This window comes from Myxocyprinus asiaticus, chromosome 19 (genome assembly GCF_019703515.2).
Source record: "Myxocyprinus asiaticus isolate MX2 ecotype Aquarium Trade chromosome 19, UBuf_Myxa_2, whole genome shotgun sequence".
Classification (NCBI taxonomy): Eukaryota; Metazoa; Chordata; class Actinopteri; order Cypriniformes; family Catostomidae; genus Myxocyprinus; species Myxocyprinus asiaticus.
Genome location: NC_059362.1, coordinates 26427323 through 26673840, shown reverse-complemented (window position 1 = coordinate 26673840; position 246518 = coordinate 26427323). Strand labels below are relative to the sequence as shown.

Sequence of the window (246518 nt, the reverse complement as noted above, 5' to 3'; positions counted from 1 at the left end):
GTTTTTTTTTTTTTTTTTTTGGTTTTACTTAATTCAGTTGTGGACATTGGTTCAACACAATGAAAATTAGTCTCTTTGAAATGAAAATGTAATACTTTGTGTAGTGAAAACCTAAATGAATTGAGTTAACCTAACTTACATTTAGTTGTTCAAATAACTCTGTTGAACCTTGCAGCTTGTTGATAGCTAGCAACAAATAAATTAGCATTTTTTATATATATATATATATATATATATATATACACACACACACACCATATACAATACTGTGTAAAAGTTTTAGGCACTTAAGATGTTTCACAAAAACATTTGTCTTAAGATGGTTATTTATATCTTCAGCTTTAGTGTGTCAATAGGAAAAAAAATTTTAGACTCCCAAACATTACTTTTTCAAATAGAAAAGATTAGAATAGAAGAACAGGGCACTCTGCAACAGATGTCATGGCCCCCACAGAGCCCCCCCACTGAACATCGTGTCAATCTGAGATTACACAAAGAGACAGAAGCAATTGAGACAGCCTAAATAGATACAAGAATTGTGGCGAATTCTTCAAGAAGCTTGAAACATCCTATCTGCCAACAACCAAGAAAAATTGTGTCCAGGTGTACCTAGGAGAATTGGGGCTGTTTTAAAGGCAAAGGTGGTCACATCAAATATTGATTTAGCTTTTTTAATGTTTACTGGACTTTGTATGATGCTAATTGATAAATGAAAACTATTTATGTCATTATTTTTGAAGACATCCTCACTATGCAACATATTTCACAAGTGCCTAAAACTTTTACATAGTACTGTGTATATATATATGCAGCTTCACAACAGGCAGGAAGGAGAACACAGGGAAGCAGGTTTTTCCAGGCTCAGGTAGGACTTTTAATAGGCCACTTCAGTGCTTTACAACTTCACAAACTCATCAGCTTCACAGGCACGTAGGCATTTAACACATCAGCTTCATAAACATGTAGTCACTTAAACACATCAACTTCATAAACATATAAATGTAGCAGCTTCAGGAGCACTGTGGCCTTCTTTGTGCCAGACTCTCTCTCTCTCCTCTGCTGATGGTGTGGCTGCTTATATGCCGCTCTCCCCATGCTCACTGGAATTAGAGACAGGTGTTACACATAATCTATCTCAGGTGCAAGCGCCCTTACCGCTTTCTCTCTCTCCGGATGGATGCTCGACCACGCCCCCGCTGCCACACGTACATACAGTACAGTATATATAATATGCTAATGTATTTGTTGCTAACTATCAATAAGCTACAAGATTCAATAGACTTACTTGAACAGCAAAATTTATGTTAGGTTTTATATATATATAAAACCTAACATATATTTTGCTGTTCAAATATATATATATATTTATTTTTATTTTTATTTTTTTTTTTGTAATGTTTAACAAGTGTGGTGCTGCTGAGAGCTTACAGATCTCCAATCAGTCATTATATTGATGATCCTCAGTATCTGATTTATGTGAAAAGCAATACACATTGATTTTTCAGGAGTAATGTACTCAACCTTGACCTAACCATTAGCTCCACTCTTCTCCACAATGATAAACTCCCAAACAAATTCAGCATGACAGAAACTCCTCTAAATCCCAACATAATAGAACATTAAACACTACTAATTGTTTTATTTTGCGTAAAAATACATTAAAATAACACTTAATTTTTTTATTTACTCTCCCAATCCAGTCCCATGCAAAGCATGCAGGAACTGGAAATGCCCTACCGCATTTCATTTTCAGTACATTGATGCAACAAATATTATTCACATACTCCAATCACAATTGGATTAAGTGAACATAGATTGATTGTACACAATACAATTAAGTTGAGACCAAATGTGAAAGAATTGTGTTGAATTAGCTCATTTTAAATAAGTAAATTGAGCAAGAAGTGAAAATCACATTGAGTGAACACCATCCGTTAGAAGTCTGAATCCATTTGAACATTTCGTAGTAATGTGATCATATCACTTTTTGATGACTGTGTTGAAAATCACTTGGACTTTACGCAATATAATTATGTTCTCATCTCAAACATACATTTATTATGTTGATTTCAAGTGTACTGGCTTAGTATTTTCAATAGATCTGCTTTCTCTTTTTTCAGTGTAGGGTACATGTGCAATCTGTGCCTTTAAAGAAACATGGAACAATGACTCTAGCTGCTGATCTAATACTTCATTGAATTTTATTTTTATTTTTAAGCTTTAAATTTGAGACTGGGATACTGACACTAAGACCTCACTGACTCGAAGGATCTTTCAGGCAACAATATAGTCTTGCTCACTCCCTCTCTTTTTAGTAGACATCTCACCTTCCATGAAGGCAATCGAAAAAAACAAGAAACAGAACACTACCTACAATTTTATTGTTTGATTTTGTGTGGTTCTAACTTCTATATATGAAGATAATGCTTTGCATTGATTACTCTGTCTAAAGTTTACTTGAAAAGTTTTCACGGTAAAGTATAGGTGAAAAGAAATTTACATCAGTTGTTGACAAAAAAAATAGTGTTTTCAGATTACACAAGGGATTCTAAGTGAAAAATGAAAAACAAAGAATATCACATTTTTTTAGGTGTTTGAAACATTTTAAATAAATAAGACTATTTTATATGTGTTTGATTTTAATTTCTCAAAAGATATTACTAAATATGTAAGGACTGGTCTTTTTTTCTGTAACTATATACTGTATGTGAGGACTGAATTTAGAAATGATGAAACATAATGACTCATTACCAACTACTTTCATACTTCACTACTTGTACATCCAGTATGTGGTGTAAGTGCCTTGGAACTTTAAATAATATCAAATAAATATGATCTTAATAAAACATTGTGATCATATTAATCATACTTGATTGTCTTGTTCATTGAATCTGTGATCACATTGTGTCACACCCTCTTTTACAAGCTAGAAAGAGCCAATATGACAAAGTGGTTCAAAACCTTGATCTAGGGCTGTGACACACTCGATCAGAACACCGCATGTTAATTGATGCATTCATTGTGACATAAAAAGCACAAATCTGAAAGAGACTGAGTCTAATTTAAAAGGATGAATGGATAGGTGATAAAATAGATGTTAAAAATGGAGAGACAGACAGATAATAAAGATAGATTATAAAAATAGATGGACAGACAGACAGAGAAATAGATGATAAAATAGACAGACAGATGGATGATAAAATAGACAGACAGACAAAAAGATAGACAGACAGAGAGAGAGAGATGATAAAAAGATGGACAGACAAATAGATGATAAAATAGACAGACAGACAGACAGATAGATGATAAAAATAGACAGACAGACAGACAGAAAGATAGACAGACAGAGATAGACGATAAAAATAGACAGAGAGAGATAGACGATAAAAATAGACGGACAGACAGACAGAGAGATAGATGATAAAAACAGACAGACAGACAGAAAGATAGACAGACAGAGATAGATAGATGATTAAAATAGACAGAGAGAGAGAGAGATAGATGATAAAAACAGACAGACAGACAAGACAGACAGAAAGATAGACAGACAGAGATAGATGATTAAAAACAGACAGACAGAAAGATAGACAGAAAGAGAGACAGATGATAAAAATAGATGGACAGACAGACAGAGAGATAGATGATAAAAATAGACAGACAGACAAGACAGACAGAGAGATAGATGATAAAAACAAACAGACAGAAAGATAGACAGAAAGAGAGATAGATGATAAAAATAGATGGACAGACAGACAGAGAGATAGATTTTAAAAATAGACAGACAGACAAGACAGACAGAAAGATAGACAGATAGAGAGAGATAGATGATAAAAATAGACAGAAAGATAGACAGACAGAGAGATAGATGATAAAAATAGACAGACAGAAAGACAGACAGACAGAGCGAGATAGATGATAAAAATAGACAGACAGACAGAGATAGATGATAAAAATAGACAGACAGAAAGATAGATGATAAAAATAGACAGACAGACAGAGATAGATGATAAAACTAGACAGACAGACAGAGATAGATGATAAAAATAGACAGACAGAGAGATAGATGATAAAAATAGACAGACAGACAGAGATAGATGATAAAAATAGACAGACAGACAGAGATAGATGATAAAAATAGACAGACAGAAAGACAGACAGACAGACAGAGAGATAGATGATAAAATAGACAGACAGACAGAGAGATAGATGATAAAAATAGACAGACAGACAGAGATAGATGATAAAAATAGACAGACAGACAGAGATAGATGATAAAAATAGACAGACAGAGAGATAGATGATAAAAATAGACAGACAGACAGAGATAGATGATAAAAATAGACAGACAGACAGAGATAGATGATAAAAATAGACAGACAGAAAGATAGGCAGACAGAGAGAGATAGATGATAAAAATAGACAGACAGAAAGACAGACAGACAGACAGAGAGATAGATGATAAAAATAGACAGACAGACAGAGAGATAGATGATAAAAACAGACAGACAGACAGAAAGATAGAAAGACAGAGAGATGGATGATAAAAATAGATGGACAGAAAGACAGACAGAGAGATAGATGTTAAAAATAGACAGATAGATAGAGAGATAGATGATAAAATAGACAGACAGACAGACAGATAGACAGAAAGATAGAAAGACAGAGATGGATGATAAAAATAGACAGACAGAAAGATAGACAGACAGAGAGATAGATGATAAAAATAGACAGAGAGAGATAGACGATAAAAATAGACGGACAGACAGACAGAGAGATAGATGATAAAATAGACAGACAGACAGACAGAAAGATAGAAACACAGAGATGGATGATAAAAATAGACAGACAGAGAGATAGATGATAAAATAGACAGACAGACAGACAGAAAGATAGACAGACAGAGAGATAGATGATAAAATAGACAGACAGACAGACAGAAAGATAGACAGACAGAGAGATAGATGATAAAAATAGACAGACAGACAGACAGAGAGAAAGATAGACAGACAGAGAGACAGATGATAAAAATAGACAGACAGACAGACAGAGAGAAAGATAGACAGAAAGAGAGATAGATGATAAAAATAGATGGACAGACAGACAGAGAGATAGATTTTAAAAATAGACAGACAGACAAGACAGACAGAAATATAGACAGATAGAGAGAGATAGATGATAAAATAGACAGACAGACAGACAGACAGAAAGATAGACAGACAGAGAGATAGATGATAAAAATAGACAGACAGACAGACAGAGAGAAAGATAGACAGACAGAGAGATAGATGATAAAAATAGACAGACAGACAGAGAGAAAGATAGACAGAAAGAGAGATAGATGATAAAAATAGATGGACAGACAGACAGAGAGATAGATTTTAAAAATAGACAGACAGAAAGATAGACAGATAGAGAGAGATAGATGATAAAAATAGACAGAAAGATAGACAGACAGAGAGATAGATGATAAAAATAGACAGACAGAAAGACAGACAGACAGAGCGAGATAGATGATAAAAATAGACAGACAGAAAGATAGACAGACAGAGAGATAGATGATAAAAATAGACAGACAGACAGAGATAGATGATAAAAATAGACAGACAGACAGACAGAGATAGATGATAAAAATAGACAGACAGACAGAGATAGATGATAAAAATAGACAGACAGAAAGATAGACAGACAGAGAGAGATAGATGATAAAAATAGACAGACAGACAGACAAACAGACAGACAGACAGAAAGATAGAAAGACAGAGAGATGGATGATAAAAATAGATGGACAGAAAGACAGACAGAGAGATAGATGTTAAAAATAGACAGATAGATAGAGAGATAGATGATAAAATAGACAGACAGACAGACAGATAGACAGAAAGATAGAAAGACAGAGATGGATGATAAAAATAGACAGACAGAAAGATAGACAGACAGAGAGATAGATGATAAAAATAGACAGAAAGATAGACAGACAGAGAGATAGATGATAAAAATAGACAGAGAGAGATAGACGATAAAAATAGACGGACAGACAGACAGAGAGATAGATGATAAAAATAGACAGACAGAGAGATAGATGATAAAATAGACAGACAGACAGACAGAAAGATAGACAGACAGAGAGATAGATGATAAAAATAGACAGACAGACAGACAGAGAGAAAGATAGACAGACAGAGAGACAGATGATAAAAATAGACAGAAAGACAGACAGAAAGATAGACAGACAGAGAGATAGATGATAAAAATAGACAGACAGACAGAGAGATAGATGATAAAAATAGACAGACAGAGAGATAGATGATAAAATAGACAGACAGACAGACAGAAAGATAGACAGACAGAGAGATAGATGATAAAAATAGACAGACAGACAGACAGAGAGAAAGATAGACAGACAGAGAGACAGATGATAAAAATAGACAGACAGAGAGAAAGATAGACAGAAAGAGCGATAGATGATAAAAATAGACAGACAGACAGAGAGAAAGATAGACAGACAGAGAGAAAGATAGACAGACAGAGAGATAGATGATAAAAATAGACAGACAGACAGACAGAAAGATAGACAGACAGAGAGATAGATGATAAAAATAGACAGACAGACAGACAGAAAGATAGACAGACAGAGAGATAGATGATAAAAATAGACAGACAGACAGACAGAAAGATAGACAGACAGAGAGATAGATGATAAAAATAGACAGACAGAGAGAAAGATAGACAGACAGAGAGATAGATGATAAAAATAGACAGACAGACAGAGAGAAAGATAGACAGACAGAGAGATAGATGATAAAAATAGACAGACAGACAGACAGAAAGATAGACAGACAGAGAGATAGATGATAAAAATAGACAGACAGACAGACAGAAAGATAGACAGACAGAGAGATAGATGATAAAAATAGACAGACAGAGAGAAAGATAGACAGACAGAGAGATAGATGATAAAAATAGACAGAAAGACAGACAGAAAGTTAGACAGACAGAGAGATAGATAAAAATAGACAGACAGACAGACAGACAGACAGAGAGAAAGATAGACAGACAGAGAGATAGATGATAAAAATAGACAGACAGACAGACAGAGAGAGAGAAAGATAGACAGATGATAAAAATAGACAGACAGACAGACAGAAAGAGAGACAGACAGAGATAGATGATAAAAATAGACAGACAGACAGACAGACAGAGAGATAGACAGACAGAGAGACAGATGATAAAAATAGACAGACAGACAGACAGAAAGATAGACAGACAGAGAGACAGATGATAAAAATAGACAGACAGACAGACAGACAGAAAGATAGACAGAGAGATAGATGATAAAAATAGACAGACAGACAGACAGAGAGAAAGATAGACAGACAGAGAGACAGATGATAAAAATAGACAGACAGACAGACAGATAGACAGAGAGATAGATGATAAAATAGACAGACAGACAGACAGACAGACAGAGAGAAAGATAGACAGACAGAGAGACAGATGATAAAAATAGACAGACAGACAGACAGATAGACAGACAGAGAGATAGATGATAAAAATAGACAGACAGACAGAGAGATAGACAGACAGAGAGATAGATGATAAAAATAGACAGAAAGACAGACAGAAAGATAGACAGACAGAGAGATAGATAAAAATAGACAGACAGACAGACAGACAGAGAGAAAGATAGACAGACAGAGAGACAGATGATAAAACTAGACAGACAGACAGACAGAGAGACAGATGATAAAAATAGACAGACAGACAGACAGACAGACAGAGAGAAAGATAGACAGACAGAGAGACAGATGATAAAAATAGACAGACAGACAGACAGAAAGATAGACAGAGAGATAGATGATAAAAATAGACAGACAGACAGACAGACAGAGAGAAAGATAGACAGACAGAGAGACAGATGATAAAAATAGACAGACAGACAGACAGATAGACAGAGAGATAGATGATAAAAATAGACAGACAGACAGACAGACAGACAGAGAGAAAGATAGACAGACAGAGAGACAGATGATAAAAATAGACAGACAGACAGACAGATAGACAGACAGAGAGATAGATGATAAAATAGACAGACAGACAGACAGAGAGAAAGATAGACAGACAGAGAGACAGATGATAAAAATAGACAGACAGACAGACAGATAGACAGACAGAGAGATAGATGATAAAAATAGACAGACAGACAGAGAGATAGACAGACAGAGAGACAGATGATAAAAATAGACAGAAAGACAGACAGAAAGATAGACAGACATAGAGATAGATAAAAATAGACAGACAGACAGACAGACAGAGAGAAAGATAGACAGACAGAGAGACAGATGATAAAAATAGACAGACAGACAGACAGAGAGACAGATGATAAAAATAGACAGACAGACAGACAGAGAGAAAGATAGACAGACAGAGAGACAGATGATAAAAATAGACAGACAGACAGACAGAAAGATAGACAGAGAGATAGATGATAAAAATAGACAGACAGACAGACAGACAGAGAGAAAGATAGACAGAGAGACAGATGATAAAAATAGACAGACAGACAGACAGATAGACAGACAGAGAGATAGATGATAAAAATAGACAGACAGACCCCGCCCCCTTCCCCCACCCAAAGCGCGGAAAATAAAAGGGTGTTCAACTGTGTCAAACTCTTTATAAAAGACAAGAAAGAAAATAAAACCATCATCCTTCAGCCAATCTCTATAATCAATTAAATCTTGAACCAAGCGTAAATTGTTGTGAATAGATCTCCCTCTCATAAACCCTGATTGTGTTTTACTAATAACCTGAGGCAGTCATCTTTTTAGTAGGGATGGGCGAGACCACTTATTTTCTTTTCGATCCGATACCAAGTACTTTTAGACCAGTATCGCCGATATCGATACCAATACAAATACCTCTAATGAATTACATTTTTACGAATATTTTGGATAAAATTTGTAACTTAAATTATTACTTACATTTTGTATATATTTATGGGCCTAAGCAGAAAATTATTAGGCTGCTTTGTTTACCCTTTAAAAATTAGTATATAAGCCACATATAAATCCTCAAAATGAACCATAGATATTATTATATGGCTACTATTACTAAAACCAAGCTACAATATGGATACTACAGTAATGCTGTAGTAAAACCATGGTTAATTGTATCAAAACCTTGATTACTGCAGAAAAAAAAAACATGGTTACTAGTCATGGTTAATACAATATTACTACAGTAAATCCATGGGTAGTTTTCATAAGGGTATCCTGTTTTTCTTTCATTACTTCAGGAAAGCACTGCTCCCTCTTTGATCAAGCGCTATGACTGAAAGAGTGAGCGTGCTGTCTGCTGGTGTATTTGAACATATCTGCGGGTCAAGATGAGCGGAAGAAAAAATAGTTCCGGTGCCATGCAACAATTCGCTCATTTAATTCTTTTTTCCACTTCGAAGCTTGTGAGATGCATTAATATTCATGTAATCTAAATAATAAGATCACTAGTTACAAAAAAAAAAAAAAAAAAAAACGTCAGAATCAATATTTTTATGTGAGGATATTCTTGATACCACATTAGTATCGGAAGTATCGATACTTTAGTATCGATCCGCCCATCCCTAATTTTTAGACGATTTGAATAAATATGTGTTAACAATTTGTAATCTTTATTTAAGTGTAGCCTAATAGGGCGCAGGTTGTCTAATAATTAATTATCCTGGCCTGGTTTGGGAATAAGTATTAGGCCTATAACCGCTTGTTTCATAGTGTGTGAGAGTGAAAAATATTCTGTTATTTCTGTCAAAGCATTAAATAAAGGAATTCCTATTAACCCCCCCCCCCCCATCATCCTCAATAACCTGTATAATAATATCCCTAATTCTTTGACAAAAATCCTTAGAATTTAGCAGGCTGGCTTTAAATTCAAAATTCCAATATTCCTTAATACGTGGTTGAACATCACATTTAAAGATTACATGAAAAGGGTTAAACTTATCCTCTATAGTTTAAAGTTAGCCTGAGCTCCTGTCCTTTAGGTGGCGCTGTGATCTATCTACACCCCAAAAGCAACATGATCTCTTTACTCTGCGGTCTGCGCGTCACAGGCGCTCTGCTCTCTGATTGGCTGCTGAGCGCAGGTTCCTGATGTGTCGCTCAAGCAGCTGGAGTTTCGGATACGTCTCTGCATCATTCGCTGACAAAATATCACACAGTTCGGAACCAGAGCGCCTGAACTCAAAAGCAGCTCCAGACAATGGCTCAGTGTACAGCAGCGTGCGGCAGTGGTGATGTGAACGGAGGCAACAAGACGAAGAGGAAAGTGGCCATCGTTACAGGCATAACCGGTCAGGTAACATGAAGTATCGCCTTTCACATATGCGAGACAGCGATGTGCCGGTGTTCCGAAAGATTCGGTTTCTGAAATTTTCAGTTGCACTGGGCGGAGAATACATGAATACATACACGCATGAATAAATACATGAATTAAAGCGACACTGAAAATATTAGTGCATGCACAATCTGTAAATTGTTATGAAAAGATGAACAGTTCATCTTAACTTCGTTTGACGCTGAAACGTAATTACCATTCCGAAAACATCGTTTAGTACATTGCAATTCAAGCAGGCACTAATATTTCAGTGTTGTTAACGCGAAACAGGAAACTCATGAATATTCATGTTTGCTCCGCCCAGTGCAACCGAAATTCTCAGAAACCGGTCAGTGGGGAGATGGTCAGACTGCAGGTGTCTCAAAGGCCAATGAGCTGCCTACCTAGACAGGGTTTTTGGGTGCCATAGCGTGTTCAAATTGAATGTCTGTGGCACATATTATGCCCAAAAAATGCTGTTCATGTTGGCAACTCGGGGAGCTTTTGAGACACAGTCTTAATATCGCAGCAGATCAAAATCATTGAGGGTGCTTCTGAAAATAGTGGAGGTGCTCTGTATAAAGTGGAGATGTATCGTAATTCCACATAAAAAAAATAAAAAAAGCAGCACCCTCATAGAACCGGGCCTGTATCGCAGGAATAGGTTAGATAAAGGACTAGTGTCAAGATTAGTATTTTATTGGTGATTCATACATCTTTCGTACATCTTTTAAAAAGTTAAATAACCTTTGGTTAATAAGAAACGTCCCTCATGATGAGAGCAGACTTGATGAGAGGTTTATGTCCAGAGGCATTTATGTTAAATAAGGCATGAATTACAAGGTCAACAAGTAACCTCTGCATTGATTTTTGTTTTTCATGGGCCATAATGAGACACCTTTATCTTAAATAGTTATAAGCAGAACAACTTCTAGGAAATACCTTCATAATTCACATCCTTGTGCTATAACCCTTTAAAAATCACCATAGAAAATACATAGGTTAGTTTCCAAAATACTATAGTTGACAAACTGGTGGGCCATTTAAGGATGTTGAAATTTGTATGTTAAACAACAATTACAGTAGGTGTGTATGAGAGGGAGTGAAAGGGCCTTTTATTGCTGGCAGCTTCTTTTATCTCACCCCACCCATGCTCTTTAAGTATCAGGCTAAATGAAGTATGTGGACTATGTACAGTAATTGGAGAACTGGGTCATCATGTATTTGGTTAAAACAGGTTCACTAATGATAAAAGGTGGTAGAATGGTGTTACACTGCGTTGAAGATCCTTGTCCAGATAGCCGGTGTAAAGAAGGTGCAAGTCATTCACAACAGGAAATAGACAAAGGCAATAACGTAGGAGTATTTGCAGATAATAATAGTATGTTACATGAGACTTATTTGCCTAAGGTGGCTCCAAAAAATTACTTTAGCACATTTCAAACACACTTTAGTGAAATGAGAGTGAGTCTAGTCAGGGTACAGAGAGAGGTCAGGGAGGTCAGCTTGAAAAACTATTAAAACTATACATGTGTATAAGGTGTCTGTTTCATATAATGTGTGCACATTCTCTTCTTTAGTCTAATGGTCTTTGGAATTTGGGCATTTATATTATTGCCTTATTATTGGGCGTTATTACAGATATGTGTCGAAACCACATTTAATTGAGGAAGCTTTAATCTTGGCAAACCTTGTCTTTATTCGGCAGGTGAAAGGCAAACTTGAAACACAAATGCTCTTTAAATAGTCTCACAAAAGATTAAAAGTTTATTGCAGAGTGGTGTTGGAACAACTGCTGCTTTACCCAAGCAAAAATTAATGTTGCCGTGAGGCACTTACAATGGAAGTGAATGGGGCCAATTTTGGGAGGATTTAAAGGCAGAAATGTGAAGCTTATAATTTTATAAACGTACATTTATTTTTCTGTTTGAACTAATATATTATTTGAGCTGTAAAGTTGTTTAAATCATAATTTTTACAGTCGTTTTAGGGTTTGTTGACATTACATCATCATGGTAATGAAGTTGTAAAATTGGCTATACTTAACACAGGAAAGGTTAGTAAGTGATTTTATCACACTCAAATCATGTTAACACACATATTGTTTATGTCTTGTAGCTATACTTTTGAAATAGTGTACATTTTAATGTTTACGGATTGGCCCCCATTTTTTTTATTTTTATTATTATTTTTTTTTTATCCCTTTTTCTCCCAATTTGGCATTCCCAATTCCCACTGCTTAGTAGGTCCTCGTGGTGGCGCGGTTACTTACCTCAATCCGGGTGGTGGAGGACAAGTCTCAGTTGCCTCCGCTTCTTAGACGTCAGTCCGCGCATCTTATCACGTGGCTCGTTGCTCATGACACCATGGAGACTCTCAGCATGTGGAGGCTCATGCTATTCTTCGCGACCCACGCACAACTTACCATGCACCCCGCTGAGAGTGAGAATCCCTAATCACGACACGAGGAGGTTACCCCATGTGACTCTACCCTCCCTAGCATCCGGGCCAATTTGATTGCTTAGGAGACCTGGCTGGATTCACTCAGCACACCCTGGATTCGAACTTGCGACTCCAGTGGTGGTAGTCAGCGTCAATACTCGCTGAGCTACCCAGGCACCTGGATTGGCCCCCATTCATTTCCATTGTAAGTGCTTCACTGTAACCCCCTGTAAGGAGGGGCCAGTCAAAATACATTTTTTGTGGTAATCAATATAATGCCCCAATTGCTGTCGATTGAGCTAAACCTGTATTGAACCCGGAATATTCCTTTAAGCCAGATTTGTTGTGTCTGAGGTCAATGCAAAGTCAATTTATGAAACTCTATTATAAAAGATAATTCGCATTCATTGAAACATCACTGATTATGGCTGAATTGTATACCAGAAAATGTAATATGGCATGCAGAACAATACTGCTCATTTAACTGGTTTCATTAACTGGAAAGACCAGCTTCTAGCAAACGATTGTCTAAATCTGGTTGTCAGGCAATTATAGCATAGCTTGAATGCATATAAGCATAGCTCATAGATCGTTGGGTTAAGTTTCTGGTTTGTCTCATGATAACATCTTCAAAATAGGCAGATGATGTAAGTATATAAATATACTGTATTTAAAAAAGTATAACTTATAAAAATGAAGTGAATGTCCGGGTGCAGTTTGTGTGGTAAACAGCAGAGGGCGTCATTAGACTGTCAAATGACAACAATCAAATCCAACGAGATTTTTCGTGAACGTTTTTGGCAGGCGCATTCGTTCCGAAGCAATGTAGACGAGAGACTATTGCTTAGTGTTGAAAATATATTGTTTTTATATTTATACATTTCGCATAACGTGTGTGTATTTTTTTGCCAGGGTTTTTGGCCAATCACCAATAGAGCTGTTCAGCAGTGATGTACATTTGTAGGCGAACCCGGAAGTGTAATATAGCCATGGGTTCCCTGGGAATATCCTATGAGTTTTTATAAAGTGATTTTTTTTTTTAATTAATGAGTAAAATGAGGTCTGTGGTAAACATCACTTTAAGATACAGTACGTGGACCTTTTGTTCTACAACATAAATTACACACAGCCATACCTATAATGTGAATTTTGAAGCCACCGTGTTTAAAAAATAAATAAAATAAAAAAATATATATATTTTTAAGTATGTTCCTAACAAGTTGCTAGAGAAGGACTACAACTACCACAAGCATGCGAATGAAATAAAAAAACAAAGTAGTACTAGTTTTAATCTAGCAACTTGTTAGTATCATACTTTTTTTTTTTTTTTTAAACACGGTGGCTTCAAAATTCACGTTTGAGGTATGACTGTGTGTAATTTATGCTGTAGAACAAAACTTTCAACTATCTTAAAGTAATGTTTACCACAGACCTTATTTTACTCATAAATCCAAAACTGACATTTAAAAAAATCCCTGTAGGAAAATCCCGAGGGAACCCATGACTCAAAAATACCAATACTCTTCCAGGCTTTTGGACTACAACCTGAACAGCTGTATTGACAAAATTCCTGCGTTAGAAATTGTGTATTGTGTCGTAGTATGTACTGTATTTGATGAAGGACCCACTTCTTGGCTGATAAAAGTTTAAAAGTATGTTCTTTAGGTACGCATGCGAGTAGTATGAATAGATTCTGGACTTACTTCATCCGGGGTCGTGGGTATTGACCCGTGACCTAAATATATGATGTTATAACAACAACCACGAAACGAATCTACTCTTGTTTTGTTAAACAAACACCATTTAGGCACATGGAACAACGTTATTGGTATAAACTGTATTTACAGTATACGAGTTCCACGTATAACATATTAAAGAATATTCCAGGTTCTATACAAGTTAAGCTCAATCAACAGCATTTGTGGCATAATGTTTATTACCAAAAAAATTAATTTCGACATCTCTCATTTCCTTAAAAAAAAGGGGGCAAAAATCTAGGTTACAATGAGGCACTTACAGTGGAAGTGAATGGGGCCAATCCATAAATGCTAAAATATTCACTTTTTCAAAAGTGTAGCCACAAAATTGCTTACTAAACTTTTCCGATTAAAGTTACATCCAAATACAACTTTGTTGCCATGACGACATATCGTAGTAAACCCGTAAATGACTATAAAACAATAATTTAAACAACTTTACAGCTTAAATAATACACACATTTTAACAGAAATATTAATGTAAGTGCTTTAAAAAAAATGATAAGTTTCATATTTCTGCCTTTTTTAACCCTCCAAACATTTGCCCCATTCACTTCCATTGTAAGTGCCTCACTGTAACCTCCTTGTATTCCTTGTACTGAACCCGGAATATTCCTTTAAGCACTTGTATCATGAAAAAAGTACAGTATGTGCCATAGCTGTCCAAATGTGATCTGCAAGATCTAATTTATTTACAGTGACGACTAAACACCTGCACTACCATTTTCATGTAGTAAAGGGGAGGTGTAGCCTCGCACCATCACCCCTTGATAAAAAATACTTTGTGCTCCCACACATTTTGATAGACTCTTCTCAGTAGTTTCAATGCAAACTGTAAGTTGGAAGGCAAAACTTGAAAGACTGGCGCGCTGAAAAGGTCAATACGCTTTTACCCCTTATTGGACAAGTGGTTGCCTTAGCTGCACAAATAAAGAGTAAAAACACTATAATTGTGTGTCATTTTGTTGATGTGGACACTTAATTACTTTTGCGCCTACTTGTGGTTCATAAAGGAACACGGAGCCATTTGTATGTATTTGAACTTGGATGCGGTAATGAAAGCTTGTGTTTTACTGCGGTTGCAGTCAAAGTAAAGGACTTATTTTCACACACAAGCAAATCTACATGTACTATGTATAAAAACAGAAATGAAATGTCACAGACAGAGAGGCAGAGACGTATACACACACACACACACACACACGGACAGTTTTGGTTGTTGAAGTGCTCTTATTTGATTCGTTTTCATTCTTTCCTTTACAGCTATGTTTTTCACAGCGTAAGTACATTCACAGTTTGTCCTCGGCAATCAGTGTGTGTGTGTGCCTAATGCAGAGATCTAAAGGGCAACAGATTCATCTTTATGTAATATACAAAGATGATGATGATTGCACTGGAAGGTGTTTCCATATTTGCCTGCATTGCTGAGATGTTTTGCACATGTGGTTTTATTTAAAGCAAGATTATTAAAGGGATAGTTTACCCAAAAATGTAAATGCTATTATTATTAACTCACCCTCATGTTGGTGCAAAATCATGTGATTTTTCTTTCTTCTATTGAACACTAGAAAAGACGTTTAGCAGAATGTTAGCCTCAGTCACTAGTCACTTTAATTGCATTTTGTTCCTATACAGTTAAAGTGAATGGTGACTGAAACTAACATTGTGCTTAACATCTCCATTTTTGTTCCACAGAGAAAATGCGGTGTTAGAACATCATGAGGGTGAATAAATGTGGACAGAATTTGTATTATCTCTTTAAAAAGTAAAATTGGTTTTATTTTTAAAGGGTTTATAATTTGTGTAATTAAGCAGAATGTGATTGATTTAGATGGTGGCTGACAAGGTAGACTGGTTGTGTGTGTGTGTGTGTGTGTGTGTGTAAATGCACAGACTGGTTGGAATGTCGTGTCCGTCTAGGTTTCCTGTCTTTGAGCGTAATCTGCGGGAAACAGGCAACGTTTCCCAACAGTCACTGTGAGACGATAAGCTCCTTTTTATCACAGAGGGTTATGAGTCCACCCTGCAGTTGCATTAGTCAAATCACACAAACACACACACACATACTGTACACACACATGGATTGACATGGAGGGCCACAGGTGGTCAGAGGCATTTGGCACATTAAACGGTGTGTATGTAAATGCTTGGTGAATGGTGTCAAAGGGAAACTGAAATGTGTCTGTGAGTACATCTTTTCCTCATAGAGCCATGGACATGTATCTGCATATGCATGCTTTATATACAGGCACACACATCGTTGCTAGAGCTCTTTTTCTCATATTTTCCCAAAGGTCTTTGGGACTTTGCCTATATCACCCCTGCAGGAAGTGGGGGGCGGAATGCCATGGCCGGGGCGGAATGTTCCAAAGTTCTAGAATGTGCGGTCGGGAAGTCTGAGAGGGGGAAAAGGCAGAATGAGAAAAAGACGAGAATAAGAATGAGAGAGGCTCAGCAAACCTTGAAAGTTGTTGACATTTTAAAGTAGGGATGCACCGATACCACTTTTTCTCTTCCGATATCTGAAATCTCAGTATCGGCCGATACCGAACCCAAGCCGATACCAGTGTTGTTTTTTTAATAATCAGTTTAGAATATCTATACCTCACTGAGTGATGCTAATTATATGTAAAGAAACACAAAACTTTAACTACATTTCAATATAAATGTACAAACTATTAAGAAAAACATTATTGTTAACTAGTCTACTGGATAATGCTGTAGCAAAATTAACAGTAATTCTAGTCTGTGTTCAGTAGAAAAGAAGGCAATTTTTAATTTATTTTTTTTGCAAAAAACATTCAACATGTATCTGGACTTTAAAGGATTCAGATCTTTTTTTTTTTTTTTTTTTTTATTTAGTTGTAAGATATCAGTTCACTTTTCATTCACAGTTATTTTTTGGAACCCTTTCAACTTAAATATTGTTATAATTTGTAAACATATAATAATAATAATAATAATACATTATTATTCTTATTGACTTAGAATTTTAAATACAACAGTTATATATTTCAGTCGTGCACCTCGGGCTTTTATTTTGACATTCTGATCTCTCCAGGATGTCCTGTATGTGTCTGTTTGTAAGCAAGTTCACAGTAGTTTAATTTGCTTCTTATTCAAATTATGGTTTATAATAAATTATTAGTGAACCGAACTATTGAGCATCTACATCTGAGATGTTCGTGAGTAGCACTCAAATGTTGCGCAGTGCGTGAAGGCTAAAAAGTGTGTGTGTGTAAACTGAGCAATAACGCGCTGGCGCTGCATGTGCATATTATATATTTAACACAGCCTTTTGTGATTCACAGAGCTATCGCAAGTCTTCAAGTGGCTTTGAATAAAATGCACGAGTCATATGAACTACTTCGGTGGTGCCTTTATTGTTCTTTTATGTCCTTTTTGGAGCTTGACAGGAACGAACATAACTAACACACAGTATCGGATTTGGATCAGGCTCGCCGGACCGATACCCGATCCATCTAAAAACATCAGTATCGGATCGGTGCATCCCTATTTTAAAGGGATAGTACACCCAAAAATGACAATTCGATACACAACCTGACAAGTTCGGCGAAACTCCACCTTTGACATTGACCCCACCTCAATCTCTAGTTGGCCTTTTTTGGTCCCAAGGGTAATGGGTGGGCCAAAGGCCATTGGCCGTTGGCTTCAAGAAAGCCCAGAGGAGGCGTGATAAGTCCTGGAAGTGACAGTGGGAACGCAACTGGCCCTGGCATGCACTAGTACGCCCTCATTTGGCCCGATAGTGTAAACGCAGCTACTGTTCTGGAACAACATGAGGATGAGTAAATGATGACCAAATTTTCATTTTTGGGTGAATTGTTCTTTTAAGTTATGTCTTAAGGGCACGATCAGATTGATTTTGATAGTCAGGTGAATTCAGCAGTCTATACTGAGCTGTCAGGCTTTCGCCAATTGACACAATGGCCTTGTTTTCTCGCCTAATACTCTTTTGTTTGTGTGTGATGCACCTAGATGATTCAGTAGGCTAACTGTTTGTAATGTAGCCCATAAGCACTCCTTACTGATTTGTCAGCTGTATTGTTGGCTGTTTTCATTGCATTCTTTGCAGACCATTTATGGAGCCTTCTTTGGTTAGGAGAGGAGGGCATTTTGTTCCCTGCTGTTAGACCCTCTGTCGAGTATCGACAGGAGTGTATGTGTGTGTAGTGTGTACATGTGTATTTGGATAACGTAGGCGTGTATTTGCTGTGGTCTGGCTCGCATGTGAAATTCAGAAAGAAATGGTCATTGTGTTGCGTACTCTCTTGGGTATGCTTGCCGTGAATGTATGTGTTTGTGTGTATCCCAAGTACAACTCTATATAATTCTCTCTCTCTGTGGTTTCAGGATGGTTCCTACCTGGCTGAGTTTCTGCTGGCTAAAGGTTATGAGGTGAGTGAGTCAACGTAACCCTGAAAAACATCCTGCAAACTCATCAAAAATCATTCTCAATTTGACAGAAATGCAGTTTTTAAAAAATTCTCCCTCATCCATTGCAAATCAGTGTTGCTGCCTGTTAGTAGTAGTAGTCATAGTAGGGAAAAACAACGATGTACACTGGCAGCCAAAAGTTTGGAATAATGTACAGATTTTGCTCTTATGGAAAGAAATTGTTACTAATTATTCACCAAAGTGGCATTCAACTGATCACAATTCATAGTCAGGATATTAATAATGTGAAAAATTACTATTGCAATTTGAAAAACATTTCAGAACTTCTTAAACTACTTCAAAGAATTCTCATCAAAAAATCCTCCACGTGTAGCAATGACAGCTTTGCAGATCCTTGGCATTCTAGCTGTCCGTTTGTCCAGATACTCAGGTGACATTTCACCCCACACTTCCTGTAGCACTTGCCATAGATGTGGCTGTGTTGTCTGGCACTTCTCACGCACCTTACAGTCTAGCTGATCCCACAAATGCTCAATGGGGTTAAGATCCACAACACTCTTTTGCAATTATCTGTTGTCCAGTGTCTGTGTTTCTTTGCCCACTCTAACCTTTTATTTTTGTTTTATCTGTTTTAAAAGTGGCTTTTTCTTTGCAATTCTTTCCATAAGACCTGCACCCCTGAGTCTTCTCTTTACTGTTGTACATGAAACTGGTGTTGAGCGGGTAGAATTTAATGAAGCTGTCAGCTGAGGACATGTGAGGTGTCTATTTCTCAAACTTGAGACTCTGATGTACTTATCCTCTTGTTTAGTTGTACATCTGGGCCTTCCACATCTCTTTCTGTCCTTGTTAGAGCCAGTTGTCCTTTGTCTTTGAAGACTGTTGTGTACACCTTTGCATGAAAAACAATGATTGACTGACGAGTTTCTAGAGGAAGCTGTTTCTTTTTTGCCATTTTTGTCCTAATATAGACCTTAAGACATCCCAGTCTATTGCATACTGTGGCAACTCAAAAGCAAACACAAAAACAATGTTAAGCTTCATTTAATGAACCAAATAGCTTTCAGCTGTGTTTGATATAATGGCAAGTGATTTTCTAGTACCAATTTAGCATGATTACTCAAGGATAAGGTTTTGGAGTGATAGCTGCTGGAAATGGGGTCTGTCTAGATTTGACTTTTTTCAAATAGTGATGGTGCTGTTTTTGTATATCAGTAATGTCCTGACAATACTTTGTGATCAGTTGAATGCCACTTTGGTGAATTAAAGTACCAATTTCCTTCTGAAACAGCAAAATCTGTACATTATTCCAAACTTTTGGCAGCTAGTGTACATTTAAGCAATAAGGTATGAGAGGTTGTGCTATATTGTGAATGTAGTGATGGCTAAAGGTCGTTGTTAGGCACAGTGCGCAGAATAGTGCCTGCACCCCATTAGGTGGGGCTATATTCACAATATAGTAGCACAACCTTGAGTGCCTTATTGATTTTATAAAACAGTTACTACATAATAAAAATATTAAGGACCCAAAACATTTTCATTAAAAAGTTATTTTATTAATTGATTAAGTGACACCCACTAGACTAGATGATATAGTCCTGTTATCTGAAGATAACAGAATGTGTTCTCTAGAGGTGCAGCGCAGTGATATACACAGGATCTACAGTTGAACATTTGTTTCACATCATAGCTGTAACTTTATCATGTAGCCTGTTTTAGCACGACTGGAATGCTCTATGGAATCAGCTTCCAGGACCAGAACTGGAATCAGTTTTATAATCAGAGTTATTGTTGGCTGTTTATTTTGCTGTCAGTTAAGGGTTGTCAAAAGGACTGGTACTTACCAAGTCAATACAAAATTTTAAAATATTTAACGATACCAGCTCTCTGACTTAATTGGCTCCCACGTGCTGTCTACTGCTGAGTGACAGGCAGCTTCTTTCTCTGCGCATGCTTATGTGTGTGTGTTTTCTGAGCGCTTGCGGTAATATGGATACACGCATAAATGTTCTAATACACTTTAAAATTCCATCAGAATGCCCGTCTTGTTGAGTCTAGTGAGTTATTCATGTAAACACATTTGGTTATGTTAAAAGTGAACGTAAAGAGCGGGAAAACAAAAAACAAACAAAAAACCCCGATTTGAATCAATATATTGTATATAGTCTAGTATGTCATTAATATTAATCAAACAACAATAACAAGAAAGCAAGAAAATCACTCTCTCTTCGCTGGATAACTTTAGTAACTTCAAAAAAGTTTTAATGTTATATTTAATTATTATTTAGTGAAGATTGTACCAGTAATTTAAAGGGATATTTCACCAAAAAATGAAAATTCTCTCATCATTTACTCACCCTCATACCATCCCAGTTGTGTATGACTTTCTTCTGCTGAACACAAACAAAGCTTTTTAAAAGAATATCTCAGTTCAGCAGTGAAAGTGAATGGTGGCCAGAGCCTTTAAGCTCCAGAAATCACAAAAAGGCAGCATAAAAGTAATCCATATGACTCCAGTGGTTTAATATATTTCTTCTGGTGATGCAATCACTTTGGGTGAGAAACTGATTAATATTTAAAATATATATATATATATATTTTATTACTATAAATCTCCACTTTCACTTTCACACACCAGTCATACTGAATAGATTCTGAAGACATGGATTTAACCACTGAAGTCTTATGGATTACTTTTATGCTGCCTTTATGTGATTTTTGGAGCTTAAAAGGTCTGGTCACCATTCACTTGCATTAAAATTACCTACAGAGCTGAGAAATTCTTCTAAAATATTTGTGTTCTGTAGAAGAAAGAAAGTCAAACACATCTGGGATGGCATGAAAGTGAGTAAAATGATGAGATCATTTTAATTTTTGGGTGAACTATCCCTTTTAAGTAGTTTTATGAAACATTTTATTACTTGTTCAGTTTATGAATGTTTACTTGAATGCTTTATACTGCTGTTAAACTTAAAGCACTCTATTTCATTTGTATCTTTGTTTACTTTTTTTACTGACTATTTACTTGTCTTGAATAATTGAGAACTTGAAACAATGTTTACCTGATTAACAAATTATGAAATTTTGGTATCAGGACAACCCCAATTTTTTTTCCGTTATTTATATACATCTGATTTAGGTCTGTTAATCAATAATTGCTTGTGTTTGGACAGGTTCATGGGATCCTCCGGAGGTCAAGTTCTTTTAACACAGGCCGGATTGAACACCTCTATCATAACCCTCAAACGCACACAGAAGGAAGTGAGTTTTGTATCCACACACATGACTTTAATAACCATGTTTATTACAATTGTAAATGCATTATTGACCTCTAAACCATTTAAAATATCACTAGGCACTGGATCCTCTGTTGGTTGTAAGTTCTTCATTCAGTATTTTCAATGAGTCATTTTGCTTTATAATTACAGTCTAAGCCTTAGTCTGTATCTGGATTTGAAAGATCAATAATGTAGGAATACAAGAATTAAATAGAATTAAATTAAAAGCATTTTTGCCAAAAATTCCAGAAACAGACTCTGCTTGTTTTTTCCAGTGGAGTTGGTGATGGGCGGCCACCATATATCTGTTGATCAATAATTATTGTGAATGTTTATGAACATAATCATGTCTATGATGTAATGAACATCATAGACATTATTTTGATCTCTATGTGTTCTGTTTCATTGAGCAAAGCAATGGGTCTGGTAGGTCTTGCTTAGGTGACATTTGTCTATAAACTTGAGTGCATGTGTTGGAGAGTGAGTGAGATTGTGTGACATTTTTCTCTATATCTATATATTTCCACTAGTAAATCCAAATCATATTGCTTTATGTGAAATTGAAAGGGACCGAAATTCATTCTTATGTTTGTGCCTGTACATTGTTCTATGTCTGTGTCTCATAGACATGAAGTTGCACTATGGTGACTTGACTGACAGCACATGCTTGGTGAAGATCATCAATGAAGTCAAGCCCACAGAAATATACAACCTGGGAGCACAGAGTCATGTCAAGGTAAAACATGCTCTCTCTCTTTGTATCTCCCTCTGTCACTCTTCCCTGTTTAAAAGACCACCAGTAATATCAGTCTCAAATGCATATTGCTGATAAAACACAAAAGGAACAAAGATAAACACAAAAAAAAAAAAAAAATAGCAGAGCTCTCACAATTATACTTTTCATTTTAAACTATGCTCAAACTTGATTTTTCAAGCAGAATTCTCATATATTTTAGTAAAGTGTCTGAATTAACTGTGCCTCGGATATGCATGCTTCACATGATCAGTGTCACTGTATGTTGAAATCAGGTAAACTGAAGAAGTTCTATGAAGTTCTGTGCTTTTTTTAAAACAATTTTCAATTGGATGGTTATTTCATTTTAAAGTCGCATATAACTGGCAAAGTTTAAAACCCTTTTGTTATCGCATTGGTTGATTGACAGGTGAGCAGGGGGTCTGTTGCTGCTGTTTAAACGCATTTAAACTCATTATCATTAACACTACAAGTACAATGTATTCAAAAGCATTCAAGACCACCTTCGTATGTGGCTTAAGTGGACGAATCTCTAAACGTTTGGACCCCATTTACACCTGTATTTCAAACGAATCGCCCTAAAACAACATAAATTGGAGACCATCTATGCTGGTCTTTTTCTCAAACACACAGATCCTCTTTGTCCATTGACCCTAAAACTCCCCTGCTAGACTGACGACACACACACACCGTTTCAAACTGTTTCATAATGACTTTGGTTTCTTTCTCAGTTTCTGTGAGGTGAACAAATGATCCCATCCAGTAATACTTTGGAAAGGAATAAACTCTTAACCAAATACATAAGACTGTAAAGCTCTTTCACTCTCTGTTCCTTTACCCACACCCATAATGTCTAGTCATCTGGGATGAGGTCAGTGGGATGTTAATCAGAAAGCTGTCCATCAGATTGTGTGTGTGAACTTCTGTGTGGGTGCTCCACAGAGTAATTTATGGGAAACAAGCACAAACAGCAGTTAAAGTGAAGGAAAGGAAGGGAGAGAGGAAGATGACGGAATAACTGGGTATCTAAGACAAACAACATTAAAGGGATGGTTCACCCAAAAATTAAAATCATTTTCACACCTGCATTTTGTTCCAAATCTGTATGACTTTCTTCTGTGACACACAAAAGGAGATGTTAGGCAGAATTACAGCCTCAGTTACCATTCACTTTCATTGCATGGAAAAAAGATGACATGAAAGTCAGTGGTGATTGAGACTAACATCCTGTCTAACATCTCCTTTTGTTTCATGAAAGAAAGAAAGTCATATGGGTTTTGAGCAATATAAGGGTAAGGAAATGATAAGAGTATTTAAATATTGAGTGAACTATCCCTTAAATACTTAACAGCCACTCCAAGAAAACTGTAATTTAATTGAAATAATAGTATGACTAACAGTTTAAGACAACATTAAATGGCATTCACAACGCATTTGTCTGGAAACAGAATATTCTGCATATTTTAACAGAAGTGAACTAAATATTCAGTAGGAAATAATGTAAGGGAGGGCTTGATTTTATCCATTGGAATTTGATTGGACTGCAATGGATAATTTAATGGTATTTAAATTAGAGCTGTCAGAATTAACTCGTTAAGGCATGCAAGTTTTACATATTTTTTTTTTTATTTTTTATCACAATTTGCACATTTACTGTTTAATACAGCATAATCCAACATAAATACTTGTTGGAAGGGCCGAATCTTTGTAATGTGTCACCCGGAGTCATTACACTGACTCACTCTTCACAACACACACACACACACACACACACACACACACACATATACAACAGCGCTTCCCTGTCAGTGATAAAATGATGAAGACAGGACCTCTTAACGCTATATGATGTGCAAAACAAGCCCAGATGGGACTTGTGACAGAAATCAAGTATTTTTCAACCTATGAAAGGTGCGTTTTAATTACCACAGAAGCACGTCAAGTCTTAACTATCACCAAATCACAGAATGAGACATTTTTGTATGCAAGCGCTTTTCATGTGGAGTTCAATGTGGCGCTGTGCTCTAGAGCTGATGCGAATCATGAACGTGACTTAACTATTGCTGTAGGAAAGCGGATAGCCACAGTTTACCGGCAGATTTATATTGTGGAGAATGAGAGTTTAAGAAATGTAATGCCCATTGTAATGAATATGCAACCTGTGTGGGGACTATTTCTTTCAATTAGCCTAATCTAACACCCACTTAGACTTTGGGAAGCGTTTAATGTTACTCGAATTGGTGCTACTTTAGGGTATTTCTATCTTTATACTCTGGAAGGATTTGTTTGGAAAATGTTAATAAAACATTATAGGAGGTCCTGGGTAGCTCAGCGAGTATTGACGATGACTACCACCCCTGGAGTCGTGAGTTCGAATCCAGGGTGTGCTGAGTGACTCCAGTCAGGTCTCCTAAGCAACCAAATTGGCTCGTTGCAAGGGAGGGTAGAGTCACATGGGGTAACCTCCTTGTGGTCACGATTAGTGGTTCTCGCTCTCAGTGGGGCGCATGTTAAGTTGTGCATGGATTGCGGAGAATAGCATGAGCCTCCACATGTGGAGTCTCCATGGTGTCATGCACAATGAGCCACGTGATAAGATGCGTGGATTGACGTCTCAGAAACGGAGGCAACTGAGACTTGTCCTCCACCACCCGGATTGAGGTGAGTAACCGTGCCACCACGAAGAGCTACTAAGTAGTGGGAATTGGGCATTCCAAATTAGGGAGAAAAGGGGATAAAATAAATAAATAATAAATAAAACATTATATTGGTACATATTGTTTTGTTTTCTTTCCTAAAATGGAAATAAATGCATTCTGACATTTGGATCGCGATTTAATCACGATTAAAAGTTTCAATCAATTGACAGCACTAATTTAATTATGTAGCATATCCATTGCAATTTAATATTGAGTAACTTTTTTATACACAATATGGACAGTTATTTTGTCCTTTTTTTTTTTTTGCTCTGCTAACAAAAATAGTTCCAACCGAAGCCAAAGCAAGATCAACTATTGCATATCGGCAAAGACTGATAGTTTGTTTGGAACACCGTATACAAAGACAAGCGGAACAATACATACAGTGAAGCTTCCCAGGGATGTTATGCTAAATATCAGCACTCTTTGAACACTGCTTGTCCAATCAGATTAGAGGACCAGAACTAACTGTGATATAACACTGGTTAGTATTACTTTTTCCCCCACTTGCATGGCTGTGGTTAAACGATAAGTCATTTCAGAGATGGAGAAAGTTGTTCGCTTTTGCTGAAAGATTATTGAAACATTTTTAGAATAACATGCACTGATGAACTGTCCATAATAAGACCAGGGACATTTATTAAGAAAGTAAAGAGGGCATTTTTTTCCCCTAGTATTTCTTCCCAACCCAATTGCATGGAAAAAATATAAAATGTGTTTTTATTCAACACATTTATATTTGCCTATTCTGTTGTGTGATTATGCCAATTATTTGCGTATTAAGATAATTTACAGTAGAATATTAGAGTAATATGTCTAAAATGATTCATGAGATTTAATTGTTCATTTCGGTATAAGCCAGTAGGATGGAAAGAAGCAGACAGCACCTGTGGGCCTACAGACAGCACCTACGGTTTAATACAGCAGCTGTAGTAATATGGAACTAAATAATTCAGGTGGAAACTCACCGAGAAACATTGGAGAAAAGACAGACATTCATTTAAATGGGAATGGGAGGTGTTCTGGGTGTCTCATCAGGAAGCTCATCTTCTGTGATGACATTCACTGCCATGATGATGAAGCTTTAGTGCTGGTGTGCAGCCATGGATCTTTAAATGTGCTTTAAGCATAGACACTAAGACTAAGGAAGAGCTGTTCATATATACTGTAAATATTGCAGTGATACTATGACAACCGCAATCAGGATTGCTATGTGGAAAAATAAACAAGCTCAATTTAATTACGTCGTAATTTCAGTTTAAGCATAACTTGTAATGTGTATGTGTTTGTGTTAATGTGGAGTGTTCATTAAGGATAGGCATTTCAATCAGTGCCCGCTGTAATGAAGTGGTAGATCACTGCTACTTTCTGATTGTAGTTTACATTTTTTACTCACCACACTTTGTTTAGATATGGCGGAAAGAGTGGCAGAGGAAACTCATTCGCACACACATGCTTGGTTTCCAGTTATTACACACAGGGGTCAGCAGAGGGCTGTTTTGTTTGAGTGTAACACTACAATCTGGCAGGTTTTGTAGGTTTTTCATTAGTACTCACAGAAATGTTTTGGGATGAAAATTATTTGCATTTTTCCTCCATCCACTACCCTTCTTCTCTGTATTTATAGGCCAGTTTGAGCTATTCAAATAAATCTAAAAGATGCATGACAAAAGGAAGACAAGCATAAAATCTGTGATGATTTAAAATTAAGTTATAATTAGTTAAAAAACAATAATGTTATCCAGTGACATTTGATTTACTTGTGGAAAATCTGTCTCCCTGCTATTTAAATACATTGTAAAAAGTAATTAGTTTAATACAATTTAATGCAAAACTTCAAATATTTACAAATTTCATAATTTAAAAGTAGTAATAATATTGGTGGATGAATCAAGTGTTTTATTTTTTTTAATATTATTAGTTCCTACATCTGTTCAAAGAAATAATTGGCTTACCATTGAATGTAGTAAAGTGGAATGTTGTATTTTAGAAAATAATTTTTTATTAAAAAAAATATTTTCGTGTAATTCATAATATCTTTTTAAAAGAAGTGCTAATGATTCTTTGCAAATTTTGTATATTTGTGTTTAGTATATAAAATAAATTGTGTGTCAGAATAGAATTTCTAAATCTAATAATTAATTTAACATATCTGTGATATTAAAATTTTAAACCTACTAGGCAGCACATGTTAGACCAGGGGTGTCAAACTCAGTTTCTGGAGGGCCACAGCCCTGCAGAGTTTAGTTCCAACCCTGCTCCAAAATGGCTCCTTGTAATCTTCAAGCACTCCTGAAGACCTTGATTAGCTGCTTCAGGTGTGTTTAATTAGGGTTGGAGCTAAATTCTGCTGGACTGTGGCCCTCCAGGAACCGAGTTTGACACCCCTGTGTTAGACACTAGGGCTGGAACTAATTATTATTTTGATAATCGACTAATCTAACGATTGTTAGAACGATTATTCGACTATTCTGGCGATTATTGCAACGATTAATCATTAGCCCTTAACCGATTATTCAGCTTGTGCCCCGACTTAAAATGTTGTATTAAGCATGCTTACTAACAATAAAGAGGACAAAATCATCTTTTGAAAATACCTCTAAATGACATTCACTGAATGAAAGGAAAAAAAATACGTTTTATTAAGTTTAATTCAGTAAAAAATTCACAGCAAAAAATCCTGTTGTTATCAAGTGTTTTTGTCTTGTTTTCCATTTTAAAATTGTCTAAAAAATACATTTACTTGAGAAGCAGCATATAAGATATTTAGACTTGCTTTAAGAGACAAATATAAGTGTATTTTTTCACTTGGTTATACTAATGTGAGTGCAGTAAAGACAAAATATACTTCTATTCAAGATCTATTCTCTAAAAACAAGTCTAAATATCTTATATGCTGCTTCTCAGGTGAATGCATCTTTTTTAAAGGATTTTTAGATATTTTAAAATATTGGAATTTTTAATATTATATTCAACATTCTCAGATAACAATCTGCAGTATAGCTGCTAAAGAAAATCTACATGTTTTAAAGGAGTTTTAGATATTTATATTGTGAAACAAGCCAAAGCACAACAAATCAAAAATGTATTTTGTTCCGGTGTATAATGGGGTGAAGACTACCCTCTCACACCTTTCTATTCACTTCAATCCATCTTTAACACACACACACACACACAAAAAACTCCCTCTTATTAATAAAGCTGCGTACTGCCAATTTTCTTCACGATAAGAAATGCACAGTGACACATAGATTATGATTCAATAAGTCACGAGCCATCATGTTATAATTTAGCTGCAGCAAGCGCGCGCTCGAGGGATGAGCGTCCCCGAGACAGAGTGTGTATCAGCCGGGTGCAGTTTCAATGTCTCCCCCTTAGATCGGGACTTTTGCGCAACTCATAGAAGAGTTTCGGAGTTTGTAGTTATTTACATGATCTGCTTCCATATTATTTGAACTTTAATAAAGCTATAAAGCATTAAATATAACTGCATTTAAGATGTAACGCCGGGGTGTTTCCTTTAAAGACGCTCGACACGCAAGTTTTGCTTCAGCGGAACGGCAGATCCAGCTCCACTTATTCCACAACGAGAGTGCTTCTGTATTTACTTATTTTGTATTTTTGCATTATAATTCCCTCATATTTCCTCAGTCAGGTGCGAGCTGCAGTGCTGCTCTGGCGCATCATCATTAGAGTTTAATGTGATCTCATGTTACGTTAAATGACATCAAACTTCTATTCGACGTTTGTTCGATGGAAATTTTTGTTCGACAATTTTTTATTGTGACGTTGTCGATAACGTCGATTAATCGTTTCAGCCCTATTAGACACACATAAATAACACACTAAAAGTTATAGAGATAACAATAAAATTGCACTGAATTATTCAAGTGGGATATACCAGCTTCAGGTACTCTGCGACGGTACACAATGGAAATTGAAAGGAGTTTATTTACATGTGAATGCTACCTATTCTGGGTGTCCTGTCAGGACCTTGCCTTTAGCATTTTTTTTTTTTTTTTTTTTTTTTTTTTGGTGATGACAGGATTAGCTAACAAAAAGAGAATGGTGTACTTTTCATGCTGATGTTTGTACAAGTTTAAACCTTGTGGTTATTATCAAATAACCACAAATGGAACATGTTGTGGAATAGTGAAACAATTAGTCATGTTAGACCACTTGAAATTGGTTTGTATGTTAAACTGAGTAGAAGACGGGGTACCTGTTAAGACTGAGATATGTAAGCAAATAACTTCCACGCAGTTTGTTCTTTTAAGAAAAAAGATCTAATGTGACTAGTATCAGAGAAACTTTCAAGTTCTCACCATCTTCTTTATTTAATTCCACTTTTGTCTTTTTTCCTTCTATGTTAAAATAGTTCAAAAGTAATTAATAAACTGAACACAAAATAAAGTCTTTGGTATTTGGTCTAGTGTTGTTCTGTGTTCACCTTTCCGTTACCTATGAGCAATTTGTCTGTTTCTTTTGATTGAGTCTGCTTGTGAATGTGATTTTGTGCATTTGCAGAAGGCAGAAGTGTATTTACTCAGATCAGGTGTGCTGTTTGCACACAGTGTTATTTTGTTGTGATTGGCACAAGATTTGGGTTTGCGTTTGGATTAGTGCATAGCTCTAGCTATTATAAAGTTATTGGACTGGGAAAGTTGCAGTGTGTTAAAAGTGTTATGTAAATTTTGTCTATGACATAGTATGTATGTTTGCAGATGGATATAACATGGCAAACACTGAAAAGAGTGCAGCAGTGAATGACACTGTGAAAGATAATTTGCCTTTGGAAGTGTAGCTAAAGAATCCTTTCCGCTAATGACGACTGCATTTTTTTTATATAAGGCAGTAGTTGCACTGTAGGAGACTTTGTGTAAAATTGAGCCTGTTTCCTTTTTGCTAATTGGGTGTCTAGAGGACGCAAACAGTCTCACTTTCACAGACACACACAGTTGATTGCTTGTGTAAATCATTCCAGTGTTGTCACCTGCAATGACTGACGTCACTGCCAACAAACAGGGCTTTATTCAAAGACATTACATTAAAAACATTATTTTGATTGATCTAAAAGACAGCACCTATGAAACTAGTGCACCGTTGAATTATGAAAGATAAAAATCTTTCAAAGTCTGGAATACAGTTGCATTTTAAAGTTTGTGGCTACAAGTTTTTCTACAAGCTTTTTCAGAGACTGCAGAGCTGTAGAAAAAAACATAATTGTTTTTAAGATTTGCTCCCCAATACATTAAGCATTAAGAATGAATGCATGCAGCTCTGTCAGCATAACTGTTCATGCAGTTTTTAATGGAGATTCCAGAATCCACAATTATTAGTCATTAAAAGTGTTCGTTTCTGTTTATTTATTTATTAGAAAATAATAATAAAAAAATTAAAACCATTTTATTATGAATGTCCCATCAAGAATAGTTTTAGCATGCACTGGGCTTTTGGGGTATGACACTTCTCATAGTCTATGAATGGCAACAAAAGTGTTGTTGCGCTTATTTGGGTATGACCTCATTTTAAAAAGAGATAACCCAACAAATGTGTCATCCTTGGCAAGTGGCTCCAAAAAGTGCATCAAGCAATGGCAGCATTAAACCTGGGCTTAAAAGAGTATTAACCTTGTCAAAAAACAAAAACTGTTCTTGCATTGCTAGCCTCGCATAAGCCATGACCATTTCACAATAGGCGAGGCATCAAGAGAGGACGTTTTGTCGCACAATACACGTTTACTTTCTAGGATAGGATAAATACTAAAAGCTAGAAAACAACTATGCTTGATTAATTTTGTGTGGGTTAAGATGGTACATGGCCTATCAACATTTGAGTTTCTTTTGAAATTTGGAAGGAATATGATTGTCACTTGCACGATATGTCTGAGAAATACATCAGTCTTGGTGAAATAACGTGCACACACAACACTTGATTGAGTGCTGGCAAATAGCCGTTTACAGCATAATAGCAGGTAATGCTTTGAACAATTATTTCTTTGTGTAGGGTAAACGGACACATTCCTGTCTTATGCCCTGCCCTAAGGGAGTTATCATTTGTCAAGAGAAGCAATTTGCATATACCTGTGTGCTAACGTAATTATTATCATTATTATGGCCATTACATCACGTAATGACATTTGCAAAGAAGTAAGGAAAGAAATAATAAAATGAAGGATGGTAGTTTGGATCATAGCATTAACAGAGATGTTGGCACGAGTGACTGGAAGATTAGTATTGGGAAATATTCAGCGGCAGATTAGTATCATAGTATGTAATTCCAATGTAAACTCTAAAAAATGATTAATGACATTTTAAATTATGATGAATGTAAAGTGAACAGCTTAAATTCAAAAGCATAAGCTACCAGTTATCACATCAACAGAGAAATTGTATTCAGACTCAACCTTGTTATTTTCATCTTTTGTTACATGCAGATTGGTGGAAAACTTACAATCTCCACGTTGCACTTTCTCATTTATTGCAGAAGCCTCTTCAGTACCCTTCAGCTGTGCAGATTTTTGCACTCTCCCTGGTGCCGCTTGTCAGCATGAACTTTAGAAATTTACTTTCCAACTATAAGCTAAATATAAGGAGTTTATCTTGGTTTACTGTCAGTTTAGGCACAATACAGACAAATAGTACGGTACAGAGAAAAGATGAGTTTGTGTAAGGTCAGGGATGTAGATATTTCCATATTGCATGAATTCCTATTCTATTAGAAGTACATAAATCAATCATTCATATATCAAATAAGTCAATATTATCATTAATAATATGTGGCTTGATTACATCTGTTCAGATTAACACACACCAATGTCAGCACACTGTTGCTCCCAAATCAATTTAATAAGCTCACAAAGAGACAAAAACGTGACCTTTCGAGCTACATGCTCTTCATCAGACTCCAGATTTGTATTCATGCATATGTGTTACCCCGAGTAGTCTTGGTTCTTCGCAAGGTTTCTTCCTTATCTACTTAAACAACGTTTGTCCATGCCATTGTCTATTTTGGTAGCATATAGTGAGAACACACACAAACATCTGGCTAAAAAATTATATGGAAATGAATTGGCTCTTTATATAGAGATATACTAGAAAGCGTATATAATTAAAGCTATTTATAGCTTAGAAACATTACCATCTACTTTCAAAATAAGTTAGCATTAGCATTTGACATTGTGGTGTTTTATTTATTTATTTTTTTGTTAATCTGAAGCACATCATGCACAGCATTTTTAACGCACAGCAGAATCCTGTCATTATTGAAGTGGATGCTCAGCGAAGCGGATCTTGGCACATCAGTTTGTGTGTTGTCAGTGTTTCGACACTGTTTAGTATATTTATAGGCTTCTTGACGCACAGACAAGTGCACATAATACCGCAACTCATTCTTTCAAGCTCCTAAATGACAGCATCTGTTAACTGAGATGACATGTGCTCAGTGTGTGTGTGCATTAGACAGCTGGTTTAGTCAGAGGTCGCTCACATGTAGAAGTTGTTGGTTGTTGTCAGCACAAGGTTAACCGTCAGGGACTGAACAGAACCTTGTGTGTGAGTGTACTGTTGTCAAGTAAATGAAATGGCATGATGAAAAATGTGTGGCTCCATTATATGGACTGCATTATACTCAACTCCTCACTTCAAAAGTGTTCATCTTGTCTTTTTTTATTTTTTTATTTTTTTTGCATTTTATGCCTTTGCTGTATATGTGAGCTTTAGTAATGTGCTAAATGCTGACAGTAAGAAGCAAAGATTTTGTGTTTGTTTGTGGTAAAGTGTGCAAATTATACAACGACTTTCAGGATTGTCAACCTTTTTTTGAGTTGCTATAGGTAACCTAATTTTTTGTATGCAATTTGTAAAGGTTTTCCCTAGCACAGGTAGCCAAAAGTATAAATCATTTTAAAACAGAATTTGTGATATACTTTGAATAAAACAGTAAAAATTATAAAGTAATTAAGTAATGACAGTAGTTATGTTTTGACTTAAATACATACCCTGGTTAACTTGAATGCTAACTTAACCTCCTGAGACCGGAGCGTGATTGCTGTGTGCATTTTCCATTTCTCTGATTTGTAACTAGTAGCACCTAATAAACATGCAAAATAAATAAATTCTAGAGCAAATAGTTTTCTTAAAAACTGACGTTGCATGTTGAGTGACTCCAGCCAGGTCTCCTAAGCAACTAAATTGGCCCGGTTTCTAGGGAGGGTAGAGTCACATGGGGTAACCTCCTCGTGGTCGCTATAATGTGGTTCGTTCTTGGTGGGGCGCGTGGTGAGTTGAGCGTGGATGCCGCGGAGGATGGCGTGAAGCCTCCACATGCGCTATGTCTCCGTGGCAACGCGCTCAACAAGTCATGTGATAAGATGTGCGGGTTGACGGTCTCAGACGCGGAGGCAGCTGGGATTCGTCCTCCGCCACCCAGATTGAGGCGAATCACTACGCGACTACGAGGACTTAAAAGCGCATTGGGAATTGGGCATTCCTAATTGGGTAAAAAAAAAACACAAAAAAAAAAACACTGATGTTCACATATGTGGCATTTTAAATAATACCAGCTATAGTAAGTAAAAAAAAAATATTTTTTTTATTCAAATTATTTATTATGTTTCAAGAAGTGTTGGTTATTCATGTATTTGAGAGGTTACAGACATTACATCTGATTTTCTGTAAAGCTGCTTTGGAACAATGTGTATTGGGAAAAGCACAAATAAAAAACTATACAAATAAAAGTCATTTGACTTTTATTTTACAATTCTTTTTTTTTTTTTTTTTTACTTTGGCAACAAAATCTCAATGTTCTCTCTTTGCACTGTCAAACAAACAGCTGATAGCAAGTGCTGAAGCATTTTACCAATCAGAAATAAGCATAATTAATTCTGATACAAGTAATTGCAAGCATCGTCCAATCACTACCAACCATGTTAAAATAAAATTATACATTATAAATTCTGAATCTAAGTACTGATTACCATTGTTACATGTCTGCCAATCATGTTAAGTGGTCCAAATATCATCAAGAGCCTGAAACTGAATTTTTGATATGAAGTTTGGATTTAATGCACTTCAAAGGAAGATATAGGATGCTCCCTTTCTACCTGTTTAGTGAATGACTTAATCGCCTGTGTGCTGTCTGTTTGCACTGGTGTCAGAACAGTTCGAAATGCACAGTTTTTTCATCCTAATTCCATATAAAGTAAATGCACAGTAAATATAGGATTTCTAATGAAAACCTTGTGCTGTTGTACACATTAGTGTACATTGTGTTTAGTAGTGTGACGTTTTACGATAAATCGATCAAATTTTAAAAATGACGTACCGGATGAAACTAGAGACTCTAATCTTTTGATTCAAACTGGTTTCTATGTAAAAACGTAATTAGATTTCTTATGTGATGTAGTTTTGGTGGCGTTTCTCCCAAAGACAAACTCTGCTATGATTGGCCCCATGTTGTTTTGCCACATGACTCCATACGTCGAAAGTTTAACCCTTTACTGACAGCACAGAGTCTTCTGAACTGAGATCAGTCAGTTTAAATGAAATTAAATTATGCATTGCGTATAGCAAAGCAAAAATACAACATCCATTCGTGTGTATTCGGGGTCACATGAAATTAAACATTGTTTGAAAATGTTGATTACACATTACTTGTGTAAAACTGAAGGAGTGTTCCGGGTTCAGTACAAGTTGAGCTTGGCATAATGTTGACTTTCAACAAAAAATAATTTCAACTCTTCCCTCCTTTATTAAAAAAAGCAAAAATTAAAGTAACATTAAGGCATTTACAATGGAGGTGAATAGGGCCGGTCCATAATCACTTAAATACTATCAAAAGGATAGCTACAAGACGTAAACATGTGTTAGCATGATTTTAGTGTGGTAAAATTGCTTACTACCTATATCTGTTAGGTTAGATCCAATATTACAGTATTTTTGTGGGGGGTTCATTCTTTAATTAGGGGGTCAGAGCCCCCCCCCCCTCTCCATAAACCCATGTGTAATTTGTACCCTGAAAATCTGTCTAATACAAACATAAGATTTCAATTTTTGTGGTTTCTATTTGTGGCTAAAACAGAGCTTTATTTTTACAAGGATGGAGACAGTTTAAGGACGATCTGTGACAGGCTAAACGATTTCCTAATTATGCACACAATCATGGTTTCTTCCCTCTTATTCCCTCTTTCTGTTCTCTCACACTTAAGCTTGTATGCATTCTGCGATTACCACAGACAACTTATGCCTGGGGCAACCCTAACTGCAGCCCATAATGATCGAGGCTGTTGCCATGTTTACATGTGTGTTTATGTTTGAGGGAAGGAGTGAATGATGAGGCGAGTGTGTCTGGTTGAGCAGGGAGTTGAGCGAGGGAAGTTGGTGTTATCTCAAGCATAGATTTAATTAGCTGATGAATTCCAATCCTGACGTGCTGAGTGTAGGAGTAGTATCGACATGGTGGTGGGGTGGGGGGGGGGTTGTATTAAGAGAGAAGGTAGTGCCGAGAGAGAAAGGGTGTTCGCTTGTGCACGCGTCGCCCTGGGCCACGGGGACTTTCCTGATGTCATACATAAATCCTGCTCCTGACAGTTCCAAGTTGCTGTGGAAATGTGAAGAAATTGCTTTTGCAACATAATTTTCTGCAAGTTTCCCACTGACTTCGGATAAAGCACACAATGCGGCCGCACTTACATAAACAACAAAATCCCTGTAATTTCCACGTCTTTTCTTAGCCTACAAATGCAAACAAGGAGCAATTTGGAGTTCACAGCATGTACTGCATCAACGCAGTGGCTACTGCGTCTAGAAACAGCTGGAATAATCAAATTACAGTATCTTTGTTCCTCTAATAGCTCTATTTTGGCATATTTACCCCATCAGTCAATTAGACTATTTAAAACCCGTGTCCTGGCTGTTTAAGTTTGGAGAAAACAATGCCCCAAAAAATGAAAATTGCTTGCGGCGTGCCGAGATGCCATGAAACCCCTTTGCAAAATCTGTAGACATAAATCTACTTGTACCTGACAGAAACATGTCTCTCTCAGTTCTAACTGGTATGACTGAATGTTTTGGCTCGCATTAAGAGCGTGTTTGCACAGTCCAAAAAACTTAATTATCCCAGCAACGGTAATGATAGCTACTGGATGACCGCCAAGCCATACAGCTGAAGTCAATCCATGCGCAGTATTATACAGACTATTTGAAAATGATTCGAATTTGCGTTGCGAAGACTTCTGAATATCGTTTCTGTCTCACGATAATCAGCTGGCACTCTCATTTGTTTTCACAATGAGGTGTGGTTACAGATGCGCACTGGTATTTTGGGACTAATTCAGATCATGCAACTGTTTGTCTTGATGAAAAAAGGTGTAGGTGTGATTCTTAGTGTGTCAATTTTGATGAACCAGTTAGATGAGCTCACTCTCTCCCTTGATTTCTCCTGCTCTCTCTCTCTCTCTCTCTCTCTCTCTATCTATCTATCTATCTATCTATCTATCGTTCACATCTCAGTTTCAGTCAGGGAAACCCTTAGTAATAATTCCCCCTACAATTATTACTAAGGGGTTTCTTAATTTAAGGTATTTGTTACAGCTGAGCACAGATTTTCAGTTCATAGTCACTTTTGTTCATGTAATCAAGTTACAATATAATAAAGTCACAATACACTACTAATTGCACACAGAACAATTGCAACATTATCAGATATAATTGAGCTGTTGTGCTTTTGATAGCTTTCAAATGATATGCTCTAAATGCAGCAATTCATTTAAAGCATTTGGTTGTTTGACAAAGTTTTTACAAGCCGGATACAAGCTTTGCTCTGTGTTTTCCACTAACATCAGGGCATGCAACTGTGTGCAAACAAAGACACTTGATATCAACCATCATTACAAAATCTATCTAAAAATCCTTCTCTCAGATTAGAGGTTTTTGCGCTTAATTTTATTATCTGAAAGATTCTTTATTTTCTTGTTTTATTTATGCTAATGGTGACTGGTAGCTTTTAAACAGCAGGGCTCAACAACAAAGGTTTTACAACAAATAATTTAATGTGTTTATTTGCAATACAACTGGAAATGTTACAGCTTTAATGGAATTCCGCTATAAATGAAGGCATGCGGTCCAAGACATTACTGATTTGTTTCTCATTTTCAGCCCATTCTAACCGATGCTTCCAAAACGATCACAAGTCTGCTAGCTAGATAATGTATTTACATTAGCAGAATTCAACAACCGTTCAATACATCCCAGAAAGTTAAATGTTTAAGAGTGCAAGATATGAAAACCCATATTCAAGATCAATGAATGTAAGATGTACTACTGAATATGCAGCACTGGCCTGATAGGGCAAGTGACACTTCCGTCATTTTGCCCAAAACTCTCTCACACTGGCCTTGGGCCATCCTTATTGCTTGTCTCTGAACATTTATGGACTGTTACTGAATTAAATCTCTCCATTTACTCATATATTTTTGAGCATTGCTCCTTGTATGTCTGTCTCATGCATATGCGTTGCATTGTGCTTGTCAGATCTCCTTTGACCTTGCCGAGTACACTGCAGATGTTGATGGGGTGGGTACCCTCCGGCTGTTGGATGCAGTGAAGACCTGCGGTTTAACTGACAACGTCCGCTTCTACCAGGCCTCCACCAGCGAACTCTATGGGAAAGTGCAGGAGATTCCCCAGAAAGAGACCACCCCATTTTACCCACGATCCCCTTATGGTCAGCGCACATACACATACACACATATGTCTAAAGACAAACAGAGTCTTCATTCAATTTTACACACAAAAAAAATAATTGTTAGAGTTAGTGATGATTTTATGTTGTTAATGTGTTAGTTCGGTTTCATAACACAAGGTTAAAGGAATATTCCGGGTTCAATACCCTCCATTTCTTTAAAAAAAAAAAAAAGGCAAAAATCTGGGTTACAGTGAAGCACTTACAATGGATGTGAATGGGGCCAATCCATAAACATGAAAATACTCACTGTTTTAAAAGCAGACACAAGACATAAACAATAACCGATATATAAAAAAAAAAAAAAAGTTTTAATTTTTAATCCTTTAACCTGGAACTGCTTGCTAATTCATTAAAAGCTTCTCATTTGAAAAATGTGTGTCATTTAAAAGCTTGGAATTTGGACTAGCTGCTATTTAAGGTTTGGCAGTTGTAACATGAACCAGAAATGTGCCTATATTATAGATGTATGCTGATTTGAATGAGAAATAAATGAAAATACACTTGCATAAATTGTATGGTGCCCATTTATGTGAGTGTTTACGCTAATCCTGACGACTCGCTCACAGAGAGAGAATAATGAACTTCAAACAGCTATAATAATGCATTAAACCAAAATGAGCTGATAAACAGCATGTAACAAACATTAAAACAACAAAACACACAATGCAAACCATAATCTCTGTATGCATGGTGTAATATTTATGATAGCAGCCAGACTGTGTGTGCAGCGGTGGTTTGTGTGTTTCACAGATGCTTACTACAGTGCTCATCCTTAACAGTTCCACTGTATAACATATAAAAGTGAACACAACAATCATATTGTGAATAGGTAACATCATGCAGTTTGAATAGTCATGAATCATAACGTTCTAAAAGTCTCAACTCGTAGAATACAATAAGCATGTTCGTTTCACTCACAAACTAATGTTTTTAGCTATCTCGAGTCACTCTGTGAAACGTTTTTCTGTGAGCCGTGTTAGGTTGTTTTGGGGCTTGTTTTAATCGCAATGCCGAGCTGCAAGTAACAATGTGCAATTTCCCACAGTCTGTTTATGTTTCATTAAGTAATAGGCAAAATGTACTACAAGAAACATGCAAGTTTTTGTTGCGTTTTCATTTATTGCATCATGAAACATAAACAGAATATGGGAAATGGCATGTTGTTTTTACAGCAGAGGATCCCGAATTAAAACCAGCCCCAAAACAACGTAACAAGGTGCAGAGATGTTGAAATAATGCACACAGAGCGACATCAACTTGGCTCTCACCTGCTCTCACTCACACAGAGACGTTGTGTGTGCACGCACACTGTCGCTTGAGGCTGCCCGAGTCCTTGCCTGAAGGAAAGACGCTGCAGGCAGTCAGAGATTCTCAGCCGCAAGCAAATAAACCGTAACAAAATATCAGCGGTAATTCCATTATCGGCGTGATAATATTTAGATTTTCCCGGTTATGGGCCAATAATATATCGGCCGCCGATATATCTTGCATCCCTAGACCCATTCATTTACATGGTAGGTGCCTCACTGTAACGCACTGTTTTTGCTTTTTTTTTATATAACATAATGTAAGCGGCTAGATATTACTGTTTGTGAGTGTTATGTAGAGTAATAATTCAAATCTCAGAATGTTTTTGTCTTATTGGAAGCATTTGCACACCAAGTATATTTGTTTAAATAGATTAAGTCCAACGACTGGTTACTGAAATACAAATGGAAATCCAGGCCAGCAATATGATTTCTGAAAATCATTATTTACTGTAGTAGCATTGAACAACTGGAAAAGTCATGGAAAAGTCATAACAAAAAAAATTAGTCAAACCCTATGTTAACCCTGATAACAGAGTAATCTCTTGCATTTCTCATCTTCACTTCATCCATACCTCTTTATTTCTTCTTCTGTTTCGGTCTTTTTTCTCCCCAGGTGCTGCTAAGCTCTATGCATACTGGATAGTGGTAAACTTCAGGGAAGCCTATAATCTTTTTGCTGTGAATGGGATCTTGTTCAATCACGAGAGTCCTAGAAGAGGTCAGAGTTTAACACACACACACACACACACACACACACACACTACACAAAATTACCCCACCTCCTAAGATACCTCATTTTGGCCCAAATTTGAGGCAACATCAAATGTACCTTTCATGAATTATGCATTTTCAAGATAAATTGCAATGAGTTTAGTAAGAAATATCCATCCAAAGAATCCATAAAGACAAATAATGATTATAAATATAATTTGATTTTATTCAGAGTTGAAAAGTATCAGGAAATAGTAAGTGAAACCTAAAACTCTAAAGTAGTTTTTTGAAATGTATTGTTTTACTCAATAGACCTTAGTCAGGGTAAACACCATATTTAATTATTTGTGAATGAAAACAGAGCTTTGAAGGATAAGGATAGGATATTTATACATTACAACCCATTGAACTGTCTTTATGGCTATCCCTTTTGCTTCCTTTTAAAGAGCATTTCATTTCAGTTTTATTTTGGTTGGAATTAGTAGACAGCTACTCATGTGGGCATTAGACAGCAAGTCAGGACATCAAGACAGCTCACTGAATTTTATAGAAAAAGCCTGTGTTGCATTATTCAATAGCCACACTGCAGACTACAGTAAAGGAAGTTATGCAAGAGTCCAAGGAGAATGTTGTGTGTGTGGCCTACCGGTGATGTCTCATTGTGATTGGTTTACGGGGGAGTATCATGACACAACATGTGGTAAAGGGTGCAGCCATGACATCTTCTCAACAACAGTGTTGTTGTGTGCTGCCACCCTCCCCTCACACCCACCACCCCAGAGCGCAAGAACAGCAGTGATGTCATCTACTAGCATTAGCGAGGTCTCCTTGGTGGACGTAAAGTATGGGTATGTGTCGAGTTTGTTAAACCAGTGACAACATTTATAGTTATGCACACCTGCGCTGTAAACAAATATTAACTTCATTCTGAAACTAGATGGAATGACTGAAGATTTAAGTGTGTGTGTGTGTGTGTGTGTGTGTGCGTGGACGTACTTAGCTGTAGTGTGGAGGCAAATTTGTTTTCTCATAGGGGTAGAGTTAGTGTTGGTCCATAGTCATTATAATTAGCTTCATATAAAGACAATAAAAGTCTATTGTACACTATGTCCTTTAGATCAGTGGTTCTCAACCTTTTTGACTCCAAAGCCCCCCACTGTCCAAGACCATATTTGAAGGCCCCCTCACCCGAAACTAGATGTGTCTGATTAAAATAATTAATCATGGATGAGTATTTTTAGCATTTTAATTCAGTTGGATTATTTTAATTATTTTAATATTTCTTATTTTAAATTAAGTTTAAGTCATCTTGAGGCCCCCTTGGAAGTGTGCTGAGGCCCCCTAGTGGTTCCCGGCCCCCTGGTTGAGAACCACTGCTTTAGATAGCCAAGTAAATGTGTAGGTGGGTTTACTTGGTTATAATAGCTTTATATAACACCAATAGAAGTTTATGGTTTGTCCTTATTTAGATAGCCAAGTAATTATGTGTGTCTGTGTGTGTTTTAAGTAAAATGAGGAGAGAGGGAGTACAGGGGTGGAGAAGAGTTATAGATAGCTAGTCGGGGGAGAGGTGGATGGGATAGTGTGAAAAAGAAAGTCAACATTATTTCCTGTCCGAAAGGCGTGGTTACACAGCCTCCCGTATTTGGGGTGGCCTGCCATGATGAGTTAGTCTGGTTTGGAATTTTGTTTGGAATTTTCACCTCTTAGCTAGTATCCACTTCCACCAAAACAAACCGGCTCCAAAACAGAGTTTACGAAAGATGAGGAGAATAAAATATTCTGTTCCAAATCTGCCATGGAGTGTACGAAACAAAACAGACCTCATGTAATGGTATGTGCGAGTTATGGAGGGAAATTGTAACTCATTTAACGATCTTGCATCAGATTCCGGTTCCTTAATTTCATTTACGACTCTTTTAGCATTTTGATGAAGAAATATTTGGAAATAAAAAATTAGATTCCTATTGCATTTACTGCCCTCATGGGACTTTTGCCAAATTATATTATTTCAAATTCCATTCATTCATTTTTGTAAAATTGCACTTTTTTATTTTTAACTACACATTGTCAACCTGCCAGTCAGTTCAGTTCCATGTGCAGTAATGATCGAGCTGTCTGTCCAAGTATACACGATGCAGTGTGTAATCGGAAATTTGAAGGAAGGACGTCAGGTGAGCATTGTGTTAAATATACGATCCACTTCACCTCCGTGCGCTATATAAATATAACGTTACCTTTTAAAAAATCAAATTGTTATTTATTCCTATTCGAACTTTTAAAGTACATGTAAATGTACTACGTAAGTATACTAGGCCTTAAGTACACATAACGCAAACAATTCATGGTTAGTTTCGAGTTCGACATGATGAAATTAATGACTTGCGGTTCAGTTAGTGAGTCGGAAATATTAAGTAACCGATCTGACTGATTCATTAATGTTTTTAATTTCACTAAAAAGAGCTGTAGTTATTAGTTCAGGAATCAGACTGCACTAATTGAATTGTAGATAGTTCAGAAACACCGTCAGCAGTTTATTTTTATTTCAGTTGATCATTTTTGTACGATGTTCTGGAGGCATTTTTAGAAGAATGCACGTTCAAGAACCATTAACGAAAATGAAGTCATTCATCACATTAATCATGACGACAAGGTATACATCCTTGAAAGCCAATTTATTGTACTCGCACTGTTATGGATTGGTCTTAATGGCATACCTGCACAGATCTGATACTGCAAACACATCTGCGTCATTATACTTCCAGGAGTGCCAACACAAATATCTTGTATCATGCACCTGTCATCGACAAGTGCACGGAGAACAAATGATTGTGATTCATTTAATCACGGTAGCCATCCGTTTATTTATTAAAGTTGCTTTTCCACCATTCAAAATAATAGACGGCAGTCATGGAATTAGCCCACAATACAAAAAACATATCATTTCTGTGCACAAAGATGTTTTAAATAAAAAAATAAAAACACAATACTAAGAGAAAAGCATCAGTGTGCTTTTTTGGAACACTCAATTCTATAAAATTGTTGTTTAGCTTACTTTTGAAAAAATGCCGGCAAAATTCCCTGTATTAAATTAAATTAAATTAAATTACAAAACGAATAAAGCATTAAATAAAAAATAAATACATTTCCAAATAAAAAAAATATATTTTTAGGCCTATATACTTGCCTTTATCGCAAGTCGGCTTAATGACATTCTCAGAATGTTCTACACTTTTTTCAAGACTATAAACTATCAGAACTATTTGTCCAGTGCTGAGGTCACTTTCAGAAACTAGCTTTTGAACATTTGAAAACTTTTAAATATTTTAAATCTAAATTACACACTCATCTCTCGTTTTTTTTTTTTTCTCATGTTCTCTCTCTTGATGAAAGAAGAATGTTTTAAAAAGTTAAACCTCTCCAGGTGAGAAGGGCTGCACCTGTATGAAGGTGTCAATAGATCTCTCACCTATCTCACACACACGTACACACCGCTGGATGAGCTGCGAGATGTTTTGCCCTTTCACTCCTCTTCAGCCCACCTCAAACGCCTGTGTTTGTGTTGTAATTTTGTCATGGCAACAAAGAAGGGAAGTGACTGAGATGCTCCTATTAATGTCTCAAATTGAACACCACTCCTCACCTTGTATTTCTCGCTTTCTGTCTCTCTCTCACACACACTCCCTCATGCACTCCAAAGTCAACCGTTTTTCACATTTAATATTGCAACTTTGCCAGTTTTGTTCTGATAGCTGGTGTGTCTGTCTGCATGTTTTATTTTTTCGTTTATGTTACCCTCTGATGCAAGAATAATTAAATCACAAAGTCCAAAAATATCTTAAAGGGATAGTTCACCCCTTTTGGAACACAAAGGGAGATGTTAGGCAGAATGTTAACCTCAGTGACCATTCACTTTTATTTTATGTAGAAAAAAAAAAGTGCAATGAAGTAAATGGTTATTGAGACTAACATTCTGCCTAACATTTCATTTTGTGTTCCACAGAGTGAGGGCGAGTAAATGAAGAAATTTTTCTTTGTTTTTTGTGGGTGAGCTATCCAATTAATATTGCACAGAATCATTGCCACTCTTTTTTCCCAAAATGTATTTTGCATCAGATGAATTAAACAAACATCTGGAGAATAAACGATATCCAGTGGTAGTCTCTTAACATTTAACAGTATGTGCATCTGCATGAGTTTGTGTTCAGATATGTGTCAGGAGACAGGAACAGGGCCTTGAACTGACAGTCATTTTTTCACGTGCTGGAAATATCTGAGTGTCAGTGACTGATAGACTAGACATCTTGACTGTACTTTATTTCCACCTGGTTTGGCAGGTTATCTATCCATCCATGACAAACTTTGCATAGATACTCAACGTTACCCCCCCCACCCCCCATTACACTTCAAATACACACTGACAGCACCTGGGCACTTTCCATTGCCAACATGCACACCTGCAGGTCTGCCGCCTGTTTCGAGGCTTTTCCGAGCTGCTGTCCGCATAATCACGGTCAAAACAAGCCCTAAACTGGGTTGTTTTAGACTTGATGAGAGCGGGCTGCGGTCAACTCCCTGTGACTCTGCTCCTCGTCACGGCTTCCCACCGTGCGCTAAGAGACGGCCTAATTACACTCCGACTGGAAACAGGAGCCAGTGTGCGGAAATGGTCCGTCCTGGACTTTTAAACACACTTGCACACAGACGCATAGTCGGGCCATTATTGCGGACCCTGGTCTGGTCAATCGGCTTTGATTGCTCTCTTTCCTACCCCTTTTTTTCTGAACGAGTGAACAGAAATCAGATCCTCAGGTCCCCCCCTGCGGTTTGTCTGTGACGACAGACTGACCCGGCTGTTTACAGTGTGGTATTTTAAACCATTCCTCTCGTGCCAAGCTCAGGCACCTGGCCGTGAGCTGCGTTTAGCATGGCTTAGAAAGAGCCCTTTGTGATGTCAGCAAGGCTTCACTCGGGGGTCCCGTGATGGACATCCCGTAAGTGGAAAAAGCCCTCCCCTTATGATTTTTTTTTTTTTATTCAGAATTTTAATTTTAAGATTGAATCTAACTAAGTTCTAGTGCTGGAATGAGAAGAGAAAGTGTTTCTATAGTTCAATGAGTTACAGAAGTTAGTCACACTGTAAATTGGATTAAAACATTTATTTTTATTTTTTATAATTGCGATTATAGAAGATTGTCTTCACAGCAATACTCTCTGCAAAGCTTTTATGACAGAACACATACACACACACACATACATATAGTGAGCACAGACTTCAGAGAGTTTAATAGTAGTCCTTCATTTATACACTAGAGTGCTGATATTACAGGCCTGGCTGTGGCATGGAGTTGTTTTTTTTTTTTTTCTTCGGCTAGAACTCCCACCTCTTATTTAAGATATAGCACAACCCAGCAGGACATGATTCCATCCAAAGTTTCCCACAGATGAAGCATGTGTGTGTGTCTGGCAGCTCTGTTGGACTTTGGACTGGCTTACAGATTCTCCAGGGTGGTCTACTGACTAGACAAGAGTCTGATTTTATCCCTGAGTGTGAATGTTGGTGCGCAGTTCTGTTTGTGTGTATGAGAGAGACACTAAAGGACTTAGTTTTGGATTCACTTTGGCCTAAACGTGTAGATTTCATTAAAAAAAAAAAAAAAAAAAAAAAAGGCAGGCAAGAGAAACAGAAAGGCAACAATCAGAGATTGTAAAGACACAATGGATGTCCTAAATTAATACCAAAGACTGTAAATTGTAGGGATGGGTCACAGTGGTTAAGTCTTACAACAACCGACTAATCGATTAGTGAAGTCGACAAGTTTATGTAGATTTTTCTTTTTTTTAATTTTCATATTTAGTAAGTGTGCTTTAACTTGACAGTGTGCTTTGCTTTAGCTGTTAGCTGTAAACAGTTTGCATCAAAAACGTTGTTGTGTAAATTTATTCCCTTTAAAGCTCTGTCGCTAAAGCCATGCATATTCAGACTGATGTCTTTGGCTGTTGTTGTGTCTTGCACATTTTTTTAGCAACCCCCCAATAGTGTTGCATTTTGGAAGACATTGTATCAAAAAATAAAATAAAAAATAGTCCAACCTTTAAAAACGCATATTGAGAACCTTCATTCTGTTGCATTCCAATCCCCTCTGTCTAGCTGTCACTGAATGCGAGAATGTGTCTTATGTAAACACCGCCTAAGAAACACCTACTGTTGGGGTTAAAACCATCTGAATTATACAGGGCCTTCTGTGTGATCATTGAGTCAACTAGTCATTCAGGCAACTTACCAGTCGATTTCGAAAAATACATTGTTTTGCACATCCTAGTAATGTTACATATCTGTGTGTGCTTATTTTTTCAGGTGCAAATTTTGTAACTAGAAAGATCAGTCGATCCGTGGCAAAGATCCACCTCGGGCAGTTACAGTGCTTCAGCCTGGGCAATCTGGACTCCAAACGAGACTGGGGCCACGCCAGAGATTATGTGGAGGTACACGCACACAATGTGCACTTTGACTAATTTAGTTTTTCGTTTGTAATGAAAACACTCTCTCCTTCTCACTCTCATATTTTACAGCATTTTCACCTTTATTTAAACATGCCAAATCAGCTGAAGACCAACAACTGTCCAGTTGCCTACTTGTTTACATGTGTGATTGTGTGTGGGATTACAACTACAAATAGCATACGTTTTATAAATAGACATGTATGTATACGTGTATCTGTATAGACATGAAGTTCATCCAACACCAACTCATAGCCACGTTGTCTTTGTGAGTGTCTGTGTAATCTATTCAGATTTCAGGCTTGTATTTTGGTTTTGAAATGTCAAGCCACTTTCAGGACCCAAACATCCTCACGAAACTGCATTTCTGTAATAACACACATGGACTTTTTTTAAGCTAATACTGATGAAGATACTCATCATTCAAATATCTATGTTATGAAGGGTCAAACAGGAAATAATTATATAAAATCTCATAATATATCATTATAATTCTACATTTATATTTATACGTTTTGAATATGTAATTATAAATTCATATATACACCATCAGCCACAACATTAAATCCACCTGCCTAATATTGTGTAGGTCCCCCTCTTGCCACCAAAACAGCGCCAATGTGCATCTCAGAATAGTATTCTGAGATGTTATTCTTCTCACCACAATTGTACAGAGTGGTTATCTGAGTTACCGTAGACTTTGTCAGTTTCAAGCAGTCTGGCCATTCTCCATTGACCTCTCTCATCAACAAGGCGTTTCCGTCCACAGAACTGCCGCTCACTGGATGTTTTTTGCTTTTGGCATCATTCTGAGTAAATTCTAGACACTGTTGTGTGTGAAAATCCCAGGAGATCAGCAGTTACAGAAATACTCAAACCAGCTCGTCTGGTACCAACAATCATGCCACTTTCCAAATCACTGAGATCAAATTTTTTCCCCATTCTGATGGTTGATGTGAACATCAACTGAAGCTCCTGACCCATATCTGCATGATTTTATGCACTGCACTGCTGCCACACGATTGGCTGATTAGATAATCGCATGGATGATTGTTGGTGCCAGATGGGCTAGTTTGAGTATTTCTGTAACTGCTGATCTCCTGGGATTTTCACACACAATAGTCTCTAGAATTGACTCTGTATGGTACAAAAAACATCCAGTGAGTGGCAGTTCTGCAGACGGAAATGCCTTGTTGATGAGAGAGGTCAACGAAGAATGGCCAGACTTGTTCGAACTGACAAAGTCTACGGTAACTCAGATAACCACTCTTTTGTGGTGAGAAGAAAAACATCTCAGAATGCTTTGCCGGCACGAAGGGGACCTACACACTATTGGTTTTAATGTTGTGGCTGATCGTATGTGTATGTGTGTGTGTGTGTGTGTGTATATATATATATATATATATATATATATATATATATATATATATATATATATATATATATATATATATATATATATATATATGTATACATGCAGTATATTACTGCTGTCCGTTGATTAAAATTTAAATTTGCATAATTTTTTATAGTTAATGGCTGTAATGCACAGTGAAAGCAATGCATTTTTTCCAGCGGCCATTGCGATGAAGCAGGCCTAAGGGTTGTTTTAAATGTCATCGGTGCAATCACTGTGATAATGTAGTACAAGGAAAAACTTTTCTAGATGGAAAAATACTTCATTAACTGTAAAACTGCTCATGTTATCTACGGTTTGGAATGTCCACATTGTGAGGTTTTCTATCTTGGTAGAACAAGAAGACGATTGCAAGACCGTCTGGCTGAACATAAATATGCCATTAGGAGGGGTAATAAAGAGTATCCTATGGCTAAACATTTTAAATTAATGCACAACTGTAATCCATCTACTCTTAAAATACAAGGGATTGAGCATGTAAGTATTTCAATCAGGAAAGGTAATAGAGAATAAAAACGTAATCAAAGAGAGACTTTTTGGATATACAAGCTGAATGCTATGAAATGTCCTGGATTGAATGAGGATTTTGATTTTAGTCCTTATTTGTAATTTTTGTTTTGTTTTTTTTTGTTTAGTGTATTATTTGTAATATTCTCTTTGAGTACAAAAACAAGTAACAATAGCTAATGTTTAACACTATAGTTAACTAGTTGATCATGTGACTTACTAAATGAGTGATATTACTCTCACCTGTGTGAAGTTTGTTTGTTTCTCTCCCTGAGGAAGGCTCACGTCGAAACGCATAGGAGATCTGTTTTAAACTTTGTATTAAGCCATGTATTGACCATAGAGCACCTTAAGTTTATACTCCACCCTAGAAGCACTCTCTATCCTAGGAAACTGTATAAGCCTTTTAATAGCTTGACCTCGTTTGCCTGGAGAGATCAGTGGTGATGTGAGACTGGTGTTATTTGCCCATGCGACAGTGAGTGGCGCTATGCTATCCAGCGGTCTCTATCACTTTATATCAGGAGAATCTTTTGTTTCTTTTGTTATAAATTCAAAATTGGAATCCTGCTAGTAATCACAATTTTTACAAAATGTAACTGTAATCTGATTGCATAATTTTTTTATGTAACTATAACAGATTACATTATAATTTTTAGCCTCCTGATTATGTAACGCCTTTTAAAAATATTCCATTACTCCCAAAGCCTATAAACGAGCATATTATGTAAATCACGAATATATAAATGTTACTTTAAGCTGAGGAAAATTAAAAGCATACACTAATTTTTTTTAATTTTCCATTAAAACTGTAATGTGGCAAACAACGTTTCACCAAACACCAGTCCAAGTATACAAAGATATAATCCAGTTGTCCAGGTGCGTAGATACAAAAATATGCAAATGGAAGGAATGATGAATCCGCACTCAAACTGTATGCATGTTTTGTGAAATTAGTTTGTATAATAAGTTTCAACACTTATGATTATCATAGTAGGCCTGCTACAGAAAAATTAGGCAGATTTTTTGACTTGCCATATGTTAAAATCCATAGTTTGAAAAGTACTGTGTGTGGGAATTTCTTGGCATACATTGCGGCTACTGAATTGCGTAATTAATATGTTTTTACCATCATTGATTTTGTTCTTTCTGTTTATAGAATGTTTGTAATCGCAATTAAATAACAATTGAAAGCCCTAATATATATTCGACTTTATAACTATATATTCAAATTTTAAATATTTCCTGTTTGGCTCCCCATATTCTGTATATTATGTGTTTTGACCTTGCAGTTTCTTTTCAGTTTGCTTGTAATCACGCTTTTGAGTGCACAGCCGTGCTGTCATATTTATCCTGGATTAGAGCGACCCGATTTCCTTATAGGTTTTTGCCAGAGTGGGAGCTTTAGGTTTGTGTGTGTGTGCACATGCATGTGCGAGCTGCTCCAGGTTTCCTGTGGGAATGCTGGTATTCCAGGCGGCTGAATCATGCAGCCAGGTTTATGTGGCTCAGGAGTGGAGCAGATTTCGGGAAATCAGACCAAAACTTTGTGTGTGTGTGTGTGTATGTGGTTGGAGTAGATCCGTGTGGTTGGCTACAGACACACCCCTTCAGGCAAAGTGCAAAAATAAAAGACATGATCCATAGGTTTACTTGCTTCCATTTTTCCAAACTGACTGAATGTCAATCATGCTTTATATATTTGCATTGTTGATTTCCCTCCTGCACCTCACAAAGGCCTGGCTCCACGTTATCATGACACGCTATTCAAGTCTGTGCGAGCCTTACAGCCTGAGACCTTTAGTGTGAGACATTTTTGAAAAGCAGGAGTTCTTAGTGGTACACACTGGAGACTCAAACACTCCATTTAGCAATCAGTCACCATTGCAATTTAAATCTTATAGAGTCATATATGTGCGTGTACGTGATATAGAAGCCTTTTCTATGCGTCTGTGCATGTCTTTGTGTTCAAGTGTATGCGTATTTGTGACTCTTTTGAGTCGAGGCAATGGGAGATGAACATTGTATGTTGTAAACTTTTGAACTCGCTCATGGTTTTTACTGGTTCGCTGTTTGTATGACTTATTAAGCTCTTTGAAACTTGAGGCTTTATAGTTTTATGGAATTCAGACTTTCAGGTGTCTACTCAAAACATACATAAAATGTGGGCACAAATGAAGTGAAGTTCAAAGATTCCTGCGAGAAAACACAGACTGCGCTGATAGCGTGAAACTCTCAGCAGGGTCTGGGGTTGCTGATGTTTTTGTTATTTTAAAGATGATTTCACCTCAAACTGCTTTGTTTCTCCATCAACAAAATTATTTTACCCTTGTTCTTACCTCTCACATCCATTCGCACCACCGACCAATAATGCACTAAAGAGAGCTCTGAGACAAATCATTCTGGTTTTTATGAGAACTCGGCGGCCAATCAAATCACTCATTAGCTCGGTGACCAGTTGTACCTGCAATGAGCTGGCACTCCGAGAGACCCTATTTCATGGTTGTAAGGCTTTGAAAGACCGCTGCACAGGATATTCCAGCCAGATGAGTAGATTGTTTTCAGAGAAGACTGGGAAACCATCTGGAACTTTCCGATAAATAGGAGATCCCAATTTTGAAACGCAGTCTTAAGGAATTTTCCTGTGCGTATTAACTTTTTGCTGATGCTGAATAGTTAACTGAAGTTCCTGTCCATTCAGATTAATATAGTTAAACTATTAAAGAAGGATCTTTTGAAAAAAAATATGAAAAAATGAAAAGTGCCGTTTGATGGCGATTACAAACCTGAAAACATTAATGTAAGAGAACAGAACTGCTCATAACGTCTCATAACTCACTCACTTTAATGCTTTGAACTCTCTATTTACTATCGCCTTTACTAAGACATTAATCAGTACATAAATAAATTAATGTGAAGTTATTAGCTTTAATTTACTTTTGGAGCAAATGTAGGTGTCCTTGCTGATGTTATACTTGTTCATTTGGGAATGAGGGCTCACACAGTTTAATCCATAGCATGCTCTTCTCGAAATGTATTTAAAGATTTTTTTTTTTTTAAAGATACCTCATGTCACTATTACAAGTGACCCAGCAAGGTTTTGTTGTTGTTGTTGTTTGGAAATTTCTATAAAATTCTGCTTAAAACTACTCACAGACATTACTTCTGTAGAACCGTTATTGTTGTGTGTTCTTTTAAAAAATGTTCTGTTATACTTTTAAAGTTATGTTAATAAACATAAATTGTAAGGTTAGTGAAACTTAAATCAGTCTTATTACTGACTGGATGTTCATATGACAATGTGTAGTAAAGATACATATCCACAAAATAGTTTTGGTATAATTTTTTTGTATTATTATTTGGATTTAGTATTAATTAGAATTAGTAATTATTAGTAATAGTATTAGTAAAAACAAAATCCTATAGGGGTTGGTAGGATTTGGGGTATTTTGGTATGAAGTGTGTGGTTTTGTGAGTGTTTTTTTTTTTTTTATTATTATTATTTTGGAGTACGATAGGGGGTAGGAGGTGGGGGCCTTAAACTCCAGTGGCCAGCATCCAGCAGAATAAATAAACACAGCTGCAAGCTGAGACCACCTTAATATATAGTGTGTGTGTGTGTGTGTGTGTGTGTGTGTGTGTGTGTTCATTCCCTCATTTCATGTGGGAGGACTTGGACTACAGACTTTAAAACCGGCTAACATACAGATGCACACACGTATACACACCCACAATATGTAAGGTGATCTAGGGAAAGGGCTGATTTTAAGGTTGATTTAGCACAGGGCATTCCTGAGCTTATGTAAAGCTCTCTGTGCTGAGTGGAGGTCATATGTGTTTGTGAGATACTATAAGACTGTGTGTAAGTGTATGAAAGTGTGTGTACAGTTTTAGCTATACATGTGAGGGCCAAATAGTAAAACATGAAGAAAATCGACTTATGAGAACATTTGAAATTGTTCTCACAATTGGAAAAGCTTCCAAATCATAATTTTTTTTTAGTTACCCAAAAAATAAAAATTATCTAATTATTTTTTTCTTCTACTGAACACAAACAAAGATTTTTAAAAGAATATCTCAGCTCTGTAGGTTCGTACAATGGAAGTGAATGGTGACCAAACCTTTTTCACATAAAAAGCCTTTTTCACATAAAATTTTTCACATAAAATGTGAAAGCTCAGAGGACACTGCACATTAGTGAAAAAAATCACATAAAGGCAGCATAAATGTAATCCATAAGACTCCAGTGGTTAAATCCAAATATCAATATTTAAGTCCTTTTTTTTATACCATAAATCTCCAATTTTACTTTCAATTTCAAAATGTGAAAGAATGTGAAAGTGGAGATTGATAGTAAAAAAGACTTAAATATTGATCGGTTTCTCACCCACATCTATCATATCGCTTCTGAAGATGCTTTTAGGCTGCTTTTATGTGATTTGTGGAGCTTCAAAGGTTTGGTCACCATTCACTTGCAGTGAAAAGACCTACAGAGCTCAAATATCATCGATTGTGTTCAGCAGAAGAAAGAAAGTCTTACACACTTGGGATGGCATGACGGTGAGTAAATGATGAGAGACTTTTCATTTTTGGGTGAACTATCCCTTTAATTTTCTTAGTATGAAAACTATTGCGTCTTTGAGAGATCCTCGCTAATATAGCTTCAAAAGTGTGTGTGTGTGTGAGAGAGAGAGACTGCTGGTTTGTGTGCTTTGTGTTGCATATGATGAATGTGGGTTTATTCCACTGTGAAATGTGTTTGTGCATGTGTGTGTGTGTGTGGCAGCTGGCTGTCTGTGTGATTGACATGACGGAGCTCTTCCCTGCTGTGTTGAGGATGAAAGCAGATGCTCTCATTTCATTCTCTCCCTTTTTTCTCCCTTCTCTTCACATGCCCTCTGTAACCAGAATCCTCAACTTTCAGACTCTCACAGAGTTGAATATATGAAGAGAGGGAGACAGAGGCGATAAGAAAGGCAGTAAAAGAATTATTGAGTGGAGGATAGTCTTAGAATGTGGATGAAAGATGAATTTTATCATGTTGTTCTTTTATCGCTTCTTTGTGCTTTGCCAATACTGTACAGAAAGTGAACATACAATAAAACCTCAGTGAGTTGAGTTAAAGGAATAGTCCCCCCCACCCTAAAATGAAAATCCTGTAATAATTTACTCACCCTTATGTTGTTCCAAACCTGTGTGACTTTCTTTCTCATGCAGAATTTTTAATGAAAATCCTCTGTCTTCTCAATACAATGGCAATTGATTGTGACTTACTTTAAAGATTAAAAAAGGAAGTAAAAGTATCCTTAAAGTAGTCCATGTGCCATATTGCAAGTCTTCTGAAGGCATATGATAGATATTGGTCAGAAACAACCCAGAATTTAAGTCATGAGAACCTTAGAGAACCTTTTTCAAAGTTGTACGCCTTCACTTGAACTTTTATGATACTTAGGGGCTTTTTTAAGGTTTAAAGTGAGTCAGTATTGAGATTACAGATGGGTATATTAATTAAAAATTCTCTTTTTGTGTTCTGCATAAAGTAAGTCATACTGGTTTATAATGGCATGAGGAAGAGTAGCCTAAATTTATGAAAGAATTTTCATTTGTGGGTGAACAGTTTAGGTAAAAAATGTTAAAAAGCTCTCTTTCTATATATCTTTTCTTTTTGTCTTTTTTAATTTCTGTTTCTCTAAAGCATTTAGTCTATTAGTGTGTCTTTCTCTTTCTCTGTGTGGCTCCAGGGGTGCATCCAGTCTAATGGTCTGCAGTCTGTTCATTCTCTGGAATAGATATGAGGACTCGCCACTGCCTGTAATAACGCTGTAACATCAAGCAGCTTCGGCTAACGTCTGTTTTCTCTTAGTGCATAGTCACGCCCACACGCCCTCGATCCCAAACCTGGCTGACCCCACCGTTACCTCTCACCTTGTCTTTTCTCACTGAGTTACAGACCTCCTAAGTTGCTCCATTTTCTGTCCATTTCATTCTTCTCCTGCATAGTCAGCAGCCAAAGTCTGTCATTACAGTGGAGACACTCACACACTTACACACACACGCATATTTATTCACACTCCATCATTCAGTGCAGTCACATATTTCCCCTGACAGCTTCTATATTAAGCGCCTGAGTTTTTTGTCTTTTGCAACATTCAGACCAAATAAGTAAATCTAAGCCTCTGTCCACTCACCACAGAAAGCTCACAGTAATGTGTGTGTCTGTTGTGCCATTCATGACTGTGTACGACGTTTGTGACAACCCACATTTTCCCTCTTTCCTTCATGCTAGCACACCAGCTTTCCACATGGCCGGTTCTAACCGTGACACAACATTACCACAGTAGTTAATTCTGACTAAAAAGCTGTATTAAAGTTTCTGTGTTTGCTATGTGTCCAGTGTTGGCATAACGTTACAGTTTTCACCAAAAAATAATAAACACTGCTTTGGGTTTAATGTTTTTAAATGTTAAGTAAAGATTTAAATGAATTTTTAATCTCTGAAATAGATTTTTAAATAATGATTTAATGATTATAATTAATAAATGATGATTAGTGTTGGACAAAGTACCAGTAAGTTTATTTAAGTCAAACTCACATTTATAAGTCAAGCTTCTTGAGTTTAGTTGTTAGGTAGTTGACAAATTGCTTGTCTGTTATTATTTATTTTTTTCTCAACATCTAGATTTTAGGTAAAATTTTACCTCTGTGCAGGTATAAGTAAACATATCATTTTAGATGCTATAACTGGTCATCATTTATTTTTCTTTTTTGGGGAATTTTTTCCCCTTCCAATTTGGAATGCCCAATTCCCAATGTGCTTTTAAGTCCTCGTGGTCACGTAGTGATTCGCCTCAATCCGGGTGGCGGAGGACGAATCCCAGTTGCCTCCGCGTCTGTAACCGTCAACCCGCGCATCTTATCACGTTGCTTATTGAGCGCATTGCCACAGAGACATAGCGCGTGTGGAGGTTTCACGCCATCCACCGCGGCAACCACGCTCAACTCACCACACGCCCCACCGAGAACCAACCACATTATAGCGACCACGAAGAGGTTACCCCATGTGACCCTACCCTCCCTAGCAACCGGGCCAGTTTGGTTGCTTAGGAGACCTGGTCATCATTTCTTTAAAGTTTTACCTTTTAGCTCTTTTGAAGTTCACTTACACACTGCAGTCTTGCAATGTGACAAATACATTTTTAATAGAACAAATATTTTAAGTAGTCTCTCAATTAATACGATGCCATAAAAGCTGAACGTATAACAATTATTCATCAGAAAAGTAGTTTTAAATTAAGTATAGCATGTCACGCTGCAGGACACTGCTGTCACTCATAATGTCACCTTCCCAGTTAGTAAACAACAGCCATGTCTGTATTGTGCTTTGTAAGTTCTGAAAAAATGTAATCCAAGTAAAAGTGTGTGTGAAAGAGATTTGAGCCTCACAGCAGTGCGAGTGTGTGTGTGTGTGTGAGAGTGTGTGTGTGTGTGTGTGTGTGTGTGTGTGTGTGTGTGTGTGTGAGAGCGTGTGAGAGCGTGTGCGTGTGAGAGAGTGTGTGTGTGTGTGTGTGTATGAGCGTGTGTGAGAGAGAGTGTGTGAGTGTGTGTGCGTGTGTGAGAGAGAGTCTGTGAGTCTGTGAGTCTGTGAGTCTGTGAGTCTGTGAGTGTGTGAGTGTGTGAGTGAGAGAGAGATTTCGCAACAGGCCTTGTTTGTCCATTAAAAAGCGAGAGTGTGTCCAGACCGCACCGTTTGAAGTGATGCAGAATTATGGTGTGTAAGCGTGTGTGTTTGTGAGTTGAATTTACTTACTGGAAATGAAAATATCCCACATCTGTCACATTATTCCACTCATAAATAATTAATATTTACTTTCTGTCTCTCTCTTACTTTCTGCGTTCGGTTTTGTCCTGTAAAGCTGACAGATGTTGCAATATCTGTCACACCTGTTCCATCATTTATTTATCCAAAAACACACACGCACACACATTTTATATCTGTCATGAATTATTAATAAGCAGGAAAGACCATTTACACTGTACATTATTGGATGGAAATACATAAGTGCACACCGACACGTTTCTTTGTAACATTGGGGATTGCCAGTGAAAACAACGGTTGTTAGGGCAGCATATGTCATATGGACACACACACACACATTCACCCTTGATGAGTTTTGCTTTTAAAAGACCAGAGGAACAAGTGACACAGAAGAGAGGTTATGTGTGTGTGAGTTTGTGGTCAAGAGAAAGAGACTGTTTGCCAAACAGCATCTGTATGCAGAGAACAGAGCACCACTGTAACACAGCATTATGGAAACACAGTGGGAACATAGTGTGTGTCCTGTGTTCTTGACCTCACTGTGAGCTGTAAGTCTATGGCTGTGTTTGGAATGGAAGACAAGCGTACTGCTTACTGCATATTATATACTGCATGCTGACTACTAGTGTCTAATTAATAAAATAAAATAGTAGGTGATGCAGTATGCAGCCATAAATGTTGTACATTTAGATTAGTGTGCTACACCATTGTTACATAACTTCCCTGCGTTGCATGTTTTATTCAGCCAATTGTATACACTTTTCACAGAAATATGTCTATTTTGTAATTTGAATCCAATGAGTCGAGTTTTCCCAGCTCAGAGGACACTGCACATTAGTGGAAAAAAAAATATACTGCATTTACATCATGTTGGAATGACTGTAATCGAGATTCTACTTGAAGCTTTTTGCATCCTCTATTGTTATTTCAGCGTTCATAACGGCAAAACTGATCCATGTGCGGCATTGTTGTTGATGACAGCATGATATATAATAACTACATTAATTAATTCACCTTTATACATTCTTGCAAGATGTATAAGAACAAAGTGCACCAGGTTAGAGCAGCTATAATAAAATGGCATATCAAACAGAAATATGTCTAAACTACCTTAAAGGAATAGTTCACCCAAAAATGAAAATTCTCATCATTTACTCACCTTCATGCCATCCAAGATGTGTATGACTTACTTTCTTCTGCAGAACACAAACAACGATTTTTAGAAGAATATTTCAGCTCTGTAGGTCAATACAATGCAAGTGAATGGTGACCAAAACTTTGAAGGTCCAAAAATCACAAAGTCAGCATAAAAGTAATCCATAAGACTCCAGTGGTTAAATCCATATCTTCAGAAGCTATATGAAAAAGAATTTAAATATTGAAAATACTTAATCATAAAAAAGGACATAAATATTGATCTGTTTCTCACCCACACCAATCATATCACATCTGAATACATGGATTTAACCACTGGGGTCTTATGGATTTCTTTTATGCTGCCTTTATGTGATTTTTGGACCTTCAAAGTTTTGACCACTTGCATTGTATGGAGCTACAGAGCTGAAATATTCTTTTAAAAATCTTCATTTGTGTTCTGCAGAAGAAAATCATACACACCTGGGATGGCATGAGGGTGAGTAAATGATGAGAGAATTTCATTTTTGGGTGAACTATCCCTTTAATAGCAGCGGCATCAACTTTTTTTTTTTTCTTTTTTTTTACATGACATCACGACTGTTAGGTCAGAGCTTTGATAAAATTCAGATTTTCCAACATCAATTAAAGGAATATTCTGGGTTCAATACAAGTTGTGCTCAATCGACAGCATTTGTGGCATAATGTTGATTACCACTAAAAATTATTTTGGCTTGTCCCATGTTGATTTAAAAACTTAAAATGTTGGTTCAGGAAGGCACTTAAAATGGAAGTCCATAAATGTTTAAATACACATTGTTTCAAAAGTATAGACACGAGATGCAGTATACATCGTAACATGATTTGAATGTGAAAAAATCAGATTTACTGGCGTTACGGAGTTTACCAGATTACAGGGTTTACCAGCATTGCGTCATCATGACAGTGAAGATGTAATATTAGATATATACACACAAGTAAGATTAGTAAGCTAATTTATTACACTAAAATTAGGTTAGCCCATAATATTTACCTCTTTAGGCTATACTGTACCTTTGAAACAGTGTGTATTTTTAAAGTTTATGGACAGTCCCCATTCACTCCCATTTGTAAGTGCCTTAATATAAACGTGTACATTTTTTGTAGTTATCAACATTATCATACAAATGCTGTCAATAGAGCTTAATAATGATAATTCCATAATTAATAATAAAAAAATCTGATAATTTGATGTGAACGCACCAATACCAAAACTATCTTTGTTTTGTTTTTGTTAGTTTTTTTGACATGGCAACATGGTACTTCACTGTTTTTATGGTAGTACCAAGCTATTCTTCAAAATACCTTGGAGTGCCAAGTACCATCACTGTGCCAAGGTATTGCCACATTACTTTTTTTTGAGTGTATACAGAGAGGTGCTGCTTTAACAGAGAGCTATGACAGACTGGACGTAATGAACCGTAACTGTATGTGTGTTTACATGTGTGTTTAGAGCCTATGTATGCGACTCTCCTGCAATGAAGAGCATTTTGTTTTGTGTGACCTTGCCTGTGGGACGATGAAAAGACAATGTGTGTGTTCTATAATCTGCTAAACAAATGTAAAATGTAATAAATCCCATAGTAGCTCCCCACTGATCAACCCACACTCACCTAAACAGCAGAGCTCAACTTTCCCATTTGAGTGTGTGTGTGTGTGTGTGTGTGTGTGATGTACATTTTTACATAGCCTGCTGTTGGGTCATCAGTCAGCCATGGTAATCTGTGTGATGACAGACTTTGGCTTTAGCAAAGAATAGAGTTTCCATAGCGATATGCGGCCACGTTCCTTATTTACCCAAATATCTGACAGTGTGATGGACAGAGACGACTATCAAACTATAGTGTTATGGAGGAGGATGGAGATTAGTTGAGCCCCGGCATGCTGTGTGTGTATTTGTGTGTGCACGTGTGTTTAGACATGTGGGTAATATCATGACCTGCTATATGTCTGTCAGTGTGCCCGCCTTGAGATCTCCAAAGCATCCCTATGGTGACTACAGGCTAATGTAACTGGCCATCCTTTGAGTGCCTGAGTGTGTATGTAAGGAGGTGATAAGTGACTTAATGAGTTTTTTTACTTCTCATCCACTGCATCTAATGGAGCATCACACACTCCTAAATGACATGTTTTAAATTATGCTTTCAGGAGCCTGTCTTCTTTCACCTTTCGTTACCTTTTTGTCTGTCTTTGTGAGTCCAGATTGATAAGAGTTTGTTTTACGTCTGGGTTCAGTAGTCTTCGTTGAGTTGCTTTGGAAGTGAACATGATGACCTTGCTATGCGGCATGCACAGTTTGCACACACGCAATATCGTTATCCAGCCCGATCTGACCTGGCCTATCCAGTCACCTCCTCATCTGGTTCTGCTTTGCCCCTCCCACAGGGCCAGGAAATTGTTGAAGAGTCATGTGTTTCCCTGGGGGCACATTTCACAGGTGCACCACTGTTTGTCTCTTGCCTTTTACATTTGTCTTAAATAAGAGGAATAACAAATACGGCCCTACCCAGAGAACACAATCTGAGCTACACACAGACTCTTGAATTCCTGCGTTCAAACACAGATACACACATTCAAACATTTGAAACCTGATTTTGCACAATCTATATGTGATGAACAAAATAATAAATTTTCAAAAGGGACTAGTCAATGGGTAGTGTTTTAAGGAAGCCTTGTATAACTAGGCTGGTATCTCTCTCTCTCTCTCTCTCTCTCTCTCTCTCTCTCTCTCTCTCTCTCTCTCTCTCTCTCTCTCTCTCGTGTGTGTCCGTCTCATCTATCTGTCTGTCTGTCTCATCTAATCTAATCTGTCTCTCTCTCTGTCTGTCTGTTTTATCTAATCTTTATTTCTGTCTGTAATCTAATCTAATCTGTCTGTCTGTCTCATCTAATCTAATCTAATCTGTCTGTCTGTCTCATCTAATCTAATCTAATCTGTCTGTCTGTCTCATCTAATATATCTGTCTGTCTCACATCAAATCTAATCTGTCTGTCTGTCTCATCTAATCTGTCTGTCTCATCTAATCTATTTGTCTGTCTGTCTGTCTGTTTTATCTAATCTATCTGTTTGTCCTTCTGTCTGTCTAATCTAATCTGTCTCTGTCTCACTTTATGTAATCTGTCTGTCTGACTGTTTCATCTAATCTGTCTTTCTGATCTAATCTGTCTGTCTGTCTGCCTCTTCTAATCAATCTGTCTGTCCATCTCATCTAATCTATCTGTCTGTCTCATTTTATCTGTGTGTTTGTCTGTCTGTCTGATCTAATCCGTGTGTAGATCTCATCTAATCTGTCTGTCTGTCTCATTTTATCTGTCTGTCTCATCTAATCTGTCTGTCTGTCTGTTTTATCTAATCTGTCTGTCTCATTTTGTCTGTCTGTCTGTTTAATCTAATCTATCTGTCTGTCTGTCTGTCTGTCTGTCTGTCTTTCTCATCTAACCTTATCTAGTCTGTCTGTCTGTCTCACTTTATTTAATCTGTCTGCTTCATCTAATCTGCCTGTCTGTCTGTTTGATCTAATCTGTCTGTCTTTCTCTACGTTTATTGCACAAAGCTATTGTAGTCCTCACAAAAAGGGTTATGTGTTATCTGGCTGTCTGTTTTATTGTATTTTCTTTGTGTAATTTTATTTCATAATCTCTTTTTGTATTTCACCTGTACACATGTGAACGAATGCAGAACACATGCTAAAGTTAAAAAAACACTCATCCACACACACTCGCCATGAGACACAGTACAGTTGACAGTTTTTGAAGGGTCTGGTGGAGCCAGTGAAACTGGAGCACTTTTTCATGTCACTTTTAAACATCTTAATGGCACTGCAGTCTGCCCTGCACCCCCAGCATTAATCATCTCTGCACTCTTACGTTACATACACTCATGCAGCTTCCAGATGTGAGCGCTGATGCGTTTGATTGGATAATAGGCTAGGAGGGACTGTTTAATGGTCAAAGTTTCTGCTTTAGGGGTGAGAGGTCAAATGCTGCTCTGCCTATTAAACCTGACCTGTGTGTGTGTGTGTGTGTCGCGTGCGTGCGTGCTTTGGGGGGTGGCGGGATTTATAAATACTTGTTAATTCACACAGTGCAGGTTAAAGAACCTCTATTTTACTACAGAATTAAAAAATGTCATTGTTTTTGGTTTTGGTAACACAAACACACACTTCCACTTGATTTCTCTTTCAATCATCTCTGCTGTACTGATTAAATTTGTACTGCCAAAGCATAAGTTCATATGAATATTCTCTCATACAAACACGTAATCTGGACATTGTCAGATATAGCATGAGGTGTGTGTTCTGTAATATGCCCTACTTTTGGATGCTAATTTTTAAGAAACACAAGAACTTATTGAATCGCTATTTGACAGCAGTGCTGTCACACCTATACACTTCATTATTGTGTGAAAGTGTGATTGAGTGCATTTTTTTTAACGTTCGGTAAAATGGCCTGAATGGTTCCTCTGTTTAAATCTCAGGAAATCAGTAGAGACTGGCTGCTTGACTGAGTGAGTGCTTCCTGTCTCTACAGGAAGTGCTGGCTTTTAAAAAGAGGAGAGGTCATTTAGAACAAAAGTGTGAGTGTTTGTTTGAATATATTATCTAGAGATCTATGCAAAGTGTAAAAGTCAGCTATACAGTATATGGGTAATTGAGGCACAAGATGTTTTTTAAATCAAGATTTTAGGTTGAATGTATAAGGGAAAGTGTTGGATCATGTAACTTGTCACTTTTCCTTTTAAGATTTTCACCATTTTTAATCACTCTTTTACTTTCAGTAGTTTACTTTAAATAGTTTTGCAGTGTCACAAATTACTTTTGAAAAAGTACAAATGTTCCATGTAGTTTCTCAATTAATATAAGGTCATAAAAAATCTATGCATTATAAAAGTATGAGCAAAATGTGGTTTAAAAGAGGTTTAGATGGAGTATATCATTATTTGCAAATATATAATCGTCATCTCTGTTTTCAAATATACAATTTTGGCTTTTTTGTTCCAAACTTTTTGTGGATTTATTGCATCCTAACCTTGTGTTTTATTATCATTACCATCCGAATCATCATGATTTCTCCATCACTCCTTTGTTCTTTATGTTCTTGCCCTTTTTTTTCTTTGTTTAATCAAAAAGTAATTTGCCTCATTTGAGCCTCATCCAGCCAAACGCAATCAAAACCTGATCACACAAACCATGTGGGGAATGCCAGAAGTCTGTACATACTACACGCACACAGCTGGGTCTTGTTATATTCTTTACAGTAGCTGACTCGCTCTCGGTTATTAGAATAGTGTTTTACTGCTGCCGTAGATCAGAATTTATGCAGTACAGGTGTTGAAGAATCACACACACAACATCACGCTCGTGATCTATAGCCTCTTCCATGCATACAGTCTGGTAGTTCTCTTCCCACCCTCCACACACACACACACACGCAGTGTCTGACTCCTGACTCACACACCTCCCTGCAGGTTCAACATATGATTCTAATTTAAGGGCCTTCAAATCCAATATGAAAAAAATGTATTTCATTTTAACTTCATATATTTCTAACCAAGGTCTGTATGTCTGAGTATGTGTACATGAATGTAGCCGTGTGTTCATGTGGTTGAATGTTTCATTGAATATGTTTGTTTTATGTCTCACTCTGTGAATAGAGAGCAATGGGTTTGTATTTGTGTGTATTTGAAATCATGTGTGTGTTTCTGTGTTGTTAGGTATGGTATTTCCTCTCTGTGTGTTCAGATTGTTAGGATGGATGTTTGTCAAGGTAGGAATGTGCATTTAAATGGCTCCGTAGTATCTGAACATTTTCAGCTTCGCTCCTGTTGGATTAACAGACTTTCAACACTGGGGCCAAACATTCGTCTCTTAAAGAATTTCAGTGGTTATTTGTCAGTAACAATTATTTTTTAATTAATTTATGTTAGTTAAAGATTTAAACTAAGGCTAGAAGTAGTTTATTCTTTTTTTGGCAGCCTTTTTTAAATAAACATTGTGGTGGTACCTGTGGATTTTAGAAATGTTTTCATTGCATGCAAAGATAAAATCAATTCTTTTACATTGCTATTTAAAAAAATAAAAATAAATATCAAATTTTGTGAGGCTTGCATTAGCTTCTGAGATACACATCCATAAATGCACACATAGGGGGTATACTATAACTGAATCCCAGCTTTTTTTTGACCAACATCTATATAAAAGTGGAGAGTCAAGTTTTACTCTGCATTCCTGCCACACAACCTAACATACATTTAATTTCACACAAACGTTTATTCACTATGGGTGGACAATGTATCAGTAACTCTGTATTCATATGAATTGGCCATACTGTAATTAGGAGATTTTATTTTTATTATTTATTATTGCATATTAGTCTGATTAGGTTGATATTGGAAGTTTATAATATTAGATCTTATTTTTTATTTAATTTGTTTTTTACAAATTATAAAAAAAATTCTGTCAAAATTACAACACACCACACATCCATCTTTTCTATTATATATTATATAGTTTTGATGCATGTGATTTCACTTAGTGTGAATGGTATTTTTTTGTTTAAAAACGGACAAAACATTGTAGAATTATAATGTTGGCCATCATTTTGGTAATCGGCCGTAACATAAATATATATCAGCTTTTGTATCGGCCAAAATTTCTAGTTGAGTGCATCCCTGGTATTCATAGTTTAACTCCTACTCATCGCACGCAAACGCACATACACACATTTTCAGTAATAACCTTGAGCAGTTTAGTAAAATGGTGTGTGTTTGACAGTGATGATTATCTGTTGTAATGGTTAACAGCTGATTCTCTTTGATTATGGCCGTTTTGTTTAAACAGTCAGATGCCATCAAACCCACACACAAAAACATCACACATTTTCATCAATGTCTGTGTCATAATCTTTGAAAAGGCCTTTTTAAAAACTGCTGAATATCACAGAATTATGAACTGGAGTGAAATATGTTCCTTGTGGTCTGCAAACACACGCGTACACGAAGCCGCTACATTCACATAAACACCACAAAATTTCCTTGATGACTCACTTTCACTGTTGAACGTTTTAATATACACATGTGATGGATCTCAGAGGTGGTCTGGGTGACCCTGGGAATTGTCAGCATATTTTACAAAAACATCTCCAGAGAAAAGCTCTTTCTTATGGTTTGTTTTGTTTCTTTTTAGTTCTCCAATTTCATTGGAGTCTGCAGGAGTCCAGAGCAGCTACAGCAATATATGTGTGCATGCATGCCTTATTTTACTCTAGCGGTTTTTACCTGGCTAATAAGGTTTTAATTAGGTTTTAAGCTGTGTATTTGAAATAGAATGACTTGAGGTTAAACCATCCTAGATCGGGTGTCTAACCCCACCCCTCCTTCTGGACTGCAATCAGATCTGGTTCCATCGCTATTAGAACCGCTGCAGATATTAAAGCTGAATTATACAAACTGGTATCATTGGGTCAGGCTTGTGGCTGCGGTGCTGATCTTAACAGTTATCAAAACAGCACATTCTGCACATACCTTCATTGCTGCCAGCACCTCAGGCCAAGTGCAAAACACTGACAAGGCTTTTGTCCTCCCTTCCTTATTCCTCAAACAAAACCATGGATGAAGAATTTGACAGTTTATTGGTTGGTGACGTGTTTTGGCCCCTTTTAGGAGTTTCTTTCAAATGTTGGGCAGGAACTGGCTCCCTCTCTACCTGCATAACGCTGCTGTAAACACCTGAAAGCAACACCTTTCATTCTTTCTCTCCTCCTCTCATTTCCTTTAGAGCACTTCCTTTGTGTTGGGAATATCACTGCTAATCTGGAGATTAAACGCTTGATTGTGTGTGGTTGTGTGCTGGTGTTTGTGTAAGCCTGATTGTTGTTAAAGTGAGATGATTATAAAGTCTCTATGTGTATTTGGGGGGTGGAATTGTGTTCAGATGAACATTTGTATTGTGCTATTATTAAGGCTGCAGAGGTTAATACCTGCACACACACTGGCGTGCGTACATTCATGTAACCCAAAATCAAGTAGACACGTGCCAGCTTGCTGTGATCTTTTTTTGATTTATTGGTTTAAAAACCTGCTTGACGAATAATTTCCTGCACCTAAATGAGAATAAAACTGAAATTATTATGTTTGGACCTAATGAGACTAAAAATGTAAAGAATAACTGGGTAGTCTCGCTCCATATCTCACTTTTGCGCTAAGAATTTAGGCTTTTCTTTTGACAGTAGCCTTAAGTTCGATAAACAAATTAACAACCTGGTTAGATCGAGTTCCACCTACGTCGCTTAGCAAAAACGAATCCTTTTCTTTTGAGCAAACAATTTGAAATCGTGATTCTTCGTGTCTAGACTACTGTAACTCCCTATATTCTAGTGTGCACCAATCATCACTTTCTCGCCTACAAATGGTCCAAAATGCTGCGGCTCGACTCTTAAAGGGCAGTCGTAAACATGAACATATTACTCCCATCTTGATCTCTTTGCACTGGTTGCCTGTCAGATTCCGAATCGATGTTAAGATTTTATTATTTGTATATAAATCTCTGAACAGCCAGGCACCTCAATATCTTTCTGATTTGCTGCGCCCGCATAATCCAATTAGATCCCTTAGATCTGGGGAACGTGACCTTCTGTCTGTTCTTAGAACCAGATTGAAGCACACAGGTGATCGAGCATTTTCTGTTACTGGCCCCAAGCTTTGGAACAGCCTGCCGGCACCTATCAGCACTGCTCCTTCTCTGTCAGCTTTTAAATCATGCTTAAAACATATTTATTTTCCTTGGCCTATAACTTGCCATAATTCTATGCCATGATGTGACTATGTCTCCCTTTTTTTTCTCTTTTTCTTTTTTCTTTTTCTTTTCTTTTTTTTTTTTTTTTTTTTTTGCTTTTATGCTTTATTATTATCTTTTTAAGATGCCATTGTACAGCACTTTGGTCAACCCTGGTTATTTTTAAATGTGCTTTAGAAATAAATATGATGACTTAATACACACCTGGGAACCCACACAACAGTTTATAAGGTAATATTTAGTTTGTGTGTCACGTTCTGGACTCTGATCTTTTTCAGAGTGGATCTAGTTTGACTGACAGCACTAGATCCCCATTGTTCAGTTCTTGTTCTTCCTGGGAAGCAATTTTATCCTATAAGGCTAAAATGACAAAAATGTGAGCAAAGTGTGCACATGAGATGCATTGCAATATTTATTTTTTTACCACAGTACAAGGTACATAAACAGTAGATTTGTTTTAGTAACTGCTCTCCACCTATAGTCATCCAATCAACGTGTGATTTGCAATACGTTGGTATTATAATCCATTTAAAATGTCTTAGAATACACATTAGAATCAGTTCTAATAATTGTTTTTATAATACATAATACATAGTACTATCTATTCATGGTTATACCTTGATTATAAAGAGTATTATGCATTATAACACATTTACAGGACCAAATTTCATTTGTTATAATTAGAGCTGTCAAAATTAACACGTTAAGACATGCGATTACTTTTAAAAAGTTGAATGCGTTAATTTTTCTTAATCCCGATTAACGCATTTACTGTTAATACAGAATAAACCAGCATAAACACTGGCTGGAATGGTCAGAACCTTTGCGATGTGTCCGCCCGTAGTCATTACACTGAAACACACAACACAAACAGACACAACAGTGATACAATGTCAGTGATAAAGTGATGGGGAAAGGAGCACTTAACGCTATTCTTTGTACAAAAAAAGCCTAGATGGAATTTGTGGCAGAAATCAATTTTTTTTATTTTTATTATCTTTTTTTTTTTTTTTTTTTTGCCTAATTAAGCCGAATTTTAATTACCACAGAAGCACGCCAAGTCTTAACTATCACTAAAATGTAGAATGAGACGTTTTTGTCTGCAAGCGCTTTTCATGTGGTGTTCAAAGAGGTGCTTGACTCTGGCGCTGATACCCTGATGCGAATCATGAACGTGGCTTCACGATTGCTGTAGGAAAGCGGATAGCCACAGTCTACCGGCAGATTAATATTGAGGAAGATGAGTTTAAGAGATTTTATGCCCATTGCAATGAATCTGCAACCTATGGGGAGACTAGTTCTTTCAATTAGTCAAGCTCCCACTTCGACTTTGAGAAACATTTAATGTTACTTAAATTGGTGCTATTTTAGGGCATTTCTGTCTTTATACTGTGGAAGGCTTTGTTTGAACATTTTTAATAAAGCATTATATTGTTACCTATTTTTTTTTTTCTTTCCTAATAAGGATATAAATGCATTTTGACAGGAAAAGAAGCATATTTAGAGTCAAATTTCAGCACTTTATAAATCTGGGATTGATCGAGATTAACTACTGAAAATTATGCGATTAATTGCGATTTTAAAAAATTTTAATCGACTGACAGCACTAGTTATAATGCAATATACTCTTTAAATGTGTAACCATGAATTGGTAGGTACTATAATTTATCATAACTGTGGTTGGAAACATTTATTAAATGATATAACGGGTTACAATATGTATTAAAAGGCTTTAAGAAACTCTTTATAATGCATTAAACATACATGTGTCATAGATAGTGTTACTCAGCATTCTGACTTTCTATGTCTTTTCTCTCTCTGTTTTTCATCATTCACCAGCACATCTGTGTTTACAAGCACAATCTTACACCGATTATGCTTAATAACCCGACAAATTGTAATCGCCTAAATGCTCTTTTACTGGGGAAATGTCATGAACTGTAGCAAAAACTGATCAGTGCACACTGATTTTTGCCCATTAGCCCGATTTGGCTCTGCATGTAAACAACTTTACTGGCGTTCTGGTGGTTTATCCAACGTGCACATATGTTGAATGCATGCCTGGTAAATATTTTGACATCCAAAATGGAGAAAAACATGATAATTTTAAAATGCCATATAATTGCTGTTTTCTTGCATTGTCTGGTTTTTAGAATTAGCTGATTTTTGGTAGTTATCAGCATATTGTTTTGCATGTATATGCGCTCAGTGAAATCTCTAAGGGAAGGCAGATTCTTTTAGCCTTTTGTCTGTCTGTCTTTGTGACTGTGTTAAAACAGGCACAAAAAAAAGACAGATACATATACACACACCTCTCTTTGTTCATTGTACTCCAGGCAGTAAAAACTCACCTGGGGAAAAAATCAGCCGAAAGATTCGCATCAGAGCATGCCTCCACAAATATAAGTGTCATCACTCCATCTCACACACACAGTGTTCATAGGGCAAAACTCTTGGCCACATAAATGTTCATTCTGTCTGTCTCATACTTGCATAAATACAATTAAAAGAGTCTTTATATGTAAGAAAATTCCCGTCAGTGTTACGGCTTGACCTTTCACTTTTATATGACCACACAAAATGAAGCCACCTGTGAAACAGACAGCAAAAGAGAGAGAGTGTGTGTGTCCATGTGACGTCGCATCTGTATGTTTATTGCGAACATTTATAGAAGGCACTGTTGAACTCTTCTGTTTTCCCGCTTGCAGAATTTCTGTGGTTGCAAAGTTGTGTGTGCTGCTAATGGATGTTTATGTGAGTGTGTTCCCACTCACACACCTGTTCCTCATTTTCCAATTTGTAACCAATCTGCTCTCAACGAGGGGCTAAACGGCCCTGATAACCATCTTGACTGCGTTCCCTCTCTTTCTCTCTCTGTCTCACACACACTCACACACACATTTTACTGTCTAGATGTATACAAGTTACAGTCAATAAACTTTTTTTATCTTCCATCAGATTAAAACAGTTTCTTCCCTAATCCCATCTCTACTGGTCAGTTGTTTCGCTGATCTACAATGGCCTCAAAAAAAAATGTCATTGCATTACTAGATACAAATGGTGCTAGACCTTTTCTTAGACCTAACTTTGCCTTTCTGAGTCTTTTTTTCACTGACTTTTAAGCAAGTGGTGTCGAGATGATTTTTAGTGTATTTATGAAGTCATTTCCCCTCAGGTTCACATAGGTGTCCTAGAAGAGTGACCACAACTGTAGTTCATCAATAATAAATTAATAAATTATTAAAATTATAAAATTATTAATTATTAAATTAGTCCATTAAACTCATGATTGTGAGATTTGGTGAGAAACGAGCCAAAATCAAATGTATTGAGTGGAACTGTGAACTGACTATTGATCTCCTGTGTACGTTTATGATAGGGCACGAGAGCAAAAGTTCACGGAGCCCCCTTGCGACATTGAGCGTTCAAGCAAAAAACAGTTTTGTTTATCTAAAAATTGGTCAACCACAGCGAAAGTGACTAAAGAACACAACACAGCTGCACAAAAAACAGAGAACAGAACTTACTAAACATGTCTGAAGAGTTTGTAGTTGAAGAATAGAGGCATTTCTATGCCCAGCCTTATTTTTTGGAGTCCTCAATCAAAGAGAGAGCTGGAGTAGGCAGGAATGTCTGTCACCTTTTTTCCATTTCTAACTGGTGAGTATGTTTGACAGACTTGACAGTGAAACCTCCACAAAAACATTCTGTAGGTGTAACATTCTCTGCCAAAATCAAGTAGTTTTTTACTCTGCTCATGAGATGCTAGCTTTAATATATGTTATGAGAAAGTTTTTGGACTGGTGCCAGTTTACAGTGGACAGATTTACCCAGCTCAGTGACAAAAATAGAAAACAAGCGATTGATAGAATGTACCGTCGCTCATCACGGTACACAAAAACTCTGATAAAAATAGAAAAGATACCTTTTATCGCATGTTGTTTGCCATCTGGTTAGTACACAGTGGGACTGTGTGTTTCCGTGTACTTTTAAAAAGAAAAACAAGGCTGGGCATAGAAATGCATAAATTCTTTGACTACAAACTCTTCAGACATGTTTAATAAGTTCTGTTCTCTTCACAGGAGATCAACAGTCGGTCAACATTTTCACTACATTAGATTTTGTTTTGTTTCTCTCCAAACCTTATCATATGCTTTCATAACAATCATGAGTCTCATGGAATAATTTATTAGACTTCTGAATTATACTTTTGCGTTCTTTTGAAGCTTGAAGAGGTAGTCACCATAAACTGTATGATATCACTGAGCATTTTTGCACAATTTTTTTCTTTGTGTTAAGAAAAAGAAAGAAAGTCATATAGGGTTATAACAACACAGAGTTGAGTAAACAATGACTGAATTTTAATTTTTGGGTGAACTAATCTTTTAACTATAGACAAAGATTGACTACCAGAAAATCTCCAATAATTTTTGCCTTCATTTTGAACACTATATACCTATTGTAAAATGTTTTGCTTGAAAAGTGTGTTTGTGCTATATTTGTTTAAAGTAAATTCCACTTGCTTTATTTTATTTCTTGAATCTTTGGGTTGACAGTGAATCAGTCCAATTCACTGTTTTTTATTTTTTATTTATTTTTTATTACATACAAAAGCTATTTTTGCAGATTCAGAGCAGTTCAGTTTGAATAGCAATTTATTTGATTTTAAACCATTTTAATCGTTTATCGGTCAATACAAATGATTTACGATATCAAGTTTAGCGTACATGAATCGGCAGGATTTTTATTCCATACATCGAGAGAACTAATGAAACGTTACACCCCCTAAGTGCAATGACATATATTGATTTGTGTGTCCAAATAGTTTTGAGTGCCACTATATGTGTATATTACTCTAGAATCCAGTTCATTGGTAGTGAGAACAGTGTGTCTTAAAGAGACATTCTGATTAAATTGATATTGCCCATTGAACAGATCCAGTATTGGTGAACAGATACTGTATTGGTAAACTCTCTGTATAACTGCTGTGTATATTGTATTAGGCGGTAGTAGTTACATGAACTCAATGGACAAGTCCATTTAAGAATAACATTAATAAAGTAACCAGGTGATCCACAGTCAAAAACACTCTTTTGACTTCTCTCACTCAGTCATTTAGTCACCAATGCTTACTCTCTCTCTCACTTTGTCTGCTGTCTCACTCTCTCTCTTTCTCTTTCCATGTATGTGTGTGTGAGCAAGTGTCACCATATGACAGCCCGTCTCTCTGCCTAATTCAAACCACCTGCCTTAAACAGAGTACTTCTGTGCTCCTTGCAAAAAAAGACTCTGTCTGTGTGTGTTGTGGTGGGTAGAGGGGAGTATTTAAACTTTCAGCAGCTCCAAAAATAAAAATAGGCTTTTAAAAACAGGCACCCTTCTAAACCAATGACTCCTGGAGCTATAGAGTCAGTTCCAGGGTGTGTGTGTGTGTGTGTGTGCGCGTGCATGCGTACGTTGCGTGCGGTGGATAGTTATGAATAGTTTTATTATTACAGGGCAAAATCAACCTGAAAGACTTGTTCAGTTTTTATGTAAGGAGTTCTGGAGCTTTTATGTAAGGATTTCTGGAGTGTGCAGGCACATTTTTCTTTAATTCTTTGTGTTGCAATTGTAAGTGTGTTTTTTGTTAAATTGAAGCATGTGTTCAATGTTACAGAGAAAAACTGCCAGTCAGTTTATAGCAGAGTAACAAACTAAACAAAATGTAAACAGCCAAAATGTAACAGTCTAGCAGACCTCTGTGTGTGCTCATCAATAAACAAGAGGAAATGGTGTTTTAAAAAGAGATGATGACATTCCTAGCAAAGATTTGTTTATTTTTTTTATCTGTAATATAACAGAGAAAATGAGGCCAGTTCCAAAACGGTATTAGCAGGGGGTTTATTTTATTTATTTATTTATTTATTGTTGTTGTCTTTTTTTTTTTTTTTTTTTTTTTCTGCACAGTCAGGTACCATTACACATATAGTAATGAATACACTTAGCTATTAGAAGTAGAGTTGACAGTCTTACATTAACATTTAAAAGTTTGTAAACATTGAATACCTACCCATTCTTTATTACTATTTTCCAAATTTTTTAATAAAAGTAATCAAAATGATGAAAATATAAAACACAAATGGTAATAGGAATTATGTAGTGATCAAAAATTGTTGAACAAATCTTATGTATTAGCTTCTTCAAAGTAGTCACCCTAAGCTTTTAAATATAGTTTTTTAATATTTAAGATCATAAGAAACAAATTCTTTCAAGTGTGTCAAGACTTCTGACTGGTAGTGTAAATATATATATATAGTATACTGTAAATGCTGAATTGAAAGATATGTCGTCCTCAACAGCCTGCAGGGAAATACAGACACACGCCCAGATGCATAAAAACAAAAGAGGCATTTAATCCGAGAAGAGGATGTCATCACAGTTAAACCTTTGTTTTCTTTTAGGGCCCTTCACACTTTCACTTCGGAGGCCCTATTGTTCTTCTAAGGATTATTATTATTAGGGGACCAAGCACCGAAGGTGCTGGAACCCTATTGTAATTGTGCTGATTTTCTTCTTTTTCTTATTCTTATATTTTTTTAGAATATTTTGTCTGGGCATCAGAGACCATAAATCGTGAAGACACCAAACTTGGCAGGATGATTCCAAATCCCCCACACTACTCGGGCGCACAAACACACACCCATCTGACCCTAGGTGGCACTATAATAAACACTTTTACGTTTTTGACTCATCTCTCTGCAACCATAAGGGCTAGAATCAAAATTATCTATTAAAATTAAAAATTTTCCTTTGATTCCTTGAGTCAAGCCCTACAAAATGTATGTTTCTGATTTCATTTCTCTCTATAATTGTTTTCCGGCATTTTGAATTTTTTGAAAAACCTACTTTTTCGAACTTCTCCTAGACCGTTAGTCCAATCGGCACAAAATTTGGTATACATCATCTACAGACCCCCCCCCTGACAAAAATATTTAAAAAGAATTTTGATAAGTCAAATCCTTCCGAAGATATTTACTATAAAATTCCTTCGGTTTAACGTGATTTCAGTAATTGATCAATATCTACTCAACGCAAACTCCAAACATAACCAAACTCGATATACAAAGTCAACAGGACATTTAGAATATGTCAGCAAGTTTTCATACAATTCCACCCCTAGGGGGCACGACAACTTAAAAACTGTGATTACTTTGCAGCCGTTTGAGCGACAAAGTTCAAATTAAATATGCATCTTTGGTTCAAATGCTAACATATTCTTAAAAAATCTATTCAACAAAATAACAAAAATGGCCGCCAATGGCTAATATAATTTCCACACCTTATAAATGGCCGAGGGTTATGGAAATTACTATACACAAGCAAGGTATCTACATGAAGCCGCATATCAAATTTTGTGACAATCGGCCACACGGTGGCACTATAATTAGCTAATTCTAAAGCTTTTCTGAATCCATTAGTGCCCCAAAATTATATGGTATTATAAATTTTCTGCAACAAAAGTTTTTTATGACTTCAGATTTATTTAAAAAACATACTTTTTAGATCTTGTCCCAGGCTGTTTGTCAGATTTGCACGAAACTTGGTATACATAATCTACAGACCCTCCTGACAAAAATTGGTTAAAAGAATTTTGATATGTCAAAATGTTCCAAAGATATAAGCAAATACATTGTGGTGTGTGGTCTATAAAGACTAATTAGCCTGTATCTTGTGAGCGCAATTTTCAAACTTAACAAAGCTTTGTACACACGGACAAGAGAACACTCTGGAGAAACATACAGAGTTTCATTCATTTGTTTATGTTAGGGAGCATTATAATTTAAGAAAATCTTATTTTTGCAACTGTGCTCAAGGTAGTTGAAATGTCACACTGAAATAGCTGTGTCCACAGCATCCACAGGATCTTTTCTGTCAAATTTGATTATTTTGATGATAAACACCAGGACAGTCTGATGATACATGCTAAATTTCAACAATTTCTGTTGTCAGCAACACCAAAATTATTAGTTTATTCGACTACAGTTGAAGTCAGAAGTTTACATACACTTATGTTGAAGTCGTTAAAACTCTTTTTTTTTTTTTTTTTTTTTTTTTTTTTTTAACCACTCCACAGATTTCATATGAGCAAACTATAGTTTTGTCAAGTCGTTTAGGACATCTATTTTGTGCATGACACAAGTAATTTTTTCAACAATTGTTTACAGACAGATTGTTTCACTTTTAACTGACTATATCACAATTCCAGTGGGTCAGAAGTTTACATACACTAAGTTAACTGTGCCTTTAAGCAGCTTGGAAAATTCCAGAAAATGATGTCAAGCCTTTAGGCAATTAGCCAGTTAGCTTCTGATAAGAGGTGTACTGAATTTGAGGTGTACCTGTGGATGTATTTTAAGGCCTACCTTCAAACTCAGTGCCTCTTTGCTTCAAATCATAGGAAAATCAAAAGAAATCAGCCAAGACCTCAGAACAAAATTGTGGACCTCCACAATTCTGGTTCATCCTTTGAAGCAATTTCCAAATGACTGAAGGTACCACATTCATCTCTACAAACAATAGTACGCAAGTATAAACACCATGGGACCACGCAGCCATCATACCACTCAAGAAGGAGACGCATTCTGTCTCCTAGAGATGAACGTAGTTTGGTGCGAAAAGTGCAAATCAATTCCAGAACAACAGCAAAGGACCTTGTGAAAATACTGGAGGAAACAGGTAGACAAGTATCTATATCCACAGTAAAACGAGTCCTATATCGACATAACCTGCTCCAAAACCGCCATAAAAAAGCCAGACTACTGTTTGCAAGTGCACATGGGGACAAAGATCTTACTTTTTGAAGAAATGTCCTTTGGTCTAATGACATTTTTTTTTAACTGTTTGGCCATAATGACCATCGTTATGTTTGGAGGAAAAAGGGTGAGGCTTGCAAGCTGAAGAACACCATCCCAACCATGACAGCATCAGGGAAGGGACTGGTGCACTTCACAAAATAGATGGCATCATGAGGAAGGAAAATTATGTGGATATATTGAAGCAATATCTGAAGACATCAGCCAGGAAGTTGAAGCTCAGTCGCAAATGGGTCTTCCAAATGGACAATGACACCCATACCTCCAAAGTTGTGGCAAAATCAAGGACAACAAAGTCAAGGTATTTGAGTGGCCATCACAAAGGCCATGAACTTTTGAATACTCCTCCTAGGGGATTCATGTGATTGTCACCAAATTTAGACAGTATTATGCCAAGACATTGAAGATGTTAAATTGCTAACTGATTTTTTATATTTTGAATGGTGTCACCATGGCGAGGTGAAAAATGGAAAACAGGAAGTGCCTTATATCTTCTGTGTGCATTGTGTAATTTTGATGAAAATTCAGCTGTATGTTTGGTAATGAGGGCTGATCACATTGATGTGGCTATTATGGTTCACGGTCATAGCGCCACCAACTGGCAGCAGGCAGAATGTCACTTTTAACAGTCTTTGAAATAACCCTCTTGTGTTTACATGAATTGCTTTAAAATTCTTTAGAATAATGTCAAGACACTGCTGACGTATATTTGATATCTTAAATACTGTTGCATTGGCAACGCATTAATTGTTATTATTGCTTTCTTCCTATATTTGGGTGTTTTTGAGGCACTTCGCATGCTTAAAATTTCTTGAACTTTTACACACACATCAGAGTTGGGCTTCAGGCCATTAGGCCATTAGGGCTGGGCAAAAGTTGCAAGGGGTTCTGTAGCACCCCCTTGTAAATTGGCAAGTAAGACGGCCTCTGTAGCACCCCATTTTCACCTACAGTCACCAGACTTGGTACATATATAGTTCTCATCAAGGCAGACAACTTTCATAATTATAGTCATTAGGTCCGCCCAACAGGAAGTTGGCCATTTTGGATTTTTTGAATATTGCAATCTCTGAACTTTTAAACTCCTCCTAGGTGATTCAAGAGACTGTCATCACATTTAGACAACATTATGCAAAGACACTGAAGATGCTAAATTGCGAACAGATTTTGATATATCAAACAGTGTTGCCACGGTGAGGCATTAAATTAATGGCAAAAAATGGGAAACAGGAAATGTCTCTTATCTTCTGTGTGCAATGTGTGATTTAGATAAAAATTTAGATGTGTGTTTAGTCTTGGGGGCTAATAACATGGATTTGACTATTTTGGGTCACGGTCATAGCACCACCACCTGGCAGCAGTATGTGTGACTCTTACAACTTTAAAATAGTCCTCTTATATTTACTCGAATTGTTTAGAATAATGTCAAATGCCAAATGCATGTGTCCACCTTGCATTGTTTTCCGAAAGCCACCGGGTGGAAATGGACCAGTTGTGCTTGGGCCCGTCATCGCTTCTTGCAGCTATATTTCACCTTGCTTTTCTTTTAAACCCTCCTCTCCCTCCTCCAGTGGCTTGATGAAATTCATATACAGTATGTTTGTATCAGGGGTTCCGTTAGCCGGTAATTATCGGTTTTTGACTGTTAAAATATCCTAATATCTGACAAATTCAAACATTGTTGGACACAATGTCCGGTGAAAATATTAGCACGATGCATCAGCAATCCCTTTTATTGATTCCACAAGTGTACAGTGTGATACCATGCAATGATAACAGCACTTCGCTGCCACGGAGGTTTAAACTTTCCCGAAGCTTGCGGAGTCCTAATCCACGACTATCCCGCACACTAACAATAGCAGCCTGCGTTATTCCTGTCTTGCGTGCCCGCAGTGAAGCTTCTCTCTTCAGAATCGCATTAAAACCTTGTGTTGTAGTCTTCTGGAGAGAAGGACACCAAGCTTATTTGAATCTCAAGTTGTAGAGAAACACTGGACACAATTGCTGTTTAGTTTAGTTTTGCCCCATTGTTGAAGGTTTTTTTTAATTGGTTGCTACTTCCATGATGGATATTTATTTGTATTTTTTTTTTTTTTTTAATGAAAAGCAGTTATAATGAACAAACTTTTATCGTTCATTTGACTTGAATGTGCCATAAATTAGCCTGTATCGCATTATTATGCATAGTTCATTGTGTTTACAGTGCAAAATATACACTGAAATGAGATGACCGGATTTTTTCCATTTCATTCCTGGACACATTGGCTGACACCAAAATTTCTTAGCGGAAACTCTGGTTTGCATGGATGGATGGCAGGGGGAACACTGAAACAGATTCAAGACAAACTACGTGTCGTTTTTGGAAAGCTCAGAGACGACAACACACTCCCTCAATCACTGGAGGAGGGAACTGTCCTTGAACCACACATTCTGATCTACCTCTTTGACCCTTCCAGTGGGGTTTAACATGATTGGCTAAACAGATGTATGTGTGTGTTTGCTGATCTACGTAAAGACCTCTCTGTCTTCATTTGGATCAGAGTGTGATTTTGTGTAAGGTCGATGTTAAAGGAAGCTAAACCCTAGAGCTGGACTAAGTGAATCGGCAGAGCAGGCGGGTTAAAAAAGGGGTTTCTCTGAATTTTAGGGGGCCTTTAAATGTAGTCTCATTGTGTCGGTTGTTTGTGTTTTATTAGGTAGAAGCCAAATTGGCTGAATCTTTTCTAGTCACGTCAAGTTACATTTATTTGGAAAGCACCAAAGTGATTTATAATGAGATCAAGAAGATCAGTCAAAGCTATGACACAGAGTTAGAGTGGGGTTCAAAAGTCTGAGTCTACATAGAAAATCTGGGATTTAAAATTCAATTTAAACCTGAAAAAAAGTAGTAGGATTGTAACAAATTTCAAACATAGAAAAGTGATTACATACAACAAATAAATCTTTGTTTTAAAGATTCTGCACTATTTCTAGGTCACTAATCAGATGTAAGCACATTTTGACATTGACCATGTTAACTCCTTTGTACAAAAGGTCAGATTTCCTTCCATTGAAGCACACAAGATGCTCTTTTGAACATTCTGGAATAACATGGATCAACAGGTTTTGCACAAACCTGTGCCAGCTCGAGTGCATGCTGTCATTAAATCAAAAGGGGTACAAACCAAACTCTAAGAAATTAGGAATTTCATGTTAATTTTTTCAGTTCATACTTTACACATAAATTGTTTAGCTAATAATATAATTTATAATGTAGAACTTTGTAAAAACAAAAAAACAACAACAAAAACAAAAAACAAATGTCACTAGTAGAAAACAAATAAAACTTTTGCACTTACACATGCAAGGGAAAAAAGATGTTTAAAAACATCAATGGTAGGAGAGGTTCTAATTTGGGGTGACAGGCAATGAGGTGTGGGGCCGCAACACAGAAGGCGCATTCATCTAGGAACAGAAAAAAGTGAGCTGTTTTAAGTGCTTTGAGGCCTAGGAGGAGTATGATATTGTGGGTCAGTAATATAATGAGATGCCAAACCATGTAGTCCCTTAAAAACAAAGAAAAATCTTTTTACTTTTTTGAGAAACACAATGCCCAAAGAGTCCCAGAGTGTCCCAATCCCTCCCATTACGCCAGGAAAGTGTGTGTGAACAGGAAGGAAAGGGAAGGGAGTTGAGCTACAGGCCTCTCAGTTGTCTCTCACAGCGCTAATGATCCTTGGAGAGAGGAGTGAGGGAGGAATGGAGACTAGAGGATGGAAAGAAAGAAAGGGATGTTAAGACAGATACAGCAAGAGCTGAGTTTCAGTTCCGAATATTTTTCCTGTTGCGTATTTACAGTGGCACTTATTCACATTGCAATTCAAAAGTCTTTTGCTGACAAATCTAGAAAGTTGCCAGATAGTAATGACTGTAAAAACAAGCATGGTAGTTTCAACAATGAATCTGTTACAGTGATTTTCCCTTGTGTGTGTGGTTGGGGGGGTATCAAAGAGAAAACGAATGCTGAGTGACTAAAATAAGATCTGAGAATGTTGCATACCATTTCCTCTTTTGCTATGTATGTCTGTCTGTCTTGTTTTCTCTCTTGTCTTTCTCACACTCATACACACACCTCTGTCACCCGTTGGTTTCATCACTCAGAAACTGTGCTAGGGAAAGTTAAAAGCTTTAGCTTAACCTTTGACCTTTCTCTATTGATGCATTCATCACAACCGGCTCAGACAGTGTGGCATTATGATCGTTATACATCATATTCGGTTCCAAAAATGAACACTCACCGAGCACCAAATGTGGGTAAAAACTGTACTTTAAAATGTTCTTTAGTTACTAATCAATTAGCTGGTTGTTTGATTAGGGATGGCAATTTTATATGGTTGAACTGCAACAGAAATAAAGAACAAAGATGGTCTGCACTTTGAAGTTGTCTTATTTTATTAAAAGCAACAGGGTAGTAATACAAAAGTTTTGCACTTAACTAGAACTGTTAGAATGATAGTCTGACTCTCGCTGGTGTCAGTGACATGTGACTGTATGCAACGTTTCGCGACAACAACTTTTACCTCAGGGGAAGACTTACAGAGGTTTATCGGATGGCTGAAGTTCTTATTCAGAACTCCATGCATCGACACATACATGGAATATTTCTCATATTAAGGCATCGAAACAAAAATATGAGGAAAAAAGACACAATGGGTCATCTTTGTGTTTTTGTCCACGATGTGACTGAGGTAGTATGATGTTGTGAGTGACGCAATGACCTTTGCTGTCTGTCATAAATATGCAAGGAAAAATAGTAAAAAAATGAATTGTCAAATATTTTGCTAAATAACTTTCATGGTCATAAGAAATATTTAGGGCTGGTCAGGGATCAGTTTTTCTGCTGGCCCAGTGTTGAGCTGCCAACATTTTTACTGGCCACATCACAATAATAATAATAATTAAAAATAAATACATTTTATATATATATATATATATATATATATATATATATATATATATATATATATATTAATATGTATTTTTATGGATATGCATATTCAAAAAATTAAGAATATTTAGTTTAATTTATATTTTTCTATTAAATATTAAGGGTTAAATAATAATAAATAAATCAAACTATGGTGGCAAACAATGCAAAACTTTACTGATTGGTTTCTAATTTTCAACCCACTTGTAATTATGCTTACAAGTAGGGCTGCACGATTATGATGAAAATCATAATTGCTGTTTATTTCCTGTGATATTGTAATTGCGGTTATTCATTTCAAATGAAAATAATTTACATTTAAATACTTATTTTGTGTGGGGCAGTTGCATGCCATATTCTTTATTTAGGCTATGCATCAAAACAACTTGAGAACTATGTTCCTGAATTGCTTTGATATTTTCATTGTATGTAAAACATAAAGTGCTACTCACATTTAATATAAATAGAATAAATTGTACACAAATAAAATTGCCTATAGACAAATTTAAACCTGTCAGATTTGCCTCTGCATTCATGCAAACAATGGCCCAAAAAATATGTTGTAAATAGAACATTTGGATACAATGGGAGTACACCTAAATGGAATGCAGAAATTGACACTTTTTATGATTATAATTGCAACAATTTTGACAAACTCATTTATGTTAGCCAGCTAGATAATTTTTCATTAGTGACCAGTTGAAATCAGAAATCGCAGCAATGTTCAATACATCACAGAAACCCAGTCCTAAATTTCAGTCCACAGAAATCAATCAGAAGAGCACTAAACATAATCCGTATCCTACACAGTGGTTGTTTAGTGTTGTATGATGTAGAACAGCCTCCTTTAATAACCTACAGACATTCAAAATGCAGTTTGTTTGCTTTGTGTGTGATGATGAAATTTTATGTTATGATGAAATCCAAAGCCCGAAGTTACAGCACTTTGAAGTTCTCTCAGTATGTTTCTTTTTTGGTTTTTACTCTGTGTCTGTCTGCCTGTTATCTCGTTTGAGTGAGTGAAGCAGGAGACCAAATCATGTGCTCCCACTGCAGCGTATAAAACGTGCTGATGGGGTCTTTATCCCTCCATCAAGCAGAAGAGAAGAAAAGAGTGGAGTCCTATCAAGGGAATGAGGCGATTATCTGGCCAACTGGATAATCGCTGAAGCTAACTGGAGTCAGAAACGTGTGTGTGTGTGTCACAGATAGACATCTACAACCAGGCAGAGAAAGAAGACAAAAGAGTGTGACAATATTGACCTGTAGGCATGCGTTCTTGCTTTTAGTGTCTCGCCGTTTATTTTTCAAAAAGCTGTAGATATTCTCTCTCTTTTTCATCTAGATCACCCCATTGACCACGTTAATATAATCTGTGTGTTTGTGTCGTTGTGTAGTGGTTGTATGGACTTGGGAACTCTGTGCTTTATTCCCACAATTGATATCCCATGAGGGTTTGTGTTGACGTCAGAACAGGGGTTGCTGTGTTGTGGTGTGTGTAAGATCATAACCACATAAAAGCACATATTACTGGGAGCAGATGAGTCTGGATTAAATCTGTGTCTTGTGTATGTGGTGGAGTCTGAATTCTTGACCCCAATATTAACTTAAAAAAATAAAGCTGTTTTAATGCTGAAATTTAGTAATAAGGCATGCAGCCTTGAATCACCTCAATCTGAGGATGTCATCATCTTATTTGCATCTTGATATGATGTCATCATCGTATATTATGTAATATTATCGACACTTAAAGGAATATTCCGTGTTCGATACAAGTTACACTCAATTGACAGCAATTGTGATATTACGTTGATTACCACAAAAAATTATTGGGGGCCAATTTTGGAGGGTTTAAAGGCAGAAATGTGAATCTTATAATTTTATAAAAGCACTTACATTCATTCTTCTGTTTAAACTGTCTTCTGTGTATTATTTGAGCTGTAAAGTTTTTACAGTCATTTTAGGGTTTGTTGACATTAAATCATCATAGCAACCAAGTTGTAAAATTGGATATAATTGTGTCCTTGAGCAAGACACTTAATTCCAGGTTGCTCCGGGGGGATTGTCCCTGTAATAAGTGCACTGTAAGTCGCTTTGGATAAAAGAATCAGCCAAATGCACAGATGTAAATGTATATTTTTGAAAGAGTATTTTAACGTTTACAGATTGGCCCCATTCACTTCTAGATTTTTGCTTTTATTAAAGAAAAGGAGGGGCGAATCGAAATTATTTTTTTCTGGTAATCAGTATAATGCCCCAAATGCTGTCGGTTGAACTTTACTTTTTTTTTATACCCAGAATAGTCCTTTAAGTTACACTGTGTGTCATTGCATTACATACTAAATATGAAACCAAGTGGCATCTGCAAACACATAATGCTAGACCTTTCCTCAGAACTAACTTCTCTTTTCTTAGACATATTTACCATTGCTTTTAACTAACTTGTCTAAATGTGATTTTCAGTAGTTCCCCTTAAGTTTCACATACAGTAGGTGCCCTATGAGAGTAACCACAGGTGTAGTTGATCACATTAACTATAAAGTTTGACAACCAAAATGTGTCTAAAATGTTCTCAATTTTATCATTTAAAACCTAACAAATCATTTAGGTAATCATTTGAAACCTAACAAAAAAAAAAAAAATTGTGAAATGTTTTGCTTGCAAAATGTGTTTTCACAATATGTCTTTCAAATAAATGCCACTTGGTTTGATATTTTGTTACATAATGTAGACATGCTTGCATTTTTAAGTGTGGCTTAAGCATCCAAATAATTTTTGGGCCCACTGTATGTGATTTTGAAATGGAAAATAGTTCATAAAAATATATATTTATCTCTCTCTTTTTTTATATATATATATAGGCTATGTGGCTGATGCTTCAACAGGAGGAGCCTGAAGATTTAGTCATTGCGACAGGAGAGGTGCACAGTGTACGGGAGTTTGTGGAGAAAGCCTTCAAACATGTGGGCAAAACCATTGTGTGAGTACTCGCACACTAACACATAAACGTCCAGCAGAGATTTAAACACATCTGGTTAATCTGGCCCATCTGGTCTTGATTTACAGAAAGCCTTTACAAGACCACAAAACAACACGCAAATACTCCATAAATATCATGAATATGTAGTAGATATGCAGACAGCTGAATTGGGCAACAGAGAACAAAATGAAGGAATGTGTTGAAAGCTTTTGTTCTCTCCCTCTCAGGTGGGAAGGGAAGGATGAGAAGGAGGTGGGCCGTTGTCAGGAGACAGGAGTCATCCATGTGAAGGTTGATCCGAAGTACTACCGGCCAACTGAAGTGGTGAGTCACTGTGTTTGTATCTTCCTGCGCAATCAAAGATCAGAGTAAAAGATCCCACAAAGTGCTTTGAGGCGGCCCAAAAAGACTGAAAGAGATTAGTATGTGTTTAATAATCTCAAAGGGCTTTTCACACTGTGCTTAACCCTTTTAAAACCCCGCTTTTAGCCCAAGGTAAAGCAACATTTAACACTTGTAATTTTGAAAGGGGGTTAGCACTTTTAACCCTAGGTTATGAAACCCTGCTCCGGAGCAATGTTAGGACCGCCTTTGTGGGGTTAACCCTGCGTTGTGGTGCCAAAGTTATACAGTGTTAGAATGTTACAGAAAGCTGCTTAGCAACAGACAACCAGTCGTATAATGCCATAACTCTTACCTCATTTAATATGTATGTGCTTTGTACAGTCAAAGGGAAACTAGTAAAGCACAGAACAGTGATGGCAAACACAATAACTGACAAGATGAAGAGACAGTATTCTTACGCATGGGTTTTCGTAGCATGTTTCAGAAGACGAAAGATAAGCAGAGCAGATTTTCCTTAGCAGCATTTCCACAGATAAGCAGTTCCATTGATAAGCAGTTAATAACACAGGTGGCATAGGTGTATTTGTCCAGTAATTTTTAGCGACCTCATGAATGTGCATAAGAACGTAAACAGGGGGTATACAGATGTACAGTGTGCAACATCGAAACCTGAATACCCAGGATTAATTCCTAACCCAGGGTACAGTATGAACAGTGTGAAACATGAAACAAGATAACCCAGGATTTCTTTTACCCAGGGGTTAACAATTTTGAGTGTGAAAAGCCCTTATACTACTTCTAGATGTGTGTGGGTGTGGGAGTTATAGAAATACTGTTAATGCTGTTTTCTTTGCCTCTTCAAATGTAATAAATTAATATTCTGATCAGCACCTATAGTGGCCCCAAAACGTATTTGGACACTTAAGTGTATACATTTCATTGCATTCGATGATAAAATATCAAACCAAGTGGCCATCTTGCAAACAAATGATGCTAGACCTTTTCTCAGAACTAACTTCACATTTCAATTTTTGCAATTCCTTTTTGTTAACTGGTCTCAAAATGATTTTTAGAGGATGTATGTAGCCAGTTTCCCTCAGGTTCATTCAGGTGTCCTAGCAAAATAACTACAGGTGCAGCTCATCACATTAAAGGAATGTTCCAGGTTCAATACAAGTTAAGCTCACTCAACAGCATTTGTGGAATAATGTTGATTACCACAAAAAGTCATTTGACTCCCTCCTTGTTTATTAAAAAAAAAACAAAAAAACAAGGAACCTACAGTAAGGAACCTACAATGGAAGTGAATGGGGCCAGTCCATAACTGTTAAAAAATACACTTTAAAAGGATAGCCTCAAGATGTAAACATCATAAATGTTAACATGATTTTAGTGTGATAAAATTGTTTACATGTAAAGTTATAATCCAGGATTACTTTTTTGAACAATGCAATCCCTAAGAAACTTCTTTTTTTTTTTTTAATGATTTGCTTATGAAGTGTGTTTGTACTATATTTCTTTAAAAAAATAAAAATATATACATATATATATATATATATATATATATATATATACAGGTGCATCTCAATAAATTAGAATGTCGTGGAAAAGTTCATTTATTTCAGTAATTCAACTCAAATTGTGAAACTCGTGTATTAAATAAATTCAGTGCACACAGACTGAAGTAGTTTAAGTCTTTGGTTCTTTTAATTGTGATGATTTTGGCTCACATTTAACAAAAACCCACCAATTCACTATCTCAAAAAATTAGAATACATCATAAGACCAATAAAAAAAATATTTTTAGTGAATTGTTGGCCTTCTGGAAAGTATGTTAATTTACTGTATATGTACTCAATACTTGGTAGGGGCTCCTTTTGCTTTAATTACTGCCTCAATTCGGCGTGGCATGGAGGTGATCAGTTTGTGGCACTGCTGAGGTGGTATGGAAGCCCAGGTTTCTTTGACAGTGGCCTTCAGCTCATCTGCATTTTTTGGTCTCTTGTTTCTCATTTTCCTCTTGACAATACCCCATAGATTCTCTATGGGGTTCAGGTCTGGTGAGTTTGCTGGCCAGTCAAGCACACCAACACCATGGTCATTTAACCAGCTTTTGGTGCTTTTGGCAGTGTGGGCAGGTGCCAAATCCTGCTGGAAAATGAAATCAGCATCTTTAAAAAGCTGGTCAGCAGAAGGAAGCATGAAGTGCTCCAAAATGTCTTGGTAAACGGGTGCAGTGACTTTGGTTTTTAAAAAACACAATGGACCAACACCAGCAGATGACATTGCAACCCAAATCATCACAGACTGTGATGCAACTTGGGCTATGAGCTTCTCCACCCTTCCTCCAGACTCTAGGACCTTGGTTTCCAAATGAAATACAAAACTTGCTCTCATCTGAAAAGAGGACTTTGGACCACTGGGCAACAGTCCAGTTCTTCTTCTCCTTAGCCCAGGTAAGACGCCTCTGACATTGTCTGTGGTTCAGGAGTGGCTTAACAAGAGGAATACGACAACTGTAGCCAAATTCCTTGACACGTCTGTGTTTGGTGGCTCTTGATGCCTTGACCCCAGCCTCAGTCCATTCCTTGTGAAGTTCACCCAAATTCTTGAATCGATTTTGCTTGACAATCGTCATAAGGCTGCGGTTCTCTCGGTTGGTTGTGCATCTTTTTCTTCCACACTTTTTCCTTCCATTCAACTTTCTATTAACATGCTTGGATACAGCACTCTGTGAACAGCCAGCTTCTTTGGCAATTAATGTTTGTGGCTTACCCTCCTTGTGAAGGGTGTCAATGATTGTCTTCTGGACAACTGTCAGATCAGCAGTCTTCCCCATGATTGTGTAGCCTAGTGAACCAAACTGAGAGACCATTTTGAAGGCTCAGGAAACCTTTGCAGGTGTTTTGAGTTGATTAGCTGATTGGCATGTCACCATATTCTAATTTTTTGAGATAGTGAATTGGTGGGTTTTTGTTAAATGTGCGCCAAAATCATCACAGTTAAAAGAACCAAAGACTTAAACTAGTTCAGTCTGTGTGCATTGAATTTATTTAATACACGAGTTTCACAATTTGAGTTGAATTACTGAAATAAATGAACTTTTCCACGACATTCTAATTTATTGAGATGCACCTGTGTATATATATATATATATATATATATATATATATATATATATATATATATATATATATATATATATATTATTTTTTTGGGGCCGCTGCTTTCAGTCTATGACGTGTGTGTGTGTGCGCGTGCGGGCGGGCATGCGGGTGGGTTTGGGTGGTTTACGAGGACATTTTTTTTAGGTTACAAACTGGTAATTACAAGGGTATTTTGCTATAAATGTGGTTTATGAGGACATTTCTAGTGTCCCCATAATTCAAATCGCTTAAAAATTATACTAAACGATGTTTTATCGAAAATGTAAAAATGCAGAAGGTTTTTTGTGAGGTTTAGGGGTAGGGATAGGGGATAGAATGTATAGTTCTTATAGTATAAAAATAATTATTATGTGTAATGGAGAGTCCTCATAAGGACAGCCGCACCAACGTGTGTGTGTGTGTGTATGTGGTGGGTGGTCATTCAGGAATGAGAAAGGGCAGTAAATCCTATAAGAAAACATGAGTACTAAATGATCGTTGACAGATCAGAGGTTTTCTCTAACACACACATGTTTGCTGAGTGTGGGTCAGCATGATGTTTAGCACAAGCTCTTTCAGTGAGAAGAAAGGATCATGTAAAGGTTAGAAAGAGATATGTTTGAGTGAGTCTGCAGATGAGTGAGATCAGAGGATTAAGGGAGAACTGATGTTGAAAGACCTGCAAAAACTTGTTATTTGTGTACTGCACTACTAACTAGTTGTGGGACTAGGTTATTGATGATATTCCAATATGTCATCAGAAAGTGTTATATACTGTATATAGGAGACCGGTGCTAGTTGTCATACTTTTTACTCCAGTAAATATTTCTCAGGAATTAAAAAAAAAAAAAAGCTATTGGACATTTTCACCGTGATTGCATAGGAAAAAAGATACAGTTCATTGAACACAAGTTGGGCTTTTGTAAAAACTTTGCCTGTTGGCACACTAGATGGGGTAATTTGTCACAGTGGAACTTGACATTAAACCATTGGTGTGGTGTGGGGGGGGGCTGGGGGCTGGGGGGGCGTGGCACACGTTCCCCTGTCATGTCCCCATCATCTAAATCCATGTCTAATAGAAATGTATTAAAGTTTATCATTTTTTTCTGTGTGTAACATAAAGAAACACCTACTAAAATAAATGAAACCTGAAAAAGTAAAACATGCTAAATATGCATAAGATTAATTTGTAATGTTCTTTTTAAATATGTAAAATCAGAGTTCTTTTGTTTAAAACTACAAAAACAGAAGTACAAAAATGTTTTAGAAGTGCAAAAAAAAAAGTTTCCAGTTCCCACATCAATGGTCATGTTTTTTTTAGTTTTTTTCTTTTATTTGTGGCTCTTTTAAAATGATGGCCTGTCATGTATTCAATAGATCAAATCCATGTTCAGTTGAAGTTATTTATAATTAGAACAGTAAAATAGCTTTTGTACCTTCTTTTGTACATTTTTAAAAAAGCATAATTTCTAAGCAAAACAGTAAACTGATGACAAGTGGCAAAATATTGGTATCAGCCCTAATAATAAATCATCTTAATATAGACTTTTCATCTAAATTAAAAAAATAAGGTACTTAAACCACACTCTTCAAGGCACAAACTGAACTCAGGTCATCCATCAACAGAGAGGTCAAATGAGAATTTGACCTTTAACCTCAGTGACAGTAAGAAAATCACTGCATTACCTCAGGAGACATTTTGACTGGGAAGTGTCAGTGCAGATGCAGGTCACTTACGAGGTGTACAAGTGTATGTGTGAAGGAGAGAGATTAACAAATGTGTTGTCCATAGGCTACATATGAACCTGTTTATAACTAATCAAACCTGTTGGATTAAGCCTATAATTAATCAAATCAGTTTTTCTGGCACAAACAGAATGAATCTCAAAGAAAATTGATCTTGCTTCAATTTCACATATGTGATCATGTTTCTTAGTCCTCTTTGCCAGTATACTTGCATCGCCAAAAGGGAGTAACTGTATGAAATGCATACACAAGTACACACCCATTTACAGCCCCTGAAAAAAAGGAGCAGGCTGATTATCTAGTATGTTCTACATGTTTATCCAAAGAAAACTTTATTTTCAAATAAACTGGTGTGTTTTGGAGTAATCCTAATCTGTTTCCAGGTGGACAGTACCTGCATGATTTATGAATAAGTAATTACTGACAGATAAAAATCTTCTGACAGAAAGATCCCACGACAATGCTAAAAATAACCGTCACACCCAAACTGCTGTTGGATGAATGGCTCTGTGCATTATTATCATTCCCAAAATCAACATTTGAAGGCTATGAGTGATGGCTATCATGCCAGACGTAACTTGCAGTTGCATGTGTATAAATTATGAGTAAATGATGAAACTCAAATCGTCTATCTTTATTTGCATAACTTTTAGAGATCTCATAGCGAGCGTATCTGTGTGGAAGTGTGTGTGTAGGGGGGATTTCATCTGTGGCTGCACTGCAAATATAACCGGTATCTAGTGTTCACTGGATGTATTCTTTCAGTCGACACACACTCACTCACATTCCTTCAGGAGGTATGCATAGTTTAAGCTTCACAATGAGAAAAGCAGGTAACGCACTTGGCCTTGTCTGTCTATCACACGCCATCTACTCACAGACAAAGAGACATTGTGTGTGTGTGTGTGTGTGGCGTGCGCATGCATGCGCACATTGAAATAATTTAAGGTCTGAAATGCCTAGATTTAAGTTAAACTTAAATATTAGAGTGAATTTTGGTTACTTTTTACGATTTCCAGCATGAGAATTGGCTGTAAAGTAAATAGTGGACATTCTTTTGTTTCTCTCTCTATTTTTTTCTCCCACTTATACACACAAGTACGCTGCGGATTGGGTGTACTAATGAACACATAAAAACCAAGTGATCTCTCTTTTAGCTGATTGAGTGGATTTAATAGTGAAGGCTTGAACTGGTGAATGTGGTCCCGAGACAGCCGCTGAAGACCGCTGCGTGAACTCTGTGGTCCCCACTCAGCCTTTTAGTGAATGCTATTTTGCACATCCATTTTATTCTTTCGGATGCTGATTTAAACAATTTTTATGAGGCACTTTGGGAAAGGAGGACCAAAATTACCCAAAGGCTTTTTTTTTTTTTTTCACTTTTTATTTTCCAGACAGTCCCCAGGAAACCCTCCTCGTTTTTTCTTTTCGTTTTTCATTTTGAAAGAGAAGGGCATAATGAAAGCAGACCTTTAAAAAAGGTTTGATTTATGCAACAAACAAAAAAAGAAAAGAAAAAAACAAAAACAGAAAAACACGTTTGCAGCAGTCACGCAGTTTAGTAGATGTGTGACTTGTTTATGAATATAAACAACTGAACTGCTGAACTTGTGTGCTCATCTTCTCAAAATGCCAAACTAAGATTTATTCTTTCATAAACAGTGCCATGGTCATTTTGATATATTTTATTACTCAGCTGCCTGTCTAAATAGCAGTTTAACTGGATTTTTACCAAATTTATGAATGTTTTATTGATTATGGGGTGGCATATGCAACAAGAATTATTGAAAATCAGTAGCAATGAAGTGTGTATGAACTACCTGCTGAAATGAAGTAGTCACAACACACTGTATGCACATTCTTTTAAAATCGCTTAGGTAAGAACTTGCCTGCCAAGAATATAAATTTAATGTACAGTACAGAAGCGTAAGTGTGAGCATGCATGAGCTTGAGAGAATCATGAGAGACAAAGCACACACAGGCAGCAGACTACAGTTCACCATGTGTGTATTTCATCAAATCAACTTCTAGACTTGTGGACCCTGAGGTATTGCGACCACATAATGATGGAATTAACTGGATTATCAAAGATTAGGATTATATTGCACATACGTATGTTAACATGCTTCCTCCAGCACCTCAAAGACATATTGCACACATCTCAATTTGACACTAAGCACGTTTACATGCGCGTTCTTACTGTAATTATGCTTGATAAGCCAACAATGTGTAAGGTCATGTAAACACCTTTCCTGTATAGGGGTAAGGTTATAATTGGCTTAAGCATATACTGATCAGCACACGTAGGTTTTTGCCCACTATCCCAATTTCAGGTTGCTTGTAAACACTTTTACCGGTGTTCTTACTGGCTTATCCAATGTGTACAAGTGCTGTATGCTTGAATGTCGTGACTTCAAAAGCAGAAAATAGCCTGATGATTTAAAATCTCATGTAAACGTGGTTTTCTTGTTTGAAAAAGATGGTTTTCGGTAGTTATCAGCTATTTATATGCATGTAAACTCACTCTCTTTTGTGGGCTATTGTGTATATTTAGAGTAGTACAACAAGAACAAGAATGTAACCACATACTCAAGACTGGGGGGACCAAAGGTAATTATTTTGCAATCAACCATTAAAAGTCATATCGGTCGACCTAATAATCTGAATATTGGGGGGACATGTCCCTCTTAATGTCTATGGTAGATACAGCCCTGCAACATACATTACCGGTCAAAAGTTTTGAAACACTCATTCTTTATTATAATTTTTTTCACATATAAGAATAATAGTAAAGTCATCAAAACTATGGAATAACATAAATGGAACTATGGGAATTATATTGTGACTAAACAAAATCCAAAATAAATCAAAACTGTGTTATATTTTAGCATCTTCAAAGTAGTTACCCTTTGCCTAGAATTTGCAGACATGTACTCTTGACATTTTCTCAACCAATTTCTTGAGGTATCACCCTGGGATGCTTTTTAAACAGTATTGAAGGAGTTCCCATCTATGTTGGGCACTTATTGGCTGCTTTTCTTCATTATTTGGTCCAAGTCATACATTTCAAAAACTTTTTTTTATTATGCAATAAATTAATATGGTGGCATAATTATATTTTTGTCTACAAAACTAATTTCAAACATTTAAGCATACGCCTTCAGATCAAAAGATATTTAAGATCATGAGAAACATTTCAGTCAAGTGTTTCAAAACTTTTGACCGGTAGTGTACATGCTTGACAGAATCTAATACCTTTTAAAATGCAATCCTTCCAAAATCCAAACAGTAATGTTTTTAATCTTTTCCACTTTTCCCTTGGATTTCATGAGTATGCAAAAAGCAGTGTTGAAACATTTATTCACACTTTGACAATTCAACACTATAAAACTGTCCAATGCTTAGAGAATGGACAGCCGGTGAATTCTTTTAATTTAGTTAGATGCCATTTACCCTTCGAGTTTCGATCTTAACACATTATTTGATTCACACATGGATCAGTACATTGTATAATTGACACATGCACATTATTAATACTTTTAAATATAGCTTATCTGTGTACTATGTTTATGTAATGCATAAGTGCATGCTTGTTTTTTAGTTTCGTTTGGAATGAAAGATGGCTTTGACCTTTCACTCCAAGGATGAGAATGGGGTGATCTTATCTGTTTGTGGCAGAGGTCAGGGGCGAGATAAAAAGCATCCTGTAGAGAACAGCACACACACACATATGGAGGCCCTCACCTCGTGAATGCAGGAGTCTGTCTTATCTGACCCATGCTGAGCGTCATAGTACCAGCATGCAAAACACAGCTGCATCATCACTTACCTGCAGCTTTGCTTTTAATTTGAATAGAAGATCCATTTTATTTCATGCTCAAGATCAGTGGCCAACTGTGAACTAGTTTACATGAACAACATGCTTTTGTTTTTTTGTTGTGTGTGTGCTTATATGCGCACATGCAAGCATGTGCATGTGTTTTTAGATTTATGTGGGTGTAGAAGGCAGGTGTACCACCTTTTGCAGAGTTTTAGCCTCTGTTGTCTGTCGTGATGCTTTATGGGTAGTGCAGTCTTTGGGGTTTTCTGGATATTATAGTTGCTGTGGTTTAAGAGGCTGGCTCTATGTGACAGCTTTACTGTGATATGGTAGTGTAATAGGTCAGAGTTGTAAAAGTTGAGTGTGAATGATGTTGTAAAGAGTCTGGCCGGGCGCCAGGTGCAACTCAAACCTGCAATAAATCTATGCTTTTACCGATCAGCCTTTTCTCATGATGACCGTATATATCCACTTTTATTTGCACTCTGCATTTCATAATGTTACATGGCACATTTTAACGTGGGGTCCTACCTAACACCCCCAGAACATTTCTTTAACTGTGCGACTCTGTCTCGCTGTGTCTTTAGACCTAGCACTGTTCACGTTGAGGGATCAGGGAAAGAGAGAGAGACAGAAAGAGTACTGCACTGAGAACAGAACTGAAAAAATAAAGAGGGAGAGAGGGGTGTACGTTCTCCCCTGGCCTACTCTCTGGTATTTCCTGAAGGACTTTGACTGAGCGGAACCACCCTGGGCCCCACGGAGGGAAAAGAGAGAGAAAGAGCTTTTAAAAAAGAAAGAGTTGAAAATATAACTTTTAAAAACCAAGCCCAATTGTAAAGCTTCCCAGTAAACAGGTGACTTTTTTTAATTTATTTATTTATTTATTTTTTATTATATGTATATTGAAGTTCCATTAAAGCTTTAGGGGCGAAAGACTTTCTTTTGAGTAACTCCCTAAAAACAGTAGAGAATTAGAGTGTTTACATCCACACAAATATGCTGTTAACTACCAAAAAGCAGCTTTTTCAGAAAATAAGACAACCCAAGAAAGACACATTTACATGAGACTCAAAATCATCTTGTTATTTTCTGCTTTTAATTTTAAATCCTAAACAGTCATACGCACATTGGATAAGCCGGTAAGAACGCCGTTTAAGGTGTTTTACGTGTTTTATGCAATGCAATATCGGGGTAATAGACAAAAATCTGCATGTGCCGATTGGTTTATGTTTAAACCATTTATGATCTTAAGGGGTGGTCACTCTATATTTTAAGCATGCAAAATTAGTTCAGACACTGCAGTGGACATGATATGAAGTCACGCATTAGGGCTTCTGGTTTCAATAAATAAAAAATCGCAAATTACAAATAATATTATATTCAAAAAGTTACAATATAGCAACCTACTCGCTTTTCTGCAACAATAAAAATGCACAACTTTGTAATAGGTATACTTTGCATTGAGCCAAGAGGTCAGCATGTGATGTTTTGTTCTCCTATTGGTCATACGAATTCTTAGGTCAGATTCACCCAACTCAAACTTTTGTACGCAGCCGATTGCTAAATTTCTGTGCATGAACTTGCGTTTCCGTTCTTCCACATTTGGATGCGTTTGAATAGGAGTGAATAGAGCACAAAGTGTAATGTGACTGCGGCCTTACCAATAAAGAAGCGCCGTTTACATTACCTTATACATTGTTGGCTTATTTAGCAAAATCGTTTATGAACGTGCATGTAAACACGCTCATTGTGAAGATATTAAATTAGAAGTAGAGGTTTGTTGATTGATTGTCTTTTACTGAACAAAAAGTTGCTAAATTATATTGGTTCTAAAGTGGTCACAACTAACTAAATTAAAGTTACTTAAATAAAGAAATGCTTCAAGTTGATTATCAATAAGCAAAACAGCACTGGGTCATACTGTGACAGTAGATACGAAAAGTGTTCTTTTTAACCGCAGGTCTCCAACAGTGTAAATGTGAATATGTACGTTAACTTTTGCACCTGTGATGAGCTTTTTTTTTGTTGCTGTGTATCATAACGACCCCACTGAGTGTTAGCACTTTCATGGCTGTGAGTAGTGGGAGAGAGGAGGTTAATTTTGGGCTGCCCTCTGTAAATGGCATGTTTCATGCTCATTATCTTGATTGAGTAATTAACTCTGGCTCTTGGCACTCTTACTCACACTCTGTCAGACTGCTGAACTCCTGATGCCTCACATTCCTCGCTCCCTCTCTCTGGCACTCTCTAACTTTCACACAACTCGTCTCGCCAGGCTTTCAATTTATCATCATTTTCCTTTCTCTACGTGTCAGTTTCGTCTCCGTCCTCACTTTCCTCCTCTTCTTGCACACTCTATCATTCCAGACAAAACCGTTTTCTTATTACACACGAGTTAGAAATGTGAAGGAGCTCATGATAATAATTATCTTGCCCCTGTATGGTAGCATTAACTGTGCAAAATGTGTTGTGCATTTCCGTCGTCATAGCTCTTCTTTTTCTCCCCTCCCATAGTGAAAGAATTGGAAAAGGAGGTGAGATTAAAAAAAGCTATTTGTGTAATTTGAATGAGGTGAATCATGAATCTTGTACACCCAGGTGATGACCCTGCCAAAACATGTAGACTCTGCCCGAGGAGATACAGCGCTCTGTGGCTTGTAAATACACAAACATACTGCCAACATACCCACATGTAAGCACACACAGATCCTGGGTAATAAACATACTGTCAAGTATGTTCAATTCATACAGATGCTTTTCGTTCTGTGATCTTGTCATACAAGTGTGTTGCATAGCTCGGCTATTAAGACAATGACTGTACTTCTGCACTCTTTTTGTTTTCTCTATACAGATTCTTGTTCTGTGGCTGACTGACTGTTGTTTAAAAAGGAAAATCATTCGAATCTTTGATCCCCCTTAAAGTTAACAACATCCTTGAGGCAAATAACACACATACTCGCATAAACACAAAACTGCACAGCAACGCTTTCACAGGACCTACGTCTGTCAAACAGCCTCAAATTTCTTGCTTTTTCATTCTCGCATACACACATGCATTTAAAGTGTCAGACACTTAGGGTCAGTGTCTCTTTGCTGGAGTGGGTTTACATGATCATATAAATATTTATTAAACTCTTGAAGCAAGAATCTCAAATAGAGACTTGCTCCTTTGTGTTGATACAGATCAGAGGTTTCTGCATCATCTTCCCTGTTTCTTTTACACACAAAAATGCTAAAGGAAATGTAAATTGGGAATTTGTAATAAAAACATTTGTCTTTTTTATACAGTAAATGATCAAACATACTGAAAATAGAATGATTTGATTTAGCTATCAAGAATTTATTAAGCATGATACATTAAAAAAATCCTTTTTAAAAGCTGAATGTTCGCACACAACGCACAAACAAATTTCCAGGGATCCGTTTACCATGGAAAGATCGAGGGGGGAAAAAAAACTACTTTTGAGCATTTTGTAGATCTGGTCATACTGCGTTTGTTCATTTGACCTCTGACCTCTGATCATTTCTCTGTGCGTGTGAAACAGAGAGATTCATTCTGTTTGAGCATGTGGCCGTGTTATCATGCTTGTTTTTCGAAAATATAAAAACTCGGAGCCCCATCAGAAACTCACTGAAATATGTATGCGTGCATGTAGCGTGTTTACAGACTTACAAAGGTTGTGCATAGTCATGCTGTGGTTTTCTGTGTAAAAGTGAGTTAACAAAGGTTGCTTGATGTTTGTCAAGGTCTGTCTCTCCAATAGTCCTAAATTCCTTTACGTTAAGTGCTCAGTCACACACAATAAAAATCTACCCAGATGATGATTATCACTTTTATTTATTGTCTGTTTGCATTTTATTTACCATATATGCAGGCACTGCTCTGCTATTGCACCCTGATCAAACATTTACCATTTGAACACGTATAGATAAATTATTTAAACAAACAAACAAAAAAAAAAAAACACTATTTGAAACTAATATCTGCCAGTGAACTTCTACTGTGACTTTGATATGTCTTGACTTGCTTTCTATTTATCATCAGCTGTTGCACGATGGATGATTCACACGCACAGGCAATGTCTTAGTCGTCTTCATCAAATAAGTTCAATTCCAGTTTTCTCCTTGTAAATTTTGTACATTGTCAGTACAAAGTTCTTTATTAGTTTGCATGTTAAGATTTGGATGGATGACAGAAGCAGCTGAGATTAATTTAGCTTTCAAGAAAAATTATTACTAATTATGATTAATATGCTGCTTTAATTCAGCCCTTGATTATGATCGTTGCATGCTGTTTCATATGTTGATGAATGAATGCTATTTTGGTAATTCGTTTTTAAAATATGGTTATGTAATTTAAATTATTTAAATGATGCTAAAATGGAACCATGAGTAGTGACTGTACCTTCTCTGCGTTTAAAATATGGGCTTTTGGAACAACATTACTCATGATGTTTTACATGTGAGTCAAGGCACAAAAGTGCTGTTGTGAATGTGTGTGTTCTGGTTCCTTGGAGCTCTGGTGTAATCAGATCAGCAGCAGGGACACCCTCAAACCCTTTACTGCCACCCTGAGAAGCACCCCTTAAAATCAACTTCTAAATGTGTGTGTGCTTTGCTGTCCCAGCAGGAGAACAGAAGGGGTTAGGCCACAAGAGTCACATAATCCATCATGCTCTGGCTCTGGGAGAGGGCTGGAAAGAGGGGGTGCTGGATGGATGGCCTGCCTCTGCCCTTGCCTTCCCCCAGAGACACAGAGCCTGACACCTGTGTGTGTGGTGCTGGCGATTATGTGGGTGTATGAGAGTGAAGAAGAGTGGTTACTGTTAATAAAGTAGAACTAAATCACCCCTCTCCCTTTTTTCCTTTGTTCAAACTTTCTCTCCTTCTTTTTGTCCTTCCAGGACTATCTGCAGGGAGACAGCTCCAAAGCCTTGAAGAAGCTGGGCTGGAAACCACGTGTGACATTTGAGGTGAGCATTCCTGTAAAAATCAAAGCAATTCTGTACAAGTGATCTCAAGATTTCCTGAATTAATCTGTGTGTGTTTGTGTATTGGAACAGGAGCTTGTTACAGAAATGGTGGCCGCAGACATCGAGCTCATGCGGAACAACCCGAATGCCTGAGCCCACATGCCTTAGTCTCTGCGTGCCAAAGGAGCAGTTTTCATGTCTTTGAGTGTGTGTGATTCAACCACAGGAAGAAGCATTCTAATGCATTTATTTTCCTCTGTCTATCATTTTCCCCCAACTCCAGCCTTCTGACCCCACTTCCACTGTGTACTGAAGGTTCCCGGTGTTGCCTTTTCCATTCCTTGAAGGAATATTCAGAGTTCAATTCAAGTTAAGCTCAATCTACAGCATTTGTGGCATAATGTTGATCAACACACAAAATAATTTCGACTTGTCCCTCCTTTTCTTTAACAAAAAGCAAAAATCTGGGTTACAGTGAGGAGGCACTTACAATGGAAGTCAATGAGGCCAATCAGTAAATGTTCCAAAAGTATAGCCACAAGACATAAACAATGTGCAAGTTAACATGATTTTAGTGTGATATAATTGCTTACTAACCTTCTCTGTGTTATTTCCAATTTTACAACTTTGTTGCCATGACGATGTAACCAATTAACTAGAAGTGGATGCACCTAGAACAGTATTCCACTGAAAAATGATGATTATAACAACTTTATTGCTCAAATGATACACAAGTGCTTTTATAAAATTCTAAGCTTCAAATGTCATCCTTTAAACCCTCCAGAAATGGGCCCCCTTCACTTGCATTGTAAGTGCCTCACTGTAACTGATTTTTTTTTTTTTTTTTTTTTGGTTTTTAATGAAAAGCCGGGACAAGTCAAAATGTATTTTTGTGGTAATCAACATTATGCCACAAATCCTGACAATTGGGCTTAGCTTGTATCAAACCCAGAATATTTCTTAAATACGGTCACATTTCTGGTTATATGTATGGATTTTTTGTTTGTTCTCTGTCTAAATGATTTCTATTCATTTATATAATGCTGTTTTCATTCATAATTATGATGAGATATATAAATAAGGAATTAAAGATTTTGTTGAGCTTTTCAAATGTCTCCTGTTGCTGTTTTATCTAGGTCATTTCTTGATCTGAAAAAAAAATGACATTCACTAGTTTCAACATCTAAAATCGTTTTCAAATCATTTGTGAATAATAGAACTTTCATCTCAAATCAGACTGTCAAATTAAAACAGATGGGATTTAAATGTTTGTTTCTCAGAATAGTTATATTCGTTTAATGTATTGGGAGGACAAAGTAATTTTACCCACGGTAAAATTATGCCTGAACTGGACTAATTCGATGTATAAAATATTGCTCATTCAACAAGTAAAAGCTCGAGAGTGCGTACTTACACTTACGGCCAGTGCCGTTGAATTTTAAAAAATAACGGTCAACTTTTTTTTTAAACCGTTTGATTCTCGCCTCAGAGGTAAGATATACAGTGAAATGCGTCAGAATGCGGTTCCAGTCAGCTTTCGCGGGTTACCTGGCGGTCACCTCACACCTCACACAACCTCTCTCTTGTATTACGAGTGAAACGGTCGTCCAGGAGGCCTCGCGGTCCTCCATTCCAGATGCTAGAGTATGGCCCACCGCGCGCAGCTCAGGGAGCAGTAACTCGGCCTTGTAAAGCAGCTCATATTTAATCACCTATGACGTCGGGCGCAGCTGGGCCACTGAACCATGACAGTGAAGACATTTCGCTGTGTGTTGCGCGGCGTGCGAAAATCCTTCGCCATGTTTATTTGCAATGGTGAGACTGTTGTCCTCATCTTAGTAACTACAGATTCATTCGAGACCTCTGTTAACTCAAATGAGGGGAGGGGAGAGAGAGAGAGAGAGAGAGATACGACCGGTAAAAACCCTTAAAGGACTCAAGAGGCCACATATATTCCACTCCATTCGAAGTGCCAAAATCTTGGTAAGGTCATCTGACACCGACGTCTGAAGAAAGTGGGGTCTTTGAGTTGCCCTCAGAAGACAGGCGATAGTGAGGGCGGTTGATGTATGTGTATTTGTGTTTTTAAGACGGCATTTCGAGCCAGTAGAGTGTCATTTAAGCGCCTTAAACAGCGCACCAGTGTGAGCGGGCCTGATTGGAACCAGACAGCGCCTCGCTGCTCCGCGAGCGAAAAAAGCACTTTTCCACTGGCCCGGGTCGCGAGCTCTACCACATACAGGTGCGCAGGCCGCGAGCAACCACTAACTACGTTATAAAGCTGCCCCAGCGAATTTATTCCTACGCTTAAGCGAGGGAATTTCGGGTTTGACTATCCTGCTGACGTTCCCTAAAAGCAGCGGGAAAACAATTTTGGGTGTATTTGTGATTCACGTGAAATTCAATTAAATTCATACATTCAGGTGTCTCAGAAATGCAAGAGGCATGACAACCTTGACACTGTTTATTCAATCTCTTCACAAATATTATCTAACCCATTTATCATTTCTGTTGAAAAACTCCATAACATTTTAAGTTAAAAGTGGTGTAAATAAAATAGCCGCATAACATCTACTCTCTGAAATGTATATTTCTGCCGTCAACAGGATTTTGCCCAATTAACGATTGCTTCTAAAAGTAAATAATTTAAGTCTAATAACGGTGGCTAATCTACACGCTTTATTATGTTATTATTATTATTATTATTATTCAACTTTATTATTTAATCAAACTTAAATTGTATTATTTAATAATATCATTTTATTATTATTATTATTATTATTATTATTATTATTATTATTATTGTAGCTGTAGCTATTCTGTCGTTATTCTATCTTGTATTCACATTTCGTCCATTTATCGATTATGCAGATCATCAATTATGTATAAGTGTTGTCTTTGTAAATTGTTTTGCCATTGTTGTGTAGCATATATATTTGTTTCTGTATTATATATCGGTGCAGCAGAAATCAGACCTACTTGCTTTGTCATGGATGATAAACCTCATTTTGCCTTTGAACCCTAAAATTTCACCCTGTGAGAATTTTTGCAACGTTGAAGAAAACTATATTGCTCAAATCCACTCTGTGCAATCTCATTGTTTAGCTCGTGTCCATTTTTCGTGTGTTTGTTTTTGTCTAGACATAGGCTATGTGTTTACTTACTCGTTTTATATCAAATTCCGATTTGGTCCGAGATAAATAATACTAAATATTGTTATTGGCCTAACACATATTATAATATTACTAAGGTTGAGGGTCACCATTACCTTTTAAAGAATTCAAGAAATCGGGTGCAATACAAGTTAAGCACAATGCATTTGTTGTATAATATTGATTATCACAAAAATGTATTTCGAGTCGTTCCTCATTTTCTTAAAAAAATTTAAAAAATAAAATCTGGTTTACAGTGAGACACTTACAATGGAAGTGAATGGAGCCAATCCGCAAACGTTAAAATACTCACTAAGTATAGCCACTAAACATAAAAATATTACGCTTGTTAATATGATTTTAGTGTGATAAAATCACTTACTAACCTTTTCTGCATAAAGTTATAACCAATTTTACAACTTCGTTGCCATGACGATGTAATGTCAACAAATAGGCTACTAATACCCTAAAATGACTAAAAAATTATGATTTAAACAACTTTGCAGCTGAAATAATACATGAGTTTTAACAGAAGAATTAATGTAAGTGATTTGATACAATTATACGCTCACATTTCTGCCTTTAAACCTTCCAAAAATGTGCCCCATTCACTTCCATTATAAAAGCCCCACATTAACCTCATTTTTTATTTTTAAGAAAAAGACGGACGTTTTTTTTTTTTGTTGTTGTTGTTTTTGTATTCAATCAATATTATACCACAAATGCTGCTGATTGAGCTTAACTTGTATTGAACCCGGAATATTCCCTTAAGGGCAATTGCCCCTGACATATTTCAGACATTATTGCCCTTATACTCGTCATGTGTTTACTAAATAGTTCTATATGGAATTTCGATTTGGTCCTAGATAAATAATGATAATTATTATTAGCCTATAGGCCTACTTAACTAAATTAAGTTTTAGGGTCACAATTAAAGAACAGTTGTGACTGACATATTATATCAACATTGTATTTTTGTTTAGAATTATTTCGTGTGAATTTCAATGAGCATTGGGAGCTGTTTTTAAATGTGGCATTTAATGTAATGTGTTGTGCCGTATCAGAAAATTATTACATTTTTTTGTAGATTGAGCGCACAAAGCGTTCCCTCAGATGGTGCCTGGAGGTGTTTATTACCACTTTTATTTGGCTCACTCAAATGACCTGAATTGGAGTCATGTGTGCCTGTGAGCTATAGAGAAGCTCAAGGGAGGTTAATTACCATAAAGTAACATTAAGCATCTACTACAAACTGTGTCCACGGCATTGTATAGGTGTGATTTAGGCCAGAGTGTAGGCCACAGATTTATATTGAAATTTATGTTATAAACGTTCCCCTTTTCGTTATCAAACATATGTTGCATTAGTTTTAAACATATAAATAGATGCATTGGTTTATCAAATCATATAAATGAATGTTTAAAATTATATTGAAAAAAATGGATTGTTCATTTCTGCAGTCTACAGTTTATAATTATTATTAGTAGTATTTTTCTATAAAGTTTATTTGCAATTTCAATCATTTCCATTAACTATATTATCCTATATAGGATACTAGTAAATTAGCAGCACCTCAAAAAAGCACTTAATGCGCAAGTGTTTACAAAGACAAAGATTTTCTTGCAGTTAGCCTACTTAAATACTGCATAAGAGAGCGCATGCGTCTTCCCTTTGCACCTGACAAAGCTCATCCTTTTTTAGTTAATTATTTTCAATCAAATTTGTAGCCTATTTGTGCACACACAAAGACGGCGATTTAGATCACACGTAGGATACACATCGATTTAAAATAAATAAATAAACTTATTGTGCATATTGGGAAATCTGCATCTGGTTAAAATGTGTTCGGGACGTTAACTACCAGAAGGCTCTTTCTGCTGTATCATATTCCCCCTGCAAGCAAATCAAGCCTGAAAGACGCAGTTGATCGCAACAAAGACACCTTTTCACTGGCACGAGCTCTAACACCCTCCCGCACCTGCAATACATTTGGCACTTAAGCCCTTCAAAATCGCCTCGGGCTGACCTTGCTACATACAGATACTTAGAGCTGTAAAATGTATTAGTGTATAGTTCTTTCTTTCTTTCTGTCCTTTTTCCTCTCTCTGTTCGTCTGATTTCTTTTCATTGGTTTATCTTGAATAACACGTGAGGCCTATTAAAACCGTGACTGTGAGTCGTTCATGCACAAATCTTATTTAATCAAACTGTTTATATAATAACAAAAACCTCAATTACGGGGCCAATGATGTACTACATAAACAAGCGTACGCTGCAAGGATGCAAAGGTGCAGCACTCAGGCAAAAGAAAAAGCTTTCTGCTGCACCCGCACACACAATGCTGTGCAGGCCTTTATGCGCATACGACATGCTGCATAATGACAACGGTGTTACAAATTGCTATATTTACTAAATATATGCCTACTACATGACAAATAGGCAATCTTATTGGAATTAGGGTATAGCCTAATCTGTTATTGGGTTGTTGCCGTTATCTTCAGGTGTTTGGATATTAAGTTGACAACAATAAACATTTTGGCAAGAGTTAAAACAAATGTACTATTTGTTTAACATTTATACTATTTAAAAAGGCAATGTAAAAGTTAACATACCCTGAGTGGCGTAGGCCTACTGAGTAGAATGCTGTTGTTTGAGGGATTAACAATTAGACATTTCTGGTTTAACATGTCTGGCCATTTTTTAATCTTCCGTTTATCTGCTTTTTAATCTATTATGTGTTTACAAGTAAAACATTTTATCGAAACCAATTGTTGTCTACATTCCACAAGGTTGCAAAAGTGCTCCAGTGTGCCAACATTAGTTGTAACTGTATAAAATGTACGAAGCAAAAACGCTTAACGGCTTCTCACACGCTATAACAAGATAATTATATCTCCTCGAGAGCATTCCTATTCTTAATAAAACATCGATTATAATAAAACTACAAACTTCTCTAAACCTTCAATAACTAGAAAATGTTAGTCAATCTAAACGATTGTTGATAGACAAATCACACAGGAACGTTTCTGGTGGTTTATACAATATCAGGCTGATGAGTGAATACAAATGACAATAAATTTGGTACAAATTTATTTTTTAAATTCTATAGGACGATACGCTACACGTTTAAATCCTATGCCATAAGACGTCAAATAAGTGCTCAATTAGTTATGAAACATTTTATTTACTTTGACATTAAATTATATAACATTGAATTGGTTATTAAATTGTTGAAAAAAAATAGTAACAATAATAATACATTATTGTTTTGCTGTGCTGCTGCTATTTATTGTTTGTAATTTTTAATGTTAGGAATGCGTAAAGGTTTCCTTTAAGTGAAAAAAAATAAATAAAAAAAATATGCGTAAGTAAAAAAATAATAATTTCCAGATGTTTTTAAACCCAGGCCCCTTGGGTCCCCACCCCGCCCCGCGTGTCAGCAGCGCGCCTTATTAAGTTATGCGCCAAAGCGCAAGTTATTTTTAAGAGGAAAATAAGACAACTGACAAACATTTGCTCATTACGTTTAAAATGCCTTTTAAAAGATTGTTTCATGCTTTTTAGGTCGTTAGCCTGTTAAATTGACGAATAATAAGCTCTGCCAGTCATTTAAATAAATAATGAATTAAACAGCCATCACAAACGATAAATCACTCCAGATTTAACTCCAACAAGACGACAATTTATTTGGCAAATAGTCATTTTTTATATTTTCAAGAAATTATAAGAAGAAAAAAAAGTAACTCAGTTGTACACTCGTCACCTTTCTATACTGCATTGATTATAAATAATTAAGACATTTCCTTGCAAAGTTGGTCCACATGCTCTTACATGAAATAAATTAACACATTTTCTTTAAATCTATTTTTAGACCAACTTCATGGACGAGCAGGAAGAGAATGTTTATGTGCAGTCAGACGACCACAGCAGAATTATCCTACTTACCAACAAAAACTAGCATATTAGCCCGAGTTCTCTGACCTAAACGCTTTCTTAAATTACAGACATATTGGGGGGAAAAAACAAAAACAAATATATATTAAACCATTTTGAAATTAATAAAGCTTTTGGTCAGAACTTGCTGCAGTCGTATACGAAGGCTCCGGAAGCCCGGTAGAGTGACTGACTGGACGGGAAAGCCATCTGACAGCTATTGCTTCCGGTCACCGGAGAGCTGTTCAGGGCTATCCGCTGTGTCTCGAACATCTCGCGCACTGCGTGAAAGTTCTGCTGCTGAGCTGGATAGCTCGCGCTCAGGTGTCCCAGCTCTGCGGACTGATTGAGGTACCAGGGCGCGAGTCTGTTCTGCTGCAAGTGCTGGCTCTCCTGGCTCGAGCTCTGGTGGGGATGTGAGATAGAGGAGGCGCTTGTTGTGTTTGTATATTCCGGAAAAGTGTCGTCCCCGTGGCCTCGGTCCCCAGTGTACAGGCTCGTTGCTTGCATATTGCAGTGATAAGTGGCGGGCTGGCCGCACGGTGGACTGTAATGCGCGGGTTGCGGTGATGGCGAGTAGGTCAGAGACACCGAGCCTGGAAGGGCAGCACGGGAGGCCGGGAGTTCTGCACCGTGCTGTGGGGACCCTCGATGTCCTGTCATGATTGTATCCATACCGAAGGCCTGTTGTGCCGTCTGCGTCTGCGGGCTTCCGCTACACGCACTCCCGCCGCTCCTGTCTGGACTCTCCGTTTTAGGCACGGTACTGAGGGGTGGCGTACTATTATGCGGGGGCGTGCAGGCCCCGTTCTCCGTCTTTATATCCTGGAGCTTCACTGGCGGCTGGAGTTCTTGCTCGCATGCTTGTACCGGGGTGTCCTTGCTCTGTCGCTCCCGGTCTTCTCTATCCCTCTGCACATCCTTCTTCTTGAAGCGGCGCCTCCGTCGCAAGAAACTGCCGTTTTCAAACATGTTATATGAGTCCGGGTCCAGGGTCCAGTAGCTGCCCTTACCTGGCTTCTTATCATCTCGTGGCACTTTGACAAAGCACTCATTAAGTGAAAGATTATGTCGTATGCTATTCTGCCAGCCTTGCTTATTGTCCCGGTAAAATGGGAAACGTTCCATGATGAACTGATAGATCCCATTCAGTGTGATCTTTTTATCGGCTGAGTTCTGGATAGCCATGGTAATTAGCGCGATGTAGCTATATGGAGGCTTCACCATGTCCTTGGGCTGTTGTGCAGGAGCGTATGGCCCATAGGCGCGGGCCATCCCACCGGAGTACTGCTCGTGCGCCGCATGAGAGTACATGCTCATAGGTGCAGGCATACCGGTATATCCTCCACCGGCCGCGGCTCGGTAAAAGCCCTGCTCTCCAGTGATATAAGGCACTAGAGGGCTTGGACTAGACACGGGGTAGCGCGCCTGCATCGTACCCCTCTCTCCAATGCTCTCCTACCGCGAATGAACAGAGAAAAATCTAATAAAATCTAGCCAGATGTCTTTGTTAACTACGAGGGGAAAAGCCAAATGGATTCAAAGTATTCCAGTGTTCGCAACTTCCAGTTTCCTTCAATCTCTTGTCTGGAAACTTTCATCCAATGTTAATTTCAAGCTGATTTTGCTGGCTGTGAAGGCAATAAGAAGCAAAACGGCTTACGTGGAGAAGTCAGTGACTAGGGAAAACCTGGGAACTTCCCGCATCCGTCACTTCAGAGGGACTTTTTCACAGAATTACCAAATCTGCCTTTTGGTTGCTTGAGCGCTCCTCCCCGAGCACATCTCGTGACCAATAAGCGCTCGAGAGCTGTTTGTGGAAAGGCTGTACCCAAAGACCTTTTCCCTGTGGGTATAAGCGTAGCCTACCCTTGAGTTAAGGATAACTCAAACATACGGAAAGACTAGAAATGCTGACAGGAAATGAGAAAATTTACATATACTCAGGTAGCACTATAATTGAAATATATTGACTAATTAATGGCTGAAAAATTTAGGATTTGTTTTTTCTAACAGAAGACATACCAATGTGCCCTAATCAATATAGGCGAGGAAAAAAAAAAAAAAAATTATGATATTCGTAACGATGTATTTGTTTTTAACAGTGTCAGTTGAACAGGAATAGCTCCCCGTCTCTCCTGCACGTTTGACTCAATAGTCCATTCATTTAGCCTTTATCATTTGGCATAGATGCGCTGTAGGAGTGAAGTGATGTGAGAGTTGAGTTTGTTTTTCGGGAACAGATGTATTGCGAGGGAACAAGCATACATTCTAAGTATAGTGCTAATTTTAATTAGGCACTATTTACTTTCGTGTGCATGTTAAATTGAAGAAAAGCCACCCAGATTTATCAAAGTTATTCTTTGTCAGTCCGCATTCTGCATTTTCTGTCTTCATCATGAGTGAGATGTTAATGAAGAGAAGTTGCTACAGATCAAAATGGTGATCTTTTATTAGAAACATTTAATGATATGTAACAGCAAGTTTAATGAAGTTGTTGCTTTGACTATTTGACTTGCTTGTGGGTTGTAGATTATGCTATTTAATATTAAAATGTGTAATATTAAAAAGAAAGAAAGAATGGACGACACAGCAAGAAAAAAGAGCAAGAAAGAAAAAGAAAAACCGATCAAAAAGTGTCATCTTTTTTGCCGAAAAAGTTAAATTATTCAATCAAATAACATCTACTATAAATGTTATAAAATAAAAATATAATAAAACACCACCACCAACTGATCATTACTAATTAAATCAATTACAGCAATGTATAGCATAGAATAAAAACGGCAATATAAAAATAACATCAACATTAAAACCACAAGCTCATTATATCATTATAAACAATGAGGATGATAACAACATATTAAAGCTGTTTAATTTGATACATTTGCATTTGTTTGATTTTCCAAGCTGTTTATTGACTTTTTCTGATTTGGGGTATTTTTTTAAAAAAAATTGTCAATTTATTTATTTATTTTATCAGCAAATGAGATCCAAAGAATTATGAATGTTTCAAAGCATTATTCACTTAGTTCTTACACAAAATAAATATATAATTGTACTTAAATTTATGGCTATACAGTAGCTACATTTGCTGACTCGTCTTTTTCACTTGGATGTTTCTTTCCTATCCTTGTTTTAATTTAGTATCTTCGATCCCCTTCAAGCCTGCGGAATTAGCCTAATTTGGCACTGTGCAGCGAGAAGCAACAGTGATCGCTTCTGTTGTAGGTTGGCCAAATTCACCTGCTAAATGTGTGTTCCTGTCATTCGTCGCCCCCTTGTGGTCATTGTATATACAAGCACTAATTTTGACTTTTCCACAGAGAGGACGCATTGAAATCACTTTATTAAATCAATTTCACTTCTTTTTTAAATTATTCAGTTCGAGGCCCGCCTATATATAGGACTACTACTAATACTACTACTACACATACACACACACACACACACACACACACACATAATAAGCTACACTCACTGAGCACTTAATTAGGAACTTATAAAGTGTCCCACATGGTCTTCTGCTGTTGTGGCCCATCCTCCTCAAGGTTCGATGTGTTGTGCATTCTGAGATGCTATTCTGCTCTCTACAGTTATTCAGAGCGGTTATCTGAGTTACCATATACTTTCTGTCAGCTTGAACCAGTCTGGCCATTCTCCGTTGACCTCTCTCATCAACAAGGCGTTTCCATCCCTAGAACTGCCGCTCACTGGATGTTTTTGTTGTTGTTGTTGTTTTGTTTTTTTGGCGCCATTCTGAGTAAACTCTAGAGACTGTTGTGTGTGAAAATCCCAGCAGTTACAGAAATACTCAAACCAAATTTCAGTGTCCCTTCATAAGATTAAACAATTTGCCTATACAAGGGCAGGGCTGTAGCAAAGTATTCTGGGACACCTGACTGTATATTGCTCAGGGCCCCTTTATATTTCAAAAATACAGTTTAGAACTTGTTGTGGGTCCCCCCCTGGACCTGTGGGCCCCTAGAAACGTTTCCACCTTTCACCCCACTGACACAAGCAAGCGGACTAAAGGCCCCGTGGGGTAAAAGGCACTTTTGATTTTATTTTTTCCCAAAACCCTAAACAGCAACAAAAAACTACCACAGTACTTTTCTAAACACCTGTTTATCTCTATACACTGCAAAATATTCCAGATAAATGAGATCATTGCGATCATCAGTTTGATTTTGATGTAATTTGATCTAATATTAAAAAATATTTAATTTAGCAAATGTATGCAGCTAATGAAAATCCCTGAAATTATCACATTTATTATTATTTATTTTTTTTTTTGGCAAAATATTTATCAGTTTTGTTCAGTGTGAGTAAATCAAAAGTTTTTTAAATAACTGTTGCAGGGGATAAAGGTCACACATTGTTTTTCTTAAGTGGGAGGAATAGATTTGTTATGAAAAATGTTCAAAGTGGGGTCATATTGACTGATCCAATAACAATGGAGATTAAGTTATTTACAGAATACTTGAGATGTTATGAAATGCCAGATGTGATTGAAATTAACAGAAAATGGTTAACCCTTTTCTGAACTGGTTATTTTGAATAAGTATTCTGTTAATTTGTTACCCAAAAAAGCAAATTGCTGTCTCAAACATATTTGCTTGTTGATAAGTTTGATTTTAAAAAGCTGAAAAATGTTGCCCTATAATTATTGTCCCCATGTATTTACACGATATCACTTTAACCCCCCTGTGAGCCTTTTACCCCAAGTGTGGGGTAAAATGCTCCCTTGCAACCTTTAAAAAAATAATTTTAATCAAAACAACCTTCCTTTATTATTTCTTTTCACACAAATTATGTTGCTCGATCAATGTTAAATAAAAATAAATAAATTTTTTTCAATCTTGATACAAAAAAAGCACATTTTCCTTAAGGGGTGCCTTTAGCCCCGTTGTACCCTAATTATTGATTTCTGGAGCCGGCGTGATCTTTAGCGTCTTTTAGGAGTAGCAGCATACGCTGCACTGGTCCACAGATGTCAGGCTGCACGCGAACAGGCAGACCACACACTAGCTTCTTCAAACAATGTGGTTAACTACAGTGAATGGGTTAGGGATGCAATCAGCTAATGCACAAAAAGGAATGTTCCGTTGCCAGCTGCATAGAAGCAGAATTATTCATGAACATGATGTTGCCTGTATATAAAGCCCCTTGTGAACTGATGTCACAGCTGTCATACACTTATCTTCGTAAAGTCTGTGTAGCTGTGCGCAAAGTTGAATGAAGTCAATGATTGAAAAGCGATACAATGTACAGAATATATATATATATTTCTGAAAAAAAATCACCATTTTATAAAAAGGCATTTTAAAATATCTTAAACTTTTTTATTTAACTGTTTATAAAATTAAAAGAACAATATGCAGCTAAAAGTGAAAGTACTGAAAAGAATTGGTACTGAAAATAATACCTCACCAAATCTACATAATATTTACTCCACCAAAAGCGGTGTCCTAGGATTTACATGTTGATTGTACCGTTGTAAAAGTTAAAGACTTGAAGAACTCATTTACAAAACCTTGGACATACTTTCTACTTTAAATGTGTCTCTGTTTAAGAGTCAATCAGCAATGAACTCTCAGCTCTACAGAAACCTTGTGTACACATCTGGTGCACATGCCGTTTTCATGGCATATGGGAAAAAGAGCTTGAAACAAGAGTCCACAATAAATGTATTCAGCAACCACTGGTCCAGTTTGATTTAGTTGAGCTGCATTGTTCTAAAAGAGTCACTTCAATTTGCTCTCTTTTAGAATCTTTTAGCAACTTTTCAGTTCAGCTCAGGAATTTCAAGAGATCCAAGATCCTTTTGCTCATCAGTGAATTTCTATGTTTTGGCAGTGATTGCAACACATTTTTGACTTTAACAATACATCAGAGAGAGTGATTACTAATGTTTCACATCCAGGGTTCCCCACGCAGGGAGACATGGGATGCTTGTAACATGATTTAGTTGTAACAGTGCTTGTTCCACAAACAGGGACAAGTTAGGCTCATGTAGGTGTCAGTGTGCATCACAAGTTATTTTTTTAAGCAATGCTAGAAATGAGATATAACTGATTCTAAGGTTAGAAAGTCATTTTTGAACCAAGTTTATTTTTTGATTAGCATTGATTTAAAAAAAATTAAATTAAAAAAATTAAACTAGGTTATGATGAAAAAGTATGCTTTCAAGTAAATTTAGCATTGAATTCATGATAATCTCTTACCACCATTCTATAACAGTCTGCAGTGTCGCACCGGACAGGGTAACATTTTCAACCACCACTAAAAATGTTTCATTTTAGTTATCCTGATTTTTCATTTTCTATTTGCATTGTCAGTTTGGGCGAAAGAGATGTGTAGGCTACAACATCTTTCAGAAAGTAAAACTTGTTGTATTTTGGCTTCGCTGTACGCAACGCATAATTTAAATGAATAAAAACCTACTGAATACAGTTCACAAGACTCTAGACTGTCATTTAAAGGGTTAAACTTCTGCCGCCTCGAGTCATGTGACACAACAACATGACATCGATTTCCTTGAAGCGCTCCTACGGACGCAGCGCCAACAAAAGTGCCTCTGGTAAGAAATATCTTTAAGTTTTTTTTGGTTGTAAAGAGCAGGGTCTCCCTATCGATTCAGTTCACTCGACATTGCATTTGAACACTATGGGGAATTCCTTTTCTTGTATCATAACGTCAATGTTAGCACTTAAGTATCTTAATTTTATCTCTTTTCTTATTTTCCTTGTACATACTAACATGTCTACTTCACGAATAACATATACCTTCAAGCACATCCCTGTTATCTGTTACAGACCGTTTACATGATATAGATGCAAGACAAAACGCAACCCACACAACCTATGGCCACTTCGCACTTCAGCACCTGCTCCACTCTCTTTCTCAGTAGGACTCTGGAACTGCCAGTCAGCTGTGAACAAAGCTGACTTCACTCCAGCCTTTGCCACACAGTCCACCCTCAGCATCCTGGCACTGACAGAAACATGAATACGTCCAGAGGATACAGCAACACCTGCTGCTCTCTCCAACAACTTCTCCTTCTCTAACACCCCTCGACAGGGGTGGGGGAACAAGTTTGCTCATTCATAACAACTGGACTTTTTCACCACACTCTTCTCTATGTAATAATACTAATTTTGAATTCCATGCTATTACTACAATGCAACCCACAAAAATGCATGTTGTTGTCATTTATCGCCCTCCAGGTAAGCTGGCAAACTTTCTCGAGGATGAAGGATGATGGTAAGCCACTTGTGGTTCTTGGTGATTTCAATATACACCAAGACAAGCTCCAGGCCACTGAACTGAATGCTCTTCTGGCCGCATTTGACTTGGAAAGACTAAGCACCACAGCAACTCACAGATCGGGCAACCAGCTGGACCTCATTTTTACACGTAACTGTACCAACTCAAATATTCTTGTTACTCCTTTACATGTCTCTGATCACTACTTTGTTCAATTCAACATGACTCTCCCATCTACATTAAAACAGACTCCACCTTTGGTTTCCTTTCGTTGTAACCTCCGTTCTCTTTCACCCTCTTGCCTTTCCTCTGCTGTCCCTACCTCTCTTCCCACACACTGCCACAGACACACTAAGCTCTACTTTAACAGCCTGTCTAGACAAAATCTGTCTTCTCTCCTCAAGGCCAGCACGTACTACACCACCCAGCCCCTGGCTCTCTGACATCCTTCATGAACATCAGACTGACCTCAGGGCAGCTGAGAGGAGATGGTGGAAATCTAAAGATCCAGCAGATAATGGTAAATAACACACTTCTCTGCCCTCCTCCTCTACCACCTGACACATCACTGACAGCAGATGTCTTGTCCTCATTTTTTTATTAATAAGGTTACAACCATCAGCAATACATTCTCAGCACCTCACCCTGTCAAACACCCGTCTCCTGTATGCAACTCCTCTGTCTCTATGTTCTCTCCCCTGACTGACACTGAGGTCTCTAAACTCCTCCTCTCCAACCACCCCACCACCTGTTCCCTTGACCCATTTCTTCTCACCTTCTCCAGGCCATCTCTCTGTCCATCTTACCTGCACTCACTCACATAATTAACACATCTCTACTTACAGGCACTTTTCCCACTACATTTAGGCAGGCTCGAGTAACCCTGCTGCTGAAGAAACCCACACTTAACCCCACACAAATAGAACACAACAGACCAGTCTCTCTCATTCCATTCATGGCAAAAACACTTGAAAGGGCAGTTTTCAATCAAATCTCTGCCTATCTCTCACAGAACAAGCTGCTGGATGACAATCAGTCAGGCTTCAAAAGTGGACACTCCACCGAGACTGCCCTGCTGTCTGTCACTGAGTCGCTGAGACAGGTGAAAGCTGAATCCAGATCATCCGTCCTGATTCCACTGGACCTTTCTGCAGCCTTCGACACAGTCAACCATCAGATCTTACTCTCCACCCTCTCTTCGCTGGGCATCACAGGAACTGTGCTTGACTGGTTTAATTCCTATCTCTCAGGTAGGTCCTTCAAGGTAGCCTGGAGAGGTGAGGTGTCCAAGCCACATCAGCTACTTACTGGGGTACCTCAGGGTTCAGTGCTTGGGACACTTCTCTTCTCTATATACACAACATCACTGGGACCCATCATTCAGGCACATGGTTTCTCTTACCATTGCTACGCTGATGACACACAACTCTACTTGTCTTTCCAGCCCAATGACACCACAGTGACTGCTCGAATCTCTGCCTGCCTGGCAGACATCTTGGCCTAGATGAAGAAACACCACCTACAACTTTACCCAGCCAAGACCGAACTCCTTGTCTTTCCAGCCAACCCTGTTGTTGAACACAAAATCACAGTGCAGCTGGGTGCAACTACAGTAACGCCTTCCAAAATGGTCAGAAATCTAGGGGTAACATCGATAACAAACTAAATTTCACAGACCACATCTCAGAGACCGCAAGATCATGTAATTTACACTCTACAATATCAGGAAGATAAGACCCTTCCTCTCTGAACATGCCACACATCTTCTTGTTCAGTCACTTGTCATAACTAGACTGGACTACTGTAACGCTCTCATTGCAGGCCTCCCTGCATGTGCAATTAGACCCCTGCAAATGATCCAGAATGCAGCAGCACGTCTGTTCTTTAATCAACTAAAGAGAGCGCATGTTACACCACTCCTTGTCTCTCATCACTGGCTGCCGGTTGATGCACATATCAAGTTCTAGGCTCTGATGCTGGCATACAAAACAGTCACTGGGTCTGCTCCAGCATACCTAAAATCATTTCTGCAGAGCTACGCATCCACTAGAAGCCTGCGGTCGGCTAATATTTCACTTTTCGTACCACTGTCTCCTTAAGATGATTCGCTTATGTTTTCCCTCTTTTGTAAGTGGCTTTGGATAAAAGCATCTGCCAAATGAATAAATGTAAATGTTATGATTGGCACTGGTGTTAGAGCCCCGCCCTTTTAGATGCGCATTTGCACTATATTAGCAGGCGCTCAAACACCATTTCTTCAGAGTTTTCTTCCTTCAAGCTTGTCTTGACTATGCATCCGGAACAGCCCTCTCTTCGCCATCAATGGATACCCATCAGCGGACGGGATTCCCTGCAGACACATCAGGACGGTCTTCGCCTGACTCTCTGTGCCTGCCGCGAAAGATTCACCCACCCCCACAAGTGTTCCGGTGAAGAAGTTTCTTCGCCTCGCTGCCGTATCAGGTTCTTTGCTCAGTGAGACATCTACCCGCTTCCCGCAACATCCAGGCAGGAGCTGTATCCTTTGATATACTGTATATATATGTATATACGTAATATTCCATCCAAGTGACATAAAACACTCTATAAAAGCATTGCTTGTGTGTACGCATCTTTTTAAAGATGATGTGTTGCAAGTGTTCCTGTGAGCGACACATCGTTCCGTCAGATATGAGAGCTGCGTTCACTGCCTGGGCCACACCCATGCCAAATGGTGTATTATATGACTCATATAGATCCTCAGATTAAAATGAACTTCCTATCTGGTTTTCACCATGTGGGGTTATTCATTTTCATACACACTTGAAGACATATCATAATAAGTCACTGCCCGAAGGACCCATGACCTCATATACATATTCTTCTAAGTGTTTCTACCTTAGTACATCTTAGGGTATGATGCTACGTAGTGTGGCGTGATGGGACTCCGTTCCCCATAGCGCTCCAATGCAATGTCGAGGGAACTGAATCAACAGGGAATGTCTCCGGATACTCATGTAACCTTGATTCCCTGAGATGAAGGGAACGAGACATCGCAAAACTTGGCCACACTACTACTTCAGAGTTTTGAGGTACGAGCATAAGTTCTTGTCCTTCATTCAGAAAATTCGGAAGAAATGGTGTTTGAGTGCCCGCTTATATAGGGCAAATGCATGCCTAAAAGCGCGGGGCTCAAACACCATTGCCAATCATAAGATTGTCATTATGATACAAGGGCTTCAGCTAAGTTGTGGACTAGGAATTCCCCATAGCGTTCAAATGCAATGTCTTACCAAATGTGTACATGAGTAACCGGAGATGTTTCATTTGATATGCTGCTTTACAAAATCTGTTCATATTTTGCACGTCAGCACGCTGATAAACATGATGTCTACATACTGTATGTGGACACTGGCACCGTGTTTCCTCAAAAGTAGAAAAAACATGTTAGTTATTTTGAAAAACTTTCAACTCTAACACATCTGTGGGTCGTTTAGCTTCATTTTAATATACATTTTGTTATGTTCTCTGTGCAATACGATTCTATTAATTAACATAATAAATGCATTCATATATATTTACTGTGCATTTTCACACTGAGAATAAATGGGTTCATCCAAAAGCTGAAAGAGGCTTTATATGGCGTTAGGATGAAAATAAGGTATATTTTGAACTGTTCTGAGACCAGTGCAGATAGACAGCACACTGGAGGTTAAGTCATTCACTAAATAGTGAGCAAGGGAGCATCCTATAGCTTTCTATGTAGCTACAATGCATTCAATCCTAAAATCCAACCATAAGTTCAGTTTCAGGCTGCAGATGATGTTTGGACCACTCAACGTGTTTGGCAGACATGGGACAATGGTAATCAGTACATGGATTCAGAATTGTATTATGCTACATTTTATTTTAACATGGCTGGCAGTGATTGGATGATGCTGGACATTACTTTGAATAAAAATTATTGATTCAGTTTACAGAAAAATCAGCTTTACTGTCTGTAATGTCTCAAAATCATGAATAACCAACACCCCTGGAAACAAAATAAACTTTCTATAGCTTAGTGTTATTTAAAATTTCACAACGTAGTCTTGCTGTCCACATTTGTGGTCATGAATTATTAGGAAAACTATTTGCTCTAGAATTTTTTTTTTTACATATATATGTTTTTTTGTTTGTTTTTTTTTTTTTTTTTTTTGCTTGTTTATCAGAATCAGAATCAGCTTTATTGCCAAGTGTTCACACGTACACAAGGATTTTTATTTTGTATTTTTTTGAGTGCACACAGAACATTACAGTGAGATAAAAAATATAAAATTAAGAGTATAAATAGACAAAATAATAGGGCATATAACAGAATGATGTATGTACATGTGCAAGTGGTATTGTATGTGCAAATTAGGGGTATGTACAGTTATTGAATTAAAAATGTGAATTTACATATGTACATGAGATATGTATTTACATTATTGCACTATGGGGGAGTCCTGAGGCAGTTTAATTGTTCATGTGGAAAATGAGTGTAAAAACTGTGCCTGGATGTCCTGCGCTCAGTGCTCTGTAGCGCCGGCCATAGGACAACAGTTCAAAAAGGGAATGGGCAGGGTGTGTGGGGTTCAGAGTGATTCTACCTGCACGTTTCCTCACTCTGGAGATGAACAGGTCTTGGTGGGTGGGCAGGGGGGCACCAATAATCCTCTCAGCAGTCCTGACTGTCTGTTGTAGTTTCCTTCTGTCTGATTTGGTGGCTGAACCAAACAAGACAGTTATAGATGTACACAGTATAGACTCAATGATGGCCGAGTAGAACTGTTGGTGAAGGAAGTACAACCTCTGCTGAGCCTTCTTCACAATGGAGTCTATATAGGTGTCACACTTCAGGTCCTGAGAGATGGTAGAGCCCAGGAACCTGAATGACTCCACTGCTGCCACAGTGCTGTTTAGGATGGTGAGGGAGGAGTGCGGGGGGATTTCTCCTGAAGTCCACTGTCATCTCTGCTGTTTTGAGTGTGTTCAGCTCAAGGTTGTTGTGACCGCACCAGACAGCCAGCTGTCTGTATGCAGACTCATCTCCATCACGGATGAGGCTGATGACCATGGTGTCATCTGCGAACTTGAGGATCTTGACAGTGTGGTCCTTTGCAGTGCAGTCATTTGTGTACAGGGAGAAGAGCAGTGGAGAGAGAACGCATCCCTGAGGAGCACCAGTGCTAACAGTGAGGGTCCCACATGTGAGTTTACCCAGTCTCACTAGCTGCTGCCTATGTATCAGAAAGCTGGTGATCCATCGACAGATTGGGGTGGGCATGGAGAGCTGGGTCAGTTTGGTTGAGAGAAGATCAGGCATGATGGTACTGAAGGCTGAACTGAAGTCCACAAAAAGGATCCTTGCAATAGTCCCAGGTCTGTCGAGGTGTTGCAGGATATAATGCAGTCCCATATTGACAGCATCATCCACAGACCTGTTTGCTCGGTAAGCAAACTGAAGGAGGTCCAGTGATGTCCTTCAGGTAGGCCAAAACCAGTCTTTCAAATGACTTCATGACCACAGACATGAGAGCATGAGGTATGTAGTCATTAAGTCCTGTGATTTGGGGGTTTTTGGGGACCAGAATGATGGTGGAGTGTTTGAAACAGCAGGGAACTTCACACTGCTCCAGTGATATATTGAAAATCTTTGTGAAGATGGGGGCCAGCTGGTCAGCACAGACTTTCAGACAGGCAGGTGAAACACCATCTGGGCTTGAAGCTTTCCTAGACTTTTATTTCTGAAAACCCGGCACACATCCTCCTCACAGATAATAAGTGCAGATTGAGTAGCAGGAGGGGGGAGGAGGGGGGTTCCAGAAGGTGTTGGTGTGTGTGTGAATTGAGGATCAGAGATCAGGGAGGGGTGTGAGACTGGGCTTTTCAAACCTGCAGTAAAACACATTCAGTTCATCAGCCATTAGCTGACTTTCTACAGAGTGAGGGGGAGGTGTCTTGTACTTGATGATGCTTTTCAGGCCTTTCCACACAGATGCAGGATCGTTGGCTGAAAACCGTTTTTTTCAGCTTTTCAGAGTAGCTTCTTTTAGCCACACTGATTTCCTTAGTCATTGTGTTTCTGGACTGGTTGTACAATATTTTAACCCCACTTCTGTAAGCATCCTCTTTGGCATGATGAAGCTGTATGAGTTTTCCTGTAAACCATGGTTTATTGTTATAGAATGATAAAAATGTCCTAGTAGGGATGCATATATCCTCACAGAAACTGATAGATGATGTCACAGTATCTGTGAGCTCATCCAAGTCTGTGGCTGCAGCTTCAAAAACACTCCAATGAGTGCAGTCAAAGCAGGCTTGTAGTTCCAGCTCTGCTTCATTAGTCCATCTCTTTACAGTCCTTACTACAGGCTTAGCTGATTTTAGTTTCTGCTTGTAGGCAGGGGGAAGATGAACCAGACAGTGATCAGAGAGTCCTAAAGCTGCACATGGGACAGAGCGATATACATCCTTTACGTGGTGTAGCAGTGGTCCAGTATATTTCTGTCTCTGGTGGGGCATGTGATGTGTTGTTTGTATTTTGGCACTTCACGGGTGAGGTTAGCTTTATTAAAATCTCCCAGAATAATAATTAGTGAGTCCAGGTGTTGTTGCTCCATGTCTATAATGTGATCAGCCAGCTGTTGTAACGCTGCATTCAAGCATACTTGTGGCAGGATATAAACACACCAGAATGAACGAGGAAAACTCCCGCGGTGAGTAGAAAGGCTTACAGTTGATATATAGATATAGAGCGCTTCTAAATTAGGACAGCACATCTTCTCCAACGCTGTTACATCTGTATACCAACTTTCGTTGATGTAAAAGCATGTTCCACCGCCTCTCGTTTTCCCCGATGATTCCGCAATGCGATCCGCTCTGAACAATTGGAAGCCCAGCAGATGAAACGCGCTGTCCGGGATGACTTCATTCAGCCAGGTTTCCATGAAACACAGAGCAGCGGAGTTAGAAAAGTCCTTATTTGTTTGAGTGAGCAGAAGCAGTTTGTCCGTTTTGTTGGCAAGGGAGCAGACATTCGCCAGATTAATACTTGGCAGCGGAGTCCTAAAACTGCGTTGACGAAGCTTCACAAGCGCACCGGCTCGCTTCCCTCACGTGTGTTTTTTGGATCACTTGTAGAGCATTGCAGCGCCTCCAACTAAGATGTCTAATAAAACTTTCAAATAATCAAATACCGGCAAAAAATTGATCAGGTATGCTCTGCTGAATATTCAGCAGTTCATCCATGGTGAAACTGATCGGAAAAGAGTGATAAAAAACATTGACAAACAAACAAAAGTACAAAAATGCTATGAGCTCCGCACCAAAGCAGCCATTTGCGGTGCCATCTTGAATGTATGAAAATTATTAGGTGCTACTTGTTACAAATCTAAAAGGGAAATAGAAAAAGCAGACAGCAGTCACGCTCGGGTCTCGGGAGGTTAACAAATTTTCAGGTGTCATATTTTGCCATGCAGGAGGATGATCTGCACCACTAAAATGTTGAAATGTCTAATATCAACACAAACATATGGGGCACCACATTAAAACCTTTTAAATAGAAATTGTACAATAAGGTTTAATTGCAGGATTTTATTATATTGTTACAAATAACAGTACAGCTAACTTGTATTATAACTTACCCCATGTAATTTTCATGCTGGTCTAGGCTGGATTATGCTGGTTAATGCTGGTCTAGCCAGTGGACCAGCGTAGCTATGTTGTTCACCTACATTACTTGCAACTAAGGTTTTTCTGGTAATACTAGTTAACCAAGGAAGACTTGCTTTTGTAATTTGATAGTCAAAAAAGCCTTGTTGTAACACCAGCATCCCGTGTTGTGGACCAGCATTCAAAACATAATATAGATGCTGGTTATGCTGTTTTTTTTTTTTTTTTTTCTCAGAAGGGTGAAAGATTGTTTTGTTCTCTATCCAATTCAGATTGAACAATGCCTCACTCCTCATTGGACACTGTGCTTTGTACTCTGTGTTTACATTGTCGTTTCCAGATAAAATTATCATTACTGTCTTCCAACATCCGGTATTTTTTTTTTTTTCTAAGAAGATGAACATGACTCTAAGTATTGTGTGCTTTTTAGCAGCTATAAATGTCTCATTGTTTTCTTTCCAAGTATTCGCTCCAGGAATATGGCGCTTTGTTTATAAAATGAGGAACACTGGCAGTCGTCAAGTCTATTTACAACGGCCAGCGTGAATGTACAGTTAGTCACCGATAGATGGCAGTAGAGTACCGAATTTTCGACTGCCTGCATCTCCTAAGATATAAAGTGTCACACTACTAATGGCTTATTAGAATTAGTCAAATTGTTTTCGACATTCTTGTCATTAACAGATGTGTCCAAATAATTTTAAAAATCAAGAATAGAATATCCTTCGTCCAGTTTTATCTGTCGCCCTCCACGTGTCAAAATTAATTGTTGGGGAAATGCTGAAGCGAGATGTGATTCGTGTTACGTCAACCAGTTCAAATAAAGCTAGTTTTTTAGGGCATAGGCGAAAACAACTGCCCATCAAGATGTAACCTTGAAATTAATTTAGTCTTGTGTATACATTAATTGAAAACTGTATATCTGATTCAGGGTAGGCCTATATTCAAACCCGCTAAAAACAAAAACGGCAATGCTAAATTGTAAAGCGCTACTAAAGTAAATGTTTATTACAGTTTTTCACAATCGTTTTGGCTCAATTCTCGAATGAGAATTATTATAAAAATAAAAATAAAAATTCAAAACATTAAGGTCAAATCTCTGAACAGTTAGTTTTTTGTTCACACCAGATTTGAATTTCTTATTCAGATTTGAATTGCACGTGTTTTGGCACATGTGTGCAAAAGAATAAGTACAATTGTCTACAATTTGCACAATAACTAAATGCTCATGGCTTGCTGATCAAAACTGATGAGTTCATTCTCAGTGAAATTGACATACTCTTCACAACTTCTAAACATTATTTTATTGTGTGAGCCATCACATGCAAAATGATCCATTCAATTATCAAAATCTGTCAGACATACATGTATATTCCATAAATATCTATGACATGGAATGTTTTTTTTCATTGTTGCGTTTTATTTATTTATTTGTTTGTTTATTTTGCATGGATGTCATTTTGTGGCAATTTTCTGTTCACTGTATATGACTTTACATGTAAGAAATGTGTAAAAATGGACATGCAAATGTGAATTTTCTGTTCTGTTCAGCACATTGCTACAAAAATAAATGTACTGTATACATACAAATGTGCATATCTGTGTACTATAGTATTGTACGGTATCGACTTTTCCCAGTAAACTTTTACCTACTGTTGAAATCAGTATCTAAAAAGCTCAGTGTGATACACAATAGCATTCAGCTAGACAAAACTGACATTCTTGTATAGTACAGTAAGCAGTCAGTGTCACCAAAAATAGGAGAACAAAAATTTAATTTGTATATAACAAACATTTCCAGGGTTGACTGCCATGGTGAAAAAAACATCTAAATATTTTTACCAGTACGGCTCACACGATGACTTTTCTTTTTGGTGGCATTGGCCAATTTACTGACATAACTAGGTTTTGAAACATGATTTTAAATGTTTTGGGTGAGCTGCTACATTTTGCAGACATGCAATAGAGTTGTGATGTCCCATAAAACAGTTATGACAATTGCACTTTCAGTTTAGAGAATGTTAAAACTGTTTCAAAAAATGAGCCAAAGCGATTTAGAAAAACTGTAACAGGTAATACGCCGTAAATGGGATATGTAAAATATGCTATTTTGAATGATCATTGTACACAATTTCCTAATTTCATTTTTTGCTTAGCCTATATTTCCAATTGTAGTGTAGTAGTGTAGTGTTTTATACCTCATTACTAACTACGCTTTGCTTTATTTCATTTCAGCTTTTCTGTAAATTTACCTACATATCAAACTTATACAACTTCACAGTATTGTAAATCCTGTCCCGGAAAAAGATGATTGATAGATAGATAGATAGATAGATAGATAGATAGATAGATAGATAGATTTTTATTAGGCTGTTGTTGTTGTTGTTGTATTGCTTTAGTCGCCAATAAGTGCGCAGGAGTTGTAGCAGAAGGTCTATCAGTCATTCAGGCAAATGAACACACTGCTTTCCTTGAAATGTTTTATTATTAACTTCGAAATCACATTGCAATTAACAGGTTAAGTGAAATATGGTCACGTGCTTAATTCAAACTGAAAAATAGCTAGTCCAACAGTTTTAAGAACAGACAGTCATTCGCGTATTGATTCATATACGCTCCATGCTCTGTTGAATACTCATGTTGTCACTTTTTTTTCGCTAATTTTGGAAAATACTTCTGCAAGCATTTTGTGCGTACATTAATATTTTCATAATTCTCTTTGCCTCACAGTTATCCAAGTGCTTATCTTTTGTGCAGCTTGCTCCACAACATACTGCCTACATCACGCAAGGTTTGACATCTTGGTGCATGCTTTGATGGTGGTGATGATGGTGATGGTGGTGATGATAATATCCACCAGCTGACGGATGGAAGGACGAAATCCCGTTCAAATTCAACACGAAGTCCTTCCGTTCTCCGACGGTGGAAGAATGTGTCGGATAGCGTGATATACCCACTGGGGATAGATATAGTGAGAATAAATAATCACATACTGGCCATAACTAAAATCTAAAATGATGTAGAATTTATATTTAATTATATCAGCACAACGTGAATACAAGAGCAACAAAAAAATATTAACAATATTAACACCAGTGAAATCCCACCAACTGTTGAAGTAATCGTTTGAATTTACTAAATTACCACTTCCAAAATTGTTAAATAAATTACTACTTACCAAGAATCTTATAACATATTTAGGTGTTCATGGAAACATACATTTCATACATTTACATAAAATATCATGATCTTTGAATTCCAGATAATAATAATAATATAAACATCAGTTATATTATATTATATTATATTATTGCTATTGCGCACATACTTAATGGTAAAAGAAACAAACGTAACAATGTGGTTGGACGTATACGTAGCTACTGTAAATTACAAGACTACTCAAAGCACCATTGACACACTGGCGGAAACCTTTGGAGAACCTCTAGGCACCCTTTCAAAAAGTTTTCCGAGGAAGAATCCTAAAGACTGTCAACAGTTCCTATTATCCCATTCTAAAGGAAAAGCTTTGAGGCACTTTAAATATAGGCCTATCAAGGTTCCTTGAATACACAATAGGATGTCTGAGGAACCCTGAAAAGGATATCTTGAGGTTCTCCAGAGGGTTCCGCGTGGCAGTGTGAGGAACACCAAATGGCACCTTCAAGTAATCTTTTAATTTTTACACTATATATTTTACCTAACAATTCTTCAACGGCGCGAGGTATCAAAGCTTTTGAGCCATTCTGCACAGATCATAAGATTAACTAAACTGCTATCAAATAAAAACATTCTATGTAATGTTACTAAAGTAAATTTCAGTGTATAAGTTAACCTACTAAGTTGACATTTTGACTTTTTGAGATGACTTATCGTTCAATCCACTACAAAAAAAGGCATTGTTGATATAAAATGTGCGTAATTTTGGCCCCAATTGTTTAGACCAGAATTTGAATAACGCATATGACATCAAACATTATTTTCCAGATGTTTACTGTCGTTACCTGAAATATCAGTGTTGTCTCTCGCGCTTTGCTGTATGTAACCCTGCTCCAGAGAGTATGTGAAAATGCCGGGGTGCTGCCCTGTGGACGCTGAATTGCTCGAGTTGGTAGTCGACTGTTTGAGGTATGGAGAGCCCGAAGAAGCCCAGACTGCCGTGCCTTCTGAATACGGCGAGTGGCCCTCAAGCGCGCTCGCAATTGACGGGATTGGACTGGTGTTGCTCTCCGCGCCATAGTCTCCGTTTCCCGGCACTGGACAGCTGGCCATGTAGCCATGTCTGGAGCTGGGGGACATATGACTGTGGTGGCCGCTGCTTATTGACTCATAACCATTACTAGAGAGGTCCAGGTTATAGCCACTGCCATGGCACGCAATAGCTCCGTTGGGAGGTTGGTAGTCAAAGCTTTGAGGAAAAATGGCGGAGCCGAACCCTAGGCCGTTCATCATTCGGTACATCGGTTTCATAGCCTGACATTTTCTCCGAAATCCTCGCGGTCTTCGACGAAATGAGCCTTCTTCGAACATAAACTCACTGGTGGGGTCTATGGTCCAGTAATGTCCCTTCCCTGGCCGCCCAAGACCCTTTGGTAGTTTAATAAAGCACTCGTTCAGAGACAAATTGTGCCGAACAGAGTTTTTCCAGCCCTGATAAGAGCCTCGGAAAAATGGGAATCGCGTTTGTAAGAATTGGTATATCTCACTGAGTGTAAGACGCTTGGTTGGTGCACTCTGAATTGCCATCACAATGAGAGCAATGTAAGAGTAGGGCGGTTTCTCTGGGCGTCGCAACCCTGAGGCGGTCTTTTTGCTCTTGGACACCGCACCATGGTCCTCCAAGCTACCTGTCGAGTTCATCAGTCCGGGATGTAGCGCGATTGCCGCGGGACTGGTCCTCATGGGGGGCGTCGACCCCAGTGCTGTGTAGGAGCTCTCAGTCGTCATCTGACATACGAATGCAAGTCAGCTGTGCAATGACGTTGACAGAAAACCCCCCGAAAAGAAGTAAAACCTAAAAAGAGATATTCAACAACCAGTAACGATGAGAACCAGGAAAAGAAAACTAAAAACAAACGCCACTCTCAACTTAATACATGTTATACGAATCTATGCTAATTTAGTAAAGCGTCATAAGAAAGTCAAAGTGGCTTAGACGTTGCAGTGAAAATCCGTCTACTTGTGAGATAAAAATAAATCCAAGTGATGCGTTTTTGTTCCCAATAAAGTCACGCGTTTTCGTGGTCAATATCTACTTTTTTGCTATTGTTCTTTCCAGCCACTCCGCGCTTATCCGCCGCAATCCCTTTTTGAGAAAGAAACGGAAAGACGGAAAGTTCGTGCAGCCCCTCAACTAAACAAAACTCGACAGCCAATCACTCAATAACTCTCTCTGGCTTTCTCTCTTGGATTCGCTCCTCCTTCCCCGCCTCAGACCACTGCAAACTCCACTCTCTTTCCAGAGCCCTCTTGCACACTGTCCCCCAAATCAACCATCAATGTGTCCAACCACAAACATCTCTCTTTCGCTCTCCCTGCCTGTCTCTCATCATCATCTTCTTTCTGGCTCAGGCCTACTCATCTTTCTGGCTAATTTATTAAATATGTTTTGGTCTTTTTGCCTGAGTCATTCGCCACGTGAACAAAGAAAGAATTTTCACTGCTGTTGTTGTTGCGGGATAGACCGAAGTCAGTGTTGCACGCTTTATTATAAAGTAGGCTATCCACTGAAAACTTTATTAAGTTGACTCCACTCATTTGATTGAGTAAACTCGTGCCCTCAGTTGAATTGAGTAATGGCGTCTCCAAAAATTGTAATTAAGTTCAAGTAACTTGTTGTTCATAATGAACTTAACAGATTTGCTATTAGATTTGCTATTAAAATATTGTTGTTTCTACTGTTATTAATAATAACATACAATCATTTTAAATGAATTGATTCAATTTAGATCAAACAATAGCACAGCTATAAAAAGATCATAGCTGATTTTAGGTCAGTCATTAAATAAACTTAATTCTCCAAAGAAATGCATAGGAGCACTTTAACGGCTCACACGCAAAAAGAATTAGTCAACAAGGTCCAACTTGACCAAATGGGACACTGATCACCCTATGGTGACATCACGCGAAACAACATAAATAATACTACAAAAGAGCTAAAACCTCTAGAAATTCTTAATTACAACTTAAATGCCCACTAACTTCCCTTTGACCAAGAAAACATAATTAAATAATTCAAGCGCAAAGCATTATGGGTATTCCCCATAGCCTCAATTTTGTTATTAACCCTTAAAATCTTAAGTCTATGGATTTTTTAAAGATAAATATATTCAATGAACTTAAATTAAGTTATGAGCCCAAAACTTGACATTTTAAGTAATATGTTGGTAATACTTAATTAAGACAACTTGATATTTCCAGTAATTACAACTTTAGGGTTTACGGTGCAATAGAGTCAAGGAAAAAAAAAAAAAAAAAAAAAAAAAAAAAATATATATATATATATATATATATATATATATATATATATATATATATATATATATATATAGATAGATAGATAGATAGATAGATAGATAGATAGATAGATAATCAGCCATCGAGTTGAAATTGGATGGATTCCTCTCATCACCTTGGAGGGTTGTCAATCCGAACAAAACAATTGAATGAGCGTGAGAGAGCTCTAAATAAGCTTACCTGGACAGAAAACAAAAATCATACGACCAAATGAGGGAGACAGTGGTCCGTGAGAGACGTGTTCAAGCAGGCGAAAGACATTGAACTGCAACAAGGGAAATGGTTAGACAGAGAGAAATGGCTTTGGCTTGAGTGGAAGCAGGCTGCCCCCTGTGAAACTGGTTTGGATACCACACACAGCGCGCTAGTGTCAGCTTACTGACCCGGGGCTACAGCACATCCCTCGAGTCAAGCGTTCATTAACAAAAGAAAAGACCAATTAGCCATTTGGAAGTCGACAGCTTTCGCCAGCAAAGAAGGGTCACTGCAGAGTTTTCATAGCCCAGTATCAATGTTAATTTGTTCATTTTTACAATCCTGAACACATGATATAGGCCTACATAATTTCCTTTCTTACGTATTAACAGAGCAACACAATTTTAAAACGTCAATAATAATAATTATAATAGCCTAAATAATAATAATAATAATATGGAAATGTAATTGTTTAATCGTGTTTAGATTTAACGATGACGCCATTCCTGCTGAACGAGTTTATTGAGTTATTCCATATATTAGAAAAAAGACAACATGGACTTATATTTGCTGACATGGTGTACTGAAAACGTGCTCTGTCAGTTAAAAAATACTGTTTTTGATGGCGACTAAAAACTATCATGGTTTAAAATCATAAATGCTTTGCGTAGTAATATTTAACTGACACTCGCCTCTGTTGTTTTCGATCAGACATTTTTATTTGCCTACATATATATTTTAAATCTCACAAAATTTTCAAATGATTACTTAATGTATTTATTATAATACACGCAACATTTTAAGATTTACGCATTTCAATCTCATAAAAATTCCATAAAATCAGTCTTTAACAAAACAAAATTAAAATAAATAAATATTTTCAGCTTAATTCATTTATTTTTGTTTAAAAAAAATACACAATTCAATTTGATGGAATTTTGTTATGAAATTGAAATGCGTAAATCTTAAAAATATGCTAAAACATTTTTATTTTATTTTTTAGTGTACAGGCAATTATTTATATGATTATAACACAAATATGCCAATAGAGACGACACAAACACAGCATTTTGGCTCCTGGTGGTCTTTCTGACTCCAATGGCACTGGGAATATCTTATCTTTTCCCCTCCCTTTTTAATCACCCAGCTCTTTTAAGTGTTCTTTTGAACAATGCGAATCAACAATCCCCCAATTTTAGCTTACCGTGAGGATGTGGATAAAAACATGTTCCCGCGCTACATAAGCAGTATTTCGCCGGGTTTCCCCCGCCCGCTGAGAGCCTGACCCCCGCCGAGTCCCGGATACCCGCGGCTGCTCTAGAGGAAACCGAGCTCTGAACGAGACTTTGAACACAAGCGATCGCTGTGACAATTCATGGACTGAAATGAAAACAGGCCAGTGACTGTATGTGCGCAAGAGAGCATCGTGCTCTTATACGCACACTCACTGGTCTATTTTCATGAGCCACTGTAAACAAGATTTATGACTTATTCATTGTCAAGCATATATAGGAATCAAAGGACCTAAACCTACGATAAGGAGATGCCTTGTGCTTCTTGGGCAAAAATATAAAGGATCCCATTTAAAGTGTTTACACCAGCCAAGATATAGCCTACTGAATTAAAATATTCTCAAATGGTGTAAAGTGTACTCTAAAGCAACAGAGAAAGGGGTCATTAACTAATAATTAGGCTAATTAGTATTTAGTATAGGACAGCGAAATTAATGCATTTTTATCGAATGATACTGTTTACATAATGATTCACTTATCTATCCATGAACAGTTATGCATATGAACTACTTTGTTTTTGCTTCGTTCCTACAATGATAAAGATGTTCCGTCAAAAAACAGTAAAGAACTGGCAGCAGGGTTGCCAGCAAGTTACTGTAAAATTAACGGTGTCTTGCTGTTGCTGAAATTAATAACTAAATACTGTTTTTACAGCTACAATATACAACTGTAATTTAGCAGCATATAGCAGTCAAATTACATACTATCTACTGTTGTTGAAATTAACAGCTATGTTCCCAGCATGCACTGCGGCATGAAGAAATGACTTAGATTTTTGACTATTTACTGGTTTATTTTGGGGTTGTTTTTGTTGTAGTCTAAGTTGCTTGTATTTTAATGTTCAGCTTTTACTTTTTTTACATAAAAGTATGTTTGTTAATTGTCACCACTGTTATGGTTTGTATGCCGAGAGCTGATTTCTGTGTATGTCTTGATAACAACTGGAGTTATGCTGTAAATTCATCAAAAACATCAAACACTCAATTTGCTGAAACATTCTTTACTGTTTTTGCTTTTATGTTTTTATGTGTAATGCATCACTATTGACACATATAGTGCCATTTGCAAGGTAGGATCAGAAATTCAGTCTGGTCTTAGGTTTTGTCTTCCAAATTGACTGGCTGGAAGAACATAATATAATAATAAAGAAGGTCCAAGGTGCCAGCTCAAGAGAACACTAACAAATAAAATACACGTTTCAAAATGTTACTAGCTTTCACCAAGATGATATCATGATTTTAATGTTCATTTTCCCCTAATGCCTTGCATAGAACAGCTATTTACCGTAAAACTAGTCACTTCACAGTGAGCCTGCTCTTGATTTCCCAGAATGCAACATTTTAACAGCAAACTACTGTATTTAAGAATCACAGTAGATTGTTGTAGGAATTTGGCCGTAAATTTACAGCTATTTTTTTACAGTGTAATTAAGAATGCTTGTGTTTAATACAGGCTTTAATACGGTCTTGATGCAGGAATTTGGTTTGGAAACTGGACTGAGCAACACCAGATCAAATATAAGCTATGTTCTGCTTGGGGACAAAGATGCGATGAGATACAGTTTGTTGTGTTTAGTATATTTTTATGTGTAATTATTTTTGATGCCCGTATTACCCTGATTTTTAATAGATAAGCCCATTTTAGGAATTAGTATATAAAATGGTTACCAGATAAGCCGGTGTTTATACGAATGAGACATGCCTTTGCAGCCGAGTTATCCATGATGGATTTGAGTTCTCAGCTAGTGGTTTTTAAACAGGTGTGTCATTCTGCGAATTCACCTGCAGGTTGCAGCATCGCACTTAAATGGAAAATAAACACAAGCATTAAAATAAATAAATAAATAAATAAATAAGACACCAATCATTTTTCTCGGGTTATTTTTCCATACAAAAATAACTTAAAATTGTGTGTTTTTATAAACTTAAATGTACAGTAATAAAGTAGACTTAGTCCGGCTTATAGCCAACTCGAGCGCCTCAGTTTTTCAACATTTATATTAATGACATGCACTAATTGTCTGGCCGCTTTGTAGTTAGTTAATTAATTTATTCATTAATTCATTGTTTGAGTAGCCTAAGTCCAAAAGATATGAGGTGAAAAAAGACAAACCATTGCAGATTTGGACCCAGTTGCAACAAACCATTTAAGAAAGATCTTGGTTTATAGGCCTGTTTCCTGCCGCTGTGAAATTTACTGTGCTGTCAGCCAAACTGAATAACGTGACGGAGCACTTAAATTGTATAGGATACGATGGTCCTGTTTCAGTACCGCGGACAGCGCAAATATTTGATGTTTAAGGCAAACAAAATAAAGAAAAGACGAAAGATGAAAAATACTCTAAATAATGCTGACGTTAAAGACATAACACTGAAATTCAAGCTTTATTGAATGAAAAAACAAAACAAAAGTGTAGGCCTACATTGCCAAATACACTGTAGCCTAAAATGTAATAAAACTTGTGCAAATTAAAACTTACATTTAATAAATCATCTAGAACAAAATGTAATAATATTATTATTAATTGTAAATAAAATCGTTAAAAATGTAATATATATATATATATATATATATATATATATATATATATATATATATATATATATATATATATATACACACACACACACACACACACACACACACACACACTACCGGTCAAAAGTTTTGAAACACTCATTCTTTATTATAATTTTTTTATTTATTTATTTTTTTTTTTTTTTCACATTTTAGAATAATAGTAAAGTCATCAAAACTATGGAATAACATAAATGGAACAATGGGAATTATGTTGTGACTAAACAAAATCCAAAATAAATCAAAACTGTGTTATATTTTAGCATCTTCAAAGTGGCCACACTTTGCCTAGAATTTGCAGACATGTACTCTTGACATTTTCTCAACCAACTTCTTGAGGTATCACCATGGGATGCTTTTTAAACAGTATTGAAGGAGTTCCCATCTATGTTGGGCACTTATTGGCTTTATTATTTGGTCCAAGTCATCAATTTCAAAAAAAAAATTTTTTATAATGAAATAAATTAATATGGTGGCACAATTATATTTTTGTCTACAAAACATTTAAGCATACGCCTTCAGATCAAAAGATTTTTAAGATCATGAGAAACATTTCAGTCAAGTGTTTCAAACTTTTGACCGGTTGTATATATATATATATATATATATATATATATATATATATATATATATATATATATATATATATATATATATATATATAAATAACATGTTTCACCATGAAGGTTTTTACGCATTTTTCCTGTTTCACAGTTTTGACTGATCCTGTTGCTTTTGAGGTTTGAGCTGTTTCACCTAACAGGTATGAAAGTTTATTCTTGTATAATTTCAGTAAAAGTCAATGAAAATCATTGGAGCATTTTTTTTTTTTTTTTTTTTTTTTGTCAGAGCTAACGTTAATATATTTAAATTATAACCGTTTGCTGGTCCAAGATTTTAAATACAGAAAAGTAAATTTCAAAGCAATTTAACAGCCTATGTCATAGTATAGGCCTCCTCTGACTTAAGGCTGTATGTTTGTAAGGGTTGGGTTAGACCCGTTTAAACTGTATAACCTATTATGTGGATCTTATTTTGTGTTTTGGTGTACAGTATTTGCTTTGAGTAGAAAGGCCTATATCAGCGGTCGCCAATTAGCGGACAGTGTTCCGAGTCCGGACCCCGGTTTGGTTCCATCCGGACTGCGAGATAAGACAACGGCTGTCATATCTTAACGTTTCTACAGCTTTAGTGAGCACTGCGTCAAAACAACGGGGCGATCAGCTCTATATCATCTTTTTCTCAAGCGCCGAGCACTCTTCATATCCTGCTCGTGCGTGCTGCCCCTCTCACTCGCGTTATACACGAGGCGTCGCATAAAGCTTTTATTTTAACAACAGCAGCGGAGACACGGTGAGCAGCAATGTAGATGTGGACTAGCATCTTTCGCTAAAACACACTGCAGAAACTGAAGTGAATCTATCTTCATCTGTGTGAAAAATGACTCGGGCGGTTACGCTAAAGCAGGTTTGTGACAGGACAGTTCATGTGTCACCTTTTTAGACTAACGTCTTTTTCCGTCCAAATTTAGCTTTATTAATCAGCATGTTATGTGCCTTTCATGATAAACAGTTTTTTGTTTTAATTTTGTGAAAATGAGTCAGAGATGTCATCATCTCTGATTATTAGTTATAATTAATAGAAATGATCAGTTAGCCTGGTTAGTAGAGTTCTCTGCTTCTGATGTGAATGTTCCCATTATTTCATAATCAGCCCATTTATACTTCACTTAAGCAAACAGTATTTTTAAGATGTAAATTGTTAGTTTATTGTTAATATTTTCACTTTAGGAAAATATAAAAATGGTCCATTCTGACTTTTACATTTTCTAAATTTTCTCTCAGGGTTACCCCTGAACCCCCATACAGTAACCTATATTTTCTCAGTCAAAAGTACTCCTATGTCCCATACAAAGGTATCAGAATGTAAAAATATTCGAACACAAAAACTGGACTGCTCTCACCTAGCTTGAAAACAAATGCTGATCTTATCTTGTAATATTAATATACAAGTGCCCTCGACTAATAAACTCTATGAAATATATTAGCCTAATCATTTAGTAGAAAAGATCCCTCACACCCCACTGCTGTGGCTTTGTCTCTGGGCCAGTGTCCTCATCTCTGCTTTGAAGAGACTATTTTGACTGTATAACATTTTTTGTTTTCTTTTACAACGTACTATTGCTGCCAATGTGGAAATTTATAATAACTATTTAAAAAAAATACAAAAATAAAAAAAAATAAAACAATTTCAAAGCCATACTGACTCCGTGCAAGTTATTATTTTCCGGACCTTTGCTGGGAAGGAAATGTAGAGACCGGACCTCTTGAAACTTCAATTGAATAACCCAGGCCTATATGATCGCTTACATGCTCTGTCCCTTCCGTTTATAATTAGAAGGAAATACACTGCCTGAGAGAACGAAATGAATGCAACTAATTGCCTAATATTTATTAATTAATTTAAAATAGGCCTATTATTTGTTTAAAATGAACATATTTATAACAATTATAAATATAGCATAATAAAAAATACATCATTTCTCGACAAAGAGACAGATTCCTTATTCTAGGCTATGGTATTGAATGTATTGAAAATATGCTGTTTCCATTGATTTAATAAAAATAAAAAAGCATGTTTGACGACATTCAGTTTTTATTTTGGGATTGCATGGCTAATGTTTCAGTGACTCACAAACGTATTAAGTGTTCTGAGATTATTTAACGAGAACTTCCTGAAACGATTTTTTCTGAAACGAAGTCTTTGGTCAGTGAATAGACCTTGTAATATTCACATTATGAGAAAAAAAGAATCATGTTTCGTTTCAAAATTTCCTTTGTATTTAAGCCTAAAATAAGCCATAAGAACATGTAAGAAACAGACTGTTAGTAATGTAAATCTAAAGGGATTTATGTTAAGATATTTGCTCCACGAACATGTAGATGGCTATAATCGTTTACATTTACTCAGCACACTCAAAAAATAAAGTCATTTCCTCTACTTAATTGAATTGTGGAAAGTTTTTACAAGGAATTTAATGTCTTTCATTCAGATTAAGTCAGTTTCATTTAGCCGACATACTTAGTTGGATTAGGTCAAATTAATGTACTATAGTAGTTTTAACTCAACTTCATATACTATGTATATATAGGTTTATCACATTCAATTAGGTTTATTTAATAAATGTTCTTATGTTGGTCAAACGTAATTAATTTTACTAACATTAGTATATGCCAGGTGAACAAGTGTAAAGACATTGAAACAGTTGCACTGTCAATTCAATAGCAACTGCTTATAGTGCTAAGTAGCACTCAAATCAACTTGAAGCACAAGCGCCATTCTTCACCACAATGGTAACGCCCAAAACTCCAGCATAATAGACACTCTTTTTAAATACCAATACAGAACATTAAACATTAACAAATCTCATATTCTCGCTCAAAAATGCATAAAATAACACTTAATTTCAACACTTGTTCTTCCTATCCAGTCCCATGCAAACATGCTGGGAAATAGAAACCCCCTGCCTAGTTTAATCAATGCTACAATAACACCACAAAATGTATTCATGTAGTCCAAACTCAAATGGATTAAGTAAACTTCCATTTTACAAATTTAAATGGATAGAATGGAATGAAATTAAGTTGTGACATAGTGTTCTAGAATTGTGTTGCACTAGTTTATTTTAATTAAGTAAACTGAACAAGCAGCAAAAATCTTTTTTAGAGTGCACGTGACACGGAGTAAGATAAACAAGTAACAGGTTGAAGAGTGACGTGTCTAATGACGAATTAGTTGAGTGACACGGTTATACAACAAGGGTGGAAAATGCTTTTGTTCTCAGACATATTTTCCTTTATTGACAAAAGTACACCTGTAGGTTACTTGCATATTGTCAACCTGCCTGAGCATAGCATTATCATTGCAAATAAAACAGGAAACACAGTTTCACAAATAACCAGTCTACATTTAAAAAACATATTCGGTCCATAATTGCTGGCATGATTATGCCATCATTTACAAGAAATGAACATGGAGTCAGTAAATACTGTACACTGGTGCGACATTGATTCATCTATGAAAACATCTAAAGAGCAAACATGCAGCACTGCAGTAGGTATGCATTCTTTGTGCATGCGCGTAAATCACGATAACAACACCAAAACTATTTCACACCACTTAAAAGAAGAAAGTGCACATAATTGGTGTGTTTGAGTGCATGTGACTGTCCGTACATTCTTAAAAATAAAGGTTCTTCATCAGCACGTATGGTTCCATAAATAATCTTTGACATCTATGGAACCTTCCCAATGCACAAAATGTTCTTAGTAATTGGAAAATGTTGTTTAGATTGGAAAAAGGATATTCAAAATGGTTCTTTTGAGAACCTTTCACTGAAAGGTTCTTTGGGGAACAAAAAATGGTTCTTCTATGGCATTGCTGGGAAACACCCTTTAAGGAACCTTTATTTTTAAGAGTGGATAGGTTCACTTGTTCCCTTGTTATTTCACGACAGCAGAGAGTCCATTCTGAAGGGGTGATATCCAGCCTCTTGTACAGCAAAGTGAGAGTGTGCCAAACCCGGAAGGGAATTCGGTATGTCCGGCATGCCACTGATGTTAGTAATGTCCGTCGTATCACACCGGTAGACTGTAAAGGCACGCGACACCTCAGAACTGAGCTGAAATCCGGTCTGTGGCACACGAGTCACGGTGGACGACGGATAGCTCATGAAAACTGGCAGAAAGTGCGGAGCTGCGGACAACATTGTCCTGGTACCGAAACACGCGCCCTCCGTGCTTCGCTGCCTCTGCATAAACGGTTTATTGAGGATGCTTTCTATGGCGAAAGAGCTGGAAAATTTAGAACAAGTGCTTTCGTCGCGCGCTGGGAGCCGGCTGTCATCCGCAGGTGCGCGCTCCTGACATTCAGAGTGGTTCAGGATCTTCTTACTGATGCGCTTCCTCCTCCGGCGGAAAACACCGTCTGCGAATGTGTACTCGCTGTGCGGGTTCAACATCCAATAGTTGTCTTTTCCCCATGGACGCGAGGGGTCCCGCAGCACTTTTAAAAAACAGTCGTTTAATGACAGGTTATGCCGTACAGAGTTTCTCCAGCCGGTGTAGCTACCCCGAAAAAAATTGAATTTTTTCATTAAGTAGTCGTTTATTTCAGCAAGTGTGAGGCGGCCGGTGGTGGAATCGCGTATGGCCATTGCGATGAGCGCGATGTATGAGTATGGTGGTTTGGGTCGACGCGTATATGGCTTTGCCTTCCCGTCAGAAATGGGGGCACTAGGTTGTGGGCTGTTGGCTGAGCAGTCTCCATCAGAGCCCAATTCCTCTTCGGTGGACAGCGGTGAAGCCATGTCCACATCCATGTCATTGCACAGGTTCAGCGGCTTGTCCACAAGGCGACTCGCAGAGAAAACCTCCAACTTCATTGTCAGGTGCCTCTGTCACTTTAAGATGAGCAGTTTTTTTTTTTTTTTTTTTTTTCTCGTCTAAAGACTTCTGTTGTTTGTTTTGAAAAGCAACACTTTCAGAAGAAAAGGGCTTAGTCTCAGTCAGCGGTATGAAAGAAACGAGAATTATCACTTCAAATCGGTTAAAAAGTCCTCATGGGAGAACAGAGTGCACCGGCTGGCGTTAATATAATCGCTGCGAGGGGCCTGCCCACGAGGGCGGGGCTTACTTTTTCAACCTATAAATCACAAACGCATTCACGCGAGATAAGGATTTAGTTTAAAGATGCTCACCTGTCCTCGTTGGTCGAGCCACGCGAACTTGTATGTGGGCGTAAAAGCGAGACAAATCAGCAAGCCCTTCCAGTTAGCATGCAGAGCAGACAAACTGGGTAGCCTATTAGGCTACGTTTTTGTTTCTTTTTGACATTTAGCCTAATTACTTTTAATTGCAATTTATGTAGCTAATGAGAATCCCTGACATTACAATCCCTCAATCCTGCCCCAGAGACAGGAGAAGAAATATTCTGAAAATTACAGTGTACAGCGTCTTCAAAATTTGGTGTAAGAACAGTTTTCAAAGCTTAAATTCAGCCTGATTCAGCCCAAGCTGTACTGAAAAAGCAATAGCTGGTATACATTCACCGCATTTCACCATTTCTCCTCACACAGAGGTCTGTAGCAGACCTCAAATGACTGTTCAAACAAATCAGTTTAAACCGCAAATGACATAAGTTTGAAGGAGACTAGTAAAGGGTGTCAGCAACAGTGCTCTTTGAAGGAAACAACTACAAACTTCAAACACTGCAATGCTCCATATGTGAGGGAGGAGGGAGAGGCCTGATGAATATATATCATCCCGTTTTTATTAAATGTATGTTTTAATCCCTATTTTGTGTTATCTTTTCAATGATAAGTACACTGATGAGCCAAAACATTATGACCACCTGCCTAATATGCTGTTGGTCCTCCGCATGCTGCTGAAACAGTGCCGACCCGCCGAGACAGGACTCTTCAAGACCCCTGAAGGCGTCCTGTGGTATCTTGCACCAAGATATTATCAGCAAATCCTTCCAGTCCTGTAAGTTGCAAGGTGGAGCCAGCGTGGATCGGATTTGTTGGTCCATCACATCCCACAAATGCTCAATCGGATTGAGATCTGGGGAATTTGGGGGCCAGGGCAACACCTTGAACTCTTCATCATGTTCCTCAAACCATTCCCGAACAATGTGTGCAGTGTGGCAATGCACATCATCCTACTGAAAGAGGTCACTGCCACCAGGGAATACTATTGCCATGAAGGGGTGTACCTGATCTGCAATGATGTTTAGGTAGGTGGCACGTGTCAAACTGACATCCACATGAATGGCCAGACGCAGGGTTTCCCAGCAGAACAGTGCTCAGATCATCACACTCCCTCCACAAGCTTGATGTCTTACCACAGTGCATCCTGGTGCTATCCCCAGGTAAATGGCACACACGTACACGGCCGTCCACATGATGTAAAAGAAAACAGGACTTATCAGACCATGCAACCTTCTTTCACTGCTCCAAGGTCCAGTTTCGACGCTCGCATGCCCATTGTAGGTGCTTTCAACAGTGGACAGGGGTCATCATGGGCACTCTGAACAGTCTGCGGCTACGTAGCACCATACGCAGCAGGGTCCGATGCACTGTTTGTTGTGACACATTCCTCCCGTAACCTCATTAACATTTTCTGTGACTGGTGCCACAGTAGACCTTCTGTCGGTTCAGACCAGATAGGATAGCCTTCGTTGCTTTCGTGCATTGATGAGCCTTGGGCACCCAACACCCTGTCGCCAGTTTGTGGTTTGTCACTCCTCAGACCGCTGTTGGTAGGTACTCACCACTGCTGACCGGGAGCACCCCACAAGCCTTGCTGTTTCAGAGATGCTCTGACCCAGTCATTTGGCCATAACAATTTGGCCCTTGTCAAAGTCACTTAGGTCTTTACTCCTGCCCATTTCTCCTGCATTCAACACGTTGGCTATGAGGACTGATTGTTCGCTTATCATCTAATCTACCCAGACCTTGACATGTGGTATGTTAAGAGATGATCAACGTTATTCGCTTCACCTGTGAGTGGTCATAATGTTTTGGCTCATTGGTGTATATCGCTATATGTTAAAATGTAAATTCATAAGTAGAAAAGCTGCCAAAGACCATGAGTTATAACATGCAGTGCCGTTATATATTTTAGCACTGTTTATGTATTTATTCAATTTGACATTAAAACCACTTCATTCTGTGTTTTTTAAAGCCTGGCCAGAGTAAGAGAATGGCTAATGTTTTTATAAATTGATCTTTCTGGGACATTTAACCAAACTAAAATCATTTGCAACTGTTGCATGGTGGAATTTATCGTTGAAGCTCAACAGTTATGAAATATCAATGAATGAAACACGCATTAACAAGACGGCCAGACTGCTGCAGGTTATACACTCACTGAGCACTTTATTAGGAACACTATGGTCCTTAAAAGTGCCTGAAATGGTCTTCTGCTGCCGCTTATACCGCTTATAGCTAGAAACAGCACTGATTTAATAGATTTTGTAAACTCAAAATGGTTGCTTACCTCTCCAAAACTTCTATAAGTGAATCTATATAAGAAATGTCGGTAAAATTAATTTACTCATTCTAATTCTCCATTCGATACAGACACAATCACACTACTAGACATCATGATTGTACCTGCTAATTCATTTGAACTGTGATATTGGCAAGGTGACCTTGTCATGGGATGTGGAATGTCTCACCTGATCTTGACGCATTCAGTACCTGACATCAATGTGTCATTCACGATCACTCTTTGTAAACTAAGTTTACACGTTCAATTAAACAATTCGCTCATGGTAGTTGCTGACTTTTGAAAGAATGCGGAAGTTTACCACACCTATGTTGAGCTTGGATGAGGGCCATGTATACCTAAAACAGTAAGAACAGGAATGAGAAGCGCCAGAGGTCACACACAGGTTAGAGAAAATATGATGGGAGAGGGATTAAAAAAAAAAAAGAGAAGGTAGCTCAGTCGTAAAGATGCTGGCTACCACCCCTGGAGTTCGCAAGTTCGAATCCCAGGGCATGCTGAGTGACTCCAGCCAGGTCTCCTAAGTAACTAAATTGGCCCGGTTGCTAGGGAGGGTAGAGTCACATGGGGTAACCTCCTCATGGTCGCTATAATGTGTTTCGTTCTCGGTGGGGCGTGTGGTGAGTTGAGGGTGGTTGCCGCGGTGGATGGTGTGAAGCCTCCACACACGCTATGTCTCCGTGGCAACACGCTCAACAAGCCACATGATAAGATGCGTGGGTTGACGGTCTCAGATGCGGAGGCAACTGGGATTCGTCCTCTGCCACCCGGACTAAGGCGAATCACTACGTGACCAAGAGGACTTAAAAAGCACATTGGGAATCGGGCATTCCAAATTGGGAGAAAAAGAGGTAAAATCCAAAAGAAAAAAGAAAAAAAGAGAGAAGGCAACAAACAACACCTGTCTCAAAATCCAACTGAGCCTATCTTTTTTAGCTAGAAACAGCCCTGATTTAATAGATTTTGTAAACTCAAAATGGTTGCTTACTTTCTCTTACTTTCACTTACATAAAACAGAGGTGAAGGTACAGTGAAAGGTCATTAAGTTTCAAAAGTTCCTAACGTGCCCTGAGGTGAGTGATAATCATTTAACTGTCTTTTGCGCCACACCTACATAAAGCCTTTGGGATATTTTTTCTTTGAGTGAATCCAATACATTTTCTTGTGCACCAATGGTGTGTGTAATTACTGGGTTCATGGGGCAGGCAAACAAGCCTGTGCAACTTGTGGTGTGTCCCTATAAACGCACATGCACACAAATAGGAATACATACACAAATTAATATATAGTTTTCCATGGAGACAGGTTGTCAGTAACCATAACTTTCCTTTCCTCAACAGGTTTGCGACTGACATTTCTATGGCTGTTTACCATATATTTTTGTACACACTCTATTTTTGCAAAACCCATGCCTCACATACCTAGACATAAGGGTGGAAATGGGTGTGTGATTGTGTGGTAGGGTCAGGGTTAGATCAATTCCCTGCTTGAACATAAGTGTATAAACAAAACTTGCAGCTTGAATAAGCTTTCTAATACATCTACACAATTAGCTTGTATGCTCATTAAAGCGCTAAATTCGTCTATGCATTGAAAATGCTTCAGCCAGCTACGACATGAAATGGATAGGCCTACTATTGTCATGTGTAAACCATACTTTTTAAATACCATCCGTTTCAAAGCTAAAAGTTCTTGCCATCCAACCGCTAAATCCACTCACAAAACCACACACGAAACACAGCTCTGCTTCATTTATAAACAACAAGGTCTTGTACTTTGATGAATCTTCCTGAAATAAATTATGTCCCGATGTATGAAGTTGGCCACATTTCTGTTAAGAGATTAAAATGGCTCTGAATATTTCTGGAAAATATATACAAAAGCCTTGACATGCTTCCCCAGTCATAAACTTAAATAAATATGAATTTGGCACCATGTGCAGCTTTAAACCACTGCAGTCAGATAGAATTTCTGCCCTGTGCTTACTCATTTCCCTTCCCAGTCCAAGACAAAATGATTTCCAGCAGGCTAAACACTTGAGAAGGCCTAAAACTGACATTTAAAGGGCATGTCAACCCATCTTTCTCCTTCTCAGAAATGTTATTGAGCACTAATCAAAAATGACCATATTAAATGATTGGTAATTCAATTTTGAGCTTACAAAAGTTACCAACTCTCTGTGTGTGTGTGATACCTGAAATTATCATTCTCTTCATACCTTTTGTGCTTTACCTCGGTTCAGACCTTCTATCTGAGATGTGATGTGTGTGTGCACAGGTGTGCGTGTGGTTTATCTTTACAAAATGCAGGTGTCATGATCTTCTCTCAACACAAATAGTTCAAAGTAATCTATTGATCTTGTGTCTAGTGTTTTGATAGGATCCAGCTTGATCAACACTTTGCTGGGCTTTTATCTCTTTAGTATTAAATACAGCAAGTCTACAGTATCTGTTTTTCTGCAGGTAGCCTCTGTTCAAATAAAAGAACTGGCAGATGAAGGGTTACAAACAAGCATTGGTTTGATTGTCTTTAGTTAGTGACTAAAATATTTTATGATGAGTCCAACAGTGGGGTTCTGTAAGTAAAAATCCCATTATTTTTTTCTATAGCCAATTTTTTTTTTTTATGATAACTTATAATCCTTTAAAGACAGACCTACTGTGAGCTCCTAGGTTTTTAATCGATGGTAAATGCCTCTGCTGAAGCCATCAGTCCGAGTTGACCATTTCTAGCTGTAAGCAGTATAAGCAGCCACTTATGGCCCCTCAGCCACCAAGGGGGCCTCAAAGCATGGTCCTTTATTTATTTTATTCATTTATTTTTAAATATACTAAAAGTGAATATACTCAGGCAGCTGTTAAGGCTCAATTAGACAGTTATAGTGGGCCCCCTTGTGGCCCAAGAGGGAAGGGAGAATGTAACTGCAAGGAGAGAGTTGTAGTTAGATGTGACAGGCTCAAAGGGTTTTCGTCATCATGAAGCGTACCAACAAGTTGGGAGCAGATAAAGAAAAAAATTAAAAAGGAAGAGGAGGAGAAATGCAGCCAAACCACTGGTAAGAAATGAATGTAAGCCAGCTACCTGGCTAGATGGTGTTTGGTCGTTGCTATATATTAAATTGTTTTGCAGTTGTGTCCTGTTTTTCAAAGGTACATGTTTTCACACATTTCTGCTGGCTATATAACTAAGGCATAGACAACAGACATAGCTAGCCAAGATTAGCTCACAGACTTTGTTATCTTCGTTTCAGTTAGTTAGCTAGCTGACGGAAGTTGCAGTACTGGAGATGATTCAATCAAGCACATTTGTAATTGTCTGTATTATTTTCAGGTGCTGTACTGAAATATTTAGGGGTATAAAAGGCAGCTGGGGATTCAGGTACACAAATTCCTTGTAATTAGCCATTTTGTTTGTAATCATTACAAGTAGGGTTTTGCTTAGGGCTCCCATATGCTCAGAAACGGCCCTGTTTTAACTTCATTTTAAAAAAATCTTGGGAAAAACTACACTATCCAAGATCCTGAAGAGAAAAATCCACCAATTAGAGAATTGCTGCCAACAAAACGTGCCAATCAAGCAGTAGCTACTGCCCACTTTCATGACACACTGTGAATGATGCAATTGAGTTGGTCTCCCCTCCCCAAACAACTTACATTTTTGTAGGCCTATAAATATATGAATATTTTGCAAACAACAACTTTAAATCAATAGTTTTAGTTTTTTGGCGTTTTTATTTAGATTGCGTCAATCGCAGTGCTTCATGGGATTGTAGTTAATTCCCTCATGAAAGACTGTAAGTACACAGTGTTGTACCTTTTGTATGTCTGTGCGATTTTCAAATACTTTTTTGCTTCAAATCAAAGTTTGTGATGTTGTGATTCAACTCGGAGCTGTTTGGACTTGGAACTCTTTTATAAAAGGATTTTTTGAAATCCCTATGGAAAAAATGTATGGAAAAAAAAAACACTACCGGAACCAAGACGGCTGAAAAAGAGGGTGGGCAATGTTGCACTCTGTAGATTTAGTTAATTAAAGGGTTTAAAATTCTAACTTCAAAATTCCATGAAAGTCAGCTTAAAAATATGTATAATATTTGCACGTTTCATACCAAACATGTCCCTCCTAGCATTATGGTGCCCAGGTTGCCTGTACTTCACCACTTATAAGTTGAGGGGAACAAGATCAGACAGGTATTGTGCAAATTTATAAATGATAAAAGATTTGGTTATTTAGCAGTATCCAAAGCAATTTACGGTAAACTTACTACAAGGACAGTCTCCTGAGGGTATATGGGGCTGAGTGCCTTGCTCAATACAGTGATAGAGGTGATACCAGATACCACCCTCCAGCTATTCTATGATTTGGGTTACCAGCACCACCACCGGATGCTATAATTACTGCATCATTCCAGCTAAAGCACATCAAATGACAGTGTCAAGATATACGTTAGTGCGCTGCTGAGCAAACAGCCGAGAGAAATGATATAGCAGCGAAGTCTACGCTTTCATTATCACAGAGGCTTTGGCTGCATAGACTTGTGAAGCAGTGTTTGTTTGTGTGCGCAGTGTATTTCATATTTGATTACATCCTTTTCCCAAAAACACACCTGTACAGAGCTGTCATGAGAGAACACGCACCTGTTTTATGCCTTGTTTGGTTTATACTATATGCCAAACCCAACATTTCCCTCTCTAATGAATTCCTTAAATTTTCCCCATCCACCCACTTGGTTTTGTTTTTGTTATCTTTGTTCCAAGTGTGTAATTTGATACAATAGGTAGTTGTGTGTTTGTTGTTAAGGTGGATATGCGTTTACATCTTCAAGTGAGAGAGGCGTTTTATCACTATGAAGTGTGAAATCCTATTCTGTTTTACAGCGTGTTTCTAACTCTTTGCGTGAGAGCAAGTGTATAACAATTCAGTAAAGTATGTGTCTATTTGGTGTGATAAATTGCAAGGATTGCAGGTGCTAAATGCTATTCTCTGAATATGTTTTTTTGGGTCTCTGCAGTTTAAGCAAAACAGCACATATATACTTTTGCCCATAACCCCAATTTACTGCATGTAAACACCTTTAACAATATTCTAGAGGCTTATCCAATTTGCACATATGTTGTGTGCATGCCTATTTATGTTTTGACATCAAAATCAGAGGAAAAAATATGTTTTGTTCCATTTAATGGTTTTAATACGCTGATATTTTTAAGTTTTCAGTGAGCGTGTTCTTACATCGATTATATTTAGTAAGCCAACAATGTGTATGGTCATGTAAATGCTATAAATTCGGGGTAAGGTCATAAACGGTTTAAGTAAAAACCGATCGGCACACGTGGATTTTTGCATCATTCTGATTTCGCATTGCATGTTGTTTAGGTTTTTTTATTTATTGTTGGAAAGGTGTTTACAGGCACAGCGAGATCGGCATAATGCCAAAAATCTGTGCTGATCGGTTTATGCTTAAACCGTTTATGACCTCACTACGATAAAGTATACCTATTTAAGGCATTTACATGACCTTACAAATTTTCTTATTAATAAGTGTTAGATCGTGCATGTAAACATGCTCATTAAAACATCAACTGAGGTTTATTTGAGCTAATCAGAGAATCAAAATGGGAGATTGTGAACCCCTTCTTGTTATCGAGTTTTGCTGGCATAAAACAGTTTGTCAGCAGGTCTTATACAATTAAAAGTCTGTAAGGAAACTGGATGACATATTTAATCTATACAATAATGTAATGTTTGGACCTGCCTTTAGTGTACTCATGTGGAAGCACTCCGGCATGCTCATTAACAGGGTTGGGAGGGTTACTTTTGAAATGTATTCCACTTCAGATTACAGAATACATCCTGTAAAATGTAATTTGTAATGTATTCCATTAGATTATTTAAGGTCAATAACGTGAATTTTCTTGATAAAAAAATATGATCATGCCATGTAAAATGGCTAGAAATAGCATTTTAGCTTAGCGTAAAGCTGACAATTTACACAAAGTTTATTTCTATTTCTTCTTCTCCAAACTTACTTCAAACTTACTTCTCTGTCTGCTCGTATGAATGTAACACATCATAAGAAAGTGTTTCACCGCTGTTCAAATGCACTTTGGATCGCATCATTTATATGTATACATTTTTTCCATCTGAAAGGACTAAATATTAAATGAAACAAATGACAATAAAATGCAAAGTAATCTCTTCAGTAATCAAAATACTTTTTGAATGTAACTGTATTCTAATTACCAATGATTTAAATTGTAACTGTAGTGGAATACAGTTACTTATATTTCGTATTTTAAATACGTAATCCCATTACATGTATTCCATTACTCCCCAACCCTGTTCATCAAGATGCATTGCTTAAATTTTCTAGGATTTCCTTCTGAGAAAGCATGTTGATCTTATCTTGTAATATTAATATACAAGTGCCCTCGGCTAATGAACTCTATGAAATATATTAGCCTAATCTTTTAGTAGAAAAGATCCCTCACACCCCACTGCTGTGGCTTTGTCTCTGGGCCAGTGTCCTCATCTCTGCTTTGAAGAGACTATTTTGACTGTTTAAAAAAATTAATTTTTACAAAGTACTATTGCTACCAATGTGGAAAGTTATAATAATTATATAAAAAAAAAAACAATTTCAAAGCCATACTGGCTCCGTGCAAGTTATTATTTTCCGGACCTTTGCTGGGAAGGAAATGTAGAGACCGGACCTCTTGAAACTTTAATTGAATTCCCCTGCTCTAGAGTTTACTCAGAATGGTGCCAAAAACAAAAAACATCCAGTGAGCTGCAGTTCTGCGGGCGGAAACACCTTGTTGATGAGAGAGGTCAATGGAGAATGGACAGACTGGTTTGAGCTGACAGAAAGGCTACGGTAACTCCAATAACACCCTGAGTACAATTGTAGTGAACAGAATAGCATCTCAGAATGCAAAACACGTCGAACCTTGAGGCGGATGGGCTACAAGAGCAAAAGAGACCACGTCGGGCACTTCATTAGGACCGTAGTGTTCCTAATAAAGTGCTCAGTGAGAGGATGCAAAATATAAAATATATGTTGTTAGAACAATCCTAGCTTAGGGTAGGATTTCTCACTTGTTCGAAATGGGCTGTGTGCAACTGTGCATGTGGGTGTGCATTCAAGTGAGAGGAATTTGAAACACATAAACTCTGTGATTTCCCTGTGTCTGCTAAGAGTAGCCATGTGTTTAACAACAAAACAAATACCATGTCTGCCCTCATTGTCTGTTCTCTGTGTGTGTGTGTCCTTTCTCTGCACCTTTTAAAGCTCACAGACACTCCGAGGGATTTTACCTGAGGTAATGCTAACTTGCCAAACCAGTAAAAGAAAAATAAACAAACACACACAGGCAGGCAAGCACTATTATTACAGAGAGTTTATGGAGAAGATGTGTATGTGTATTGGTGGGTTTGGATGGTTTACAAGGACATTTTTTTAGGTTACAAACTGGTAATTACAAGGGTATTATGCTATAAATGTGGTTTATGAGGACATTTCTAGTGTTCCCATAATTCAAATCGCTTACAAAATACGTTTTTCTTTTTTTTTTTTTAAATGCAGAAAGTTGTTTTGTGAGGGTTTGGTTTAGGGTTAGGGATAGGGAATAGAATCTATAGTTCTTATTGTATAAAAATCATTATGTCTATAGAGAGTCCTCATAAGGATAGCCGCACCAATGTGTGTGTGTGTGTGTGTGTGTGTGTGTGTGTGTGTGTGTGTATGTGAGCCTGAAATCATTTGCGTGGACTAAACTAAAGTGGTGTAAGTCTAGATCCAATTGTGTGTGTATCAACATGGTGGGATGACAAGTTTAGAATATACAGTGCCCTCCATAAGTATTTGAATAGTGAGACACTTTTTATAATTATGGTTCTGTATGCCACCACAATGCATTTGAAACCCTATTGAAGCAATCAATATATTATTGAATTGCAGACTGTCAGCTTTAATTTGAAGGGATTTACATCCAAATTGGGTGAATGGTAATTACAGCATTTTTTATACATAGAGCCTCCATTTTCTGGGGCTCAAAAATAATTGGACAATCAACTGGTAAGCTGTTTTAAGGCCAGGTGTGGGCTATTCCCAGGTTTATTTAATAAAAAATTAAGCATTTACAAGGTCTGGAGCTGATCCCAAATGTGGAATTTACATTTGGAAGCTGTTGCTGTAAACTCTCATTATGAGGTCCAAAGAGCTGTCAATGCAAGTAAAGCTGGCCATCACTAGGCTGAAAAAAATAAATCAAATCCATCAGAGAGATACCAGAAACCTTAGGAGTGGCCAAATCAACAATTTGGTACATTCCTAAAAAGAAGGAGCATGCTGGTGAGCTCAGCAACACCAAAAAGCCTGCACAATCACGGAGGACAACTGTGGTGGAGGATCACAAGATTCTTTCCTTGGTGAATAAAAAACACTTCACAACATCAAGCCAAGCCAAGAACACTCTCCAGGAGGTAGGCATATCATTGTCTAAAGTCTAAAATCAAGAGAAGATCTCATGAAAGTAAATACATAGGGTTTACCACAAGGTGCAAACCACTGGTAAGCCTCAAAAATAGGAAGGCCAGATTAGACTGCCAGAAAGCATATAAAAAAGCCTGCCAAATTCTGGACAGATGAAACTAACTTTACCAGAATCATGGGAAGAGAAGAGTATGGAGAAGGAAAGAAACGGCTCATGATCGAAGCATACCACATCACCTGTGAAACATGGTGGAGGCAGTGTTATGGCATGGTCATGTATGGCTGCCAATGGAACTCAGTCACTAGTGTTTGTTGATGATAGGACTGCTGACAGAATGAGCAGGATGAATTCTGAAGTGTTTAAGGCATACTATCTGTTCAGATTCTGTCAAATGCTGCAAAACTGAGAGGAGGCCCCTTCACAGTACTGATAGTCAGTGACCTAAAACATTCTGTAGAAGCAACCAAAGAGCTTTTTAAGGCAAAGATGTGGAATATTCTCCAATGGGTGAGTCAGTCACCTGACCTCAACTTAACTGAACATGCATTTCACTTGCTGAAGACAAAAAAACAAACAAAACAAAAATACAAACAAACAGAAAGACCCACAAACAAGCAGCAACTTAAGACAGCTGCACTAAAGATCTGTGCAAAGCATCACTAGGGAGGAAACCCAGAAATTAGTGATGTCCATGGGTTCTAGTGATGTCCAGTTCATGAAAGAATCGTTCTTTTGAACCAGTTCTTTTCAGTGAACAAGTTGAACCAGTTCACCAAATCAAACTGAATAGTTTGAAACTGTTTGCGTCTTGAATCAATACTGATCCACAAGTTACTCTTAATATGTCTCTCAGACGTGTCTGACACTCCGACTCGAAACCAGGATTAATATGATCCTAGAACTAATGATATCTGCTTTTCCGAACTCTTCTTTGCAATGCATCACTCCAACAAGTTCACAAATCGGACTGAACGCTCCAGTTGCAACAGTTCTCAAGTCAACAGTATAATGAGACACTCGCAACAGTTCTCGAGACAAAAGTACACTGATCCGGGGACAGCACCTTTCGAGTAAACAGTACATTGAGTCGATCACAAAAGTTGTCGAGTCACCAGTACACTGAACTGAGAATCACCTCTTTTGGAGGTGTCCGGCATACTGAGAACTGATGAGTGAGCTGCTGTTGATCAGCATGCGTGAACCGAGGACTTGAATTAAGGGGCGAAACATTTCAGTCGAGAGATGTAATTTAATTTGACTGAGTATTGTGCATGCAAGATGTTATAAGCTGGATCATGGATTTTGTAAAGAGTGTGAACTGATTAAAGACTAGTTAATTCACTTTATACGCTTTAGACATGTAGAACATCCTCGTTTGTATATTAGTGTCAGTATTTGGTGCTTTAGGTGCAAAACTTTAACTTATCCAAGATGTTAGTCACTGAATAAAACACTGATTACAATTAACTGCCTTATTATTATAACTTAATTGAATAAAATGTGATAATCAGCAATATGTGTTTACATATAGCTTTATTGAATGTGTTTATGTGTGTATTCCACTACGCTTGGGTATTAGCATTATGTACAGTGACGTCATTATGCGATGGTGTAAAAGAACCGGTGAATAATTTTTTTTAACCGGTTCATTGAAACAAACTATCCGAAAGAACAGGTTTGCGGAAAAGAATCAGACTTCCCATCAATAATAGGTTCCAGACTTCAGACAATCATTCATTGCAAAGGATTTTCAACCAAGTTTTAAGATATGATTAATGATTATTTATGATTTTGTTATTTTGTCCAGTTATTTTTGAGCCCCTGAAAATGAGGGATCTCTGTATAAAACGTGCTGTAATTCCCAAACCGTTCACCCAATTTGGATGTAAATCCCTTCAGATTAAAGCTGACAGTCTCTCCTTCAATCACATATTCATTGCTTCATTTCACATCCATTGTGGTGGTGTACAGAGCCAAAATTATGAAAAGTGTCTCACTGTCCATATACTTATGGAGGGCACTGTAGTAGAGAACATCATGTTTGAACCATCTTTGTTGCATGCAGATTTAGATGGTCCTCGGCTCTTTATCGCAGCTCCTCACACGCTACAGCAGCTCTGCTCGCATGCAGCCCGGAGAAAACATTACAAAAGGTATTTTCTTAAAAACAATCTGATAGTGGATTATCTGATATGAGTTGCACTCTATTCCACGTGTTGACAAGTTTAACTCCACTCTCTTCTGTGCTGGAGGCATTTTTTGAGAAAATGTAAGCAACGAATTCCCCCCTCCCACCCTCATGGTCTGTCGTGGATCTGTGTTTACCTGGCGAGCGTAGCCGTTCTGCTGTCTTTGTCTAAACTTGAAAGGTGATCCAAATGCTTGCCCTCCTCACGCACAGTGCTTCGCACGACACACCCCGCCCACACTTTACAATAATTTACTGTAAAAGGATTGAGAGAAGGCATTTCATATTATGCTTATTATTAAGCTATATTGTTTAGTCGAAATCTGTTTTGATAACATATAATAGCATATAAACCTGTGAGGCTTAAAATATAGCTGTATGTGATTTACTTGTGTACAAAATCAATTGAATTCAACTGTCATTGTTTTCACTCACTGCTACAAAAATCACACATTTAAACACAGCTTTTCTTTAAAAACATGAATATACATTTTAAACTGTACAACTGAAAAGAAGCTGCAGTATTAAGTACCGTCAATAAACTAATGGCTGTTGGAGACATTGACTGAGTGGCAGATGCTATTGTTGGTCATTATAGCCTTGCATTGATTTGGTGTTACTCATTTATATTTGTCTAGGTTATTAATAAGAGGAAGTTACATGGGAGCAAACAGATCTACAGATAGAGAACAGAAAGAACTGCATCCTCACAGGGCAATTCAGCATCGATCCATTAACACACACACACACACACACACACACACATACAGGTGCATCTCAATAAATTAGAATGTCGTGGAAAAGTTCATTTATTTCAGTAATTCAACTCAAATTGTGAAACTCGTGTATTAAATAAATTCAGTGCACACAGACTGAAGTAGTTTAAGTCTTTGGTTCTTTTAATTGTGATGATTTTGGCTCACATTTAACAAAAACCCACCAATTCACTATCTCAAAAAATTAGAATACATCATAAGACCAATAAAAAAAAAACATTTTTAGTGAATTGTTGGCCTTCTGGAAAGTATGTTCATTTACTGTATATGTACTCAATACTTGGTAGGGGCTCCTTTTGCTTTAATTACTGCCTCAATTCAGCGTGGCATGGAGGTGATCAGTTTGTGGCACTGCTGAGGTGGTATGGAAGCCCAGGTTTCTTTGACAGTGGCCTTCAGCTCATCTGCATTTTTTGGTCTCTTGTTTCTCATTTTCCCCTTGACAATACCCCATAGATTCTCTATGGGGTTCAGGTCTGGTGAGTTTGCTGGCCAGTCAAGCACACCAACACCATGGTCATTTAACCAACTTTTGGTGCTTTTGGCAGTGTGGGCAGGTGCCAAATCCTGCTGGAAAATGAAATCAGCATCTTTAAAAAGCTGGTCAGCAGAAGGAAGCATGAAGTGCTCCAAAATTTCTTGGTAAACGGGTGCAGTGACTTTGGTTTTCAAAAAACACAATGGACCAACACCAGCAGATGACATTGCACCCCAAATCATCACAGACTGTGGAAACTTAACACTGGACTTCAAGCAACTTGGGCCATGAGTTTCTCCACCCTTCCTCCAGACTCTAGGACCTTGGTTTCCAAATGAAATACAAAACTTGCTCTCATCTGAAAAGAGGACTTTGGACCACTGGGCAACAGTCCAGTTCTTCTTCTCCTTAGCCCAGGTAAGATGCCTCTGACATTGTCTGTGGTTCAGGAGTGGCTTAACAAGAGGAATACGACAACTGTAGCCAAATTCCTTGACATGTCTGTGTGTGGTGGCTCTTGATGCCTTGACCCCAGCCTCAGTCCATTCCTTGTGAAGTTCACCCAAATTCTTGAATCGATTTTGCTTGACAATCATAAGGCTGCGGTTCTCTCGGTTGGTTGTGCATCTTTTTCTTCCACACTTTTTCCTTCCACTCAACTTTCTGTTAACATGCTTGGATACAGCACTCTGTGAACAGCCAGCTTCTTTGGCAATGAATGTTTGTGGCTTACCCTCCTTGTGAAGGGTGTCAATGATTGTCTTCTGGACAAACTGTCAGATCAGCAGTCTTCCCCATGATTGTGTAGCCTAGTGAACCAAACTGAGAGACCATTTTGAAGGCTCAGGAAACATTTGCAGGTGTTTTGAGCTGATTAGCTGATTGGCATGTCACCATATTCTAATTTTTTGAGATAGTGAATTGGTGGGTTTTTGTTAAATGTAAGCCAAAATCATCACAATTAAAAGAACCAAAGACTTAAACTACTTCAGTCTGTGTGCATTGAATTTATTTAATACACGAGTTTCACAATTTGACTTGAATTACTGAAATAAATGAACTTTTCCATGACATTCTAATTTATTGAGATGCACCTGTACATTTTTGCCCTATTTAACATATTGAGCTGAAAATAATTACAATGAATGACAGTTAATGGAAGATAACTGCTCTTTTTTAATAGTTTTCCATACATTTTGTATACTTTTGTCTTAGGTACAAGTCCTGCCAGTGCTTGTAAGTTTTTATTGAATATGAAGACCAATGTAGTGTTATGCAAGGGTGTATAATATTACATATAGTTTTCATGAGTGTGCGAGAGAGAGTGAAGAATACATTCTTGGCTCATGTCAACACTTCTTTACACAAAACAGTTCAGCTAAAAGTGAGACCATATTCTAATAAACACAAAGGCCAATAGAATTTATTTTTTATTTTTTATATTTTCTCCCACAATGGGGGGCTTAAGAGTCAAAAAGGTTGAGACCACTGCCCTAATGTGACATATATTACATACATACACATATGGCCAAAAGTTAGTGGACACCTCAGTGCCAACATTCATATGTGCTTGTTGAACATTTAATTTCAAAACCATATGGATTAATCCCAATATTGGCAGCTATAAGACCTTCCACTCTTCTGAAAAGGCTTTCCAATTGATGTTATAATATAGCTGCAGGGATTTGCATCAGTGAGGTCAGACACTGATGGTGGGAGATGGACCCTGGCTCACAGTGAGCTTACAATTCATCCTAAAGGTTTTCATTGGGGTTCAGTTCTGGGCTTTGTACTGGCCAGTCAAGATCTTCCACACCAGACTCAGTACAGTATTTCTTTATGGACCTCACTTTGTGCACAGGGAAATTGTAATACTTGAACAGAAAAGTCCCCTTCCCAAACTGTTACCACAAAGTTGGAAACACACAAATCTTTTGAATGCCACCATATGGTGTAGAATTAAGATTTCTCTATTCTGAAACTGAGTTTTTCAACTAGCTTTGTGAAACAGGCCTCTGGTGCAATATCCCATTGTATATAAGTTGTACCTCATTTCTATTCTGGGAACAGTAGTTATATGCATAACTATGTTATTTATGATAAAATGAAAAACCATAATTACTAGTTGCTTTAATAATGGTTATCCTTGTGCCATTAGGCCATTAAGTCTGTTTAAAAGCAGTATTATGAGATGAGAAGACAGTAACCATGCATTTACACCTGTTAGAACACCTCTCTCGCTCCTTTTCTCCCACTCTCCAACTCGTTTTCTCTTTCTTCCTACCTTTCTCTCATTCTCTCTCTTTCAATCATACAGATACACACCTAGGACAAGACAACCCTATATAATTGAACCCATACCTGTTATCTTACCACACACAATTAACTATTAAAATTTGCTTGAGAACAAGGAGAAATAGTACTAGTGGTAAACATCTTTCTAGACACAGCTTGCCTTACCAGTGTGGGCTGGTTTACCATTCTGGGCAAGCTGATTTTTGAGGAGGAAAGCCATCCAGCTCTCAGAAGGAGGAGCTCAGGAGAACTCTCACGCCTGGAGTGAGATTACAATCTCTGTGGTTGCGCGAGAACTATTTAAGTTGTTTTACAAACACACTTCACAGTGTACAGGGCTGAACAAAAGGGCATCGCACGAAACCCTCAGACAAATCACAATGGTTTACAGTAGCATTTTTGATCAAGCAATCAAACGATTCATATTTCTGAAGAATTTCCAAACATCTACTTCCTTAAATATTCCAACGAACCCAAGAAATATGCAACATCATTAAATACAGAGAGTGACATTCGTTTGTCATGTGTTAAGTTTTATTGACTTGAAATAGTCTTTTTTGCACAACTTTTCCATTTACTTGGACTGGCACACTGTGTCAGTGAGTTGTGTTTTCAATTTAATGCTCTCGCTCTCAGACCCCTCTTATAAGGCCCTCCATTCCCTCTTCATCTAAACAAACTCAAACAGAGCCCGTGCTGAGTTCCGGCAGCCCTGGCGCGTGCTACCATAAACAAAACTCCTAGGTGGCCTGTAGGTTCTGAAGAGAGAACAACATTTGCACATATACAAAAGGCTCAGATATAGGCCAGATATATTCATAAACACAAAGTACTCCTCTATTTAGGTCTAAAGTATAGTGGTGTAATGTGTTCACTTATAAACACAGACTGGACCTAAAGTAAATAAATCAGAGCTCCCTGACTAAATTCTATTTCTTTCAGATTAAAACTTGATGTTGTTTTCAGTTTTCAGTCGTCTTAAAAAACATGTCGCTTTTTGCCAAAGAGGTTTTTGCATAGGGGTAGATATAGCAAACTGTGTTGTGTAAGTTACTCAAAAAAAGTAATCCACTACAAATTACTTATTACTTCTTTTAAAATTGTAATTAGATTTCTTATCTGATTATGTCATATGAAAAGTAATCACATTACTAATTACTTTTAAGTTACTTTCTAAAAAACTTCACCGAAAAGTTTTTCCGCTCTTTCAATAGAGCGCAGCAGTCTGGTTCCGGAATTAAAAATCCCATTCATTTCTTCCACAGATGAATGGATTTTCAGCGCTAATTTATAAACTTTTAAAGACCTCTCCGAGGTTGTTTATCTATGGTATATGCTCTGTCACCATTATTTCAACCTCATTGTTTAAAACTCATCTTTAATAGCAGAATTCCTGTTGAACAATTACCTATGGTCCAGCAGAGAAAGCTTAACCAATCAGAGAACCACGGCCAACAAAGCCCACGAAATAAGACCGAAAAGCGACTGCCAACGCTCTTAGGATGACGCAAACGAGTCGATCTCCTTGCACTCTCAAACTACTTATATATTTGTGTTTATTGGAATGTTTAGCAATAAATGTAAACTATAAACTATATATATTTTTATACTTATAATCAACCTATAATCAACAGTTTTATATATTTACATAGTTTTATATTCGGTTACGCAATTTGCAATACTTCATGGGATTGTAGTCCGTGCCCTTGTGAAAGACGGTAAGTACCCAAACTTGTACCTTTATCCTTTTGTCGGATTTTCAAATACTTTTTTGCCTTAAAACAAAGTCTGTAATGTTGCGATTCACCTTGGAGCTGGTTGGTTTGGTTCATGCTTTACAACTCTTTAATGGAGGACTTTTTGAAAAGTCTATGGAACAAATGAATGGGAAAAATACTTCTGGAACCCAGACGGCTGAAAAAGTGTGTGGGCACTGTTGCGCTGTATTCAAAACAATGTATATATTTCCTCCTCATTCATTGTCGCACAGAATTCATATACTCAGCTCCTCAGGTTTCTCCCTTACTTTGCCTCGTTAGTCACTCTTTAGCTGTCACAGAAATGAAAATAAGCAATTTTCACTGTATTCAACATAAATATTGGAGAAGTACTGTGTAACCAACATACTGAAAAGTAACTAGCTCAATTGAACTCAGTAACTGTAATCTGATTACAAAAATGTTAAATGTGGAGTAATTAATATAAAAGGATTTCCCACTCTTGGCATCAAAAACATTTCTGAGGCATAAAAAAGCTCCTTTAATCTCAGCATGATGGAAACACACTCTTCAATTTCTAGGGCCAAACCAGCACAGGTTTCTGATGTTTCTATAATAATCTAATCATTTATGCCTGTTTTGGTGCACCTGAGATTAATTAAAAAATTAAAAAGAAAAATCTTTTTATAGGCTACTTATTTTTTCATACCATTGTAGTTGTTTACTTCAATCAGGCTCTCGACTGAAGATCAGTGAATAAATATGATTGGAGAAAATCTCTCTGAATGTAAAAAAAAAAAAAATAATCTAAGTCCCCATTAGAAAATCAGAAATACTTTAAGGTATCAAAGGACTTCAAATGCATGCTTTTTTCCCCTCAAAATGTTTACAGATAAATGTCATAATTGACTATCACACTCAGAAATTTAGTTTGTGTGTGTGTGTGCATTAGATTGTTATTGCTGAGTGAGAATATTAAAGGGATAGTGAAAATTATCAAAAAGTCTCCAAAAGAGACTGCACAACTTTTATCTGCATGCTAGGTCTAAAACCCCACAGAATGTGGTGGGGAAAGTGGGAAGAACAGACCAGGAAGTCCTCATAAATCACACAGTTTTAGAAATTCCTTAATGAGAGTGGACAATGTCTTATTTAATTCAACGTAGGCCACTGTCCGACACAATATTTCTAAATGCCTACATGATGTGATTTTTGCTCACAGGGGCAATGCCAGCTATAGAAGCTAGAAGTACATTTTCCCCCACAGCATTTCTGATTTGGTGTCATTGAACATATGATTTAAAATAAGATTTTATTGTGTTGAATCACCTGTATCCTCCATTTATCAATATTGTTGAAATGAAGATGAAATATCTATTCATTGCTGTTATGATTTGTTCTTTTTAGATTTGATAACAAATGGCATAACACAGCTTGAGTCATTTTGTATTGCCTGATAAGCCATGCTGGTGTCATAGAAGAACACATAGGCAGTGCAGAGATCAAGGGATGATAACTGATCTGGACCAGATCCAGTGTAGCTACTTGAAGGAATATTCTGGGTTCAATACAAGTGAAGCTCAATCAACACCATCTGTGGCATAATGTTGATTATCACAAAACAATTATTTTGTTCCTTCTCATTATTTAAAAGAGCAAAAATCAAGGTTACAGTGAGACACTTGGAATGGAGCAATTTTTTAAAGGGTTTGAAGCTTTAATTTGATAAAAGCTTTTACATTAATTCTTCTGTTATTGCTTGTGTATTATTTGAGCAGTAAAGTTGTTTAAATCGTCATATTTATGGTGGTTTTATTATTTATAGTGTTACGTCGTCACATCATCATGGCAACAAAGTTGTAAAACTGGATATAACTTTACACAATAAAGTTTAGTAAACGATTTTATCTCACTAAAAGCATGTCAAACTAAAAGCATGTCAAGACATGTCTTGTCTTGTGGCTATAATACATGATTTTTCCCCTCAAATATTTTGAAACTATACTGTATTTTTTTGATAACTACATATTTTGAAACTTTCAACGTTTGCAAAATGCCCCATTTACTTCCATTGTAAGTGCCTCACTGTAAGCATGATTTTATCTTTTTTTTTTCTTTTTTTTTTAAGAAAAAGAGAGACAAGTTGAATACAGTTTTGTGATAATCAACATTATGCCACAAATACTGTGGAATGAGCTTAACTTGAACCCAGAATATTGCTTTAAATGACAGGAAATTGCTTTTCAAGGCAAGTCAGTCCACTCAGCAGCCATTTTGGGAACAAAATTAAAGATTTATATTATGAACACAAGTAGCTTGAAATTACAGCTCCTAACTACTTGAACGGGGAAAGACTGAAATCTCCAAAACGGTTGGCCAAAGTTACGATCATAGAACATATTTCAAGTCAGCAGTAAAATTTGGCATCACTGGTATCAGAAATTATGCTTCGTTGGCTCAAATCACAGTAAAAAGCACAATATAATCAAAATCAAAATCAAATCAAATCACTTTTATTGTATATATTATATCAAGCTAATGTGCATGCACATTATCGTGATTACTGACAGGTGATATCTGTTTCTAAATGGTGATTGGCTTTTTTACCTGTGAGGTGGGATTTCCTTTTCTACATCTGCCATATTTTGTGTTCTGATTTCTCCCTTTTATTTTATAAAAGTGCTCCATCTCAGGCTGAACAGTCTCTGGTTTTACTCTGTCCAAAATATTATAACACATTGCATTTACAGCACACATCAAATTTGATGTCCATAATATCCTGGGTTGTCTTTTTGTTGATTTGACAGCATGTTAAAGGAGGAATCTACTTTTCTTGATCTTTTGAGATTGCACTATAAAAACATACTGTAACTTTCAGAAAACACAACATTCTCCCAAATCCAAAATAATAATGTATTATACACTATTTTCTGCAACTTTTTGAGATCAAACAGATGAATACATCTAAGCACATGCACATATGGCCACCCACATTTTCATGTCAACAATGCCTATTTGATTCAGAAACTTGGGCTACCCACAGCAAGTAATGTATAGTAATGCCAGTAAAGCAGGAGGCAACAACCCTAACATAAAGTAATGACCCCTTTAAGTATAATATGATTTTCCTCATGTATAAAGAGGGGGTATAAAAAGTACTCAGTGTTCAAGTGCTCCAGGGAAACAATGTGGTCAGACGGACACATGCCTGCTAGGCAGAAACTCATGCTGGCTTCATCTACCTACAGCAACCTGTCATTCTGTTGTGTGACACACATTCTGTAGTCCACATGTGGATGCATAGAACCTGAGTACAGAGTTAACATTAACATTAAGACAGAGTTTTCAGTGTTGGGCAAGATACTCATAACTATAGCTAGCTAAGCTGCCAACCACTCCACAGAACATTATCTTTCAAAAAAATTACCATGGTACAGTGATGTAATTATATGGTAATGGGTAATGATTGTTCACCATAGTTATGTTTGCGGTTTGAGAAACCACCACTCCAAATGATTCAGTGTGTGAGTTAGTCGTCCAAATGATTCATATAGCTTCTGAAGACATGGATTAAACCACTGGAGTCATATGGATTACTTTTATGCTGCCTTTATGTGATTTTTGGTGCTTCAAAGTTCTGGTCGCCATTCACTTGCATTGTTTGGATCTAAAGAGCTGAAATATTCTTCGGAAAATCTTCATTTGTGTTCTGCAGAAGAAAGAAAGTCATTCACATCTGGGATGGCATGAGGGTGAGTAAATGATGAGATAATTTTTATTTTTGGGTGAACCATCACTTTAATGAACTGTTTTGCAGAATTGCATCAGAGTTGCTATGTCACATTTATTTATTTCTGTATTTATATCTGCATGAAGTTTAGAGGAATTAAGGACATTTGAAAAGTCAAGTGGAGCATTTCCTTTTTCTTTTTTTCTTTTTCTGCAGAGACAATTTTTTAAAGTTATGTAGCCAAGTTGATGTTTGGTGTTTGTTGTGTAAAGCATGTTCTTATTGCTATTTGATGCTGCAGTGACTTTTCTAAATATGTTCTGGGGAAATACAGGCTTATTCTCCATATAACGTAAACCTCAACACATCCACATCCACACATGCACTCCTTTCTTGTTGAGCTTAACTCCAGATTGTTACATTTGTATATTTTTGCTGCTCCTGGATCAAATACTTTTGCAGAATAAAGTACAATAGACCTTGACTGTTTTATGAACTGAAGTCCTTTGAACCTCACTGATGTTTTACCACATACACCAGCCACACACACACACACATACTCACACAGTTTTGTTGTAATGCAGTGATAGTATTCTGAATGGCAGATTAGCCATTCTGTTGGGTTTTTTGACTTGGGCGGTGTCTGTCTTCTCTGTTTTTAAGTAAACTAATCTTTGGGCAAATACCCTGACTGCGTCTGAGGTCTTAATGTATTTAAAGAGCAAAACCTTATACATGCAGGCAAGTTTGAAGAGATCAAAGCCAGAAACACAATGTGGCAGATTTAGAGTGAGGCCCGCTCTGAGTCTCGCTCTTGACGGGGCTGCCATTGTCTTGTTCTTTCTCTGCCAAAAGTTCTTTGAATTCCTCGGCAGTGTAAACCTCTCTTTGTTTAGTGCAGGCTAACAGATGATATGTGCTCTTGAACATAGTCCTGCACCTCTCTTTGCTCTATTTGGCTCCCTCTCTTTCATTCGGTCTCTTTTCTTTCAGTCGCTCCACTCTATTCAAAAAGACTTACACACATCAAACAGCATGAAGCCCCAAATGAATGCTGTTTTTAGATTGTATTCTGGCTAAGGCAATCCACCTGCAAACACCTAATTATCTCATTCTCTCAATCCTGTACTCATCTCTTCTTTATTGAAGTGTTTGTTAGGCCTTGTTGACATTTGTGTTTGGGCGTGGCCCAGGTGTGTTTGCTCTGATACGTATGGCAAAAACATATACACTGGCGGCCAAAAGTTTGGAATAATGTACAGATTTTGCTGTTTCGGAAGGAAATTGGTACTTTAATTCACCAAAGTGGCATTCAACTTATCACAATGTAGAGTCAGGACATTACTCATGTAAAAAAACAGCACCATCACTATTTGAAAAAAGTCATATTTGATCAAATCTATACAGACCCCATTTCCAGCAGCCATCACTCCAACACCTTATCCTTGAGTAATCATGCTAAATTGCTAATTTGGTACTAGAACATCACTTGCCATTATATCAAACACTGCTGAAAGTTATATGGTTCATTAAATGAAGCTTAACATTGTGTTTGTTTTTGAGTTGCCACAGTATGCAATAGACTGGCATGTCTTAAGATCAATATTAGGTCAAAAATGGCAAAAAAGAAACAGCTTTCTCTCGAAACTCATCAGTCAATCATTGTTTTGAGGAATGAAGGCTATACAATGCTTGAAATTGCCAAAAAACTGAAGATTTCATACAAAGGTGTACACTACAGTCTTCAAAGACAAAGGACAACTGGCTCTAACAAGGACAGAAAGAGATGCGGAAGGCCAGATGTACATCTAAACAAGAGGATAAGTACATCAGAGTGTCTAGTTTGAGAAATAGACGCCTCACATGTCCTCAGCTGACAGCGTCATTGAATTCTACCTGCTCAACACCAGTTTCATGTACAACAGTAAAGAGAAGACTCAGGGGTGCAGGCCTTATGGGAAGAATTGCAAAGAAAAAGCCACTTTTAAAACAGATAAAACAAAAAGAAAAGGATAGAGTGGGCAAAGAAACAGACATTGGACAACAGATAATTGGAAAAGAGTGTTATGGATCTTAACCCCATTGAGCTTTTGTGGGATCAGCTAGACTGTAAGGTGCGTGAGAAGTGCCCAACAAGACAGCCACATCTATGGCAAGTGCTGCAGGAAGCGTGGGGTGAAATGTCACCTGAGTATCTCGACAAACTGACAGCTGGAATACCAAGGATCTGCAAAGCTGTCATTGCTGCACATGGAGGATTTTTTGATGAGAACTCTTTGAAGTAGTTTAAGTTAAGTTCTGAAGTTTTTTTTTTTTTTTTTTTTTTTTAAATTGTAATAGTAATCTTTCATGTTATTAATATCCTGACTATACATTGTGAACAGTTGAATGCCACTTTGGTGAATAAAAGTGCCAGTTTCTTTCCATAAGAGCAAAATCTGTACATTATTCCAAACTTTTGGCCTTCAGTGTATGCACACTGGTATAAACCAAGAGTGCTGTGGAATGGGGTTAAATGAAACTTGATAACATACAATTTCAACTGTGCCACAATGTTGAATGCAACATTACTGTGTCGCCATGACAACAGTCTGTTGATTATCCATGAAGGAAAGTTTTGACTGCCTAATGTGATTTTAAATAGATCATGTGTGCACGAGTACATCTGTAAATCTGCGAGGCAGTCGATTTGATTAACTGTGATTAATTAGAGGGATATTACCTATAACAATTGAAAACTGTTGACTGTTGAAAAACATCTGATAATAAGGCTGTTAATATGTGTATAAACGCGCTTCTCATCAGCCTTTCAAGATCTGTCATCACTGTATCAGTGAGTGTGAGAGGATGATGAAAGGATAGTATTTGTTTAATAGCACACCTGTGGTAATTTATTCAGATCATCTGATAACAGTCTTATGATCCTGCCATCCCAGTTACAGGGGCACTTCAAACTAAGACCCATTCACTGGTATAGCATAGGTCTCCTTGTGCTGTTGCTTTAATGTCTGAATGGTACTTCCTGCTTCTCACCATTGGTTCCTTTCAGCAGATGTTATCCAAAATTGGTTTCAGGACATTCACTTCAGGAAAAACATTAAGTTGTGCCTGCTCAAGGACACAAGTAGTTCCTCGGATATACCTGCAACCTATTAGTGTTAAAACTACACCTTCGTACTGTAGAGAAAACTTTTTATTAAGGGATGATATTTGCCACCTGGAGTTGATTTTCAGGGTATTTTTCAGTTTTTTTTTACATTACGAAGGTGAATTTTTTCTGACCACATAGAACACGTTGTCCCATTTTTTTATGTCAAATATTTCATTTTAATCAGTTCATTCATATGAATTCTCCATCTGAATATGCAGAATACTTGGCCTAGGATACAAGGAATACTTCAGGTATTACAAATAAAAAATAGGGGAATTCATTATGGGGCTTTTTTGTTTTTGCCCCTGACAAAAGTGTTTTGGTGCCATTTTTGCCCCAGGCCATAGTTAATTTCTGACCCTGTTCTATACAATCAATATGCTTTTTACACAGTAGTCTGTCTTTACATTTATGGGTCTTCATAGAAAAATTATTCAACTTGCCCTTTAAAGGGATAATCAACATTCTCTCATCATTAACTCACCCTCATGCCATCCCAGATGTGTGTGACTTCCTTTCTTCTGCAGAACACATGTTTTTTTTGAAGAATATTTCAGTTCTGTAGGTCCATACAATGCAAGTGAATTGTGACCTGAACTTTGAAGCTCCAAAAGCAAATAAAGGCAGCATAGAAGTAATCCATAAGACTCCAGTGGTTAAATCAATATCTTCAGAAGTGATATGATAGGTGTGGGTGAGAAACAGATCAATATTTAAGTCCTTTTTACTATAAATCTCCACGTTCACATTCACATTCTTCTTCTTCTTTTGTTTTTGGCCATTCATATTCTTCGTGCATATTGCCACCTACTGGGCAGGGAGGAGAATTTATAGTACAAAAAAATTAAATTTTGATTTGTTTCTCACACACACCTATCATATCGCTTCTGAAAACATGGATTTAACCACTGGAGTCATACAGATTACTTTTAGGCTGCATTGATGTGCTTTTTGGAGCTTCACAATTTTGGTACCCATGCACTTGCATTGTATAGACCTACAGAGCTGAGATATTCTTCCTGAAAATCTTCGTTTATGTTCAGCAAAAGAAAGAAAGTCATACACATCTTGAATGGCATGAGGGTGAGTAAATGATGAGAGAATTTTAAGTTTTGAGTAAACTATCCCTTTAACCATAATTTGACCCACATTTTTACATTTCAGTTCATTATTCGCCTGAGAATCACTTAAATGAAGTTTAGTGCATCCAAATGAATTATTCTCTTGGCTCTTAAAGTCTTGTACATGTTAAGCACCATCCCTTAGTCTTCACTTTGATTTAAGTGCTTTTCTCATTATTATAATCGCTATTTGTTTACATTTGCTGGCAGCACTTGAAACGATTTTTTTCCCTACAAAGCTATCGTTTTATCCTGCTTGTTGTCTTTTAAAGGATTACAGGAGGGTATTAAAGAGAAAAGTTTTCAGTCACTTCTCTCTTCTCTTCTTTAAGCTCCTCAAGCAGGAATTATCGATTAAATCCATGTTTAAAGGGTTGCTGACACATCTTTGAAATTACACAGTTCATCCGCTGTTGCATGAAAGATATTTTTAATGTTGAAGAACATTTACACTCATTTCAGTTCTTCAATGTTCATTTGTTAATGGCAGAAAAATCTATTCGGAAATGCAAGATGTGTCAGTCATGAATTATGGAATGGTATTTTAAATAAAACATTACATTTGTTACCAAAAAAAAAAAAAAGATATTTCAACATATGCTCTTGGACACATGTAGTGATGAAATAGTTTATTTAAAAATTCAAGTGTCATACCACATGAAGTACATTTAAATGTTACTGAATCAATTAAATACACATATAAAAAAAGAAAAATATTAAAAAAAAAAATATTCAGAATAAATATGCAGTGCAAAAAAGCATCTCTGTGTGTGTATACAGTTGTGCTCAAAAGTTTGCATACCCTTGGAGAATTGGTGAGCAGGCAAAACACATTTCTTTTATTTCTTATGGGATTCATATTCAACTGTAGGTTATAACAGAATGGCACAATCATAAAACAAAACATAGCAACAAAGAAAACAATGAAATGACCCCTGTTCAAAAGTCTTCATACCCTTAGTAATTCATTACCCTTAATAATGACAGCGTGCAGTCTTTTGTAATAGTTGTCTATGAGGCCCCAAATTCTTGCAGGTGGTATAGCTGCCCATTAGTCTTGGCAAAATGCCTCCAGGTCATGCAAAGTCTTTGGTCGTCTTGCATGAACCACACATTTGAGATCTCCCCAGAGTGGCTCGATGATATTAAGGTCAGGAGACTGTGATGGCCACTCCAGAACCTTCAACTTTTCCTGCTGTAACCACTGGAGGGTCAACTTGGCCTTGTGCTTAGGGTCATTGTCGTGCTGGAAAGTCCAAGAGGGTCCCATGCGCAGCTTTCGTGCAGAGGAATGCTAACATGGTGCATTCATCTTGTCATCAATTTTCACAAGATTCCCCGTGCCTTTAGAGCTCACACACCCCCAAAACATCAGTGAGCCACCACCATGCTTCACAGTGGGTATGATATTCTTTTCACTATAGGCCTTGTTGACCCCTCTCAAAATATAGCGCTTATGGTTGTGAGCATAAAGCTCTATTTTGGTCTCGTCACTCCAAATTACAGTGTGCCAGAAGCTGTGAGGCGTGTCAAGGTGTTGTCATTTGTGGCATTGGCACAGTAAAGTCTTCTTTCTGGCAACTCGACCATGCAGCTCATTTTTGTTCAAGTATCGTCGTATTGTGCTCCTTGAAATAATCACACCGTCTTTTTCCAGAGCAGCCTGTATTTCTCCTGAGGTTACCTGTGGGTTTTTCTTTGTATCCCGAACAATTCTTCTGGCAGTTGTGACTGAAATCTTTCTTGGTCTACCTGACCTTGGCTTGGTATCAAGAGATCCACGAATTTTCCACTTCTTAATAAATGATTGAACAGTACTGGCTGGCATTTTCAAGGCTTTGGATATCTTTTTATATCCTTTTCCATCTTTATAAAGTTCCATTACCTTGTTACGCAGGTCTTTTGACAGTTCTTTTCTGTTCCCCATGGCTCAGTATCTAGCCTGCTCAGTGCATCCACGTGAGAGCTAACAAACTCATTGACTATTTATACACAGACACTAACTGCAATTTAAAAAGCCACAGGTGTGGGAAATTAAACTTTAATTGCCATTTAAACCTGTGTGTGTCACCTTGTGTGTCTGTAACAAGGCCAAACATTCAAGGGTATGTCAACTTTTGATCAGGGCCATTTGGGTGATTTCTGTTACCATTATGATTTAAAAAGGAGCCAAACAACTATGTGATGATAAATGACTTCATATGATCACTATCCTTAAATAAAAGACAGCATGATCAGTCATATTTTCAAAATCAATGCCAAAATTTCACAATTTCTGCCAGGGTATTCAAACTTTTGAGCACAACTGTATATACTGTATATAAATATAAAAGTTTATATATAAACCTTTAAAAAATAGCCAGCACATTGCATTCCACCCTCCTACCCAGTTTCAAAGCATTGTTGGCATTGGATTTGTTCAGTTGCTTCTCCATGTATATAATATGTAATTTGTTGACATTTTTGTTCATTTGGATAACTTTATATTGATATGGTCTATATTGGATTGACAAAGTACAAAAAGAATGGCAAACACATCTTTAGCTCCCCACAGATTATAAAAAAAAAAAAAGTGATTTAGAAAAAGTCAGGGAAAATTAGTGGTGAAATCTGTATCAGAAATATTTTTTAATAATATCCATTCAAACCAGCATCAAAGATCAAATTAAAATAGTCAGTTTAATAACGTGTGACTAGATCAAGGCTAAATCCAGACTTGAACTGTTAGTTCAGGCTTTGCCTTTAATATAAAAACCTTTCCAGAAATACGCACATTTGCCATTGCACACATCACTGAGCAAACATCACCTGACAAACACAAGCCCTAACTGGTTTTATTATCAGTCAGCTGGCCATTAACTGTCATTCATTCAGTGATGTTCAGTGCTTAAAGCATCAACATGAAGTCAGTCATTATTAGTCAAAGTCCTGAATAAATGCAGCTAATCAGAGGGAAAGATAAACATTCAAAGTATACCAGCGTGCTCGTAAAGTTATGTAAACATATTGATTAGAGTAATGAGAGATAAGGATATGGGTGTTGAATTGATTTTGATTCCTTTGTATGATTTACGCATTTATTACTAAACAGTGGACAAATAAAACAATCATACAAAAAAGCAGAACCCACGTCCTTTAAAAAAAAAAAAAAAAACATTCTTAAAGGTAATTTAAAAGATCTGTTCTGAAGCAAGTCTAGATACTGAAGCAGGACTTCTAGGGAACACGTTACTTCAGTAAGTATTTTAGTAATGATATGGCTTCCAATTAATCTCTGGAAGTTTACATGACCCTAAAGGTACAGAATGATGTGTTTGTGTCAATATAACAAAATGGGCGTGTTTGTGACTCAGTTCGTTTCTTCTCTTCTCTGCTCTTTTTGTCACTTTGATTATTTTATTAGCTGATTAATTGCACCCTTAATATTTTCACTGCTGTAAACACAATCCCATTAACCTGTTCTATATTCTAAAGGTCTCACGTTTATCTAAACCCAAAGGTTATGAATTTTCTGAGCATGATTTCTATTCAAGATTGTATGTTGGTACATCAGGATCACCATCATGATTTATAGCAACTTTATACCAACAACATCATGTTTACCATTTCAAATACCATAATTTATCATCAACTTACCAATGTCTATACACAAAATCATCAAACACAGCATAAAAGTGATGATTTTGGGGCTTTTCAAGAAATGTTGCATGCAGAGAATTAACAGGAAATTTTTGTCGCCTCATTTATGCTTTTTGTGTCTCTTTTTGTAAAGTTATTGGTTCCTGTTTCGGTAATAACTTAACTGTGTAATCCTGAAGGCATTTTATTTGTAGGAGCAGCCACACTCACGTGCACACATGTAAGCTATACGCACCCAGACTACCTTTCTCAAACTCCCTCTGATACACATAAACACACATACACACGTTCACTCTCCCTGCAGTCTCTTTCCCTCTATCTTTCTCATTCCTTTTCTCGAACACTCGTACACGCACTTTCATTGGGGGATTAGATTGAACTGCTGCATAATCCACTACTTTTCTTGTATTTGGTGCTGTCTTTATCAGAAACACAAAAGGAATGTTAGACTACATGCAAATGCCATGTGTTTGTTTCTCATTTTTATTATGATATGCATTACTGTAAGGTATTATTAGAATATGAAATTAAGGTACAGTGCTGTGGAAAAGCATTTTCCCCCATAGTTGATTTCTTCTGTTTTTGTGTATTTTTCATACTAGATTTTTTTTTTTAGATCTTCAAACGAGATATAACATTAAAAAAACAAAACAAAGGCAACCTGACTAAATACAAAATACAGTTTTTTTTTTTAATTGAAGCAAAAAAGTTATCCAACACCTATATCACCCATATGAAAAACTAACTGCCCCCTTAACCTTAATAGCTGGTTGTGCCACCTTTAGCTACAGCAACTGCAACCAAATACTTCCGATAACTGGAGATTAGTCTTTCACAATGCTGTGGTGGAATTTTGGCCCACTCTTCTTTGCAGAACTGCTTTAGTTCAACCACATTGGAAGGTTTTCAAGCAGGAACTGCCTGTTTAAGGTCCTGCCACAGCATCTCAATCGGGTTCAAGTCAGGACTTTGACTAGGACACTCCAAATCTTTAATTTTGCTTCTTTTGAATCATTCATAGATGGACTTACTCCTATGCTTTGGATCATTGTCTTGCTGCATAATCCAGTTGTGCTTGAGCTCACAGACTGATGACCAGACGTTCTCCTTTAGGATTTTCTGGTAGAGAGCAGAATTCATGTTTCCTCAATTATTGCAAGTCGTCCTGGCCCTGAAGCAGCAAAGCATCCCCACACTATCACACTACCACCAACATGCTTGACCGTAGGCATGATGGATTTTTTTGTGGAATTCTGTGTTTAATTTACACCATCTTCCATGGATGCCATTTTTGCCCAGTGTCTTTCTGATAGTGGATTCATGAACAATTAACTTTATTGATGTGAGAAAGGCCTGCAGTTCCTAGGATGTTGTCCTTGGCTTTTTTGTGACTGCCTGGATGAGTCGTCGCTGTGACCTTGGAGAAATTTTGGAAGGTCGCCACATCTGGGAAGGTTCACTACTGTGCCAAGTTTTCTCCATTTGGAGATAATGGCTCACACTGTGGTTCTTTGGAGTCCCAGAGCCTTTGAAATAGCTTTGTAACCCTTCCCAGACTGATGTATTTCAATCACCTTTTTCCTCATCATTTCTGGAATTTCTTTCGACTTTGGCATAGTGTGCTACTGAGTGAGACCATTTAGCCAACTTCATGCTGCTGAAAACGTTCTATTTAGGTGTTGATTTGATTGAACAGGGCTGGAAGTAATCAGGCCTGGGTGTGTCTATTCCAGCTGAACCCCATTATGAATGCAGTTTAATAGCTTTGGGGCTTTAGTAACTAAGGGGGCAAATACTTTTTCATACAGGCCCAGTTGGTATTGGATAACTGTTTTGCTTCAATAAATAACTTTATAATTAAAAACTGTATTTTGTGTTTACTCAGACTGCCTTTATTTTATGTTAGATTTTGTTTGAATTTTTGAAACTATTTAGGATGAGATATACACAAAAACAGAAGAAATCAGGATGGGGGCAAATACTTTTCCACAGCACTGTTTGTTATATATTGCTAAGCAATATTAAAGTTTTAACTAAAATCCATTTTAATAATCAAACATTCTGAATCAAAATGACATTTTCCTAAAGAAAGACTAATTTCTTAAAACTATATACATTTCATAAAGGCCAAGGAGAAATTTGTCTCTGATGAGATCAGTACACTGTAGTTGACCATGTCAGTCTCTACGGTTAGTGGAAGGTATAAAAAAAAGTTTTCTTTCAGAACATTTGTCGATACATTTGTAAATGTATTTTTACTGTACTTTGCATTTGAATTGTGTTTTTACATTTTCCATTCAATCCACTTTACTGTACAGTACATTCAGGACATTTTTTACATTCGATATTGTGTACTTATGTGTTTGTTTACATACCTATAGCTTTTCCCAGTAGCGAAGGCACTTCCTCAAATGAGGCTAAATTTGTCCAAAGTGTGTTTTCAGGAACTGTTGAGCATTTATAGTATTCTTTTTACACACATACTTACTGCAATGTATGTAGATAATGGCAGTATTATGTTGCAAAAATCAAAAATGTTTTAGTAAACGTTCATAGGAGGTCACGGTTTTATTGTTTCAAATAAATCTCAGAATGTGTTCTTTTTAAGGCAAAGTCTAGCAGTTTTGAATAGAAAGTTTGATTTTGTTTAAATAGTAAAAAAAAAAAAAAAAATTGAATCTGTAGTTTTTACTTTATTTATAGTTTGGAGATGCGTTAGGTTTCAGGATATTTGCTAACTAGGAAAAACTTAAATGTAAACATACTGTATGTAAAAATTAAACAAATATATACAGTATATATATACAGTATATATATATATATATATATACACACACACACATACAAATATGAAGGCCTAATGTTAATATTAAGACACTTACACATATTTAAAAAGGTGCTCTGAGATTTAACATGGTTTAAAATGCAAGAGATAACTGCTACTGAATTGCTTTCTCTCTTGAGATTATTTATGCTTTCATTCTCAAGATTTATTTTATCATGCTATCAAGGCTTAGAGATTTAGCACACACAGCATTTAATTGATTCTAGATTATTTTGACTTCAAACTAAGTTACACATTATCTTTACTGCACGACTGTGATTTATCGATTCTAACACAGTTCATTATCAACAATCATTTTCATCAATCATCTAAGCAATGTCATATCATTTTTTATAGGAAAAACATGACTTCTTCATTTGAAAGGTGAGTTACTGGTATCAAATCCAAACTGGTTAATTGTATTACTTATGTAAGGTCTCCATATGAATCCACATCCCTTAGGTAAAGAAGGGGCATTTACACTTTTCAGACATCTTAATACATGCACTGTATTCCTCTAAAAAAAGAAAGGAGACACTTCATATAAAGGGAGGCCACAAGTTAAAATTAGATTCCGTAATATTAGACGTCCTTTTAGTAACAGCCCATGAGGACAACCATGACGCACTTAGACACACTCAACAGAAAATAGCTTAAAACTAAAATGATCATATAAACAATCAAAGGAGAGAGGATCAACACATGTAAATGATTCATTATCATTTATTTAATGAGGATTAATTTTGGTATACATAAAATACACAGATTGTATATATTTTATTATTATTAGTAGTAATAAAATTATAATCATTTATTTATGTATTGATTTATTTATTATTATTAGAGAAGTCATGGATATCCTAATGAAAAGACAGTAGTCCAGGAGAGAAATGGAATGAAACACTCACATTGTGCACTGCACACATCTAACAAGGGGTGGGACCATCATATCAGTTAAAGACATCTGTACATTCAAATGTTTGTGTTTCATGAGTAACGACCATTCAGTTTAAGACACGCTAGCTGCCTACGCTCCCTTTAATTACAGATGAGAGTGAGACGTGGAGAGGGAAAGCAAGAGATAGAACGACGTTGGGAATATTTGGGGCAAGAAAGAAAGAATTCAAAATCCAATGAAAAATGTTAACTGACATTATTATTGGCATTGAATAGACTGATGTACATTTTAACGGAGTGAATTCAATTGTGTTTGAGAAGGAACGAGAAAGAAAGAGTGAGAGACTGTGTTGCGTGCATGACACACAGTGTTGGAATGTAGGCCGCAGGCTCTGTACAGCCATCCATGTGAACTTTTGTAAACAAACTTATAGCAGGAGAGCAACCAGACCACACACACATAACCATATAAACACATATGAAAGCAGTGCCAGGATAATAGATGAGAACAAGACTTTCCAAAGACAAAATAAAGACAGTTATAACCCAAAAAAAAATCCCCCCAAATGTGGATGCAACTCATTATATCCTCAAAAACACAAACATGTACAATTTGATGATAGTACAGTGAATACAAATGGAAAAAACTAGTATAAGATGGTTTGTAAAACCATTAGAATATCTATGTAAGCTTTCTCACAAATGTTTTAAATTGAAAACTAGACTGTGAGATCATATTGTGAGATTACTGATAACTAGTTAATTAATTTTGACCTGTCCATTATTTAAAAATAAATAAATAAATAAATCTGGGTTACATTGAGGCACTTACAATGGAAGTGAATGGGACCAATCTGTAAACATTAAAGTACTCGCTATTTTAAAAGTATAGCCACAAGACATAAACAAAATGCATTTTAACACGATTTAAGTGTAATAAAATTGCTTACTAACCTTTTCTGTGTAAAGTTGTATCCAATTTTTCAAATTATAATAAAAATTGGCCCCATTCACTTCAATTGTAAGTGCCTCAGTGTAACGTTGAGTTTTGCTTTTTTTTTTTTTTTTCAAAGAAATTTTTTTTTGTTTTTTTGTTTTTGTTGTGGTAATCAACATTATGCCACATATGCTGCTGATTGAGTTTAACTTGTTTTAAACCCTAAATATTGCTTTAATTAACATCCTATGTGGACCATAGCTTCAAATTAATAAAAACAATTAAGTGATGTTAATTAAGTGATAGTTTATAGCCAATATTTTTACTATTTAACTAACATGAATGAAAGACATTGGCTTATCAAATCAGTATTAGCATCATTTAGCCTACTGTAATAACATTTAAAAAAAACATCAGTTTATTTATAAATTAAGTTTTAAATTATGCAATGTATTTTTAAAAGCTACAAAATAAAAATACAACTTTTAAGCCATCATCTCATTAAAACTGATGTGTATTATCATTATTTTTTTGATGATACAATACTTTCTTCTATTCCTGATTAGAATGCAGAGACAACAATAAGCCATTCATAGGTTGATTATTTTTGCAATTCTTTTTGCTCACGCTAATGGTACAAAAATGACATATTACAGTGTGTGTGTGTGTGTGTGTGTATTCTCTGCTGGTGATCATTACTATGACTAATGTATACCTGGAACACCATTACACCAACATTCATTTTCGTACTGTTGTGGTTATGAAATGTAGTAGATAATGCAAATTTCTACAAATCTGTTTCCTGATGGAGGAGGGAAAGGAGTTAAAGGCAATTTAACCAATGGAGAAAATTTATTCCCAATTTACATAGTCCCACATTGTCCCTTGTTGCATCTCACTGGATAAACCCACAACACACACACACAGCTGAGAAAAGTGTAAAACACATTTGCAGACAAAAGACCATCTTGATTGCAGTAACACACATAACATTTATTTATTTTATTTTTTTAATCTGTGCTCATGGAGGGGCATTGAGAAAAAAAATCTCTTTTCCTGTCTTCTCACCCTTAGCCCGTGACTCATTTTTTTCAACACAATGCTCTTTTACATGTTAGAACATCCACCAGAGAGGCTCCACTGCTTTAGTCCACATAACTTCAACACTGTTTTTTCATTTTACTGTGTTTCTGATTTGCATCCATTCCATTAATCCCTCTATCGCTAACCCCGCCAATACTCTTCCTATCAGTTCAGTTCTCCCTCAGGTCACACACACACAAAGTTGGAGAACAATGTGTCATAAGTATTTCCATGACCTTCTGTATGTTCCCGTAATCTGCACTACAGGAATCTTTGATATTACGGAGGGTCTAAACACTGACATCATTTCCATCCTCTGTATGCATATGTAGACTCAAAAAAATTGCTCTTTGGCTGAACTTGATTTAATCATGGACGGTGGTTCCATGTGTTTGAAATTAGTTTTCTTAACGTAAGATTACTATGTAATCTCAACACAAAGACTTTGTGTAAGAAGAACCTAGTTGAATTGGGTAAACCCAACAAAACTAGATGTGTCAATGTAACTCAAATAAATTATTTCTTAATGTAATAACTAGTGAAAGTGAATGTTAGCATGCTAAATATATGCTGGTAAGAAGCACTACAGAGTGTAGTTTAGTAACTATTCTATGGTTAGCACAGCATTTGCTCAACGAAACGAGCAATCAAAATAGATGGAACACAGTGAAATCAAGCTGTGACAGTGTTCTAGAATTGTGTGGCTTTAGTTCATTTTAATTAAGTAAATTGAACAAGCATCAAAAAACATTTTTTTGTTCTGTATGTGAGCATAGTGGAGAGACTTCATTTATATGCAAAAGATTTTTCAACTAGCGTGCCGTGTTTGTGTGTGTGAGTGTTCTGTGTGTTGCAATGTGACAACTTACAGGTTAATCAAAGTTCAGGTGTTGTCTCTGCTAATGCCAGACAAGAGGGTGAGAGAGTTATGAGTGGGTTGACACATCAGTCATGTTTATATTGGCCTTAAAAAAACCAAGGGATTTAAACAGAGTGGGAGGAGATACAATCTCGGTCCGACAGAGAGAGAGAAGAAAGAGAAAGAAAGAAATGGTGCCTATATTACAGACAATATATATAGTACTAATTATTGTATATTATCTGGATATTTTTGTATATTCTGTATATTATCGTATAGTATCTGTATATTATTGGCTGTACATACATACATATATAATACTCATAATCCATACCTTGTATCTTAGTGAAAGAAGTTGAAATGATGCATTAGTATTTATGGGAAGAGTTTGCTAAAGCACAAGATATATTGCTGAATTGTGACTTGACCCCTCCTCTTCTCATTCTCTGCAGTACAGGATGTCTTTCATCCACCCTTTCCAAAAGGATCAAAAGCTTGCTAAAACTGAGCCCAATGTCTCTCTCTCTCTCTCTCTCTCTCTCTCTCTCTCTCTCTCTCTCTCTCTACTCACGCTCACAGTTTCCTCTGCCAGGTACCCCTTTATATCCACATTGTGGAAATGAACCTCTATTTCCTTCTTTTAATACAAAGGTCATTACTCACACACAAAGACACACACACAGTTGTGCATTTAGATGAATGTCCTGCCAAATTCAAACACCCTGTTTAGCTTTCTAGCTCATATATTCATTACAACCATCATGGATACATGATAGGCTTTTTACCTCTGTATGTAAGCGTAGCATAAAATATAAACTGATGTTAGTCTTAAAATTATTTATTTTTTTACCCATTTAGTTTACTGTTAGATAAACATTGTGATATAGTCATGTTAAAGGAATATTTCAGGTTCAATCGACAGCATTTGTGGTATAATACTGATTACCACAACAATTTATTTTGATTTGCCCCTCCTTTTCTTTAAAATAAGCAAAAATCTGGGTTACAGTAAGGCACTTACAATGGAAGTAAATGTTTCAAAAGGATAGCCTCAAAACATATACAATATGCGTGTTAACATGATTTTAGGGTGATAAAATCACTTACTAACTTTTTCTGTGTAAAGTTATAGTCAATTTTACAACTTCATTGCCATTACAATGTAATATCAACAGACTCTAAAACCCTAAAATAAATGACTGTAAAAATTACGATTTACAGCCCTTTACAGCTGAAATAATACATGAGTTTTAACAGAAGTAATGTAAGTGCTTTTATAAAATTATAAACTTCACATTTCTGCTTTTAAACCCTCCAAAAATTTCATTGTAAGTGCCTCACTGTAAGTTCGATATAAATACATATATATGTTTTTTTTTTTTTTTGTTTGTTTGTTTTTTTGTTTTTTGTGGTAATCAACATTATGCCACAAATGCTGTCAGTTGAGCTTAACTTGTATTGAATCCAGAATATTCCTTTACTTGAAGGTAAATCACATTTCCATGTTCAGTATTTTTCTTATTTTAAGAAGAGACCCAACCAACCCCTCATTTTACATTTTGGAAGGTTACACACCTCTCCTGAAAGACAATGGAGTTTTAAATGCACATACACATTTGGACATATGATCCAGAGCCTGACACAAACACAACTCGACAATGACAATATCTACTTTCCGAGCGCCCTCAATCGGTCAAGTTTGGCACATACAGTTTCATTTACCTCTTGTGAATGCACAGGGTTTGTTCAGTTCTATTGTACACATCAGTTCATTTCTGCTTAGCAACCTTATCTATCACTGGCATTGTGTGTATGTGAAAGAGAGAGAGAGAAAAAAAGATCATGTTTTAACAACTGTTATCATTGCAAGAAACCTGCTTTCCATACTTATCTTTGCATATTTCTTAAAATAATCTTAATTTTTGCCTCTATCAATGTGTTAATGCTTAAATGCATTTTTTCAAGCTTGCTTTACTTTTTTAATTATAAGCAACCCATATAAGCCCTTTTAGTTTTAGGTTTTTTTTTCTATTTTAACAGAAACATTTGATTGTTTTTACTGGCATCTAACGTGCAAAAAATACAAGCAGAATTCAATCAATCAATCAATCAATCAATCAAGTGATTATTAAAATCAGAAAATAATTATTCAGAATTGTTCATTATATTATACTATATAATATAATATAATATAATATTATATTATATTATATTATATTATATTATATTATATTATATTATCTACTCTAAACTGCATACCTGTTACAGTGTAGAATCTTGGGCAATTTATCAAAGATATCAAGAGTTTATTGTTTTTAACACTGTTCTGCTTGCTGAAGCATTAGGGTAATGTTAAGGTAGTAGAAAGCCTATTCATAGTATTTCCTGGCACAGGACCCCATGGGAACATAATGACAGGCATGTTCAAACAAAACAATAATCCAGAGTAATTCACCTCATTCTTCTGTTTCCTTCATTTGCTCGTGTTATAATCTGAATGTACAAGTGAATTAAAATATTAAAATATTCTGCGCACATTGTTGTTGTTGTTTTTCTAGCATTATTTTAAACCAAATCTAACTGGATCCCAGCCCTTATTCATAATCTGACAAAATCTTCTCATTCTCCATTACTTGACTCCTTTCAGTTTTGTTTAAAGGAATATTCAGTTCAAGTTAAGCTCAATCGACAGCATTTGGGGCATAATGTTGATTACCACAAAAAATTATTTCGACTCGTCCTTTTCTTCAAAAGATAGTAAGAATCGGGAGGCCTGGGTTGCTCAGCAATAAAGATGCTGACTACCACATCTGAAGTCACAAGTTCGAATCCAGGGTGTGCTGAGTGACTCCAGCCAGGCTTCCTAAGCAACCAATTGGCCCGGTTGCAAGGGTGGGTAGTCACCTTGGGTTAACCTCCTCATGGTCGCTATAATGTGGTTCGCTCTCGGTGGGGCGTGTGGTGAGTTGTGCATGGATGCCGCAGAGAACAGCGTGAGCTTCCACACGCACTACGTCTCTGCAGTAACACGCTCAACAAGCCACGTGATAAGATGCACGGCTTGACGTCTCAGAGGCGGAGGCAACTGAGATTCGTTCTCCGCCACCCGGATTGAGGCGAGTCACTATGCCACCACGAGGATTTAGAGTGCATTGGAGATTGAGCATTCCAAATTGGGGAGAAATGGGGGAGAAAAAAAAAAGCAAAAATTTTGTTTGCAGTAAGGATCTTAAAATCAAAGTGAATGGGGCTAATTTGTGGAGGGTTTAAAGGTAGAAATGTGAATCTTATAAATTTATAAAAGCACTTACATTAATTCTTCTGTTAAAACTTGTGTATTATTTGAGCTGCAAAGTTGTTTAAATCATCATTTTTACGGTCATTTTAGGGTTTGTTGACATCATCATGGCAACGAAGTTGTAAAATTGATTATAACTTTACGCAGAAAAGGTTAGTGAGTGATTTTATCATACTAAAATCATGTTAACACACATATTGCTTGTGTCTAAACTTGAGTTTTTTAATGTTTATGGATTGGCCCCATTCACTTCCATTGTAAGTGCCTCACTGTAACCCAGATTTTTGCTTTTTTTAAGGGACAAGTCAAAATACATTTTTGTGGTAATCAATATTATGCCACAATTGCTGTCGAACCCTGTTCAGTATCACAAACTGATGTTTGTGTTAAGACTGAGTCTTGTTGCTGTTTTGTGACTCATGCTGTAGTGAGTTATCTTATTTTCTCTGTTAATTAACTGGATGGATCTTTGACGGTGGCCCTCCTGAGAAAATAGCTGAGGTTACATTAAATGTTTACACGGCTGAACATCCCCTGTGGTGCCGTCACATTCAACACAGAATGCTGAGACCGCAGAAATGTCAAATTGGATCTGATTTCTCAGATTAGTTTAGAATGATTGAAAATTTGAGTTCCCAAGGGCCCGATAGGCCTTATCTGAGGGAAAGTATCTCCGCCTTGCACTGTTTAAGGAGATAAGAGAGGGCATTATGGCGTATGGTGCTTGGGTGGTCTGTGTTGTGTGGTGTTATGGTGCAGCGCTTTCCCAGAACAAGTGGAAGTAACGCCATATGCATTGTGAAAATGGTTCAAAATCAAAATGTGATCTCACAGAGTGACTTTGATGTTGAACTTTGTGTAATTTGAATAAATTAGTTAAATTGAGTGTTGCATCATTAAAGTGAAACCCAACACAAAATGTACATTTTAGTTGCTGTTAGGCTATATAGTCTACAATGATACTGATTTATACAAAAATATTCTTCATTCAAGCCACATTAGTAACACTTTACATTAGCTTTCATTTACAATGCGGTAAATTGATTCATATATTTTTATATTTGACTGTACAAGAATTCTTCTATTGTGAATTAAATAAGCTCTCATGAGTAGCCTACATTTCATGATCAATCACACGCAAGTCTGTAAACATTACCATAACTTGGTTATAATTTGATTAAGGTTGCATTTGATGATCTGAAGTGTTGGGTAGAAATCACATTAAATTCCAGAATTCAAAAAAGCAAAATAAACTCTCACATTATCCGAATTTACCCTACAGTGCTATGAATGTTAATAGATACAAGTTGCTAAAATATACTCTGATCTTGAATCTTCATTTGTTTTCTTTTGTAGCCTATCATGTAGGCCTTTTTTCATTAACATCATCTTTTGTATTAAATGCTTTAACACTAAATGCACATTAATCATGGACATCATAATAAATTGTCTTATATATTTATAAGTACCTGTAGTACATTGGTCAGTGACCCAAACTGAAAATACAAAATAGGCATATGATTTATAGCATACAGTATATACAGCAATGCATATCATTAATTCTGACAATTTAAAGGTGTGTAAGAGAGAGAACACCTTTTCTTCAAGGCTCAAGAGCATGTTATGCTAATACATATTCATGTCCTTCTGTCATGTGACTTAAAATGTGGGCGGGGCAGCAGCGTCGAAACCGGAAGTGTGTCAGAGGACCGAAGTGATCGTGGAGGTTTCTGTACTGCTTTTCATTCTGTGAGTAATTACTGTATGTTTTACCTCACTTTCCAGGTGGTTCTTGTCCTTGTCCATGTTATTATGACAAATATTATAAAAACCGTTTGCCGTGCTTGTGTATGTAACGGTTTGTTTTTAGCGTTAGCTAGTCAGCTAATATCTCCCGTCAAAGCTGTTTATGTTCACATTCAGTATGACAACCTCTGCATAGTGCGCAATGCAGTGTATATAAAGGAGATTTGTATCTTTTTATTTGTGAAAACTCATGCTTGCTGATAAGCTGAGTCTGTCAACACACTCCAATCTCAAAATATAATGTCAGTAATATCAATATGCAGCTTTAAACTTCAGTAGTAACCTGATAAACCCTTTGCCAGTTTAATAATCCTATTTAGTCTCGTGATTTACCGATGAAGATGTAATATTAAATTTAACAATAAACTAACAATAAACTTGCCTTGCCTAGTGGCGAGTATCTTGATTCATGTTTGATCAGTTACATTTGGTTTGATGTAATATACATATACATCCTGTTTTGTTTTGGGTCTAAAAGCAAAATAAGCATTTAGACATTTTCTGTTTTTGCTTTTCTTCCATCTTGTTTTCAGTTAGGTATTCTTTATGACTGACTTTGATAAATACTAGCAGCAACTTTAAAATGCAGCACAAGGCTCTTAATGAAGAGTTAATATCCATTAGTTGTTTTCTGGTCTGGTTATCAGCTGTCACCCAGATATTTTAGTTTGTTCCATTTTAACCCTTTAATGCATACCTTGGGTCTTTAGTGACCCGGGACATCATTCCACCCCCTGTACCTCATGCCCATGTAACCGGTTCTACTGACCCGCTCTGAATGGGCTTCGAACCAGGGTCTCTGGCAGGGGAGGTGGGCACGCTAACGAGGAGGCTAAAGGCTACAACCTCTAAACACAGAATGAGATGCCTCTTGAGGCAGGAGAGTGAGGTTTACACATACCGCACAGCTATTACGTACCAGCTGGCTCCTGTTACACTCACCCCCCTAAACCTCACTCCCATCTGGGTTACGGCACCACTGTAACCGGTCCTACTGACCCGCTCTGAGCGGGATTCGAACCATGGTCTCTGGCATGGGAGGTGGGCACACTAACGAGGAGGCTAAAGGATACAACCTCTAGCGTCAGTCACTAGTGCGCCTCTTGAGGCAGGAGAGTGAGGTTTACACATACTGCACAGCGATCACGTACCAGCTGGCTCCCGTTACACCCAAACCTCTTTAGTATACCTCAACCTTTTTCTTCTGAAAAGTGTAAAAAAACAACAATTGCAACAACAATTTTTTTATATATGTAACTGCTTAGTTACCAAGTGTAAAGGGTCATTGAAGACACTAGATACTTAATAGTGTCTTTTTTCATTTATTTTTTACACTTTCATATATCATATTTTTATGATTATTTCATATGTATATAAGTTTACTATTGCAGGATATATATTTGTTTATTTTTAGACAAATGAGTACTATATTTATACAAATGGCAACTATATCACGTTGATTTTCTGTGTGACAATGGTGAATTATCAGTATTCCATATATGTACACATACATATTATACATGCTGTTTCTTACTCAAGGTGGCGCTGTTGTTTCAGTGATTGACCTGATTTACATTTGACATTGCTGTTTTAATAAGAAGCAACATGGAAGTAAACTATAGCAAGTACAGCACATGAACGGTATGATTTGGGTACACTGAATTTATATAAGTTGTGCATCTATTTAGACTCAATGTGCCTGAGAAAATACATATGTGTAGCATATGTGTAGTTTTATATGTTATGTGTAGCTCAATATGTGTTTCACAGCCAGTTGTGTCTCACCAAATTTCAGTGTGCAAATAATCCTGTTCTATATTTGTTGCATCATCTCTTTTATATATGAAAAATAAAACATCACAATTAGAGCTGTTAGTCGATTATATTTTTAATCATGATTAATTGCATAATTATTATTTGTTTAGTTAATCGTGATTACTATTACGATTGACACTATATATACTTATTTTCTTGTCAAAATTCATTTATTTCCATCTTAGGAAAGAAAACAAAACAATATGTAGCAATATAATGCTTTTTTTAAATTTCCAAATAAAGCCTTCAACAGTATAAGACAATGCACTAAAATATCACCAATTCAAAAAAACTAGTCTCCACATAGGTTGCATATTCATTGCAATGGGCATTAAATCCCTTAAACTCTCATCTTCCGCAATATTAATTCGCCGGTAGACTGTGGCTATCAGCTTTGTTACAGCAATGGTGAAGCTGGATTCATGATTCACGTCAGGGCGTCAATGCCAGCATCAAGCTTTGAAATCACCATGAAAAGTGCTTGCAAACAAAAACGTCTCATTCTGTGTTTTGGTGATAGTCAAGACTTGACATGCTTCTGTGGTAATTAACAGCCTTACATAGCCTGAAAAATACTTGATTTCTATAACAAGTCCCATCTGGAATTGTTTTGTACATCATATAATGTTAAGACTCAAGAGCTCCTTTCTCCATCATTTTATCTCTGACAGGGACATGCTTTCAAAGATTCTTTTATTTACTGAGATAACCTCTGCACCTCTATCATAGGAGAGAGCGTAATGGTCAACTAGCATGTTATGAGCATGTTCCACCCATAGAATGTCTATGCGGCTGCCACGTTATGCTGTTTTATGCTAAGCTTTTAGGCTCTCCCAGAGATTATTTAGCAGAGATGGGCCACTTCCATTAAAATGAATGTGAGCCCAACAGCAGCCAACGGTCAATGAATGTAGAAAGGAAGTCCAGCCTTACAGATAAAAGAGCCAATTACCTTTTAGATACAGACATTGCCTGTCAATCAACTTGACAACGCGCATGCGCATTAGCTATTCAAGCTGAGAAAATTGAATTTTTAAGCTTTATTTGAGGTAAAGAAGAACAATTTATGATACTAGTGTTGGCAGATTTTCTAATCTTGACCATCCATTTAGGAGATTTCTGTCTTTTCGCATTCAAGTAGATAGGAACTGCACTGGCATGATTGGAAATAGCCTCCCGAGAGCGTTACAAAGATGGCCGACAGTGGACTGACTTGCTAGAAAGACTTTGACTCTCCTTTGTAGAAGGGCTCTGACGCTGAGGCACGTGCGTCAGTGTAATGACTCTGGGTGGACACATTACAAAGGTTCAGCCCTTCACACCAGTGTTTATGCTGTGTTTTAGTTAACGGTAAATGCGTTAATCGCGATTAAGAAAAATGTTATGCATTAAACTTTTTAAATGAATCGCATGCGTTAACACATTAATTCTGACAGCTCTAATCAAAATATATCAAAATATATTCTGTTCTGTTATTTTTTAATTGTCTTTAAAATGTTTTGGAAAATGTACACTATCTGGGCATTTTGTAGATTAATTTGTGATAGATATACACTGATCAGCCACAACATTAAAACCACCTGCCTAATATTGTGTAGGTCCCCCTCGTGCCGCCAAAACAGCGCCAACCTGCATCTCAGAAAAGCATTCTGAGATGCTGTTCTTCTCATCACAATTGTACAGAGCGGTTATCTGAGTTACTGTAGACTTTGTCAGTTCGAAACAGTGTGGCTGTTCTTGGTTGACCTTTCTCATCAACAAGGCATTTCCGTCCACAGAACTGCCGCTCACTGCATGTTTTTTTAGTTTTGGCACCATTCGGAGAAAATCCTAGATACTGTTTTGTGTGAAAATTCCAGGAGATCAGCAGTTACAGAAATACTCAAACCAGCCCGTCTGTGTGCCGTGTCTCTATTTGGCGAAACATCCATGAATTTAAGGGTTAATTATCAGCCTTTACTTGTTTGTGTGAAAGTCAGGTTGCTTGTAAGAGCAATCTTACCTGGCCTGTTCATAAACCTATTATGACTCTGACCTAGATCAGGATTAGTGTATAGAGTAATAACTGAATAATATTTTTAAATAATTGACAAGCTAATAGATCTCCCATTTCAGAATTGTATTTATCAACTCTTTTAGTGATACCATCTTTTCTGCTGTAAATTGCTGCTAGTTTGTTTAATCTGTCTGGCAAACATGTAGAATTTCAAGGCTAAGACTTTATATTCTGTTTTTAAATTCAGCAGTGTAATGTGCTCCAGGGTGTTAATTTGTCCTGCTGAGTGTGTGCTGTAGGTGTGGGGCTCACTATGTTTTGTTGATAGGAAGGTGATTGGATGTAATTTGTCTGAAACATGCTTTTTTTTAATTTTTTATTCCTCAGACACTCTCAGGTGTCAATCATCTAGAGCAGTCATTCACTCCCAAATGTTTGGAATGGCTTTACCTTTCACTCTTTGAATTCCATTCGATGTTGCTGTAAGTAAATATGTTTGTAGTTAAGAGGTAATACAATTTTTTAATAATTTGTTTGATTTGTCCAAAGGATGTGACGTTTATGCGCGCTCCCGTAAGCCTTGCCTCAGTGCTTCTCTTCCGCTATTCAACAGCGACAACAAACTGCAACACTAGGTAACGTTATCTTAGAGATGGAATCCAGCAAACGTCCAGCTCCCAGCACAACACTGACTCCTACACAAACTCAGAATAAGCCAAAAAAAAAACATTTATCTACTGAATCCCGTCTGGCTAAGCGGGAACGTGATCGTGGTCGAGCGAAAACTACAGTGAACATCGGCAGGGCATTTGATTCCTGGAGGGACCTTCGTTTCCTCTAGGAATTGGCTTTGTTCTTATTGGACAGGTATGCTTACATAACTGCAAAGCATGTGAAATATAGTGCCATAAGGATTGATCTGTGTAATTTTAGCTAAACTACAATAACACATGAAATGAATGCTACACAGTGTTCAAGATAATGCAAAAAGACCCATTCATTAGTGTAATGTAACTTGGTTATACAGAAAATATATACAATCTATTATTATAAAACAATAACGCATCGATATATCAAAATGACAGTTGTGATGGAATCACATCAATACTGAATTGTGTCAACATATAATGTACAGTCTATTTTATAAACAGCTACTCTCATCATCCATCAAATTTAGCTAATAGCTATTGATAAAGCAGGCTAGCTAGCTAACGCCAACATAGGCTATCGTATAAATGCAGTCAATGTATCATGCAAAGAAAATTGATTATTCAAACTACAGTCTCGCAATTTCTCATGATATTGTATTGATACTTTCGATCCATGTATCGATATTTATATTCAACTACTTGTATATTCATATCATGTAAACACAAAACAAAGTTGGCACACTTTTACTTCCAAATCAATTTAATGAGTTCACCAATAGACAAAAACATGAGGTTTTGAGCTAAATGCTCTAAATCAGATATGAGTATATAACTGAAATATACCCAAATGAATTGGAATTGATTTGTGATCGAGTCAAATTATGATATTGTGAAGTATCGCAATATATTGAATCGTGACGTGTATTGCAATACGTATTGTATCGTGATATGTCGGGCAATACCCAGCCCTATTGTAAAGTAAAAATAAAAGATTGATCTTGGGATTAAAAAAAATGTGTATCGGGATTGTTCAAATGAAGATCATGATTAATTGAAAAAAATCTGTATTTTTACCTAGCCCTACTAAATAAAGAATAGGGGAAAAAAATTATAGTTTAGTAATCACACAAAACCATATTACAATTGTTTTTTTTTTATTTGATTGATTATGCAGCCCTGCTCTACGTCTTTATTGTCTTAAAAACCCTGCAGTGTGCGTATAATGTCGGACACCCCATATTATTATTAGATAGGCAAAAAGTCTTCTGCACAGGTTCTCCTGTAAAACTCAACCATCACCCTGTCTCTCTTTACCTCTCTGCTCTCTCTCTCTCTCTTTGGTCCTTGCCAGAGACCACACAGACACACAAACGCACCCTCCCAGACCACACAGAGACAGACATGGGGTCTTGCACGCAACTGCCCAAGATTTGTCAGTCTTTTACTCCATGTGGATGTTTGTATATCAGAAAGCATTTGTGACAGTGCAGAAGCCATGGGGAAAAATGCAATTCTTACTGAACTCTGTTAGTCATAGTATATAGTGTAATATCTAACGTACTCTCTCTGCTGATGTGTATTGTGCAGCCTCATCCACATACACATGAACAGAATCTCTTTCACTCAGCGGAAGCCGGATGGGTCGATTTATTTGTTCATGTCTCCAGCGCTTTCCGCTGCCTTGCTTTTTAAGTGCACTGAATGTGCCGAATGTTTCGAGAGCCTGTGCCAAGCCTAAACAAAATGGCAATAACAGAGTTGAAATTTGTCCTTATAGGTGACGTGTGTGAACGATGTCCCGCACCCGCCAGCCTCCCTTGGTGACTGGCATCTCGCCCAACGAGGGCACGCCATGGACCAAAGTCACAATCCGCGGAGAAAACCTGGGCACTGGACCCAATGATCTCATTGGTAATACATGCATACAGCACACCCATGAATTTATTATATTCAGATGTACATGCCTACGTGTTGTGCAGTTAAGCATAGAGTTACAGAAATACTTTTTTAAACATACATGCGTCCTTTGTATTCTGTTTGTCGAGATCTCTTCTAGAGCATTTACATGATTCAATTAGGAGACACTTCTATCTTGAGTGACTTAGAAGGAAAAATATAGACACAGAAAAAAATAGGGCTGTCAATCAATAAAAATTTGTAATCAAATTAATCACAACATGCCAATCAATTAATCGCAATTAATCGCATACATAATTTTTGCTGAGAAAGGCCCCCAAATAAAGATAATTCGTATAAATATTTAGAAATATAATATGAAGGGCCTATAATAAATATATAATACAGATTGAAATTCAGTTTAAAATAAATTACATTATTGTGGCAGATTAATAAAGCATTGATTAGACAATACAAAAAGTGGCTTAAAGGATTAGTTCACCCAAAAATGAAAATTCAGTCATTGTTTACTTACCCCTGTGTTGTTATAGCCCTATATGACTTTCTTTTTCTTAACACAAAGGGAGAAATTGTGAAAAAATATTGTGCTCAGTGATGTCATACAATGGCAGTTTATGGTGACTACATTTTCAAGCTTCAAAAGAACATAAAAGTATAATTCAGAAGTCTAATACAGTTGTGCTCAAAAGTTTGCATACCCTGGCAGAAATTGTGAAATTTTGACATTGATTTTGAAAATATGACTGATCATGCTGTCTTTTATTTAAGGATAGTGATCATATGAAGCCATTTATCATCACATAGTTGTTTGGCTCCTTTTTAAATCATAATGGTAACAGAAATCACCCAAATGGCCCTGATCAAAAGTTTACATACCCTTGAATGTTTGGCCTTGTTACAGACACACAAGGTCATACACACAGGTTTAAATGGCAATTAAAGGTTAATTTCCCACACCTGTGGCTTTTTAAATTGCAGTTAGTGTCTGTGTATAAATAATCAATGAGTTTGTTAGCTCTCACATGGATGCACTGAGCAGGCTAGATACTGAGCCATGGGGAACAGAAAAGAACTGTCTAAAGATCTGTGTAACAAGGTAATGGAACTTTATAAAGATGGAAAAGGATATAAAAAGATATCCAAAGCCTTGAAAATGCCAGCCAGTACTGTTCAATCACTTATTAAGAAGTGGAAAATTCGTGGATCTCTTGATACCAAGCCATGGTCAGGTAGACCAAGAAAGATTTCAGCCACAACTGCCAGAAGAATTGTTCTGGATACAAAGAAAAATCCACAGGTAACCTCAGGAGAAATACAGGCTGCTCTGGAAAAAGACGGTGTGGTTGTTTCAAGGAGCACAATACTTGTTGACCCCTCTCCAAACATAGCGCTTATGGTTGTGAGCATAAAGCTCTATTTTGGTCTCGTCACTCCAAATTACAGTGTGCCAGAAGCTGTGAGGTGTGTCAGGGTGTTGTCGGGCATATTGTAACTGGGCTTTTTTGTGGCATTGGTGCAGCAAAGGCTTCTTTCTGGCAATTCGACCATGCAGCTCATTTTTGTTCAAGTATCGTCATATTGTGCTCCTTGAAGCAACCACACCGTCTTTTTCCAGAGCAGCCTGTATTTCTCCTGAGGTTACCTATGGGTTTTTCTTTGTAGTTGAAGAATTGATGCATTTGTATGCCCAGCCTTATTTTTTGGACCGGTGCCAGTTTACAGTGGACAGAGTTACCCGGCGCAATGCTGAAAAAAGAAAACAAGTGATTCATAGGATGTACCGTTGCTCGTCACTGCTGGTTAGGACAAAAATTCTGATTACCATATAAAAAGATACCTTTTATCATGTGACATTTACTGTCAGGTTAGGACAAGGTGACTGTGGCTGCCTGTAGCCTCCTCTATGTTTCTGTTTGATTTCTGAGTACTCAAAAAAATAAGACTGGGCATAGAAATGCATCAATTCTTCAACTCTTCAGACATGTTTAGAAAGATCTGTTCTTTGTTTTGTGTTGTGTTCTGTTGTCACTATCGCTGTGGAGAGCCTGTTTTTAGATAAACAAAACAAGTTCTCACTTGAATGCCCCAGTGTCGCGAGGGGTCTTCGTGAACTGTTGCTCTCGTGCCCCATCATGAACACGCACAGGAGAGCAACGGTCAGTGAACATTTTCACTAAATAATACATTAGATTTCGGTCTTTTTTTCTCACCAAACCATATCATATGCTTTTATAACAATCATAAGTCTCATGGAATAATTTATTAGACTTCTGAATTATACCTTTGTGTTCTTTTGAAGCTTGAAAATGTAGTCACCATAAACTGTATGACATCACTGAGCACAACATTTTTTCACAATTTCTCTCTTTGTGTTAAGAAAAAGTAAGTCATATAGGGTTATAACAACACAGGGGTGAGTAAACAATGATAAAATTGTCATTTGTGGGTGATCTATCCCTTCAAGAACTCTTATGTATTGTTTGTTTTATTCTTATGTCATTGAACAAGCCTACAATTGATAGCAGTCTGTTTTGCATTGAGTTCGTCAATGTGTCAAGTTCTCAAAGTACGTGTTCTTGCGTTTCATCTGCGCTATTTTTTATTTGCTCTATGTACATGGTCAGATGGATTTGTTTGGAGCGTCTCACTGGGATTCAGCATCATAAACGCTGCATTTTTAGGATGTTGTGTCAAGTTAAAAGTAGTGGAAGCTTTGAAAATCACGTCTTAAGATTCCTGTATTCTGTTGCATTTTGCCCACCTGTTGTGCTTCTACTGTGAGTGGTTCTCATTCTGTGACTGCAAAGCATGTGAGGTTTGTTGAGATGCACTGCTACCTATTGTTACACGTCTTGTAAAAACTGATGTACTTCAAGCTTGAAAAAGTCCAACATCGCCCTCTACAACCATCTCACGTAAGTGATGAACATTGAAAGATCTCTCTAATGACTAGCGGTTCGTATGGTAAGAAAATCCTTACTTTTATTATGGAATTTACGTTCGCATTGTGGGCATGATTAATTGTGTTAATCTTTTTAACGCTTTATTTTTTATAGAATTAATCACACTAAGTTAACGCATTAAATCGACAGCCCTAGAAAAAATACAAACACAAAAATTACATTTAGGGATAGGCAGGAGTAACCGAGTAATTGAATACTCAGAAATTAATTGATTATGAAAACACATTAAATGTGCGACCAGCAAATAAAAAAAAAGACAGATGGAACTTGTTCCATTGCTTGTACTCGTTTGTTTTAGCTGTATGTATTATATGTTTATGAACAGTCAATATGACCTAAATGCATTCAGTTAGAAAAATCCTTGAAAAAGAAAACTAATAATTGTTTTCATGTGTTTCATATCACAGTTTAAGTCTACAGCTCTTTGTCAGAATCAGTGTGATCCAAATGTTGAAAATGTTTTTCTTTCAACAATTCCAGCAAAAATAAACAATTTGAACATATCCCTGTCTTGTCCTTTCCTCTTTGTCTTTCTCCATCTTTGTCTTCCTCTCTGCCAGGTCTGTCTATCTGTGGTCATAATTGTCTGCTGACGGCTGAATGGATGTCTGCCAGCAAGATTGTGTGTCGAGTGGGTCCTGCTAAAGACGACAAGGGTGAGATCGTTGTCACCACCAGGAGCGGAGGCCGAGGAACATCCACGGTCTCCTTCAAACTGCTCAAACCTGAGAGAATCGGTGAGACACACTTTCACAGTGCCCTCAAACTCATATATACTCAATGTTTGTTAAAGACAAAATCAGGATTTGACTGATTGCACACTATCTCTTTAAATGTATGCATATGCTCTTTGAAGACACAAATTGATTTGAATAAGCGCTTAACCAGTGTGTGTGTCTGTTTATGTGTGTTTAGGCATTCTAGATCAGTCTGCGGTCTGGGTTGATGAGTTAAATTACTATGACATGAGGACAGATCGGAACAAAGGAATCTCTCCTCTCTCACTGAGGCCAGCCAATCCTCTGGGCATCGACATAGACAAGTACAGAAACACAGACATATTCACAATTGAGTTTTTTTTGTTCCCTTATGAACTTACAAAATAGCCTATTCAAAAGAGATTAATGTGGGCCTATAACAGGTGCAATTAAATCAAATTTGGGACACAAAAAATGGGACATTACAAAAGAGTAAATGTTAGGTCTTGTAACTGGTCAACATTTCATTTAAGTTTTTAACCATTTTTAAATGCCTTGTTGCACACTGCACGACATGTCAACTTTCCAGCAGTATTTCATGTCACCTACCCACTTGAAACACACACACGCCACCTGTATTTCATTTCTGACAGTCTGATAGAAACACACTCACATAAACCGAAACATGCAACATCCTTACACTCACGCACTTTTTACGCCAAAAACACTTCTCAGTGTTTATAGAAGTGGACTGCTCTGTTTATAAGGATGGAGGTCCAGCAGTAAGTAGAAACAGCCCATTGTGTTTGTGCGTGTGTGTCTTCTACCTGGGTGATGTCATTGGTGCACCATTTCCTTGCATAGGAAGTGAAACTCTTCCTCTCCCTGACATCCTCCAGCACTGCTTTCCCATTTATATCTATATATTTAGAGAGAGAAAATTAGGAAGTGGATGAGTATTTGAGTGGCCATATGCATCTCATCAGTTTATTCTCTACCACATCACAAAAAACGAAACTTTGCAATAACTGTTATTGCCTTTTGTCCTTTAAAATACGAAGACAGAATGGGATGGCTTATGTAATGCTCTTTCTCTTATGATCTGGTTTGTACTCTGTCTGGTTTTTCTCTCTGGTCTGTAGTGTGGTAGAGCATATGGCCTATGATCTGTGGCAGTATCTGCATTTCAGCTTTGTAAAGTCTGGGGGCAATTCACTAAGAATGAATTGTACCAGCTAATAGTGCTGTGTATGTCTAATGTGCAATGTTAATGCTTTAGGCAAATAGTACTGAATTTTGGGAATAAGGCACAATCTATAATGAGCCTAATTTGAATAGAAAGAAGGCATGTTTGGTCTGAAAAGAAGGGGAATGACTTAATTGAAATATTGCATTTCACCTTGATAATTTGATTGCGGGTGGTTTGTGACCAAGCCGCAGGTTTTTGAAATACTGCGTTTAAAAATGAACTGTAAAACATGTATGTTTAGTCAGTTCGCCTCTGTGTGTGTGTGTGTGTGTAACCATATCCTCTCTTCTTTAGAGGGAAGGTTCCTCAGAAGGACATAGAGAGCATGTTTCCTGGTATGAGTGGAGACTTCACCAGTGAGAATTTCTCTGCCACCTGGTATCTCATTGAGAACCATTCTTCAACCAGGTTTGTACTCCCATCCATCCATCCATCCATCCATCCATCCATCCATCCATGTGTGTCATGCTATGTTGTTTTTGTTGCTGGTATAGTTTTGAGCAGCTGCGTGTAGCTGTTGGGAATCTTAAGAAACAGGCTAGTAAGAAGAACGAGGGCAGTCTGGCCTACGTAAAAGGAGGACTCAGCACTTTCTTTGAGGCTCAGGATGCTCTTGCAGGTACATTTAAACACACATAACTTCAAGTAATGTTAAATACAAGTTGCAATGCACTTGACTGAGTGGAAACAGAATATTCTGTGGGAAATAATGTAGGGTGGGACAGACTGGATTGTTTTCATCAAGATTTGGATCAGTTCCCTGTGTTTTTGTTTGTTGGTAAGGGAAGAAGAGAGAAAGAAATGAGAAGTTCCAGCACATCCCTTTTATTTTGACCAAAATCACTTAAATCCTGTCTTAATCATCACTTCCAAACTTGAGAATAGGCAGCATTAGATTTGCTATGATTGTTAGGCCATGTTGAATAATGTGCACAGATGAATCATGCCCAACTTATTTGGAAAGTATAGAGGACCAATTTTGATTTCATGTTTTGTTTTTCTTTACTTGTCAGTAAAATGTATCTCCACCAGTGCATGGGTGTTTGTGTGTGTCAAAGGTAAAGCTCAAACAGTCAATCTGAATACTAGATGTGCCATTTAACAGAATAAAGCAGATTGTCCCTTTATTCAAGTGTTATTACTTCTGATTTTAGTGTCTACAGGTGTACGTGCCACCACAGTTCAGTGCCAGGAAGTAGAGACGATATTTTCAGCCTTGTGTGTGTATTTAGGAGCCGTCACGGGTCACTCTTCTTGAGTCAAACAGAAGAACTATTCTTAGCGCTGTCTGTGTGTGTGATTGACAGGCATGGGGACGGATAACAAGGCATGGTTGTGATAATGTTTAGATGAGGTTGTAATAAGGTTGTCATTGTGCTGAGAGGAAATGAGAGAGCAGCAAACGGAAGCTAAACTGATTCCCAGAGAAGACTCCCAAAACTTACCAGGCAAAAGTCAAAACATACTACAGGGACAGAGGAAACGTACCACACAGCATTCCGGGCCCCAGGGGGCCAGAGGTTAGCCCTGACGTCATTGTGTACAGAAGTCTCAGCAATCCAGATGTGGAAAGAGAAAATAAGCTTCACTTAGGTTTTTTGGGAGAAAGTTAATTTTAGAATTAAGATGGCGATCCACAGCAAAGATAAGGAGTAAATTTGATCTCTTTTGTTTACACTCCATGCAGTTCAGGATTTTTAAATCTTTCTTCTGAATTTTGTAAGCAATGCAATCTTATATGTTTGTTCAGACAGTGAAGTCAAAATCTTGTATATCTAGAACATAGCTTGCTATTATAATGATATAGGGGTCAGCATGATTTTAACTGTCTTGTACTGTCAAACTGTCATTATGGAAACGGCAAAAAAAGTACATCATGCCATGGTGCTAAACTCATGAGGCACATAAACAAGAGGAGGCATTACTGTATTTAATTTTTTTTAAATTATTATTATTATTATTTTTTTAGCTTTTTTTTTACGAAGCATTATGTGTGATGTTGAATATGTGTTGCATCCCAAATGACAAATTTCCAAAAATCAGGTTGTACAAATGTGGCTTGGATTGGTTTTGTACACATCTGATATCATGTGTTTTTTGCTGTCAAGATTTGAGTTGGAAATGCATCGGATATGGGTTGTCAGTGTGAACAAAGCCTTAAACACACATGCAGCCATATAAACACAATCAAACATGTATTGTCTGATAACGCTTTTAACTTGAATTATATTTCCTTTTCTTTTGTCTCTCTCCGCCTCTTTTTCTGTCCAGCTATTCATCAGAAGCTTGAATCAGATGGCTCTGAGAAGGTGGAGGGTTCTATGACCCAGCGATTAGAGAATGTCCTCAACAGTAAGACATTAAACCCAAACAAATGCTCAGAATCTCACATGGCAAAGCAACGTGTCAATTGCACAAAACATCTACATTTAGGTTCAGAGCTACACATGCATTCTTTGTAGACCATCAAAGCCACACATTTCATGCAGACCTTGGTGTGTTCCGTGAGTGCATCTGAAAGTGTAGTAGACCACTCATATCCCAGTCATATCTCCATGTCAATTCTCATGTTACGCATAGGTCAATAAACACGCTCATTTCCTGCGGGGCACACAAATAAACCAGTCACACACTGACAAGCTTTCATTGCCAACCCCTCCCCTTCCTCCTCACTGTCTGTCTTTATATGAACATTTACATCTATGTTCTTACCAGAGCAAATTATTGCCTTTGACTCTCTCATCCAAATGCACACAGAGCCTGTTGAGATGTGCAAAACAAAGCTGTATACACAGACTGGTTAGACTTTTATAGTGGTCAGGGGGCTGGTTCTTATTAAATCTGACCAAGGGAATCAAGAATAGCTCTGACCACCCAAGAAGAGGGAGGCCAAGAAATCTTGAATTTATTTGAAACCAAGCGAGGAGGATTAAACCTTTTTTTTCATCACCAGCTGCTGTCTTATTCATTCATTTCCTCTACACTATTTTCTCATCTCTTTCCATTTTCTGTCTTTCAGGAGCAAGTGAAACTGCTGACACCCTGTTTCAGGAAGTGTTGGGCAGAAAGGACAAGGCCGACTCTACACGCAATGCGCTCAATGTCCTCCAGAGATTCAAATTTCTTTTCAACCTGCCACTCAATATTGAACGCAACATCCAGAAGGTGGTATCCCCCATACATAGACAGACAAACACACACACATACACATTTGCTCTCTTTCTCTCTACAGCAGTTTTTCTGTTCTACTATCGGTCCAAATGAGGGCGTGCTAGTGCATGCCAGGGCCAGTTGTGTTCCCACTGTAACTTCCGGGGCTTCATTGTCCTCCTCGGTGCTTCCTCAGGCCAATGACCTTTGGCCTGCTGATTACCCTTGGGCCAAAGAAGGCCAACTGGGGATTGAGGCAGGGTCATTGTCAAAGGCAGAGTTTCACTGAGTCAGGTCAGAGGTTTCAGCACCAAGATACTCATTCCCAATTGGTTTGTGAAATCAGTTTTAAAAACATTGTGGGCACAGTGCAAATCTGTGTTCATTTTGAGGGCTAGCTAGTCTCCAGAGTCTGATACCTCAGCTTGAGTTTTCCTCTTGCTTGTGAAATGGGCGGGGTGTGTGTGTGGCACCAGGATGGCATATTGAACCTTCGCTAAGCCCCGCCTTAAAAGCGTGTCTGACCAATCCTGTCTTAGCAACTGTTGCCCCGCCGCCATTTCTCTGACAAGCGTTTGCCTTTTTTCAGTGAGAGCCTATGGGAGTAATGTGTGTTTAAGTGCTTTTAAGCTGGATTTTTCAAAATGATCCAAAAAATTTAAAAGAAAAAATTTGTCACTGGGACACTTGTAATAGTGACACGAGGTACCTAGAGAGGATACACGCAGTGTTTTTTCTTTCTTTTAAAAAAAATCTTTAAATAAATACTGAGAATAGCATACTATGGATTAAAGTGTGTCAAAGTGAGTGCTTTATGAGACATTATAAGCAGTTCTGTTCACTGAGATTAATGATATCAGGTGTGTAATTGCTATTAAATGATGCTTTTCTCTTTTCAAGTGACTGTGATAATCGTTTGCCTCGATTCTGATCCCCAGTCTGCACAGTTTTCAATCAAATTACTGTATAATTAAACAATTTCTGTTACAAAAACCATCAGATGAATATGCTTTACAATGTCACTCTTCATTCCAGCCCACGTAATAATATTATCAATTTTATTTATGAGAATATTTTGCCAAAAATTAAAACACAATTCACGGCAATCTCCCATTCATTCCTATGGGGAGTTCTGCAGAGCTTGTCAGAGCAAGCGAGCGTAACCAAGGGGAGTGGAGCTCTGCGAAGTGTTAATAAAGTGTGGGTTTTAGGGCAACGCTGCTGGGCTATTGGCCCAATGGTGGGAATGCAGATCGATTTTGGTTTTATGGCTCGAGGTCCGAGGCTATTGGCCCCAGCAGACCAGTTGTTAGCCCTGGCTCACACTGACTGGATGGTGGGAAAATGGCTATTGTAACAAAATCACAACCAGAGTAGTGATGCTTCTCCAGACTGCATACTTTTTATGGTTTTCTTTGTTGAATTTGAGGGATTTGTCATATAAAAATCTGATGTTTCCCAACTTCAACAATCAATTTCTCTTCGTCCATGTTTGATGTGTAATAAACAGTACATGATGAGCAGGATTTTGGTCCAATGTGTTTTCAACAAAACTACCAACAAAATTTAGTATAATTTAATGCATGCCACTGTAGCGGCTGGTTGGGACTAAAACTCAGATTAACATGGAAGAGATAGCTTTATCACTTGTTGCTTTAGTTAAGTCTTGGATAGGATACGATACAGTGAAACTCTCTCACCTACACAGAACACTCTGAAATATACAGTATAAAAGAGATCTCTGAATGTGAAACTGACTGTGTGTGTCTGTGTTTCTCCTCCAGGGGGATTATGATGTGGTGATCAATGATTATGAGAAAGCCAAATCGCTGTTTGGGAACACAGAAGTTCCAGTGTTTAAGAAAGGTGCATAATCTCCTCTGATCTCCAGTGTGAACTTTACTAAAGACTGATTCAATAAGATAAAATAGCTGAGACATGTCAATATGTCATGTAGCCTCATAGATGTTAGCATCAACCTGTAAAAATGTATGCGTGTGTGTGTGTGTGTGTACATGTTTATACTACATTGTGGGGACCAAATGTCCTCACATGGATAGTAAAACCTGTGATCACCTACCTTGTGTGGCCCAGCCAGCGGTCCCCACGAGGGAAATGGCTTATTAAACATACTTAACTATGTTTTTTTGAAAATGTAAAAAGATTTCTGTGAGTGTTAGGTTGAGGGGTAGGGTTAGGGGATAGAAATTATCGTTAGATCTGTATAAAATGCATGGAATCTATGGAGAATCCCCACAATGATATGAAAACAAGTTTGTGTGTGTTTTTGTTTGTGTTTGTAGTATACTCAGAGGTGGAGACTCGGATTAATGCGCTGAGGAAATTGCTGCTGGATAAACTACTGGAGACGCCGTCCACTCTACATGATCAGAAACGCTATATCAGGTGTGTGTTGGGGTGTTCTTGAAAAAGGCAGTTATGTACAAGTCTGTCTCATGATAATCTAATGATTCACTATTTTGTTCAGATATCTGTCAGATCTACATGCTCCTGGTGACCCGGCGTGGCAGTGTATAGTCGCACAACACAAGTGGATCTTACAGTTGATGCAAAACTGTAAAGACGATTTTATCAAAGAGCAGAAAGGTACACACACAGAGTCATGCATCCACTATTTGATAGATAGATATAAACTGGTGGTTTCTAATGATCTCTACTGCTCACAAGAGTGAAACCAGTGTGTGTGTGTGTTCTGCCTTGTGTGTTTAGAAATAGAGCAGCTCGTGTGTGGTCTGGCCGTGACCCTATAGGGAACAGGAAGTCCACAGAGCTCTATAGTGTGACAGAGCTGAGAGAGGGGAATTTGTAGTAGAGAGGGGGAGAGAGAGACATGGGGGAATACAAGAAGAGAGAAGCGCATAGATAAACACAGAGGATGATTGGACACCTGGATCAACACCAGCAGTCCTTTTTTTTTTTTTTTTTAAAGAAAAAGAGAGCAAATGTCTGTGCAGTTGAATGGTGTGTGTGTGTGTCTGTATGTGTGTGTGGGTGTGTGAAAGAGTAAGAGTTAGGGAAACATGACATATGGACGCTACATATTGAGTGTTTCAGACTATATAAACAACTTAATCAGGGTTCAGTAAAAGTAATGCATGGCCAGAAAGACCTTTAATGCCCTCTACTGTCAGAGAGGATGTACAGCCTGATGTTTACCACTTCATCTGGTTCAAACCTTGCAAGGGATGATCCATGAGGTATCTTGCCCTTGAGCAAACCACTTAACCACAGGTTGCTCCAGGGTGATTGACCTATAATAAGAGCACTGTCTCTTTGGATAAAAGCATTTGTTTCATGACTACTTACAACTTAACACTCAGACAACTTAAACCACAGGGAAAGAAAACAAAATAGCCTAATCTAAACTTTCAGAATAGATATATAGATATATATTTGTGCGCACACAATCATTCATGGTTAAATGCTGTGTTAAATTCTGTACCTACTGAAGTATGAATAGAAACATTCATTCTGTCTGTCTGTCTGTCTGTCCAAGTGGGTGGTGTAGGGTTAGAACTGGATCGCTCCTCGGCTCTGAACAGAATCAGTCTCACAGCTCCAGTGAAGAGAGGAGGCAGCTTCCAGACACCTAAAGATGACTGTGAGTTCAATAAAGAAAGGAGAACATTTGTACAACATTTATCTCTTTACATTACAGAAATTGCTGTAAGAATACAGCATTGTAAAAAAGAATATTATTATAACATTTATTAATATATAAATATTAAAAAATATATATATATATATATATATATATATATATATATATATGTAATATCTTTTGGAAAAAACTAAATAAATCATAAAAATATTAAAATGTTTAATATATATATATATATATATATATATATATATATATATATATATATATATATACACACACAGTTGTGCTCAAAAGTTTGCATACCCTTGGAGAATTGGTAATATATGTACCATTTTTAAAGAAAACATGAGTGAGCAGGCAAAACACATTTCTTTTATTTCTTATGGGATTCATATTCAACTGTAGGTTATAACAGAATGGCACAATCATAAAACAAAACATGGCAACAAAGAAAAAAATGAAATGACCTTTGTTCAGAAGTCTTCCTACCCTTAGTTCTTAATACTGTGTACTGCCCCCTTTAGCATCAATGACAGCGTGCAGTCTTTTGTAATAGTTGTCTATGAGGCCACCAGGTTACCTGTGGGTTGTTCTTTGTATCCCGAACAATTCTTCTGGGAGTTGTGGCTGAAATCTTTCTTGGTGTACCTGTCCTTGGCTTGGTATCAAGAGATCCCCGAATTTTCCACTTCTTAATAAGTGATTGAACAGTACTGACTGGCATTTTTAAGGCTTTGGATATCTTTTTGTATCCTTTTCCATCTTTATAAAGTTCCATTACCTTGTTACGCAGATCTTTTGACGGTTCTTTTCTGCTCCCCATGGCTCAGTATCTAGCCTGCTCAGTGCATCCACGTGAGAGCTAACAAACTCATTGACTATTTATACACAGACACTAATTGCAATTTAAAAAGCCACAGGTGTGGGAAATTAACCTTTAATTGCCATTTAAACCTGTGTGTGTCACCTGTGTGTCTGTAACAAGGCCAAACATTCAAGGGTATGTCAACTTTTGATCAGGGCCATTTGGGTGATTTCTGTTATCATTATGATTTAAAAAGGAGCCAAACAACTATGTGATGATAAATGACTTCATATGATCACTATCCTTAAATAAAAGACCAGTTTCTTTATTCATTTTGCATGATCAGTCATATTTTCAAAATCAATGCCAAAATTTCACAATTTCTGCCAGGGTATGCAAACTTTTGAGCACAATTGTGTGTGTGTGTGTATATGTATATGTATGATATATATATATATATATATATATATATATATATATATATATATATATATATATTATACACACACACACACACACACACACACACACACACTGGCGGCCAAAAGTTTGGAATAATGTACAGATTTTGCTCTTATGGAAAGAAATTGGTACTTTTATTCACCAAAGTGGCAATCAACTGATCACAATGTATAGTCAGGATATTAATAACATGAAAAATTACTATTACAATTTGAAAACAAATTTCAGAACTTCTTAAACAACTTCAAAGAGTTCTCATCAAAAAATCCAATGACATCTTTGCAGATCCTTGGCATTCTAGCTGTCAGTTTGTCCAGATACTCAGGTGACATTTCACCCCACGCTTCCTGTAGCACTTGCCATAGATGTGGCTGTCTTGTTGGGCACTTCTCACGCACCTTACAGTCTAGCTGATCCCACAAAAGCTCAATGGGGTTAAGATCCATAACATTCTTTTCCAGTTATCTGTTGTTTAGTGTCTGTGTTTCTTTGCCCACTTTTATTTTTGTTTTATCTGTTTTAAAAGTGGCTTTTGCTTTGCAATTCTTCCCATAAGGCCTGCACCCCTGAGTCTTCTCTTTACTGTTGTACATGAAACTGGTGTTGAGTGGGTAGAATTCAATGACGCTGTCAGCTGAGGACATGTGAGGTGTCTATTTCTCAAACTAGAGACTCTGATGTACTTATCCTCTTGTTTAGTTGTACATCTGGGCCTTCTACATCTCTTTCTGTCCTTGTTAGAGCCAGTTGTCCTTTGTCTTTGAAGACTGTAGTGTACACCTTTGTATGAAATCTTCAGTTTTATGGCAATTTAAAGCATTGTATAGCCTTCATTCCTCAAAACAATGATTGACTGATGAGTTTCTTGAGAAAGCTGTTTCTTTTTTGCCATTTTTGACCTAATATAGACCTTAAGACATGCCAGACTATTGCATACTGTGGCAACTCAAAAACAAACACTAATACAATGTTAAGCTTCATTTAATGAACCAAATAGCTTTCAGCTGTGTTTGATATAATGGCAATGATGTTCTAGAACCAAATTAGCAATTTAGCATGATTACTCAAGGATAAGGTGTTAGAGTGATGGCTGCTGGAAATGGGGTCTGTCTAGATTTGATCAAAAATGACTTTTTTCAAATAGTGATGGTGCTGTTTTTTACATCAGTAATGTCCTGACTATACTTTGTGATCAGTTGAATACCACTTTGGTGAATTAAATTACCAGTTTCCTTCCAAAACAGCAAAATCTGTACATTATTCCAAACCTTTGGCTGCCAGTGTATGTGTGTATATGTGTGTGTATATATATATATATATATATATATATATATATATATATATATATATATATATATATATAGATTTAGGGCCATATTGCAGGATTGCGTGTGTGATATTGCTTATATACAACAGTTCAATGAACAAGTAAATTAAAAAAAAATTAGGAAAAACTGAGTACGGTCATAAAAAACACATTTGTGCATGGAACTACATTCTTACGTGACGGATCAGAATCTGCCGTTGCTGGTTCAAACCAAATGATGCATCCAAGCCTTCGTTAGTAATTCAAAAATGTCACTTCAGAAATAGTATCACGACTTGTGATGTTTCTAACAAGTAACAAGGATGTGTGTGTGTGTGAGTGAGAGAGAGAGAGAGAGATGGAGCATGTGCCATCACCTGTTGCCACACCCAAGCAGAGATGCTGTCAGCTTTCTGAAGATCAGCTTTCTCAGTGGAAAAATAGCCATCCATGCAAGGGTATTCCTCCCTATTTCGCGGTAGCTGGTGCGCAAGTCATTCACTATAGAAACTGCAACATCCTCTGCCATTTTAAACAATATGCCCTCTCCAATGTGGAAAGTCCGGTAAGAAGTAAGCGCCTTGAGTTTGTCTAATTAATCAGTCTGTTGTGTCTCTCAGCTGTGATGAGCCGTAATGCTGAAGTTGTTCATTTAAAGCAGTTTAAAAGCTATTTCCTGGCTTTAGTAGTGTAGTAGTAATACAAGCGACCACGTAGTGCTGTTGTATGTAAACACTGACTGATGCTGACTTCAGGTCACCTAACTGGCTCATTTTACACACAAAAATGATATTTTGTCACCACCTGCTGGCTAACATATGTAATGTCAAAAAATGACATTTAAAGAGACACATATACAGTAGCTCTTAACACATCTGCACTGCTCTTACACTTTAGTTTAGAACGGCGCGAACACAAGCGGAGTGACACACACAGTGAAGCATCCGAGTGATGATGGTGTGAGACCATCAGTACTCAAGGAACATCTCTCGTCCAATCATATTCGAGGACCGGAACTAACTGTTGTGTGTGTGTGTGTATATATATATATATATATATATATATATATATATATATATATATATACCCACCAATCAGCCACAACATTAAAACCACCTGCCTAATATTGTGTAGGTCCCCCTCGTGCCACCAAAACAGCGCCAACCCGCATCTCAGAAAAGCATTCTGAGATGCTATTCTTCTCACCACAGTTGTACAGAGTGGTTATCTGAGTTACCGTAAACTTTGTCAGTTCGAACCAGTATGGCCATTCTCTGTTGACCTCTCTCATCAACAAGGCGTTTCCGTCCACAGAACTGTCCCTCACTGGATGTTTTTTTGTTTTTGGCACCATTCGGAGTATATTCTAGAGACTGTTGTGTGTGAAAATCCCAGGAGATCAGCAGTTACAGAAATACTCAAACCAGCTCGTCTGGCACCAACAATCATCCATGCGATTATCTAATCAGCCAATCGTGTGGCAGCAGTGCAGTGCATAAAATCATGCACATACAGGTCAGGAGCTTCAGATAATGTTCACATCAACCATCAGAATGGGGCAAAAATTTGATCTCAGTGATTTGGAGCGTGGCATGATTGTTGGTGCCAGATGGGTTGGCTTGAGTATTTCTGTAACTGCTGAGCTCCTGGGATTTTCACACACAACAGTGTCTAGAATTTATTCAGAATGGTGCCAAAAACAAAAAACATCCTGTGAGGGGCAGTTCTGTGGATGGAAATGCCTTGTTGATGAGAAAGGTCAACATAGAATGGCCAGACTGTTTCGAACTGACAAAGTCTACGGTAACTCAGATAGAAGAATAGCATTTCAGAAAGCTATTCTGAGATGTGTGTTGGTGCTGTTTTGGTGGCACGAGGAGGACCTACACAATATTAGGCAGGTGGTTTTAATGTTGTGGCTGATCGATGTGTGTGTGTGTCTATATATATATATATATATATATATATATATATATATATATATATATATATATATATATATCAGTGGCGATTTCTCAGGGCCAGCAAAGCCTTCTCTGCTGGCGTAACATGCCTAATAAATAAATATTGTTTCATCCTTTCATTCTCATTGACCTTTTTGCCTATGTATTTTCAATCGCTTTCCACTCCTAATTCATCTACAAACAAAAGGCAAAAAACAAAAAGTTTTTCCAATCATAATTTATTCCTCAATGCTTACAAGCAAAGTGTGACAACTGTTTCACAAATCGCATGCCCGAAGCCGAAGCAACACGTGAGTCTGAGCTCCACCCTGTCAGGCCTTCAGAATTTCCACAAAATCCCTGCAGTGAATAGGCATCTAAAGTCAGATTGTCAGATTCATCAGCCAATCAGATTGATTTGTTCTTGGTGGGTGTGGTCTTTAGGATATGTCCCAGTCCAGGCCTTCTAGCTGGCCTTGAGTGACGCAATCACGCTTTAAGTGATGTACGTAACTTGAAAGCGAAGAGCGCGAGATGCTGACGAGTTGGCTGTCATCACTGCTGTTATTGCCGTTCCTTAAAGAGATCCTTATGGATTTAAAAACCTGAGATGTTCTGCATGATCGTGCAATTGATTAATTAAACAAGAAAGGAGGACTGATTTTCACTTCAAGCAAATTGGTAAGTGCTTTTTGCATTGTTATAGCACAATCAGGAGTTTTCTAAGTGTAAATTAGGCTGTTTGAGCATTCAGTGTCGGATCAAGTTTTGAAAAGTAACCGTGTGCCCTGACGAACCAAATTTATTGCAAGCAAAATTTAAATCGCAAATATTATTAGAGAGCTTTTTCTTGGTATTAGACCTCGTTGCTTCTGGCTTTCATGCGTGGACGTGTCTTTAAAATGTCAATTGGTATTATTAGTTGGCTGCGACGTAATGCATACGGTGTCTTATTCATTGTGAAACTGTGTTTTCTTAATGACATGAATCGCACTGAAGGCTTAGACTTAAAATGCAGGGGCCACGGCTGATATATACACAGTTGCGATCAAAATTATTCAACCCCTCTGACCAGCAATACGTTCTGGTGATTTGAATTAAAGCACATCAACTAAAACCTCAGTAAACAGTCAAAGTTTTTAATACACATTTGAGTGATTTTGAGAAAAAAATAACTAATTCTCTCCACAAATGTCATGTCAAAAATATTCAACCCCCAAAGTCAATCATTTGTGGAGCATCCTTTATCCTTAATAACAGCAAATAAATGTTTCAGGTAAGTGTTCTCAGGCTTTGGACACCTCTCTATTATAATTTTTACACATTTCTCATGAGCAAAAGCTTCTAGCTCATTGACATTCTTTGGTTTATGTGCTGCCACTGCTTCACTGAAATCCCAACAAAGATTTTCAATGGAATTTTAATGATGGACTGAAAGGGCCATTCAAGAACATACCATGACCCATCCTTGAACCACATTTTGGACAACTTGGATGTATCCTTGGTGTTATTTTTTTGCTGGAAAGTCCAGTGATCACCGAGCTTCAATTTACACACTGAAGGCATCACATTTTTCATGCCAAAATGGCCTGATACATGAAAGAATCCATGGTGTCAGTCACATAGTCAGGATAGCCATTTCCTGCAGCTGCAAAACACCCCCATAACAGGACTGACCCACCTCCATGCTTGATTGTGGGGATGGTGTCTTTCTTGTCATCACCTTTTCATCTTACTCCAGACGTACTGCTGACCCATGGGTCTAAAACTTATTTTCAGTTTAGTGTCATATGTCCATAAAACCTTCTTCTAGGACTCCACAGGTCTTTCCAAACTCCTTCTTGAATATTCAAGTCAACATTATCCTTGGTGAAGTTTTGCTTTCTTCCACACCCCAAGAAGGTTGCTGTTGTACAATATTTAAAAAATGTATGAATGGTGCTGCCAACTTTGTCTATTGGAAATTGAAGTGCCTTGGAAATGTACTTTTAGCCATGGCCTTTCTTGTTTAATGAAATAATCTCCTCCGTTAGCTTTTGTGACATCTTATTTTTAATAGCCTTTTTTGCATAGAAATAAATTTTTGCTTACGACAATGAACTTTTTACAACTTAAATAAGTGCCATTGTAGAGTGATCTCATGTAGCCTTACATATTTAAGAAACAGCTACATGCAATAGGGGTTGAATAATTATGGCATGGCTGTATTTTAAAAAAATCTTGCTATTTATAAATATTAGGTTGTATATTCACACTATGACTTTGAATATGTCACTCAACTGATTTAGATTCCCATCTTTTTTTATCTTTCCCAAAATGTGATTTGACATGATCAGTAGTTTTGTGCATCAAGACATTTGGCTTGGTTTCTATTTTTGTTGTGTTGCACTGGTTTGTCCCACTCACATTTAAATCTAAGTGGTCCAATATCTAGCTTTACATAGCCATGTTTAAAAAATCACATATTTTCTCATTAGTTGTGTTTTTCTTACTTCCTGTAGGCAGATAAATTACTTGACACTTGAAACTTGCATTGTACATTTGCATAGTTTAGATGAGTTGGGAAACTCGCAGAGAGCCTACAGTTTGTATTTCATAAACAAAGTGCTGCTGTCTTTGTAACATTTATGTCATGTGTATTTTCTCAGCCTGGCATTATAAGAGCCCTCAGCAAGTGAGGTTTGTAGAGAAGCTCTCGGACGTGGTCATCAGCCAGCTGCCGAACTTCTGGAAACTCTGGATCTCCTACGTTAACGGCAGTCTCTTCAGTGAGGTAGATATACTTCAGGATAGTTCAAAATTGGATGTTTAAAGATTCAGTTTGAATGCAGATATCATAACATAAGTAAAGACAAGGTCAGTGAAATCAGTTTATTCTTGCACACATACATACACTCAGACTCTTTTTTATGTTTTCTTTGACAGACTGGAGAGAAGTCTGGTCAGGTGGAGAAGTTAAAGAAGAATGCCCGGCAAAGACAGAATGACTTCAAAGTTAGTAAAGCATCTAGAATTCTTTTGTAATCATAGTCTGGAGATTGCTGAAAAATGCTGTCTAGGAAAGCAGCACACTAGGTTTTGAGGTACAGCCACATTTTCAAAGTTTTCAGTTTCTCAACTTTGAACATTCCAAACCTTACGACAGGGCTATTCAACTTCATCGACAAGTGGGCCAGATGGAAAAAATATTTGGTGCATGTGGGCCAAGCCATAATATTTTGTTAACATACAGCCTCTTTCAGATATCGTGTTATAGTAGGTCTATAATATTTGTTTACTCTAAAAAATATATTTGTTTTAAATTTATTTTTATATCTTCAATTTTTTATCATGAGAAACTTTTTCTAGCAGGAAATTCTACAAAAACAACAAAATGAAACAAACAGATAACTTGACAAACAAAAACAAAAAAAATCAACTTTCAAAATTGGTCCATAACAGAGAGAGTAAATCAGATTGATACAAAAATTTTATTGAACAGTAACTGTGAATTTTGTTATAGATGCAAATCGAATGTTTTCTTGACCAAATTAATGAATAGAACGTTTTTGTTTCTCCGAACTCACGCTAATTAGTTGTCCATGATTTTAGTTTTAGTTTAGTTCAAAACGACAGATAATCATTATTTTTAGTGCAACCGCTGAAAGTGTCTAAAAAACGTGGTGCTCCTGCACAAGACACTGTAAAAACATATAGACTTAGCGCAACGTCTGTCTAGCACAAGTTTACATGGGAAAACAATCGAAAAACAATGTGAACAGACACAAAACATGTTCGGTGTAAACAGCCAGACAATTGACAACCTCATACGTACCACTGAAAATTACAAATTGAATAGCCCTGTTGAACAGCCCTGCCCTATGCTGTCTAGGTAAGCAGTGCCCTATGATTTGAGACACAGCCTGTGTGTGAGTGCGTAGGCTGAAGGAAGGAGACAACTAACAGAATATTCCCCTGGAAAATGTGCTTAGGGCATGATTGAGGAAGTGACCCGTCGTTTGGTGCAATTGGTTCGAGGGGCTCTTTTACCCTCCTCTCTTAACGATTTGGAGCTGCGGCAGTATGGAGGATGGGACACCAAAACCCCACTTAGCGGAGCCTGGCTCACACAGGTCATCCACACCATCAGGTACGTGTGTGTGTGTGAGTTTGAAGTAGGGACGTAGGAATGACTTTTGTCTATCCTATCCTTGTTTTTTTTATATGTAAGGCTCACTTGGTAATTGATGATCTCTCAGGTTGAGTCATGAGGCTCTGTCTGCTCTGGAGATTCCTAATGACCTGCTGCAGGTGATTCATGATTTACTGCAGGACCTGCGTGTGCACTGCCTACTGAACACACTACAGCACACCGAAGAGGGTAAAGACTATACATACACTGAGCTTTATCTGGATATCTAGAGAGCAGGGTGTCCAACGGCCTATACAATGCCAATATACAGTACACAATACGATTTTAGTGCAGCAAATGAGATTGCTAAAATGAAAAGAACGCTCATTCTACTGATATTTACTGAAAAGTCACTGAGAATTTTTTTATTTTTTTATTATTATTATCATTAGCTTTGTTTCCATCAACGTTTTTTTATGCGCATTTTGGGATATCGCATAAGAACGGCTGGATGGAAACGTCAAGATGTGAATAAATCGCCAAAATGCACATAAAAAATGTATACACTCGCTTGAGGTGGATACATTTTTTATTTGATAAGAAGAAATGAGCATGAATTATGATGGAAACATATTTACTGAATAAACTCCCATTGAATTTGTTAGGAATAAAAGTTGTGCATCAAAAAGGACATGTGACTGAAAAACTTGTTCATTACTGGACTAAACAACGGACCAATCATCACTCCTGAAATGTTGCTCTGGTCATCCTGAAATAATGGTGTCTAGAAAATCCAAAGCCTGCAAAAACAAGCTTGAACTGTATGGAAGAGGTTTATTGACACTTTTGAAAAATATCTTATAGATCCGCACGGTATAGCTCCCAAACATGAGACAAATCAGAGATTATTTTGCAGAGATGGGCCACTTCTATTAAAATGAATGGGAGAAATTGGAACACCCCACCAAGAAGCTCTAGCACCCAACGGTCAACAGATTTTGAAAGGAAGTCCCGACTTACAAGTAAAAGAGCCAGTAACCTTTTAGACACAGACATCACCTGTCAGTCATCTCGAGAATGTGCATGCGCATTAGCTATACAAGCTGAGAAAATTGTGTTTTTAGGGTAATCTGAGGTAAAGAAGCACAATTTATGATACAAGCATTGTCAGATTTTACTGCTAATTTGAAATATGTTCTGTGATCATAATCTTGACCAGCCGTTTTTGATATTTCGGTGTTCACCCATTCAAGTAGATAGGAGCTGCACTGGTATGACTGGAAATAGCCTCCTGAGAGCATTCCAAAGATGGCCGCCAGTGGACTGACCTACTAGAAATACTTTGGACAAAGTTCTTTAGAGTGTTTTGTCTTTGTGCTCTAAACCACCAGTATTTTATGAAAAAACAAAACAAAAAAAAACCACTCACAGTGGCTACAATTTCTCCGGAAGTGACAATTTCATCCTTTTGAACACACTTGGATGGAAACGCGGCTTTATTCGCACATTGTTTTTGCGATAATATGGTTTTTCACATAAATTAAATTTGCAACTTGGATGGAAGCATAGCTATTGATAATGATGTCAGTAGAATTTGAAACTGACACAAAGGCGGTAACCCTTCCGTTAATCAGCCAAGTGGACAAGGTTATCGGTCATTGCTGATAAGGTCAAAATGGCAAAATGTTAGCTGTATCATTGGCCTAGCCTATCATCACTAGTGTTTTGTTGCTACAGATGACAGACAGCAGGGGGTGCTTTAGAGCTCATAACTGAATGGACCTGCATTCAAGTTCAATTATGAACTGCTCAGCTAAACCTTAAGTGCACTTTAATTGTTTTAGCAATAGTAATTTTAGGGTTTTATCAACACAGCTCTAGTGAATTTAGCCATGGCTGGATTAGCAAACACCAGGTGACATCTGGAAAGAGTGGGTGCAGTGAGGTTTTTTTTTTATTTTTATGATATACGATAAATAGTTTTCTGTTTCTCACCCACACCTATCATATCGCTTCTGAAGATATGGATTTAACCAGTGGTGTCGTATGGATTACTTTTATGCTGTCTTTATGTGTTTCTAGACCTTTAAAGTTCTGGCCACCATTCACTTGCATTGAATGGACCTGCAGAGCTGAAATATATTTCTAAAAACCTTTATATGTGTTTCGCAAAAGAAAGAAAGTCATAACAATTTGGTATGCCATAGGTGTGAGTAAATGATGAGAGAAAATTCATTTTTGCGAATTAATGTTCAGATGTGAAGAGACTTGCAGAAAAGGAAGACTGGGTTGTGGACAATGAAGGGATCACATCACTGGTACATCCTCTATGCTTTTATTTTGATCATTATAATTCAATGTATAATTCTTACCCAAACTTTTAGATTTAAAAACTCAAAATAAACTGTGTATTTGTTTTAGCCAGCCCAGTTTGAGCAGTGCATGGCTAAGATGCTGCAGTCTCTGAAGGAGCCTATGGAGTGTAAACCTGGAGAGATCAATGTACTGTACAAAACCCCACGCAACACTCTCTTATGCTCTACAGTTCCACTGCAGATACAGAGGATAATGAATTTCTCTCTTTTGGTCCTCAGATCTTGAATCTGGATGTCGTTCAAGACAAAGCTTGTGAACAGTGTGTTGCTATCATGAAGGTTTGTGCAATGGCATCTGTGTATCTATCTAAGTGGCAAGAAAAAGTACTTGAACCCTTTGGAATTGATTGGTTTTCTGCATTAATTGGTCATCTTCATCAAAATCACAAGTATTGACAAACACAGTGTGCTTAAGCTAACAACACACAAACAGTTATAATCTTCCATGTCTTTATTGAACACATCCCATTGAACATTCACAATGCTGTGGACAAAGTAAGTGAACCCTTGGATTTAATCCTCCTTTGCATGCAATAACCTCAACCAAGCATTTCCGGATTAGACCTGCACAACGTTCAGAAGGAATTTTGGACCATTCTTCCTTACAGAACTGTCTGTTATGAACGGCTCTCTTGAGGTCATTCCACAGCATCTCTATTGGGTTAAGTTCTGGGCTCTGACTGGGCCACTCCAAAGGTGGATTTTCTTTTTTGAAGCCATTCTGTAGTAGATTTACTTCCATGTTTCCATGTCCCTGCTGCATCACCCAACTTCTACTGAGCTTCAGGTGGCACAGTCACCCTGACATTACACAATTCAACCTTAGTTTCATCAGTCCACACATTTTTTTCCCAGTAGTGTTGTGGAGTGTCAGTGTGGTCTTTGGCAAACTTCAGGCACTGAGCAATGTTTTTGTTGGAAAGCAGCAGCTTCCTTCATGGTGTTCTGCAATGGACACCATGCCTGTTTAATGTTTTCTTTAGAGTAGACTCATGAATAGAGATGTTAACCAGTTCCAATGATTCCTTCAAGTCTTTAGCTGTCACTCTAATGTTCTTTTTACCTCACTGAGTATTCTGCGTTGTGCCCTTTTTTGAGACATCTTGGCTGGACGGCCACTTCTAGGGAGAGCAGCCACAGTACTAAATCGTCTCCATTTATAGACAGTTCGTCTAACTGTGGTCAAATGAATATCTAAGCTCTTCGAGATAACTTTGTAACCCTTTACAGCTTTATGCAACGCAACAATTCTGGATCGTAGGTCTTCTGAGATCTTTTTTTTGCAAGGTATGGTCCACGATAGCAGATGCTTCTTGTGAATAGCAAACTCAAAATGTTTGAGTGCTTTTTATAAGTCAAAGTAGCTTTAACCCACATCTCCAATCTCGTTTCATTAATTGCATGCTAGGTTTGCCAACTCTTGACTCTAATTAGCCTTTGTTGACGTCATTACCCTAGGGGTTCACATACTTTTTCCAAGCTACATGGTGAATGTTTGAATGATGTATTCAATATGTTACAGAAAAAGACAATAGTTTGTGTGTTATTAGTTACAGCAGATTGTGTTTGTTCATTATTGTAACTTAGACGAAGATCAAACCAGATTTTAAGACAAATTTATACATAAATGCAGGTAATTCCAACGGGTTCGCATACTTTTTCTTGCAACTGTATGTTTGAGATGTGTAAATTGTAAACACTGTATAATTGCTGCTGAATGAGTAGTAGAGCTGTATACTGTAACTCTTCTTGTTGTAGGTCTTTATTAAATTCCTGGAGCAGCTCAGCACCAAGACTGATGGAGACATTGACACTTCTCAGTAAGTTTTTGTGTATATGTAATGTTTAGAATGAATGTGTTTATATATTTATTTATTTATGTGTTTGTTTATTTGTGTCTCTCTCTTTCAGTTTGTCGGTGGATTTGGCTTCACCTGATTTATTTGGAAGCATCAATGAAGACTTAAGTTCAAAACCTGTAAGGCCATTCTTCACCTCTCCTCACGATCTCCACCTTTTATGTTCCATCTTATCTCTCTCTCTCTTCACAGCAGTAACACACTTCAAAGCTGAAGTATGTAATTTTTATGAAACTAGTGCCACCGAATGGAATTGCAAAAATAAACAATGTTTTCAAAACAGCTTTCTGAATACGGACCTCATCTCTCATTGATCAAACTAACAAATTGCCCCGCCCCCAACTAATGCCATTGGTTGAGTAATGTTGTTGGGCAGGGTCTAAACGGGTCCCTCAAAACAAACACAGGAATTTTTATAGTGCCACAGAGACATAGTATTTACAGTTTTCGAGTAAATTAACCTATGACTGGCTTACTAATCGTTGTCTGCATTTTAAGCTGGGATAGAAGAAAGTATTTTAACACTGAAAAAGCTTCAGAAGTATTTTACCCAAAAATGAAAATTCTGTCATAATTTACTCACCCTCAGTACAACTTGAGTTGTTTTTAGCATTCATGAGCTCTCAATGGGTATCAAGATTTTCATTGATAATTACTTGATGCCCATTGATTGCATTGACTACTTTTATGATACTTTTGGATCCTTCTTAAGCTTTAAAGTGGGGAACTATCCACTGCCATTTTATTGAAAAGATGAAAGGGGTTCTTCATTAAAACATCTCCTTTTGTGTTGAGCATAAGTAAGAAAGTCATACGGGTTTGGAACAAAATGAGGGTGAGTAATTTATGACAGAATTTTCCCTTTTAGGTGAGATATTCCTTATAAAAGTGCAAACAGAATTTCATTTTTCAAATAAAAATAAATGATTGTCTGAGTTGTGACCTAGCAGTTGGCACATTAAGCTGTTGTGCTCGCATGAAAGGTGTGGGTTTGAATCCTGCTAGCATCGTGTACTAACTACGTTTCCCTCTTCTCGCCATCGCTTCATGTCGTTTGTCTGTTCTCACTGTCAATAAAACTGCAAAAAACAAAAATAAGTAAACCACAGTATGTGTGGGCCAGTTATCACAGTATGTAGCCAAATATGTGGTATTTTATTCACAGTACAGTAAACTGCAGAGGTGAATGTCACTGTATGTGACAGGATATCTGAGTACGGAGAATAGGAAGTGAGTGAAGATAAATGCTGCCCTCTCACTGCCCTGATGTTCAGTTCCTCACTTATTTTAAACGATTAGTCACAGACATTCTGACTAAAACCTAAATAGCACTTAGTTGATGTGTATCAGAACCACAAAGTTTCACAGTTTTACTGAAATCTGAGATAAAAAAGATTGAGAGAAAGATGGAGAGAGAAACCAGGTATTAAGGCTCTGTGTTTGAAATTATGAAAACAAAACAGCACCTTGATGATTGAAAATATTCATTGACCTCGAATAAGTCACACTGTTAGAGCATATTTGTGATTTATTAGTTCTAAAGAATCCTTTTCTTAAGAAAACATTCTGTTTCCGTTATGGACGTGTTTATCACAGTTTCCATCTGCAACATAGCAAACATTCAAACTTCACACACAGGAGTCATGTTTTGTAAAAAACAGCCGACTTTCTCTTCAGCACAATGCAGGCGCTCACATGGGGTTTCCCCTAGCCTGCAATGGAAGAGCTTCAGGTTTCCCCTCTGTCTCTCTCGCAGTCTCTGTTTTACTCTCTCTATCGCAAAGCCTGGTTTATAGTTCAGTAGTTTTCAAGTAAAGCACAAACATACCCGATCATATCTATAATCTTTGCCTCACATACATACTCCTCCCACCCTTTCAGATTAGTTTTAAATATATGTATTCTTTGTAGGGCTGTCAGTTTAATGTGTTAGTTTAGTGTGATTAATTATATAAAATAAAAATGATACTTTATGAAATTAACACAATTAATCATGCCCAATGACCTGTATGTAAATTCCATAATAAGAAATTTTCCTGCCATTGGAGCAATGTAAGCTTACAGTTTGAGGCAGTCAGCGGAGGAGACAGCTGGACGGAGCGCAACTGAATGAAATCTAACACTGGGGTCTTGAGACACGTTTTTAAAAGTTTAAAAGTGTACAAGTCTGGGTGTGTACATAGACTAACAATAAAAAAGTAGTGCAGACGGAATGCGACTACTCGTTCTGTGTGAATTGCCTATCTTAGGCCCCATTTCCACCTAGTATTACGATGCGTCTCGGGTGATCCGATCACTTGTGGTCAGGTGAGGCTCATCGCTGTTTACACTTGATTGTTTAAATATGTTTCCTGTTATCACTTGTCTTCGGATTTGGAGGGGAGGGTCTCTGTTTCATGGCGACATGCATCAGTCACTATGTCAGTGTGTTACTGCTGATATTAAAGCGCAACAAAGTCAGAAAAGTCAAAGAAAGTGCGTAAAAAAAAAACGCCGCACTGTTTCTCCCAGATGCGGTTGAAATTTGGTCTAAGCACAAATGCAACATTTCAACTAGAATTATCCATTATTTTAGTGCATTACCTGTATTAAAGGAGCATAAGGTGTTAGTGCTTGCCATCTGTGTTGATATCAAACACACTAAAGAAGATCCGTGAAGCTCTCGTGATTGTGTATGTATCTGCTTTTTATGTATGTATCCACAGCCAGGACGCATTCAGGACGGATTAGTGTTTCCATGTCAAATGCAATGTGGACATGCATTTTTGACCACATTTGTTTGTGGTTTCTGTGATCCTGTCACAAAATGTTTTAGACCCTGTTTAGACTTGTATTTTGGGCTGACCACATATGATTGGATCACCCGAACCACATCTTAATACCAGGTGGAAACGGGGCCTTTGTCTATCTTAGATTAACAATTTCCATTGAAAAATGGATTGCTGTGAACTAGGGCTGGGTATTGATACAGATTTCCCGAATCGATTAAATTCCGATTCACAAGCTCTCGATTCGATTCAGATTTTGATTCGATTCGATATCGATTCATATGCGTTTATTTTAATTATAATGTCCCTTTTGCTTACATATGAAATAAATTATCTCCCAGCTAATGCTGTTAATTATACAGGGGACCTTCTAACTAGGTACATTACGAAAATATTAATTTTACTAATTATATTTTATATAATTACATTTCATTTTTATTCATTTTGGTCACATTTTGGCTTTTTAAAAATTGACAAATCCATGTCTACGATCAATAAATAAGATATTATATTTCATATACTATTTTTGTTACATGTTTATTTTTTAATTGCATAATTTGTAGTATTTACATTGATTTGTTGAAAACGTGCTAAATTCGGTACTGTCTCTTTAAGAAAACCAGCATTTCTGTAAAAAGCATCTGTAAATGAGTGTAACTCGAATGGCTTTATCTCATCTGTGCCATGCATGATTAGAATTAAATGTTTTGTTTTTTGTTTTTTATCAACAACTGACTGTAGAGAACAGAAAAGTATTAAAAGAGACATTATTCATTGACAAATGGGTCACGTGGATCTCGTCTTTGGACTCACACAAAATTGTTTTACTCACAACATGCAGTGAAAGGATCTCACTACTGAATACTACACAACTATACTACACAATCACTGGTGAGTGAAATATAAACATTTACCAGCCAGTTGCCAAATATCTACATTTTAACCGCATAGCACATTGGTTGGAAATTTGGCAAATGCGAGTGATTTCCTCTCACTGTAATGGAGGGTTGTGCATAGAGTAAAAAGATCGATCTTGGGATTTAAGAATCGATATCAAGATCATTCAAATGAAGATCGCGATACATCGGAAAAATTATATTTTTACCCACCCCTACTGTGAACTGTAGGCTAATGATGCACAGTGATGTTCAATGATGTGAAAATAAAACAAACAGTGTTTTGACTTCTAAAGCCACTATTGAAGCTATTCAACACATCATGTAATTAATTTGATTAAAAAAATTGTTTAGTGATTGACAGCTCTAGTTCTTTGTACCTACATAAACTTGTGCGTGTTTTGACACATCCAGGAGCAGCGTCTCCTCATCATCCTCAGTAACTGTCAGTACCTGGAGAGACACACATTCCTAAACCTGGCTGAACACCTGGAGAAGAACGGCTTCACCACAGCAGAGAAGATCATCAGGGTACAAACACTTACACACTTCCCTTTTCCTGTTTACTCTAGTCTACAGTTTCCTTTTCACTTTTCTTAGTGATAACAGGTGTGTTTCCATGTGTGGTCATTTTTGTTTTGTTTTATTGAAGTGAGAATGACTCACACAAATTGAGGAGAAGCTCTAGGGTTTTTCACGGTTGAAATAGAGCACACTCACTTGAGGTGGCTTTTGCACCCTGCAGTGGAGCGGTTGAAAGCCCTTACTAAAGGTTATGGTTGGCCTTTCCAGTAAATGCAGATGGTTATTGGGGCAGATCATAGTGAATGAGTGTGTCTGTGTGTTGAGCTTTAAGGGAATGGTTAGTTTAGATGTGTAGATAAATATAACGTGACATTGTAACAGACTTTGACATTAGTTCACACTTCTAGTCATCGTGAGCATTACGTAGTTCTTGTGAAATAAGAAGTATCTGCATAGCACCTTTCAGAGATATCTAATCAACTCTGAATAAGAGCTTAATTTCTCCTTGGAGAACCTTAGTACATAATCACAAAGTGACATTATCTTGTAAATTCATATTAAAGAAATGGCGAGTGCTGATCATGCATCTTAGTAATTGTAGTATATTCCAAAGTGATGCTTGAGTATGATACTTAAGTACATGCAGTGACTAATTTAGCAAGCATTGCTGTTACTATTGCTCAGAAAAAAGAAAGTCATACACATTTGGGATGGCATGAGGGTGAGAAAGTAATAAGAGAATTTTCATTTTTGGGTGAACTATCCCTTTAAAATTGTTTATAGTTTGCAATAATATTCAGGCCACTTCTCAGAGAGGTTTGTCACTCATTTGTCTGAACACATGTCCCTCTTTGGTGTTTTATACGTTAAATAGATGTGGTCATCTTTCCCCTTTTGAGATGGTGATTTCCATTTTGGTTTTTGAGGACTTTTCTGAAGTTAAATACTATCAGAATGATGGACATACATGAGTGAACTAATTTTGCAAGAAGTGTATGTGTGAGTGTGTGATTACAGGTCTGATGTTAATGGTTTCTTAAAGTAATATACACTCTTGTGATTAGACTGAACACGTGTTGTTGTTTTTTTCTTTCAGGTGAGCATAGAGGCAGTGAGACAGCTGGACGAACATCTGTTTGAGACGTACATCGAGAAGAAATCAGACCCTATTGTCGGCTCTCTGGAGCCAGGCATCTACGCTGGTTACTTTGACTGGAAGGACTGCGTACCACCTACAGGTATCACATACCTGAATCATGTTATCTGGCGAAATGCAGAAAAATATAGTGAGAATATCTCTGAATGTTTCTAGAATGCGTCGTCCTCTTGAGTGTTGAAAAACATTACCATAAAGACAGTACTATTAGAGAAAGACTAGAACTTGCCTTGATTCTACAGTTTCAGTCTCCCTTCATTGTCTTTATGTAACATGTCACAGTTTCAGTCATGGTTGTGTGTGTGTGTGTGTGTGTGTGTATATATACTTACAGAGAGAGAGAGTGAGTGAGCCTGTGTGGTGGATATTTGACTAAAATCTATTGGTTATGTGAATCATTTGTGTATTTGCAAGAACACCATGCATCTCAGGCTTTCTGCTGCTATTTTTTTTAAAACCGACTCAATTGTCTTCACTACTGCTCCTATTTCGATCCCAATATGAATAATTAGTATAAACCAGTTAGAATAATCATCTTGTTTAGCTCCAAAATATACCAACACCTCAATGGACATGAAAAATAATTGTTGCCATATCATCTATCTCTTTGACTTAATTATGCCTTAGAGTGCGTAGTATGACAAAAGTGAAAATATCTTTTTACAGTTAAAACAGTTAATCATTATTTTATAGTTAATCAATAAGTATTCCTTAATTACTTTCTAATAAGTCATGTTATTGCTTAACTAGGCAGTGCATGCTATTTTGATGACTAGAGTGACTAAAAATGTGGGTGTTACATGCCTTTAGGACTGGGAAGTGATTATTTTAACAGTGCTAAGAGATGGGGAGTCACGTGACACCATGCGAGTATCGGACATGTGAACGGCGAGCTCTGCACACTTTGCTAGTTTTAACACTTTTTATGATATAAACCGGTGAGATTCGATACGTTGTTTCATAACTGTTATAGGAGGACAATATGTCAAAGAATTCAAAATCCTTGGACTCTGGAGACATTAAAAGACACTTACGTGCTCAAGCTGATAACCCCGAAAGGGCCAGGGAGTTGATTTGGTCGGAGAAATGCAGGAAATGCGGCGAGAGTTGTTGGGCATGTCGGCAATGCTGACGAAGATATGTCGATCACAGCCATGGAGGCGAAGTTCTTTGAGATCGTTACAAGAGTGGGGGATGTCGAGAAACGGATCAATTATCTGGAGTCATCAGAGAGGGAATTATCTGCTAATCCGCTAGCAACCAAGGTGGATTTGGAGCATGTCTGGGAGAAGTTGGAGGACATGGAGAACTGTAGCCGGTGGAATAACGTCTGTATTGTCGTAATTCCTGAGGCTGAAGAGGGTTGGGATATGGTGAAATTCCTGGATGGGCTCCTTCCGAATCTGCTCGACATAACAGGCCATAAGCTGTAAATCAAGCGAGCTCACAAGGTTCTGAGGGAGACAGGCCCCAATCAATTCTGGCCAAATTTCTGAGATCATCCGATAAAGATCTTGTGTTACGCGAGGCGAGGATTAAAGAAATGTTTTCTTGGAAAAACCACATCATTTTCTTGTTCCCAGACTTTGCAAATTCGACAAGAGAGAAACGTGATCAATTTAAGGAATGCAAGGAACTTTTACATCAATGGAAGGTCGCTTTTGCACTGATATTTCCGGCCAAATTGAGAATAGATGCTAAGGAGAGCCATAAAACATTCACATGCCCACAGCAAGCGATGTCCTTCATAAAGTCAATGGACTAAGTCCATTTTGTGATACTCATGTTGCAGCCGAATGGACCGGCTCACTGATCATTCACTTGACTGTTTGAGGAAACAGCGTATTTTTGGTGCTTGTTCCACCTAGCGGCTGGAGTTTATTTTGCAGTGACACACCTTCAGGACAGTTTTGTGGATGAATCTACACGCTCTTTGAGTTTGTTCCACCTGTTGGCTGGAGTTTGTTTTATAGATTATCTTTTGCTGTGTAATTCTGTCTCACAAAATTTGTATAGAAACACTGGACTTGAGCAATCCGACAGCAAGGTTGTCGCAGGGGTCCTCATAGGTGTACATGGACTGTTTGAGTTTGGAGGGATGGATGCCAGTTGGCGCTGTTGTGCGTGGGGTTAATGCGCACGTTTTTCTGTTTCTTTTGTTCTGGGAGATGTTCGGGTTTTAATGGTCTCACTAATGTTGGAAAGTGGTCTTTATAATCTTGTTTTTGACACACTATCTATTTTTTCTTATGTGAAAATGTCAGATGTTAATATGAGTGGATTGTCTCTCTCCACATGCAATGTGAATGGGTTGGGGCACCCCATAAAATGAAGGAAAGTTATTTCACTTCTTAAGCGTAAGAAATATGATATAGTGTTTCTTCAAGAAACGCACCTTTCTCTGCAGGAAGTGGAAACATTTGGAAAGATACGGGGTGGTCATTTTTTTATAGTGCTGGCTCGAGTAAAAGCAGGGGAGTCATTACACTAATAAGTAAACATTTACAATTCAAATGTCTCAAACGGAGTAAAGATAACTCCTATATAGGAAAAGTCAATATTTATGCACCTAACGTTGATGATCAGGGCTTTTTTATAGATCTTGAAGGGATGTTGCAAGCCACTGGCACCCCTCATGATATAATATTGGGAGGAGGCTTTAATCTTTTGATGGACTCAGTCCTTGATCATAGTGAAGCAAAAGTGTGCAAGCCCCCTAGTGCAACTTTGACACTTCACAAGATGTGTAAAAATCTTGGTCTTATATATATTTTGAGACTTTTGAACCCATCTGGTAGGGTCTATACATGTTTTTCATCAGTCCATAAGATTTACTCAAGAATAGATTTTTATATATAATAATATATATATTTATATATTTATATATATAAAAAAAATTTTATATATATATATATATATATATATTTTGCAAAAGGGATACATTAAATGCCAACTATATGATTTATTTTTCTTAGTTGGCATTTAATGTATCCCTTTTGCAAAATCCTGAATTCTAACAAATGCTAAAGACTGAAATCAGTGTCTATATGGAGACCAACTGGTCCTCAGTATCCTTTGTGGGCGTGGCTTGGGAGGCACTTAAGGTGGTTCTTAGGGGCCGGATCAAACAATACGCCTCATTCACCAAAAAAATCCAAAGCACTAGAACTCGTGAAATTGGAAGGGAATATTAAAAGTGCCAGGGCAGAGCTGAAGCGCCGAATGTCATCTAATGGAGAACTGACCCGATTGAAATGCTATTTTGTCACGGAAGGTGGAGTTTTGGATATTCAGGGCAAGACAGTCATACTTTGACTTTGACTGAGTCGGGGGACAAAGCAAGAAAACTTCTGGCTAGATATATAAAACAGAGAGAGTCTTTTTCTACCATTCTCTCAGTGAAATCTGCTGGTGGTGAAATATTTACCTTGGCCATGGATATTAATAATGCTTTAGTTCTATAGTTCCACGTCTTCATCTACTGATGAAGATACTAGAAACTTTGTGGAACCATTAGAACTCCCTAAACTGACGACTGAGCAAAAACATTATCTTGATTCTGAGATAACCTTGGAGGAGCTTGGCAAGGTAATTAAGGCCTTGCCTACAGGCAAGGCTCCAGGGCCAGATGGCTTTGCTGCTGAATTTTTTTAGATCTTATGCTACAGAAGTGGCTCCACTTTTGTTAGAAGTTTATACGGAATCATAAAAAGAATGGAAAGCTTCTGCCAACCAAGTCACAAGCCCGGATCAGTCTGATTCTTAAAAAGGACAAAGATCCAAGTGAGTGTAAGAGTTACCGTCCAATTTCCCTGATCCAGCTAGATGTTAAAATATTGTCAAAAATGTTGTCTAACAGATTAAGTAAAGTTATGACATCTCTTATACATATAGATCAGGTGGGGTTTAATCAGGGTCGTAGCTCTTCTAGGTCAGTGGCGAATGAGCAGACTCCTATCGCTGCCATCTCACTTGACACCGAAAAGTCATTTGATATGGTAGAATGGGATTATCTTTTTAAGATTTTGGAAATGTATGGGTTCAAGAATACTTTTGTTGGATGGATTAAGTTACTTTATAGACACCCAGTAGCGGCGGTACAAACAAATGGATTAATTTCAGATTATTTTACTCTGGATAGGGACTCTTTCCCATTATTGTTCTGTCTTGCCCTGGAACCATTAGCATCCGCAATAAGAAAGGAGGATGATTTTCCAGGGGTTTTGAAACACTTACTCATTCTTTATTATAATTTTTTTTTTTTCACATTTTAGAATAATAGTAAAGTCATCAAAACTATAGAATAACAAATGGAACTATGGGAATTATGTTGTGACTAAACAAAATCTAAAATAATTCAAAACTGTGTTATATTTTAGCATCTTCAAAGTAGTCACACTTTGCCTAGAATTTGCAGACATGTACTCTTGATATTTTCTCAACCAACTTCTTGAGGTATCACCCTGGGATGCTTTTTAAACAGTATTGAAGGAGTTCCCATCTATGTTGGGTACTTATTGGCTGCTTTTCTTTATTATTTGGTCCAAGTCATCAATTTCATAAACGTTTTTTTTTTTTTTATTTAATTTTAGTTTTGTAATGAAATAAATTAATATGGTGGCACAATTATATTTTTGTCTACAAAACTAATTTCAAACATTTAAGCATACGCCTTCAGATCAAAAGATTTTTAAGATCGTGAGAAACATTTCAGTCAAGTGTTTCAAATCTTTTGACCGGTAGAGTGTGTGTGTGTGTGTGTGTGTGTGTGTGTGTGTGTGTGTGTGTGTGTGTGTGTGTGTGTATATATATATATATATATATATATATATATATATATATATATAAAATTATAATAATCACACACATTTAAAACTATACTTCTCTCTCCACTGCCCCTCCCCGAGAGCCCTCCAAGAAGGCCAAATAGCTGCCCCATTTCCTATCAAATAAATTTAGGAGTAAACCCAGGAGTTAATTGGTCTAAATCCAAAGCTTTGGCTCTGACAGCCAAAGGAGTTTTTGTAATTTTCTTCTTCTTTTTTCTTCTTTTTTTTTTTTTTTTTTTTTTGTGTGTATACTCATGTGTGAACACAGGGATGTTTGTTGAGAGTCAGGGTGGGGTTGGGAATTGGGAGGGGGAGGGGTAATAGTGGGGGTTAAATGTTGATTCTGTGAATATATGTTTTGCTTTTCTTTGACAATTTTGTGAATCAATAAAAACTGTTAATCAGAAAAAAACTTTGCTAAGCTTAAAGTGTGATGTAGGTGATTTTTCCAAAATATCTTAGCATAGCAACCAAATTAAAACATATGTTTATGGTCAAGCAGTTGCTTTTGCAATAAAGTGTATGAATGTGCAGGCAGTAACTATAAACCCATCCTTGTGCTCCTTTACCAATGTCTGCCTTTCAGCAAATCAATTAGGATGAATGTCTCAATGTAATTAATATTCACCAAGCCACACCTGGCAAGTTTGTATGCTAAGCTGCGAACAGAAAACAAACTTTTCTGAGGAGAGAAAATGTAAACACGAGAATAAAAGTTGTTTTTGACAAAAATATGTATTTTTAAAATTATAGTTGTCACAATGTTTTAGGCCTAGTACACTTTTATGGCACAAATGCTAGAGTGACTGACATTTTTGGAGAGGTTAGTTTTAACGCTTTCAAATTATCTGATATCAGTTGATCCGTGGCAACAAGGTATTTAAAATGGTGTCTCTGTTGCATACCTTTAATGATCCTTAAAAAGTAAGGACATTAAACTCTTTCTCTTTCTCTCTGACTCAGGCGTGAGGAGTTATTTGAAGGAGGCTTTGGTCAGCATCATCTCTGTGCACGCTGAGGTAAGATGCACTAACCTTCAGTTACAATCAAACTCTGATGACAGGGTAATCTGCTCTAACAGCGGCCTTGTTATATCTTGAATACTACTTGTGCCTTCAAGGCTCCTTTTCTATTCCAAAACCTGCCTTGAATGTTCTCTTTTTCTTCAATATGACTCTGTTGATCTATTGATTGTTCTTTCAGGTTTTCACGGTGTCCAAGGAGCTCGTTCCTCGTGTTTTGGCAAAGATCATTGAGGCTGTAGCTGAAGAAATGAGTCGCCTGATGCAGTGTGTGTCCTCCTTCAGTAAAAATGGTGCTCTGCAGGTACAGGACACCCCTCACAGAAATTCTTACCAGGTCATTTTGCAATTCATCTTAAGGTGTTGAAATCCACACAATCATATTTCTCATGAATATTACTTCCTGCAGGCACGTCTCGAAATCTGTGCGTTGCAAGACGCCATAGAGCCTTACCTAACATCAGAGAGTCGGTAAGACATGCACACATTCAGCATTCATGTCGTAATTAGGGCTGTCGATTTAATCGATCGAGACATGTTTTTCTAAGTTTCAAACTATGTTTAACTTGACACAGCGACCCAGAAACGCTGTATTTATGATGCAATGCAACCAAAGTGAGATGCTCCAGAAGCGTCCGTCTGAGGCTTGTGTACATCGACGCGTCCTTAGACAAGCTTTTATTATAAATTTATCTCAGACAGATTGACGAATTCAATTGCAAAATGGATTGCTGTTGGCCATTGATGGGCTTATGTTCAATAATATAGAAATGATATATTTGTATTGTCTTATCAATGCTTTACTCGTCTGCCACAATAATGTAATGCATTTTAATGTAATGCTTTTGAATTATCTAAATTAGAATATTTATAATATACACATGTTATTGATCTTTAAGGGCCTGTCCAGGCAAATATTTATATATTGGATTTATTGCAATTAATTCGATTAATTAATCGGCATATCATATTTTTAATTCGATTAAATATTTTAATTGATTGACAACCCTTGTCGCAATACAGAGGTCACTAGGTAAACTAGCTTACATTTGCAGATTATAGAAAATTAGAAGAGAAAAGAGTGTTAGAATTATTATTTGTGTCTATGTGATTGTGTGATGTTCTCTGATATCTGCATCTTTTGTTTCTCAGCGCTAGTTTTAAGCAGGCAATAGAAGCTCTACCACAGCTGCAGAGTGGAGCTGACAAAAAGTGAGTTTAAACTCAAATCGGAAATTACATCAGAAGTTTCAGTCACAGAAACACTGAACTGTTATACTTTAAGGGATAGTTCGCCCCAAAAATGATGTGGAGCACAAAAGGAGATGTTAGGCAGAATGACAGCCTCAGTCACCATTCACTCTCATTGTATGAAAAAAAGATGCTATTAAAGTAAATGGTGACTGAGGCTGTCAGTCCCTAACATTCTGCCTAAAATCTCCTTTCCACTGAAGAAAGAAAGCCACATGGGTTAAGAACAACATGAGGGGGTGTAAATAATGGCAACATGTTTTATTAACTAAACTAAAAAAGGTGGGTGGTGTTTAGATGCATATCCAGTAGGTAGCAAATCTGGTCCACTTAGTTGAGTGGTGAAATATTTAAACAACAAGGATAAATAAGTTCAGGTATAATGATTGAATGAACATGAGATTCTGCAATGAATGAGAACCTTTACAGACATGTTGACTAAATTGTTGGTTAAACCTAAAAAGCAGTTTTGAGACTAATTGATGTTCGTTGATTCATAAAAATCTGATGTCATGGCCTGTTTAATAACTCTCCCAATACTTTTTCTCTCTCTTTCTCAGGCTCTTGGAGGAGCTACTGAATACATTTAAGAGCAGCATGAAGTTACAGCTTAATTGCTTCAAGCCTGCCTCTTTTCAGCCTGTAAAGAGATAGGCCTTCACAAAACCCATTATACACAATGCCTCTACAATGTAACACTAAGTGATCATGTCAGTTAACACAACAAAGTTAGTGCCAACCGTGTAGTCTTTTTGTACCTGCTAAATTATGCTACTGTGTTTGCGTGTGTAGAGAGGATGTGGCAACCTGATTAAGAACGTTTAAGAATGTTGCTGACACATTAATCTGATAAATTACTGCCTCTTTTTGTCCACTTCAATGACTGAAATGCATTTTAAATAACAAATAAATATATGTGCACTTACACAAAGTGGTTTTTTTTCTGCAAGCAGTTACCAGAGTAATTGCAAGGATTGTGTATATGCTTGTGTGTGTTAGAGAGAGTTAGAAATAGTGAGAGCGAGCGTATTGCTTTTGGAAAGATGAAGCTGTTGAGTTTTGAAATGACTCTTGTCAGTCGTCTTTGATCAAAATAAACGTTTCTTGTAGAAGTATATCATGACCACACGATCGCTGATTTGTGCACACCCTGCTTAGTGTCAGACAGAAAGTCACACCCTGCCCTGCCTCAGCAGTATGGGGATATTTTTACCTGTCCGGGGAGGAAGTGTGTAGTATTTAGGATGTGCCCATTACAATAAACTGCTATTAAATGCTAAGGCATAACTGGCTAGAAAACAAACTAATCACTAAGTTAACAGCTCTTGCAGGCTGTTTACAAGCTATCTCAAAAACTCCACATTGAACCGATAATGTTTGTTTCTACCCTTTTGTCATCGTAAGACATTCTGTTTTTTGTGAAGCCCTGAAAACATGCTGCAAAGTGATGCAAAGATACCTCTTTCCTGAAGTCTTGTTTGTTGATTTTCTTTTCTAAATTTAGAGCTCTGAACACCCACTCATTTAAGGGAAGCAGGTTGATAGAATCGCATCAAAGCCATGTATGGCACCAGGTAAAAGAGTGGGTGTATTGATCTCAGGCTGTTAGACTTGAAGGGAAGTTTTCAGTGATTGCACTTTTCCATTCTGTAGGCAGCGGAAAATTATCCAAACATGTTTATGTGCTAATGTAGAACTGTGAGCCCATAAACAGTGGAAAAACTCAGAGAATTGTTTGTGTAAAACTTTTTTTTTCAGGGTATTCCATGCATAAGCTAATATCGGTGATATCAGTGTAACAGTCTCATATAGCATAATAAAATATTTTAGTTCCTTATTAGAAATATACACTCACTGAGCACTTTATGAGGAACACTATGGTCCTATAATAGTGAGTGATTATCTGAGTTACCGTAGCCTTTCTTTCAGCTCGAACCAGTCTGGCCTCTGTTGACCCCTCTCATCAACAAGTTGTTTCCGTCCCAAGAACTGCCACTCACTGGATGTTTTTTTGTTTTTGACATTATTCTGAGTAAACTAGATACTGTTGTGCGTGACAATCCCTGGAGATCAGCAGTTACAGAAAAACTCAAACCAGCCCATCTGGCACCAACAATCATGCCATGGTATAAATCACTGAGATCACATTTTTCCCCATTCTGATGGTTGATGTTCACATTAACTGAAGCTCCTGACCCATATCTGCATGATTTTATGCATTGCACTGCTGCCACATGATTGGCTGATAATCACATTAATAAGTAAGTGTACAGACGTTCCTAATAAAGTACTCGGTGAGTGTTTATGGCAAACTTCTAGTGAAGTAAAATAAGTGTCTTTATTGAGAAGGAAGAATAAAAAGTACTTCTTCCTCTGTGATGTCATTGGGTTGTGACTATCTGGCAGCACCATCCTGTCTTCAAACCACAAACACCATCCTGTGTGCACGCTGTCATATGCTTACACCCTGTCTATGTACTCAACAGTTAACATATTGCTTCCACTCAACGTAAATGGTGGTTTGACGTCTCCTCAAATCCACACACATGCATGGGGATTCCAGTTTTTGTAGTGGGGGTTGAAAGTATCCCCCTCCTGCTCTTTATTCAGGCTTAGATTCGTTAACCACAGTCAGCCCACCAGTTAAAAAGTGATCAAGACTGTTGATGTCCACTTGTTTGAGAATCCACTGTAAAGTTAACCTCAAACCAACAACAATGGAACAAGTGTAAAAATATTTGACATTTTATCACTTTTTTGGAGACTAACCTTGTACAGATCAAGAATCACTACACACAATTAATTGTAATTTTTTATTAAGAGACAATGAATCACTAAACAGAGGAAGTTTGACACAAATATGACAATTGTTAGGCACTCTGGGCATTACAACATGAAAAAGCTAAAGTAGTGGAATAAAAGTAGAGCATTTTGTCAGAACTGTACAAGTAAAAGTTTAGAAAAGAATTTCCGTTTAAAAACAAGTACATGCATAGCCTATATACATCTAATTTGCATTGCAGTTCAATTAAATGTAACACTTCTTGTGTGAGAAACATCATAATGCACAGCTAATATGCACAATTTACATTCTTCTATGTCATGTCAGCAAACAGCCCACAATTTAAGGGTATGCTGGCATGATACAATCGTTTATTCTAGTGATTTGTAAACAGCCATATGCTTTGAGTCTTTCTCAGTTTTAAACATGACTTATGACAACAGTCTTGCAGTCTGATGCTGTCTGTTAGCACTAGATTATTCTGGTGTGGTTCTGCTCCATTCCAAGGAACTGAAGCTCGAGTTACAGTACATTGCGGAATTCCACCATATGCTTGTTAAGCTTTAGCTTGGAAAAATGAATGGGCCTTTCACTCTTGAAATTGCTAACCCTGGGTCACTTTTAACACCTTGTTAACATAATCCTGGGTTATCTAGATTCTGACATTTCACACGTTTAATTGAATAATTACTGAACAAGTACATCATTCTGCAAGCACAAAACCGTGCTTGCAGAATGATAACTGCTTTTTAATAACTGCTTGTCCATCTCTGGAAATGTCTCTTAATAACTCCTGATAAGCCATGCTAAACCAGGGTTAAAACTGGACTAAAAAAGGACTTTAACTCAAGGTTAAGCGTAGTGTGAAAAGCTTTAAGTGTGTACATTTTAAGGGCCGTTGTTATGGTGATGCGTGATGATTCTGTGGAAATCTTGGCTTGGGGTGAGGGCATGTTCTGGGGGCAAGTGTGAAAGCTCATGAGTGCGGATGTAGTTTATGCTGCCCGGGTGAGAGAGAAAGAGAAGCTGGCGAGCAAACAGTGGCTCAACCTATGACACAATGACCAGAGGAAAGTAAGATTAGTCACAGAGTATAGCATGCAGGAATACCATTATGCTATTCATCAGTGTTAAAAAGCACCAGATAAATGTTTGGATTGGGATTTGGACTGATGGTTAAAAGATGCACCTGCACTGTAAGGGTCCTTCTTGGTCTTTGTGCATCAGTGCTTTCCTCCTCAAAGAACAGCAGCACTTGGGAACATGGGGCCGGGCGACCGTGTAGGGAGTAACTCTGCAACTCTAAGGGAAAGATGAAGAAAGAGATATTTTAATCCAATTATAGGTGAGATCAGTAAATACAGTACATGAACAAACGAGTTGGAAGAGAGGGAGGAAGAAGAGTGATCCTTGATTATGAATTATAATAAATACAGGCACCCTGAATGTTGTTTGTGAAAATGTCTTATTACAATGCAGGGATGCAACCACCATAGGCATGTGGGGTGGGGTGGGGTGGGGGGGGGGGTTTAAAGGCAGAAAAATGTAGCTTATAATTTTATAAAAGCGCTTACAATAATTCTTCTTCATTGTCATGGTAATAAAGTTGTAAAATTGGATATAACTACACAGATAAGGTTAAAATTAAATTAATTTAACATGCATACTGGTTACATCTTATGGCTGTGAGTATTTTAATGTTTACAGATTGTCCCCATTTACTTCCACTGTAGGTGCCTCACTGCAAACCAGATTTTTTCTTTTTTTTTTTTAAAGAAAGGGAGGGGCAAGTCGAAATACATTTTTGTGGTAATCAACATTATGCCACAAATGCTGTCGGTTGAGCTTAACTTGTTTTAAACCTGGAATATTTGGGTTTTTCAATGATCAATTCTTAAACTTTTACCAAGAATCTTGAATATTTAATTACAACTTTGTTTTTACAATGTGTTCATTTGTAAATTTGGCATGTTCCACTTTATATTAGGTGTCCTTAACTACTATGTACTAATATTAAAATACATACAATACAATGTACTTATAGTGTAACTACATGTAATTCTGCAAAATTCTCACAAGATTCATATTTGCTGCTACTGAGGTTGATGTATGGCAGTGGTTCTCAACCTTTTTTTGATGAACACCCCCTCCTTCATTCCCTTACCCCAGCTACCCCCTGAAAGCGGAGACTTTGTTGTACCAAAGAAAAACACATACAACATAAAACTCAATATTGTGTTATTTGCATAATTTGCTTAATGCAACTTTGATGCATTGCATAATTTTAAAGTTTTGTTAATAAATTCAGCAGGCTTATGCATCATGAATGTGAGACCAAACCTTGAATTCAAGCAGATGGAGGGCTATATCTGGGGCCTATAAAATGAAAATGCGAAGACAGAAACTAATAATAAAAGTGATATTGTTGATATATTTTACATTTGCCTTTTTGAAAATTTTAAGTAATTCTTTAACTATTAATTTTTATAGTTTTAACAGTGGTATTTGTAACAAGACAGTAAGCACATGGAAGCATGTATCTTCTTCACTATCATGGTTAGATGTTACATGATTTCTATAAAACAAACTATGGCATTTTTGTAATTATAAACTGTAGACCTACTCTAAACACATGTAAAAACAATAAATACAAAATATAAATTTTTATAAGTTTATATTTATAAATGTTGCTTTGAGCATATGGCTGAACCCAAAATTATGTATTAATAAGTCCCCTTTCTGCTGGTCAGAGTGGATCATGAGGGGGGTTAATACGCTCGGTGACCTATATGAGAGTGGAATATACACTATACATCTCAGTGTTGAGATCCTTTGAAAATATGGTTCAGCATTTTGGGATTCCCAGGTCTCAATTCTTTAGATATTTACAACTGTTCCACCTGCTCTGTACTATTATTGGGAGTAGCATACACCCCCCAAAAGCGGCAGATACTCTGGAAGTGGTGATTACTGCTTTTGGAAAAGGCCACAAGGCATCAGTATATTACTCCCTGCTAATTCAGAGTCTGGGGGATGGCGCTTTAACTTTTATCAGGAGATTATGGGAGAAAGATTTAAACTTGGTATTGTAGGAGGTAGCGTAGGCTAGGATAAGTCTACATCTAGAGATGCAAGTGTGCGCCTTATGCAATTTAAAATTTTACATCGATTCTATTGGACCCGCTCTAGATAGGCTTGGTCTTAAAGACATCCACCTGCTGGCGATGCCAGTCAGAAGATGGAGACACAACCCATGTTTTTTTGTGATGTGTTAAAATCCAAGAATTCTGGTTGAGGGCTCAGAGTTTTATATGTGACGTATTGGGCACTCAAATTTCATTTTGCCCCAGACTCTGTATTTTAGGCGATGGGGCGATCATTAATATAGGGGATAAATACATAAGAAATTGGGTTCTAGCCAGTGTTATGATCGGCAGACAGATTATCCTCAGAGGATGGAGATTGGCTGGAGCACCCTCATTTTGGGAGTGGTGCACGGAGATGGGCAGGGTGGCAGGATTTGAAGAAATGTCAGATAGAAGGCTAGGCAACCTGGGGGTATTTAATAGGAAGTGGGGCAGTTATTTGACCTTTTTGGAAGGCTCTCGGGGAGGGGCAGTGGAGAGGGATTTATAGTTTTAAATGTGTATGATTATTATTATTATATACAATATATATATATATATATATATATATATATATATATATATATATATATATATATATGTGTGTGTATTTTAGCTTTGACCACAGGGATGTTTGTTGGGGGTCAGGGTGAGGATGGTGATTGGGAGGGGGAAAGGGATTAATGGGGGTTAAAAGTTGATTCTGTATATATGTTTTGTTTTTCTGTTTCATTTGTTGGAGTCAATAAAAAGTGTTAATTGAGAATATATATAAGTTGTTACAAAAATGTATTATATTCCCTCACTCCCTTATGTAGCCTATGACAAATTTAATACAGCTTAAGCTATTTCTGCCTAAAGTACAGTTAGTGTTACTATAGTAAATTCAAGAGTGGTGATGTAGAATTCTGGCCCGAATTCAAATGGTTTCCGCTTCTCGCGCCTTGCTTCTCACTGATTCCCGCAAAGCTGCGAGTTTAAGAGTTTTGCGCTTGCGCTGCTCTGTCCATTGAGCCGTATCCATCTACAGAGCCATACAGGTTCATTAGCGGAGGTTGTGCCTCTGCCTGTGTATTTGACGCTGCTAAACCAGATACTTCAGATGTGTCGCTAGACTTCAAAATCAGATGAACAACGGTACAAATGCAACCCATATAATTGAGAACCAACTGATATACTCTAAGTCTAGATAAACATTTTAATGCAAAGAGGAACTTGACGATAGATTTGATTATGACGATAAACACCTCCCATTTGTAACCTAACGCCCCCCTCTCTGCTAATTTGCTCTCAGCACCCTCTGGCATCCTTTGAACGCCCCCGCTGAGAACCCCTGATATATGGGTAAGTTTAGTGTTAAGAGTTAAGGGTTAGGTTTAGGTTTAGGGGTAAGGTTAACAGTGTAACTTCAGATGTAACTAAAGCATGTTCTTTAAATGTAAGTACAATACAACAACTGATATGTACATAAGCATATTGAATCAAATGCTTAAGTACATAGTAGTTGAAGACATCTAATATAAAGTGGGTCCATTTGGCAAGTAATTAGCAATGTTTCTCAAGCCACTGGGTGTCCTTGCAATAGGACTGTTTTTCTAATTTTCTCTCCATTATCTCGCTTTATATATTGCAAATTTACTTTCTCTTTTCCCCTCATTGTTTATTTTCTTTCCATACATTGAGCATTAAATCTAACAGGCACACGTGATTTCTGAGGTATCTTAGTTGTATACATCATATGCTGGAAAGTCCTGTGAGAATAACATCAATCGTTGAATCTATGACATGCAGAGGGTGGATGAGAGTTGTAACCCATAGATGACTGACACTAAATCTCAACCCACAGATAGTGTGACACTATTTACTGTAAAGGCTTTCGACCTGTTTGTTTACTGTAATATGTATGTCATTTTGGAGATGGACTTTTATGATGTGCACATTCAACAGTGAAACAACATAAACATTTGCGATAAATTACTGTCAGCACTTACAGAGAAAGATGTGTGGTGAAGTAACTTGATCATTTCTTCGTTCTTAGTGTAATTTCACCATGTAAAAAAAAAAAACCTTGCACTAACCTGTTATGAAAAGCTGAGTGTCCAGCAGTTTGCATGTTTGCTCTCTCTCCAGTTTGTTGGGTTTGTCAGTAGGTGGTGCATGAGCTCCCTCCCAGTACACCCTGCAGGGGCAGCGACGCCGGGCATACAATCCGTCAGGGGCCATCCAGAGCATAATGCCACGCTCCAGAGATGCCCCTTCAGCATGAGGGAGTTCAACCAGTTCTGGGGCACCAGGCGAAGCATAGACCTGTCCCTCTCTGCTCGGGCCCAGCTGACAACCCTCTGGACTACTCACTGTTACCTCTCGTACCAGAGCATCCCGGTAAAACACCATCACATGTAAGCGGTAATCTAAATGAGAAGAAGATCAAATAAAAGGATTATTGCTTAATTTAAAAATTAGAATTGGAATGGAAACAATCACATTTAAACTCATGAGTTTAAAAAAGACAGGAATTGACAACTATTGAGCATGTCAGTTTATGACAATCCTTGAGTGTGTACCTGAAAGGGCCACAGCCTCAGCTGATCTCATGCTGGCATCCAGGGAGAAGGGTGAGGGCTGTGGATCTGAAGCAGTGCAACTGTAGAAGGTGCCACTGAATTGGTACCCTACACACACAGAAACACGTTCATGCATTTGCATGCTGCATGAAATAAACAATATGGCTATTCTGTACACAGACACACACAGTACCAGGGTCCCAGCGTGAAGTATAGGGGCTCTGGCTGTAAGGGATCTCAGACAGGGTGGGGTAATCCCTCCATCCTCTCTCTGCTGGAGAAATGTAGTTGCACACCTGCAATGCCAAATGCATAGTCATTCGAAATGCGTGCACAGAAACACAGACAGAAGCACAACAAAGATGATTGCATTCTCACCTGAGAAGCTGCTGGTGCATAAGGTGGATGTATTGGATAGCTGGGCGAGCTTGAATTGGACTGTGAATCTTCAAGGGATCTTGATGCTAAAGCAGTAAAAAAAAAAAAAAAAAAAAAAAAAAAAAAAGTATTGTTAGGAGAAACTCTAAACAGCTGCTCTACAGTCTACGATGTCATTCATTTACGCAGTGAATAAACATGAGGGGGTTTATTATGGACGCGTAAATTCAGTGTGCACAGAGCACATGCTGACACGTGCGCTCGTGTGAAGTGCATTTTTCCCTTGCCTTTTTTTAATCCCTCCGGAACGATCCTATACACTTTGTAGGGATCCGATATATCAAGCTGACTGCGCTCCACGAGCTCCTCGAAGTCATTGCTTTTGTTGAGAGCGCACCGAAGGCGCGTTTTCCACGTTGGCGGGTCAGGTTTGTCGATGCCCTCCCGGTATTTCCCTTTGAACAGCGCCCAAGCCTGCAGGAAAGCAAGTTCAGACCAAGAGGTCGACATATAACACCTTTCTAAGATCCTAGGGAAGTTTAATGCTGGACTGAAGCTACTATTAATCTGCGCGTGCATTTGTTTCGCTTTATTATCGGCGCGCGCATCCCTTCCTCGTCCATCCTGACTGTACCTTGAAGAGCGCAGCATCCTCATCCCTGTTGTAGTCCTGCTTGCCCGCGTGCTTCCACGGAATCCGAAAGATGCTCTTCTCCTCGTTCTCCCACACGAGTCCAGGGTATTTTCCAGTGTCCACCTGCTCGATCAGCCACTGACGCAACTTTCCGTTACCTGAGCCCCCCGTCATCGCGCGCTCTTCATCTGAACACATCTAAAAACAAAACAAAAACTGAAATGAATAAAATTTAGCTCATTCCCTCAATCAAATAAATGTTTTAAATTTAAGTTAAAACCAGTACATGAGGTAGCATTTTAAAAAAAAAAAAAAAAAAAAGACATATGCCTACTGCAGAAAGTAGCCTACTGAAGCGCGTCCTGCCCTCTTTCAGTTCTTTTGAGTTTTGGAATTCGTCAGTAACGTAGTTCAGCTTTCGACCGCGACTTTTCTTAAATCGTTTGCATTGACAGGGGCGGAGCGTTCGCCAGACACACAAGATTCCACGCACCTGCAGCGAGCGCGAGTGATCTGACGGACGTCCCGTAAACACGCGGGGGCTGTTGAGCTGATATTAAACCCACATACGGTTAAGCGGGACTTTTGGCGTTTTTAAAAGAGATTTCATTTCTTTGAATTCGACGCTATTTAAATGTCAGCTGTTTGTTTATACGTATCATATGATTTCATGAAGCGCATTCATTTAGCTCTTACCAAAGTACATTTTCAAAGCTTGCATCTCATATTAATTAATTTGGGTGTCCAAAATGTTTGGCTAATTAACAGACTCCGATGTCGATACAACCAGATATGAAATCAGCTTTGCAACTTCATAAACAGAAATGGAGACTGATTGAATAAGACAGAACAGCGCCATCAACAGAATAAAAATTAAGGGGAAAAGTTAAAGCAACATCTGAATATTCTGTTAATGGATTGTGCAGATTTCTACATCTCAAACCTATTTTTAGCCTAATATGATTTTGCATTTGACATTTGGTAGCAAAATGTTCACTCAAGTCTTTTCAGTCAGGATTTCCCTGTGTGCTTAAAGGGATAGTTCACCCAAAAAGGAAAATTCTCTCATTATTTTCACACCCTCATGCCATCCCAGATGTGTATGACTTTCTTTCTTCTGCTGAACACATACAAAGATTTTTAGAAGAATATTTAAGCTTGTAGGTCTATGCAATGCAACTGAATGGTGACCAGACCTTTCGAGCACCAAAACTCACATAGAGGCAGCATAAAAGTAATCCATACAACTCCAGTGGTTTAATATAAGTCTTCGGAAGTCATGCAATCACTTTGGGTGAGAATCAGATCAATATTTAAGTCCTTTTTTTTTTTTTTACGATAAATCTCTACTTTCGCATTCTGAAAGTAAAAGTGTAGATTTATCGTAAAAAAAAAAAAAGAAGAATTGGATTATTAATCTGTTTCTCACCCACACCTATCATATCACTTCTGAAGACATAGATTAAACCACTGGAGTTGTATGGATTACTTTTATGCTGCCTTTATGTGATTTCTGGAGCTTAAAAGGTCTGGTCACCATTCACTTGAATTGTATGTACCTACACAGCTTAACTATTCTTCTAAAAATCTTTGTGTTCAGCAGTAAAATGTAAGTCAACCTCGTCTATGGCATAAAAGTGAGTAAAAGATTACTTTTGGGGCAGTGGAGAGCTTTTTTACAGTACTGAGAAAGGGCAGAACTGTCTTGAGGCCAGTGTGTAGGAGGTGGCACCTGTGAAAATGCACTTTTCAGTGCTGTACTTATTTTATTTTATTTTTTATTTTTTTTAACCATATGTACTTTCATCATGATTTTTACATTCTAAAATATTTTAAAACAAGTTATGAGTGGGTACAATAGTTAACAATCTTGGATAAATAGAAAAAAAAATTGAGTCTAAATGAAGGATTGGGAAGCTATACCTTGGAGGAAGTTTTGATTTAGGAATTCAGAGGTGTGTGCATGTGAGGTGAGGTGATGAAAGAGACTGGGAATGACAGGTTGTCTCGACTAAGGAAGATTATGAGAAGGCCTATAATTTTCAACTCTCATTGTTAGCAATGAACTCTGGTACATATATCTTACTTCACAGATAATGCATTATACCACTTCTAAATACCCTGACATAATGACGTTTTTAACAGAAAGATGTTCTTTACACTTGTGCAAAATGTTTTTGTAACTTGCGTTACAACCTGCAGCTTTACATCACATAAACAGATAAAAAATATACACACCTTAAAATATTTAAAACATCATAGTGTAATTCATTTGGGAAAGTTTTTTTAGTCGTTAGAATACTTCACACTATGTAAAAATATGTCTCAGCGGCATTTTATAAAATGCCCCCAATTCACTTTTCCTATTGACAGATGGCACTAAATCTGTGGCTGTGCACCTCTTTACAGTTCATCTGAACATCATTATTTGGAAAATGTATTCCATCAGAACAGTTTTGAGGTTAACTGATCTAAATTTATGTCATTGTAAACTAGTGATCTCTGAAATGTCTATTTGATAATGTGTGATTTGTGGACACTATAATGTATTGAGATTTTAAGGAATAAATAATATTGATTTTATTTTGAAGTGAAAAGGTAAAGTTAGACTCTTGGAGTAAGATGTCCCCTAGTGGCATGTTGTTGTGGGTGTTATTATTGTTTAATTGAATAATAATATAATGTATGGGGTTATTGTTAAATAATTCCATGTGTTAGATGTACATTTCAAACATCTTCACTATTCATTATATAACATATGCTAGTTGAGTGGAATTCAATCTGAATTCATTGTATTGCTATTATGACATCCCTTCAATTAAAAATATAGACATCTGTATATAGCCCTGAAGTTAACAGTATATAATTCATAAAGAAAAATACCTTTCAGATGAATCTCTTTTGACTGGGATTTTGTTATTTGATACATTTACATATATACATAATTACATTTGATTTAATGTTTTACTTTAAAGTAATATTCTGGATTCAAGACAACTTAATCTCAATCGACAGCATTTGAGGCATAATGTTGATTACCACAAAAATTCATTTGACTTGTCCCTCCTTTTCTTTTAAAAAAGCCAAAATCTGGGTTACAGTGAGGCACTTATAATGGAAGTGAATAGGGCCAATCTGTAAATGTTAAAATACTCACTGCTTCAAAAGTATAGCCATAAGATGTAAACAAAATGTGTGTTAACGTGATTTCAGTGTAATAAAATCACTTACTAACCTTTTCAATGTTATATCCAATTAATTACATAAATCCTAAAACGACTGTAAAAACTATGATTTAAACAACATTGCAGCTCAAATAATACTCAAGTTTGAACAGAAGAATTAATATATGTGTTTTTATAAAATTATAAGCTTCACATTTCTGCCTTTTAACCTTCTGATCATTGGCCCCATTCACTTCCATTTTAAGTGCCTCACTGTAACCACTGCTTCTTTTTTTTTTTTTTTTCTTTTTTGTAATCAACATTATATTAATCGATATAATCGTAATCACCTGTTGGTAACTGCTGACTCTATACATGTTTGCTTCCCATTGTGATGACATTATCCCTTGAAAAAGGCTGATAGCGGAAACGTTGGTGAGATAAATAAATTTGCCTATATTTTGATTTGTGCAGTTATACTCTCTTTTTAATCAACATTATATACCACAAATGCTGTTGATTGAGCTTAACTTGTATTGAACCCAGAATATTCCTTTACATGACAAAATTACATTATTAAGTATGAAATCAGATGACAGCTGGGGCAAGTTTGCTTTGTTGGTCATCTTACCCCAGTAGTGGGTTAAGATGTCCCCTTTTCATCATTTTTAATTTTGTGCTATGACAACTAAATTAATACATTCTTTCATGTCTTCAGCTCTGACGAATTTATATCTCAATATATTATGTATCCTACTAAAGATATTTCCATCAGTAAAAGGGGAGAACAGGGTTGGCACAGGGTTCATGTCCAGAAGCCATGAAGGAAAGACAGGAAGGGAAAGCACATGTGGGAGGTTTAGTTTTTTTTTTTTTTTTTTTTTTTTTTTTTGGTTGGAGTAATTGACCTACCATATCTAAATTGAGGTGTGGATTGAATAACATCTGCTAAACTAGACTAGTATGAGATGAGATAGTGATCAGAGAGATATCATCACTTTGCAGTACAATAGCCAACATGATCACACGGGATGTCGGCATGTTGTTTCTGATAGTTCCGATACACTAGGATCGGCGACATTATGCCGATTGCCGACTCACGGACCGCCGTCATGTGCTCACAGACATGTCTGCAACGGCTCCAGCTCAATTGCTCTCCCCTGTGGCGCACCCAGAAGCGAGTCGCATCTAAATGCGCGTCACGTCAGAGTAATCGCGATCGCTTAAACAGTGACGGCCGCGCTGCGAACGTTGCATTTTCACATCTAACATTACATTTTTCATACACTAATGGTTAAGGTTAGGTATAGGTTTGGGCTGTAGACTTTGCCTGTGCAGCAGTACTAAAGTCGCTTTTAATACCACCATTGACTATATTAAAAGCTTATTACGACAGCTTTCCGTAAGCAGAATGAGTAAAACGATTCCTGTCAAATCCATAAAACACGTGTCAACACGGAAGAACTGGTCGTGGTTCCTTAAGAAATAAGGTGAGAGTCATTTCCATGTTACACAGAGACTGTGCTGGCAGAATGACTGAAGAAAGGTGCGTCGGCGAAAATAAGAGATATTCCTCTAACGACTGCTCTCATGAAACTTGTATTTTTTGCTCGATCGCAAACGGCCACCATCCATACACTCAGATATTGGCTGATGTAAGTTGACACTATCTACTTGTTTTCTTGTTATCCGGTAGGCTTAAACTACTACAAAGGATTGCTTCCTCTTTCTAAAAATAAAAATACAAACACTGGGTTTGACAGTGTTCTTCAAACAGGACTGTAGATTCCAAAGGGTCATTTGTGTTGTCATGCGTCCTCGAGGAAGAAAAGTGTTGACGAACTACAAAGTAAAATGTCAAAAAAGGACTTCCTAAAACACAGTCCACTGAACAAATGTTAATATTTCGAGAACAGTTTGTGTTGTGTTATACGTCTCGAAGCATTTACATTAAAACATTTTTAGAATTTAGTAGTACAGCAGCGGCAACTGTTTTACTTTCACTTTCACATGGGGAAATACCATGTTTAACCAGGCTGGGTTAGTTGTTGGACTGTACCCAGAGACATTATAGGACTGTTCTGTCTCAGTAACTAGGCTTTAAGTAAAAAACAGGTTTGAAACACCCATCTAAAAAAACTGATGTTATCAAACTCAAATTCACATCTTATATTTGCTATAGCAGTTGGGGAAACAAGTGAACACAAAACTACTCTAGCATGCTAGTATAATTAGGGTCAACCATATAATGAAGTTAGAATTTAGCCAAAAGGTTACTGTGAACTGTGTTCTAAGGACACAATTTTATTTATTTTTTCTGTAAATGTCAGGTCAGGGCAAGTTGTCATGTAACTGAAATGTTATAAATGTATTCAATGTATTAATTACAGTTTGGTTGGCAAAAACAATAGTTTTATATTTTTGTATGTTACCTTTTATATGTTTGAGTTTCATGATCTTTTTAGTTTTTTTGTACTTTGTAATTGTTTTAGACTCTTGTCCTGAGAACATAGTTTAAACTTTCAGTTAAAGGGATAGTTCATCCACAAACGAAAATTCTCTCATCATTTACTTACCCTCATTTAATCCCAGATGTGTATGACTTTCTTTCTTCTGCTGAACACAAACAAAGATTTTTTGAAGAATATCTCAGCTCTGTAGGTTCATACAATGCAAGTGAATGGTGACCAGACATTTGAAGCTCCAAAAATCACATAAAGGCCACAGAAAAGTAATCCATATGACTCCAGTGGTTAAATCCATATCTTCTGAAGTGATATGATAGTGTGGGTGAGAAACAGATCTACATTTAAGTCCCTTTTTACAATAAATCTCTACTTTCACATTCTTTCACATTTTGAAAGTGAACGTGTAGATTTATAGTAAAAAAAGGACTTAAATATTTATCTGTTCCTCACCCACACCTATCATATCACTTCAGAAGAAATTGATTACTTTTCTGTGGCCTTTATGTGATTTTTGGAGCTTCAAATGTCTGGTCACCATTCACTTTCATTGTATGAACCTACAGAACTGAGATATTCTTCAAAACAATCTTTGTTTGTGTTCAGCAGAAGAAAGAAAGTCATACACATCTGGGATTAAATGAGGGTAAGTAAATGATGAGAGAATTTTCAGTTTTGGGTGAACTATCCCTTTGAAAGCTACCTTCATGAAATAGTTGACCCTTGCCACAATGTACACAAGTGTGGTTGTATTGTATTCATAATTAAATAAAACAAATTTTTTAAATAGACATCTTGGACAAAACTGTTTGCCATTAGTAAAATCAATGGACTCTTTGTATGTATAGTATTAAAACTATTCATTATCAGTGGATAAACACTGGTCCAACAATGGACCAGTACATAGACTATAACCCACATTGACATTAACCAACATAAACAACAGAAATGGTCTTTCAGTAGCCAAAGATGGAAATATAAATACATGTTTAGAATATTCATATCAATGTCAAAGTAAATAAAAATGTACTGTGATTTTTTTGACAGGATACGGACATTGTTTGTTTCCAGGACATTTTTCCAAGCGCACCTCATCACTACCTGGTTATACCAAGGAAACATATCCATAGTTGTTTGTCACTCAAAGTGGATGATATCAGTCTTGGTAAGGGGATGTGTTCTCGGGGTTGCATTTGATTATTAGAGTGTGAATCCTTATTTTGCTAATGAGTTTAGCAAGACTGATATGGGTTTATTTGTAGCCAGCAGGGGGCAGTAACAGAGTAAGCTTTCAAAAATGCATTTTGAGGATAGGCTCCACCTAATTCACAAGACTTCAATACAATTTGGAATAACAGTTGTGGCCAACTACCAGTAAACTTGTATGGTAATTGGTTCTGAGCTGGTTCTGAAACCAAGGCAACAAAATGAAGAATCCAGCCCCAGCTTACTTTGCTTTGATTAGACTAAACAAGCATGATATGGTGAGTGTATTGATTAATTGATTAGGTAAAAAACATATATGTAAACAAGATAATAAAGGGCCTTTTACTTACAATAGTTAAGTAAGATTTCTTGGAATAATCTAAAAATGTGATTTTCCTGAACAGTGAGGAGGATGGAAGAGATAGGAAAAGCTGTATTGAAAGCCAAGAAAGTCACAGATTTAGAAGACATCAGGTATATATTCTACAACACTAATATCACATTTGTTAAGTGTTAATTTGGATGAAGCACTTGTTAAATTTGGATATGACTGTGTGTCAGCCTAGGGTTCCATGTTCCACCAAATATCACCGTCCCTCACCTGCATTTGCACGTTCTTGCACCTTTCAGTCAACTGCATATAGAGACAAGGTTCAAGTACAGAGATAAATGGTACATCACTGTGAGTAAACTAAATAAACCTCTTATAATCACACTTGATTGTTTGCTTATCTCTCTTGCTCTCTCTCACCACCCTTTTTCTTTCATTATTTGTGTGTGTTTTCTTATAGGTGGAAAAGCTGCTTAACATTCTAACAAAGAAAAAAAGATTTGATTATCAGAAATGGACATGTAATAAATGGATGCCTTTTTGATCCTTATGACGGAAATGCTCGTAATCACAAGCCACTTTATTGCAGGGCAATGGTCTATGTATTATTTTTTTTTACGTGGTTTGGTTTCAGTCTTAAAGGCCAGCCATGTTTTTTATTTGTTATTTAATGCAAAAGACTGGGATGTTAATCTTAGAAATGACGATGACTATTTAAAATTGAATTGTATAATATGAAGAAACCGAACAATATAATCTGAATAATAATGTTTTTTAAACTGATGGAAATGTTGATTTATGTGCAATTATGTTAACATATTCTACACTAACTTGTTGATTCATTGTCACACCATTGTATGCCGTGTTCATGTTTGAATGGTTTTAAATTTAAATCAGCTAGCATCCTTTTAGCAGACCCAGTGCTACATAGCAACAAATGGCCTACTTTTGATATGTGCAAAAAAGTAATTTTTTCATCAAATGACACAAAAACTTACCATAAACTTGAAGCTCTAAAAATTGCAAATGTATGATAAATCTACAAGGCCAAACTCACCTCCTTGCTGCTGTTTTTTTTTTTTTTTTTATTTATTTTTTTTTTCAATTTATCTATTTGTCTTGGCTACTCAACACACTGCTTCTTTTTAACCCATTTGAAAATTCTTTCATCCTTCACTAACCATCATATTATTCCAAACCCATATGATTTTCTTTCTCCCATAGAACACAAAAGGAGATGCTGCTCTGTTCCATACAACAAAAGCATACTATGACTTAATAAATGTATTTTTGTTTACTGAAGATTACCGTATTAGCATGTCATTACTTAACATGACTTGGGTATCAACCAAAAATATTATCTAAATTGTTATCTAACAAATTTCTCTGACTCCAACTCTAAGCCTAAATCATCAACATAAACATTGCAGATCTCCACAACCCATAATAAGCATGCTCAAGGTAATCTTATTTAAGCAACATTATACAAGATTGGACATTCACAGTTCAGGGTTCAGACCTCATATATGTATATACACACCAATCAGCCACAACATTAAAACCACATGCCTAATACTGTGTAGGTCCCCCTCATGCTGCCAAAACAGCGCCAACCCGCATCTCAGAACAGCATTCTGAGATGCTATTCTTCTCACCACAGTTGTACAGAGGGGTTATCTGAGTTACCGTAGACTTTGTCAGTTCAAACCAGTCTGGCCATTCTCTGTTGACCTCTCTCATTAACAAGGCATTTCCATCCACAGAACTGCCGCTCACTGGATGTTTTTTGTTTTTGGCACCATTCTGAGTAAATTCTAGGGACTGTTGTGCATGAAAATCCCAGGAGATCAGCAGTTACAGAAATACTCAAACCAGCCAATCTGGCACCAACAATCATCCATCTGATTATCTAATCAGCCAATCATGTGGCAGCAGTGCATAAAATCATTCAGATACAGGTCAGGAGCTTCAGTTAATGTTCACTTCAACCATCAGAATGGGGAAAAATGTGATCTCAGTGATTTGGACCGTGGCGTGATTGTTGGTGCTAGATGGGCTGGTTTGAGTGTTTCTGTAACTGAGTATTTGTAATCTGAGTATTGAGTATATATATTCGGCAATTATAATATCAGATCATGCTCCGTTAATTCTTAATTTACACTTTACTCTCTATCGTACTCATCGCCCAGCTTGGAGATTTAACTCTACCTTGTTAGCAGATAAAAATGTTCATGCATTCATATCTACTGCGATAGATAACTTTTTGTTTACAAATGCATCACCATCAGTGTTATGGGAGACATTTAAAGTCGTCATTAGGGGTGAAATCATATCTTATTCTGCATCTAGAAACAAGTAAAAAAAAAAAAAAAAAATGAAAACTACAACAACAAATTGATTCTATTGTGTCTATAGAAAAAACAGATCACTCTTTAGCTCCCTCAGGAAAATTACTTTAAAAAGGAATGGAACCTGAAGCACAATATGATCAACTATCAATAGAGAAAACTCAACTAAATCTGCTTTGGCCTAAAGGGCACTTTTATAAACATGGGGAAATGGCAGGAGGTTTATTAGCACATCAGATAAAAAGTAAATCAGCCTCCAGGTTAATTCCACAGATTCGTAACATATCCCAACAACTGACAGTAGACCCTAAAGAAATTAATGACACTTTCAAAGAATATTATTCTGATTTTTATACTTCTGAGTTTCCAGGAGATAATTCAGCTTTTTTGAAAGACTTGGATATTCCAACAATTAACACAGACCAAAAAGAAAATTTAGAGCAGCCAATCGACCTGCAAGAGATTTTAAACTCAACATTAATGTAATGCAAAATGGTAAACCCCTGGCCCCGACAGCTATCCTGTGGAATTTTATAAAGCTTTTGCTTCTAAATTAGCTCCGCTTCTTCTGAAAATGTTTGAAAACTTTTTAAATAATGCAAAATTACCACAGACACTTACAGAATCATTCATCACACTTCTTTTGAAACCAGGAAAAGATCCACTTGATTGTAATTCCTACAGACCAATCTCTTTGTTAAATGTTGATGTAAAAATAATTTCCATATTGTTAACATCTAGAATTAATACTATTATACCAGAAATTGTCTCTCCAGGTCAGACAGGCTTTATCAGGGGTCATTGCTCATTTACCAAAATAAGGAGGCTTCTTGATATATTGCATTCTCCTGCGTCCAGGGAGGCCCCAGAGGTGGTGGTATCCTTGGATGTGGAGAAGGTGTTCGACAGAGTGGAGTGGAACTATTTATTTGCATGGACCCACTTTATATTAGGTGGCCCTAACTACTATGTACTTAACCATTTTATACAGTGTACATATTATGTACATATATGTTGTTGCACTGTAATTACATTTAAATACTTGCATTTAATTACATTTATAGATACACTGTTAACGTTGCCGTAACCCTACCCTTACTCCTAAACCTACCCGTACCTCAACCTCAGTAGCAGCAAATGTGGGAATTTTGCAGAACAACATGTAGTTACACAGTAAATACTTAATCTTGTTTGTATTTAATGTCAGTACATAGTAGTTAAGGCCACCTAATATAAAGTGTGACCATTTGCAGTACTGAAATTATATTTTGGCCCAAAATATAGTATAACATGGATCCAGTTACTGTATTCTGCTCCCAAAGTATCTGTTATAACAAACAAAATACACTTACAATTTTTTTCAGTACTATAGGGCACAAGACAAGGTTGCCCTTTAAGTCCTCTTCTATTCACCTTAGTTACAGAACCACTTTTCCTTATGCTTAAATCCTTGCAGTCTATACAGGGCATCGATAGAACGGGCAAGAACACAGGGTTTCTCTGTATGTAGATGACCTGTTGTTATACATTTGAAAATGTCCCAAAAATAGTGCAGAAGTTATCCAATTTTGGCAGATTCTCATGGTACAAATTAAACCTCTCTAAAAGTGAGTATTTCCTGATTAATTTCCTTGCTTTACAAATTAAGGATTTAAATATTTGGGAGTCTATATCACCCACGCTTTTCCAGGTTTATACGCAAGTATTTTTTTCCACTTATAAACAAAATTAATCTGATCTTCAGAGATGGGATGCATTGCACTTATCTTTAGCAGGCAGAATAAACTGTATAAAAATGAATGTTTTACCCAGGTTTTTAATACTTATTTCAATCTCTCCCAGTTTTTCTCCCAAAGTACTTTTTTTGCTCACTAAATAAACCCATGTTATAATTTTTTGGATAGGGAAGAATCCCAGAATTTGTAAAGAACTCCTTGAAAGGCAGTGATCACAAGGAGGATTAGCCCTTCCTAATTTTATGGGTTACTATTGAGCTGCAAATCTTCAAACAATTATTTGCTGGTATAAGTCCCTGGAGGCTAACTGGTGTAAAGCAGAAGCAAATACTTGTACCTCCACATCACTCTCTGCTTTAATTACAATGAAATATGGTCTCAATTTAGGCAAATTAATAAACTTAATGACTTTTTTATGTTAAGTCCTATCTGCAATAATCCTGCTGGCAAAATGGATAGTACTTTTGTACAGTAGCAGAAGGTAGGCTTGGCCAAATGTGATTTTTATACTTATAACTTTTGCCAGTTTTAGTGATCTTTCTGAGAAATTTCAGCTGTCATGGTCCAACCTGTTTTGTTACTTTCAAGTCTGACATTTTACTCAAACTCAGAGTTCAACCTTCCCTGTCCTACCACCTACTTCACTATTAGATACATTTTACAGACTCCTATGGTCCTTAAAGGTCAGATTTTAGTAATATATAATATAATTATGTCCTTAAACAATGTCTTAATCTGAAAGAATTATAGGGGAGTGAGTAAAGGACATGGGAATTGAAATATCTAATGAAATATGGGATGAACAGAGTAAATTAATCAAACTCTTGTGCTTGCCTCATTCTCATACAATTGAAGGTCCTACACTGCGCCTACTATACAAAATCCAGACTTTCAAAAATGTACCCAAATGTTGATGATGTGTGTGATCGATGCAAAAGTGGTAAGGCAGATTTCATTCATATGTTCTGGTCCTGTCAAAGGTTGAGAGATTACTGGGCATTTACATTTAAAACACTAAATTTTGCTTTTAACTTGGATCTAAAACCCAGTGTTGAAATTGCTATTTTTGGAGTCCCCGAGAATGGAGCATCATTGTCGAACAATATACATTTTTTTATTTCTTTTGCCTCTTTTCTGGCAAGGAGAAGAATACTGTTAGAGAGGAAATCATCAAAGCCACCTAAGGCTTCAATGTGGTTATGTGATCTGATATCATATTTGAAATTGGAGAATATTAAATATTTAATGAAAGGATCAGCTCAAATATTTACAGGATTTGGATACCCATGATTACATATTTTGAGAGTGTGAAGACTCTCCCACATAATTGATTAATATAACCAAAATATTTGGAAAGATTCATTAGTTTAAGTAAGATCACCTGTGTGATTTTCAGTTTCACATATTCATATTGTATGTGCAGACCACGAATGAAGCAGAGATTAGAATACATGGAGTGTAACCTATGTTTGTTGTCGTTTTCTTGATATGGACATTATGTTCATTTGGCAAAGTGTATTTTATTTTATCCTATTATTGTTGTTATTATTATTCCGTATTTGTATTGGTTTATACTCTGTTCTGGCAGAAAAGGATAATGTGGGGGGAAATTTTTTTAATTTTGCAACTGTATTGGGCTTTTTCTTGTTAATGCTTTGGAAATTATATACAAAACAAAAAAACAAAAAACAGGCAAAACAGCATAAAAAATTATTTTAATGCATTGTTTTGCCCCATCTGTTGATATAATTTTTTTATAATCCACTAGTTTATATTAACTTCACGTAAAACTTTATAATGACATCGCCAGTGTTGGATAAGTTACTAAAAACTTCAAATTACTGATTATTTCTCTAAAATTTTAATTAGATTACTTTACTGATTACTTCCTTGTAAAAGTAATCACATTACTAACTACTTTATTTTTAAGTTACTTTCTAAAACACTTTGCTGCTCAACAAATTCATAATAATGTCTATATTTCTTTCTTGTTCATTTTTAAACACAAGTCATACACTCAGCACCACATTTCTCCTTTACAGTGACTCGTTTTGGACCCATAATTCATGTATTTTACATAATATATTAGAAATAAGCATAATTTTATAATGTACTTAAAAGTAATTAAATTAATTGAAAGTCAGTAACTGTAATCTGATTACAATTATGTAAAATGTAATACATTATACTATTTTTTGACTAAAAAGTACAGTAACTAATTACTTTGTAACTGGATGACACCCAAAACTGGACATCACAGAATAGAGTTTGAAATGAACAGGGGACATTTAAACTCGGTTATGAATTTAAAAACAATTACATTTCACCACAAATGTTTTATCTTATTTCAGCTTATGATTATGGTTTTCCTTTTTGCACAAAGTAGGACCAACAGAAGTGAATGCTTGATATGGAAACTGCACATGAGCTATTAACACTCCAGCTTTTTCATTCACTGGGGGTCAGTTGGGATGTGAAATCATGTTTCCATAGAAATCACAGCTTTTAAAGGGATGAACATTTTTTGTCAGTAGTGTGTTACACAATTAACGCTAAACATATTTTCATGCCAAGGAGTTTGTGAGATTTGTTAGCACTGAAGGTAAATTTCAATGAGTTAGGCTACAATTAACATAGACCAACAACACTTTCATTTAACATGTAGGCCTATGACAAATAAGAATTATTAACAGGCTCTGGAAAAAATAGAGGAAATGGAATGTTGTCACATCCAAATAATAATAATAATAATAATAATAATAATTTAAACAAAGACAAAACAAGAAACAATTAGGTAATATTAGATACTTTATTTATCTGATGTTTAACTAATAAAATACTTCAGACATTATGCACGTTGTGTATTATTCAAGAGAAACAAATTACAAGTTGAAAAAAAACAAGACAATCAAAACAACTTGAGTTGCAAATATGGCAAAACATGGCAAATGCTTCATATTCCGGTTTATTTTATATATAGACAAGAAAGTGCATGTTCGGTTTAGACAGGTAAGAAAAATGACAAATAGTGTATTTTATTCCACAATCTAAGAATGCCATTGGATGAAAAAAGATTTTCTGGGTGGAAAAGGTAATGCATACGGTATGTTTAACTTTTAATTCCACACAATTTCTGCAATAAAATCAGTTTAAAAGATCCTTAACCTTACTGGGTATGAATATGATGTTAAAATGTGTAGCTGTTTAAATATATCTACGTCTATGTATTTATTTGTATTCACTTAAATTCCTTTCAGCTGTTTTACTGCAACAATCAGGTTTTGTGATCTCTTAGATTTGGATGGGTACTAAAAGAAAGCTTTAGTCTTGGATAATTAAGGTCTCAATGGATTCTGATCAACAGTCTCAACTTTTTGCACATGGAAAGCATCCACAGAACATTTTCTTGAATGGGTTGTTACTGTCATGTCTCTTGGCCCTTTCCAGTTTGACAAGGACTTCACCAAGCAAAGCATCGGTTTTCTGAACGTTGTTAAAGATGTAGTCTGTCATGGGTCCTTGTTCCTCTACAAGCATAGCCACATCCAGGAACACTTCATGAAGGCTCTTGAGTCGACTTTCTAACTCCAGCAGGTCCCGATGTCTGCTCTCAATCTGGTTGAGTGCAGATCGAGCCGTCTTGCCTTCTGAGATAATGTTGTCACTGAAGATGTTCCACTGGCCATTCTCCAGCATCTCATCAATCTGCTCGCCTGAAACATCTCTGCCCACAATCTCCATTTGCCGTTGGATGTGAAGCTTGCAACTTTCCTTGTGGCTCATCTCTGCATCATTGTACTCTGTCATTGCATCGCGGAAGTTGTTGCTCAGGGTGGCATACTGTGTTCGGGAAATTCTCGCCACAGCCGAGTTCACACCGTGCTCTTCTTCCAGCTCTTTAGCATGGTTATCCAGCTTGTTAAGGCGTGCCAGAACATCCTCTCCACGGGTCTTGATGTCACCGACGATAACATTAGCATTACGCTTTACATGAGTTGTACGAGTTGGTTCACTAAGTAGACGCATGTTTTGCTCCCTGAGACGCTTCACGTCAAGGCGGATTAGATGAATCTCACGCCTAGTCTCCTGAGCCTCATCAAGCACAGACTCCATCTCATCACTATTGTTAAAAATGACAGCCTGCTGGTTGAAATTCTCCTCCAGGTCCACATTGCTGAAAGAGTCAGCTTCCATCTCCTCCAGATGGCTGTTAGACTCTGAGATGGTCTGCAGATGATCCAGCCTGTCCCTCATGATTGCTACAGTGGAAAACTATCAGAAAAGGACAACAGACGACTCAGTGTCACCAAAAGTGATAGCAGGAAATATGCCAGTTGATGTAGACAACTGAGTAACACAGTCTAAAACAATTTAGCCTACACAATAACATTCATATTTACAGTATATAATTGTCCCTCATAAGCCTTTTTATGGAGAAACAATCCACTGAGGGGGAAAAAAATCATTTTCACTCCTTATGAAATAAAATAAAACTCTATGTGGATACCTTGTGGAATTGACTGTAAAAGAGGGGAGATAATACTTCCTTATCGACACTGAAAAAGTCACAAGTTTGACAAGTTCATCCGTGAAACTATTTCTGAGTGGCGTCACTCACCAAACAAGTTGGAATAGATTGAATGGATAGTTCACATCTTTTGTTTCTGTATGATGGCGTTTTTCTATGAAAAAAATCTACAAATTGTACTACTAAACGTATTTGGTATATATTTTGGAAGAACTTACGCTTCAGAAGTCTTTTGAAAATCAATAAAAACAAAATTTAAGTTCTCAAAGCAGCATTTTTATGCTTGCATTAGGCTACTATTTTATTCAATGTCCTTTTATGCTACATTTTCATCCATTTAGAATTTTTCCACGGACAACTTTCAAACAAATATATATATTTTCTCTATACCAATG

At 37.1% G+C, this 246518-nt stretch overlaps 9 protein-coding genes across 13 annotated transcripts in view; 4 read left to right on the top strand and 5 right to left on the bottom strand.

Moving 5' to 3' along the window:
* The first annotated feature begins 10126 nt into the window (after window positions 1–10126).
* On the top strand, window positions 10127–98620 carry LOC127410342 (GDP-mannose 4,6 dehydratase). 2 transcript variants are annotated; one of them, XM_051645547.1, is made up of 12 exons: window positions 10127–10350; window positions 18942–18986; window positions 22160–22247; window positions 22342–22362; window positions 22891–23000; window positions 38248–38440; window positions 40385–40489; window positions 46841–46968; window positions 83371–83489; window positions 83717–83813; window positions 97454–97522; window positions 97613–98620. In XM_051645547.1, exons 1-12 carry the CDS (start codon window positions 10255–10257, stop codon window positions 97673–97675), a joined length of 1134 nt encoding a protein of 377 aa, XP_051501507.1. In that variant the 5' UTR covers window positions 10127–10254; the 3' UTR covers window positions 97676–98620. The 2 variants fall into 2 exon arrangements, with proteins under 2 accessions (XP_051501507.1, XP_051501508.1); XM_051645548.1 differs by lacking the exon at window positions 22342–22362.
* A 5695-nt stretch (window positions 98621–104315) lies between these two features.
* Window positions 104316–106321, bottom strand: LOC127410340 (forkhead box C1-B-like). The gene has a single exon (XM_051645545.1). The coding sequence runs from the start codon at window positions 106039–106041 to the stop codon at window positions 104746–104748; it is 1296 nt and encodes a 431-aa protein (XP_051501505.1). The 5' UTR covers window positions 106042–106321; the 3' UTR covers window positions 104316–104745.
* A 4815-nt stretch (window positions 106322–111136) lies between these two features.
* LOC127410346 (uncharacterized) lies at window positions 111137–115945 on the top strand. The gene is made up of 5 exons (XM_051645556.1): window positions 111137–111190; window positions 111426–112026; window positions 112281–112396; window positions 112889–113126; window positions 113321–115945. The coding sequence occupies exons 2-5, from the start codon at window positions 111777–111779 to the stop codon at window positions 113326–113328; spliced, it is 612 nt and encodes a 203-aa protein (XP_051501516.1). The 5' UTR covers window positions 111137–111190; window positions 111426–111776; the 3' UTR covers window positions 113329–115945.
* Window positions 115946–122022: 6077 nt separating this feature from the next.
* On the bottom strand, window positions 122023–127600 carry LOC127410343 (forkhead box protein F2-like). 4 transcript variants are annotated; one of them, XM_051645552.1, is made up of 3 exons: window positions 127463–127600; window positions 123552–124561; window positions 122023–122506 (listed from the first exon to the last, which is right to left on the bottom strand). In XM_051645552.1, exons 2-3 carry the CDS (start codon window positions 124492–124494, stop codon window positions 122328–122330), a joined length of 1122 nt encoding a protein of 373 aa, XP_051501512.1. In that variant the 5' UTR covers window positions 124495–124561; window positions 127463–127600; the 3' UTR covers window positions 122023–122327. The 4 variants fall into 4 exon arrangements, with proteins under 4 accessions (XP_051501512.1, XP_051501511.1, XP_051501513.1 ...); XM_051645551.1 differs by lacking the exon at window positions 127463–127600 and adding an exon at window positions 126244–126647; XM_051645553.1 differs by lacking the exon at window positions 127463–127600 and adding an exon at window positions 124803–125871.
* A 5468-nt stretch (window positions 127601–133068) lies between these two features.
* On the bottom strand, window positions 133069–135757 carry LOC127410344 (forkhead box protein Q1-like). Its single transcript, XM_051645554.1, has one exon. The coding sequence runs from the start codon at window positions 135568–135570 to the stop codon at window positions 134635–134637; it is 936 nt and encodes a 311-aa protein (XP_051501514.1). The 5' UTR covers window positions 135571–135757; the 3' UTR covers window positions 133069–134634.
* A 41598-nt stretch (window positions 135758–177355) lies between these two features.
* Window positions 177356–221991, top strand: LOC127410336 (exocyst complex component 2-like). The gene is made up of 28 exons (XM_051645538.1): window positions 177356–177434; window positions 183730–183863; window positions 187393–187569; window positions 187748–187874; window positions 189074–189187; window positions 189274–189398; window positions 191051–191131; window positions 191799–191944; window positions 193714–193795; window positions 194233–194335; window positions 194418–194536; window positions 195447–195551; window positions 202719–202843; window positions 202996–203064; window positions 204042–204199; window positions 204309–204430; window positions 206438–206499; window positions 206603–206683; window positions 206776–206835; window positions 208315–208376; window positions 208468–208534; window positions 212494–212610; window positions 213701–213842; window positions 219553–219608; window positions 219793–219915; window positions 220021–220082; window positions 220764–220823; window positions 221423–221991. The coding sequence occupies exons 2-28, from the start codon at window positions 183746–183748 to the stop codon at window positions 221514–221516; spliced, it is 2757 nt and encodes a 918-aa protein (XP_051501498.1). The 5' UTR covers window positions 177356–177434; window positions 183730–183745; the 3' UTR covers window positions 221517–221991.
* A 1718-nt stretch (window positions 221992–223709) lies between these two features.
* Window positions 223710–230802, bottom strand: LOC127410341 (interferon regulatory factor 4-like). Its single transcript, XM_051645546.1, has 9 exons — window positions 230680–230802; window positions 230346–230543; window positions 229999–230185; window positions 229712–229797; window positions 229527–229629; window positions 229334–229441; window positions 228848–229180; window positions 224834–224946; window positions 223710–224694 (listed from the first exon to the last, which is right to left on the bottom strand). The coding sequence occupies exons 2-9, from the start codon at window positions 230541–230543 to the stop codon at window positions 224533–224535; spliced, it is 1290 nt and encodes a 429-aa protein (XP_051501506.1). The 5' UTR covers window positions 230680–230802; the 3' UTR covers window positions 223710–224532.
* A 3892-nt stretch (window positions 230803–234694) lies between these two features.
* On the top strand, window positions 234695–238422 carry LOC127410347 (adenosine 5'-monophosphoramidase HINT3-like). The gene is made up of 5 exons (XM_051645557.1): window positions 234695–235164; window positions 237022–237139; window positions 237585–237654; window positions 237742–237862; window positions 237972–238422. The coding sequence occupies exons 1-5, from the start codon at window positions 235015–235017 to the stop codon at window positions 238053–238055; spliced, it is 543 nt and encodes a 180-aa protein (XP_051501517.1). The 5' UTR covers window positions 234695–235014; the 3' UTR covers window positions 238056–238422.
* A 5973-nt stretch (window positions 238423–244395) lies between these two features.
* Window positions 244396–246518, bottom strand: part of LOC127410345 (syntaxin-11-like) — a 2320-nt gene continuing 197 nt past the window's right edge. The window contains exon 2 of the mRNA XM_051645555.1: window positions 244396–245867. Within this exon, the coding sequence (XP_051501515.1) occupies window positions 244962–245849 (888 nt within the window). The 5' untranslated portion in view covers window positions 245850–245867 and the 3' untranslated portion in view covers window positions 244396–244961. The remainder of the gene's footprint in view (window positions 245868–246518) is intronic.

Excerpts from the sequence above, each read along its gene's own strand:
- LOC127410342 (XM_051645547.1), top strand. The coding sequence starts at position 10,255 with ATGGCTCAGTGTACAGCAGCGTGCGGCAGTGGTGATGTGAACGGAGGC. Across the intron at positions 83,814-97,453 it reads ACTACCGGCCAACTGAAGTG|GACTATCTGCAGGGAGACAG; the intron begins GTGAGTCACTGT and ends TTGTCCTTCCAG. Across the intron at positions 97,523-97,612 it reads AACCACGTGTGACATTTGAG|GAGCTTGTTACAGAAATGGT; the intron begins GTGAGCATTCCT and ends GTATTGGAACAG.
- LOC127410340 (XM_051645545.1), bottom strand. The coding sequence starts at position 106,041 with ATGCAGGCGCGCTACCCCGTGTCTAGTCCAAGCCCTCTAGTGCCTTAT.
- LOC127410346 (XM_051645556.1), top strand. The coding sequence starts at position 111,777 with ATGCTATTACTACAATGCAACCCACAAAAATGCATGTTGTTGTCATTT. Across the intron at positions 112,027-112,280 it reads GCTGGACCTCATTTTTACAC|GCCAGCACGTACTACACCAC; the intron begins GTAACTGTACCA and ends TCTCTCCTCAAG. Across the intron at positions 112,397-112,888 it reads TAAAGATCCAGCAGATAATG|AACAAGCTGCTGGATGACAA; the intron begins GTAAATAACACA and ends TATCTCTCACAG.
- LOC127410343 (XM_051645552.1), bottom strand. The coding sequence starts at position 124,494 with ATGACGACTGAGAGCTCCTACACAGCACTGGGGTCGACGCCCCCCATG. Across the intron at positions 122,507-123,551 it reads AGACAACACTGATATTTCAG|TGGGTATATCACGCTATCCG; the intron begins GTAACGACAGTA and ends ATCTATCCCCAG.
- LOC127410344 (XM_051645554.1), bottom strand. The coding sequence starts at position 135,570 with ATGAAGTTGGAGGTTTTCTCTGCGAGTCGCCTTGTGGACAAGCCGCTG.
- LOC127410336 (XM_051645538.1), top strand. The coding sequence starts at position 183,746 with ATGTCCCGCACCCGCCAGCCTCCCTTGGTGACTGGCATCTCGCCCAAC. Across the intron at positions 195,552-202,718 it reads CCAGACACCTAAAGATGACT|CCTGGCATTATAAGAGCCCT; the intron begins GTGAGTTCAATA and ends GTATTTTCTCAG. Across the intron at positions 206,836-208,314 it reads AGTGTGTTGCTATCATGAAG|GTCTTTATTAAATTCCTGGA; the intron begins GTTTGTGCAATG and ends TTCTTGTTGTAG.
- LOC127410341 (XM_051645546.1), bottom strand. The coding sequence starts at position 230,543 with ATGTGTTCAGATGAAGAGCGCGCGATGACGGGGGGCTCAGGTAACGGA. Across the intron at positions 229,798-229,998 it reads TCCGGAGGGATTAAAAAAAG|CATCAAGATCCCTTGAAGAT; the intron begins GCAAGGGAAAAA and ends TTACTGCTTTAG. Across the intron at positions 229,181-229,333 it reads TGAGGCTGTGGCCCTTTCAG|ATTACCGCTTACATGTGATG; the intron begins GTACACACTCAA and ends CTTCTCATTTAG.
- LOC127410347 (XM_051645557.1), top strand. The coding sequence starts at position 235,015 with ATGTTACACAGAGACTGTGCTGGCAGAATGACTGAAGAAAGGTGCGTC. Across the intron at positions 235,165-237,021 it reads ACACTCAGATATTGGCTGAT|GATACGGACATTGTTTGTTT; the intron begins GTAAGTTGACAC and ends TTTTTTTGACAG. Across the intron at positions 237,140-237,584 it reads AGTGGATGATATCAGTCTTG|TGAGGAGGATGGAAGAGATA; the intron begins GTAAGGGGATGT and ends TTTCCTGAACAG.